Source organism: Diabrotica virgifera, chromosome 3 (genome assembly GCF_917563875.1).
Source record: "Diabrotica virgifera virgifera chromosome 3, PGI_DIABVI_V3a".
Classification (NCBI taxonomy): Eukaryota; Metazoa; Arthropoda; class Insecta; order Coleoptera; family Chrysomelidae; genus Diabrotica; species Diabrotica virgifera.
This window is the reverse complement of record NC_065445.1, coordinates 218,651,964-218,895,756: the sequence shown is the minus strand read 5'-3', so window position 1 is coordinate 218,895,756 and position 243,793 is coordinate 218,651,964. Positions and strand designations below refer to the sequence as shown.

Genomic DNA, 243,793 nt, shown 5'->3' with positions numbered 1-243,793 from the left:
ACAATAGGTCCACTAGATTTTTATACCGAAACTAATTATTGTCCGAATATGAAAAATAACTAGCAAAGCACTTAATTGTTTTTAACTTTTGAGTTAGCGATCTTCTTTTGAACACAGTTGCGAAAAGGGTCCACACTGAATAATTTAACAATTATTATTGCCGAAGCGCACTTTTCTAAGGCGAATTTTCGTTTAAAATACCGAAATATACGATTTATCGCGTAATTTTCATTATAAGCCATAAGATGGGCGACAGTTTAAAGGTCAATTAAGGTAATTATCTCAAGTTTTAGGGTTGATTATAAGAAACTCACGATAATCGAACAAATGGTGTATTTTCGTCTATACGTTATAAAATGTCGATGCTAACTAAATAGAAAACTGAAAATAGCGTCTTTGCATCTTTCCTAGGTAAGTAAATACATCTGGTCATTGGGCCACTAAATATCGGTTCCCGGAACTGCGATGCGTCGCCGGTGGCATTCCTTACATAGCCGGTGTAGAAGGGGTCGGTTTGTTACATACTTCAAATTAGTTTAAATATTTTATCCCCGAAAAATGCATAGTTTTCCCGTCTTTTGACTTTGATACTACACTATTTAGCATTTGACGAAGAAGAGCTAACGTATAATAAAGTATAGCTCGATTACTATTGGTTTTAAAGAAAATTTTAAAAAACGGTTTTGTTGATTTTTCACAGGGTACATTTTTGTTAAGCAAAGTTGTTTTGATAAAACGAAAACTTTTTGAGTTATTTGCAGAAAACTGATTAAAAACATTGATTTTTTCGATATAAAATTAACACTTTCGATAGCGAATAAATCGAAAACTATTAATTTTATCAAAAAAATGTATAGAACGTTTCTTGCTTAGAATGAATGTTTTTACCAACTTTTGCGGTCAAAATATAATAAAAAATTTCCACCCCCGACATGGGGTGGCAACCACCCCCATCATGGTAAAAGCGCCTCTCGGCATCATATAGATTTTGATTCTTGGACTATCCACTACTTATTCTAAAATGTTCAAGCAAATCAATCCATTCTGTAAAAATTGCGAGGTTTTGTCCTATTTTAAGCTTCATTACTTGGATTATTAAGCGGATCCTGAATAATGTGGAAAACCGTAGTGAATCCCTGTTACTTTATTAGATACCATAAATTTAATCCACAAATCCTGCTGTGGGATTACGAACACTCGATACGAATCGTATCCGCCATGTTTTACCGTAGCGCCTTACATGGCGGATACGATTCGTATCGAGTGTTCGTAATGTAATCCCATTGCTGGTCACTCGTAGAGAAAAAACAATCAGAAAATGTTTTGGTCATGCGGGGTGGAAAGAGACCGAGGTAGAAAACGAAGGAGATGAATGTCCTTTAAAAAAGAATCTTTCGATGTCCCAACTCTCTGTCCCACTTCAAATGTTCACTGTCATTACGATTTTTATTAATTTTAAATGTGACAGGAAGCTGATTCACACCTCTGAAACATCGCGGTTTTTGAGATTTCCCGACGACGAGTAACTTCCTTTTTTCGGAACCGTACACGCGAGTACAGTTACCCTTTTGATAACTTGCCACCTATACAACGTTCATTTTTTTAATTTGAGGGTCTTATCTGAAGTAAGTTTAAAAAAAAGTCCCAGCTCGTCGGCATTGAAAACATTATCGTCACTGTAATTTTGTCTTATTGTAGGCCATGACTTCAACCCGTTGTCAGTGACTTCTTTGGAAACACTCTTCGTTTCATCGCAAATTTTTTCACACGTAACTTCATGTCTGGCCTTAAAACGGCCCATCCACTCACTCGATGCTTTAAAATCCTCATTACCACCTAGCGCCTGCGAAAACTGTGTTGCCTTTTCTTGAAGCAGTGGTCCACTTACAGGAACATTCGCAGCCCTGTTTACGGAAAACCACTTGACCATTGCAGTATCGAGTTCCTTTGTTCCATTAGTTGTGGCACGTAGTTTTTTCCTGCTTCGAAAATCTTATCTTTATTTTTCAGCATGGTAGATATAGTGGAACTTGAAATTCCTTTTTCACGGCAAACTTCTGCTTCCTTCTTACCGTTCCCAACATCTTTAAGGATGTTAATTTTTTCTTCTAAAGTCTTTTAGAAGTCATAGTGTTACAACACGACTTACGATACAAACAAACGATAAACATCTATGATGAAAAACAACTGTGAAATGAAGTGCTTCACCACTGAAATGTTTTGATGCCTCTTATGTAGTTTATTAGCTGCTGATGATCAACCTCTACACTGACACTTTCCAATCGTAAATTGTAAATTTCCTACAACATTAAATATCGGTCGGTAGATAAACCGGAAGAAGTTTATTGCAGACGGTGGAGTTTATTACATCACTGGCCTCTATAAGAACACAGATTTTGGGCATTTCTGTATACAGGCAGTATTTATTTATAGCCATCACCGCGCCAAAAGCAGGTAAAAAAACATGTTCTTCAATCTAATTTTGTCGTTTCTGTCGTTATAACCAAATATGCCTCGTTATAGAGGTGTTATAGTTCAATAGGAATTTCATGGGATATCTAATGTACCTCGTTATAAGCGAAACCTCGTAATGCCCGTGTTCATTAAAGACATAGAGAGTATACTCTATAATAATATAACTATATAATATGTTATAATATACTTAACACAATTTAACTTCATAAAATAAACACAATATATAAGTTATAAATTCCAATAAAGACAACCAATGTGCTAATGTTACTGTCACTGAAAATGATAAATGTAACAATTCATAGTAAACAAGGTGTCAAAGACATGCCGTACTGTTTATCAGATTTGGTGCTCATGATGCATGAGTGTTGTTATGAGTTTCATCGAGGGTACCGACAAAGCACAAGTTGCATCAGTAGTACTGTGTTACTAAATGAACGATTGTAAGTATGTGGTACCAGCCACGTGGCCCTTGGGCACCAAACGTGTCATCCTTGTTTAATTTATTGTGGTTTCTATGGACAAGTTTTAATTTTGCGATCCTTGTTTCTGTGCTTAAAAAGTAATTCATGAATAATTTCATGCCTGTGCAAAGATATAATGGAAGAACTATATAAAAGTAGACATGTATAACATCCTAAGTTCATAGGATTCATATCTAATGAATAGGAATTCACCTGGAATAACTGGAGTGTTTGTAAGAACTTGAAGGTGATTATAACTACTATTGTGAGAAGAGCTCTCTCCTTAATTAATTTTTACCTTTCACCTTAACTTGTCATTAGTTATTTTTAACTTTTTACTAGCTTCTTCCTAAAAATAAAAAGTTCACACTAATATAATAACTATTTAAAAGCATTTATAATTTCAATACTTAATTTAGACTACTTCACAGATGTCATCAAAATTTGTTTACTTTTGAAAGTTTGAATACAGAATATTAAGATCGTACCTTACAATTAGAACAATTCCAGTTCTCGAATGAATCTCCTGTAACTACTGGTGTATGGCATTCTTGATGATACAATGAATGGCAATCAGAACACTCCACCAAACGATTCCGGGCTCCTACATCCATTCCACTAAAAAACATTTTAACATTTAAGAAGTGTGTTGTTAGGATAAATTCAAAATAAAGTAAACCTTACTACTTTTCTATATTATACAGTATGTCCCTGTAAGTTGGAACCATATGAAAAACTTTTTATTATTAATTTTACGAAAAAAAGTTATTCTTTATAAAAAGTTTTGCATGGTCTAAAACCTAGGATTCAACCATCAGATATCAAATTTTATGAATATTTTACGAGGTATGTCAAAAAATATAAATTTCGCTCAAGAGTAAAGCAGCTTTATTTTTCACAATATTGAAAATTGTTATTATGAAAAATTGTTTGGAATTAGGAAATATATTCTAATATGCAATTACATCCTTCTCATTAAAAAAAAAAATTGATTTTTTTTTTAAATTATGGATAACCAACATTACAGTGGAACCCGATAAGTTGGCCTCCGATAACCTGGACCAATTTTCATCAGACAAAACAAACATTTTTTCACTTTGAGTTTTTACCAAGAAATAAATAATACTGTATTAGACCTGGATCCCGCGTAAGAAAAAAAAGTTGATTAATAGCAAGCTGAAAATTTTTTAATAGCTTAACGGTGTCTAGTCGGACAAACATTGATGCACGGGAACACTGAAACAGGGGAAGTTTTAACGGTGGAGCATGATAAACGTGTCGTCCTGACAAGTTTATGATGGTGAAAAATAGCAAGTTGTTTTTAAGTTTATTCAATAGCCAACGTTATATATAATATATGAAAAAATGTTTGTCCGACAAAAAGGTTGGGCATTTTAACGAGTCCGACACGTAGAACATGTCACATCACAGGAACTATGTTGGTGATGAATAGCAGTCTGATTTTTGCATGAGAGTTTAATGAAAGGTTAAAAAAGCAATTGGAAGTTCTGTCGGACAAAATGAATGGGAAATTTTCCTAGTCGGACATTCTAAACATGTAAGATAGAGACAAAAATATTGGTGATAAATAGCAAGCTAATTTTGATTTGTTTATGCACAAATTATATTTTGTAACGCAAAAAGTTATATGTCGGACAAAAAGTTTGGGCAAATCGAAGGATATAAATAAAAAACATTTTTTCAGAATGACTTAGTCACATATTGATAAAGCTATTTTAGTTGTATATTATTATTTATATTCACATATTTGCATGTGCATATATATACATGCACACTCCAAAAACAGTGAGGTAAGTATCAATGCATGTATATATTGCAAAACAATTATTTTTTTGGGTGGAGTTTGTTCTAGATATTCTCAAAATGACAATAAAAAATGTCAAAGAACATGTGAAAGCAATCTCTTAGGGTTTTCTAATTAGGCGCATCAGAAAGTACGGAAAATTTCCTACAAAAAACGTTGTATACATTTTTTTCCTTACTCAAATCTTAACCCTGTAAACGACATTGAAAAATGTGAAGAGTCTAAAACTTCGGTGCTTATAAAAATAGACGTAAATATGACACATTATGCTTATAAGTATGTACTAGAAGGCTGCATTTGTCAGTGTGACACTTTGTGCTATACAAAGTAGTATTTGAAAGTACATGGTCTCTGAGTTTCTGTTTGCCACGTGTGTTGGAAATTAAAATTTATATTAACTATGGAGTGTTTTTGTGTCTATTTTTGAGTGTAAACAGTTTAAATTTTAAGTCGCCAAATCAAAAGTGAAACCATTCAACGGAACATTTTTGAGTAATTTTCGAACATTTTACAAAGTTAGTAAAATACTTGGTCATTAATTCAATGAGGTTCAGTTGCCAGATAATTGTGAAAGTTCTATTGAATATCATTCTTCGTGCTATAATTAATGCTTTGCTTTATTGAAAAAGAGTACCTAAATAAATTATTACTAAAATTGTATAACGTAATTTTTCTCAACTTTCTAAAAATAAAATAATGTAATTAATATGTCACATGGCAAGAAATAATTTGCTGCCAAAATAAATCGATTAGTTTAAATTTGAAGTTACGATTGCAATTTATTGTCAAAAGTGACAGTTTTTCTTAAATGGAAATGTATTCATAGACATAAGGGTAGACAGGGAATACAGTGCAAAAAGTCGATAGGTGGTCTATCTATCTCTTTTAACCAAGCGATCCCGCGCATGTGGCAGACAAAGATAGCTAGACCACTCAATCCATAATATAATTTGCCTGATCTACTATAAATGTATTACAGTGAGGTATCTAAATGATGTTGACATAAATCGAAAGATATCGATTGTAATTGATTGCAGGTACTTTTGACATAGAATAATCACCCCTTATTGAAATTTCAAAAATTATTTTTTTAAATTGTCCGACTACAAAATCTACCCCTTATTTTTTTTCCGACAACAGTCATTCTTGGTAAGGAATAATTTACTTAATTAAATTTCGTCTTTGTCGGAAAGCTATTTATCACCAGCATTTTTGTCTATATCTTACCTGTTTAGAATGTCCGACTACGAAAACTTCCCATTAATTTTGACGGACAGAACTTCCAATTGCTTTTTTAACCTTTCATTAAACTCTCATGCAAAAATCAGACTGCTATTCATCACCAACATAATTCCTGTGATGTGACATGTTCTACGTGTCGGACTCGTTAAAATGCTTAACATTTTTGTCGGACAAACATTTTCGCATATATTACATAACGTTGGCTGTCGAATAAACTTAAAAACAACTTGCTATTTTTCATAATCATAAACTTGTCAGGACCACACGTTTATCATGCTCCACAGTTAAAACTTCCCCTGTTCCAGTGTTCCCGTGCATCAAAGTTTGTCCGACTAGACACCGTTAAGCTATTAACAAATTTTCAGCTTGCTATTAATCAACTTTTCTTTCTTACGCGGGATCCAGGTCTATATACAGCTGTACATAATTTAGATGTATTGTGCATATGTATTTCATGTTTTTGCAATTATAATGGAGTTTACAGTAGGAAAAATGAAAGATTACCCATGAACAAACATATAAAACACGCTTCATTTATCTGTCACCGTGTCACAAAAAAAAATTGGCCAACTCAAGTACATGTAATACTTATATAAGCTGTTCTTATAATACTGGTACTGGTTCATTATTTTCTGGAAGATAGAAAAGATGTGTTTAATATGAAAGCTCATGGTTAATCTTTCATTTTTCCTACTATATCTGTAAGTATACCGTATTTTATTAATTTTTACCATATTCTCATCCGGCTAACCCGGATTTTAGATAACCCGGATCGGCCGCGGTCCCAATTAATCCGACTTATCGAGGTTCCACTGTATTTTCAGTTATTTCAATTATGATAACTCTTTTATTATTAATTTTACGAAAATAAGTTATTCTTCATAAGAAGTTCGGCATGGTCTAAAACCTAGAATACAACCATGTTATATTATAATTTATCAATTTTATACCAGTAAAAAGATGAATTTCGATCAAAAGTAAAGTATCTATATAGTTCAGAATATTTCAATTAGAAGAATGTAATTACATATTGAAACATAGTTTTTAATTCTAAACAACTTTGCATAATCACTATTCTCGATATTGTGAAAAATTAAGGTATATTATTTACTCTTGAGTCAAATTCATATTTTTTGACATAGGTCGTATAAAATTGATAAAATTTCATATAAGATGGTTGTATTTTAGGTTTTAGATTTTAGATCATGCAGAACATTTTCTAAAGTATAACTTTTTTTTCATGAAATTAATAATAAAAGAGTTATCATAAGTGAAATAACTAAAAATAATGTTGGTTATCCGTAACAATCTAAATTTTTTTTTGAAGTTATACATACTGCTTTAGGCGCGATTAAGAGTGAATTTTTATTATTCTGCGCGCATGCGCATGCAGACAGTATGAACTTCGTTGCTAAATCTTTCAATTTATGTAGATATGTATCAGCGCAAATAAGGTGCAAAACGAATATATTAGTGTTTTTAGTAAATATATTTATTATAATTTTTGTGTCTTTAGATATGCCTTCCTCGGTAGTAAGATAATAAGTATTATTAAAACATTTTTATTTTATACTTCACTTGATCTTTTTGTCATTGTAATTATGTCCGAGAAGAAATGTAAACAGAGCCGTGGTAGGTCATTGGTAGAGCATTCGACTAGAGATCAAAAGGTCCCGCATTCAAATCCGGACAATTCATATTCCTTTTTTTTTAATTTTTGGTATTGTTTTAATAAAATTTTTTTGAAAGTGGTAAGTATTAAAATTATAATATTTAAATAAAATACAAATAAACTGTTTAAAGTATATTTATTTCGTTGCAATCATAATAATAGAAGTATAACATCTTACGTGCGTACAAAGTACACACACATTCTTTTTTTTTTTCAATTAGAAGGATGTAATTGCATATTAGAATATATTCCAAACAAATTTTCATAATACCAATTTTCAATATTGTGAAAAATAAAGCTACTTTACTCTTGAGCAAAATTCATATTTTTTGACATACCTCCTTATTAATAAAATTTGATATCTTTTCGTAACTTTTCGTATGAAGAATAACTTTTTTCGTAAAATTAATAATAAAAAAGTTTTTTATTTAAGTCACACTATTTAGCAGGGTTCGCAAAAACCAGGGTTTTTCCAAAAAACCAAAAAACCAGGTTTTTTTGGTTTAAACCAGGTTTATTTGGTTTAAACCTGGTTTATTTGATACATAGTATAACAAGTCTAAATACTTTAAAAATGAATAAATTATTTTATAAAATAATAGTAATAAACAATGAAAAAATTGTATTATGAAAGACAATTAAAAATGATTAAGATTAATTTTTATTTACATGCACAAAAAATTAATAAAACAAAAAAAAAACATCTTCAAAAGTAATTATTCAAAATAACTAGGTTAGAAAGTAAAAACATAGAGTTTATTTATCTTATCTTTCTTCATTTTGCGGCAGCTGTGTTAAAAGCTTTAAATAAAAACACCATTTTGGAGGCAGAATAAAAAAAACCAGATTTTTTTCTAAAAAACCAGTTGGTTTAAACCAAGGTTTTAAGCATTTTGGTTTAAACCTGCCAACCTTGCTATTTAGCAGTGGCGGCTGGTCAGAGGAGGCAAGGGAGGCTTAGCCTCCCCATAAATTTTTTACACACACTGTTTTGTTTACTTTGCTTCGCGTTAGAGATTTCACAAAAAGTTATTTGAACAAGTTGTTCCAAATAATATTCTAACCCCACATACCAAATTTCAGCACAAAATTCGCACTTTTAGTTTTTTCATTATTTGTAGTCGGGATCCTAAAATCGCATAGGAGGCTGCTGGCCGAAAAATCTCACTTGCTAATGCTCCGCGTAGCCCAGCAGCATTTAAGGATGGTTTAAGGAGACCCGGTCTCCTTAGAGCTGCACATCGCTTAACGCACACGCTGCCCGGAGATCGGGCAAGTGAGATTTTTCGGTCAGCAGCCTCCTCTGCGGATTTTAGGATCCTGACTACAAATAATGAAAAAAATAAAAGTGCGAATTTTGTGATGAAATTTGGTATGTGGGATTAGAATAATATTTGGAACAACTTGTTTAAATAACTTTTTCCGATATCTGTAATGTAAAGCAAAATATCAGTAATTTACCGTGTTTTTGCATTCGCGGAGTAAGCCGCTTTTAGAATTAAAAAAATTCAGTTGAGTATCTTATACAATGTAAACCTTCAACCTGTATGGACTGCAAAACTTCAAATCTGTATTTATTTTGATATGCATATCTACTTACAGAGATAGAATTGTTAACAAATAAACGACACAAACTTTGGTAATACACTTTTACAATTATACTACCTAACTATTTTTAAAATGATATGATATTATGAAATAATTATGAATTATGATGATATAAAATGTAAATAAAAAATGGTCAAAAAAATGGGGCCTTAAATTAGATTTTTTTTTTGCTAGTACAAATTTGTCTAGATAATTTACAGTTAGGTATAGCCTGCCGTATTGAAAAAATCACGAGCCGCCACTGCTATTTAGCAATCAAAACACAAATAAGGTTCTATAAGCTAATTTGCTGGCTGTAGAGCAAAGGGCTCCTATTCGCTTGGTAAGTGTCTTCTCCAGTGACAAGTAACACTTTAACCGTTTCTCAGATCACCTGGCCAATTTCTTCTGAGTCTCACATTGGCATGATATTCTATTAATTAGAGGTTGAAGTAGGGGGTTACTGTGTGATTCCAGTCATTCATGGTGCTTAGTGTTATATTCAGTGATCACATCCTGTATGAACGGAATTCTTAGGTCTTCACGAAGTGTTAGGTTTGACACATACCAGGTGCATCAGTTATTGTTCTCAGTATTTTCTATTGTCTTCTATGAATTATGGTTGTATTTGAATGCTCGCATTTCCCCAGAGTTGGATTCCATAAATCCAGATAGGTTTATGACAACTTTGTAAAGAAGGAGTTTATTTTCTAGGGTTAGCTTCGATTTCCTACTGACTAGCCAGTTTAGATATTTCAGTCTTAGGTCAATTTGTTTCCACTTCTTAATAATATATTATGTTCTTTCCAATTGAGTTTTGAGTCAAGATGTATGCCTAGGTGTTTGGTACTAGAGGATTGAGAAAGTTGGATATGGTTAAGTGAAACAGGGACACTGGTCTCTTCAAATGTAAATGTCACTTGGACTGAATTTGTATCATTAATTTTAATTCTTTACTTATTTGACCATGTCTCGGTTTCATTAGAGTTGTTCCTGTATAATGTTAGATGCTATAATTTGATTTTCGTTGGCAGCAAGGATGACAGCATCATATTCAAATGTACCAGTGATAATTATTGGAGAGTAGATCTGCTGTGTATAACACATATAATATTGGTCCAAGAAAGCTGCCATGTGGGACACCAGATTTTATAGGAAAATTGTTGGAAATACTTTCATTCACTCTTGTTCATAATAATATTCCTTCTACTTAGATATGATTTTAACTGTTTCGGTAGGTGATGGGAAGATATTTCTTGATTTTGAAAATTAGTGCTTGTTACCAAAAACCTTGTCAAAGGCTTGACTAACATCTAGAAAGGCAGATGTGTAGGACTGTTTTCTTTCTATTGCAAAATTTATGGTGTGCACTATTCTATGAACCTGTTGTATCATTGAATGCTCTTTTCAAAAGACAAATTGCTGGTTGGGTAACATTTATATTTTGTAATTAAACAATAAAACATACTTTTACTTACTTGCATATTACACACATCAAATCCTCTTTCAATAAATCCAATTCAAGTTCATTGTCAGAATTAGAACCTTTGCTATCTTCAAAGGCTGTAATAGTCGTAAAATTTTCCTCCTGCACTGGCAACCAGGATTGAACAATATCAGTGTAGTCTTTGGAAACTCCATACTTATTTTTAATACTCTCTTCGACCATACATTGTAAAGGTACAGTATCGCCTTTTCTCAAATTAACGCTGGAATGGAGAAAACCCAAACATTTTAAGAAATATAAATCTGTTTCATTTAAAATTGACATCGTCGAAATAATAATAATAATAATAATAATGATTATTTATTTATTTAGTTAAAGTTAAGTGTGAAGTTGTTAATAAAAAAGGTTATAATTCCTCTTCTTTTTTCCACCTTCCATTTACAGTCCGAATTCCGAATGTCCACTCCTATCTCGATGGAATAGGGCTTTTCATCGATTGTCATTTGTTTCGAGCTTCTGTCATGTGTTGTATAATCTGTGTATAATATTAATACACACATAGCCACCTTTACTTACAAGCCATGAAGTTGAAACTTGGCAACATCTAAGCGTAGACCGGTTAATTCTGACAGTTCTCATTTATTTTTAAATGTTTTTAAATAATATTCACTGTATTTACAGAAAAACTCAAACATTTTACAATATTTCGTGCTCCAAATTATAAAGAATATTAAAAGGTATGTATTAAGATGATTTTAGTTCAATATAATATATTTTTATATACTATATTTTATAGTATAATATATTTTTATATAAACTTACGTGCATATAGAAATGCGTCCACTTAAAATTTTTGTCATTTTTGATGTCTTTATATTTACTAAACCTGTTGGCCGATTCAAGTGATTTTTTAAATATGTTATAGCCTGATTCTTTAACAATACACTGTAATAATATTGTTGCTAAGCAGTTAATTCTAAACCCCAACACTTCACATCAAACCATGTGAGAAATTGTTGTTATAGTTATTTCTAGCGATATTTGCATATAATTTAAAATAAGATATTATTTATTTAAAATAAAGTATTTTACACATATTCTTGTTATTGGTTTTTTTGTATAATAATAATAATAATAATAATATATTAAAACCCAACTATAGACTCTGGTTTTCTTAATAACATTCTGTTTTTTTTATTATTTCGTTTATGTTGGATAATAAAAAAAAGTTAGCTACTTTAACAACTAGATTTTTGTTCTTTATAAATTCAGGGTGTTTCTAAATAAGTGCGAAAAACTTTAAATGGAAAGGAACAAAATGCAAAATTTTGACGCCTGTCAAAATTTTCAGTGTATTTTAAATGCAATCATTTTTTTCGAATCCTGAGAAAACTAATAAGTATTTTTGAAAAATTTAAACGCTGAATGAAAGATTACTTTATTACCGAGGGCCGAAAGTCCCTTAGAATGAATGAAAAGTTGTTTTTGAATGACATATTTGAAACTAAAAATCACACTAAATTTTCTTAATTTTTCGCCCCTGTAACTTATTAAAATAAACATAGAAGTTTTCAGGCACTTTCGGCCCTCGGTCCTAACGTAATCTTTCATTCTGCGTTTAAATTTTTGAAAAATACTCATTAGTTTTCTTAGGATTCGAAAAAAATTAATCCCATGTATATTCTTGTTATTGGTTTTTTTTTGTATAATAAACGTTACTTACAAGGAAGTACTTTTAATTTTATTTTGTACAAACTTCTAATTAATAATATTTTCTTGTTCGACTCAAAAAATACTATAAATTTTACCAGAATTTCTACTTTAAAATTGTGTTTTCAAAAGCGGTAGTCCGAAAGTCGGACTACGCACGTCATCAATTGCGATGTTGCCTTTTTCTCTTCATGGCTTGTTAAGTAAAGGTGGCTATGACACCGAACAACCCGAAGGTGCACTTCAATAAATTTCATTGTTTAGCTGTCAGACAGATTCTGTGACCTTGCGCCATTTTATCGGTCCAAGTGGTCAGATCCGGCTTTGCTTAAATAGATGTTGCAGCACCGGTGTTGATTTTTCAAATAAGTGTATCAAATAAAATTTATTTACTTTAAACTTATTTAACGTATAATTTTAATTAAAAAATATATCGTGACCTAATAGCGATCTAATAAGAGCTTCTCTGTATTCTATGTATTTTATCTCTATTTCTGTAATTTTTTTGTACAAAAAATAGGAGTTCCAAGCTCTACAATAACAAAGTATGTATAAGTACGTTTTCAACAATATTTTATACACAGGGTGTCCAAAAACTCTACCGACAAACGAAGACAGGAGATTCCTCAGATAAATTTAAGACATTTTAACCTAATTCTTCTAGTCCGAAAATGCTTCCTAAGATGGCTAGAGTCTTAAAATATGGCGTCTTGTAATTAGTTTTTCTTAAATAACGCCAGAACGCTCTCATTTAGAAACATGAGAATTGGTACGCATATTTATCTTTCAAAGATAAATCGATTACATTTATTGTGAACTTTTAGTACCGGTCATAGGCGTCCGTTTTGGGTAGGGCAACGGTTATTTTATCGGATAACTTTTATGTCTTTAACTTTTAAGCATTTTTGACACTGGATTATTAAATTATGAGGTATCCTTGTACTAAAAGGTACTCTTCCTTTAAGTCGGTAGAACACAATGTTTTCTAAAAAATCGATTTCAAAATTTTTCGTTTCTTGAATTTCCAAAAAAAAATTCAAAAAAAAAAGTTAGAAAAACGAAAATTGGTACGTTTATTTATATTCCAGAGATGAATCGATTTCATTAATTGCGAATTTGTAGTACCGGTCATATGCGTCCGTTTTGGGTAGGTCAAGAGTTATTTTATCGCATAACTTTTTTGCCTTTAATTTTTAAGAATTTGTGACTTTAGATTATTAAATTATGACCTATTCTAGTACTAGAAGTTGCTCTTGGTATAAGTTAGTAAAATGCACTGTTTTTTTTTGAAAACTTTTTTGCAGTTTTTTTTTCAAATTTAAAAGACGAAAAATTTTCAAATCGATTTTTCTAGAAAACGGCGTGTCCTACGGACTTAAATCAAGAGCACCTTTTAGTACTAGAATATCTCACAGTATAATAATCCAATATCAAAAATGCTTAAAAGTTAAAGATAAAAAAGTTATGCGATAAAATAACCGTTGCCCTACCCATAACGGACGCCTATGACCGATACTAGAAATTCACGATGAATGAAATCGATGCATCTTTGGAAGATAAATGTGTGTACCAATTTTTGTTTTTCTAAATACAAGGGTTCTGGAGGTATCTAAGAAAAACTAATTACAAGACGCCATCTTCAAAGAGCTCTAGCTCCCTTAGGAAGCATTTTCGGACTAGATGAATTGGGTTTAAATGTCTTAAAATTATATGAGGAGTCTCCTGTCTTCGTTTGTCGGTAGAGTTTCTGGACACCCTGTATACATAATATAGGTAAAGTTTTGTTCTGAAGCTATTTCCTTGTGGCATTTTTATAATCAACTATTTTCAATGATTGAATACAAGAATTATTTTGTATTTTGACAATAACACCTGACTTGGGCGTCGAAACGTTAATAAAATCATTTTTTTGGTAAAATTGTGGCTTATTTCCCATTGAAAATAATTGATTAGGTAAAGTTTCATAGTTAACACCAAATTTTCAAGTACCTACCCATTTAAGTACATACACATTTATAAAAACATTGTGAATTTAAAAATGCTTACCTTGATTCGTCTTTTGGAAAACGGAAAAAAAACTATAGCTGAAATTTGATACCGTGTTTTTACAGTTGATCGCTGCACAGATTAAATTCGAACTGCCTTTCTTTTTGTCCATATCCATAATTATTATTGCACAATGCACAAAATCACCGAACAGAACAACACAAAATCAAAGTAACCCCGAAACAAGCGTGATCTGACAACAACAATCACAAATTGATCGTGTCAGCAGCGGACCTGTGGACCGAAAAAATGGCCGCCAGCCATGCGCAAACCAGATGCGCGAACTTTTCTCGCCGAGTCGACTGTGCCTTCGGGTTGTTCGGTGGCTATGATACACACGGAGTATACGACATATGACAGCAGCTCGAAACAAATGACTGTGAATGAAAAGCCCTATGTCCGAAGCACTGAAAATTGGCTAGAGCTTGACCTTGACCATAGCCATAGCCACCTTTACTTTACAAGCCATGAAGAGAAAAAGGCAACGTCGCAATTGATGACGTCCGTAGTCCGACTTTCGGACTACCGCTTTCGAAACTACGATTTTAAATTACAAATTCTGGTAAAATTTATAGTATTTTTTGAGTCGAATAAGAAAATATTATTAATTAGAAGTTTGTACAAAATAATATTTAAAGTAATTCCTTGTAAGTAACGTTTATTATACAAAAAAAAGCAATAACTAGAATATAAACGGGATTCATTTTTTTCGAATCCTAAGAAAACTAATAAGTATTTTTGAACAATTTAAACGCAGAATGAAAGATTACATTAGGACCGAGGGCTGAAAGTCCCTGAAAACGTCTATGTTTATTTTAATAAGTTACAGGGGTGAAAAATTAAGAAAATTTAATGTGATTTTTAGTTTCAAATATGCCATTAAAAAAAACATTTTATTCATTCTAAGGGACTTTCTGCCCTCGGTAATAAAGTAATCTTTCATTCTGCGTTTAAATTTTTCAAAAATACTCATTAGTTTTCTCAGGATTCGAAAAAAATGATTACATTTAAAATACAGGCGTCAAAATTTTACATTTTGTTCCTTTCCACTTAAAGTTTGTCGCACTTATTTAGAAACACCCTGAATTGATAAAGAACAAATCTAGTTGTTAAACATAAGCGAATTAATCAAAAAAACAGAATGTTAAGAAAACCGGAGTCTATAGTTGGGTTTTAATTTCAGTATTTTATAAATGCCCGGTACACCATAAAAATTTAACTGGTTAGCAACAATATTATTACAGCGGTATTGTAAAAGAATTAGGCTATAACATATTAAAAAATCACTTAAATCTGCCAACAGATTTAGGAAATATAAGACATTAAAAATGACAAAAATTTTAAGTGGACGGATTTCTATATGCACGCAAGTTTATATAAAAATATATTACATTGAACTAAAATCATCTTAATAACATACCTTTAAATGTTCTTTATAATTTAGAGCACGGAATATTGTAAAATATTTCAGTTTCTCTGTAAATACAGTGAAAATTATTTAAAAACAAATGAGAACTGTCAGAATTAATCGGTCTACGGTCTACCAATGTATGTTGCCAAATTTCAACTTCATGGCTTGTTAAGTAAAGGTGGCTATGCCATAGCACATGATGAGCTTGACCATAGCCACCTTTACTTTAGGTGGCTATGGCTTGCCGTTCTTTGTTTGAACATGTCATCTTAGATGTCGCAACAGTGTCGAGCTGTCAGATAGAGGGCCTATTATAGAGAAAAGAATACAATTTTAATGGTTATATCTAATTATTAAATTTTCACAAAATATTATTATACTTTATTGATATAATAGACACAGTCATTAGTAAAACAGTAATCGGTTATCAAAAGTCGCTTTGCGAAGTCAAGTGTCAAGCGTTAAAGCGAAGTCAAGTGTCAAGCGTTAAGCTTAAATTAAAATGTCAGTTAAATTTGTCAAATGTCACGACATTATGGAGGATAACCAAGTTTGTAGTAGGTTGAACTAATAATATCGCGTTTCTCGTTTCTATAAAATAAGGATAATTGAAGCTAGGCCCAAAGTTGTCACAATTGTAAGTAAAATAATTTAAAGCTTACTTATATTTTAATGACATATATATTTTTTGTTCCCTATTCAAATCTTTCTATATACACGGCATCACTTCAGCTGTGTCTGTGTCTAAAAGTTGGTTAATTTTTTTTGTTTTAGTTGATTTGATTTATTTGATAAATATCAAAAGTAGTTCTTCGTCATACTTCTCTTGAAATATGTTTATTTTATTTTATTATATTCTTGTAAATTAAAGTGGTTTTGAAAGTATATAGAAATTATATTTGTGAAAATCAATCATACATTGAGGGCCGATACTTTCTGTCCCGATTAAACCCAGATACTTGTTAACAATAGACCAGACTAGTTATATGCCACTCAATGCATCAGAGTGTAATGCCAATATCAAATACAGTGGTCTAGCTATCTTTGTATGTTGTGTGAGTGTGAGTGTATCTACCAAGAGGTGGGAGTAATGAAACGACACAAACACAGAGGCGGCGTCCATAATATGCTTGAGAGAGAAAGTTAAACGCCAGTAGTGATAGACCACCAACCCAAACTGCTCCGCGTTATGCTATTTTTCAGACCTGGCCTAATCTACGTGTTTTATATCTATGACTAAACCCCAGTTAGAGGAATTTTACAGTACAATATTCCTTTAATCAGGACAGAAAGTACTGATCCTTAGTATAATTATTTGAACAGTTTATTTCAGAAAGGGACCAGAGTAAGTTTTTTGTTATTTTTTGTTAAGAGTGGATTCGTTCACTATGATGGTAGACACATTGTTTATGGTAGAAAGGAACCCAATATTATAATAGAGAAATCATATGGCATAATTTTCGTTTAGGTTAGTACTACACAAAAGGACCGCCCAGACAGTTATTTGCATATTTCTCGAAAATGTTAGTTAACATGACATGAGTCCCTTTCTGAAATAAGCTGTTCATTTATATACATTTACTAGGTTTTAGAAAAATACATTATAATTCCGACTTGAGGAAATCATCCTTGAAAGAAGGAAAAATCAATGTTAGATTCATATTTTTTAACTTGTTATTCTCTATATTCTGATAATATTTACCTACACCACAAAAATGGATAAGTAAAATTGTTCATAAAATTCAATTTTGTCTAAACAGTTGCTTCTGCAATAATTAAAAACAGTTTTTTTAACCCGGCAGCGGTATATTGGGGTATGACATACCCCAGATAAGGTTAATGACACAGTGTGAATCTGTCTTTAGTGCTTGTTGCACCACTGGCCATCTATCGTCCAGTTATAAATCGTAGATACTGTTAGGGTACAATAAATAGTACTAAGAGTTCATTTTAGCCATTACTGTGCAGTTAAACTATTGTGGGGTGTGTTATACCTCAGTGTATCAATGATGTGACGAAAATCAGTTTTATCGTTCTGGGTTAATCAGTAATATTGTATACTTCTGAAAGAGTACAACCTGACTGCAGTATGTACTGTAAAAAAAAGAATGTGTGTGTACTTTGTACGCACGTAAGAAGTTATACTTCTATTATATGATTATATGATTATAAACGAAATGAATATACTTTTTATTTAAATATTAAACTAATTTATACTTACTACTTCTCAAACATTTTTATTAAAACAGTGCCAAAAATTAAAATCATAAAAGAATAAAACACACACAAACACATTAAAAATGCCACAAATGATTTTTGAACATTAATTGTAGGAAATTTTTTTAACTAAATACGTATTTTCTGAAAATAAAATTATATAATAAATATACTTACAATCATTACCTCGACACCGTAAGGTACAAGAGGACGGCTTAAGTAAAAAAAAAACTTACAATCATAAAATGTATAAAAAAAAATAAAAGTTTCTATTGGGATTCGAACCAACTTACCAGCGCTGCTGGTATTGGCGTTGTATTGGGGTTCACTCACATTAAACGCTTCGCCACGGAGACAGTGTGTCATTATGTGCGAAGATCGACTAACTAAACGGATTAAACTTTTGACATTTTTGAATTATGTAAATCAAATTATTTTGATTTTGAATTGAAATGATTTAGAATTGAAAAAATACAACAAAACATAGAGTAAGAAAACAATATATTAGGTGAATATTGATAGAAATTTTGATGGTAATCAAATTATCTAAATAAAAGTATTACATACTATGTATTTTGGTAGGTTCAAATAGGTATAGGTACCTATGATACATTTACAATTATTACGTACCTGTTGCTTTAAAAACTATTTAAAAATCACTACAATTATAAACTTTTTTGTTTCTGTCCTCACAACAATAAAACTAATATATTATACATTTGTTTACCTTCATATTGAACAATTATTTGTTATTGACAGATCATTTCAACACCCAATCAGAGCCCGTATAACGACTAATAAATTTCGCAATCACTTGCATCGTGCAAAGTGGCTATGTTCAAATATCATAACAAAATTTGATCAACTATTTTTAAAACACTTACCAGTGTAAGATTCTTTAGCTTTAAATAAGCAAGATCGTAGATCGTCCCAGTTGATTGTTATTATCCACAGTTCTCTACGCCTTCGAGCTAATAGGTTTTTTATCAGTAATTTTGCGGCACTCATACTAGTCACAGTTTGATGGGCTTTCACATTGGCATGCAACAATCATCTCTTCTATGTTAATAGGTCCAAAAATATAATATGAAAACTATTTAAAAAGGCAGTATAACCATTAACTAACTTTTTGTTTGTTGTTTCTCTTCCTACAAATTTTAAAACGCAACAACCATACATAACCAAACCACAGTCCCACAGCTGCCATATTGGATAATTTTTGTCATGTCATTTGAACATCCAATCAGAACAAAGTTGTAATGCGACTGCGCCGGGATCAAAGGTTTTAATACTATTAAAATTCACCCTCATATCGCGCGTAAAGAAGTATAACTTCAAAAAAATTAATGTAAGATACCTCCAAGTATTCTAGCACTTAGAGATAGGCCAGAAACAAGTTCGAAGTTCACTTTCCAAACACACATTTCTCTTGTCTCTTATATCCCCAAGAAAGGAAAACATGTTCTGCTTTTCTCTTCCCTTCATCACGACAATAAAATAGATATAAATACAGGAGAACTACAAAAACCTAAAATTGTTGGTGAGCTCTTGGGAACATACAGCGCAAACAAATTCACTTTGTATTTGGATGCGCACTGATGTTGACGTTCAATTTTTCCAAATTTTGGCTTCTTGCTTTAACTCCTCGCTATGTAAAATACCTGCATGGTACCAAAACAAAATTCAGAAAATGTGGAAAAACCAAACGTTAACATTAGTGAGCATCCAAATCGCAAATAAAAAGTGAATTTGGTCGTGCTGTATGTTCCCAAGAGCTCATCAACAATTCCAGGTTTTTATAGTTCCCTTGTATTTATATCTATTTTATTATTGTGATGAAGGGAAGAGAAAAGCAGATTTTTTTTTCTTTCTTGGGGATATAAGAGACAAGAGAAATGTGTGTTTGAAAAGTGAACTTCAAACTTTTTCTGAAGTATTCTTTGCCCTGGGGGTGAGTACCACATTCTCAGGGCTGAAAAAACGTATCTTTAAAATAAGTCTGGTAGTGGATAAACTGACTAATTCTAAGCAACTGTTGTTTTTTCACTAAGTCAATACTTTTTGAGTTACAGTAGAGCGTCGATAATCCGAACCCTAGTAATCCGAACGATCGCTAATCCGAACACAAAAAAAATTATAAAATTAAAAAATATGATCGCGGACCGAATTTTTGGATTTAATATGACAATATGGGCAAAATATGACCGCGGATTTTTGTTTTGTTTATGCAGAAATACATACAATATATTTGTTTATTATGCAGGTGTTTTATTCCTTGTAACTAAAATGTATGTACATAAATATGTACAATGTACATGTACTATGTTTATGAGCTTTGTATGTATTTTGAACATATGTTCGATAATCCGAGCTTTGTATGTATTTTGAACATATTTTTGATAAACCGAACAATTTGATAATCCGAACTACCCCTGTACCAATTAGTTGGGATTATCGACACTCTACTGTATTTGCAAGCGAATATTTTTATTTTTCAACAAAAAAAACACGTTATTAGACAGTTTTTCACAAATAACTTAAAAAGTAATTATTTTATCAAAAGAAATACTTTTAGCAAAAATATAGTTTATAACAAATGGTCTATGTATGAAGTTCGTAGACCTGATAAAAGGAGGGTTGTACCTAATGAAAACTAGGTTCTTATTTGTCAAATTCCAAATCGAATATTTCCATGTGCGATAACCAAAAAATAAAGCACTTTTCTGGGAAAACTCGTCACAGCTTTATTTTTGGGTTTTAAAATACTTTCTAGCAACAAAAGTAAGCAAGTTACGATCCATATAAAGTTGATCCTTTTTTTTGGTAAAAATATCGTGAAAATCACCCCCCAATTAGCATCCCAAATGAAATTAATTGTTATTGCTTCACAAGTTACTTTACATATCGTCGGTGATGTGACAATACCTCCTATCTGCTTTTTCATGAATTTTGTAAGAGAGACTTCAACCTTTTTTTAGAGTCACCTGTTTTCATATTTTGACTTGTTTTGTAGTAAATTCAACTTTTTATTTACTAATAAACATGTTAAGACTTACATATAAAAACAGGAAATGACCCTAAAAAAAGTTTGAAATCTCTCTTACAAAATTCATGAAAAAGCTGATAGGAGATATTGTTACATCACCGATGATATTATATATTGTTTATATGATCTGTAAGTTTCATCGGTTCAAAGTGTTTATTTTTGAAAGGGCTCTAGTTGAAAGGGCTTGAATGAGTCACTAATCAAGAGTATGTATATACAAATAGCAGCCATATCTTAACCAATTTTTGTCTTATAGAAAAACAAAAAAATATGAAATATTCAATAAAGCAAAACCTATACTAAATTTACATTCAAGATGCAATAGAAATAAACAAACCAAGACATGTCAAATGCTACTAGGAGCACACCCGAATAATAATTTATAATGTATAAACTTTAGAAAACATGAATTGGGATTTACAGTGTATATACATCGTAAATTATGATTCGGGAGTGCTCCTAGTAGCATTTAACATGTCTTGGTTTGTTTATTACTACTGCATCTTGATTGTAAATTTAGTATACATTTTTTTACTCTTTGAAATTTTTGGTAGGTAGTACTATAGTAGGTTCGCTAAACTCAGACACAACTGACTAGTGCTTTTAACAAGTAATTTTGTCAATTTTGGCAAAATTGTCAAAAAACAAAAAATTACCTACTAAAATCATTAGCCAGTTTTGTCTGAGTTTAGCAAACCGACTATAATAATTTTTTAGGTATGTTGAAAAAAGGAATTTCTTTTCAAAATAAAAAAAAATATTTTAAAACCAAATTTTTTCAAAAATATGCACTTTGACCCAACAAAACTTACAGATTAACCCATTAACGCTCAAGTTTTTTTTTATTTAAAAATCTTTACTTTTAGGCTTGATTTGATGAAAATGTTAATAATTTAATCCAAAAAACAAGTTTTTCGGTTTTCTGTCTTTTTTTTTTAATTATATGGTGTTACCATATGGTAACGCTGGGCGCTTAAGGAATTTTTAGGATAGTTGAAACCAAAATTTTTAATTTTTTTTTATATATTTATTTGAGAATATTTTCATCGTCTGGTATGGTATCCTATAAAACAATTAACACACAAACCAACGTTTCATTTTTTACACATTGTTCGTCCAGATGTTGTACATCTGTCTCCAGCACATCGCCTTCTAGTGCTTGATGTAAGAAATGGTCGAAGCGATCAAAACGAAGATCTGGCAAGTTCTGTCTATATAGACTAGGTCTTCCTGTATATAAGGGACGACTTCCATATCTTCCGAGAAGAACTTGGGCCAATTCTCTCCTAAACGATAGCAAGGATATATTTTTTAAATTTGTTTATATAAATGCCATGAATTATGGACTGCAACATCCAACAACCATGTTACAATTTGCCAGTACCATTTTTTACTGCAAATTGCTACTCGGTAGGTTGAAACACCTTGATCCATCCAGTCGGTACCCACCATATTTTGTTGTATTCAGCAATATAGTGAGGCTGACTTACTTAAATGTGGCCTTTTTCTTCATGAGAAAATATTTTTACCGTGCCCAATGCTGACCCACTACAACTCGTAGATGCTATTGTAACAACAGAGTTATCTTTCCGTCGCACCAGTAACACTATCGCTTCTGCTAACAAAAATCCACGACTGAAAAAAAAAGATTATGACTCCGTAGGCGCCCACCGCAACCATATGGTAACGGCGTAATTTGACTATTCCTACCGAATTCGCTACATTTAATTGTTGATAAAATACAACAATTTGTAATAAACTAAAAGGGAAGTTCCCTAGGTTGGCTGTATACCATATAGTTAAAAAACTCTAACATGAAGTAAAACCACTTCTATGTAAATTGGTATATTTATTAAAACTTAAAAAATCCCAATGGATTGAGTAAAATATGTCCAATTCAGAACGTTTTCAGACCTATCGGTCCATCATCAGTGAATCTACAATAAAATAAGTAATCCCACTATTAGAATTGCGAGATGGTTGAAATTTTTTAAAAGCTAAAAAAGTGTGGTTAGATTACTTACGTGCATACTTGCTAAATAGCCCCAGAACCAAACAATGGTTGAATTTAAAATTCGATTTACATTATTTAAAAATAATATTAAACAGACTAAACGTCGATGTTACAGGATATAACCTACGGGAACATGGTGAAACCCTACCAAAAACTCAATCAACCATCTTAGGCCAACTTTGACTATACATCCTGTAACATCGGCGTTTAGTCTGTGTAATATTATTTTTAAATAATGTAAATCGAATTTTAAATTCAACCCTTGTTTAGTTCTGTGGCTATTTAGCAAGTATGCACGTAAGTAATCTAACCACACTTTTTTAGCTTTTAAAAAATTTCAACCATCTTTCAATTCTAATAGTGGGATTACTTATTTTATTGTAGATTCACTGATGATGGACCGATAGGTCTGAAAACGTTCTGAATTGGACATATTTTACTCAATCCATTGGGATTTTTTAAGTTTTAATAAATATACCAATTTACATAGAAGTGGTTTTACTTCATGTTAGAGTTTTTTAATTTATAATAAGTTGGGGTATAATAAACTTAGTTTTTTTTTAAATTATGCAAATATAGTTACTAGAAGACTATCAAAAATTGCTTACGCAAAACGGACGTCCATCTTTTTCTATAAATTTAAACCACACTGTCATATGATTATCTCTCGACGGTTGAGAAAGGCTAAAATACGAATCCGTTACCTTTTATGGGTGCCTGAAGTATTCCTAGAAACGATAGTTCTCAAAATATATGGCTGACTAATTCCATGGGCATACCGCAGAATTTTTAAAAATCATGTGATTTACGTTACCATATGGTAACGCTGGGCGCTAATGGGTTAACAAAAGTAAAGTAACTTGTGAAGTGATAATGATTAATTTCATTTGGGATGCTAATTAAGAGCAGGGGTGATTTTCACGATTTTTTTACAAAAAAGAAGGGGCTAACTTTACTTTGAGAGTAATAGCTTACTTTTGCTGTTAGAAACTTGTTTAAAAAACGAAAATAGAACTTTTTTAAACAGTTTAAAAAAGTTGTTGGAAGTTTTCTCCGAAAATAGAACTTTTTTAAACAGTTTAAAAAAGTTGTTGGAAGTTTTCTCCGAAAAAAGTGTTTAATTTTTTAGTTATTTTATGTTGAAATATTTGATTTTGAATTTGACGAATAAGAAGCTACTTTTCATTAGCTACAACTCTGCTTCTACTGGGTATACAGACTTCATACATTACATACACCTTTTTGATCTTTTTATAAGCTATATTTTTATTAAGAATATTTATTTTGGCAAAATACTTACTTTTTGAGTTATTTCCGAAAAACCGTCTAAAACATGTTTTTTTTTTGAAAAATGAACATTTTCACTCGAAAATAATTTGCAAAGTATTGACTTAGTGAAAAGACTCTATAGAACAAAAGTTGCTTAGAATTAGTCAGTTTATCCACTTCCCAACTTATTTTGAATATATGTTTTTTCACCCCTGAGAAGGGGTGGTATTCACCTCAGGGCAAAAGCACACATCAGCACAATATCACTTTTATTCTTTGACATGTTAGCTATGTGTGTGCCAAATTTCATGGCAATGCAAGCTGTTCTTTAAGATTCGGAACAAAAACTGAGTAAACGGACTAAATTTGCACATTCCTGGAGTCCGCCCTGGAGATTTTGCTTAGTTACAACATGACTTCTTATTTCCAAATTTCAGTGTACTGTCTTGATCATCAGCGTCACAAAAAAAACCGTGACTTTCAGTCCTTATACTTTGATAATTCATCCCTGTCCACCACCCCTTTGTCCCTCGGAGCTGTCGGCCCCTGAAAATTTTGCTTAGTTACAACATTACTTATTTCCAAATTTTGGTGCACTGTCTTGATCACGAGCGTCACAAAAAGCGTGACTTTCACTCCTTATAATTTGCATGTTCATACCTGTCCACCACCCCTTTGTCCCCCACGGAGCTGTCGACCCCTGGAGATTTTGATGTCACGTCATGACCTCATCATCATCATCATCATCATGGTGCTACAGCCCTTAGAGGGCCTCGACCTTCTCAAGCGTTCTACGCCATTCTGTTCTGTCCCTTGCCTGCACTTTCCAGTTGCCGACTCCGATCTTCTCGGCATCTTGTGTTACCCCGTCCATCCACCTCAACTTTGGTCTACCCCGTCTTCTCATTCCCACGGGTTGAGCTGTTAGAATCATTTTTATCATGTTCGATTCAGGGGCTCGAGCTACATGTCCTGCCCACTGCTGGCGATTTCGCTTAATTATAGTGATAATATCTTTTCCACCAAACGTTTTTCCGTTCTCACAAACCGCTCCGAATATCTTGCATAGTACCTTTCTTTCAAAAATTGATAGAGCGGATTCATCTGTTTTAGTTAGTGTCCATGCCTCTGAACCATATGTGAGAACGGGGACTATCAATGTTCTATACAGCCTTATACAAGTTTTTTGAGACAGACGTTTGTTAGATAAGTACTTTGATAGACCATGATAACACCTGTTTGCAATTATTATTCGCCTTTTTATTTCCTCAGATGTGTCATTATTGGGGTTAACCGATGTCCCTAGATATATGAACTCTTTGACCGCTTCGAAGTTTTGGTCATTGATGATTAGATCTGCATCAACATTTCCAGCTCTTGTGTTTGTGTTGGTCGCCATGAATTTTGTTTTATTTTGATTTATATGTAACCCCATTAGTTCGCTGCTGCTACTAGATCGGTTAGGATTTCCGCAGTTCTCGCCCTGGTTCTTGTTATAATGTCCACGTCATCTGCATATGCAAGAATTTGGACTGATCTATTAAATATTGTTCCTCTGCTATCTAAATTAGCGTCTCGTACAACTTTTTCTAAGGCTACATTAAAAAGCTGACACGCCAGCGCATCTCCCTGCCTTAACCCCCTGTGTATTTCGAATGGGGTTGACAAGTCGTTTTGAATTTTTACTGCTTCTTCGCCATTGTCACTTTTATCATAGATATGAGGTTTTTTGGAATTCCCAACTCATTCATAGCATTGTAAAGACTTGGTCTTAAGACACTGTCATATGCCGCCTTAAAATCGACAAAAATATGGTACAGATCTATGTTAAACTCTTGCGCTTTTTCGAGGATCTGTCGTAGTGTAAAGATCTGGTTAATGGTTGAACGTCCGCGCCTGAATCCTGCCTGATATTCTCCTAGAAACGTTTCGGTATAGGGCTTCCAATCTCTCGTGTAAAATGTTTGACAATATCTTGTATGCGGTAATTATTGCATTCCAGTTGGTTTCCCTTTTTGTGTAACGGGCATATTAAGCCTAAACTCCATTCTTCAGGCATTTGCTCCTCAGACCAAATTTTACAAACAATTTCTCACATCACCTTGGTGATCTGCTCTCCACCGTGCTTAAATAACTCTGCTGGAATGCCATCGCTGCCTGGAGATTTGTGGTTCCTTAGTTTTTCAATAGATATTTTCACTTCTTCTACCGAGGGGGGTTCCACGAGCTCCTCATTTCGGTATTCCAGCTCTATGTTGTTAGTAGGTTCCCCTTCCAGCAACTCTTGAAAGTGCCCTACCCATCGTAACAGGATATCATCTTTGTTGGTAAGTAAGTTACCTTCCTTATCATTGCAATAATTGATTCTCAGTTTGAATCCTTTTCTAATAGTATTTATTTGATGGTAGAACTTTCTTGTTTCTCCGTGACTCATATGGCTTTCAAGCCATTCTAATATGTCATTTTCTGAGTCTCGTTTCTTTTTTCGGTGTATGCGTTTTTCCTCTCTTCTTAAGTTTTTGTATCTATCTATTGTTGTCCTAGTTTTCCGTTGGTGCATGGTCCTAAATGCCTCGTTCTTCTCATCTGTTATTTTTTTGCAGTCTTGGTCGAACCAGTCGTTTCTTTCTTGGGTTCGGGATATTCCCACGACGTCATGACCTACTTATTCTCAAATTTTGGTGAACTCTCAATCACGAGCATCACAAAAAAAAACAACAAAAACCGCGACTTTTATGCCTTATAACTACCCTTGTTCCCCATACACAACTAATCCAACATATCCCTGTATAGTCTGTCCATATTACTGATCACGAGCAAAACCTACTTCCATCTCTCAAAAGCACACATCAACACAATATCGCTTGTGAATTTTTTTAAACTGTTAATTGATTGTATCCCACCTAAAAAAAATAAACAACGAATAAATTATGTTTTTGTTTGGTAGGGAGGAGTTAAAATTGCACGGAATCTTATTTTTTAATTACATAGAACATAAAGATATAAAAAAATTGAATTCTGGTAGTGAGAACATTTTGACTATCTTAAAGAGGGTTTAACTTTTAACCATAGTCTGTTTTTAAACCAAGAGGAGTAATTCAAATTTCCCGCGTCATAAAGCTTGTTTGTAATTTCCCCAACCTCAGACAAGTTTACTCCACTGTTATCAAATTTTGACACTAATGACATTTATAGAATTTTGACACTATTGGGTTTCATAGGTTAATTAAGTTATATCAGCGATATTTTGTATTTTCTGCGATATTCCTTTAATTTTTAGATTTTTAGTCTGTTTTAATATAAAAAACAGTTGTTTTAGAACACTTTAGCGACATATTAATATAATATAATATTTATGGATTACCATCAAATGCTGGTATTTTCAATCAAACAAGAAGATGTATTTGGTGATAATTCTAGTGACTTTCTTGGATGTGAATCTGTCCCTTTAGTTTACTCATCTTGGTTTAAAAACAAAGCTAAGGGTTAAAAAAAATACAACAAAATTTTTAGTGATCTATAAATAGGACGCCAGTCAAAGTCATAGTTATATAAGACATTATTTATAAAAAGTGTAAACATTTTGACATTAAAAATTAAGTAGCAACAATAATTGTTATAGATGAGGAGAAAAGCAAGAAATGCTTGGAAAAAGAAGACAGAGGTTAACAATCAAGTAGAAGTTACTACTCATGAAGTAACAAATAAAAATGAACATGACAAAGTAGAAAAAAATAATGAGGATGATAAAATAGCAGGTAATATTGATAATAGTAACGTAGCTGATCCAATTAGTTATACAGAAGTATCTGGTGAGGATAAAAACGAAAATAATGACAGGGAAGATGAGGAGCAAGATCAAGAGAGCACACAAGGTAAGTCAACAGGTTTAAATCCTGATCAAACTTCGAATAATATTGATAATCAATCTGAAATTGAAAATGACAATGTACAGGGGTCTACCCCATCACCTAAAGCTAATGACGAAAGTGTACAAAATGAGAATGTTACAAACGAAGATGATGCTGTAGCTACAAATGAGGCTGATACCGCTTCTGAGTCTGCACCTGCAATAGAAAATGAACAAACAGAACATGATCAACAAGAAGAAGCTTTTGAAAGCAGTTATGTTAGCCACCATCAAGAAAATTCTGATAGTAGTAATCATAAAGACACTAAAGATAATGAACGTTCACATACTCCTGAGCTCAAAGCGAGAAGTGAAAGTGTATATGATAAAAAGCGTATTGTATTGAAAAGATCACCTATTCACAGATCCCCTTCGCCATTAGAAGACGGTGAGATAAAAGAACCTCAGGATAAACCAAAAAAAATTACCCTGAAGAGATCCAGCAACAGTAATTCCGATTTTATTAATAAGATTATTATTAACAGAAGACCGTCAGGTGGAACTGATAAGTCCAAGAAAAGTGGACATAATACAGAGGGAAGGACGCATATAGTAATAGGTGAGTTATTTATTTTTTTTATTTTAATTATATTAACACTATTGTTTGACTTTCCGGGTTGAACTTTCAACTTCGTCCTTGCAGTCATAATCAGGACCTAGTTTTTTTTCATGCCCTCAGTCTTCTGAGTCCCTAGTTCCTTTCACTACTATGTACTGCTATCTCTGACTGTATGATGTTTCAATAGGGAACTTGCACATTTTTTTATTACATAATAATGTTCAGTTTTGTGTAAAAATGAGATTTCCAAAATTTCACGCTTCAAAAACTCGTAATAACTTATAAATACGTATTAAAAGTCTTCTGCGGTATAAAATAGTTCAAACGACCCGTCACATAGTTTTACATTAGTTCAGATTTAGCCATACGGCTCACACTCCCTCTAAGGGGAAAATTGACTCATCCCAGATACCTACGGTATCAAAAGGATTGAGCTCTGGTGGGACTCTTTCCGTGTTATCGAGCCCTAGGTGACTTGGTATGCAGGTGTATCTCCCAAAAACTTTCGTATACATCTGGCCGTTGCGAGTAGTACTGCTTTCTGCATGGTCTTATAAAGATGTTCATTAAGACCCAGCTTTTTTATGCTTTCGAGGAGGGTCTTCGGAATGACTCCAGTAGTAGACATAATAATCGGTATCGTCTGGGTTCTTTGCATTCTCCATTGTCTCCGTATTTGAATTTCCAGATCTCTGTACTTGGCGATCTTTTCAGTAAATTTAGTATGTAGATTATTGTTGTTAGGAATCGCCACATCAATGAGGGTTGTTTGTCTCGTTAATTTATTGACTAATACGAGATCTGGTCTATTATGCGCCACTGTTTGGTCTGTGAGCACAGTGCGGTCCCAGTATAGCTTGTAGTTGCCATCCTCGAGCATACTCTCAGGGACGTATTGATAATATGGGAGATGGTCGGTTTGGAGAAGTCCCAGCTTGATAGCTATCTCCTTATGAAGGATTTTTCCCACTGCGTCATGCCGTTCCTTGTACTCAGTTGCAGCAAATGCCTGGCAGCCCCCTGTAAGATGTTGGATGGTTTCTTGGGCTTGACATCCATATCGGCATCTGTCGTTTTGAACATGAGGGTCTTTGATGATATATTTCAGGTAATTTCTGGTTGGTATAACCTGATCCTGAATGGCCAGTAATGAACCCCCGTTTCAGGGAACATCTTTCCTGATGTCAACCAGTAGTTCGACGCTATATTGTCGACATAATCTTGGCTGACCTCATTGGGATGTCGCCCGTGCAGAGGTTTACCCATCCAGGCGCGCACTTTTTCGTCCTTAGTAAGGTGGTTTATGCGCAGTTCTGCTTCCCTCAGTTTTATCGGTGTTGTGTCATCTACTGCGCAGATAGCGCGATGTAGAGTAGATGTTTCAGCCTGCATCTGAAAATAAGATCTTAAATTAGCAATTTGTTTGTCAAATTGCTCACCTATATCCATAAGTCCTCTTCCTCCTAAATTCCGTGGTAATGTCGTTCTTTCTACTGCACTTTTTGGATGGTGTTTTTGTGCCTTTGTGAGGTGCGTTCTTACTTTTCGCTGAAGATTTTCTATATCCGTTTTTGTCCACTTAACAATGCCAAATGAATAGCTAAGCGTGGAACATGCGTAGGTGTTTAGTGCCTTAAACAAATTTCTACTCTTAAGGTGTGAGCGAAGCAGCTGTTTTACCCTTCGTATAAACTCAGTAGTTATCTGTTTTCATTTGTTTATGGTCAATTTTCCTCGCTTGCTTTACTACAAGATATTTATACATATCGTTTTCACCCATGGCCTCGATGTTCTGGCCATTTTGCATATCGAATCCTCCGGGCTGTACTTTTCCTCTGACTATATTTAAAATACGGCACTTGTCTAGTCCGAAGTGCATACTAATGTCATTAGAAAAAGTTTCTACAGTTTTTAGCATCTCATCGAGTTGGTTTCGAGTGGAAGCCGTTAATTTCAAATCATCCATATACAATAAATGATTAAGCTTCGCCACCACATTGTTGTTATTTTTGATGCTAAAACCTGCGTCTGTGGAGTTCAATAGCTGAGATAGTGGGTTCATAGCTAGACAGAACTACAGTGGACTCAACGTATCTCCTTGAAACAGGCCCCGGCTGATTGCGATATTTTCAGTTTCGATGTTATTTTCACCAGGTATTTGAAGGTGAATTCTAGTCTTCAACTCCGTCATTATATGCTCTAAAAAGATCACTATATTATCATCGACTTTATATATTCTCAATATATCTATAAGCCATTCATGCGGCACTGAGCCAAAGGCTTTCTTGTAATCAATGAAGGCAGTAAATAGGTTCCTCTTTTTGGAATATGCTTGATTAGAAATGACTGAGTCGATGATGAGTTGTTCTTTGCAACCCATGGAACCCTTAGCGCATCCTTTCTGTTGAGGCTCTATGATATTGTTCAGAGCACAGTGTTGGTAGATACGCCGGTATACACAGGATGTGACCAATTTATACAAAGTTGGAAGACAAGTAATTGGGCGGTATTTGGCTGGATCTTGGGTGTTATTTTGATCCTTCGGAATTAAATAAGTGGTTCACTGAGTTAGGAATGATGGTATATCCTGCGGATTAGAAATAACATGATTAATTAGTGTTGATAAGCATTCATGAACACTCCAAAACTTCTTGAGCCAAAAGTTTTGAACTCCGTCTGGTCCAGGAGATTTCCAGTTATGAAGCTCTTTGATGGTATTTGAGACTTCTTCAGTAGTGAAGGGTTCGTAAAGGGTGGTAATGTAGTGTTGGCAGTTTTGTGTCGTATCTTCTATCCATCCAGCATTGTTGTTAAGAGCAGCTGGCATGGAAAGTTGATTTCCCCAAAACTCATGAATTTCTTCTTGGCTTGGGTAAGTCTTATCGACACATTCTACAGTGGAATTGAGTTTTCGATAGAACGCCTTTTCAGAACTTTCAAAAAGAGCATTGTCGCTTTTGCGGTTGTTACTAACTTTGTACCTCCTTAGTCGTCCTGAATAAACGGAGAGCTTTTGTTTTAATGTATCCAGACACTGATGGGCTGTGTTGTTTTCTGGATCATATCTTGAGTGTCTTGCGGTAGTCAGCATTATTTCTTCAGCTCTCCTGATGACTTTTCCAATATACCAATATCCCTACATAGTAATTCGATCTTTCCGAGTAGCCTTTTTTCCCAAGGTGCAATTCTGTTACCAGTTCTTTCGTTATTAGTACCCCGTCGTGTTCTGATCTTAACACCCATTACATTAGCAATTTCTGTTGCTGCACAGTAGATTAGCATATGCAAATATTCTAACGTGTGAGCTTCTACGACATAGTTGGGTAGGACTTCAGTGTTCACAATTTGTAACAGCGCACCTAGTTTCTTACAAGAGTTTATTCGTGGTAGCGGTGGTCTGCTAAGTGGGTTTGTTCCATTAAACTCTTGTACGGCACGAGCCATTTCGTTTACTAGACTATCGCGCAACTCGTTGTTTTCCTGCTGTGTATTATCAGGTTGAATTTATGGCATGGGAATCCCAGGAATCTGCTCATCGAGGATTTCATTAGGGACTTGATCTAAAACTTGTTCTTGGTTATTAATCTCCCGTTCGACTTCGCTTTTGATCGAATTGCGTCTAGTCTCTGGGATAAGGTTGTTCTCCTCTATGGTCTCTAAGGTCTCCTCTATGGCTATGGTCTGAAGCACATCCTAGGCATTTCCTCTAAGAGTAATATTCAGGTTTACAGCCTCTTCTTTTTCGGACCATCCATTTTCTCTCGAAAGTTGGAACTTTAACATGAACAGAACCCCTGTTCCTTTCAAATGTCGGCCGTTACTCCAACTTACATTTCGCCTCGTCGTCTTTTGTCTGTACTCTAATTGACCAAATTCCTTTGTCTCCTGTCGCTGTTTCCTCCATCTTCTTTTCAATGTCTTTCAGTTTTTGTTTAAAAGTGGAAATATTTTCCTTCTCTTTTATTTTTTCTTCAAGAGACGGAATATCGACAGCAACTTTGTTTTCCAATGAAGATATTTTATGGCCAAGTTAGGCCAAGAGAAGAAATCTCAGAAATGACTTAGATATTTCCGACGAAATGTTAGCAGAAAACTTGGCTCTCCAGAGAAGTACTATCGTTAAAAACTTTATGTTCCAAAGAAACAATGTCTGGATAAACTGTGGAAATATCAGCAGAAACTTTCGAAATATTAGAAGAAATTTTGGAAACATCGGTAGAAACTTTGCTTTTCAATAAAGTGATATCTCCAGAAACTTTTGAATTCGACAGAATCACAGCAGCATGCTTGTCGTCACACATACGCTTCTTGATTAGTGTTGGAAAATTCTCGAGAATGAAAAATCGGAGAATATTCTCGAGAATATTCTCGATATTGAGAATTTTCTGAGAATGAACCCCATGACGCACTTAACAATATTCTTGAAGATGAAAAATAGGGTTTTAAAAATCATGATCTTATATACAAAATTATGAGACGAAACAACAGTGTTCTTTGTATATAAAAAAATACAAAAACAACAGAAAACACAAAATTTCTTTGGTAAAAAAATGAAATTTTCTTCTTAACAGCAAATAATCGATGTGATGTGATAAAAGATGAGACCTCAGATTCAGAATCTATTTCTATCATTAGCTCATCCTAGTCATCTACAATCTGCATGTCAATGTACTTATGAGTTGTGGGATTTTGTTTTTCACGAGTGGCCAGCTTAGCCATGGATTAGTCTACGTCTAACAATTTTAAATTGTGAGCAATAAAAGTTACCTTACTAGCCCGTTCAGCAGTGAGCCGGTTTTTTTTAGAGGAGTGGATAAAAAAACCAAACTTCAGTCGCTGCACTAGATGAAGGCATGCTTAATATATCAACTACTATTTTAGTTAATTTTGTTCCGAAACATGTACCTTTTCACCATATTATGATTAAGTCTAGTTTTTCAATTGCTTTTACAATGAATGGTTTTCAAAAAAATCCCTCCTTAGACCGATAAAGTGCCAAATCTGCCATTATTTCAGCCGACTCATCACCATATTTTAAAGTTGCTAAATTATCTACAAACTAAGTTTCCTCAACTTGTTCTTCTCTGCTTAAATGAACACCATTCTAAATATTTGCACGTTAATATTGCACCAAAACAATAAATATTGACACTGAAAACACCCTTGCTAGTGGTTCATGGGATTGGCAAAAACAATATACCTACATATTTTTTAAATTATAATAATTTGACCCGTATCTAGTTTTTATTCTTGTTTCGGTTTTTGAAAATATAGAAAAATTTTTGCCGAGAATATTCTCGAGAGAATTTTCTGGCCGAGAATATTCTCTTGAGAATATTCTCTTCTAACATCACTATTCTTGATCAAGACCCTTTTCTTTCAGGGCGTTCTTCAACAGTTGGAGACTGATTCAACAGTTGGAGACTGTCAACTAATGTTTACATCCATTGCATAGCTTATGCGAATAAACTGTAGCTCCCGCTTTTTCTTCTCTTTTACCGACAGCACCTTTCTCACATAGTTGTGGAATTTGTTCCACCATGGCTCATCTATCACCACCTTCTCTACCATCTCCCTCACCGACTCCAACACTCCCTCTAGCTCATTCCTTTCTTTTGCCCACCTGACACACTCCAAAATGCTATGTGGCACAGTACCCGGAGCCCCACAGTACAGACATTTATCCGATTCAACCTTTTTGAATTTGTGCAAGTAGCTACGGGCTACGGAAGCTGCCGTATCCTGTGAGCACCTGCGTCAGATATTAGTCTAAGCGCCTTTGTATGCAGACCAGCCAACTCCGTAGATTCGGTATCAGTTAGTTCGTCCACTGTGCCATATCCTTCGGTGTATCCCACTCGTTCTGCCACATCTTCTGTTGTATCCCACTCGTCCTGCCACATCCCAATGGATGTGGCTTTTTCCTCGCTTCTAACGTACCTGCGTAGAACGCCTTACCTAAAACTGAATCCTCCTTCGAGTATGTTTCATCAGCGGCATAGCAAGGCTATTCTAATATCTTCGTTGCATCCTTTCCGCGAGATTCTTATGTTTTTTTTATTTTTAAATAAGTTTTGATTAATCAAGTATGTACTTCTAATGAAAATATTTTTAGCTCGACCAATACAACCATCGAAACCAATAAAGCTAAACAGAAATGCTTTGTTATCGGGAGAGGAAGATCTTCCAGTCCCTCCCACATCTCCGCATCCGCATAGGTCGTGGGGCAAAAGCGACTGGCTGGAAAATCTTTCTGCTACATCATACAAAATAGATGTGGATACCATCAAAATTGTTTGCCCGTCTGTACAGTTTTTGGATGAGTCTGAAGTAAAACTTGAAGATGTTTGTAAAGAAGCAATCAGAGCTGAAGTCGACGTAAAGAAGAGGATCGTGAAAAAAGAAGAAGAAAAGAGTGACGAAGAATCTGAAAAGGAAAAATCTGAAGAGGTATGTCTTTAAGAAAAAATATTTATGCTGTTATTTTTATTTTGTATTTTTCTTTGGTAATTACACTGGTGAGCAAAGATTTACTCAGACTTCTTTTTTGAGATTATAACGGGTGGAAGAAAAGAAATGCTTTTCTTATGTTAAGTTTGAGACAGCATGTAGGGAGGAAAAGGTACAAAAGGTGGGTGACATCATGTTGTAGTCTCATGTTTTGTGAACATTTTATTTTTTATATTTCCCTGATATCTTTAAAAACAATGAAAATAGACAGTTTTACTCTTTAACATGTGTTTTAACTGAAACAATACTAAATTAACAATAAAAAATAACAGTTACAAAACATAAAGAAACAACCTAAACTAATATCGCGCGTTCTCCCTCTACTTATAATAATAGCCTGATCAGGGAACACAAAATTTTACGAAAACCTCCAAAAAAATTTAGGAAGGATGAAAATTTGGGAATAGGTTGTTGAAATTTATAATCATTATATGTGTATAAATTGTTGATTGAATTGTTGTTAGGTCGCTGGTTTAATTGTGGACATCGTAGTGGTAAATATTAGATCGATAGAGTGAAACAAAAAATTGGTAGATGTTCACACTTGTTTATTGATGAAACACATTTAGTCGAATGGTACATTCTCAGTTTTAAAAAAGATCTCAACCCCTATTTGGAGTAAAGGTTACAGCATTGCCGTATAGGCGAAATAGTATTTAAAGCTAAGAATTGAAATAATAATATGTAAACATAATTAACACAATAAAAATAGTTTTAAGATGAATTATGAGATACTGAACTAAAAATAGGTAAATATGACTTAATTTTAAACAATATGAGAAGAAGTTTACAATTCTACATCCCCTCTATTTTACAAAAATTGGGAAATTCGGGATGAAAAATATTTTCTCGGGGGTGAAAAAATATACGTTCAAAATAAGTACTAAATTGGATAAAGTGACTAATTCCAAGTAACTTTTGTTCTATAGAGTTTTTTCACTAAGTTATTACTTTTCGAGATATTTGCGAGTGAATACGTTCATTTTTAACAAAAAAAAACATGTTTTTGGACGATTTTTCGCAGATAACTCAAAAAGTAAGTATTTTAGCGAAAAAAATATTCTTAGCAAAAATATAGCTTATAAAAAATTGAAAAAAATGGTTTATGCATGAGGTCTGTAGACCCAGTAGAAGCAGAGTTGTAGCTAATGAAAAGTAGGTTCTTCTTCGTCAAATTCCAAATCGAATATTTCAATTTGAAATATCCCAAAAGCGGAACACTTTACGGGAAAAATTCATTACAACTTCCTTAAAGTGTTTAAAAAAGGTTTATTTTTGTTTTTTTTTAAACTTCTAACATTAAAAGTAAGTGAGTTACGCTCAAAATATTGTTGGTCCTTTTTATTTTTTGGTAAAAAATCACGAAAATCACCCTCTAATTAGCTTCCCAAATAAAATTGTTACCGCTTCACAAGTTACTTTATTTATGTATTCTTTATATTATCTATAAGTTTCATTGGTTCAAAGTGCTCAATTTTGAAATGAATTGGGTTTAAAATAAAACATTTTTTTAATTTTGAAAAAAATGGAATTTTTTACGGAATTAACTTAAAAATTATTAGTAATACCAAAAATCTCAAAGAGTAATAAAATGGACGTTTTGCTTTTCTGAATATTTTTCATTTTTTGTTTTCTTGTTAGACAAAAATTGGTTATGCTATGGCTGTTCAAAATTTGAATAAACTCGTGATTAGTTACTCGTTCAAGCCAAAAATAAGCACTTTGAACCGATGAAACTTACAGATCATATAAATAAACAAGAATCTACAGGTCGAGCAAGTCTCGTAAATTTCACGATTGCGAGCCACGCTTCACGCAACCGTGTTTGCGTACTTGTGTTTCGAGTTGCGTGGTCGTGCGGAGTTATATTTACCAATTCGCGCAATCGTACTTGAGACGCTGTGTCAGGTGAGGTGTTTGAAAATTTGTGTAACTTGATTGCTTGATTCTGTGGTGTGAAGGTTAAACTTTTGTTTTATTTTTGTTTTGTTTTGTGTTTTTTGAAGATAACACAGAAAATACAAGAGGGCAGCATACTTTGCAAAACAACTGTTACAATTTGAAATCAACAATTTGTTAAGTTGTTGTCTTGCAGGTAAAAAAAGTGACTTTTTAAAAAAATTATATCTTGGAAACTAAAAATTATTTTTATTTATAATTGAAACATGTAAAAGTATAGTACTCTCAAAAAAATTTTAGCCAAAAATATTCATTTTTGTAGAGTTGACTGCAATTTTTCGACAACAGCCCTTTTTTGCGGTGAGCAGCATTACAAGTCCAGTCTCATCTGAAATCAAAGTTTCTTGTAGTTTATACCTCTGGCTAGTGAATGAACAAAGGATTTTTTATTAGATGAGGTCATTTTTGATTTATAAAAAAAACTACTTTAAAAATGAGAAAAATTGGGGTCAAAAATGTGTTTAAACTTATGTAAAATCTTCAAATTTCATTTTTTTTAAATTCCTTCGTTCATATTCTAGCCAGAGGTATAAACTACAAGAAACTTTTTGATTTCAGATGAGACTGGACTTAGTTATGCTGTCAACGCAAAAAAACTCTACAAAAATGAATATTTTTGGCTGAAACTTTTTTTGAGACTACCTTAAGTACTATACTTTTACATGTTCCAATTATAAATAAAAATAAATTTTAGTTTTCGAGATATAATTTTTTTAAAAAGTCACTTTTTTTACCCACAAGACCTATGTAACCCCTTAAAAAAATGTTTGGAAGAATATGTTTGATGGCCAAGATGCATACATATATTTAGAAGGAAAGTTCCTGATATCTGTAGTATTTTAGCGAAATACTATTTGAGACTACCTTAAGTACTATACTTTTACATGTTCCAATTATAAATAAAAATAAATTTTAGTTTTCGAGATATAATTTTTTTAAAAAGTCACTTTTTTTACCCACAAGACCTATGTAACCCCTTAAAAAAATGTTTGGAAGAATATGTTTGATGGCCAAGATGCATACATATATTTAGAAGGAAAGTTCCTGATTTCTGTAGTATAATACATAATACCGAAGAGGAAGTAGCCCTAAGCGCCGGACTCCACTTGCGATTTGTAGTTGTGAAGATTGAACACATTCTTTCAAATAGAAGTCAATCCATGATTATTTAGTCACAAATGGATTGCCTTGTATTTGAAACAATGTGTTCAATCTTCCTGATTACAAATCGCAAGTGGAGTGCGGCGGTAATAACACCAAAATATTCCATAGAAGGTACACAGACATTGAAAAATTCCTGGAATATCCCCGAAAACATGTTCCCTGAACATCCCAGGAAAATCCTGTGTCAGCATTTTAAACATTACCTGAATGTCTTATTGGAACATTCCATGAATGTCCACGAATGTTCTCTGGACATTCAAAATATATTTTGTAGACATTCCCTGGATATACCAGAAATACAGTGATGAGCGCTCTAATAACCGGCAAAATAGCACAAAAGATGTATTAAGTAGTGAGATAAAAAGACATGAAACTAGTCGAGCTGGGAAATTTAGCGATATTAACTTATACATTTAGATTGTATTGATTTTGTACCACCTTCAGATGTATCAGACGAGTTTGGAAACTACCACTGTCACAGTGACAGTTTTAGTTGACATACTCCTCCGATATGTGTAAAGGTGGGATCAATATAACGTAAATTTAAAGGTTAATTTCGCTAAATTTCCCAGCTCGACTAGTTTCATTTCTTTTTATCTCACAACTAAATATGTTGCCCATATTTTGCCGGTTATTAGGGCACTCATCCCTGTACATCCTTGCTGATGTGACAATACCTCCTATCTGTTTTTTCATGAGTTTTGTATGAGAGATGGAAAAACATGTTTTAAGGTCACTTCCTGTGTTCATATGTAAGTTTTGACTTGTTTTGTAGTTCATAGATAGTTTAATTTACTACAAAACAAGTCAAAAAATATCATATGAAAACAGGAGGTGACCCTAAGACAAGTTTTTAGTCTCTCTTACAAAACTCATGAAAAAACAGATAGGATGTATTATTACATCACTGACGATATGTGGCCATACCAAATAATACATCCTTGATAAATATAAACATTTTTATTGAACAAAATCTTTTCATACATTTTTTTAATGCAATTTTCTTGATATTCCTAAATATTTCAAAAAAATGTGTCACATTTGTAAACCTTTCTTTTGCCTTTCGTAGCCACATATTCCGTTTCCTTCCTGGTTTTTTTGTAGACCACTTCTCTCAGCTGATTCTAAAAAAAATAAAATAAATGGTAATTTTTCTATCCTTTACAATTAACAATCAGAAGAAATATTATTTACAGATAATGATATGCATAATAATAATAGGTTTGTTCTAGCATCAGTTTGAAACCATCAGCGAATAGTGGACCAGCGCGAGTAGAGGGGATCGCACTGGTGACTGTATTATGTTCTTTTACTGACCAACTGTTTGCTGATTGTTTTTGACTAGTTTGACTGTTTGCTAGAACAAACCTAATAATAATGAATATTTTGTATTTTGACAATGACATCTGATGTGGAAGTCAAAACATTAATAAAATTATTTTTTCAAGTTAACTTTCACATGCGCGTCTTAAAATTGTACTTTTAATACTTATATCATAAATAACTATTAAAACTATCTTAAGAGGAAACAGTATCGATCAACAGGTAGCGAAAATGTGTTCCAAGATTGCGGCTGTAATTTTGAATATTTTTTCGAGATATTTGGCACACATATTCGTAATATAATAAAGAATGGCGGTACAGAGCCCAATTTGAAAAATATATTAATATGTGGAAATTACTCTGTAATTAAATACAATATAAAAAAAACGAGCTTGTACCGCCATTAAGAAGAACAAAAAAATACACTTTCTTCAAATACATTTTTTATCCGATTTTGTGTTATTTTGGAACTACTAAAATTTTTTATTTCATTAGTAGTTCCAAAATTACACAAAATCTAGGCATCGGATAAAAAAGTTTATTTGAAGAAAGTGTATTTTTTTGTTCTTCTTAATGGCGGTACAGGCTCGTTTTTTAAATATTGTATAATTACAGAGTAATTTCCACATATTAATATATTTTTCAAATTGGGCTCTGTACCGCCATTCTTTATTATTTTACGAATACGTGTGCCAAATGCCTCGAAAAAATATTCAAAATTACAGTGACAATCTTGGAACACGTTTTGGCTACCTGTTTATCGCTACTGTATTACCTTAAAACATTGTAATTTGCTAAACCAGTATATTTTACTGTACTACTACTCTACTAGCTACCTCATTTTCCACTGTTTCTAAAGACTTGTTTACATGGGTAGAGTTTTGAGGAGAGTAGAGTAGCAGTAGTACTCTACCAAAAATGGCTTGATACCATTCACATGAGGAGAGTACAAGTATAGTACTGATGCTAGTATAGTGAAACCGATTTTTGTATTTTTAAACACTCTTGATTATAAGTGCACCTTAAATTCTTAATTTTTTGCTTAAGCTCGTTTACTCCAAAGCCCCCTTTGCCATTCTTTCGACGATTTCATCCTCCGCAGCTTGCTGCAAACTTTTATTTCTGTAGTATACACTACCTAAATTCCATAAACACTGGTATTCGCCGTATTATAGCTCTACAAGTTTTAAAGTTTCATCTTCGGTGAACTTCATTTTCACTATTTACACAAAACACAATTCCAGCCAGAATGACAGCGCCCCCATGTACTCTCCTACCTACTCTATTCTGCCATAATTGAGCGTGTTCCATGGGTAGAGTGTGCAGCCGAGTAGACATTTTGGCAGTAGTGGTGGTCATAGAGTAGTTACTTTGCCATAGGTTGCTAGTCACTCTACTTTAACTCCAACTATACACTCTACCAGCTATTCTACTGTGCTGAGCATTTTTACAGGTAGAGTTACTCTACTCTATCAAGTACTTGCATCATTACTCTACCCGTGTAAACAAGTCTTAAATCTACTGAATGAAAATCTACTTAATCTTAATCTACTCTTAATGAAAAATGTCTAAAATCATTTACCCACCTAGTATTATTGTAGAATTTAAGACAGTCCAGGGCCTTATAAATAATTTCAATATGAATATTTTTTCCTTTAATTCTCCTTTGATACCACTCCATTTTAGATTTTCTGGAACTTATTTCATTGTGTTAATAGCCCATATTTATTGAAGGAACCCAATCTGGAGATTGTTATTATCGATTAAGTCGGCTGGTTTTCCTATAAGATTAAAATGTTAACATCTTCAAAAATCGTTACTGTTGTAATTGTAACTTACCAGATATAAAATGATTACACCAGACAGGACAGGAAAATTTTCATTTCGCTAGTAAAACCTGTACATTGTATTGCATTTAATCATTGTTGTCTCTCAGATACCTTATTTAGTTCAGTTTAAAAGTGAACTTTATCTTGACTTTATCACAATTACTTTGCATTTCACACTTCAAAACACAACACCAATGAAGCATATTATCTTTCTAAATTAATACTTCCAGAGAAAATGTTAAATTAATCTTTGTACAACACAAAATTACAAAGAAATACAACTAACATTATCTAAAACTCATTAAGAACAGATAGAATAAGATTTATCTTTTACACCCAGTAGCCATATTGACATATTGATTTAATTTTGACATGATATATTATGATCAGTAGAAACGATTATATTTAAATTTGGTAAATATAACTCCGCACGACCACGCAACTCGAAACACAAGTACGTAAACACGGTTGCGTGAAGCGTGGCTCGCAATCGTGAAATTTACGAGACTTGCTCGACCTGTAGATTCTTGTTATAAATAATACATAAGCAAAGAACTTGTCAAGTGGTAATGATAACATTTATTTGGGATGCTAATTAGGTGGTCATTTTTGCGATTTTTTTACCAAAACATAAAAGGGACCAACAATATTTTGAGCGTAACTCACTTATTTTTAATGTTAAGTTTTTTTTTTAAAAAACAAAAATAAACCTTTTTTTAAACAGTTTAAAAAAGCTGACATGATTTTTCCCCGAAAAGTGCTCCGTTTTTGTTAACTACAACTCTGCTTCTACTGGGTCTACAGACCTTATGCATAACCATTTTTTCAATTTTTTATAAGCTACATTTTTGCTAAGAATATTTTTTTCTATAAAAGACTTACTTTTTGAGTTATCTCCGAAAAACCTTCCAAAAACATGTTTTTTTTTTGTTAAAAATGAACATATTCACTCGCAAATAACTCGAAGTATTGACTTAGTGAAAAAACTATAGATCAAAAGTTGTTTAGAATTAGTCATTTTACCCAATTCCGGTCTTATTTTGAATGTATATTTTCCACCTTCGAGAGGGGGGTATTCCCCTCCATTTTTGTAAATAAAATGTAGGGGATGTAGAATTGTAAACTTTTTCTTATATAATAATAGGCAATTTCAACTACCTATTCCCAAATTTCCATCCTTCCCTTATTTTTTTTTGGGTCAGATTGTTCTTTGATCGGGCTATTTGATTAAGAACAAAGCTATACAGCTTCACATTCCTTAGGCATTCTGGATATTAAGCGGACTATTTGATTTTGGTCTATGGAGTCTCAGATAGCAATAGCTCTAGTTTCTATATCTTGCAGGAAAGCAGGAAGGGGCTGACGATATCTTAATTGTCTACAAACAATATACCAATATCTGAATATTTATCTTACTTAAATAATGAGTACCGATATGCGATAGGGGCCATGACTTATAGACGATGAAATTATTTCCTATGTAAATATAAAGTGCGAAAGGAACAAAGTATTCAAAGAAAGAAAGTTTTTGTAATGTACCTTTCACTATTTAAAGAGTCCGCACGTAAAGACACCAAATCCGTTCTTGCTGTCAATGTAATTTCACCCCAAAATATCATAGAGCCTCCATTAAACAATTTCGTCTCTCTTATGTTGCACTGTGCATACCGCTCACCTGGTCGAAAAATAACTGTATAAGTATAAATCAGAATGTTGTTCTGAAGCTATTTCCTTGTGGCATTTTTATAATTAACTATTTAGATGTCAGATTAAATAAATTATTAGAAGAATTTTTTACTAAGCAACAACGTTTTTGTTTAATTTAAGTAGTAGTATTTTGTGTTTTGACAACGACACCCGACTTGGGTGTCGAAACGTTGTTAATAAAATTATTTTTTTTCAATTTAATCGTGGCTTATTTCCCATCTAAATAGTTAATTACAAATCAGAAATCAAACAGAAATCAGAAAGAATTATACCGGCTACCGGCACTCGAATTTATCTGCTTGTCCTTCGTTTAGTGTATTTGTTAGATATTTATATTATGTTAATTTAAGTTGCCACCAACCATTTACTAAATGACATTCGAGGATACCTTCCTTTTCTTGACAAAATACCCCCGAAGATGCTCTACGACCGAAAGTATACTTGGGCAAGATTAAATAAAATTCAGTGCTCGATATCTGCCTTTTATTCCTAAAATTCATATATTCGAGCATTCAACCACTTCCTATTTTAAATGAGAACTATTTACGTTGTGCGTTTTTCTATTTTTATAGTTTTGTACCTAAACTATTGTATATAAAACATATTATAATCGACTAATTAAACATCTAAAATCTAACAGCATCACGAGAAAAACCTAATGCAAAATATACAAAACCCTGATAAAACCGGTCCTTATATATGGATCAGAGACATGGATACTGTTGAAAAGCGATGAGAACTTATTAGGTACGTTTGAATGAAAAATCCTCAGCCACATATATAAGGGGGTGAAAGAAAATGACGTAAGGCGCAGAAGATATAATTTTGAACTATACGCAGCATACAACGAGCCGACGTCATAACATCCATAAAGATCGGACGTCTGCGCTGGATGGGCCATGTTGAACGGATGTTGGAGACCCAAACACCAAAACATATAATGAGGCAAACACCAGTAGGGAGAAGGTCAAAGGGAAGACCCAAACTTAGATACATGGAACAAGTGAACAAGATCTGAAAACACTTGAGATTACCCACTGGAAGAACAAAGCAAGGAACAGAACAGAATGGCGGAATATCCTAGAACAAGCCAGGACCCAAAAAGGGTTGTCGAGCTACTGATGATGATGATGACCTAAACTATTATTATTTTTGAAGTTATACTTCTTTAGGCGCGATTGGGAGTGAATTTTCATTATTCTGCGCGCATGCGCACACAGACAATATGGCGTTTAGTTGCTAAACCGTTCAAGTTATGCATAAATATATCAGTGCAAAAAAGGTGTGAAAACAATATATTAGTGTTGTTAGTATTATATTTATTATAGTTTTTGTGTCTGGATTTGTCTTCCTCAGGAGTAAGATAAGTATTATTAAAACATTAATATTTATGTATTATACTTCACTTCGTCTGTTTGTTACCGTGAATTGTCATTATGTCCGAGACGATACAAACACAGACCTCGTAGCATGATTGGTATAGTATTCGGCTAGAGATCGAGAGGTCTTGAGTTCAAATTCCGGACCATTCCTATTCTTTTTTTTTAATTTTTGGAAAGTGGTAAGCATTAAAATTAGTTTAGTATTTAAATAAAATTAAAATAAACTGTTTAAAGTATAATGAAATCATATAATAGAAGTATAACTTCTTACGTGCGTACAAAGTACACACACACATTATTTTTTTTATTGTTAAGGCTGTTTTATACTATACCTTGTTTTGTTAACAGAAAATGACAAAACAAAAATTTACGTGGAATGATTGTGTACAACATTAATACAAGAAGTTTGGTGTATTACATTGTCACATATTAGAATATGTTATGTGATTCTGCGCATTACATGCTAAAAAGTACTTCTTTATATTTTTATGGTGGTACCTGTACTGTTAACATATATGTTCTTCTCCTTCTTTTTTTAACAATGTTTAACCTAGTTAGTTTTATCTTTGATATTTTATGTTACAAAGATATATTATAAATATTATTATATAATGGATAAGAAAACTCTATTATTATCTGCTTCTTCCATTGCAACATTTCTTAGAAGAAAAGTTAACCTTAAAAAACCATTGTGAAGGTATTGGTAATTGGTATCAAATAGGACATGTTCTAATGTCTATAACAGTTTTTATTAACAGATTTTGTTTTCTGTTTTGCATTGACAAAACTTAGTATACCATTTTCTTATATAATTTTATATTATAGCCTAAAACAGACTTTAATCTAGTATTGTTTCAATCAAAACACATGTCCAAGAATAAAAGCATCTATTTTCTTTGTTTATAAAGATATCAGACTAATTAAAAAAACAAAATATTCACAAAACATAAGACTACAGTAGAACCCCGATTATCCGGGTGCGGATTATCAGTGCTATGATTTTCTATTACTCATGTTGCGTTTTTGGGGTTTTATCAAAATAGCGTCATCGTAGATCACTTGACGGAAACTCTATATGACGAAAGAGAGACTCATAATGAAAGATTTATTTTCTTCTGTTATTTTTATGGTAGGTACATATGTATGTGTATACGTACATATACATAAGAAATACATGTTCGGATTATCCGTGCTTTTCAATTATCCGTGCCACCCTTCGGTCCCGAGCAGCACGGATAATCGGGGTTCTACTGTACATGATTTGGATAAATACCCACCCTTGCACCTTGTCCTCCCTAGAGGGTGTCTCAAACTTAACATAAGAAAAACATTTCTGTTCTTGAGCTCGGTATAAGCTCAAGAAGGAAGTTTGAGTAAAGCTTTGCTCAATAGTGTAAATACCAAAGAAAATATAAAATAATAAAAAAAAATAGCAGACTCCATTAATCCGTTAACGAGAAAATCAACTTTGAAAATAAGCATAATTTTGATGGTGTAAAACTTTTGTGATTAAGTTTATATTCATTCATCCCACAATTTCTTCTTACTTTTATGTTTTGCTTATTAACCATTCATAAAATTTGTATTTTCTCACAGGAAGATTCTGCGGAGGAACAAAAGAAATCAGAAATTACCACCAATCCCAATATAATTGCTGTGAACAGAAAGATTAGCATTGTAGACGACACTGCTGCAAAATTGCGTCCACCACCTAGCCCCGCTAAAAATCCGCCTTCCAATATACTATATATCACCAATTTAGTCAGGCCGTTCACTGCAAAACAACTACGGGAATTGTTGGAGAGGACTGGAAAGATAAAGGAAGGCAGTTTTTGGACAGACAGGATCAAGTCAAAATGTTACGTTCAATATGAAAGTCTTGAGTGAGTATATTTTACACAATAAGTCAAAATTTGATAACGTGCAGTACTCTCCAGAAGAGTCATGATCTGTTAAAATTATGTACTATTAATTTATCCGTGTTTCACGCACCATTTTTAATCACTGACAAAGAGTTCTGAAAGCTTTCCACCTTGTTCAATTAGCATCTGCTCATAGAACGGTGTAAAACTTGGTTCGAGAACGATTACAGGAACTGTTATTATACAGTGATGAGCGAGAAGTTGTGAGATAAAAAGAAATGAAACTAATCGAGTTGGGAAATTTAGCGACATTAACCTATAAATTTACATTATATTGATTGTTTCCCACCTTAAGACGTATCGCACGAGTTTGGCAACTACCACTGTCATATGACAGTTTTAGTTGACATACTCCTCTGATATGGGTAAAGGTGGGAAACGATAAATATAATGTAAATGTATTGGTTAATATCGCTAAATTTTCAACTCGACTAGTTTCGTTTCTTTTTATCTCGCAGCTTAATACAAGTTTTCCATCTTTTGTGCTATTTTGCCGGTTATTAGCGCGCTCATCACTTTATAAAATATGTGGGTTGGCACAAACCTTTGGTCTCCAATATTCCACTTATGTGATTATTTCATTTTTTTTTTTTCGATTTTATATTGACTCGTTTATTTACTGTATGTTACATTTTCTTGTGGTATGTTGATTCTTCTTTCGGTCTCTCAGTACATTTCATATTTCCTGCAATCATTTTCAGTATTCTCACCACCGCGGTTTCTAATAGCATTTTTGGTTGTGGTTGTGTGGTCTCTTGTTTCTGATGCCCCCTTAACTTTAAAAATCGTTTGGTGGCTCGTCTTCCCTTCCACCTGTTTAATCTTTTTCGCTTATCTCATTTCTTTCACCTTCCAAGGTTTTCTTTTTCGTCTTCTATATTAAGTGCCTAACTAAAATGTTCCACTCGTCGATTTCATACGTCCTTCCTTGCTTTTAACGGTTCACCACTCAGGCTTCTACATTTTCTCGCTGTTCGTTGTTGAATTGAACTGTTTCGTTTCGTTTCGTTTGTTTATGGATCCTCTTTTTTTCTCTGCTCTCTCTGTCTGGCAATTCTACACTGTAGATCTAGTTAATCGGCTTAGTATTTTCCAGTAGGCTTCATCCTTTTCTTTTCTTGCATTCATCATTAAACTATTGGTTTTTCTGGCATAAGTTTGTATTCCTATTTCATCTTCTGGTACTATACAGTAAGTATTGTGATCCAGTTTGTGTCTTATTTATTTTTATTCTCTTCTTTGTTTATATTTTAATTCGTTAATCTATTGCTAACGTTTTCCGAGTTTCTTTCGACAACTGTTGCATCTTTCAGCTTTTGTACATTCAATTTTTTGGTAGATTTTTTTTCTTTGTTGGCGTTTGATATTGCAGCCCTTAAAGTTAAGGTCACTAAGAAATAATTTGAATCTTTTGACGCCTCTTTAACTTCTACACTTCATTACATCTGTCTTGAATATTGAAACTGTGGCGACACGCTTCAATTACTATTTTACAATTTTTTTAATTGCTAATTTTAAATATTAACTTTCCTTTCTAAACGAAATAATACGGCTCATTTAAAATTCACATGTGTTTCGTTTCTAATATACAAACCGTATGCATAGAAGGGCCTGTTAAGTTTTAAGAAACGAAATATATCCCTATTTCAGGTAAAATGCCTTTGCAGTTTTAATAACACCAGATCTAATAAATTGTCGCCTGTCTGGCCATATGGTAGAACCACATAATGACAGATTAGTGTTTGTGGTCTAGTTCAGTAGAGTCACAGCGGGCACCCTGTGCGGTCACACCCTCGCTAGAATAATAAACCCTTACGAGATATAAACAAAGCACGCCTTTTTTACCAAAAATAAATAAATATATTATTGACCGTCGTTTTACTTAATATTATTTTAATTGTTTCCGTGGACAATAAGGTTATCACACACGCAACTCAACCACACCACGGAACAAAACTATTAATATTTTTGATCAATATATCTGACTTACTTCTCATTACGATGTAAATTTTGGAGAATTAATTTCATTCTACTTTTAGGGAAGCTGAAACTACTAGGAATGCTCTTCATGGAGTGCATTGGCCTATCGGCAACGGAAAACAGCTCAGTATTGATTATGGTACTGAGGAAGAAATGGAAAAAGCGAAGAATCCTATACCAACACCGATAGTGCTTCCTGTAAAATCACCTGAGAAGGAAAATAGGGTATGTATGTAGAAAATATTTAGGTTGAGTTCTCATTTGAATGATGACCAGTCAACAACTATTCATATCACTATCGAGATTCAAGTTTTCATGATATTGTTATTGATAACAAGTTAAGTGACATGATCACTAACGTGACTAATAAAATGACCAATTATTAAGTGAAATAAAAGCAGTTCTAGTCAGAGCTGGGCAATACCCGGGTACATGTACCCGAATTTTGTACTCTTTAAGTACATTTTGGAGTACCCGAGTACATTTTCAATAAAGTACTCGGTACTCGTACCCGTAGCGTATGGGTAAAACACCCGGTCCCGCGATTATTATACGAGTACTTTTGTCCAAACTTGTCGCTGCATGTGGGACAGCAAATTAATAGCAACACGCAAAACGCCGTTTTCAGTATCAGTCCATTTGCAAAGTCAAGCAAACTCCTATTCTCTTATGCCATAATAATTAATAGCCCTCGAAGAAATGCTCTGGAGAACTGATGAGACTTTGAAAAATTAGTTATCTTAAAAGCCAATAAAATTAATCAGTGAGTGGTGTTATACTGATTACAGTAAAACCTGTGTTATCGGCCACCTGTACTTACGGCCGGTTTCAAAATTCCCCAAACCAATTATATGTATATTCCCTTATTTATGACCTGCTATTTACGGTCACCTTTATAATACGGACGCTATCAAATAATCACATATTTTTAAAGCCCATTTTATAGAAATTGAATGTGAATGTCGCATGTCGGCCAAAATAATTTTGTTAAAATAATTTTGTCTATTTGTTGATGGAAATTCCCAGTACTATTTATTAATAGGACCTATTGTATCTACCTAAACAGGAGGTTAAATAACCTGCATCGGGTCGGTGGTCACAAGGTTCTTAAAATCCTATAATAAAATGTCGTAAAAGCGTTGTAAAAGAGAAACGTTTGTCACTATTTATAAGTATGATTTAAATTCACAAAGGTTGGCCGAAAAATATGGTGTTGTAAAAACTCAAATTATCACAGGATATAAAAAAATAAAAGTGAGTTGAAGAATTCTTTTTCTACGGCCGTGCTAAAAGAGCCACTTTCACGTACCTACGCATTTTGTTTCCGAAAGTTGCACTTTCCCGCACGGCGTCGTAAAAGTAAATTTTCCCGCACGGCGTGCGGAAAAGTAAAATACCTTGTAATATCGCATTATAATATAATACATGCAATAAACTAATATTTAGATATTTACTAATTTATTTCAAATTTATCTTAATGTGTTCATATTTTAATGAAATTAGCGCGATAATTCGATGAAATAAAATTATTTTGACATAATATTTAAAAGTCAGATCAGTAGACAATTACAATGGTTTTGAATCGTCGTCATGGAAACCAATATCGTCGTCGTGGTAACCCATTATATTGAAAGTTTGCTTTTGACAACCTTGTCAAAGAATTAATTTGTGTATTTTTTTTCACTTCTAAATAAAAATTGATATAACTCTATTTTTTGTGGCTTTTCCAAAAGTACGGCCATATAAAAAATATTGTTCCTAATTCATTTGGAAAGTGTCTTCCCCGCACTCGACTGCTTGTCCGAACTCCGCTATCGCGTCGTTCGGGTCAACGGCAGTCTCGTGCGTGAAAGTATCACTTTCCGCACTAGTTAGGAAAATAACTATTAAAAAGCTTAACATCAATCTGTTTTTTCCCGTAGTATAGTATGTACCTACCTAGTTTTGTTTTATATTAGGATATTAAAGTAGTTTTAGTAGTTTCCGTTTATGTATAGAATTATATTTGCTTTTATTAACAAAATAAACAAAGTTCCAATTATCTTTTATGTATTTGTGTACTACAAAAACGGGAAATACCCTCCACCTTTCTATATCGGCCAATAGTTCCTTCATTTTTAGTGGCCGTTATTGACAGGTTTTACTGTATTAATCAATGATCAATTTTTAAAATTCTTATTTTTTTATTTAAGTTGGAATTGTACATTATTTTATGTTTTCATGACTCATAAATAAATATGTTTAGAGATTCAGAGATAATATAATTATTGCCTTCTTACCTTATTTCGGGTCCTATATTCAAATGTAGTTACTCGAAATAATTACCCGAGAAATTCGGGTAATTGTACTTTGAGTATTGTACTCTGAGTATTTTTTTTTTGAGCAATGTACTCGGTACTCTGTACTCGTTCCTCAAATATGAAAAGTACCAGGTATTCTGTACCCGGCCCAGCTCTGGTTCTAGTTATAGGTTCCTATATTTTTATTATGGTGTCGAAGGTTGTATTTTAACGGATATGCTGGTCAGAAAACTGGAAGCCTTTGGAATCTGGGTGTATCAGAGAATCGTATGAATAAGTTGGGTAGATAGAGTTCGCAACGAGGTTGTTTTACAGCGGATGGGAAAAGTTACGGAAGTAGTCAGAACAGACAAGATATTCTGAGTATGTAGATTAATTTTAACTTAACTTTAAAATAACTTAATTTCATCAGGCAGTCCATTTGCAGTATGTTTGTTCATTCATTAAAATTGCCAAAACATATTTTTCGGTATCTTCGGAAATATTTGGTAAACAAATGGTTAAGGTCGATTTTCGTCGGGATTTTGTAATTTATATCTTCTTCTTCTTTTAGTGCCTATTCGTTTCGAATATTGGCGATCATTCTGGCTATAATTATTTTATTAACTGATGCTTTAAATAGATTAGTTGTTGTTGTGGAAAACCATTTCCTCAGGTTCTTTAACCATGATATTCTTCTTCTCCCAATTCCTCGCTTTCCGAATACTTTACCTTGAAGGATTACTTTCAGTAATCTGCATTTAGTTATCATTATGTGTCCGAGATATTCTTACTTTCTCCTTTTAATGGTATACATCACCTCTCTTTGCCCACTCTTCGTAATACGGCCTCGTTGGTTATCTTGTCCGTCCATGATATCCTTAGGATTCTCCTGTAGAGCCACATCTCGAAGGCTTTAAGTTTTTTCACCCGTGTTGAGCTGCCCCCCCCCCCACTTGCAAAAATCAAAAAACAAATAGCCCTGATTTATGAGCTCTCATATTCCGCAAACTAAAATTTTTGAGCTCGTTCCACTGAGCAGGAATTTGATACTTTAGTGGGGGGGGGGGGGCTGAGTCAGCCCCCCACTACTTAAAAATAGGAATATTGAATCGGTTTTTGCGGCAGAATTACGAGCTATTTATGAGCTCTTGAAATTATATAGTTTCGATTTTTGAGCTCATCCCCTTCACCCCCAAACAACCCTTTAATTGATTTAACTTAAGAGAAAAATGCTGAGAACTTAAAATATATCGTATTGCGGATATAACTCCTATAGCTTATATACTCTAAGAATAAACTATTAAATCACGTGCATTTCGATTATTGAGCTACAACCCCTTCGCAAGAAAACCACCCTATCTTCCCGGCTTAAGAGAAAGTTGTACTTAAAATGCATTAAACTAATTATTTAGCGACTACATATCATTGAATAATTTATAAGCTTCCAAATTACGCGCATTTAGATCAGTAAATTGCAATTTATTTTGTATAGTGCAGTCACTGAAGGTAAAAATCAACGATTACCTTCAATTTCGGTGAACCTTCATCGATTTTCACGAAAATTGATCAGTGGTTAGAGGATACGTCAAGAAACAAAGGTGACATGGTACCACCTTGCGCCTTTACCCTGAGGGTGGATACCGCCCGTTCTCGGGGGTGAAAATTATTTTATTAAAAATAACTGCACAAATCAATAAAAGAACAAATTAAAAGCAAAATTTATTATATAAAGTTAATAAAATAAGTCAATACTTTTTAAGTTATTAAAGATCAAAGATTTTAATTATTCGTGAAAAAAATGCATGTTATGAAGCGGTTTTTCGTAAATCACTGAAAAACTGTAAGTTTTTACAAAAAAGTTAATAGTAGTTTAATTCGTATCATAGGCGTAACCAGGATGATCCTAAGGTAGGGTTACAACTACCTGAAAGGGGGGGGGGTTACAACTACTGGAAGGTCTTTGAGGGCTATGGTGTTAAGCGTATAGAGCTCAAATCACATCCCAATGGGAGGGTTACAACCCCCAAAGCCCCCCTGGTTACGCCTATGATTCGTATAGCTTATATTCTAAGAATAAACTCTTAAATCACGCGCCTTTCGATTATAGAGCTACAACCCCTTCGTAAGAAAACCATCCCATATTCCCGGCTTAAGAGAGTTATACTTAAAATAATTTAAATTAATTATTTGGCGACTACATATCGTTTAATAATTTATGAGCTTGCAAGATATACGCATCTCAATTATTGAATTGCCATTTTCTTTCTATAGTGCAGTCACTGAAGGTAAAAATCAACTATGACCTTCGATTTCGGTAAGTCTCCATTCATTTTCACGAATTAACAATAACAACTTGGGGCTTTAACCTGGGGTATATGTCACCCCTTCTCGGGGGTGAAAATTACTTTATTAAAAATAACCCCACAAATCGAGAAAGGGACAAATTGTAAGCAAAATTTGTTATATAATGTGATTAAAATAAATCAATACTTTTTGAGTTATTAAAGATCAAATATTTTAATTTTTGTGAAAGAAAATGCATGCTTTAAAGCGAGAGAGAGAGAGAGACATACTTTATTGATACAATGTACCAAAAGGCCATCGACCGAAGTCTTTCAGCCAGGCCTTTAAAGCGATTTTTCATAAATAACTCAAAAACTGTAAGTTTTTACAAAAAAGTGTTCATTACTAAAATTCAAGCTAATAAAAAATATAATAAATTGCTTACTTGAAAAACCCTTTAATGTTAATTTAAAGTAAGTTATTGGTAATTAAATGTATATTGTTTCTGCGACTATTCAAATATAAGGATTCAAGCTTAAATAACGGGAAAGAGATGCATTTTATAACACTTAGGTACTAAATACTTGTCAAAGTACTTAGAAATACCTATCAAAAATGAGCTCCAGAAAAAGTTGATAGCATCAAAATCCGCTCACCAATTTTCGTGAAAATGAATGGAGATTTACCGAAATCGAAGGTCATAGTTGATTTTTACCTTCAGTGACTGCACTATAGAAAGAAAATGGCAATTCAATAATTGAGATGCGTATATTTTGCGAGCTCATAAATTATTAAACGATATCTAGTCGCCAAATAATTTATTTAAATTATTTTAAGTACAACTCTCTTAAGTCGGGAATATGGGATGGTTTTCTTGCGAAGGGGTTGTAGCTCTATAATCGAAAGGCGCGCGATTTAAGAGTTTATTCTTAGAATATAAGCTATACGAATTAAACTACTATTAACTTTTGTGTAAAAACTTACAGTTTTTCAGTGATTTACGAAAAACCGCTTCATAACATGCATTTTTTTCACGAATAATTAAAATCTTTGATCTTTAATAACTTAAAAAGTATTGACTTATTTTATTAACTTTATATAATAAATTTTGCTTTTAATTTGTTCTTTTATTGATTTGTGCAGTTATTTTTAATAAAATAATTTTCACCCCCGAGAAGGGGCGGTATCCACCCTCAGGGTAAAGGCGCAAGGTGGTACCATGTCACCTTTTAGGCTATTGATTATATTCAAAATAAGATAGCTAAAAGGAACTACAACGTTAACGGGGTTTTATTATTTGATATGGTCAATGAACATCTATATATGAAAAAACCGCGGAGTGCTACCATTTAAAGGGGTGCGTTTTTGAGAAATGGGTGAATTAGTCCCTGGGCACAGGTTACATTAGGGTGAGTTCTATGCACTTTTGGTACAAATACGTCTACATAAAAATTGTTTCTGGTTAAATTTCCTATCTAAATATAACTTTTTAAAATCAAAGATACTTTTTTTTACAAAAATATATTCAAAAGAAAAAGCACAAAGAAACCCAAAAGAAAGAAATTTTGTTTTTTGTCCCATAACTTTTGTCCACGGAGATATAGGTATAGCTATAGACATTGCTTCACAGAAAAAAAACTTACATATTTTCTCTTTAAAATGATGTTTGGTATAGGTCATTAGGATTTACAGTTTTCGAAATATGATTTTTCAAAGTTCGCCACTCACAGCAATTTTGGGCAATTTTCCTTGTTATTTCGCAAATATTGTTCTGTAACTTTTTTCTACGTACCTTTAGGTATATGCGATGGTACACGTAATAGGAATAGAAATCAATTACCTTTAAAATGGTCTACTGTATAACGTTGTACGACTTTTTTTAAAGAGATTATGGTTTTTCAAGGTTTTATACTTTTAACGATTTTTTTATAATATAATATAAAAATTAAACAAAATTATTATATAATATATTATATATTTATTATTTTTTACATTTTTTACGATTATTTTTGAAATTTCTCATTATAACTTTTTTCTTGTACATGAATATACTATCTGTATATTGCGCAACAAAGAGGGCTTACTTTCTGTTCTTTAAAATGGTGTATCATCTATATTTAAATACATAATGGAAACCGAGTGATTCTTTGATATTTTTTTACCTGTATTATTTAAAATTATTTCTTTTACAAAAATTACATAAACATTAGTCTTAAAAAACATCACTTTAGTTAAAATTATTTAAACGTTGACATTTAAAAAATTTTCAAAATCAAAGTCCATCTCTTCGTTAGCATTAGCTTCAATATCTTCCTCTGACACCTCAGTTATCTTAGAGTTCCCACAATTAGTACCCATGCACATGCACCCTTTGCAGAATATTGAACAACTAATTCCTATCTTCCTACAACCGCAGTTTTTTGTACATCCTTTGGTACATTTACATGCTATTTTTTCAAGCAAAGCTTGTGGTGCAGGAGCTTTGACAATAAATATTGGAATTAATCCATATTTTCAAGTTTTCCCGACCGAGTCAAGTGGATCCAAAGTCTTACCTATAAAAAATAAGATTCAATCATAACACACAATCACATAAAAAAGTTATAATGAGGAATTTAAAAAATAATCCTAAAATCAAAAATCGTTGCAAGTACTTATTACAATTTGAAAGCATATCTTATTCAAAAATAACCCTAGAATTTTTTATAATACATACACCATTTTAAAGTAAACAGAATAAGCTTTCTTTTTTATTATAATATAATATATACCATATAGAAAAAAAAGTTATAATGGGAAATTAAAAAAATAATCGTAGAAAATATAAAAACTCGTTAAAAGTCTTGAAAAAGATAACCTCGTTAAAAGGAGTCGTACAACATTATATAGTAGACCATTTTAAAGGTAGTTGATTTCTATTCCTCTTATATGTACCATTGCATATACCTAAAGTTACGTAGAAAAAAGTTACAGAACAATATTTGCGAAATAACAAGGAAAATTGCCCAAAATTGCTATGAGCGGCGAACTTTGAAAAATCATATTTTGAAAACTGTAAATCCTAATGACCTCTACCAAACATCACTTTAAAGAGAAAATATTTAAGTTTTTTTTTCTGTGAAGCAATGTCTATACCTATATCCCCGTGGACAAAAGTTATGGGACAAAAAACAAAATTTCTTTCTTTTGGGTTTCTTTGTGCTTTTTCTTTTGAATATATTTCTGTAAAAAAAAGTATCTTTGACTTTAAAAAGTTATATTTAGATAGGATATTTAACCAGAAACAATTTTTATGTAGACGTGTTTGTACCAAAAGTGCATAGAACTCACCCTAATGTAACCTGTGCCCAGGGACTAATTCACCCATTTCTCAAAAACGCACCCCTTTAAATGGTAGCACTCGGCGGTTTTTTCATATAGAGAGATTCATTGACCATATGAAATAATAAAACCCCGTTAACGTTGTAGTTCCTTTCTATAGTACATAATCAATAGCCTATTTGTTTCTTGATGTATCCTCTAACCACTGATCAATTTTCAGTAGTAATAACCCAAGGACATTGATAATTGTTCGAAAAATTTTTATAACAGATTTCGAAAGCTTGTTGCTTGGAAACAGACCGACGCCGTAGGCGGAGGTCTGTTGCCTGTAAGCAACAAGCTTGAGAAAGTTGTTAAAACATTTTTGAGCATTTATCAATGTTCGAGGGTTATTCGGATAGAAAATTTTTTGCTGGTTATGAAAAAAAAAATACAGAGCAGAAACAATTTATTTAAATGTGCAATTAACAATTCTTCCACCGTCCGATTTCCATCTAATTCATATTTTCTATCATTGCAAAAGTCCATAAACGCTTTCCATACAAATTTTTTACTGTAAACAGTATTCTTTGGTATAGTTGATTCGATAATTTCATTAATATTCTCATCAGTATTACAACCAAATCGTGACATTTTGAAATATTGAATATTTGAAATGTCAAAATCGAAATGAAACGAAATGTAGGTATCCATAGCTACATGATTGAGTGAAAACAGCCCATGGGATCTGTTTTCAGTATAATGTTGGTTGTATTCAATCAGATGACCACAAATTAATTGATTTCATTGGATTTCTAATTGAGCAAAAAATTTTCGTGAAAATCGATGAAGGTTCACCGAAATTGAAGGTAATCGTTGATTTTTACCTTCAGTGACTGCTTCTTATCTTCTTAGCCTTCTATCGTCCACGTTTGGACATAGGCCTCTCCCAACTCCTTCCATCGGTCTCTATCCTGAGCAACATATTTCCAATTCGTTCCGGCTACTCTTTTAATATCATCAACCCATCTCATCTGTGGTCTTCCTCTCGGTCGTTTACTTTGGTAGTAACAGTGACTGCACTATACAAAATAAAGTGCAATTTACTTATCTAAATGCGCGTAATTTGGAAGCTTATAAATTATTCAATGATATGTAGTCGCCAAATAATTAGTTTAATGCATTTTAAGTACAACTTTCTCTTAAGCCGGGAAGATAGGGTGGTTTTCTTGCGAAGGGGTTGTAGCTCAATAATCGAAATGCACGTGATTTAATAGTTTATTCTTAGAGTATATAAGCTATAGGAATTATATCCGCAATACGATATATTTTAAGTTTTCTCAGCATTTTTCTCTTAAGTTAAATCAATTAAAGGGTTGTTTGGGGCTGAAGGGGATCAGCTCAAAATAGCTCGTAATTCTGCCGCAAAAACCGACTCAATATTCCTATTTTTAAGTAGTGGGGGGGGGGGGGCTGACTCAGCCCCCCCCCCCCACTAAAGTATCAAATTCCTGCTCAGTGGAACGAGCTCAAAAATTTTAGTTTGCGGAATATGAGAGCTCATAAATAGCTCATAAATCAGGGCTATTTGTTTTTTAATTTTTGCAAGTGGGGGGGGGGCAGCTCAACACGGGTAGTTTTTTCTCCATTGCTTCAGTGAGTGTCCAGGATTCAACTCCGTAATACAATATTGAGAAGATATAACATCGTAGGAGCCTTATTTTTATCTCCAGATTAAGGTTGTGGCTTTTAAAGAGTTTGGGCATGTTATTGAATGCACTCCTAGCCTTCTCTATTCTACATTTTATTTCTTGTGAGTGATCCCATTGTTCGTGTACTGTTGTTCCAAGATAGTTATACTGTTTTACTCGGTCCACTGGTGTATTATTGATAAGTAGTTGGGCGTCTCTAATTTTATTTTTGCTGATGATCATAAATTTAGTTTTTGATATATTTACTTGAAGTCCAAATCTTTCACTTACTTGATTTACTTTGTATATTAGTTGCTGTAAACTGTTAAAACTGTCTGCAAAAATAACGGTGTCGTCTGTATAGTGGATGTTGTTTAGGCGTTCTCCATTTAGAAGTATTCCATGTTCGCAATTTTCGAAGGCTTCACTAAATATTTCCTCTGAATATAGGTTAAATAATATAGGTGAAAGTTTACATCCTTGTCTAACGCCTCGTAGAATCTGGATCGCTTCCGTTGGTTCACCTCCAAGATTCGTTCTTATTGTGGCTGATTGGTTCCAGTATAAATTTTGTATTATACGTCGGTCTTTATCTCTGTGGTACTAAGGCAAAACCCGATATGTCAAAAATTATCGATTTTTTGTTTTTAAAGCCAATATGTACATTGAACAATGAATAATATGATGACAAAACCCTACATGGCTAAACGCATCCATGTAACCAGTAGATGATAAAATTAGTTTCCGATATGTCCACTTTTACAACAACACCGCGAACTTTTAAACTCATCTGTTGCAAAATCACGTTTTTTGACATATCGGGTTTTGCCTTAACACCACAGATCTGTATCTACATCTATCCAGGATTAATTTGCCCTAAAAAAATTGAGAGGAAAAGTCTGACCTTTATTGTACATATTTTTATAGGCTTAATTTTATTGACTTACAAAATGCGTTTTTTGTAGGAACCTGAATTAGACATTAGACGAAGAGATCGTGAAAGGGATAGGGATCAAGAAAAGGAGGAAAGGAGAAAGGATCATTCAGAGAGGGAATGGATTAAGAAGGAAGAACCACGTAGACAGCGTTCAAGAAGTAGAAGTAGAGAAAGGGTTAGGAAACATAGTCGGAGATCGTACACTCCAGAAAGTAAGCAATTTAGTAGAATTTTAAGGTCATGTTTTTTGTGTAGTACAAACAATATAGACCATTTTCTAAATTATCGCTATAATCCTATGACTCTACAGCCTAATTCGAGCCGTGGCCTTCCTCAGCAAACCTCTTCATTCTTTAGGGTCTTTAGCCATTCTCTTCCACGATCAACTGCCAAGGAGATTTCTCGCATCCATATCATCCTCCATAGTTTTCTCGCTATTTAAAGAGGTCCATTCCCCCGCATTCTTACAATTAAGTTTTTTTTGGAAGTCTGTTTTCTTCTTCTTGTAGTTACTTCTCCTATCGGAGGTTGGCTATCACCACAGCTATCCATACCTTATTGGCGGCTGCTCTGAAAATATCTACTGAGCTGCAACTATACTATTCTCTTAGGTTTCTCAGCCAGGAAATTCTTCGTCTTCCTATGGATCTTTTACCAATAATTTTATCTTGCGTTATGAGCCATAACACCTCATTATTTCGCACCTCTGGTAATCATCATCATTCTCTTTGCCTTATCCCTATGTGGTGTCGGTTTCCCTAATTGCATTCCTCCACAATTCTATCTTGGGTCATATCAATGTTAATCCCATTTACCAACATGTCCTGCCTTATCGTCTCCCCCCAGGTCTTCTTTGGTCTTCCTCTCCTACTCCTTCCAAGAATCTGCACTTCAGCTATTCTTCGTATTGGGTGATTAACGTCTTGACGTTGAACATGACCAAACCATCTTAACCTATGTTCTCTCATTTTGGCATCAATTGGTGCCACACCTAGACATCCCCTAATATACTCATTTCTAATTTTATCCTTCTTTGTCACTCCACTCATCCGTCTAAGCATTCTCATTTCCGCCACATGCATTCGTTGTTCCTCTTTATTTTTCACTTCCCAACATTCAGTTCCGTACATCATAGCCGGTCTTATGGCTGTTTTATAGAATTTTCCCTTCAGCTTCATTGGAATTTTTTTGTCACACAACACACCACTCGCTTCTTTCCACTTCATCCATCCAGCCCTAATTCTACTGCATGCATCTCCATCTATTTCTCCATTACTCTGTAATACCGATCCTCGGTACTTAAAACTATTGCTTTTCACAATCATTTTACCATCCAAAGATATCATTTTATTTGTAGTAACTCCATCTTTAAATGAACATTCCAAATACTCTGTTTTTGTCCTACTAAGTTTTAAACCTTTTTCCTCCAGAGCTTGCCTCCACTGTTCCAGTTTTTGTTCTAAGTCTCTTTCACTATTTCCTACTAACACGACATCATCAGCATACATTAAGCACCATGGAATGTTACCCTGTAGTTTCGCTGTTATCTGATCCAAAACTAATGAGAATAAATACGGACTAAGCACCGAGCCTTGGTGCAATCCTACTTTCACCTGAAATTTATCAGTCTCTCCCACACCTGTCCTAACACTAGTCGTTACTCCCTCATACATATCTCTCACAATCTTTACCTATTCGCCAGGGACTCCTTTCTTATTGAGTGCCCACCCCAGAATCTTTCGAGGAATTCTATCACATGCTTTCTCAAGATCAATGAATACCATATGAGTGTTGGTCTCTTTATTCCTGTATTTTTTCATCAGTTGCCTTACAATGAAAATTGCATCTGTTGTTGATCTGCCCTGCATAAAGCCAAATTGATTATCGGATATTTCGGTTTCTTCACGTATCCGTCTATCAATTACTCTCTCCCATATTTTCATGGTGTGGCTAAGTAGTTTTATAGCCCTGTAGTTTGCACATTGTTGTCGCACCTCTGGTAATCTGACCTAAATATTCCAGTTTTCTTGTTTTGATATTTTTTATGACCTCGCGATCCTTTTGTAGCCTTCTTAACACTTCTGCATTTGTAACTCGTTGGATCCATGGTATTTTCTAAATCCTTCTATAGCACCATATCTTAAATGCTTCTTTATATTATCCACTTTTAGTGTCCAGCTTTCCATTCCATACAACACAGTCGTGAACACGTAGCATCTTGAGGCTCTTATTCTCATCTCCAGAGGAAGGTCTCGAGTAACAAACATTTTCTTTATTTTTATAAATACTTACCTTGCAATTTCAATGCGGGTCCTGATTTCTCTACCTTGGTCATTGTTTTCATTTACTCAGGTTTCCAAATCTTTGTAGTTATTCACTCTTCTTTCTACTTGCTTTCCCTATATCTAGTCTTTTTACTGTATGTTGCTTAGAAATAATCATGAACTTGGTTTTCTTAAAGTTCATTTGTAGTTCATTTTTTATACTGACTTGATCTAATCTATTTTCAAAGCGTTGTAGTTGTTCTAGAATATCTGCAAAAATAGCGGTGTCGTCTGCGAATCTTATGTTCAAGATTTTTTCGTTTATTGATATACACTGTTCTTCCTCTGATATTAATTCCTTAAAAATAGCTTCGCTGTACAGATTGAATAACAATGGGGACGACACGCAACACTGTCATAACAGCTCTTTAGATTTATATAGTTTCTGTTTCGACATTTTCGATTCTAACCTTTGCTTTATGATTCCAGTACAAATTAGACGGAGAGGCAGCGCTGAAAAATCTCTGTGAATTTACTAAAGCTAAATTTTTCACAGTTGATTACTGTGATTGTGTAGAGAAACATACTGCGGACGGTCACGGTCAAGCGAAACGTAGAACAAGGGGTACTGAGAGGGTATCAAAGTTGCTTTCCTACGAAGGTAATTAAATCCATTTACTAAGGCTGAAAATCAGTACACACATTCTAAATTGAATATAAATAAAAGTTATAGTCGGTCAGCTGTATGACGGGACAGAGCCGGTCGGTCGGCCCCAATGAATGTACAGGGTTATTCACTATATTTTGACCCCCTTGTAAACTGCTTTATTTACAGAATTAGAAAAAAATGTAAAATACAAAAGTTATTCGATTTTTAAATTATGATTTTTTGACATATATCGTACTAGTAACGTCATCCATCTGGGCGTGATGACGTAATCTACTATTTTTTAAATGAGAATAGGGGTCGTATGCTAGCTCATTTGAAAGGTTATTTAATTATCTATACAGTAATATAAACATATATATATATATATATATATATATATATATATATATATATATATATATATATATATATATATATATATATATATATATGTTTGTAAAACGTAAAGTTTGGGGACATTGTACAAATCGAAATTTTGTTGTATACATTCGTATACATTTATATTGTCATCACAAAAAAATACGAATTTTTGAAAAATACAGTATTTTAAAGAAATGGTCATATACTGTAAAGTTTGAGTACATTTGTTTTTGTAAAGTGTCAACTATGAGGACTATTTTTTTAACAGTATTTTTTTGTATATTTGGATATACATTTAGTTTTATCATATCTGGTGTTTTATTGTAAACACTAAAGATCACTTTACTACAAAAATCAAGTTGTTCTTCCGTCTCAATAAAACAGCAAGGATGATTTTATCCAACAAATATTTTTTTATATCACGGCCCTTTGTATTGAAAATTGCTATTTAAATAGCACTTAATATATATGCAAACTTTTAACAATCTTAACCAGATTGCAATAACATTGCAGCAATCCAAAAATATAATATATTATTACACAAGATTCTAACAATATTGCATCAACATCATGAAAATAGATGAAATTTATAGATTTTTTATCTTACGGCAGTAAAATACCATCAATTTTATTGCGCGAGATTGTCGCAATATTGCAGCAAAGCAAAGAAATAATTGTTTGAATTAATTTTGCAGCTGTCAAATACCATAATATATTATTGCCCAAGATTGTAGCAAGATCATGAAAATCCCCGATTTTTTTATCATGCAACAATCTTGCGGTACTCAAATACCGTATCTAATATATTCTTGCGCAGACTTGTAGCAATATTGCGGCAAGATTATGTAAATATATAAAAATCACCAATTTATTAAGTCTGGCTGCAATCTTACAACACTCAAATACCATAATATGTTATCCTGCAAGATTTTAGCAATATAGCTGCAATATCATAAAAATAAATAAAAATCATTCGTTTTTTAGTTTTGCTGCAACCTTGCAGCATTCAAATATAATATATTGTTGCGCAAGGTTGTAGCAATATTGCAGCAAAATCACGAAAATATATAAAAATGATCAATTTTTGTAATCTTTCCGCTATCTTGAAACAGCCATCAGACCTAATATATTGTTTAAGTTTTTAGCAATAATGCTGCAGGATCATAAAAATAGCAATCAAACAACATATGTCTGGATTCCGCGTATAAAAAAAGTTAATTAATAGCAAGCTGAAAATTTGTTAATAGTTTAAGGGTGTCTAGTCGGACAAACTTTGATATATGGGAACACTGGAACAGGGGAAGTTTTAATTGTGGAACAGGTTAAAAATTTGGAACGTCAGACCACGAAAACGTCACATGTATTTTGTCCGACAGAACTTCCAATTGATTTGTTACCCTTTCATTAAACTCTCATGCAAAAATCAGACTGCTATTGATCACCAAATAAGCATTTTAATGAGTGGAACACGTAGAACATGTCCATTTACAGGAATTATGACAGGTGATAAATAGCAGTCTGATTTTTGCATGAGAGTTTAATGAAAGGGTAACAAATCAATTGGAAGTTCTGTCGGACAAAATACATGTGACATTTTCGTGGTCTGACGTTCCAAATTTTTAACCTATTCCACAATTAAAACTTCTCCTGTTCCAGTGTTTCCATATATCAAAGTTTGTCCGACTAGACACCCTTAAGCTATTAACAAATTTTCAGCTTGCAATTAATCAACTTTTTTTTCATACGCGGAATCCAGACCTATTATTGCGCAAAACTATAACATTAGATAAAAATAATGGGAACGGGTCCTATTTGTTCATCTCAAAAGGTTGCCAATAGATGGCAGCACTTTTTTACTTTAATTGAATTGCTATGGTACAGACTTCAAAACGATGGGAATGTATATAATCTGTTCTATTTACGATTCTTAATATCAGATTATTTTTGTTAAAAAAGGGACAGATATCGAGCTATAATATTGCAACAACTGCTTGAAGTCTGTTTGTTGATAACCTAATCCACTCTCTTGAACATGAGCAGGTATTTCTGTCTGGGAGATGCGGATGGCATAGTTGTCCTTATCTCAGGCAGGTTTCTTGAACAATGCTTGAGGTAATGAAAAACCCTGTCGCGCTGACAGAGGATTGGTACCGTAACCAGAACATAAAAGTAAATCCCAAAAATGACTATCCTCATTCATTTTACGAAACAGCAAAAATTGGCGAAGGCTAAAATGCCCCAGCTTGTCCTAAAGTTTGAAGAGCAGGTGAAGTACCTAGGGGTGACCCTTGCTAGTAAACTCACCTGGAACTCACATATTGAGAACGGATAGTAGGAAAAAATTGGTAACTCAAACCCTCACTGCACTGGATACATCTTAAGATGATAAGTGATAAGACCCAACACTACCTTCATAGCGCCTGTATGGTGGACAAAAACCTTTCAAGCACGGGTGAAAACCCAGCTCGGTACAGATAGTGGCCTGTCTGTATGCTTTGAGGGCAATGCCCACCGCTCCTATTGCAGCCATGGAGGCGATGCTTAATCTGCCTCTTATTGAGATGATAGTTAAAAGAGAGACGAGAATGGCAGCTTCGCGGCTGCGTATTTCAGAGGCCCGTGATAACTACCCAGGTACATTTGGTCATACAAGTATTGATTATTATTGGTTATTATGTTGAGAAATGAACATGTTTACGCGCAAATAACTCGAAAAGTATTGACTTGGTGAAAAAACTCTATAAAACAAAAGTTGCTTAGAATTAGTCAGTTTATCGATTTCCGGACTTATTTTGGAATATATTTTTTGACCCCCGAGACGGGGTGAAAGTCACCCCCAGGGCAAAAGCACACGTCGTCAAAATATCACTTTTTTTCTTTGACTTGTTAGCTGCAAAATAATACACAACTGCACAACGCTATGAAATATCAAATATTATTATGTCGGAAGTTGACCTCGAAATACTACAAGTCGTACACAAATACTGACCTGAACGACAACTAAATATCAACGAATCAAACGTAGGTTAGAAATAGACCGCTTATCTATGTTATGCTGCAAAAGTTTCATATTTAATCAAGAACTACCGCTTTTTCCGTCATATCCAACTTAATGGGTTAGAAAGAAATCTAAAAACTATGACGCACTGAAAGAAGCCTCTGAGAAACCCTTCACTTATTTTTTGTGTAATAAAATGTCTTATTCTTCTTCTTCCTCTTTATAAGCAATTCTGCTTGTTCATTGGCGGATTGATACCTCTATGGAAGGTTGTCGCTCCATCTTTTGCGCGGTCGGCCGATACTTCTTCTGCCGATTGGTGATTTATCTCGTGCTATTTTGACCACACGTGTCTCCCCCATTCTGGTTATGTGGTTGTTCCATTCTTTTTTTCTATTTAGTGTCCATTCGTTTATACACTGTACGTTACATTGTCTTTTAATATCTTCGCTCCTCTTTCGATCTCTTAGTGTATTTCCTGTAATTCTTCTCAGTACTCTCATCTCTACCGTTTCCAATAGTCTTTGTGTTGTGGCTGTATCGGGTTTTGTTTCTGATGTATATGTCATTATTGGTCTTACACTGGCTTTATAAATTCTTGACTTCATCTCAGTGTTAATATGTCGGTTTCGCCATATAGTGTTATTAAGGCATTCTACCAATCTATTTGCTTTTTGTACTTCATTTCTCACTTCTTTGTCTAGGTCTCCGTAACTTGACAATGTAGTTCCAAGGTATTTTACTTCCATTACTTGTTCAATACTGATACCATCAATTTCTATTTTGCATCTGATTGGTTCTTTACTGATTACTATTGTTTTGGTTTTCTGAGATGAAATTGTCATATTGAATTCTTTTGCTCTTATGTTAAATCTGTGGACTAATCTTTGCAGACTATCTTTATCTTGGGCTATCAATATTGCGTCGTCTGCGTAGCAGAGTATTTTTACTTCTTTGTTTCGCATTCTATAACCTCTTCCTTTGTTGACGTTTTTAACGATTTCATCCATGATTAAATTGAAAAGCATAGGACTCAATGAGTCTTCCTGTCTTATTCCGCTGCCTATATCTATAGGTTCTGTAAGTTGTCCATCTATTCTGACTTCTATTTTGTTATTTTGGTAGATGTTCTCAATAGTTTTTATAATATCTAGAGGGACTTCTCTATTATACAGAAGATGAATTACATCTTTGAGTCTTACTCTGTCAAATGCTTCCTTTAAGTCAATCAGACATAGAAATGCTGGTCTATTATACTCTAGTGATTTCTCAGTAATTTGCTTTATGACCAATATTGCATCTGTGCACGATCTTCCAGTACGAAAACCCTGTTGTTCATCTGCTAAACTTATCCTCTGATTCATTACGTCTTGTAAGATTTTAGTTGTAAGTTTTAGGGTAGTATTTAACAAGTTGATACTTCTGTAGTTTTCTGGCTGCTTTTTATCTCCTTTTTTGAATAGTAGAATTAGTTCTCTCGTTCTCCACTCTTCCGGTATTTTATTGTATTTTATGATTTTGTTAATTAATGTTGTTAATTGTTCTGTCATTGCTGCTCTACAATATTTCAGTAATTCGTGTCGTATTCCATCCTTACCTGCAGCTTTTCTGTTCTTCAGTTTTTCGAGTGTTTTTCGTACTTCCTGTGCACTTATATTAACATCTTCATTTGTGGTAATTTCTGGTGTTTCCGGTTCTAGCATCATTTGTTCTTCCTCTGCATAGAGCTTTTTTAGGTAGTCAATCCATGTATCCTTTTCTATGTGTTTTGGTTCTATTAGTTCCTTTACCTCCGTTCTTTGACCTCTTATAAAGCGCCATATTTCCTTTTGGAGACCATAAAAATCATGTTCCATTTCTTTCGAAAAACGTTCCCAGTGATCATTTTTTATTATTCTTACTAATGAATGTGTTTCGTTTCTGATAGTCTTATAATAATCCTATGCCTCTTGTGTTTTAGTTGACATGTACTTTAGGTAAGCTTTTTTCTTCTCTTTACATTTTTCCTTCACTTCTGTACAAAACCATGGAGTTCTTCGTCTTGGAAGCGATTTATTTTTATTAATGTTTCTTTCACCAAGAACTTCCTTGGCTGAGGCTAAGATATTAGACTTAATTTTTGCCCAGCTTTCTTCGACTCCGTCACTTTCTATGATATACGTGTTGCTGCTTTTTTCCGTTAGTCTTTTTTGGAATAGGTATCTTCTGGTGGTGTATTCTGCTGTTTTATTATCACATATATGTGTTTTCATTCTGATTTTGCACAATACCAATTTATGATCGCTTCCTATTTCTGCTGATGTTAGTGCTCTTACATCCAAGATTAGAGACGGGTGTAACACTCTATTCGACAGAACATAGTCTATCATAGATCTTTGTCCTCTAGTGTTTTCAAATGTGTATTTGTATTGTTCTTTGTGAGGGAAAAATGTATTATTAATTCGTATTTCATTTAGTGTAATGTAATAAAATGTGTATGTATAAATTCATATTATAAAGGTTGGTGCCACGTTAATATTTTTTTGTTAATTTCACAATATGGATTTTTCCCATAGTTCTACGACTGTTAGTTTCTGAGATATTGCCGGTCGCCACGCTTAATGAATCACCCGGTATATTTTTATTAGTTTTATATCTCTACTTAAAATTCACATTTTTCATTTTAGTACCAAATACAATTAGTCAAAGGTCCATACATTTATATCTCACAATACTGAAACTCGTAACCAAATTTTTAAAATTTAAAATTAACGGAAAGTCCAAAATTTTTAAGCATGTAACAATACAATAATTAAGCTCCGTATCAGTATATTCTTTTCAATTCACATAGTATTGTAAATTTCCGAAGAGATGCAAAAAGGAAAAAGGGGATTATTCGTCTTTGAGATAACTGCAATAAAGTCAGTCAGTAACAGGTAACAGAATGGGGTATAACAGGGCCGTGCCGAGCTATGATGCTGCGAGGCAGTCATAGCATGGCGGCATTACAAAGTGGGGCGGCATAATCAGTATGTAAATCAAAAATTAAAGTGTCAGATTGTGTAAAAATGTTGTCAGAAACTATAGAAAAACTGAAAAGTTAGAGACAATATGGCTAATGAGCAAATGAAAATTTAATAAAATTGCAGAAAATCTTGATATAAGTTCCGAATTTCCAGCTGAAAAAGAAAATTCGAGCCAGGAGGAAAAGCGTTTATTTGATTACGAAAAATCTTTGGACGGTCTTAACAGGTGGAGCTAAATTTAAAATGAATTTGTTCATCTATATTTTAATCCGGTCACTCACGGTACTGCGGTGTTGTTCGACAAAATCGTCGATGATATCAATTCTGCAGTACTGCACTATCGAAACCAGTTTTTCTGTGGTAAAATTGTGACGATTTTGTTGGATGCACGGTCACACACGATCAAAATGTTTGCCGATTAGGTGGAATTCGACAAAATTGAACGACGCCGCAGTATCGTTAGTGGCCGGCTTTATGACAGTGCCGTTAAGTGGGTAGGCGCAAAATTTGCTTGTAATGCTTTTTAAATGCATTTATTTTTTTCGAATCTTGAAAAAACTAATTAGTATTTTTGAAAAATTTAAACGCAGAATAAAAGATTACATTATTACCGAGGGCCGAAAGTCCATGAAAACCTCTATAATGTTTATTTGAACAAGTTACAGGGGTGAAAAAAAAAAAGAGAAAATTGAGTCTACTTTTTAATTTCAAATATCTTATTCAAAAGAAACATTTGTTTATTCTAAGGGACTTTCGGCCCTCGGTTTCTTTCTTTCAGTCATTCAATCTGCGTTTAAATTTTTCAAAAATATCTAATAGATTTTTCAGAATCCGAAAAAAATAAATGCATTTAAAAAGCATTGCAAGCAAATTTGCGCCTATGTTCTTAATTTTTTTATTAATCGATTTTTGCTTCTAGAAACTCATAACTTTGTAAGCGTTAAGATATTTTTTGCATAAAAACGGAGCATCGTCGTATGAAAATTAGAGAAGATATATTTTTGTCACAAATTAAACAAGGGATTGAGAATTATTTTTAATTTGAAATATCTCAGTGGCGTACTATTTTTTTCTATAAAGAATTCAGGCCATTACCAATATGCGCGCCAATGGTGCGTATAAAATTATTAATTGTATGTCAAAAAATGCACAATAACTACCTCTTATAACCCACCAAATTTAATTTGCATGTCTCAACCGGTTTTAGATCAATAAATAAATCGTCAGCTTGTAATCACAATTTTCAGCAGCTCTTATCTCGGAAACTAAGCATTTGCGTACATATTATGTTTATCGAGCAAACTGTCATTATTTTTTTCACGTACTTTACTGCCCATTAACGTTTGTCATACTTATTTAAAAACATCCTGTATAAGGGGCGGCATTTCAAAGACTTCCATCATACAGAAGTAACGCATAAATTTATTATTTCGTAAACAGGTAACTTTGGGGGGAAATCCTGAAAGAGGTCGATTTTTATTTTTAAACTAATATTTTCTGGCATATATCATACTAGTGACATCATCCATCTGGGCGTGATGATGTAATCGATGATTTTTTTAAAAGAGAGTAGGGGTCATGTGATAGCTGATTTAAAAAGGTATTCAATTGTCTATTCAATAACATAAACGTTAACATAATTAGCTATACAGGGTGTTCAAAATAATATCTTTTAATTAAATTAATTGAGAAAAAAGAAGAATGTATGTAATTTATTTAATTCAAAATACGTTTTACTGTTGTCACGTAACAGGAACAAAAATGGTAATTTAACAAATAAATACTGTTTTTGGCTTAAATTCAATGTTAAAGCTCCCACCCACTAGCCTCTTAGCAGTTTAACCATTTCGTTTAAGCGAAAATCAATGTTTATTTTTCAAATAATTTTTTTTTCTGTTTTCTGAGCAATAAAATGCATTTAGGATTAAATAAATTAAATACATTCATCTTTTTATGTCAATTAATTTAATTTATAAAACATTTTTTTGGACACCAGGTACAAATAATTATATTAATGTTTATATTAGTGAATAGAGAATTGAATACCCTTTCAAATGAGCTATCACATGACCCCTATTCTCATTAAAAAAATCATCGATTACGTCATCACGCCCAGATGGATGACGCCACTACTAATGCCAAAAAAATCCTAATTTAAAAATAAAAATCTACCTGTTTCAGGATTTTTCCTTAAAATGGCAGGTTTACGAAATAATAAATGCACTGTATTTAAAATATTATGTACCGTACGGCTCTGGGTATAACAGAACAGAACAGGGTGGAACAGGTATAAACTGTATAAACAGAAGGGGCGTGTCTGTCTGTCAAAATATTTTCTGAAGCCATAATTTATATTCGTCATAACTTTGTGGGGATTACCCACAAACCAATTTTTATAAATATCGTGTAATACAAATAAGTAATTTTCGATATATATAAATGTATATAGATAATGTAAACTATTTATATTAATTTTAGTTGATTTCCAACAATGTTGTTGGATTCCTCATCGAGTTTCTAAAACCTACAAAGGCGAAAAAGTCCACGCCGATGGTCGTCCAGCATGTTGAATATGTATATTTTGATTTTCACAAGTAGAAATCTTTGTTTTTATAAGGATTTGATCAAAAATCCGCCGCTCTATTTTGCGTTTATTACCAAACTCATAATTTTTTTAATAATTTTAACAATTTTGAAATGAATTTTTTATACTTCTGCTCTGCTAACTAATTTTAACTCAAAAATAAATCTAACCATTTTAACTCGAATATAGACACATATGTACCTAAAGTTAACGTGAGAATTTATGTTACAGTATTTTTACAATAGTCTACCTATTATACAGGTTGAGGCTTCGAAAACGAAACAGGGACCGTCAAGATACATGTGCTGAGAAAAAAATTTAAAAACAGGTCAATTATTATTCCTATCTTTCTATCTATCAACATTCTATCATAACCTCAACTATCATACCTTTCTCCCCGCCCCTCGGTGACAGGTGACTGTCAGTCATACAATTTAAATAGGGAAAATACTAAGTGTGACACCTCGTTGAAAAGGTAATTTTATAAGTAATTCAGTCATGTGAATACTGGATACGTAACTTTATTTTGGCGGTATATTATTTATAACTCTTGCGGTAAAAACAACTGTTGTAAAAAAGGGGTTTTAAAGAGTGAGCTGTTTATAACTTTATTTTTGTAAATATAAGTGTAATATTGGTGCAACTTTATGATGATAATTAGAGAGGACACCAATATATCCTTTCGAGTGGCGTACCTAGTTGTCCCTGTATATGTATATATAAAAAAATCCAATATGGAGGCCGAATTTTACAACATCAACCAAATTTGGTACTATACGGGGTTTTTTGGGATTGCTGATCATTAACACGAGATCACATTTACAACATTCAAAATCGCGGATCCAATATTGGAATCTATTTTGTGAACATCAACCGATTAGCACCAAATTTTGGTATATAGAGGTGTTTGGAATCGCTGATACTAAATTCGGTTACTGAGTTTCAGCTATGTTGGGTCCACCATCTTGATTTTTGTAAATTTGAATACGGATTCGTAATCAGCGACGCCAAAAACCCCCCGATGTCGACTTTGGTGCACATCAAATATGGCGGTCAAAAATCCAATATGGGGGATCTTTCTGGGGATATATGGGGGAGTCTTTGAAACTCAACCAAGTTGTTCCCGATTTTGTATACACAATCACGAATCTGAAATCAAATTTACAAAATTCAAGGGTGGACTCATATAGCAGAAACAGAGTAACCGAATCCCTTATATTGGGTGCAAATATGACCTCTGATTCGTGATCACCGATTTCAAATACCTCCGTGTGCCAAATTTTGAACACAATGGTTAATTTTCAAAAAATATGTTCGCCATATTGGATCTGCCAAATAAAAAAAAATCAAAATAATCTGAGAGAAGCGGTTTCAAAGAAAATGATAAACCAAGGCTTCGAATTACTACCGGAGATCTGAACTCGTAAGCAAAAACGCAGTATCTACACAAGATAACAGAGAAAATTAGGTTAACTTTGAAAAGCTGTCCTGAGTTTGAGAGTTACCCATCTGTCAAGGTTTTTTTTATTAGCAAGTTTGAATTTATAGAAAATTTGGTTTTTAATTAATATACAAAACATTTCATATTTATCAATAAAAAAGACAGATACTGTGTTAGTGCTAACAATTTGAGACTTTACCTTGTGTGGTTTGCTTAGAAAAGATGCGGCGAGATATATAAAAAATGGTTACTGCATTTTCGCTAAGTAACTCTGTCTAGAATAATTTAAATTTTTTTAGGAAAAATACAGTAGGAGTTGAGGAGAACTAATAATAATACTAATGATAGTTTGAACAAACATTTATTTAAGTTAGTTTTAAAGAGTAAATACTTAAACAGATACGAAAATATTGTAAATACACAACTATTTTTTTAACAGCAAAATAGTTTCAACAAACATACATTTTAAACAAATTGTTTTTGATATTATACAATACCGGCGCTAGGGTATAAGGGGTCTGCAAAAACTAGCATAAGGCGCCCTTCGGTTTTTTATAAATAGTATATAATAATATAAATAGTATTTTGTAAAACACCAATAAAAAAGCTCATTCTGGCGCCCCCCAAACAGGGGCGCCCTCCTGCAGTGCATCCCTTGCAGGCCTGTTATCGCCGGCCCTGATATTATACAGTATGTCCCTGTAAGTTGTATCCATATGGAAAACTTTCTTATTATTAATTTTACGAAAAAAAGTTATTCATCATAAAAAGCTTTGCATGATCCAAAACGTAACATTCAACCATCAGATATCAAATTTTTTGAATATTATACGAGGTATGTCAAAAAGTTTGAATTTCACTCAAGAGTAAAGTAGCTTTATTTTTCACAATATTGAAAATTGCTTTTATGAAAATTTGTTTGAAATTAAAAATTATATTCTAGTATGCAATTACATCCTTCCTTCATTATGGATGCCTGTTCAGTTATTTCAATTCAGATAACTCTTCTATTATTAATTTTACGAAAAAAGTGATTCTTAATAAAAAGTTCTGCATAGTCTAAAACCTAAAATACAACCATCTTATGTCAAATTTTATCAATTTTATACGAGGTATGTAAAAAGTATGAATTTCGCTTAAGAATAAAATACGTTTATTTTTCACAATATCGAAAATTGTTATCATGAAAAGTTATTTAGAATTAAAAACTATGTTTCAGTATGCAATTGCGTCCTTTTAATTGAAATATTCTGAACTATAAAGGTACTTTACATTAGATCTAAATTTATCTTTTTTGACATACCTCCTATAACATTGATAAAATTTGATATAAGATGGTTGTATTTTAGATTTTGGACCATCCAGAACTTTTTCTTAAAAATTACTTTTTTTCGTAAAATTAATAATAAAAGGGTTATCAGAATTGAAATAACTGAAAATAATGTTAGTTATCCATAATTAAAAAAAATCAATTAGAAGGATGTAATTGCATATTAGAATATAGTTTTTAATTCCAAACAACTTTGCATAATATCAATTTTCAATGTTGTGAAAAATAAAGCTACTTTACTCTTGAATTAAATTCAAACTTTTTGACATACCTCGTATAACATTCATAAAATTTGATATAATGTGGTTGAATCTTGGGTTTTGGACCATGCAGAACTTTTTATAAAGAATAACTTTCTTCGTAAAATTAATAATAAAAAAGTTTTCCATATGGATAGATACAACTTATAGGGACATACTGTATATTCTTTAACTTTCGTTTCTCACTCATCACGCACAGGCAAATTAATCTAAAAGTTTTTTCTGTTTTCAGGCATAACTGTATTAAGTTGCTTCAATAAGTTGTCACGTTTATTTTTTGAAATCCCATTGGTTTAGATAGTGATGGAGGGATTTCCACGTTTTTACATCAACTTTTGTTGTAAATCTGATATCGGATTAATGAGTTGTAATCGAAAAAATCACTACATATATACCAAATTTGATTGATGTTTATAAATTCAACTTCCACAGTAGATTTTTTATATACAGTGAGGACGTTTAGGTTTCCATAAATTCGATTATACATAAATGGGGCCGTAGTTAAAAAACGCTCACACAGGTCGATTGTTATTTTTAGTTGTGCATTTTTTCCAATAAAAACTTTTCATACAGAGCGTGTCGTGTAGCAGTGGCCAACACCAACTTTATTATTTTAAATACAATACCCTGTATATTATACTATTTTTGTAATTATCAGAATATTCTTATTTTAGATACATCTCATGTTCAATCTACTATTTCTATCTTTAACCAAATTTTGAATAATCGAGGTTTGAAAAGTGAAATTTCTGGTACTTAAATTGCTTACAAAATCTAAACCGTTTGACCTAAAATGAAATTGTTTTCACATTAGTATCATGTCCGTAAACCTGTATTGCCCCAGTTCCCCGTATATATTTTTTCACAGTTAGTGCTACGTTTGTTCTAGTTTGTTCTGTAATTTGGAAGTTTGTTCTAAAAAATAAAAGAATTATTGAAAAAAATATGTGGCATTTTAACTTTACATAAACTTGTACGGCCCACTCGAAAACAAAAACTTTCTGGAATATTCTAACAGATAGCCACTTAGTGCTAGGTTTGTTCTAACACCAGGCGAAAGAGAGTAATTAGTTTGCCATAAACAAAAAAGATATTCAACATACAATGTGGCGCTCCAATTTTACGTAAAGCTGTACTGCCTTATAAAGAATCCAAACGATTAGAGAAAATCTGAATAAACCACAAGTTAATGCTAGGTTTGTTCTGCATTTTTGCCAAAGCGTGTAATTTGTTCTGCATAAACAAAAAAAGATATAGAAGTTATAATGTGGCGCTCCAAGTTTACGTAAAGCTGTACTGCCCCATATAGAATCCAAACGATTAGAGAAAATCTGAATAAACCACAAGTTAGTGCTGAGTTTGTTTCAAAACGCGTAATTTGTTCTGCATAAACAAAAAAAGATATAGAAGTTATAATTTGGCGCTCCAAGTTTACGTAAAGCTGTACTGCCCCATATAGAATCCAAACGATTAGAGAAAATCTGAATAAACCACAAGTTAGTTCTAGGTTTGTTCTGCATTTTTGCCAAAGGGTGTAATCTGTTCTGCATAAACAAAAAAGATATACAAGATATAATGTTGCGCTCCAATTTTACGTAAGGCTGTACTGCCCCATATATAATCCAAACCATTGAATAAAATCTGAATATAGGTAATTCCACGAATATATGACTGTTTAAGATTATCGAGTCAACGGATATTTTAGTGTGCAACATAAAAAGTACGAAATTTATACCTGGTTGCACCAACGGATCTAAAGCTCCAGCTTAGCTAAGCTCTACTTATACATAGGGCCTCCTTGAGTATCACTTACGTTGCACCATAATTTTAGATTCTTACGTTATTATCAATTATATCTATTATTATATTATGGTATTCTTATTGTAATATACAGTAGAGCGTCGATAATCCGAACCCTGGTAATCCGAACGATCGCTAATCCGAACGCAAAAAAATTGTAAAATTAAAAAATATGATCACGGATTTTTGTTTTGTTTATGCAGAAATACATACAATATAAGTATTTGTTTATTATGCAGGTGTTTTATTCCTTGTAACTAAAACGTATGTACATAATATGTACTATGTTTATGAGCTTTGTATGTATTTTTAACATATGTTCGATAATCCGAACAAATTGATAATCCGAACTACCCCTGTACCACTTAGTTCGGATTATCGACGCTCTACTGTATTATAATTATATTATATTAATTCTAATGATATTCTCGACTTAAGCTTAAGATCTGTTGGTGCAACCGGGCATAAATGGCTCCAATAATTATTTCACTAAGCAACAATGTAATATGCAATTTAGTTTCGTTCTTCATATTTTGCACAGTGAAGTATTCGTTGTTGAGATAATCCAAAACAGTCGTATATTCGTGGAATAGGGTATAAACCACCAAGTTAGTGCTATATTTGTTCTGCATTTTTGCCAAAGCGTGTAATTTGTTGTGCGTACACAAAAAAGTTATTCCAGATACAGTATAGCGCTCTGCCATCTATTATAGGATCCGAACGATTGGAGGAAATCTAAATAGACCATAAGTTAGTGCTGTGTTTGTTTTGCATTACTGCCAAAGCGTGAAATTTGTTAAAAAAAAAGTTAAACAATATATTATGCGTTGCTTCAATTCTACCTAAAAATGTACTGCCCCATATAAAATCCAAAGAAAAATTTGAATAGACAACAACTAGTAAGTGATAACTTTAATAATTTAATAAGTGCCTAATAATTATAAGAATTTACTTTGCAGAATTTTAGAGTACCCCGCTGATAAAGTCGAAACGATAAATAAAGGGACCTCTGCCACGTCAGGTAATAAGTGGGGAAAAGGGCCGGCTTAAGAAATTTTATATTTCATTTGGTATTTACATAGGTACTTAGCATTACATATTTATTTTAAATAAATATCTAGATAATTAAGGGAAAAATATAGAAACTGATGGAGTATTAGGATTAATCAATTATTATATTTTTGGTAAATGGTATACATTTTTATATTATATTTTTCTGTGTCCATTCTTTATATCCAAATTTTGAAAGTTATTAACAATTTTTGTTGTTAAATAAATTGCAGGTGAAATAATAAAATAGTCATTAACTATTTAGATGGGAAATAAGCCACAATTAAATTGAAAAAAATAATTTTATTAACGTTTCGACGCCCAAATCGCGTGCCGTTGTCAAAAACAAAATACTACTAAATTAAACAAAAATGCTGTTGCTAAGTAAAAAATTCTTCTAATAATTTATTTAATCTGACTTATTTATATTGGCAATTCAGACATACATTTTAAAGTAGAAGACTTTAAAATGATATTGACAATATTTATAAGTTGCGTTCCTGGGACGACTTTACTGAAAGATAGTTCATTCGATTACATAAAATCAACCCCAACTCAATAATATCCGACACAAAAAAAAATCATAGCATGTGATCTGTCTTTAAAAAGACAACCAAATGCAACGATGGCAGTAAAATTCTCGCGTTAAAGATTCCATAGTAAATCACGAGGGAAAACCAGGAAAAAACCTCGTGATACTATCCCGACGTGGCAAGTATTTGGTCTTACATTTAATTTACTTTTAAAAAATAATACCAAATTCTGACTTTAATGTGTTTAAATTATAAATTATTATAGTTTATATTTTATGTAAGGGAAGAAAGTGAATATTACAATAATTTTATAATCAAAAATACGACAATAACCAATTATTGACGAAAAGTAGTTTGTGACAAGAGTGTTCATTTTATTTCATAGAAAAATATTATACAGGGTGGTTTATTGTATTCGCCTCGGTCTCTGTACGGAAAACGACTTGATATTTTTAAAAAAATTCTTCATAGAAATATACAGGACCGTTAACACTACAGTCTAAAAATAATGTGAATTATGCAGGGTGCTCCAAAAGATAGTATATCAAAGTTATATTTTTTCTTATGGAACACCCTATATCAGGTAACATTTTTGAATTTCCCTTAAAAAATAAGTTATACTTTTATAAGGGCATAAGGGTTCTCCATTGGAACCGTGCAAATTCGGCAAAGCGACACCTGGTTTCTACGCTCTGCAACTTTATTCGCACTTTTAATTATATTGGCCAATTATATTAGTCCTGGTTACTGGACAATTGTCAACGCCGTAGTCCAAAAAAATAATAAGGAGAAAAAATAATAAGAAGAAAAAATAAGATTCAGGTTATGTTATTAAAACGTAAACAATTGTATGTAGTAAATAAAACTAGTTATTAAAACGCAGTACTGCAAGCAAAATACAGTTAATTAAATTTACCTTTATATAATAATTGCATATAATATCAATACTGTGGAGCAATATATAATTTTTCTTATTCAACGAGAGTAGATATGAAATGTACGTCAATTTGACAATTTCAATTGACGATATGAAGTATTTAAGAAAGTTGCAATATTTCTCCGCTATTCGCGCACGATCGTTTCGCGTATCCCTTCCAAGTACTTGCACACCGCGAATACCTAAGTTCAGGGTGTTTTGATTTACTTCGATTTTTATAGAAATGTAACGTTTTAGAAAAAAGTAAATATCTATGAATCTAAGAATCAGTGACAAATCTTTTCTTGGATCTTAATAATAGCCTACTCAGCGTTTTAAATAGATATTTATTGTAGCAAAATTTTGTATAGGGTGGTCAAAATATTAGATTGTTCTATTAACAAAATTCAAGGTGTAATAAGGTACTTATGTTAAATGAAACGTCCTGTCTTTTATTAGTTTATCGTATGTAAAATTTACTTAGCTTCCAATCTTTTTTAGGGTTTCCTATGCCTTTGTACATGGTGGTCAAAATATTAGATTGTTCTATTAACAAATTGAAGCTGTAATAACCTACTTATTTTAAATGAAACACCCTAGGTATTTAGAGATTTTTCGTATATCTCAAAATTTAAGACCTTTATGACATCTCAAATAAAGTTTTCTTAAAATAAACCCAAAATTCACCCCGTTAAATATTTCACTTTACTTTTGAAACGTTGTGTATGTAAATATTACCTTTTATTTTTTTATTTATTTATTATTAAGTTGTCGATCAACAACATACCAGATCTTTGTGCTAAGGCAAATACTGGAAAAAACCAATGAATTGTCCTAAGAAATAAATTATATGAAGTCATGGATAATGTCCACATCCTTGCTGGCGAGGTGTACTGGCCAGATGTGCTGGGGTGTTTAACATAGCTCTGGAAAAGGCGATCAGACATGCCCGAATAGACAACAGAGGAAATATTTTTAATAAGTCATCCCAAATTTTGGCATATGCAAATGACGTGGACCTAGTTACTCGCACAACACGCAAGCTAGAAGAAATGTATACCACCTTCTTAAACTCCTCAAAAAATATGGTCCTGCAAGTAAACGAGGAGAAAACTAAGATGATGGCATCAACACCCAACAATAGAGCCAGAAACATCGGTCACCAATTCACGGTTGATAACTCTACTTTTAAGTGGTGGACAAATTCACATACTTAGGCTCCCTGATCACAAAGGAGAACGTCATGACGGAAGAAATCAAGCGAAGGATAATCCTAGCAAACAAATGCTATTTTGGACTAAGTAGACATATGAAAAGCAAAAACTTAGGCCAAAAAACAAAAATAACCATATACAAAACCCTTATACAACCATTGTTGACATATGGATGAGAGACATGGACCATCTCCAAGGAAGACGAAAACCTTATGCTTATATTTTAACGAAGGATCCTCGGAGGAATATTCGGTGGCATCTGTGAAAATGGCATTTGGAGGATGAGGTACAACTACGAGGTATACCACAGATATAAACAAAAATTTGGTGGTAAAGACGTAGTATCTCTTATAAGAATAGAAAAATTAAGATGGGCAGGACATCTAGCAAGATCACAGCAGAACAACCCTTCTAGAAGAGCTCTTATGTCACAACCTGTGGGAAGTAGAAATAGGGGTAGGCCAAAACTCAAATGAAAGGATGGTGTAGATGAGGATGGGAGAAAAATAGTCGCAGCAAACTGGCAACGGTTGGCAATGGGTAGGACTGACTGGCGTAATAGACTTGTGAAGGTCGAGGCTCTTTCATACGGCTGTAGCACCATTGATGATGATGATAATTTATTATATTTATTAATAAGCTACCGCTTTTATTTATTTTATTACCCTGTATCTAAAAATTTAAAACGTTTTAGACATACGTTCATATAAAATAAACCAAAGAATCCGCTTTAATAGTATACCTTACTTTTGAAACACCCTGCATATTGACTAACATCTGTTTAAGTGTATATAAATTTGTAAGTTTTATTGCTAAAAAGTACGCTAAAGATGCGCCTGATCGATCTTTCCAAATTCAAATTGTTTCTCCCGTTTTTTGCACAATTTCCACAGCCGGTCCAGTCAGTTTGACTAAATATAAATAGTCTATAATTTTGGGCTCATTTTCTTTGTTGAGACTTAAACTAATGAGAGTCTTTTGAAATTACGCTTGAATGATAATACATATTATTTGATCTGATGTTATGTACCTACAGTTGACTTGGCAATAAGCCGGTCTTGGTAGCTTGGGTAACTCTGATGATTATACAACAATAGAGTTTTTACAAGGGATTATTCAGCTATTCAGCTTTACAGCTGTTATTAAAATAACTTTTATATTGAAACACTAAATTTCTGGATACAGATACATTTTTCCAGATGCGTTATATCTATAACAAAATAAAAACTGAAATAATGAGAAATTTCAAATTCAGCAGCAAAACTTGCATTTTTTAGGATCAATAAAAATTCAGTTTATCTGTGACACACAGTATTTGTCAAGGAAGGGAATCAAGAATTAGCAAAATGCAATAAATGTAACCATATCTATGTGTTCCGTTTGTGGAAGAGACTTTAATTGTTGCCACGTTTTTAAGCACTTTTTTTGCTCCCATCCAGGTTTTTGTCTGGAAAATTGTACATTTGTCGAGTTAACCGACATTCCAAAAACAGTTACCTTAAAAAACAAAACATACCAAATTAAAGGCATTGTATTTAGTGCTATACGAGCCCCGAATCATATTGTTTCCGTAAACGTTTGGACTTTATACGGGCACTACAGTTTTAGATAAAATTGAAGCGCCACATTATATCTTGTATAACTTTTTTGTTTATGCAGAACAAATTACACGCTTTGGCAACACTACAGAACAAACCTAGCACTAACTTGTGGTTTGCTCATATTTTCTCTAATCGTTTGGATTTTATATGAGGCAGTACAGCTTTACGTAAACTTGGAGCGCTCCATTTTATCTTGTATATCTTTTTTGTTTATGCAGAACAAATTACACACAATTCTCTAATCATTTGGATTATATATGGAGCAGTACAGCTTTACGTAAAATTGGAGCGCCACATTTTATCTTTTACATCTTCTTTGTTAATGCAGAATAAATTACACGTTTTGGCAAAAATGCAGAACAAACCTAGCACTAACTTGTGGTTTATTCAGATTTTCTCTAATCGTTTATATTATATATGGGGCAGTACAGCTTTACGTAAAATTGGAGCGCCACATTGTATGTTGAATAACTTTTTTGTTTATGGGAAACTAATTACTCGCTTCCGCCGGGAGGTAGAACAAACCTAGCACTAAGTGGCTATCATCTGTTTGAATATTCCGGAAAGTATTTGTTTTCGAGTGGGCCATACAAGTTTATGTCAAGTTAAAAATCCACATATTTTTTTCAATAATTCTTTTATTTTTTAGAACAAACTTCAAAGTTACAGAACAAACTAGAACAAACCTAGTACTAACTGCTACAGTTGTGAAAAAATATATTGGGAACTGGGTCAATACAGGTTTACAGACATATTAGTATCTTAATTTTTGATAAGGTATCTTATAGCTTTAAAACCCAGACATGACTGAATTCGATTCAAAATGACAACTTTTGAAATTTGGCGCGGCCACGACAATTTTCGTTCCTTATTTGTATTACAACACCACTAGGTAGCTTATTAACAACTAAGATTGTAATGTAAAACCAATTTTGCAAATAAATTTAGTGCTCTATTATATATTGGTTGGACATAGTAAAATTAATAACATATAAATAATGTTTTATAATTCACAAAATTTATGACCTAACAACTTTTAAATTAGTAATACAAACGTTTACCATACTTTGTAAAAGTCTGATAAAGTTCCAGACTAAACGTCAGCCAATTACAATTTTTACTTATAAGCCCAAAAAACCACACCCATCCTGAACTTTCCAGCCGTGAGAGCTTACATAATCTAAAAACATTGCTGTTGTCAGATATGTCCTCAAAATCACCAATAGTCAATAGGCACAACAGTTTGGGGACATGTCTTCAAACTAACCGTTTCCCAAAACAAAAGTTTGAGGACGGTCCCCAAACTTGACTAATGTCCTCAAACTCACCATTAAGTAACCGATACTGTCCCCAAACTTTACGAGTTACATATATATATATATATATATATATATATATATATATATATATATATATATATATATATATATATATATATATATAGTTCAGCTCAACAGGCCTTAGGGGCCCAAGGCTTCAATTGTTTTCTTCCATTTCTTTCTGTCTTGTGCTAGGTTTTTCCAATCTTGTACCCTCAGCGACTTCAGATCTTCTTTTGCAGACTCCAACCATCTTCTTCGGGGGCGTCCTCTTTTTCTTTTTGTACCAGCCTCCGTGTTTATTAGTTGATTGGGAACTCTTCCTTCTTCCATTCTTGCTATATGCCCAAGCCATCTTAATCTTTGAATTTTGGCGAGTGTTGTTATTTTTGGTTGTCCATATATTTGCATTATTTCTTCATTCGTTCTTCTTCGCCAGATATTCCCCTCTTTTAAACCTCCATATATCCTTCTGAGGATCTTTCGTTCCCATCTATCTAATTTTACTTCCATATCTTTATTTAATGTCCAGGTCTCGCTAGCATAGAGTACCGTAGGTCGGATAACTGTTGTATATATTCGTTTTTTTGCTCTTCTGGATATTATCTTCGACCTCAGTATCTTATTTAGACTTCCAGCACTCTTACTACCTTTCGCCATTCTTTTTGCTATTTCTTGGTTCTCTTCGTTCCTATTTGTTAGTGTTACTCCCAAGTAATCGAATTGGCCGACAATTTCGAAGTTATATTCTTTACTTGGGCTTTGTATCTTAAAGGACTGTCCCAGATGATTTTCATTTCCCTTCATCACCATATATTTCGTTTTCTCTTCGTTTATTTCTAAACCATATTCCTTGGCTGTTCTTTCTAGTCTATTGAAGATTTCTCTTAATTCTGCAGGTCTCCTTGTTATTAAGGTAATATCATCTGCGTATGCTACACATTGATGCCTGTGATGATAAACTGTGCCTTTAGTATAGATATTGCATTCTCGTATAATCTTCTCTAAAATTAAATTGAAGAAATCTGTTGATAACGGGTCACCTTGTCGCAGGCCTCTATTGGTGATAAAGCTATCCGAAACCCGTCCTTCTATCATAACTTTACTTTTAGTGTCACTAAGTATGCATTTAGTCAATCTTACTATTTTTGGTGGAAATTCAAAATATTCTAGCGTTTCATATACTTTACTTCTTTTTATGGTATCGTATGCCTGTTTAAAATCAATAAATAACATATTTAATACTAGCTTGAATTCATATGAGCTAGATAAAATTTGTTTCATTGCAAAAATTTGGTCTATTACCGATCTTTGTGCTCTAAAACCCGCTTGATATTCATCTAGACAATTTTCCACTTTTGTTTTAATTTTATTTCTAATTAATATGGCCAGAATTTTATATACTGTATCTTGTAGAGCTATTCCCCTGTAATTTCTACAATCTGTAACGTCTCCTTTTTTATGTACAGGACATAGGATAGCTTCTTTCCACTGATTGGGTATATTTTCTTTGATCCACACTTCGCATATTAACTCGGTGATTTCTTCTTGAAGCCCTTCGCCACCATCTTTTAAAAACTCTGCAATGATACCGTTTTCTCCCGGTGCTTTGTTGTTTTTTAAGTTTTCTATGATATCTATAATTTCTTCCTTGGTAGGTACTTCTTCATTCACATTTGGGTCTCTTTCTTCTTCATGTGGTAGTTGCATTTGCTCTATTTCGTCTTGATCGTCTGTGCATAATATATTCTGGAAATAATTGGCCCATCTTCTTAATTTTTCATCTATTCCACCTATCAGATTTCCCTCTTCATCTTTATAATATCTTAATGCGGTTTTGTACTGGGTTCGGTCGCGTTTTATTTCTTGGTAGAAATTCCTGACTTGTTTATTTAAAAAATCTTCTTCAATTCGGTCTAATTTCTGCTCTAGATTTAACCGTTTCTTTCTTCTACAGATCTTCTTTGCTTCCCGTCTTTTTTCAGCATAGGCTTGTTTACTTTCTTCATTATTTCTCATTATGCTGTTTATTCTGGCTTTATTTCGGTCCCTAATTGCTTTCTTACAATCTTCATCGTACCAGTCTGTTTGTTTACTTTGACTTTTTCTTAGTAATACTAAGTCGGCTGCCTCTTGAATGTTTCCCCTTAGCTGTACCCATCTGCTTTCTATATCATCTACTGTTGTCTGGCTTTCTATTTTCTGTTCAATTTTATGCTTGAATTTTTTCTTAACCTCTTCATTCTGAAGTAGTGCACCGTTATATCTTTTCATTTTTGTGCAACTGGTCTTAGGGATTGTGGGAATTATTTGCTCCATTTTGACTTTGACCAAAAAGTGATCAGAATTTGCATCTGCACCTCTATAACTTCGGCTATCTTGTATGGCTCTTGCATGTTTGGCTTCTATTAGCAAATGATCTATTTGATTTACTGTTTGTCCATCTGGTGATACCCAGGTACCTTTATGGATTTCTTTGTGGTCGAAATAAGTGCTCATAATTCGCATATTGTGTTCGAAAGCAAATTCTATTACTCTTTTTCCATTCAGGTTACTCTCCCTGTGTTTACTTTTCCCCCCTGTTATTTGTTTGTATACGTCCTCTCTGCCAATCTTGGCATTGAAATCTCCTACAATTATTTTTGTGTCGTATGATGGTATTTGGTAGAACAGATGCTCTAACTGTTCATAAAAGCTATCTTTAACATCTTCTGTATTTTCCGTTGGTGCATGTACATTTATAAGGGATATTTTTCTGTATTTTCCCCTCATTCTTATTTTGCATAATCTGCTTGTGACTGCCTCAAAATCTATCACCAGACTGGCAAATTTTTTCTTTATAAGGAATCCAACTCCAAATATACGTTCATTGTCTCCACTGTTGAAGAATACATAGCTTCCCACATCTATGCAGAAATTTTCTTTTTGTTTAGTTTCTTGTATAGCAGCAATATCTATCTCATATTTCTCCAATGTAACTGATAAATTTTTTAGTGCCCCTACTTCAAAAGTCCCTCTAACATTCCATTGTCCTATCATAATCATATTTCGTGCCTTATTCGTTTCCGTATTTATCTGTCCACTGTGTTTGTTTAGACTTAGTTTTTTTCCATTTTCTCTAATTTTTCGGTACTATGGTTCCATTTCCACCATTCATCGTTTATACATATTTTCTGATAGCCGACTTTCGTTTCATTACCTTTTCCTTTTTCTTCTCTCGCCATATCTCTTAACTCTTTCTGTAGTCTGGCTTCGGTTTGTGTTAGATCACTTTCAATGAAGTACCGCGTTCCTCTTAATTTACTCTTGTTCTTCATAATAAGTTCTTTATCCTTCATTGTATCCAATTGATTTGCTATGAAGTTGGTGGCATCTTCAATTTCCTCATTTTCTTTGAAATCATGTCCTTTAATCACAATGTTTTGTTTTCGAAATTGTTATATATCAATATATATTGTTCGAAAATATAAACATTAAGATCATTATTTATACAGGGTGTCCAAAATTTTTTTTTGAATTATTAACTAAACAATTTAATAAAATTTTTTTTGGACACCCTGTATAATTAATCATGTTAATGTTTATATTACTGAATATGGAATTAAATAACCTTTCAAATGAGCTAGCACTCGACCCCTATTCACATTTAAAAAAATAGTCGATTACATCATCACGTCCAAATGGATGCCGTCACTAGTACGATATATATGTTAAAAAATCATAATTTAAAAATCGAATAACTTTTGTATTTTACATTTTTTTCAAATTTTGTAAATAAAGCAGTTTACAAAGGGGTCAAAACATAGTGAATAACCCTGTACATTCACTGGGGCCGACCGACCGGCTCTGTCCCGTCATACAGCTGACCGACTATAATAACTTTTATTTATATTTAATTTAGAATGTGTGTACTGATTTTCAGCCTTAGTAAATGGATTTAATTACCTTCGTAGGAAAGCAACTTTGATACCCTCTCAGTAACCCATGTTCTACGTTTCGCTTGACCTACCGCAGTATGTTTCTCTACACAATCACAGTAATCAACTGTGAAAAATCTAGCTTTAGTAAATTCAAAGAGATTTTTCAACGCTGCCTCTTGGACTAGATTGGTAATAACCCGTATATCTTGACTACTTACTATCGTAATGTCTTCTTTTTTAATAGATCTTAAAATTGTGTCTAACTCCATGTAAAATGTTTTATCTCCTCTTCATCCTCATTCACTGTTGGTACGTATACTTAAATTAAGTTAATTTGTTATATGGTTATCTTGAACTGAACCATTATCATTCTTTCTGAGTAAAGAGTGAAGCTTATCACTGATTTATTAGTTTCTATGTCTAACAAGACTGCGACTCCGTAGCGATGGACCGGATCGTTGTTCCCAGCATAATACAAAATGACATTTTTGGTTATAAGTTTGCCGGCGTCTGGCTATTGTAAGTCACTTATGCCAGTATATTTACAGTGGAACCTCGCTAACTCGGATTAATCGGGACCGCGGCCAATCCGGGTTATCGAAAATCTGAGATAGCCGGAGAATATGGTAAAAATTAATAAAATACGGTATACTTACAGATAAACTCCGTTAGAATTGAAATAACATGAAATATATTTATAAATAAGCACAGTACCTACACATCAAAATTACTGAAAAAAAAAACACCAAACACAAACGTAAGCAAACGGAAGCGAACAATACAAGACACACAATACAGTCACAACGATGTAATGTTATTTAAGAACAGTGAAAACTAAAGACCATTGTTTATAAAAGAATTTTTTAAATAGTCTTTCCTAAACAATGCTAAGACAGTTTGAAATAAAAAGGAATAGGTACTACAGACAGGTGCCTGTTGTTTCTGCGGCGTGTGCTATGAGTCATTTTTACTATCGACTATCGTATAGTTCAAATTACACACATACACATCTCTCAAATATATTACATACATTTTTATTGTTGAAAGGTTTGTCTGATAATTAACTATTTTGATGGGAAATAAGCCACAATTAAATTGAAAAATAATTTTATTAACGTTTCGACGCCCAAATCGGGCCGTTCTCAAAATACAAAATATTGAAAATCAAAATGTTTATCTGATGAAAATCGGTCCGGGTTATCGGGGGCCGACTTATCGGGGTTCCACTGTATTTCCATTCTGGGTATGGAATATATCATCATCATCATCATCCTTCAACCCGGATCTATCCACTGCTGGATATAGGTCTCCCTCAGTTTTGTGCTGTTTGCATCCAATTTTTGTCGATCCATTTTATGTCATCGGACCATCTTGTTGGCGGACGATTCTATTTCGATATGCTTCTTGTCTTGGTCTGCAGTGTATTATTCGTTGTGTCTATCTGTTATCTGACATTCTAGTAATGTGTCCAGCCCAGTTCCACTTTAAGGTCTTAATTATTTCTATGGTATATGTCACTCCTGTTCTTCGTCGTATAGAACGAAGAATAGAATATATATGTTACAGTTCAAGTTGATTCTCAGTTAGAGTTGACTTTTCCTAGTTCGAGTCAACTCCAACTGAAACGAGCAGTAAAAGTTGATTTGAAAAATTTAAATCAACTTTTACTAGTTTGAAGTTGACTCTTCCTTGTTAGTAAACTCAATTTATACGAGTATAATCTCACGTGCATTTTTGATGAGTGTGCGTCTCTTTGTTTTGACCGTTTCAACTACTTATTAGTCCAGGCTGTAACGTGGCCCCCGTTAGGTAACTTATTCTGATTCGTTTTTGTTGCACAAACTTACTCAAACAAATACACAGTGTCAGGCGGTACCGCGGTCGAAAAATTGTTTAACCAATTTTTGTTAACCAAATTCACAGAAATAATTCTTATCTACTCTACCTCATAATATTATGTATAAGTTTTTATTGTGTGAAAATTGTAAATATAGATAGCAGTACATGAAGGGTTTAAAGTGTGCCTGAAGTAATAATGTATTTTAAATGGGATTTACTTTTTCGCACTGTTTTTTAGCACACTTTCATATAATCAAATATCCTTAACTTTTGCCTTGTCATGGTGATGACATGTGAGCAATAAATTACAAAAAAAGTTTTGACAGTTTTGTGGTTTGAAAGAAGTTTGAATTTTTAAATGTCAAAGTTTTAAAAAATTGTAAAATAGGAATGTATTCCAGTGACGAAGAGTTGCAGTTTTTTTATTTGTTTTTGGTAGATAAAATATTGTATGAAACTGTACGTGAAGTACTTTTTGCGCACTTAGGCGATGTATAGCACTCGACCCGCTCGTGCGGGTCGCGCAAAACATCGCGTGCGTGCGCAAAAAGCATACTTCACGAACTGTTTTATTAATAACTAAGTATTTCACTCCGGACAAATTTTTTTATATTATTTTGGTCATTCAAAGCAAAAAGGTCTCTTGTGATTTTTCTCTAAAATTGATAGTTTTTCAGTTATACGCGATTTAAAATTTGAAAAATGCGAAATGACCATTTTTAAGGCTTAATAACTCGATTAAGAACTATTATTATGAAAGTCAGAAAGTCACCTAATCAAAGTTTAAAGCCCCCCCCCTGCAAGATCCTGAAGAAATTTTTGTCATTATTTTATTACTAAGCTGTTATTTTTAATTATCAACAATGAGCGCTAAAAGCGTATTGAGGCGGCCGTCAATGTCAGTGCGAGTAAGATCTTCCATTCCGACCATCCAATGGTGCATCTCAGTCGCACTCACATTGACAGCCGCCTCAATACGCTCCTAGCGCTCATTGTTAATAATTAAAAATAACACCTTAGTAACACAATAATGACAAATATTTCTTCAGTACCTTGTAGGAGGGTCGTTAAAATTTGATTTGGCGACTTTCTGACTTTCATAATAATAATTTTTAACTGAGTTATTAAGCCTTGAAAATGGTCATTTTCGCATTTTTCAAATTTTAAATCGTGTATAACTCGAGAACAATAAATTTTACAGAAAAATCACAAAAGACCTCTTTTGCTCCGAATGACCCAAATTAATGATGTAAAAAAATATCCGAAGTGAATTTTTTTTGTGAATTTGTTTAAAAAAAATTGTTTAAACAATTTTTCGATTACGGTACCACCTGACACCCTGTGGATTCGTTATAAGGACCTCTTTTTGAGTAAGTTTGTGCAAAAAAATCGAACTGGAATAATTTACCTAACGGGGGCGACGATACAGTCTGGACTATAAATATCACGATTTGAACATAATATACAGTAACATTTAATTTCTAGAATCGGTTGTTTGTGTGAATCAACTTTTACTAAATGGCATTGGGAAGAGTATACTTTAACTAGTTGGAGTCTACTTTTACTAGTAAATGTTGAATAAAAATCTTCATTTTATATTTATAATCAACTTTTACTAAAACCAGCCGTTTGAGTCGACTAGAACTAGGAAAAGTCAACTCCAACTGGATAATCAACTTGAACTGTAACATATACAGGGTGTTTCTAAATTCATGCGACAAACTTCAGGAGGTGATTGCTCGTATGAAATTAATATGGGTTCTTCCTATAACAAAATTTCCTCAGCCCAACCCTTAAGGGTGATATCACCCATAAAAGGTGGTAACTAAAATTGAGTTTTTATTTTTTTTTAATTTCAGTAAAGCTAGAAACTTAAAATTCTGTAATTTTCGTGCACTCGCAAAGGACTAACCACGTGTATTTTTTCAATATTCCTGTTACATTATACGGGGGTGAAATTAGCAACCCTTACTTTACTTCATATCAAAACTTTTTTTTCGAGACGAAGTTGTATGAAATAAAATTTAACTTAAAATCCTTGTTTTATTTAAAACTTTTTTTATTCTTAAATTTTTTTCCCAAAACCAATAGCTGCAGAGAAAAAAAATAAACATCATAATTTATAATTTTTTTAATAAATTGAGTGGAAAACAGTAAAGATGTAAAATGTAATACGATTCATAATAAATGCTGGAAATGACCACCTCTAGCCAAAATACATGAACGTAGCCTATGTGTCATGGATTGCCGTACACGTTCAAAGATTTGAGGTGTATTTCTTATGGTGTCACACGCTATTTGAATACGATTCTTCAAATCGTTGATATCAACTATGGGTGTCGTGTAGTCTAATGATTTAAGGTAACCCCAAAAACAGAAATCACAAGGATTTAACTCTGGAGATCGAGGAGGCCAATGTTGGGGCCCTCCTCGGCCAATCCAACGGTTGGGATATGTTACATCTAAATGTTGCCTAGCAGTCCGACAGAAGTGTACTGGAGCACAATCGTGCATGAACCACATGTTTTGTCTGATATTCAGTGCGATGTCTTCAAGTACTTCAGGGAGATCATTTTGTAGAAAACTGATGTAAGAAATTCCATTTAATGGCTGAGCCAGAAAATGTGGCTCAATTAAGTTATCCCCTACTATACCAATCCATACGTTTACTGAAAAAACATTTTGAAAATGGTGCTCTATAATCTCATGGGGATTCTCGTCTGCCCATACGTGATTATTGTGAAAATTTATGATAGCTACTCTTGAAAAATGTGCCTCGTCCGTAAACAATACATTATTTAAAAATTGAGGATTTTGTCGCATTTCGCGTGTTAACCATTCACAAAATCTAGCTCGTTGAGGAAAATCTCTAGGTAAAAGAGCTTGAACCCGTTGGATGTGGTAAGGATATAACTGCTGCTCTTTTAAAACTCGCCACACAGATGAATGGCTGATATTTAAGGTGTTGGCAATTATTCTAGTGCTTGTTTCCGGGTGTACATCAATTTCATCTAAAAATGCTTGTTCTACCATTACATTTCTAACTGTCCGGAAACGACCAGTACTGTTTGAATTTCTTTTTAACATTCCAGTTTCGGATAAGCGGTTGTGAATACGTGCAAATACGGAATGATGAGGCGTTATTCGTTGCGGATATTTTTCAGCATAAAGACGTCTAGCTTGTCGACAATTACCATTTGCCATACCATACACAAAATGCATGTCGGCCATTTCAGCGTTTGTATACATGTTATAAAATAAACAATACACAGATAATGCAAAAATAACAACCTACAAACTTACAAGTAAACTTCGATTCGTAACTACCAACAACAGTGTTTGACATCAGTCTACTAAAATTTGAATAAACATTAAGTAAACACGGTAAATGTCGAAGTGACAGCAGCCTACTATTCTAAAACTTTGTAATTAAAAACATTAAGGTAGAGGTGGTCATTTCCAGCATTTATTATGAATCGTATCACATTTTACATCTTTACTGTTTTCCACTCAATTTATTAAAAAAATTATAAATTATGATGTTTATTTTTTTTTCTCTGCAGCTATTGGTTTTGGGAAAAAAATTTAAGAGTAAAAAAAAGTTTTAAATAAAACAAGGATTTTAAGTTAAATTTTATTTCATACAACTTCGTCTCGAAAAAAAAAGTTTTGATATGAAATAAAGTAAGGGTTGCTAATTTCACCCCCGTATAATGTAACAGGAATATTGAAAAATTACACGTGGTTAGTCCTTTGCGAGTGCACGAAAATTACAGAATTTTAAGTTTCTAGCTTTACTGAAATTAAAAAAAAAAATAAAAACTCAATTTTAGTTACCACCTTTTATGGGTGATATCACCCTTAAGGGTTGGGCTGAGGAAATTTTGTTATAGGAAGAACCCATATTAATTTCATACGAGCAATCACCTCCTGAAGTTTGTCGCATGAATTTAGAAACACCCTGTACATTCAGTATATTACTTCTTAAAGTTTTCGAGCAAATTACCAGCTGTCTTTCTGTTGTCGTATCGGTTGTGTTATCGTCTCTCGGCGGTAAGTAATGTAGCAAGTACTGTATCATTTTAAATATTCATAACTTCATCATATCTCAATCCTATATTAAATAGCCTATAATATGTTCGCTTCCTCGATTTCCTACGTTTGATAGCATACGCTGTGGCAAAAGGCTTGGATTATACAGCATACAACTTTTTAATAAGTTTATTTTAAGTCGAAAATTCAAAAAACGAATCAACCATTTATTACTAACTTGTATATTTTGTAGTTGACAACAGAAAGAAGCACAAGAAACCGGAAGAACCGGTACCACAAAAATTAATGGATGACCTATTTTTGAAAACTAAGACTACACCGAGCATATACTGGCAACCCCTTTCTCCACAAGAGGTAAATACAGTATAATATTTAAAATTTTAAAAGGGTAAACCCTGTAGTTGGCTGTATACCTTTGTTAAGACAACGTAGAATGAAGTAAACACTTCTGTTGTATGTAGGTATAAAAATTTATTAAAAATTTTTTTTTTTTTAATAAATTTATATACCTACATACAACAGAAGTGTTTACTTCGTTCTACGTAGTATAATATTTCGTAAAATGTATATGTAGTCCATTTAAAAGTTATATTTGCATTGGGTTTCAGAGGACGCAATTTTATTTTTTTATGTGTAAGAGGGGTTAGTATAAGCTTAAGTTCAAGTTTGTGGGTTCACCAACCTTGTCCCCTCCCTTCCATCTTGTGCAGTCACTGAAGGTTTTCACCTCCGATTTCGTTGAATCTTCATCGATTTTCATGAAAATTGGTGAGCAGTTAGAGGATACCTCAAGGAACAAAGGTGACATTATGAAAACTTCCGCTTTTACCCAGGGGGTGGATTCCACCCCTTTTCTGGGGTGAAAATTATTTTATTAAAAAGAATACCATAAATCGATAGAGGGACAAATTCTAAGTAAAATTTGTTATTTAAAGTTATTAACCTAAATCAATACTTTTTGAGTTATTAAAGATCAAAGATTTTATTTTTTCGTAAAAGAAATGTATGTATGAAAAAACTATAAACTTTTACAAAAAACTTATTCTTACCAAAATTGAAGACAATAAAAAATTGAATACACTGTTCACTCAAAGTACTAAACTAATGTTAATTCAAAGTGAGTTATGGGTAATTGAATGTATATTTTTTTCGATGAGTACTCAAATCGTAAGTATTCAAGCTTAAATAACGGGAAAACGATGCATTTTATAAAATATACCTGCTGAACACTTATCAAAGTACTTCAGAATACCCAACAAATGAGCTCCAGAAGAAGTTAATAGCATCAAAATTAAGCAAGTTATGATGAAACTAAGAGAAACCTTTCGATTTTTTAGGAAAAAGTGAAAAATAAAACATACGCCATTTCCACAAAAATTAAAATGTATAGTAATCCTTACAAAAATTTCTTTGTATTAGTATAAGTAATGATTTTAACAATTTTCACCGGTTTAGAATGCATATTTAAAAAAAAGGTGTAATTTAAAAAAATCAGAATTTTTAAAATTATCTTCATTTTCATTTTCTTTTGATAATAACTATAAAAATAATCCATATACGTAAAAAATGGTAAATAACCAAATTTTAGTTTTTTGTATATAAAATATTATACCTTTTTTATCATTTCTGTAGGGTGAAAAATAACCGAGATAGAAACGGTTAAAGCTTAAATTTTGCTGCGAGAACCATGTAACCGTGGTCATTTAATCTTTGATTTTTAAAAAAGTAAGGGGTTTAAAAGATTAAATTCAACGCGATTTAGTAGCCTTTGGAATTACCTTTCAAACCGTTTTTAGGGAACCCGATATCTTAAAATTAACCGACTTATTAAAAAAAAGATAACATTTTTTGGAAAAATTTGTATAATATAGAATTTGAAAAATTTTTGGAGCATACATTTTAATGCTATTAACTTGTTCGGTACCTCATTTGATAGATATTTTTAAGTACTTTCACAAATGTTTAATAAGTTTATGTTATAAAATGCATAATTTTCCCGTAATTTAAGCTTGAATACTTAGATTTGGGTACTCGCCGAAAAAAATATGCATTAAATTACCTATAACTGACTTTAAGTTAATATTAAATGGTTTTTTAGTGAGGAGTTTATTTAATTTTTTATTAGCTTCAATTTTGGTAATAATAACTTTTTTGTAAAAACTTATAGTTTTTGAGTTATCTATGAAAAATCGGTTAAAAACATGCATTTTTCTTACGAAAAATAAAAATTTTTGATCTTTAATAACTCGAAAAGTTTTGATTTATTTTAATAACTTTATATAACAAATTTTGCTTAGAATTTGTACCCCTATCTAATTGTGGGGTTATTTTTAATAAAATAATTTTCACCCCGAGAAGGGGTGGCATCCACCCGCAGGGTAAAAGCGCAAGTTTGCACCATGTCACCTTTGTTTCTTGAGATATCCTCAAACCACTCACCAATTTTCATGCAAATCGATGAAGGTTGAACGAAATCGGAGCTCATATTCACCTTCAGTGACTACACTACAACCCTACAGAAAAAATATGAGATTATTTGTAGCAAATTAAATTGTCTACAACTTCATTTCTGTTACTTTTATAAAATAGTAAAATGGAAAATAAAAAAGTTATAAACAAAAATAACTAACTTTTGAGCGATATATTTTTTAAATTCATTTTACGATAAAATAACATCAGAGAAATTTTATACAGGGTGTCCCATAATTAATTGGACATTAGCTAATGGGTGATAGAAGACATCAAAATATTAAGATTTAACCAAAATCGCTTAAATGAAATATGGCTCCTTACTGAGTTACAGGGTGTTTTGTTTAAAAATTTAAAAACTGTTTTTGCTCACTATTTTAAAACTATTCGACATATCCTTTTCATACTTGGCAGAAAGTGTAGGTATAGTCGGTTCGCTAAACTCGGACACAACTGGTTAGTGATTTTAGTCAATAATTTTTTTGGTTTTGGCCAATTTTGCCAAAATTGTCAAAATTACTAACTATTTATTTAAATAATAGTGGAGTATCTGTGAAATTAGTGGAGTATCTGTTGAAAGGTACAAACGTTATTTTGATAGTCCGTTTAATTTTGGAATTAGCAGTGGTAAACTATCTGAAATTAAATTTTTAAAAGTAGTGCACATAAGTTAAAGTGTTATCCAGTCAGTTTGGTGAATTTGGCTCCAGAAAAGTGCATCCAGGCCTGTGTGTTATTAAATTCATCGTATTGCAAGGTCAGATATATTTACATTATTTACATTAATTATTATCTATCACTCCCACCATGCCAACTAGTCAAACCTGCGCTAATTGTTTGAAAGCGATAGACGAACGTGAACGTTCGGCCCTACAATGTGATGCCTGTAAAAGAGGAATTCACCTAGCATGTACCGAGCTTCTCCAAGACGATCGCATAACCAGATGTAAGGTGCGAGGAATTAAAATTATTTGTAACGGCTGCTCAAGCAATATTGAAGCATTTTCCAATTTAAAATCCATTCTTAAGGAATATAATGATGATTTACAATTAAAAATTAGTCAAATAGATGAAAAGGTCGCTGAAATTTCAACGAAATTCAATGATCTAGAAATTAAATTATCATCCGCTGACCAACATTCGTCACCACAATTTGCTGAAAATATCGCCAATGAAGCCGTCGATCGTATTAATCGTGCCAAAAATGTTATCGTCAGAGGCGTACCAGAATCTACAGGTGATATTCAAACTAAAAAAGATGAAGACAAAAAATTTTTGCAGGAAATTTTATCGACTGTAGAATGTAATGCTACTCCGGTTACTTTCTTTAGAGTAGGCAAAGTTGGTGATAGATTTCCTAGAATGATTAAAATGATAATGAATAATGAGTATGAAGCTAAGCAAATTCTACGAAATAAAAGGAAACTCTTAGAAAAATCAAAAACAAAAAATTTATCCATTGTTGACGATAAGACACCTATGCAAGTTAACGTTTTAAAAGAATTGCGATCTGAGTTAGAGACTAGAAAAGAAAACGGAGAGCAAAATTTAACAATAAAATACATACGTGGTATACCAAAAATTACTAATTTTCGACAATAATATTAAAAAAACCTGCTTTTGCGACTGGCTCTGCTTTTATACCAATTTAGCGACATTACATTCTAAATTTAATGAACTATTATGTTATATTCAGGATTTAAAACCTAAAATAATACTAATCACCGAGACTTGGCTGACACAAAAAGATTCTGACAATTTATACAATATAGATGGATACTCTCTTTACAGATTTGATCGCAGGAATCGAAGAGGGGGAGGAGTGTGCATATACCTGTCATTAGAAATTTCTGAAACTTTTTCTGTTGCTCATCTGGATGTTGTTGTACCTAACATTGAACTTTTATGTTTAAAAATTTCTCTTAATTCACTTGTTATTCACTTGGCGTGCCTATATCGTCCAGGTAGTACTGTCCTAGAGGATGACCGAATCCTGATTGAAAAAATGGAATACCTTTCAAACCTTGAAAACCTTGTCTTATTTGGTGATTTCAATTTTGCCGATATCTCTTGGCCTTTGACTATTATAAGCAATGAACAAACAAATGCGAGAAACATTTTTACAAACTTTGTTCAAAGTTCTAATCTACACCAATTGATTACCAATCCAACTCGTTTCAGAATAAACAATTTGCCATCAACGTTAGATTTGATTTTTACAAATGATGACCAATTGCTTACAGATCCGGTGATTCGCACTCCAGTCGGCAATTCTGATCATGTAGTTATCACGACAAACATACAGTTTATTACGGAATATAATCATCTTAGTGAAAATACAGTTATACATGAAATAACAAATTTTGAAAACCTCTCTCTTCAATTGCGTGATGTTGATTGGCCGTTATTACTGGGAAGTCTAGAACATCCGGAAGAAGTTTGGAATAATTTCATAAACATCATTGACAACTACAAAAGACTCAACACTACAAAAAAAAACTTACTATAGGAACAAACTTAAGCCATGGATTAACGGTGAATTGATATCACTTATAAGACACAAAAGAAAGTTATGGCGAAAATATAAACGTACAGGTGATACACGTGACTTGCAAACTCACAAAAACTACACAGGAATTTTAAAAAAGTATATTAATGAAGCCAGAATGTCATATGAAGAATCTATTGTAAGCTGCAGCGACTCTAAAAAACTGTATAAATATGTTAGGTCTGCTATGTCTTCTAAAGTGTCCATTCCACTGTTAAAAAAGAATAATGAAACGATTTGTCAGAATACGTATGAGGTCGCTAACATTCTCGCAGATACATTTTCTAAAGTTTTTGCTATTGAACCGTCTCAAAATCAGTTTCCTATAATCAGTAATCCACGAGTTATTCCCAAAATTGATTATATCGATTTTTCACCTGAAATAATTCAGCGCCATATTGACAAGTTAAAAAACAACTCATCTCCAGGGCCCGATAAAATCTCTACATTATTTTTGAAAAAATGTTCAGATGTCCTTTCTGTTCCACTATCACTAATGATGCGTTCATCTTTTAATGCACACTCTTTGCCTTCAACTTGGAAAAGCGCTTCGGTGACACCTATATTTAAAAAAGGAAATAAGTTAGATCCCCATAAATTACAGACCAATAAGCCTTACACCTGTTATTTGTAAAGTTATGGAATCAATAATCACAGAGTGTCTTTCAGAATTTTTACTTCGAGAAAATATTATTCCTCTACAACAACATGGCTTTGTGAAAAGTAGATCAACCATGACTAATTTACTGTGGTGTGTTAATGAATGGACAGCAGCATTGGATAAAAAACGACCTGTGGACGTAATATATTTAGACTTTGCAAAAGCATTTGATCGAGTACCAAGAAGAAAATTGATGTATAAACTGGAACATTTCGGCATTCGCGGACAACTTCTTGAGTGGATTAATGATTTTTTAACAAATCGGGAGTTTTGTGTTAGAGTTGGCAAGTCGCTGTCATCTAAAAAACCGGTTTTAAGTGGTGTTCCACAAGGATCTGTTTTGGGTCCACTACTATTTGTGTTGTATGCCAGTGATCTTGAATCTCATATCAAATCTAAGAAAGCTTTCTACGCAGACGATACAAAAATATTTGCTGACCCACTTTTCAATGGGCAAGACTTACAAAGTGACTTAGATTCGATCTTCAAGTGGTGTTCGGATTGGATGTTACCTCTAAATAGAGATAAGTGTGTGGTTTTACATTTGGGAAAAAATAACCCTCGTTTGTCTTACTCGATAGACGGGCATTTACTGGATACCGTGGAATCATATAGTGACCTTGGTGTAACAATTACTGAAAATTTGAGTTGGTCGGAGCATATTTCAAACGTTACTAAAAAAGCGAATAGTAAGTTATACCTTCTTAGTAAGACTTTTACAAAAATATCATTTTCGGGTTCTATCCGTTTGTATAAAACTTATGTCCGACCCCTACTGGAGTACTGTGGAACGGTTTGGTGCCCAGAATTAGTGCGCGATAGAACTCTTCTCGAAAATATCCAAAAGAAGGCCACCAGACTATCTTTCAAACGAAGAAGGCCAGATTACCAACAAAGACTTTCTTTAGCAGGGTTACCAACTTTTGAAGCTCGTCGACTCCGTGGTGACTTAATTATCACCTTTCGAATTTTAAAGTATGGATATGGAGATTTGCAAAACTTGTTTATTTTAGATGATCACGGCAGACTACGTGGACATAGTTTGAAATTGAAGAAGGAACCCTTTTCATCGATAAGGCGCCAACATTTTCTGTGTAATCGTATTTTTAGTATATGGAACAGTCTCCCAACGGAAATTATAAATTCTCCATCTATAAATGTTTTCAAAAATCAACTAGACAGTTATCTGTTTGTAAACTGATTAGTGTTGTGCACAATCTATTAGTCTATAGTTTATTTGCGAAACTAATTTTTGTAATGTAGGTACTATTTCATTTATCTTGTAAATGGGCTTATGGGTCTCCATGACCCCAGCCCTTATTTCTATGTAATAATAATAATAATAATAATTTAGTAATTATTAACTATTTAGTAATTATTTTTTTTTTGCCAATTTTACCAAATTGGCAAAATTACTTACTAAAATCACTAGCCAGTTGTGTTTGAGTTTAGCGAACCGACTATATTATACACTCTATGAAATTATGATAAATAAACGCTTCTGGCTACTATCAGTGGCGTACGACAGGTGACAGCGAATGATTGACCCTTCCCAAATTCTACGCCACTGGCGGAATTGCCATTTTAACGAAATTTTTCGATTCTCCATTACTCTCTATGTAAATAACGTACTCTTCACTCGTAACGATAAAGTCATTAGTTTTTGAGATATTTGAAGTTAAACATGTAACGGCACAGTTATTAATGTATTGTGCCGCTTAATTTTTAATTTCAAATATTTCGAAAACTAATGAATTTATCGTTAAGAATGAATAATATACTATTCAGTCTTAATGATAAAATCATTAGTTTTTGAGATATTTGAAGTTTAAAATTAAGCGGCACAATACATTAATCAAAATATCTGTGCTGTTTAACTTCAAATATCTCGAAAACTAATGACTTTATCGTTACGAGTAAAGAGTACGTTATTTACATAAAGAGTATTGGAGAATCGAAAAATTGCGCTAAAATGGCAATTCCGCCAGTGGCGTAGAATTTGGGAAGGATCAACCATTCCCTGTCCCCTGTCGTACGCCACTGGTAGTAGCCAGAAACGTTTATTTATCATAATTTTATAGGGTGTATAATACCTAAGAGGATACGTCGAATAGTTTTAAAATAGTGAGCAAAAATAGTTTTTAAATTTTTAAATAAAACACCCTGTAACTCAGTAAGGTGCCATATTTTATTTAAGCGATTTTGGTTAAATCTTAATATGTATTTTGATGTCTTCTATCACCCATTAGCTAATGTCAAATTAATTATGGGACACCCTGTAGAGTTTTTAACGAATAATTTCCACCTATGTATCTAGGTTTTACAGCGCTCCAAAATTGACCGGGTTCTTGAATAATAAGAATACAATAAAAACGAACCATTAGACTTAAGTTTTTTATTATACAGTACTGGAAATATTTTTTCGGAACATAGGAACTTTCAATGCAATAAGTTAGATTCTTGATTTGCAATTAACCAGTGTCAATTTCAAGACACGACGCGATGTTTCATATTTAATTCATTTGTTCGACTGCACCGAAATGAGATCTCTGATTTGCAATTAAGCAGTGTAAATTTCAATATAACGTCGCGATGTTTTCAAATTAATTCATTTGTTAGACTGTAATCCCTTTACCGCTGGCTATCACACATAAACGATGTAATCCGATGGGGCACCTCAGTTCAGTGCAATCGAACAAATGAATTAAATATGAAACATCGCGACGTTATCTTGAAATTTACACTGGTTAATTGCAAATCAAGAATCTAACTTATTGCATTGAAAGTTCCTATGTTCCGAAAAAAGGTTTCCAATACTGTATAATATTTTTTATTCATATAATTTATAATTTTCTGATTTATACATGTTTCCATCACCTTAGGCCTTAGAACCTTTCCACGACAAAACTTAGAATATGTTTGTTTAATGCCTTCCGTTACATAAAGTGGTTTGGGATTTAAATTCCTCTTTGAACAAAATTCTTGAGAAGTATATTTGGTATACAGGGTGTCCCCGAAAATAGTGCGTTCCTTAAAGGTATAGGTAGAAGGCACCATGTAGAGCAAAAAAGTCTTATAGCATTTTTTTCTAAATGCAACCGTATGGCTAAAAAACCAAAATACGTTTTGATATGCAAATTGAAATCTGACAACTATGTATACAAAAACCTAAACATAGACAATCACAATTAAAAAATAGTTGCAGCACTGCTAGCCATAAGTATTTACATTAAACCCTGTCTTCATCCTAAACAAACACACAAATTCTTGTATGTTAGATTTTCAAACATGGGGTTGTATTATTTTGCAGGTATACCTGTCTGACCTACATTTGTGGTGTCAATAAACTAAATCACAAACAGTTCTTGTACAGTGATGCCAAATTAGTTAATTTTATGAAAATAAAAGTTCGCTTATATGTCGAACAATGTATTTTTTTTTCTTGGAAACGGTAACTTTAGAAAAAAATGTTATAGGACTTTTTTTGTTCTACATTGTGTATTATATCCATACCTTAAAGGAACGCACTATTTTCGGGGACACCCTGTATACACTAGTCCAAGAAATTAACGCAATACCTTAAAAATGGGCCATTTTTGATGTCTCGTATTTCCTAAACCTGTTGTCCGATTTAAGTGATTTTTTTAATATGTTGTAGTTTTATTCTTAAGCAATATCGCTGTAATAAAATTGTTGCTAGACAGGTAAATTGTCACTGTATACCGGGTGTACAGTGTTATACAGACAACACTACATGTAATTAAGTTTATAAAAAATCTTATCAAATCACCCTAACTTACACTCGCGTTATTCAGATAAGTTGATATTCGTTAGCAATGGCTGATCGCGGAAAAACCCCCTACGTATTGTGTCTGTTTTTGCGGACGCACGTGTACATATCACTGCGTTTTATACTATTTCATAAGGGAGCGTTCAAGTATTACGTAACGCAATTTTTGAAGATTTTTGACCCCCCCTCCCCCCATGTAACGCACCGTAACGTTTTTATGTACCCCCCTCCCCCTACCTAAACGTTACGTAACACCCAAGTAACCATTTGAACCTAAATGGAAAGCTAGGTTGCGAAACGTACCGGAAACTCGGTAAAAGAACTTTGTTATTATTTTAATCTCATTTGAGGTAATAATAAAAACTTACAATCATCATCCAGCCTCACATGTCCACTGCTGAACATAGGCCTCCTCCCCGCGTTTCCAACCACGTCTATCCTGCGCCGCTCTCATCCAGTTTTTATTTAGCTTTCTTACGTCGTCAATCCATCTTATAGGCGGTCGACCAACGCTTCGCTTGTCTTCTCTTAACCTCCATTCCAATAACCTTTTTGTCCATCGCCCATCTGTCATTCTGGCTATGTGTCCTGCCCATCTCCACTTCAACCTGGCTATCCTTTCGATGACGTCAGTCACCTTTGTTCTTCTCCTGATTTCTCCGTTTTTGATTTTGTCTTGCAGAGTTATTCCTAACATTGACCGCTCCATTCTTCTCTGCGTTACTCTTAGTTTGGTAGCCGAGGCTTTAGTTAAGGTAAGTGTTTCTGATCCGTACGTCAAGACTGGGAGGACACACAAATCAAATACCTTTCTCTTTAGGCATGTGGACAACTCACTTTTAAAAGTTTCTCTCAGTTTTCCAAATACTGCCACCCAAGAACGATTCTTCTATTCAGTTCATGTGTCTGCTTATCACTGCTAATCGTAATTTCATGTTCCATGACATAAAATATGTCCAAAACTTACAATAATAATCTTTTATTACTAATTTTACATTTCTTTTTTCCCTACTTGGCCCCATTCTTACATACATTTTTGGCTTCATCCTTTATTGTTCTTCACATGTATTTTTCTATTTTATCTTTTTTAATAAAAGGTTAAAATAAAATAACATATTTATTATTTCAACATTTTATTTTGCTTAGTAAAAATGTTTGTATAACGAATTATATACGATGTTGCCAGTAGTTTCGGAAAAATAGTGAAAAAAATGTGTAAAACTTTTTGTTCTTCAACGCCCTGTATCGTGAAAAAGCATGCCGTTACAAAAATGAATTAGTAAGCAAACCCCAATTATTTTTCAATTTTTCACGTATCCTAGAGATCGTGTTACCTTTTTCTGAATCACCCTGTATATATTTATAAGAAGGCGCTTATGGAATAAAATTATTTCTGTCCTTGTTTGAAACAATTTTAAAAACGCTGAGACTCGTAGATTTTCATAGGTATATCAAAATGTGTGCTTTTTAAACATAAATTTAAATGTACAGGGTGATTCACGCAAGCCTACCTTAGTCCATAAGCTTTATTTTTAATGGAACACCCTGTATAGTTTTATATTTTTAAAAGCTGCTTAACAATCTGATTTCATGGTCTTTATGAATAATACAGGGTGATCATTTAAAATTATAATGTATGGAAACCACTTATGGAATAAAATTGCTTGTGTCATGTGTCATTATTTTAGAAAATTATAAAAACGCTAGGATACGTCAACTTTTAAATTCAACTATGGACTATTTAAACATAAATTTGAATATACAGCGTGATTCACTCAAGTCTAGCATAGTCCATTATCTTTAATTTTAATTAAACACCCTGTATATTTTTGTTTTTAGAGGCTGCTTAACAACCTCATCTCAAAAATGTGTATTATGTAGGGTCTATTATGAATAATGCAAGTGAAATTTTGAAATTATGTAAAATTTTGTCAAGATATTTCACATAAAACTTTTTTTTATTGGCATGGACTTTATGTCAATCAGCCAGTCACAACATGACTACATAACAACACATAAAACTTTGAAATTAATAATTCAGGAATCACAGCTTAAGGGTATTATTTTTTAAATATCTATAAATTTTCTAAACTAAGTATCAATATAGTGGGTTTTGTATTTAATGCTTTTTATTTAAAGACATTTTTAAATCATTTAACCGCATTTGCGGTAATAATAAAAAGTTTTTAGACTTTTTGAGGTAATGATAAAAACGACATTTAATTAATTATTAAAGTATTAATTAATTCACTTTAACAACACTGACAAGAGCAATACATATGTTTCTCTGTATTACGTATAGAAAGAAAACTAGACTGCATAATAAATATGGACTCCATAAAAAGAATAGACGAAACGATTTATGACTCTCTCTTAAAATTTCTTTGGTCTGAACCCATCTGTAACTGTATCTTTTCAGCTTTTGTTCTCCAAAAATGTCAATTATGGCAAACATATGTTACTGTTCTTGATCTGGTGACAAATTTGAAGATTTTTCACTTGAATAGATAAAGATTGTCCTATTGTAGTTGTAGAAGGGCCGGAACATGAGCGGATCATAAGGGGCAGTATAATACAATCTAGGGGTTCTCTGTAAAATATAAACGAAAGTTGCAAAGTTGGGAGATTTTGATTCCGTAGTCTTTTTTATTTACATAAGTTAAAAAACAATGTTACGTAACGCGCTGTTCGAACCCCCCTCCCCCCATGTAACGCACCGTAACGTTTTACAAGACCCCCTCCCCCCAAACTGCGTTACGTAATACTTGAACGCTCCCTAAGGAGAAAAGACATTTGTTTACTACGAGACGCAATCAGAGAGATTCGCGGTATTTTAACACGTGGTACTATGCGGTTATTACTAAAAGAGTAGAGACAGTGTGTTCTCTTCTAGAGTCAAGAGATCCGCGTCTTTACAATTCGATCCAAGGCATCAAAGAGGGTCGCAGTACTTTTTGCACGTTTTGCCACGTTTGCGTTTAAGCGGAGAAAGCAGTGAAGAGAACTGTTGCCTGCTGGGATCGACAATCAAGAGAGTTGTTTGTTTGCAGTTCACAAATATCTGTATTTGAGTAGGGATAAAATTAGATAGGGATAAAACTAGGTACTAGTGATTCAGTGAATTTGTACTCTACGAGCCCCCTAGTGGGAAAGTTTTGGGATAGTTCTGATTTTTTTCATTTTATATGGATTTTGGGCTGCTGAATCCGAATCTGAGGTTTGCGGACAAAATTTCGTGACGGAACATTGAAAAAATCACGATTAAAGCGAAAAATTCCTGCTTTTTCCCTCTTTTTTGCTTAAATCTCGAAAACTGTTAACTTTTAGTAAATGGTGTGTTAACAAAAATTAAAGTACATAAAATTCTCTACAAATATCAGTATTTACTTTTTTTTTTCAGATGAACCGTTCGGTCTAAAGTGCAAGTTGAAAATTGCTAATGTTCAACGGTCTCTGTAAAACCCACTTTTTACATTCCAAAACTTTATTTTTTATTAGAATGCTGTCATTTGATACATTTCTGCTAGTTTTCTGCGCAAGTAATTAAAAAGAAAAAAAAGTCGAAATTGTACAAATTCAGTATCACAACGGGCCAGACAGGGGGCCACATTCTGCAAACGGTTGAAGCTTGAATTTAACCAATTGTTCCCATGAAGGACATCAATAGTGAAATCCATCGAGCCTTAACAACATTTGACAGATCAGGATCATCGGAACGACTAACAAGGATGTCTCTTGCCTTGAGGTAGAGGGGTTGGTCAAATGTCACCAGACATGTAACTTGCTTCAAGGATTTAGTTTTCTCTACTCCGTTCAACAATTCTGTAAATATTGTATCATAATCATTTGGAGGAGCGTTGATAAATAGCTGGTAAACAATAAATGTTAGTTCATATGGCATGTTTCTTGTGACAGCTTCCATGAATCCATTCCATCCTAAGAGGCCGGGAATATTTCTACTTTTCCCATAGAGCCACAGAAGATCAGGCACAGATGGAGTCACAGTTTCAGTTGGTGTGAACATTCCCTTCGTATCTATTATCTTGATTTCTGATAAACCTTGAGGTTTTGTCCTTTCAAAATGAATTAGTTGAACAGCTCCCTGACTTGCATAAATCTCAGGCGTGAGTTTCGTTTTTAACCGAGGAATGGATTGGTTAGGTGCTACTGCATGTTTTGGTGCAATACAAGAAACGCCACCCATGACGTGAAAAGTGTTGTATACGTCGATTGTATGTACATGTACATACTTCAAAATCAGCGTTATCGTACACCTCCTGTGTAAAGCACGGCTGGTCAATTTTCTGCGGATCGCCTGCGATTGCTGATTTTTTCAGACAAATTGCTTCATTATAGGATGAACAAAACCCCAAAGAGGAAACTACATCAACCAATTTTCTTGATCCGTACTTTTTGTAGAGCTACACGGCCAACCCTACAAAGACTGGTGAGACGAATGATCTGGGCCTTACCGCCGCTACAAGACTATGAGCAAGCGCGTTGCTTTTATTCTTCCAGTTATCATATTCCCCACGTTTTTTATGAAGTACAACTTTTTCCATAAATGTACGTAGTGTTTCAGGAATTAGTTCTTCATTTCCTTCTAAAAACTTATCCGGTGGGGGGTATTCCTGTGTCTCATAAACCTGGCTCCGGACATCCTCAACAATAATGGCAGCAGCCGTCTGAACAATCCGTAGTCTTTCCTCTTTTTCATTTTTTAACGCTTGTTGGTACCAAGCGTCGTTCAAGATTTTGTAACCTGTGTCTTTGAAAAAACGACCGACTTCTTGTTTCGGGACATGGTAATAATTATATCGCTTCCGTATTTTTTGAGTAGATAAGCTTTGGCTGTCTTTTTGTCAGGACGATATTTACTCTTGATTTGGTCGATCAACTCATCGAGCAAAAATTGACACTCCCCATCCCTATTCTCTAAATAATTGTAAACATCTTGCATTGCTCTTTCAAGATCATCGGCAAATGGACCCGGTTTTTTAATCTTTTTTTGAGTGATTGGGCGATGTACAGTTTTCTCATGCATAAACTATGATACCGGCAATCAGAGGCTACTAAGTCTGACACAGGCAAAACGCGTTTGATTATGGCTTTGCCATACTGATCATCACGTTCTTTTGCTCGTTTTATAACAGTTTCTTTAAATTTTAAAACTCGAACCTGATACACCATATTGCGGTAGGTTGTCTTTTTTTACTTTGCTGTTCTATAAACTCAAGTGTTATGACGAGACCACACATAAAACATTGAGTTTTGAAATTAAAAGGTGGTGCAGTAGAACGTCTTTGAACTTGCGCCCTATCCTCCTCAACTTTCTACAAGTAAACGTTAATGATTTTTACATCATTGTAATTTTTACGACCTCACGCTATTAACAGCTTAATTAATCTTACTCTGTCATTAAAAAAAGAGGAAATATTGGAAATAATTCTTATTTATTTATAAGTAGTAGAAATGTATTATGTATTTATAAGAATCTAGGAGAAATTTATCAAATGACAGCATTCTAATAAAAAATAAAGTGGGTTTTGCAGAGACCATTCAAAATTCGCAATTTTCAACTTGCACTTTAGACCGAGCGGTTCGTCTGAAAGAAAAGTAAATAGTGATATTTGTAGAGAATTTTAAGTGCTTTAATTTATGTTAAGAGATCATTTACTAAAAGTTAATAGTTTTCGAGATTTAAGCAAAAAAGCGAGAAAAAGCAGAAATTTTTCGCTTTTTTCGCGATTTTTTCAATGTTCCGTCACGAAATTTTGTCCGCAAACCTCATATTCGGAGTCAGCAGCCCAAAATCCATATATAATGAAAGAAATCAGAACTACCCCAAAACTTTCCTAGTCAAAACACAATTTTATTGAATCATAGGAAGATTATTATTTGTCGAATGTGAAAATTGAACAGCCCTAAAATATGTAACATTTCAATGGACTAGTGTACAGTATACCTGATACAAGTTTGATATTTAATACTTATTATCCTTTCGTTTGTTTATAGATTGCAACTAAGCAACAGCAGAGACTGGTGCGTATGGAGGAGCACAAGCGAAGAATCGAGGAAAACCGAGGGCGTTTCCGAGATAGAGAAAGAGACAGACGTGGCACCTTCAGACGGCGCTGACGTTTGCCTTACTTTTTTAGATATTTCAGGAATTGATTTACGATTTTTTGGTGTGAAAGATAAAACCGTATGCATGTTGTATTTAATTCCTTTCCTAGATTTAGAAATGATTTTTAAACGATTTTTCCTCGTCCTTGTGAGAATGTGGTATGTATGATTTCAGTAATACTGATTGTTATAGGGCTCCAGATTGTCTCCGACGTGACGAAAGGACCCCCGTTGGAAAGTTCTTCAACGAAGGAGTCTTTTTTGTTACAGTTTTGAAGAAGATGCTTAAAATGTTTTATTTCATTCAAGAGGTTTACTTTTTCTGATATACCAACAGTATAACCAACAACAACTTAGTTCAACACTTGTGAGATGTACATGTTTAATGTACTTTTATATAGGAAAAAAAAAAGAATTATTAAAATTAAATTTTAGAAAGACTTAAATAGTTTTCTTTCATGTCATACATCATCAACTTAAGGGGAATTTTACTTTCCAAATTTTCAAAAAATCGATTTTTTTTACCTAAAAAAATCCTTACTGCATAGAACAACTGTCCTAAAATTTAATTAAGAGATTCGTAATAGAAACGAAGCCATAGCTGTATTTATAACGGTACCTAACCGAGCGGCGCGCGACATCCCACCCGAGCATCTGCAACTCGACAGTTGCTTTCTAAATAAGGGAGCACAATTTTTTATGATTGTTAAACAATAGGGAACTTGCATAAAATTTTAAATTCGAAAAAAATGTTATAAATCACAACAGAACATAATTTAAAACATGTATCAAATATTAAAAAGTTTTGTTTGGCTTTCGTTTGGCCCCTAAAGATGATTAAAAATTCAAATTAAAACAGGTGGCCCAAAGCGCGTCGTGACGTCATTCGTTTAAATTATGTTTACATTCTTCCAAAAAAGTAAACAGAATTTAAAATTAGACATAAACGTCAGTAGACAATACAGTTATGTAACCTCACAAGTGTTTTTGATCGTTTGAACTATTTTAAATTGACTAAAGGTTCTCTAAACCAAGGCCAGAAAACAAAAAAAATATATAGATTTTAAATTTGTACTTCTGTTATTATGAGGATTTAAGGCGTGAAATTTTGGAAACCTTATTTTTAAAGGAAACTGAATATTATTATGCAATAAAAAAATGTGCAAGTTCCCTATTAGGTTTGGCATTCGTTTTGACACTGACACTTTTAAATGACATTTAAAATAGTTCAAACGATCAAAAACACTTGTGAGGTTACATAACTGTATTTTCTACTGACGTTTATAATGTCTAATTTTAAATTCTGTTTACTTTTTTGGAAGAATGTAAACATAATTTAAACGAATGACGTCACGACGCGTTTTGGGCCAACTGTTTTAATTTGAATTTTTAATCATCTTTAGGGGCCAAACGAAAGCCAAACAAAACTTTTTTTATCTTTGATACATGTTTTAAATTATGTTCTGTTGTGATTTATAACATTTTTTTTCGAATTTAAAATTTTATGCAAGTTCCCTATTTTTCATCGTCCTTGTGAGAATGCGATATGTATGATTTCAGTAATACTGATTGTTATGGGGCTCCAGATTGTCTCCGTGACGAAAGGACCCCCATTGGAAATTTCTTCAACGAAGTAGTCCCTTTGAAGTTATACTTCTTTAGGCGCGATTGAGAGTAAAATTTCATAATACTGCGCGCATGCGCACACAGACAGTATGCCGTTTAGTTGCTGAATCTTTCAAGTTACGCATAAATATATCAGTGCAAGAAAAGGTGTGAAAAGAATATATTAGTGTTGTTCTGAAGCTATTTTCTTGTGGCATTTTTATAATGAACTATTTTAAATGGGAAATAAGCCACAATTTTATAAAAAAAAATGAATTTATTAACGTTTCGACGCCCAAGTTGGGCGTCGTTGTCAAAATACAAAATAATACTAAATAAACAAAAATGTTGTTGCTTAGTAAAAAATTCTTCTAATAATTTATTTAATCCGACTCATTTATATCGGCAATTCAGGCATGTATTATACATTTTAAAGTAGAAGATTTTAAAATGATATTGCCAATATTGATGAGTTGCGTTCATGGGACGACTTTACTAAAAGATAGTTCATTCGATTACATGAAATCAACCCCAACTCGAGAATATCCGCCACAAAAAATCATAGCATGTGATCTGTCTTTAAAAAGACAACAAATGCAACGATGGCAGTAAAATTCTCGCGCTAGATATTCCATAGTAAATCACGAGGGAAAACCAGGAAAAAACCTCGTGATACTATCCCGACATCGTAAGTATTTGGGCTTACATTTAGTTTACTCTCAAAACTAATACCAAATTCTGACTCTAATGTATGTATGCTATTTTAAATTATAAATAATATTAATAATACATAGATATATAAATAAAACTAAAATATAAATATAATAAATTCATTTTTTTTGATAAAATTGTGGCTTATTTCTCATTTAAAATAGTTCATTATATTAGTGTTTTTAGTAAATGTATTATTTATTATAATTTTTGTGTCTTTGGATTTGTCTTCCTCGTGGATAAGATATTTTATAATAATAGTAAGTATATCAAGTATATTTAAAGTATTTTTGTATTAAATTTGTCAATATGTATGAGAAATCTTGTAACCTGTCAAAGCAAAAGGGATATAGCTCAGTCGTAGAGCGTGTGACCGGGGATCAAGAGGTCCCGGGTTCAAATCCCGGACGATTCATATTTTTTTTTATATTTTTGGTATCGTTTTAATAAAATTTTTTTAAAATTGGTAGGTAAAGAAAGTTAGTTTAATATTTAAATAAAATACAAATAACCTGTTCAGTATATTAATTTCGTTGAAATCATAATAATAGAAGTGTAACTTCTTACGTGCGTACAAAGTACACACACATTCTTTTTTTTTTGTTACAGTTTTGAACAAGATGTTTAAAATGTTTTATTTCATTCAAGAGGTTTACTTTTTCTGATATACCAACAGTATAACCGACAACAACTTGTGAGATGTACATGTTTAATGTACTTTTATATAGGAAAAAAAGAATTATTAAAATTAAATTTTAGAAAGACTTAACTTGTTTTCTTTCATGTCATACATCATCAACTTGGGGGAATTTTACTTTCCAAATTTTCAAAAAATCGCTTTTTTTTGAAGTAAAAAAATCCTTACTAGCATAGAAAACTGTCCTAAAATTTAATTAAGAGATTCGTAATAGAAACGAAGTCATAGCTGTATTTATAACGGTACCTAACCGAGCTAAAACTCGTTTCTGTACAACACGGCGCGCGACATCCCACCCGAGCATCTTCAACTCGACAGTTGCTCTCTAAATAAGGGAGCACAATTTTTTATGATTGTTGAAACATTTTTTCCTCATCCTTGTGAGAATGCGGTATGTATGATTTCAGTAATACTGATTGTTATGGGGCTCCAGATTGTCTCCGACGTGACGAAAGGACCCCCGTTGGAAATTTCTTCAACGAAGTAGTCTTTTTTGTTACTGTTTTGAAGAAGATGCTTAAAATGTTTTATTTCATTCAAGAGGTTTACTTTTTCTGATATACCAACAGTATAACCGACAACAACTTAGTTCAACAACTTGTGAGGTGTACATGTTTAATGTAGGTATGTACCTACTTTTATATAGGGAAAAAAAGAATTATTAAAATTAAATTTTAGAAAGACTTAAATTGTTTTCTTCTATGTTATACAGCCTCAACGTGTTAAGGGACTTTGGCTTTCTAAATTTTCAAAAAATCATTTTTTACGTAAAAACAGTCCTTAGTATCATAGAAATACTGTCCTAAAATTTTCATAAGAAATTCGAAATAGAAACGTAATTATGTATTTATAACTGTACCTGCCCGAGCTAAAACTCGTTTGTGTACAACACAGCATGCGACGCCTCATTTGTGCACCTGCAATTCAATAGTTGCTTTCTAAAACTTAAAAGGGGCACGTTTTTTATATCATTAAAATTTATCGAAAATTGTTTTGAAATTTGGAAAGCCTGGATCTGGTGGTCGTTTAAAAGGTCGAAGTAATGGGACGCATCGAAATAACCATATTAAAAGAAAATTCAAACGTAATCGGTTTACTGCAGAAAACAATTGATTTTGAGGGACAAATGCATTTTGAGGTTATGTAGAGGTATTGGATTTTGACAAGAGCTATGAGTCATGCCGATTTAGTACACAAGTTTACGTGAAATTCTCAAGGTCATAGCTCTTGTCAAAATCCATTACCTATACACTCAACCTACGGGTCTATATAAATACACAAGTTTTGTAAAAACCTCAACTATGCCTATGAATTTTTAAAAATTTTTAAATTGATTGTATTCCACCTAAAAAAATAAAAAAGAAAAAATGACATTTTTGGTATTGGGGTGGAGGGTTAAAATTCAGCTGAGCCTTATTTTTTATCACATAGAACGTAAAAAAAATGAAAAATTGAATTCTGGGAATGAGCCCAATTAGCCTATCTTAACGGGAAGTACTAGACACTATTAATAGGGCGTCAAGGTTGTATTTTTTGAGGTGTTGAATGGCACAGTTCTTCAATTTTCCACCGTCTACACATATGATGATTACAGGCTACACGATGTTCTATTCTGTCGTAAAGGTGATTCGGAATTATAAGCATGGGTGTTCGCTGTGGAGGATGCGTGTTTCTCACTCCTATATACACTGTGGGCCGAAATAAAGGAGTACATTTTTTAGTTGAAAATAACTTTTTTGTTTTTTGGACGATTTAATTTCTTTTTCAGGGCTAATAGCCTAACATGTCCTCAACATGACTGCAAATTTGGAAGCAAAAATAACGTACCGGGTCGGACTTATAAAAAAATTTATGTAACGGTGCATTTGAGCTCGTTACAAATGAAAACTGTCATAGCTAAAATTAAACTGATATGCTCTTTTCGTAGGTTAACTATCCAGAACACTTCAGTAAAAAGGAATTTTTTCAAAATTACCGGATTTACAAAATATTGTTTTTTTTATCAAATTAAGAAAATATAACATTTTAGCAAATAACACATATTTATGAAAACAGTTTAATAATTTTAAAGCTTAGACTAAAATATTATGAATGTGGCCATCATTATTGTTTACCACTTCTTAAAGTCGTCTGCGCCATACATTGATAATCCCATTTATTACACCCTGTTCAAAATTGTTTCAAACAAACTGCATTCGTTCTTTGAGATTTTCGATGGTTTCAAATTGTTGTCCGTCATACAAATGTTGTTCGAAAATTGCCCAAATTAAATAGTTAATAAGTTAAATAGTTAATAAATTAAATCAACCGGATTTAGTTCTGGGCTGTTAGGTGGTCACATGTCTGGCTCAATATAGTCCGGTCAGTTTTCACTCAAGAATATCCTTGTGTTATGGGAATTGTGCGAAGGAGCACCATCCTGTTGGAAAGTGTAATCATAACATACTTCTTTAATTTCAGGTAATAGGTGCTGCAAGATTTGTTCTTGATATGTTTCTGAATTAAGTTTTACTCCGGCATCAACAAAAATCAGATGAGATTTTCCCAACATGAATACTGCAACAGAGACCATTACACCTTTTGAGAAATTACTTTTTTCAATTAAAAGATACTCTAGAGTTAGAGAAATTTCTTTCTTAAATTGTACGTCAGAATACACCCTATTATTTTGGGTATTCTATTATTTCACCGTCATATTTAATTAATATTCTGTCCTCCTTGCTTAAAACTGGCATTATGAACTAGCCAATTTACTTATTTAACTATAAATGTCAAAAAAATTCCATGGCAATATAGGTAAACAGTCGTGGCTTACTAATTAAAATTGACGTCTTTTAGCGTTTGAGAAATTCTTAAAATATTTAACAAAAATTACTGCTAATATGAGGCAAAAACGAGGGAAAAGATGGAATTTAGTGTTAAGAGGCTTTCGTCTGGTGCCCATATTAAAAAAGTACTCGAATAAGATTTCCTAATTTAAGTAAAAAAATGATATTTTACAAATTCGGGATTTTTTTTAAATTACATGGCGAAGGCGCGTTCTGAACATTATTTAAATAAAAAAATGATATTTTGCGAATCCGGTAATTTTGAAAAATTTCCTTTTTTCTGAAGTGTTCTGGATAGTTAACCTATAGTATTTTTACTACAAAAACGTTATTACGTAGGTCAAAATTTTTGACGTAAGAGAACTGTCAAAACATTAGAATGTGACTTTTCATTATTGCCGTGTTTATAATAAACATAGCAATAATGAAAAGTCACATTCTAATGTTTTGACAGTTCTCTTACGTCAAAAATTTTGACCTACGTAATAACGTTTTTGTAGTAAAAATACTATACCAAAAGAGCATATTAGTTCAATTTTAGCTAAGACAGTTTTCATTTGCAACGAGCTCAAATGCACCGTCACATAAATTTTTTTATAAGTCCGACCCTGTACGATATTTTTGCTTCCAAATTTGCAGTCCTGTTGAGGACACGTTAGGTTATTAGTCCTGCAAAAAGAAATTAAATCACCCAAAAAACAAAAAAGATATTTTCAACTAAAAAATGTACTCCTTTATTTCGGCCCACAGTGTATATTTCAGTAGACCCGCTATAACCAATGGCTTTTTTCTTATCGAAACCGTCAGAATCATCGTTGACCTGCGTATACAGAAGGTATAAGTTTTTGCAGCTCTGTCACGACTCAATTATGGTCAGGTTAAAGTACTCTGTATTCCATATACACTAAAAGCTAGTAAGGTCTGACTTTTCACTGTCGGTAATTCTATAGCTTCACCGTCCTGAAACCTTGAGAGAAAACAAATACTGCGGTTTCAGACATTCAATCCAACAAAAACACAAATTATTGTTTTTAGACATCCTAATAACACCCGAGCGGTGGGTGTCAGGATATCCCTTCAGGGAGATAGACTCGAATTCAGAACATCGATGGTCTATTTGGGAATCCATTTTAGCATGACTATCAACTGGAGAACTGATGTAGAAAACACCCTATATAGGGTAAGCAAGAGAGCTAATCTCCTGGGGGCGTTATACGGGAGGTTTGGAAACACGTCTACTAAAACTCTCCTATACACCGATAAAACATTAGGCCAATTGTCGAATACAGGCCGTGTCTTTACTCGTCACTAAACACACGCCACAAAAATACCATCGTGACAATAGAAAGGAAAGTTCTAAGAAAGTGCCTGAGAAAGATTTGGTGGTACCCGTCAGCACTGGTACATCCACTCGCTAAATAGAAGATAATTCATTCTCTCAGCACTACGTAGTATACAAATATGTATTACTTACGATAATCAACTCTAACACCAGAGCTAAAAACACCTTCAAACACCATGCCACCGACTAGGTTATATACTCGCCAGGCCTCCCAGAAACAAATTTCCATTCTCTCCAGCCAATCTTCTACACTTTGCCAGAAACGAACTGTCTGATGAGTACCTATTACATTCTAGAAAAATCCCCCTGAGATATCGCAGATCATATAAGCTGCATCCCATAAACGCTGACCTAGAGCCGTTTCCAAAGTATGTTGGTAACATCCGAGGCACCCATCGCTTGTTGGTTGGTTTGAACAGAGATTCTTCACCTTACACCTTATTTAGCTTCTAGGCTAAGTCCTTCGCTATAGTAGCAGTATTTGCTTCTACACTAGCATATAACTCTTCCAAGCCCCATCCTACCTCACCTTGAAGAGGCTTAGCATGCCATTTAAACGAGGTTTAAATGGCATGTCTTCATTCATTCACTGCGGTCCCAAATGGGACATGAGATATCCCAAGGACCTAATGCAACAATGCAGAATTCTCTGTTCTCTTGCTTTGTGTATATCTCGGTCTGTGGTCTAACCTTATGGGTAAGGTACGTATTATAGTGATGTAACGAATGCCATTTTTTGAACATTCGCGAATACGAATGCGAATGCGAATATCTGATACCGACATTCGCGAATGCGAATATCTGCTACCGACATTCGCGGATGCGAATGGGAATATTCAGTTTTTTTTTTAATTTGTTTCTATTTTAGTAATGTTTTCTAAATTTATAATGAGAAGTTAATTGACATCTAATAGTGTAAATAAATCTGATTCTTAAGAGGAAACAGTAGCGATCAACAGGTAGCAAAAACGCGTTCCAAGATTGCGGCTGTAATTTTGAATATTTTTTCGAGATATTTGGCACACGTATTCGTAATGTAATAAAGAATGGCGGTACAGAGCCCAATTTGAAAAATATATTAATATGTGGAAATTACTCTGTAATTAAATACCATATTAAAAAAACGAGCCTGTACCGCCGTTAAGAAGAACAAAAAAATACACTTTCTTCAAATAAACTTTTTTACCCGATGCCTAGATTTTGTGTCATTTTAGAACTACTAAAATTTTTTATTTCATTATTAGTTCCAAAGTGACACAGTGTTGAGCAGAAAAGGTAAAACTTCTAGGCAAACAAACATTTCCACGTAAAACGTGTAGTGCACACGAATTATATCAAAAGGATTTACTGTAATAACTGAGGACGTGATCAGGATCCACATTTGTCCCGTCCTGAAACATGAAGTCTGGTAAAAGCTGGTATTCAGATGCTCAGGACGACTGTCTGAGGGTACGTCCAAGGTGCACGCTGGTTTTACGAGTCCATGTGCAAATAATCCTTCGTATTTAAACGGGCCTGACTAAAGTGCACCTGAAGTTTGATAACTGAATACAAAGGATTATTCGTACCCTAACTCTGAGCTGCGGTAGGATATGGCCATTATGAACGCTGGTTTTTCGCGGCGACAGTGTAGAGTATTGACGGATCAGTGTAGCACGGAACTTACAAGAGAACAGACTGCACCTCTTTTGCTGCTTAGTGACAATGGTTTTAGAAAGTTAAAACCAATCAGAAGGAAAACACATCCAATTAATAAATTAAAACATTCTTTTTAAGGTGCTGTGCATTTTGCGCAATCGTCCACCGTATATTGTCTTGTCAGGTGAGATGTTCGTCAGGATTAAATAAGTCTGCTTTTTAGCAGCATTTCATAGCTGTGGATTCCTGTTAATTGGAGAATATTACGCAACCATGAGATCTTTTTACGTCCCAGGGCCGGATTTACATGTTGAACCCTACTAGGCATTAATATTTCTGGCGCCCTACGCCTTGATCTCCCCCTCCCCCCAACCTCCTTATAACCAACCAACTGTTGGCTTTACCAAGCTCTACCAAAAAACCAGCCAACGATTGATAATATCCTTTCACTTTACTTAAAGTTGTAGTTTCATACTGAAGCTTAGTACTGACTTTTTGTAATCGTTTTAAAACCGTACTCCAAAATATGGACCCAAATACTGTCTCTAGTGATTCAAGGTTTAATCTTAGAGCAGATGCATCACTACGGCATGAAGGTTTTTCGTTCCTGTCATTCTCTATTAGTTTCGAAGATTCTGTAATTGCCGGTCAATTTTTTTTCAGAGCTCGACAAGCATTGTTTCTCGCTACCCAAGGTGTTTTACATAGGCTTTGAAGTACCGCCACAGAGCATTTTGGTTCAAATAAAGCTTCCATCGATGTGTTGAACTTGTTAAAAAAATTGTACAGTTCTTGAAGTAGACAAAAAAAAAAAAAGAAACAGAAACCACACATGAACTAACGGCCACAGATCCTACCAGATTTAAGGATTGAGCGGCACGTGGGACATACTCAGCCTGAGGACATAGTTTTTTTATTCTGGTTTGAACACCTGAGTCCCTGCCATATTACTGGCATTGTCATACGACTAACCACGGCATTTTGTGATATCCAAATCGAATTTATCACAAGCATCGATAATAGCATTTACAATCTCTTCAGCTTTGTGTGCGACGTTAGGCAAAAAACACAAAAAGCGTTCTACGGGTATGCCATCTCTAGTTATATTCCTTAGTATCAACGTTAATTGGTCAATATGAGATACCTATGCCTGGAGTGGAATCTACCATAATCCCAAAATATTTTGCTTCCTTAGCTTCATTTAATATTTGTCTACGAACATTTTCAGCCATAAGGATAACTTCTTCATATGTTAACTAGGAAATGTATGAAGTTGTACTTGAACCTCCATCGCCATAATATACTTTCAATTGCTCTGCAAGAGAGGAGTCAAATTCGAATAAAAATTGTATTAAACCTAAAAAGATGCCTTGATCAAACAGTCCTAAATATTCATGGCTACCACGAAAAGCTAAACCTTTTGTGAATAGAAATTTTACAGTGGCAACAACACGCTTAAGACCATTCCTCCAGTTTTTAGTTTCCTTATTTAACTGATCAGCAAGACTTGAACTAACATGTCCTTTTATTTGACCTCTCAATTTTAATGTTTTCTAGTGTGACTTATGACAAGGAGAATTTTCGTGGTCTACCAATCTTTGTGAAGCATTTTTCCAATCATTAAAACCGGTTGTAAATGTATTTGCGTTAGCAGGGCAACTGAAGAATATGCATTATGCATGGTAGGGGAAGTATGCCTGAGACGGCATACTGGCTGAGATGGCATATCGCGCGTTTTTCGTAAACTATTCCAAATTTGGTGCCTAGTGTGACAGTTTTCAGTTCCTAAAGTTAAAATTTGTCAACATTGTTGAACTTATGCATGTTAGTTTTATTTTGACAGCAGTAGCCTTTGGAATGTTAATTAAGTAGGACAAAATATTTATTGACTTTTTTTGTATCACATTATAATTCGCGAGTCTTTACACCTGAGTTAAGTTTTTAAATTTTGTGATGTTCCTTTACCTTATGCCTATCACGCCTGTATCGATTTATATCTTAAAAATGTGCTTAAGAAAAATTAGGTTAAAAAAACGGTATGATTGCAATGTTGCCTGAGATGGCATAGTAAGCAGGTGGATAAGATGGCATAGGTATGCCATCTCACCCTTATGCGTTTTTACACTGCATTAATTTTGTTATATGATTGAAGTTTGTCGTTACAGTTATGAATCGTTTTAAGAGGAATTCGAACCGACAAAATCGATTCCGTCGATATTGAGACAAGTGACGAGGAAGATGCTGCTTACATTTTTTGTAATGGCCTCTTTTCATTATCTCGTTCTCGAAAAACCTGACTAAGATGTGCCAAATGACTAACCTTGCCAAATTTGTGGCAAGTGGTCATATTCCGAATGTGCCGGTGTACCCAAGACTACAAAAAAAATTATTTGTGACTTATGAGTCGAGATTAGTGCCTTTATTTCAAGGGTATGCCATCTTACCCACATGTATGTGGGTGAGATGGCACATGTAATACTTTACAATTTATTTTCTCAGAAAAAAACTATAATATGTACCTTGTTAAAAATTAATGTTATATTTATGTAAATGTTCCTAGCACTGACTTTGATTTTTATTACATGTCTAACTCTATCGATTATCGATTACAAAACATTTAAAAAAAAGTATGCCGTCTCAGGCATATCTCCCCTACACAAAACACATACCTACCCTTTTCTCTGAGAAAATGACATCCAATTTCTATTTATTATTTCTCAATTTTTAAGTTTACGAGAAAATAGCTTATCAGTTAAATAACTGTCTTTTTTATGTGATGGATAGTGCTGCTTTGATGATGTGTAAGTTGATTGCCGGTTTTGTGATGCACCGAACAAAATCTGCCTGTTCCGCGCCCTAACAAATTTGGCGCTCTAGGCCAGTGCCTAGTGGGAAATCCGGCCCTGCACAGACCCCTCTTACTCTCTATCTTTCCTCCGAGTATGAGTTGCTGAAAAGTGTATCGTTCTCATCGTAATATGTGCTCCAAGTATGCACTCTTCTTACTCTTAATATGATTAAAAAGTTCCCTATCCTGTAACCCGTTCTTCTTAGTACTTCCTCATTTCGGACTCTGTCCGTCCATGATCTTTTAAGCATTCGACGCAGGCATCAAATTCGAAACACTTCAAGTTTGTTAATGGAACTGGTCTTTAACGTCCATGCTTCTAATGATGAAAGGGTTGCCAATGCGAGTACATTATACAATTGGATATAGGAATTGAGTCAATGCTCGCAATCTTAAGTTTGTATTTTAATAGTTGTTACATAATCATGGGGAAACCGGTTTCGAGGCTTACAATTTATGCCTCATCTTCAGGCCCAGTACATAAAGTCTTCACAATACAAACTAAAAGATATCAGTTACGGAAACTGTCCTACAGCTAAAGATGTTCGTGGAAGTCACCAGCCCCATATCAAATCAGCTGACTAGTCAAATAGCTCTTAATCTCTTAATTAGTTGTTATATTGTTTAATATGGAATTTGGTATTAATTCGTGTGTTCTTAAATCCACTTTACATCAAAAATAAATTGAACAAGAAATTGACAAAGTTATTCAAGACCAAATTTGACGTGTACAAAATGTATGGTTTGTAAAAGAAAATGAAGGAATTTGATGAAATAGAACAATTGGATATGTTTTATTTTGTCAAATTTCTTTATTTTCTTTTTATTCACGGCAAAAATGGATGTAGAATTGTGTTTTGTACAAGTCAAATTTGACGTTGAAGAAGTTGGTCAATTTCTTGTTGATGTAAAGTGCACTTTAGTGATGTATATTTTTTGCAATTAACAGTTATTGTTTGTCTTAGATTTTTGCAGTTGTTTTTTATTTTAATGTTTATGAAAGTGTAAAAATATTTAAAAATTTAAAATGGGACATCACTCACAAACATTCACGTGCACAATTTTTTTTTGTGTAGATTGTCTTGTGTATTGTGAAGACTTTATGTACTGGGCCTGAAGATGAGGCATAAATTGTAAGCCTCCAAACCGGTTGCCCCATGATTATGTAACAACTATTAAAATACAAACTTAAGATTGCCAGTATTGACTCAATTCCTATATCCAATTGTCCATTCTTCTATTTCGTACAAGAGCACAGGCCAAACGTAACACTTTAGCATCTTGTATCGGAGGTAGAAATCCAAATTGCGATCGGCCATAAAGTAACCCGCACAAATAGAAATTAGGTCCCAGTGGATTTTCTTCATACTTTGGGAAAATATTCTTTGAATCATCCTGATAAAAAGTTCTCATGGGCACAACTCAATAAGATTTACTGGGTATTCCAATTCCCTGAGTTACCGGTTATCTGGTAACATGTAGAAGCTTGGATCAAGGAAAAGTACTAGTAGTCTAGGATTTTTTCCTGGCTATCCAATGGCGACCATTTACTTTCACCTTCAACGGACGTCATCTTAATTTTTGGCATTGAATTGATATAAACAGATTACTCATGGGTTTTTGGGATTGCTAAACACGAATATGCCATCAGAATTGACCTCCGGAGGACGTGGTGGTCAGGGCCACTGCAAAGACGTCATCTTCTAGAGTGTTGATGGCTTTCGGCATTTAATTGATGCAAATGAATTACTGGAGGGTTTTTTGAGGTCGCTAAACACGAATATGCCACCAGAACCGACTTCCGGAGCACCTGGTCTCCGAAGTCAATGAAAGGGGCTCTTGGAGTTTCGAGGGTCTTCGGTACTACATTAATGCAAACGGATTAGTTATAGGTTTTTTGGGTTGCTAAACACGAATACGTGATCAGCACAGACACAGGAGCACCTGGTGCCTAAGACATGTTATCTTCTGGAGTTTCGGAGGAATCAAATGGATTACTCTTAGGTTTTTAACTCCAGAAGATACCCTGTCTTAGGCACCAGGTGCTCCTGAGTCTTGCTGACCACGTATTCTTGTTCAGCAACCTCAAAAACCTATAACTCATCCGTTTGTACTAATGTAGTACCAAAGGCCCTCGAAACTCCAGGAGCCCCTTTCATTGACCTTGGAAACCAGGTGCTCCGGGAGTCAGTTCTGGTGGCATATTCGTGTTTAGCGACCTCAAAAAAACCTCCAGTAATTCATTTGCCTCAATTAAATGCCGAAAACCTTCGGGGCTAAAAGATGACGTCCGTTGAAGATCAAGGTCAAAGTAAAGGTCGCCATTGGATAGCCAGGAAAAAATACTACACTATCTACTAGTACTTTTCCCTGATCCAAACTTCTACATGTTGCCAGATAATCAGTAACTCAGGGAATTGAAATACCCAGTAAATCTTATAATTTTCCGAGTTTGCGCGTCTATATCTTGAAAATCCTTCATACGATTGAGTTGTGCCCATGAGAACTTTTTATCAGGATGCTTCAAAGAGTACTTTCCCAAAGTATGAACGAAATCCACTGGGACCTAATTTCCATAAGGTTTGTGCAGGGTACTTTACGAACCCTCAAAAAAGCATTTCTGTCTGGTTCTACTCTGCTCTTTATTTCATTCTCAGGGTCCCAACCCTCGTTCAGCAGACAACCCAAGTACCAAGTACTTAAATGGCCTGAATTGTTCGCTTTTTTCTCCAGAGAATCCCATCTTTGCGTTGGGGTAATTATTTCTACTTAGAATCATTGTTTTTAGTCGTTAACTTTAATACCCTTATTAGAGTCTGCCACTGCTTCTGTGAAGGCCTTTTCTACGTATAAGTTGAACAACATTCGAGACAGTATACAACCTTGCCTTGCTCCTTTTTTAATTGAAGACATATTTACGGGGAAAATAAACGCTTTTTTCCGCAATTACTTGCCGACAATAATCGATTTTTCGAATATTTAAGAATTAATCCGCACACATTTTATTTTATTTTATCAAACATTGAATACAGAACATAATTAAAGAACAGTCTTTTTTGTAGTTTTATATTAACATTATAAACCTATTATATTTTTAACTTATAAAAATAAAAAGTGGAAAAAATTAGAATTACCTATATTAACATGCTCAAAATTTGTATCATATACAGGGTGTCCAGGAATTCTCCTGATAAACGAAGACCGGAGATTTCTCAGATAATTGAACCCAATTCACCTAGTCTGAAAATGCTTCCTAAGGGAGCAGGAGCTCTTTGAAGAGGGCGCCTTGTACATAATTAGTTTTTTTAAATACCCCCAGAACGCTTCTATTTAGAAAAACAAAAACTGGTACGACTATTTATCTTCCAGAGATTAATCGATTCCATCAATTGCGAATTTCTAGTACCGGTCATAGGCGTCTGTTTTGTGTAGAGCAACGGTTATTTTAACGCAAAACTTTTTTGTCTTTAACTTTTAAGCCATTTGTGATACTGGATTATTAAATTGTGAGATATTCTAATACTAAAAGGTATTCTTGCTTTAAGTCGGTAAGGTCCACCGTTTTCTAGAAAAATCGATTTAACGGACGCCGATGGCGGTACTAAAAATTCGCAATAATCAAATTGATGAAATCGATTTATCTCTGGAAGATGAATAGGCGTACCAGTTTTCGTTTTTCTAAATAGAAGCATTCTGGAGGTATTTAAAAAAACTAATTACAAGACGCCATCTTCAAAGAGACGCCATATACCTTCTTTTTAAACTAGGAGTAGTAATTCAAATTTACCACTCCGTAATGCTTGTTTGTAATTGCTCCAATCGCAGGCACGTTTAATCCACAAAATTATGAAATTTTGACACTATTAACAGTTATAAAATTTTGCAACTATTGGCATTTAAAATTAATTGGTTCATTAAGTTATACCGGCGATTTTTTCTATTTTCTGAGTTATTCTTTTAATTTTCAGATTTTTAGGCTGTACTTATACAGGGTGTCCAGAAACTCTACCGACAAACGAAGACAGGAGATTCCTTAGATAATTTTAAGACAATTTAACCCAATTCACCTAGTCCGAAAATGCTTCTTACTAGAGCTCTTTGAAGATGGCATCATGAAATTAGTTTTTCTTAAATACCTCTAGAACGCTTCTATTTAGAAAAACGAAAATTGGTAAATGTATTTACCTTTCAGAGATGAATCGATTCCATCCATTGCAAATTTCTAGTACCGGTCATAGGCGTCCGTTTTGGGTAGAGCAACAGGTATTTTATCGCATAACTTTTTTGTCCTTAACTTTTATGCATTTCTGACACCGGATTATTAAATTGTGAGGTATTCTAGTACTAAAAGGTACTCTTGCTTTAAGTCGATAGGACACACCGTTTTCTAGAAAAATCGATTTGAATGTTTTTCGTTCTTGGAATTTGAAACAAAATTGAAAGACCTTTTAAACAAAAAACGAAGTATTTTACCAACATAAAGTAAGAGTAACTTTTAGTACTCGAATACCTCATAATTTAATAATCTAGTGTAATAATGCTCAAAAATTCAAGACAAGAAAGGTATGCTATAAAATAACTGTTGACCTACCCAAAATGGACGCCTATGACCAGTACTAGAAATTCGCAATTAATGAAATCGATTTATCTATGGAATATAAATAAATGTACCAGTTTTCGTCTTTCTAAACAGTTTTTTTTGAAATTTTTTTTAATTCATAAAGCGAAAAATTTTCAAATCGATTTTTCTAGAAAACGGTGTGTCCTACGGATTTAAAACAAGAGTACCTTTTAGTACTAGAATACTTCACAATTTAATAATCCAGTATCAGAAATGCATTAAAGTTAAAGATAAAAAAGTTATGCGATAAAATAACCGTTGCCCTACCTAAAACGGACGCCTATGATCGGTACTAGAAATTTGCAATAGATGGATTAGATTTATATCTTGAAGATAAATACGCGTACCAATTTTTGTTTTTCTAAATAGAAGCATTCTGGAGGTATTTAAGAAAAACTAATTACAAGACGCCATCTTCAAAGAGCTCTAGCTCCCGTAGGAAGCATTTTCGGACTAAGTGAATTGGGTTAAATTATCTTAAAATTATCTGAAGAATCTCCTATCTTTGTTTGTCGGTAGAGTTTCTGGACACCCTGTATAAGTATGAATATAAATTCGAAAAACATTTGTTCGGCATGATCAACCAAAAAAGAAAATGTATCTGATTTTTCTAGTGACATTATTAGAGAGTTTTTGTTGCTACGTAACGTACGCATCTCCGTATTGGGACCGTGCAAGTTCGGCAAAGCGACCTCTATTTCTACGCTCTGTACTTTTATTCGCACTTTTAATTATATTGGCCAATTATATTAGTCCTGGTTGCTGGATAATTGTCAAGACCATAGTCCAAAAAAATAATAAGAAGAAAAAATAAGATGCAGGTTATGTTTAGCAAACGTAAACAATTGTATGTAGTAAATAAAATCAGTTATTAAAATGCAGTACTGCAAGCAAAATACAATTAATTAAATTTACCTTTATATAATAATTGCATATCATATCAATATTGTGGAGCAATATATAATTTTTACAGAAGGTATGAAATATACGTCAATTTGACAATTTCAATTGACAATATGAATTATTTAAGATAGATGCAATATTTCTCCGCGACTCGCGCACGGTCGTTTCTCGTTTCCCTTTCCAAGTACTTGCACACCGCGAATACGTAAAGCAACTAACGTGTCGTAGAGGATGAATGTTAAAATAGGTAGTTTTTGTAACTGCCTTAACGTAACGTAAAGCAAATCGTAGTCATTTTTAAATTCCGTTGACATTCAAAAAAATAAAACAATGTTCACACAATATACAATTAATATACAAATGTAAAAAAAGATAAATGAATGATGAAATTGTATGGTTTTAATTGCTTCTATTTAAATATAAAATTATTATTTTTCCTTAGGTTAAAATGCTTTTATTTTTGTTTATACCTACTTTTTAGTTGTAAATTATTGTATACCTACATCAGAATTCCAGTAGGTATAATGTAAATAGTGTGGTAATATTTATTTGAAAATTTTACTGAAACTAGGTCATTTGTTTATCTACTTATTAATTGTGGTGATCACTGTATTTCTTAAATTAATACAAGATTTGTTTGTTTGCTTTATTAATAGACAACTTAAAAACAATAAAATTTTAAATCTATTATGAAGTTCCAATTTCCAATTACAAACACAGAATAATTTTACTCAAATAGACTAAACCAATAACCAATATAACCTTAAAATGTTTATAAACGGGTAGTACGCTGATGAAATGTTCATTTGGTAGGTAATCGGGCAAGATCCTCGTGTGCATTCGGTGACTTTCGGCTCGATAGGGATGCGTATGAACCTAACGTAGCAGCCCGTAACCTTAGGTAATACGTATCGCGATACGGGAGTTCAACCATTAATGCGCAAGCGTATATGTCAAAAAGATGCGTTACGTTTACGTATTTGTGTGCACAAAAACTCCCTATTATTGGGTGTAAATCTGTCTTTTAGTTTACTCCTCCTAGTTTAAAAACAGAGCATAGCTCCCTTAGGAAGCATTTTCGGACTAGGTGAATTGGGTTAAATTGTCTTAAAATTATCTGAGATATATCCGGTCTTCGTTTGTCAGAAGAGTTTCTGGACACCGCATATACAGGGTGTAACAAAAATACAGGTCTATAGTTTAATCGCATATTCTGGGACCAAAAATAGTTCGATTGAACCTAACTTACCTAGTAAAAATGTGCACGTAAAAAAAGTTACAGCCCTTTGAAATTACAAAATGAAAATCTTTTTCCAATATATCAAAAACTATTACAGATTTTTTATTAAAAATGGGCATATGTGGCATTCTTACGGCAGTAGTATTTTATGGGGGTTTGGTTCCTTTAAACCCCCCAAACTTTTGTGTACGTTCCAATTTAATTATTATTGTAGTGCCCTTAGTTAAACACAATGTTTTAAAAACTTTTTTTATCTCTTAGTACTTTTTCGAAAAGTCAGTTTTTATCGAGATATTTTGAATATTTGTCAAATCCACCACATATTTGTATATGGTTAAATACGATTATGGAGACTTGGTAATAATAATATGAAAATTTATTTATGATTTACATTTTTAGGTATATTTTGAACCACATTAAAAAAGAAGCCACATCTCAATAAAAGGTGCCTTATCGAAAAAACACAAAGAGACAAAAAAGTTTTAAAAACATTGTGTTTAACTAATGGTACTGCAATAATAGTTTAATTGTAACGTACACAAACATTTGGGGGGTTTAAGAGGCTACAGTAGCGGTCAACAGGTAGCAACAAACGCGTTCCAAGATTGCGGCTCTAATTTTGAATATTTTGTAGAGATATTTGGCACACATATTCTATATACATAATTCACAAGTGGGCGTTTTTGTAGCTCCGGAAGTACGAGGTGAGAAGATTTGAGCTTTTCGGGTTAAGCTTTTTGAATTTTTCGATGATTTTTGGTGGGGATTTGGATTTGGTCAGGGGCGTGCTTTCGGATTTTTTAAGGGGTACGAGTTTTGATTAGGGGTTGGGGGTGAGATTGTCTAAGGCGAAAAAATTTCATTGGGTTTTAAAGCCAAGGGTTGGGAATAAGTGTCACTTTTGACCCGGTGGCGCTAGCTCGAACAGGGGCGTCACACAAAATTATCAAACTTGAGGGTTGGAGAAAAAAAGGGTAAAAAAGTTGAAAAAAAAATTCAGATGGACGTAAATCGGGTGTTTTTGACCGGGGAGGTTTGTGTGTTTAGACTTAAGCTTTCTAAATTTTTTGCGATTTTTTGGTGGAATGTTTATCGCTCCCAGGGGCGTACTTTCTTTTTTTCTAAAGGGAGCGAGTTTTTTATAGGGGTGCGGGGTGGGTTGGTCGTATGTGATATAATTTTAGTGCGTTTTAATGCTAAGCGTTAGGAATAAATGTGATTTTCGACTGGTGCCGCTAGATCGAACAGTGGCGGCACAAAAAATTCGTAAAGGGGAAATTTTGATGAAATGGCCAAAAATCACGATGTCGTCCCTCGTGTGCCCAGAGTTTTCAAACTTTTGTAAGATTTCCACCATAGCCCAAATATTTCACAGTTCCCATACTTACGAAAACTTCTATTTTTTTTCCCACCCCTACGGTAAGGGTGGGGGTGGCTACCAAAGGGGGGTCATTTTTTTGACTTCACGCCCCAGTAGCGCCCTTATGGCAAAACGCATAGAGTCGCGCGAGTCATCAAAATTTGCCCATCAACGAGACGAAAAACGTGTGTTTTTCGAAATTTTCGATTTTTGACAGGAAATGTCAAAAAAAATTGAAAATTAAAAAAAATAAAAAAAAAACAGAAAAAATGACATAGCTCCGCTCCTATGGCTTCGATTTTTGCCAAACTTTTATTGTTGTAAATGGTTTGATGTGGCGGATTCGAAAAATCAAGTTTCAATCAGTGGCGCATCCATGGGGAGAAAGAAGGGGAGGAAATGGCGATATTTTCAACAAAAATGCAAAATGAGATTGGTGCTTTTGGACTTAAGCAAATTGAATTTTTTGCGACTTTTTCCTGTCGATTTTAACTCGGTCAGTGGCGTGGTTGCGGATTTTTTAGGGGTGCGAATTTTGCATAGGCCTGAAATTTAGAAAAAAAATCACAAAATGAGATTTGTGCTTTTGGACAAGCTTTTTGAATTTTTTGCGAATTTTTCGTGCTCGTTTAAACCCTGTCAGTGGCGTCGTTTCGGATTTTTTTAGGGGAGCTACTTTTGTATAGGTGTGTTAGTAGCAATATGAGGTATGTGCTCCTGAACTTAAGCTTTTTGAATTTTTTGAGAATTTTTCATGTCAATTTTAACTCTGTCAGTGGCGTGGTTACGGATTTTTTTAGGGGTGCGAGTTTTGCATAGGCTTGAGATTAAAAACAAAATAAAAAATGGTATTTGTGCTTGTGGAAAAGCTTTTTGATTTTTTGCGAATTTTTCGTGCCTGGTTTAACCCTGTCAGTGGCGTCGTTTCGGATTTTTAAGGGGTGCGAGTTTTGTATAGATGTGTAAGTAGCAATATGAGGTTTGTGCTTCTGGACTTAGGCTTTTAAAATTATTCGAAATTTTTTTGTGCCGATTTTAGCCATGTTATGGGCGTACTATCGTTTTTTTAAGGGGTACGTAGTTTTGAATAAATATGGGGATGGTAATATGAGATTTGTGCTTTTGGACTTAAACTTTTTCAATTTTTTGCGAATTTTTCGTGACCGTTTTAACTCTGTCAGTGACGTCGTTTCGAATTTTTTAAGGGGCGCGGGTTTTGTATAGGTGTGTAAGTAGCAATATGAGGTCGGTGCTTCTGGACTTAGGCTTTTAAAAATTTTTGAGAATTTTTTATGCCGATTTTAGCCCTTTCATTGGCGTACTTTCGTATTTTTTAAGGGGTGCGAGTTTTGAATAGGTGTGGGATGGTAATATGAGGTTTGTACTTTTGGTCTTAGGCTTTTTGATTTTTTTGCGAATTTTTTGTGTCGATTTTAACCTTGACAGTGGCGTGGTATCGGATTTTTTAAGGGGTGCGAGTTATGGATACGCCTGGGAGGGCAATATGAGGTTTGCACTTTTGGACTTAATCTTTATGAATTTTTTGCGATTTAATTTTGCTGATCTCGACCCTGTCAGTGGCGTATTTTCGTATTTTTAAGGGGAGCGAGTTTGGTACAGGCGTGGGAGGGCAATATGAGGTTGGAGTTTTTTGAATTTTTTGCGATTTTTTTTGCCGATTTCGACTCTGTCAGTGGCCTACTTTCGTATTTGTTTAAAGGTACGAGTTTTTACTGAAAACGTGAGAATTTTGATCTCAAAAATAAGGTTTTCGAGTAGTATATAGAAGTACCGTTTTAAACTCACTAAAATAGTATAAGCGATATATTATTCGACGTGACTTAGAAAATCATTTCTGATTAAAAAGTTTTAAACAAAAGCGCCGTAGTATGGTATCGTATAGTATATTGGAGTATAGTATATGCTAATTCAAATTGGGGCGATTTTGTAGCTCCGGAAGTACGAGGTGAGAAGATTTGAGCTTTTCGGGTTAAGCTTTTTGAATTTTTCGATGATTTTTGGTGGGGATTTGGATTTGGTCAGGGGCGTGCTTTCGGATTTTTTAAGGGGTACGAGTTTTGATTAGGGGTTGGGTGTGAGATTGTCTAAGGCGAAAAAATTTCATTGGGTTTTAAAGCCAAGGGTTGGGAATAAGTGTCACTTTTGACCCGGTGGCGCTAGCTCGAACAGGGGCGTCACACAAAATTATCAAACTTGCGGGTTGGAGAAAAAAAGGGTAAAAAAGTTGAAAAAAAAATTCAGATGGACGTAAATCGGGTGTTTTGACCGGGGAGGTTTGTGTGTTTAGACTTAAGCTTTCTAAATTTTTTGCGATTTTTTGGTGGAATGTTTATCTCTCCCAGGGGCGTACTTTCTTTTTTTCTAAAGGGAGCTTGTTTTTTATAGGGGTGCGGGGTGGGTTGGTCGTATGTGATATAATTTTAGTGCGTTTTGATGCTAAGCGTTAGGAATAAATGAGATTTTCGACTGGTGCCGCTAGATCGAACAGTGGCGGCACAAAAAATTCGTAAAGGGGAAATTTTGATGAAATGGCCAAAAATCACGATGTCGTCTCTCGTGTGCCCAGAGTTTTCAAACTTTTGTAAGATTTCCACCATAGCCCAAATATTTCACAGTTCCCATACTTACGAAAACTTCTATTTTTTTTCCCACCCCTACGGTAAGGGTGGGGGTGGCTACCAAAGGGGGGTCATTTTTTTGACTTCACGCCCCAGTAGCGCCCTTATGGCAAAACGCATCGAGTCGCGCGAGGCATCAAAATTTGCCCATCAACGAGGCGAAAAACGTGTGTTTTTTCGAAATTTTCGATTTTTGACAGGAAATGTCAAAAAAAATTGAAAATTAAAAAAAATAAAAAAAAAACAGAAAAAATGACATACCTCCGCTCCTATGGCTTCGATTTTTGCCAAACTTTTATTGTTGTAAATGGTTTGATGTGGCGGATTCGAAAAATCAAGTTTCAATCAGTGGCGCATCCATGGGGAGAAAGAAGGGGAGGAAATGGCGATATTTTCAACAAAAATGCAAAATGAGATTGGTGCTTTTGGACTTAAGCAAATTGAATTTTTTGCGAATTTTTCGTGTCGATTTTAACTCGGTCAGTGGCGTGGTTGCGGATTTTTTAGGGGTGCGAATTTTGCATAGGCCTGAAATTTAGAAAAAAAATCACAAAATGAGATTTGTGCTTTTGGACAAGCTTTTTGAATTTTTTGCGAATTTTTCGTGCTCGTTTAAACCCTGTCAGTGGCGTCGTTTCGGATTTTTTTAGGGGAGCTACTTTTGTATAGGTGTGTTAGTAGCAATATGAGGTATGTGCTCCTGAACTTAAGCTTTTTGAATTTTTTGAGAATTTTTCATGTCAATTTTAACTCTGTCAGTGGCGTGGTTACGGATTTTTTTAGGGGTGCGAGTTTTGCATAGGCTTGAGATTAAAAACAAAATAAAAAATGGTATTTGTGCTTGTGGAAAAGCTTTTTGATTTTTTGCGAATTTTTCGTGCCTGGTTTAACCCTGTCAGTGGCGTCGTTTCGGATTTTTAAGGGGTGCGAGTTTTGTATAGATGTGTAAGTAGCAATATGAGGTTTGTGCTTCTGGACTTATAGTCCTGTCGCCAGGGGGGGTACAACGGCCTCGTTAATTCAGATGGACTTACTCAAGTTTTTTTTATGTATTTTGACCCGTAGAACACGAATTTTTTGGGTAACAGTTGATCCGGATGTCGATAAGATTGTTATAGACCAAGAACTTGAGGAATCAAATAACAGCGATTTTTGGCAAAACAAAACACTATTTTGTATTTTTTGGGCCATTTTAAGTAAAAAATATTTCTACAAGTTTTTTCGTAGGATGCACAGTTTTCGAGATAAACGCGGTTGAACTTTAAAAAAATCGAAAAATTGCAATTTTTGAACCCGAATAACTTTTGATTAAAAAATAAAATAGCAAGTCTGCTTACCGCATTTAAAAGTTTAAGTCAAATTATATCGGTTTTGATTATTTCCATTGGTAAAAATTTATTTTTTTATTGTTTAACAAAGCTATAAACACGTAGGGTTTCCCGTGCTTTTACATGCGTTTTAACGCATGTAACGTAGAAATAGTCTTGATTGCACTAGTACCTATTCTACCTACTCGTTCGATTTTAAATGAGAAATCATAGAAACATCACTCACGCACTAGTTGTTTGTAGCTTTGTTTAACAATAACACAATAAATTTTTAGCAATGCAAATAATCAAAACCGACATAATTTGACTTGAACTTTCAAAGGCGCTAAGCAGAATTGCTATTTTATTTTTTAATCAAAAGTTATTCGGGTTTAAAAATTGCAGTTTTTCGATTTTTTGAAAGTTCAACCGCGTTTATCTCGAAAACTGTGCATCCTACTAAAAAACTTGTAGAAATATTTTTTGCTTAAAATGACCCAAAAAATACAAAATATTGTTTTGTTTTGCCAAAAATCGCTGTTATTTGATTCCTCAAGTTCTTGGTCTATAACAATCTTATCGACATCCGGATCAACTGTTACCCAAAAAATTCGTGTTCTACGGGTCAAAATACATAAAAAAAACTTGGGTAAGTCCATCTGAATTAACGAGGCCGTTGTACCCCCCCTGGCGACAGGACTATTAGGCTTTTAAAATTATTCGAAATTTTTTTGTGCCGATTTTAGCCATGTTATGGGCGTACTATCGTTTTTTAAGGGGTGCGTAGTTTTGAATATATATGGGGATGGTAATATGAGATTTGTGCTTTTGGACTTAAACTTTTTCAATTCTTTGCGAATTTTTCGTGACCGTTTTAACTCTGTCAGTGACGTCGTTTCGAATTTTTTAAGGGGCGCGGGTTTTGTATAGGTGTGTAAGTAGCAATATGAGGTCGGTGCTTCTGGACTTTGGCATTTAAAAATTTTTGAGAATTTTTTATGCCGATTTTAGCCCTTTCATTGGCGTACTTTCGTATTTTTAAGGGGTGCGAGTTTTGAATAGGTGTGGGATGGTAATATGAGGTTTGTACTTTTGGTCTTAGGCTTTTTGATTTTTTTGCGAATTTTTTGTGTCGATTTTAACCTTGACAGTGGCGTGGTATCGGATTTTTTAAGGGGTGCGAGTTATGGATACGCCTGGGAGGGCAATATGAGGTTTGCACTTTTGGACTTAATCTTTATGAATTTTTTGCGATTTAATTTTGCTGATCTCGACCCTGTCAGTGGCGTATTTTCGTATTTTTAAGGGGAGCGAGTTTGGTATAGGCGTGGGAGGGCAATATGAGGTTGGAGTTTTTTGAATTTTTTGCGATTTTTTTTTGCCGATTTCGACTCTGTCAGTGGCCTACTTTCGTATTTGTTTAAAGGTACGAGTTTTTACTGAAAACGTGAGAATTTTGATCTCAAAAATAAGGTTTTCGAGTAGTATATAGAAGTACCGTTTTAAACTCACTAAAATAGTATAAGCGATATATTATTCGACGTGACTTAGAAAATCATTTCTGATTAAAAAGTTTTAAACAAAAGCGCCGTAGTATGGTATCGTATAGTATATTGGAGTATAGTATATACTAATTCAAATTGGGGCGATTTTGTAGCTCCGGAAGTACGAGGTGGGGAGATTTGTGCTTTTCGAGTTAAGCTTTTTGAATTCTTTGATGGTTTTTGGTGGGGATTTCGAATCGGTCAGGGGCGTGCTTTCGGATTTTTTAAGGGGTACGAGTTTTGCTTAGGGTAGGGGGGTGAGATTGTCGAAGGCGAAAAAAATTCATCGGGTTTTAAAGCTAAGGATTAGGAATAAGTGTCACTTTTGACCCGGACAGGCTAGCTCGAACAGGGGCGTCACAAAAAAATCGCGAACTTGAGGGTTGAAGAAAAAAAGTTGAAAAAAAAATTCAGATGGACGTAAATCGGGTGCTTTTAAAAGAAGAACGTTGTGCTTTTGGACTTAACCATTCTTAATTTTTTGCAATTTTTTAGTGGAATGTTTATCCTTCCCAGGAGCGCACTTTCCTTTTTTTTAAGGGGAGCGAGTTTTTTATAGGGGTGGGGGGTGGTTTGGTCGTATGCGATATCATTTTAGCGCGTTTTGATGCTAAGCGTTAGAAATAAATATGATTTTTGACTGGAGCCGCTAGATCGAACAGGGGCGGCACAAAAAATTCCCAAAGGGGAAATTTTGATGAAATGATCAAAAATGACAAACTCATCCCTCGAAGTACCCGGAGTTTTTAAGTGTTTGCAAAATTTTCGAAATGACCAAAATATTCCACAGTTCTTACGTACCAGGCAACTGCGAATGACGTTCTACCCCCTACGGTAAGGGTGGGGGTGGCTACCAAAGAGGGGTCATTTTTTAAACTTCAAGCTCCAGTAGCGCCCTGATGGCAAAACGTATCGAATCGGGCGAGGCATCAAAATTTGCGCGTCGACGAGGCGAAAAATGTGTGATTTTCGAAATTTTCAATATTTGACAGGAAATGTCAAAAAAAATTAAAAATTAAAAAAAATAAAGAAAACAGAAAAAATGACATAGCTCCGCCCCTATGGCTGCGATTTTGGTCAAACTTTTATAGTTGTAAATAGTTTAATGTGGCGGATCCGAAAAACTAAGTTTCAATCAGTGGCGCATCCATGGGGAGAAAAAAGGGGGGAAAGTGGCGATATTTTCAACAAAACCTCAAAATGAGATTGGTACTTTTGGACTTAAGATTTTTGAATTTTTTTCGAATTTTTCGTGTCGATTTTAACCGTGTCAGTGGCGTGGTTTCTAATTTTTTAAGGGGCGTAAGTTTTGCATAGGGCTGATATATTAAAAAAAAAACAAAATGAGGTTTTTGCTTTTAGACTTAAGTTTTTTGAATTTTTTAAGATTTTTTCGTGGCGGTTTTAACCGTTCCAGTGGCGTCGTTTTGGATTTTTTAAGGGGGGCGACTTTTGTATAGTGTGTAAGTAGCAATATAAGGCATGTGCTTCAGGAATTAAGCTTTTAAAAAATTTTAAGAATTTTTTGTGACGATTTCAACCTTGTCATGGGCGTACTTTCGTTTTTTTAAGGGGTGCGAGTTTTGAATAGATATGGGGATGGTAATATTATGAGGTTTGTGCTTTTGGACTTAAACTTTATTTTTTTTTGGGAATTTTTCGTGCCCGTTTTAACTCTGTCAGTGGCGTTGTTTCGGATTTTTTAAGGGGTGCGGGTATTGTATAGGTGTGTAAGTAGCAATATGAGGTCGGTGCTTCTGGACTTAGGCTTTTAAAATTTTTTGAGAATTATTTGTCTCGGTTTTAGCCCTTTCATGGGCGTACTTTCGTATTTTTTAAGGGGTGCGAGTTTTGAATAGATATGGGGATGGTAATACATATGAGGTTTGTGCTTTTGGATTTAAATTTTTTTATTATTTTTTTGCGAATATTTTTCATGCCCGTTTTAACTTTGTCAGTGGCGTTGTTTCGGATTTTTTAAGGGGTGCGGGTTTTGTATAGGTGTGTAAGTAGCAATATGAGGTCGGTGCTTCTGGACTTAGGCTTTTAAAATTTTTTGAGAATTATTTGTGTCGATTTTAGCCCTTTCATGGGCGTACTTTCGTATTTTTTAAGGGGTGCGAGTTTTGAATAGCTGTGGGGATGGCAATATGAGGTTGTACTTTTGGCCTGAAACATTTTGAATTTTTTGTGTTTTTTGTGTCGATTTTAACCTTGACAGTGGCGTGATTTCGGATTTTTTAAGGGGTGCGAGTTTTGGATACGCGTGGGAGGGCAATATAAGGTTTGCACTTTTGGACTTAATCTTTATGAATTTTTTGCGATTTGATTTTGCCGATTTCGACTCTTGTCAGTGGCGTACTTTCGTATTTGTTTAAGGGTGCGAGTTTGTACGGAAAACGTGAGAATTTCGACTTCAAAAATAAGGTTTTTGAGTAGTAAATGGAAGTACCGTTTTAAAATCACTAAAATAGTATAAGCGATATATTATTCGACGTGCCTTAGAAAATAATTTCTGGTTAAAAAGTTCTAAACGAAAGTGCCGTAGTATAGTATAGTATAGTATATTAGAGTATAGTATATTATAAAATTATAGTATTCTATGGATTTAGTACGGCCTAACTAGTCGTAATATAATAAGGAATGACGATACAGAGCCCAATTTCAGAAATATGTTAGTACGTAAAAATTACTCTATAACTAAATAAAATATTGAAAAAAGGAGCCTGTACCGCCATTAAGAAGAAAAAAAAATAAACTTGCTTCAAATAAACTTTTTTATCCCATGCCTAGATTTTGTGTAATCTTGGAACTACTAAAATTTTTTATTTCTAACAAGAAATCGAACATATTATAACTAAATAACTAATTAGGCAACATAGAGAAATTATCACTGTCATTTTGACAAACCTGAGTCAGATTTTCTCTAATCTGTTCTGTCATCTTTATCGATATCTGTTCAGTGCAGTAGTGTGTTAATTTAAGAATTCGTTTTTGTTGTTTCATAGGAAAGTAGTGTTTATTGATAGTTAATTTATTATATATTTGTTGTTGTATAAGTTGTTGGCCTCTTTGAAAGAATAGATTTTTGTTAATTGTGAGTTTTAGTTATATGTAGGTAGGTAAATATATTTTACGCAAAAAGATTTCGAATTCTAATGCGAGTACCTATATAAAGTTTTAGGAGAATTTTTTATTCTAAAAATATTATCAATAGTTTAACAAAATGGAAAAAGTAAATCAAACGAAAAATAAAGTGAAACCTTCCAAGAAAAAGTCCATTAAAAACCGTGCCAAAATTATGCGAAAATCGAAATTTGCTTCGCTTCACAACAAAAAATGATTATTTATTATTGTTTTATTATTAGATATTTCATGAAAATACCTTTCTAAATACCTTAGGTCTGGATCCCGCGTATGAAAAAAAAGTTGATTAATAGCAAGCTGAAAATTTGTTAATAGCTTAAGGGTGTCTAGTCGGACAAACTTTTATATATGGGAACACTGAAACAGGGGAAGTTTTAATTGTAGAACAGGTTAAAAATTTGGAACGGTCAGACCACGAAAACGGCACATGTATTTTATCCGACAGAACAGACTTAAACTCTCCGAACGGAGATTAAACTCTCATGCAAAAATCAGACTGCTATTTATCACTTAATGGGCGTTTTAATGAGTGGAACATGTAGAATATGTCAAATGACAGGATTTATGACAGGTGATAAATAGCAGTCTGATTTTTGCATGAGAGTTTAATCTCTGTTCGGAGAGTTTAAGTCTGTTCTGTCGGACAAAATAAATGTGCCGTTTTCGTGGTCTGACCGTTCCAAATTTTTAACCTGTTCCACAATTAAAACTGCCCCTGTTACAGTGTTCCCATATATCAAAGTTTATCCGACTAGACACCCTTAAGCTATTAACAAATTTTCAGCTTGCTATTAATCAACTTTTTTTTTATACGCGGGATCCAGACCTACCTATCTTAACATAAAATTTTCACCCATTTTGGTTTATTTTTATAAATATCTATAATAAAATCGTTTTCTATTATGTACTTCCATTTAGCGTGACTATGATATTGTCAAAATATTAATCTTAGATAATGTCAAACATTACCACTGTTGCCAAAGTTTATGATACTATCTCCCGAAGTTATATTTTGTTGCTACCTGTTGATCGCTACTGTTTACTCTTAAAGGAACAAAACCCTCATAAAATTATTATGTAAACATATTAAAAAAGAAGCTGCAATTCGATAAAAGCTGCCTTATCGAAAAAATAATAAGAGGCAAAAAAGTTTTAAAAATATTGAATTTAACTAATGGTACCACAATAATAATTTATTTGGAACGTACCCAAAAGTTTGGGGGGTTTAAGGGAACAAAACCCCCATAAATTTTTATGGTGTGCACAAATTTCACTATATTTTTTCTTTAAGATGTTCCTACCATAAGAATGCCACTTGTCCATTTTCAATAAAAAATCTCTAATAGTTTTCGATCTATTCTAAAAAATCGATTTTCATTTTGTAACTTCAAAGGGCTGTAATTTTTTTTATGTGCATATTTGTACTAAGGTAAGTTATGTTCATTCGAACTATTTTGGTCCCAGTACATGTGGTTTAATTTATGACCTGTATTTTTGTTACACCCTGTATAGAGGTTCAAAATTATGGAATAAATTCATTTTTTCGAGAAAAGGCCATTTTGGAGAAAAATCCCGAGACAGTTCGATTTTTATTTTTAAATTATGATTTTCTGACATACATGCCATAATAGTGACGTCATCCATTTGGGCGTGATGACGTAATCGACGATTTTTTTAAATGGCAATAAGGGTCGTGCGGTAGCTCATTTGAAAGTTTATTCAATTCTGTATTCAGTAATATAAACACTAACATCATTATTTATACAGGTAGTCCAGTCGGCAAGTACTTTAAGCGACGAAAAATTCCGAAGTTAATGAAATTTTAGGGTGTTGTTTGTACATGTTTAGTGATGTCAAATCCAAGTTTTCGACCTCGAGGAGGTTGTGGAAAATTTTTGGCGGCCGAAAAACCTCGAAATTTTCGGACTTGTTTCAGTTTGTTGCTCATAACTCTAAAACGGTCAATCCTACGTGAAAAGCTATTATATAGTAATTTAAAGAAGGCACAATTTCCCGTCGATCAAAAAAAAGTCCGGAATCGGTCCAATAGATAAACTTTTACGGGCGATCAAAAAATGACAATTTTTTCTAATTTTGTTAAAATCTGGCATATCCTCATTTTCAAAGTGCTGTAGCTTTACAACATCACTCCCAATTGCCTACCCCCCTCCCTAAACGTTGTAGAGCATCAACAGGAGAGTTCAAAAACAACAAAAATTTTAAAATTGGCCTAATTTTTCAAATTTTAGATACTGTTTTCCTAAAATTGGCATTTCTCGAAAGTAGCTCCCACTTGGTTTTATGCTCTTTCCTGAGGCCTATTCACTCCTATAACCCAAAATCGTCTCTGATACCATTCCGCAACCGTTACGTAAATACCTAAGGCTGTAATAAGGATTTACCTTTGCATGTAGGTGTACTCGTATATGCGGAGAACCAGGTCATACCCAAATGGTAAAAAATGTAATAACTTCAAAACACTTCATTTCGCTCAAAAAGATTATATTAGTAATTAAAATGAAAAGTACAAAAATGAAAATACATGAAAAACTAATGCATAATGTGTAAATACATGACGTAATTCCCGTTAGCTTTTATTGCTTTCACCTTAAAACTATTCAGTAAAAGGTCATTTGCCTACTGAAAGGATTATATTGTTGCATAGAAAACAGTTTCAACTTATACCTGTAAAAGATAAGTGAACTTTTAGTCAGGGAATTCCTTTAAAATGTGTTCAATTTTTATAAACAATAGCCATTGATTCAAGTGTTTTTATTTTCTGGCAAATAAAATGAAAATTTCCAATCAAATTAGTTTTTTTTTCACATATACATTTTGGATATTTTTCCTCTTATTCAAAACAACACTAACTTTTACAACTATTTTATTTTAATTTTATTTTGCTTTTCGTCATAACATCAGTCAGATTTTAGTAGTATTTATTAAATAATATTGACAAGCGTTATAATATATACATGAATTTATTAAATAAATGCAATAAAAGTAAGGAGTTTGAAGTTTTAAATTAACTTGAAAATATGAATCGGGTTTTAGGGTCCTGCACTGAATGTGTTAACTCTGCGGTATAATATTTACGTGTATTTATATTTGTATATATTATCAATTCTATCAATAAACCGCAAAATGTAGGTGCAACCTTATTTTTTTAATCACTTTGTGTATCAAATACAAATTCAACTTAAATATGTTCAATCAGTTTTTATTTATATATCAATACATTCGTTTTTGTTTCATTAAGAATTGAAGAAAAAGTATTTAAGAAATTTTCAGCCTTCTTTCAGCTTTAGAGGCGCATTTTTCGCTCAAAGCAAGATATGTTGCATATTCATAACCTTCTATCTTTTACCGTAAGTTTGATAGAATAAAAGATTTTACATTAGGGAACCAGTTCAAAAAACATATTAAAAACTGGAACAACGGGATTATTTCTTAGTTGACCCATTTTTTTACGCTATTTGCACTGGCCTATACCTACAGATATTTTCTACTAAAGGATAATAAATCCTGACCGATGAAATATCCTGATAATATGGATACGGTAGATTTAAATACATATATCTTCAATAATCCTACATACATAGGTAAATCCTTATTACGTCCCTAGGTCGATACGGAATGGTATCAGAGACGATTGTGGGTTATAGGGTTGAATAAGCCCCAGGAAAGAGCATAAAACCAGGTGGGAGCTACTTTCGAGAAGTAGCTTAAAAAACAGGTTCTAAAATTTCAAAAATTAGGCCAATTTTAAAATTTTTGTGGTTTTTGAACTCTCTTGTTGATGCTCTACAACTTTTAGGGAGGGGGGTAGGCAATTGGGAGTGATGCTGTAAAGCTACAGCACTTTGAAAATGAGGTTATGCCAGATTTTAACAAAATTAGAAAAAATTGTCATTTTTTGATCGCCCGTAAAAGTTTATCTATTGGACCGATTCCGGACTTTTTTTTTGATCGACGGGAAATTGTGCCGTCTTTAAATTACTATATGATAGCTTTTCACGTAGGATTGACCGTTTTAGAGTTAAGAGCGACAAACTGAAACAAGTCTGAAAATTTCGAGGTTTTTCGGCCGTCAAAAATTTTCCACAACCTCCTCGAGGTCGAAAACTTGGATTTGACATCAGTAAACATGTACATACAACATCCTTAAATTTCATTAACTTCGGAATTTTTCGTCGTGACGCCCCTTTTCCACAACCTGCCGACCGGACTAACCCGTTGTCCTAGCTGAACGACAAACGCGACAACGCGACACGACGCGACGCGACGCGAAAATATCAAGTAATGGTTGTATTTGTGTGTGGCCTACGTTTTCGGGTTAATCAGTCTACGACAAGACGCGACGAAGTGCGAACTTGTTTTGTTCGCGACGAGACACGACGCACGCAGTGTGACATATCTTAAAGTCAGTAACAGCATCTCTTCAATAGAAATTCGTTTTTGAAAATTACTTATTGACAGTTGAAACTGGGTTTAACAGCTGCAATAATATAATCGAAAGTATACTCTTTAAACCAACGTGGATTATTTCTTAATTTCGAATATAAATGATGAAATTCTCCAAATTTATTTTGCTCTAAATATTTATATGATATTTGTTGTCTTTCTTCTCCGTTTATGGAATTTTTTTAGAGCTAAGTATTTAGAATATGAATTTTCTAGTAACACTGACGTATACTCCCCATACTGAAGAATAGGAATGAATTGACATCGTCACGTTTGTCCTAGGTTGAGCGATAGAAGGCGACGCGATGCGACACTACATAAGCCACACGTCGCGCGAAGTACTGGTCGCATCGTATCGCATCGCATCGCAGCGCGTCGCGTCGTTTTCCGTCGCTCACCTAGGACAACGGGTTAGGGTGGCCAAAAAATAATTTTTTAATTAAATTAGTTGACTCAACAACAAGAATGTGTGTAATTTGTTTAACTCAAAATACATTTTAATGATGTAAGAAAATATAAAAAAAATGTTTAATATACACTCACCGGCACAAAATTCCGCCACCCAAAATTTTTGATTAAGTTTGACAATCTATAAATTTATTATTTGTACCCCGACTTTCAAGATTCTTGCATCAGTTTGTAGGTACATGTTTTCTTGTCGTTTGTTATTATTCCGGTAACACAAAATTTTTGCTTGAATGTTATTATACGGGGGTGAACGGAAGCGTTGTAAAAATTGGAGGGCTGATTTCGTTTCATGCTCCTTTTGTGTTATCCTGGAGGTATCCCTAAGATTTTGTTTTTTGAATTATCCGAATATCTCTTTTATTGTAAGAGCTGTAAATAAAAACTTGCTTTGAAGGTTTAGTTCATTAAAATTATCAAGCGCACTAAAATTAACAAAACAAAACAAAATTAACAACAAAACTATTCAATAGCGGGTATGTCCACCTCTTGCAGCAACGACTGCTCGCAATCTGTTTGGCATCGAATAAAGATGTGCTATCCTTGCCTGGGGAATAACCCGATATTCCTCTACGAGAGCCATAACTGTACCAAATTTTCTGAAGGCCTAGGATGACGGCGAATAGCTGTTTTTAATTCATCCCATAAATGCTCAATAGGATTGAGATCTGGGCTACATGCGGGCCATTCTAATCTTATCAATCCAACCTCTATTTTATGAGTCAATCAGGGTTTTTATTCACAAAAAATGGTTCAGCTCTTACAAGAAAAGAGATATTCGGATAATTCAAAAAACAAAATTTTAGTGATGCCCCCGGGAGAGTATGACAGGACTATGAAACAAAATCAGCTCTTTCATTTTTCGATAAAATACAACGCTTCCATTCAACCCTGTATAATGTCATGCAAGCCAAATTTTTTTTTACCGGAATAATACCAAACGATATCCATACATGTACCTACAAACTGGTGAAAGAATATTGAAAATCGGAGTACAAAAAATAAAGTTATAAATTGTCAAACTTAATCAAAAATTTTGGGTGGCGGAATTTTGTGCCGGTGAGTGTATACATAAATATTGCTTTTTGCTTCAATTAAATGTCAAACAACCCCCGCACCTGCCTGTTGGCAGTATAAACATTTAATTTAAGCGAAAAGCAATGTTTATTTTTCAAATAAACATTTTTTTTTTTTATTTTCTGAGAGCAGAAATATGTATTTTGAGTTAAATTATTTACGTACATTTTTCTTTTTGCGCCAATTAATTTAGTTCAAAAATACTTTTTTTGGCCACCCTCTACAAATGATGATGTTAATGTTTATTTTACTTAATAGACAATTGAATAACCTTTCAAATGAGCTATGCTTCTTTTCATGAGCATTTTTCAGTGCGTCACAAATGATAGAAAAAAAGGTAAGTCCGTGATAATACACATTTATGTATGACATTTATTCTAACATGACATTTTAGTTAAATCTGACAGTTTGTAACGGTCACGTTACGAAATTAGCTCTTTAATTATTTTCCCTCGGTCTCTCATTTAAATTCTCTAATTTCTCGTAAAAGACTTCTGATGTGACGTCACACTTCGGTGATGGAACGTACTATGTACGCCACCTATCGAGCAATAGTATTTCGTGTTCTGAGGCCGTCCTTGTGACAGTCGGAAAGAAACTCAGCTGAGCTTTCACTTTTAGTTGGGAATTGTTCAGAGTGGCATGGGACTAAATTTCGATCAAGTACCGGTTAATACCTAGTTTAAAAAAAGAAAAAATGTGAATTCCATTCCAACCCATTGAGGATTATTTGGGAGAAATAATTATTCTTCCAATGGGGTTTTCTATACAACATCATCGAGTCTCATGGTAACTACAATTTTCATATTAATTTTTTTATAACAATCTGTTGTCACCCTTTCATGGTGAAATATATACTTTTTCCGATTAAATCTTATGTGTAAATTTATTCACTAAAATTAGTAGTTATCTTTAATTATTCCAAAATCTTTCAGAGAAAATCCTAACCCTAATTTTTAGCTATGTATCTCTGTATCTGTATCTTTTAGCTTTGAATTATTCCATTAAGCAATATCCTCTAATTATGTTAAAGAAATCATATTTATTCTGTATTTAAATCCCAAATCCACGTGGCTGTAATTAGAAATTCTCACATAAAGTTTGTCAAGGTTAAGTATTCAGTAATTTCTTGTGCCTAACACTAATGAGTTTTTATTACTATCTATACAAAAAAACACTTTCTTGGTTTTTCTTCTATCTTTCCTTGGATCCTTTTTTTTCACACACTAAGCAACTGAAGTAAACGGAAATTTTGTCTTTTTAGCCACTCCCTTGAAAACTTAGACCTCCCAGTACCATCGGAGAGGTAGGACAATTTCCAACCATAAGTCACCATTGGGAGTATGTCGATTTGGGAGCAAGCTACGGGAGCGTTCCAGCTCAATTTTCGTCTTGGCACCTGGGCCTACAGGAGTCATGGGGTCGCACCATCCTGGTGCATCATTTTCTAGGATGCAACCGCAACCTCGTTTGGGAACATTTAGTGAGGTGTTTTAGTAACTATTGGTTTTTTTTTTTATATTTCAGACATTTGATTTAATGCACCATGTTAATTAATTTTTTTTCCAGATTTAGGTTACCTCTGGTTTTTTTTTTGACATATTTTTGTATATTAGATTATTTGGTTCCCAAACTTTGTATCTACGGTAACTTCTTGTGCACAGGAATAAGCCTAGAGAAAATTAGGTTTTTAATACTTTATTATTGCTTTGATATTGGTTTATGTAATTCGGGTAAATTTATTTTGTAATATTACTAGCTTGTTTCCCAAATATGTTATTTATTCGCTTTATTTCATTTGTTCAGTTAATTCGTCGCTACTTTATTTTATTACATTTGCTCGGGTAATTTAGGTCATCGTTTCGGTATTTATCTTAGCTTCATTTTTACCACTTTTATTAATGCATTTGCTTAATTCTTCATGGTATTTTCTCTTCGCCAGGCTTGTGCCTATTTATTTATATTACTTTTAATATTCATCGGTTTTCAATTCAGTTGTACGTAGCAAGCGTACTATAACCATTTGGTAGAAGACTTATGTAATTTTGTACCCTATATGTAAGTAAGAGGTATTTAAGTTTGTAACAGATAACATTATTGTTGTTATCTTTAAAATATATATAGCTTCTTGTATAACTTATGTCATTTTAGAGTTACATGATATATGCTTGTCTAACTCAGAGATTGTCAAAAATCTAGTAGTTATTTTTAATAAATATGTATTTATTTTGTATATCAATTATTTTATTATTCCTTTATGTTCATTATTACAGGTTTAATATATTTAATATTTGAAAGCAGTGTAAGATACCTGGGAAAATGATCGAAGATCATTTTCATGGCGCCCATGATTAGTTAGTTTTATTTATTTTGTTCGTTTTTAGTCATTATCCATCTTCATTCAGTTTCAGTACATTATTCTTATTTTATTATTTCATCTTTTAGTCATCATTACTATCTATATAGAGCTACTGTTCTTCGACAGGCATGCAAACGAGCCGTATCCATCCTCGAGTGTCAAGTGGTTTTCTTGCATCTCTTGCTAGCCAACTCTATTCAGTTTGCCTCTGTCTCTTCCCACTTCTACTTCTATCCCTTCTAATCCCCCTTTCTTAAGTACTACTGCAAAGTAGTATTTTTTATTTTTCTTACTTCGGCTTCTCAACGTAGAAGTCACTGCCCCCTTTTCTTTTCATCCCAACTATTTAGTTACCTAGTCTAGTCTTTTTTTTTCCTTACTTCTGTTGGAGTACCTATATCTTTCTTTTTACTTTCACTCCAACAGAAGTCTTCTTATTTTTGTTACACTGGCTGCCCCACGTTGGGCGCCAGTGTAACAAAAATAAGAAGACTTCTGTTGGAGTGAAAGTAAAAAGAAAGATATAGGTACTCCAACAGAAGTAAGGAAAAAAAAAAAGACTAGACTAGGTAACTAAATAGTTGGGATGAAAAGAAAAGGGGGCAGTGACTTCTACGTTGAGAAGCCGAAGTAAGAAAAATAAAAAATACTACTTTGCAGTAGTACTTAAGAAAGGGGGATTAGAAGGGATAGAAGTAGAAGTGGGAAGAGACAGAGGCAAACTGAATAGAGTTGGCTAGCAAGAGATGCAAGAAAACCACTTGACACTCGAGGATGGATACGGCTCGTTTGCATGCCTGTCGAAGAACAGTAGCTCTATATAGATAGTAATGATGACTAAAAGATGAAATAATAAAATAAGAATAATGTACTGAAACTGAATGAAGATGGATAATGACTAAAAACGAACAAAATAAATAAAACTAACTAATCATGGGCGCCATGAAAATGATCTTCGATCATTTTCCCAGGTATCTTACACTGCTTTCAAATATTAAATATATTAAACCTGTAATAATGAACATAAAGGAATAATAAAATAATTGATATACAAAATAAATACATATTTATTAAAAATAACTACTAGATTTTTGACAATCTCTGAGTTAGACAAGCATATATCATGTAACTCTAAAATGACATAAGTTATACAAGAAGCTATATATATTTTAAAGATAACAACAATAATGTTATCTGTTACAAACTTAAATACCTCTTACTTACATATAGGGTACAAAATTACATAAGTCTTCTACCAAATGGTTATAGTACGCTTGCTACGTACAACTGAATTGAAAACCGATGAATATTAAAAGTAATATAAATAAATAGGCACAAGCCTGGCGAAGAGAAAATACCATGAAGAATTAAGCAAATGCATTAATAAAAGTGGTAAAAATGAAGCTAAGATAAATACCGAAACGATGACCTAAATTACCCGAGCAAATGTAATAAAATAAAGTAGCGACGAATTAACTGAACAAATGAAATAAAGCGAATAAATAACATATTTGGGAAACAAGCTAGTAATATTACAAAATAAATTTACCCGAATTACATAAACCAATATCAAAGCAATAATAAAGTATTAAAAACCTAATTTTCTCTAGGCTTATTCCTGTGCACAAGAAGTTACCGTAGATACAAAGTTTGGGAACCAAATAATCTAATATACAAAAATATGTCAAAAAAAAAACCAGAGGTAACCTAAATCTGGAAAAAAAATTAATTAACATGGTGCATTAAATCAAATGTCTGAAATATAAAAAAAAAACCAATAGTTACTAAAACACCTCACTAAATGTTCCCAAACGAGGTTGCGGTTGCATCCTAGAAAATGATGCACCAGGATGGTGCGACCCCATGACTCCTGTAGGCCCAGGTGCCAAGACGAAAATTGAGCTGGAACGCTCCCATAGCTTGCTCCCAAATCGACATACTCCCAATGGTGACTTATGGTTGGAAATTGTCCTACCTCTCCGATGGTACTGGGAGGTCTAAGTTTTCAAGGGAGTGGCTAAAAAGACAAAATTTCCGTTTACTTCAGTTGCTTAGTGTGTGAAAAAAAAGGATCCAAGGAAAGATAGAAGAAAAACCAAGAAAGTGTTTTTTTGTATAGATAGTAATAAAAACTCATTAGTGTTAGGCACAAGAAATTACTGAATACTTAACCTTGACAAACTTTATGTGAGAATTTCTAATTACAGCCACGTGGATTTGGGATTTAAATACAGAATAAATATGATTTCTTTAACATAATTAGAGGATATTGCTTAATGGAATAATTCAAAGCTAAAAGATACAGATACAGAGATACATAGCTAAAAATTAGGGTTAGGATTTTCTCTGAAAGATTTTGGAATAATTAAAGATAACTACTAATTTTAGTGAATAAATTTACACATAAGATTTAATCGGAAAAAGTATATATTTCACCATGAAAGGGTGACAACAGATTGTTATAAAAAAATTAATATGAAAATTGTAGTTACCATGAGACTCGATGATGTTGTATAGAAAACCCCATTGGAAGAATAATTATTTCTCCCAAATAATCCTCAATGGGTTGGAATGGAATTCACATTTTTTCTTTTTTTAAACTAGGTATTAACCGGTACTTGATCGAAATTTAGTCCCATGCCACTCTGAACAATTCCCAACTAAAAGTGAAAGCTCAGCTGAGTTTCTTTCCGACTGTCACAAGGACGGCCTCAGAACACGAAATACTATTGCTCGATAGGTGGCGTACATAGTACGTTCCATCACCGAAGTGTGACGTCACATCAGAAGTCTTTTACGAGAAATTAGAGAATTTAAATGAGAGACCGAGGGAAAATAATTATAATAATAATTAAAGAGCTAATTTTTGTAACGTGACCGTTACAAGTTGTCACATTTTATTTGCAATTTGACATAAAAACAAATCAATTGTTTATTGCATTTATAAAATGGTATTTTCTTTGACTTGTATAGTCTTATAAATTGTACAGATTATATTCGTAGATATATATTATATAATTAAATGTCACCGACGAAATGTAATCACCGACGTGCGTTTTTTCTGTCACATACAATTTAATGCGTTAGAAAGAAATCGAAAAACTGTGACGCACTGAAAGATCCTCATGAAAAAAAGCATATTATACCACACTACCCCTATTCCCATTTAAAAAATCATCGATTACGTCATCACGCCCAAATGGATGACGTCAGTATTATGGCATATACGTCAAAAAATCATAATTTAAAAATCGACTTATCTCGGGATTTTTCTTTAAAGTCGCCTATTTTCGAAAAAATGAATTTATTCTATAATTTAGAACCTCTCTGTATTTTGATTCTGTGAGAAAGCATAGCTTTCAGAAAATGATTCTTTATTTTAGAGCAATGGTTTTTGTTCTGGCGATTCCCTGCTAGCGTTTGAAGACGTTGCTGGGGATGACAGAGGGGTTGACAGAGCTGGGGATGCACGAGAAGGCACAATTGTCAATAGTTCTGTAGATGACGGTTCAAAATTACTTCCCATTCCCATGAAAGCGTAGTCCTGGACAACTTGTTGAATGTGGTTCCGGAATCTAAGTTTATGTTCTATGGGTATTTTTGATACAAAAGGCAGTAGGCTCTTAAAAAACATTAAGTCGTCATTGTATGGTTCCTGCTGAAAAGTGCTTTGCATATTGTTAATTTTTTGTTGCTCAAGTTGTAATCTTTTTTCATCATATAATGCGTTGGTTCCCATCACTGATATGATATCACTGGCTGATAAGATGGCAGGCTGGTCGAATTGGGCTTCGATATCATCCTCATCTAGAGTAGTAATCGTTTTTGGTCTCAATTTGCTTGAGCAAGCTCTAGGAGCGACTATGTCTTTTAAAAATGTCATTTTTTTAAAATAAGGCCATTTTGGTTCAGCCGTTTTAGTCAAGTCACTCGACCTTATTAGCGTTATTTTGCTCAACTCAACGCTGAATTGGTCCCTTAGGTACTTCCACTTCTTCCTTAGTGCAGCTTCTGAAACCAAATAATTACGATTAGGTACCTATTGTAGAGCTAAGAAAGCTACCAGAGGAATAAATAATGGTGGGCCTGGAAATAAATATGAACAAAACGGAATAGGTACAGTATAACAGATTTAACTGAAACCTCCAAGGTCACTTGCACCGCATAAACATCTGTCGTGTCAAAAGAAGACGTCAAAAATTTGGAAATAGAGGAACATGTAGAAATAAAATGAGCGAAGAAATTGGGCTTTATCATGTCAAAACGCAACAACAGAAGAATAGAAAATAGATTGGGGCAAACAAGATCTTGTATAAGACAACTTCATAGTGTAATCTGGAATAAAAACATCAACGAAAAAACAAAAAAATGATATAGTACCACAAAAAAAAACTATTTCTCGATATACTGAACACTATGTGGTGAATGGCTAATTTTTGTCATTCTTTATGTTTTTGATGGTGATAAAAACGAAAATGAGGGAACATTTTAGCCTACAAATAAAAAAAATGAAATCACGTTTTTTTTTTAATTTAACTCGATACAACTCTGTTTCATTTAAATATTTTTTTCTGAAATTTTTGCTTAGTACCTATATAATTCTCACCTTTCTAAAGACAATGGGACCTGTTTTAAGCTTTCAGTCTTATATTCTAATAAAACTTATGAATTTTTGAAAGTCGAAAGTGCAGAATACTGAAGTGCAAGTTTGAGCGTAAAAGTTGAGTGACGAAATTTGAAATTTAGCTATTTAGTCACAAAAGAAGTCATAGAGTACGCTTTAGAGTACAAAGAAGTCTTCTGGAAAGTTTTAGAACAAAACGTTTTATAGATATAAAATGGTATAACTTTTAATAACGACGTTATAAATCCCCAAAATAACGCTTATTTTTCGAGATACTGACCATGGGTGGTGAATGGGTAATTTTGGTCTTATTTTATGTTTTCGATGGTACTGAAAATGAAAATCAAGTTTATTTTTATTTTAGCTGGGGTAACATTGTCAAAATCGCAATTTTACCCTAAAAATAAAAAAAAATGAAATCACGTTTTTGTTAAAATTAAAAAATGCACCATTATTTTTCTATAAAATATTTTGATCTAAAGCTCCCCAGAAAACTTTTTTGGACTTTCTACTTTAACAAGACTGCGATTAAAAAGCTAAATTTCAAATTTTATTAACTTAACTTAAATTTTACGGCTTAACTTTGCAATGTTGTTCTGAAGCTATTTCCTTGTGGCATTTTTATGATTAACTATTTAGTGGGAAATAAGCCACAATTAAATTGAAAAAATAATTTTATTAACGTTTCGAAGCCCAAATCGGGTTTCGTTGTCAAAATACAAAATACTATTAAAATAAACAAAAATGTTGTTGCTAAGTAAAAAAAATTCTTCTAATAATTTATTTAATCTGACTCATTTATATTGGCAATTCAGACGTATATTACACATTTTAAAGTAGAAGACTTTAAAATGATATCGCCAATATTTATGAGTTGCGTTCTGCGACTCATGCGAGAGCATGTGATCTGTCTTTAAAAAGACAAACAAATGCAACGATGACAGTAAAATTCTCGCGTTAGAGATTCCATAGTAAATCACGAGGGAAAACCAGGAAAAAACCTCGTGATACTATCCCGACATCGTAAGTATTTGGTCTTAATTTAATTTACTTTCAAAAAACTAATACCAAATTCTGACTTTAATATGTTTAAATTATTAATAATATTAATAATAGATCTACAATTGTAACGTTACGTTTTCCCAGTGTAGATTTTGGTCTAGTCCCTCTCATTTCACGCTTTTATCTTAACTGATTAGATCTTAGAGTCCCTATCGGCGTTGTTTTTCTTAGAAACACATATGTGCTATCGATAGAGTCGACCGTTAGACTTTAATAGCTTTCTGGTGAATGATATGGGCCTTGCATCCCATAAGTCATCTTAAGTATTAGATTTGCTAAGCCCTTTTACGAGTGGTAAGGAAATCTGTTCTTGAATATCTCTCACAGTTTCCCATAATTTTCATTGGTTAAAACCCCACCACAAACAAAGGACGCCAAAGGTTCATAAAAACCACAAATTCTCAAAATTCTGCATCATTTGTGAGTTGAGTTAATATAGTCATTATGTGAGATCAAGTTTGTTCGTTTATTGTGGGCCCCGCCGATTAGGCAGGTAAGAGTATTAATGATTGTTTATTGGTATGTACAATAATTGTACAATTTCGTTTTCTATTTTTTTAAAGGGTCCACCTTTCACCTTTCACCTTCCACCTATGCATTATGTTGTCCAGCTGCTATTTTATGAACACTGTTAAATACTATTATTCTTTCGACTGTGTCGTAAAGTTGAATTTCTTCATGGCCATCTTCCACACCTTGAGAGCCTGCCGGCTTACAAAGGGCCATCCTACCCTCTAACAGATGTTTTAAGTAAGTCACTCATCTTTTACTTATTGAAGAAATTAGTAGAGACGCCTTTGTTATGTCCAGGGCAAGGACAATTTTGTGTTCTTTCGTGAAATAAGTTCAATGACCTAAAGTTTTCGCCCAGTTTGTGATAGTGACATTCTGAAAAGTAGGTCATACTTTTAGTATGAAGTTGATGATTATCTTTTTATTTTTAAATGGGTGATCATTTAAACTATAAACATTTACATTATGTAGATATTTTTCTGAGTATTATTAGAGTGTTATTAAGTATTGTTAGATAGGTATAAATATAAACAAAGAGCTCTTTCTTTTTTTGTTGTAAGTGAACGGTAAAATTTCTAGTTTTTATTTAGAGTATGGATTTTTTATTTTTTTGAGTAACTTCAGTTTATTTTTTTTGAGTTAATAAGAGTTATATTCGTTCACTTACATTATAGGTACATCTCGTATTTTGTTAGTTTTGCGGTGTTGGTGAATACACCAACGTATATGCAATTTGTTAACCATTTTTAAATAATTATTGAGTAATTTTTGTTTTTGTGGTTGACGTTTTTACGTTTTATTTGCATATATTATGTGAGCATTAAGAGATTTCATTGAGTATTTTAATAAATGTTTTGTTAAAGTGTACGATGTCGTTTTTTATTTATTATTTACAGCTCAAGACTAAGAACAATGTTGTTTTGTCGTAGCATTCTTGCTAATTTGTTATTGTTGTGTTATGTTTCGTTAATTATTGTTCCTTTGAGTATTTTTTGGTCAAAATACCTGGCGCCCTATATTTTCGTTTGAGTATTAAGTATTTCCGTTTCCTTAGAGTCCAAGTGTCAAACCAGCAGTTAATGTTATCTATTTACCTTTTGTCTATCTTCGTTTCATTAGCTCTATTCGCATACCATTGTTTATTCATTTAACACCTTTCATTGTAACAGAAGCCCAACACAAAGAACCATGCCCACATCTCTTCCGACTGAGCAACGTGGCCTTTGTTTCGTCAATGTAAACGATTGGACCTTTCCATCTTCGGTCATTCCTTATTCCATCCAAGGATAATATCGTCCTGATCCTTCTGGTTCAGCCTTCATGACCTCGTGTCCATCTGATCGTTATACAAATTGGCGCCCTCTCGTGGAGCCTTATACAAATTACGTGGGACTTCTTCTGTTACCTATGGTTGCCTTATACATAATTTCGTAGAGCTTTGTCAATTGCCTTTTCACGGGCTATATATATTTTCTTGTCTATGCGTGAAGCATGATTTTCTTTTTTATCATGTTCCTATTAGACCTGATTTTCTTTTTTTGTTCAAGTTTGGCTAATTTGCAGCTATTTTTATTGACAATATATTTTCGTGTTATTATTTGCTAATAGATAATAATAGTTTGACACATTTTAGTTTGTTTGTTTCCGCTTATTGTATTTAAATGTCAGTGTAGTACCTTACACTTTCATTTCTGCCTTTTCGAATTCTAGAGTATCATTTTTTGAAGTATATAGTATAGTATCGATCTTTTTTCTTTAGATATATTTTACTTGAGTAAATTTGAGCATTTTTATTACTTTTCCTTATGTCAAAGGGATACGTCTTTTGCTATGTATCTAATTAAGGTAAAGGTATCTAGATCTTGAGCTGTGTATTTTTTGTAGCAAATCACAAAGAAGTTGTAATTGTTTAACTTTTTGATTTTTACGTTTATTTTGTGCCGTACTTTGCAACTTTTGTGATTTATTGTAGTTTGCTTTATATCGTTTTATTGTGCATTTTACTTTTTATATTTTTTGTATATGTATTGTGTTGCGGTATATTTTTTTGTACTGTGTTGCGTTTATTTTATTGCATTTAGGTACCGTTTTTGAGTTATGAAATGCTTTGTAACTGTTTTCAGAAGTAGCAATTATCACTATTATGATTGCGTCGTCTTCTAAAATTTTAAGGTACATGCTTCTTCGTCGTTCAACGATATTGTTCTGTCCGGTTTTATGACCAATCTTTTCTGACCTTGTAGAATAGTATTGTTGTAATGATTTCTGTGCAGTATATTTTTGGATTTTTATGTGGTTATGTATTTTTGATGATATCCTATTTGGTTGATATCGTATGTTTTTCAGTACCAGAATGTTTTGAGTGGTTTTAGAGAGTTTTTAGTCATGGCGTGGTGTTAGTCTGGAGAATGAAAGAGTCCTGCAGCTTCCCGTCATGATATTGTTTTAGGTTTGTGATTTAAGTCTTAAATGAAAGAAGTTAAGCTGTCCATTCGAGGAATTGTGTTTTTACAATTAGCTATTAGTCGCGAGTGAAAGACCTCGGCGCATGCTGTTGTGAAATATGTTTGAGAAATTATGTTTTACCATTCCAATATCAGCATTCTAAAATCTATTCGGTACAAAACTACTTCCAGTCCAGAAAATATTCCTTTTTTCAGTGTAGAGTCTTCGTTTACCGTTACGTAATCTTAATATTTTTCGACTAGCCTACGATAAGGTGGTTGACATTTCAAAATTCTTGTCCCACCCCCAATAACATCTGTCAGGGCTAGAGGTATTTAAGTGTGTCTTTTGACCCTAATTTCAGATAAAGAGGCGTAATGTTTTTATTAGCTTTTATTTAGCATATGTTGCAACCGCAAAAGCTTGTAGATACACTTATTTTGATAGTAGATATTTTTAAAGGGCTATGACCCTATTTTAGGTATTAATGAGATGTAAAAAGTAGCATCTTATTGCTTGTTTATATTTCACAAGTAGTTTGACTCGTGAATATAAATTTTCGATGTTTAGTTAGCAGATAATGCAAATATTTTTTGTTTCGAGTAAAAGAATTCGAGTAATTATTGTTAGTTCTGTCGATAGTTTGGGTGAATTAGGATAATGTCTTGGCAATTTTGTGTCGGCTAATAAAGGGTGAAATTTTTTTGTTAAATACAGGCACGTACTAGGCCCAGATGTATTTACAGAATCAATTTTATTCTTGCGGCTTTCATAAAATAGTATTTCGATAAAATGTCGTATCTATTTAGGACCTAAGTCCCTATTAAATTGTGACACTTCCCTACCTGTGAGCTACCTGTGATTTAACCTAACGATTTAAGTACCTTTATAATAATATATTATCATATATATTATAATAATAAGGCGTCTAGTATGCGTAATTACTTCCGGTCCTAATTAAAGGTAGATTTCGACAATTATCTGAACTTTCCTTTGTTCATTTCTTTCTATATTTCTTTGTTGAGAACTCCTTGGCATGTTTTACTAACTTCTCTATTCCTTTTGTTTGAGTTCGAATTTATTCGTTACGTGAGATAGTAATTGTGCTTTGGTAATTTTATATGTTACTCGTGTTTATTTGCTTTTGTATTCTGTTTGCTGTTTGAATTTGTTTAGGCTCTTCCGGTTCATGTTATCGGGATAGCAGTAAATATTTTTTTGAGTTAGTGTTCTGTGAACATTATACTTATTTTAAGAACGTTTGATTGCGAAATGCTTTGTCCTAGACCGGCAAAGTGAAATCAAATAAGCAAACCACTAGCAATAACTAGTGCGTCTGTTATTATTAAAGTCCCGAATGAAAGATTTCGTGGCAATTTTTGAGTGTAGCTCATAAAGTCCTGGATGAGAGACTCCAAGGCACCTATGCGTATAGTCGAGTTTGTTAGAACTCGAGTTTGTTTGTTGTTAGTGGACGCACTATGACAAATATTTTTGTGTTGAGTTTGCTTGTGCTAATTTTGCGTTTGGTTTTGAGTCAGTTCCAATGGAGTTGATTTTATTTTAGTTGAGTAGATATTATTAAAGTTATTTATAATAATATCTTATAATGTATTCAGACATATCTTGTCCTGATTACATTCCTCGTTTTTTCTGTTAGTTTCTCGATTGGAAATTTTCCGCCGTGGCTAACCCCACAAGATTTTTACGGAACTTTTGGCCAACTTGTTTTCTTTCCCTGTCATAAAATTTCGAGACTTTTTTGCTTTGATCCTGCAGTCAAAATCTTAGCATAGCTTGACGCTTACCTAGTTACCGGTTGAGGGGACAACCATAACGAAGTTTGCCTACGTCACCTTGTTGGCCAATCGCCTTTGTTGAGCTGGAGCAACTTTGATTTTCGCGTCCAAAACTTCAACATTGGTATGTTCCACCTTTTTAGTTTGGCTAGAGCCATTTGTGTAGATATTTGCCATTGGTCGTTGTACTTGCGAGTCAACGAACCATACTTTGAGTCGACTTTCGAGTTGAATGTTTAGTTTTATGCTAAGGATTAAAGCAACACTGTAGGTGTTTGCTGCCTTAGTCGTTTAGAATTAGAGTAGTCCTTGTATATATAGTTCCTAGTTTTTGTGTTTTATTTGCGTTTAGTTTATCTTAGAGATAACCCTTTTAGTTTGGTGTTTGAGTTTAGTTGCTTATTAGCTTTTTTTGATTTGGTCACTTGTGTTCAAGCAATTCGAGGACCACAACCTATTTTAGTATGTCTAGGTGACTACCGACTATGTCAGGCTACTGCTTGATGGTCAGAATATGGTGCTTACTGCAGACTCCGATTGTAAACAGTGGTATTGCACCACAGTTTAAATCGTGGGGGGAAGCTGTGTAACGTTACGTTTTCCCAGTGTAGATTTTGGTCTAGTCCCTCTCATTTCACGCTTTTATCTTAACTGATTAGATCTTAGAGTCCCTATCGGCGTTGTTTTTCTTAGAAACACATATGTGCTATCGATAGAGTCGACCGTTAGACTTTAATAGCTTTCTGGTGAATGATATGGGCCTTGCATCCCATAAGTCATCTTAAGTATTAGATTTGCTAAGCCCTTTTACGAGTGGTAAGGAAATCTGTTCTTGAATATCTCTCACAGTTTCCCATAATTTTCATTGGTTAAAACCCCACCACAAACAAAGGACGCCAAAGGTTCATAAAAACCACAAATTCTCAAAATTCTGCATCATTTGTGAGTTGAGTTAATATAGTCATTATGTGAGATCAAGTTTGTTCGTTTATTGTGGGCCCCGCCGATTAGGCAGGTAAGAGTATTAATGATTGTTTATTGGTATGTACAATAATTGTACAATTTCGTTTTCTATTTTTTTAAAGGGTCCACCTTTCACCTTTCACCTTCCACCTATGCATTATGTTGTCCAGCTGCTATTTTATGAACACTGTTAAATACTATTATTCTTTCGACTGTGTCGTAAAGTTGAATTTCTTCATGGCCATCTTCCACACCTTGAGAGCCTGCCGGCTTACAAAGGGCCATCCTACCCTCTAACAGATGTTTTAAGTAAGTCACTCATCTTTTACTTATTGAAGAAATTAGTAGAGACGCCTTTGTTATGTCCAGGGCAAGGACAATTTTGTGTTCTTTCGTGAAATAAGTTCAATGACCTAAAGTTTTCGCCCAGTTTGTGATAGTGACATTCTGAAAAGTAGGTCATACTTTTAGTATGAAGTTGATGATTATCTTTTTATTTTTAAATGGGTGATCATTTAAACTATAAACATTTACATTATGTAGATATTTTTCTGAGTATTATTAGAGTGTTATTAAGTATTGTTAGATAGGTATAAATATAAACAAAGAGCTCTTTCTTTTTTTGTTGTAAGTGAACGGTAAAATTTCTAGTTTTTATTTAGAGTATGGATTTTTTATTTTTTTGAGTAACTTCAGTTTATTTTTTTTGAGTTAATAAGAGTTATATTCGTTCACTTACATTATAGGTACATCTCGTATTTTGTTAGTTTTGCGGTGTTGGTGAATACACCAACGTATATGCAATTTGTTAACCATTTTTAAATAATTATTGAGTAATTTTTGTTTTTGTGGTTGACGTTTTTACGTTTTATTTGCATATATTATGTGAGCATTAAGAGATTTCATTGAGTATTTTAATAAATGTTTTGTTAAAGTGTACGATGTCGTTTTTTATTTATTATTTACAGCTCAAGACTAAGAACAATGTTGTTTTGTCGTAGCATTCTTGCTAATTTGTTATTGTTGTGTTATGTTTCGTTAATTATTGTTCCTTTGAGTATTTTTTGGTCAAAATACCTGGCGCCCTATATTTTCGTTTGAGTATTAAGTATTTCCGTTTCCTTAGAGTCCAAGTGTCAAACCAGCAGTTAATGTTATCTATTTACCTTTTGTCTATCTTCGTTTCATTAGCTCTATTCGCATACCATTGTTTATTCATTTAACACCTTTCATTGTAACAGAAGCCCAACACAAAGAACCATGCCCACATCTCTTCCGACTGAGCAACGTGGCCTTTGTTTCGTCAATGTAAACGATTGGACCTTTCCATCTTCGGTCATTCCTTATTCCATCCAAGGATAATATCGTCCTGATCCTTCTGGTTCAGCCTTCATGACCTCGTGTCCATCTGATCGTTATACAATAAGTAACAATAAAATATAAAATTTGTACTAACTCGATATGTTATTGACTTACTAACCGTGGATTTTCTTTCTATTGACTTCCTCTTTCAGTATGGGTAACCACATCCTACTGCATTCTACCGAGGAATTTGCGACACAATAGGGAACTTGCATAAAATTTTAAATTCGAAAAAAAATGTTATAAATCACAACAGAACATAATTTAAAACATGTATCAAAGATTAAAAGTTTTGTTTGGCTTTCGTTTGGCCCCTAAAGATGATTAAAAATTCAAATTAAAACAGGTGGCCCAAAACGCGTCGTGACGTCATTCGTTTAAATTATGTTTACATTCTTCCAAAAAAGTAAACAGAAATTAAAATTAGACATTATAAACGTCAGTCGAAAATACAGTTATGTAAACTCACAAGTGTTTTTGATCGTTTGAACTATTTTAAATGTCATTTAATAGTGTCAGTGTCAAAACGAATGCCAAACCTAATAGGGAACTTGCACATTTTTTATTGCATAATAATATTCAGTTTCCTTTAAAAATAAGATTTCCAAAATTTCACGCCTTAAAACCTCATAATAACAAGTACAAATTTAAAATCTATATATTTTTTTTTGTTTTCTGGCCTTGGTTTAGAGAACCTTTAGTCAATTTAAAATAGTTCAAACGATCAAAAACACTTGTGAGGTTACATAACTGTATTTTTTACTGACGTTTATAATGTCTAATTTTAAATTCTGTTTACTTTTTTGGAAGAATGTAAACATAATTTAAACGAATGACGTCATGACACGTTTTGGGCCACCTGTTTTAATTTGAATTTTTAATCATCTTTAGGGACCAAACAAAACTTTTTAATCTTTGATACATGTTTTAAATTATGTTGTGTTGTGATTTATACCATTTTTTTCGAATTTAAAATTTTATGCAAGTTCCCTATTGGTTTCATTTAGCATAATTAGAGCCGCTTCTTTGATTTTTCTCTTCTTACTATCTGATTCTTTCAGGACTATACTTGAATCCCTCCACTGGACTCTATGTTCATTATCCCATGCGTGTTGACATATTTGAGATCTATCAAATTCTCTATTGTTAATATAAGACTGATGTTCACTTATTCTAACGTTTAATGGTCTTGATGTTTCACCTAAATAAAATTGTTCGCATTCACAAGGTATGTATTTAACTTTGCAATTGCAATTCACAAATCAGCACATTTTATTTTAAAAAATTCATAATTTTTATAAGAATATGACAGAAAGCTTACAACAGATCTTATAGTCTTCAAATATGTGAGAAATATATGCTATAAACATTTCAGAAAAAAATATTAAAATGGAACAGAGTTGTATAGCGAGTTAAACCCAAAAAAGGGTAATTACATTTTTTTTATTTTTAGGGTAAAATTGCGTTTTTGACAATGTTCCCCCAATTAAAATTCAAAATAGACTTCATTTTCATTTTCAGCACCATCATTTTCAGCACATAAAGTATGACTAAAATTAGCCATTCAGCCCACCGTGGTCAGTACCTGGTCATTTTGGGGGTGCGTGCCGCTCGCCTATATCATGACATATGCAGCGGAAATTAGAATTTTTTTTGTATTTAAATCAGCGATTTGTTAGAAATAGCATATAAAAATAAATAATTTTTTTACCGCAGACCAAAATTATAAAAACAATTATAGTATTTTTAACAAATACAGTATGGTTGATATCAGCTCTGGATAAAGAGGCGGGCAAGCCGGGTGACTGCCCGGGGCGCCAAATTTTTGAGAGGCGCTGATATAAAAATAAATTATTTTTTTACATTCGACGTACCTGTACAGCTAAACATTTTAGTATTATTTTAGATTGTACTCCTGCTATTAGTCATAAGGAACAACTTTCATTTACGTTACGTTTTGCAGATATTATTGCCAGCGACTTAAAAATCAAGAAGCATTTTATTAGCTACCAAGAAATTGAAGACTCAACAGGCCTCTCATTATAACATAATCAACACAATCAATTAACTTAAGTTGTGAATGAAGTAATGAATGATTTTCGATTGAACTTAGATTATTGTAGAGGTCAAGAATATGACAAGGGCTCTAACATGAAGGGAAAAATAAAGATGTTCAGGGACGTATTTGTATAGAATATCCTCGTGCTTGCTTTTATGCTATGTGGATGCCACTCCCTCAATTTAGTAATTGGGGATGCGCAGCTATATCAACCAAAAAAAGTTAAGTTTTTCATTTTAGTGGGGATTTTCCATTTCCAACAATCGTTTTTTCCGATTATAGCGCCATCTATCCATAATTCGAAAAAATGTCTCGAATAAAAGTTACTTATTTTTACGTAAGGAATCCAAATCTGCAATAAAAAATGCCATTGAAGTGGCATTTAAAATGTGGCAAGAGTAAAAAATACCACTGAAGAAATTGAAATAAAGCGAGGTGTGAGACAGGGGTGTATACTGTCACCCACCCTGTTTATTCTCTATTCTGAAGACGTAATGAATAGAACACTCTCTAAGCATTCCATAGGTATTAAAATAAATGGTGTTAGATTAAACAATCTGAGATTTGCCGACGACACGGTTCTGATCTCAGAAAAACTTGAAGAGCTACAGACATTGGTGAATAAGATAGCAGACTGCAGCGAAGAATATGGACTATCTTTGGACATAAAGAAAACTAAATTTATAGTAATATCGAAATCAACACAAAATGTCCAAAATTTATATTTACACAATGAAATTATCGATCGAGTTAGCAAATACAAATATTTAGGCACTTTAATAAATGAAGACAACGATAGCTCAGCAGAAATCAAAATAAGAATAGAAAAAGCCAGATCCATATTCACTAAAATGAAGAGAGTGTTCTGTGGAAGAGATTTGAGCCTTGAAATGAAACTTCGCCTGGTGAGATGTTACGTACTTTCTGTGCTGTTCTACGGTATGGAGTCATGGACGCTGAAAAAGATTGATACCAAAAAATTAGAGGCATTTGAACTATGGATGTATCGCAGAATCCTGAGAATATCATGGACGGAGAGAGTCACAAAAGTCGAGGTCTTGAGAAGAATGAATAAAGAAAAGGAAGTCATATTTACGATCAAAAAACGAAAACTGCAATACTTGGGACACATTACAAGAGGCGAAAGATATGAACTGCTTCGAATAATTATGCAGGGGAAGATAGCAGGAAAAAAGTCTATAGGAAGAAGACGAAACTCCTGGCTAAATAATCTACGGGAATGGTATAGCTGTAGCAACAACGAATTGTTTCGGCCAGCAGTTTCGAAAATACGTATAGCCCTGATGATCGCCAACCTTCGGAACGAAGATGGCACTTGAAGAAGAATAAAAATGGGGATACTATTTAAGATTTTAAAGTAACCCCTCACCCCACCTCCTTGGGTTGTCGTGTTTGATGTTACTCGATAGATTTTAAAAAAATATTGACCACGTATTTGTTAGTTTTTTGATCTGATGTTCACTTCGCGAATTATAACCGGGTCCCTATTTAAATTTTTAAAGTTAACGCCCACTCCACCTCCGTGGGGGGGTCGTGTTTGATGTCATTCGATAGATTGTGTAAAATATGTCTATTTTTCAGTTTTTCGATCTGACGCCAAATTTATGACTTTATAACTCGCCCATTTTCTTACGCCCCGCTCAAATTGTCAGATTCTTGAAATATACACTGTTCTGAATGTACTTAGCTTACCTTATCTTAATATGACGATTTCAAATTTTTCTAAGGATATATTTTTTTTTCGGACCCCCTTACGAACTCCCCTGTATTAAGAGCCAATATATGGAAGGGGTACACTTACAGGGTGATTTTCTCCTCCTCTTTGGACTCCTCTACCACAATGTACAAATTAAAAATTAAATATTTTGGCAATTTTGTGAATAGAAAACGAAAAAATATAAATATGACGGAAAACATACAAAAACAATGTGCAACTTCTCTCACTACTTACATACATTCACATAGAACAATTTCTCATGTAGTGAGAAAAGTCGGCCATTGCAGTGAGAAATATTTTTTCTCACGGGTTCTCCTAAGGTTTTCCATATATGATCGCCGTTTCCATGGTAACATGCACAATACAAACACAATTAATGTTGTCAAATAAAATGTGCTCAAGCAAAACTTACCAGGAATTACCTTTCAAAACTGTTCGAAAATAACTGTTAAGAGGAAACAGCAGCGATCAACAGGTAGCGAAAACGCGTACCAAGATTGCGGCTGTAATTTTGAATATTTTTTCGAGATATTTGGCACACGTATTCGTAATATAATAAAGAATGGCGGTATAGAGCCCAATTTGAAAAATATATTAATATGTGGAAATTACTCTGTAATTAAATACACTATTAAAAAAACGAGCCTGTACCGCCATTAAGAAGAACAAAAAAATACACTTTCTTCAAATAAACTTTTTTATCCGATGCCTAGATTTTGTGTCATTTTGGAACTACTAATGAAATAAAAATTTTTAGTAGTTCCAAAATGACACAAAATCTAGGCATCGGATAAAAAAGTTTATTTGAAGAAAATATATTTTTTGTTCTTCTTAATGGCGGTACAGGCTCGTTTTTTTAATATTGTATTTAATTTCAGAGTAATTTCCACATATTAATATATTTTTCAAATTGGGCTTTGTACCGCCATTCTTTATTATATTACTAATACGTGTCCCAAATATCTCGAAAAAATATTCAAAATTACAGCCGCAATCTTGGAACGCGTTTTTGCTACCTGTTGATCGCTACTGTATCACCTTAATTAGAATTTTAAATAAATAACGTAAGTATATAAATTTGATGAATATTAAATACATGTATATGTATTTTATTTCAATTTATGCATATAATAGGTATATCTAAAAGCACCTAAATTGTTTAATTTTGAAGTTTGAACTATTGACAAAACCGTATCCATAGAAAAAGTACAGTGTATTGTACCCTCGGAGATCCGTGGAAAAAATTTACACCCAAAATAACAAAATTCAGTTTGGCAACACTGTGCGAATGTTGATAGTAACATATCCTTTTTAAGATAAGCACAACTGTAATTTAGTCCAAACAAATTAATATATTTTTTTTGCCAACAAAAATGAGATTTTTCAACCAAATAATGTTTCAAATATGATGTGCAAAATAATTTTTAATTGGGTTCTGCGAATGGGCTTGCTTTTTTCTCATTAAAGTAAAAAAAAAACTAAATTTTACTCATTAAATCAATGTTGTCCGGTTATCGTCTTAATTATTTTAACTGTACTAATATTCGTTGAGTATTTATGAATGATTAATAGGTCATTAAAACATTTTATCTCTAGCGGCTTCTGGAATATCTTAAAAATATCGAATTTCATTGATAAAACGCGCATATTCCACCGATCTTCGCTTCGACAATACAACACATGAGAAAATGACATAATTCTCCCTCGCTTGATTTGCGACACTCGCCTCGTGCCTCGGTTCGTGCCAACAAACTTCTGCGCTCGTGAGAAATATGTCTTTTTTCTCACTTTGTTGTACAATATACTATTTTTAAATTATGTTTATGAAATATATGTCGTATTTAGTTTATTTGTCATACATTTCATTTATTCGGGCGTATTCAAAGTTCTGGCTCCTTCCTCGGTGAAACTTTCATATTTTGCCTTTTTTACTATTTTTTTTTAAATTGGAGTAGTGGGGGGGGGGGTGCATATAGATTTTCACTTCGGAAAAAATCAAACAAGATAGAACTTTTTGTAATAAACAACATATCAAAAAGTTCTACTCGAGAAGTGGGTGCTTCATTTTTTATTAAACAAATGAACTACGAAATTTAATGTTTTTTTAAATAACTCCGAAAATATAAACTTTAGAAAAAAACTGACACGACCATTGAAAAATTCAGAAAATTTTACAAAAAAAAAACCTTATATAAAGAATTTTCTAAAATTAAATCTGTATCTTCTATAATTTTGTATTTATAACGCTAAAGTCACCCTTCTCACAAACATTAGCGCACTGTAAACTAACGTACGGCGAAGTGCACGGTTGAGTTATTTTAATGTAATTCTTGAACTAATGGATCAAATGAAATTCTACAAATTGAACATGAAAGAAGAATAATTAGGCTATATTATGGTTATAATAGAAAGAAATAAAATGTACAGGCATAAGTACGGTGTGGGCGAAAAGTGAGCCTTACATGAATTTTGTTTAAAAATGATTTAAAAATGTGTAACTAATACAATTTTTCTTATAAATCTCTCAATTTTGCACAACTTACCTTTCAAGCATCTTACTAAATGATGTTTCATTCAACAAACATCTCAAAAATTTAATTCAAATGATATGACGTCTCAAAAATTGTAATTTTTGAAATCTTCTTAGTTTTATAGAATTACCACCACATTATTACTCAAGTTTGAACAGATCTATTACAGTTTTATAAGTGCTTTTTTAAAGCTTAGGATGTAATCTTTAAAATACACTAAATTATTTTACTTTAGAAATGAAATAAACTATTTACTTTAAGGAAAATTACGAAAGATAACAAAAATGTAATACAAAAACCGAAAATTACCAGCTAAAAAAATGTTTAAACAAAGTGATCAAAACTTTTTTCTGTAAAACTTACCTAAAATACATTTAATAATAAGCTTCAACAATAATAAATGTTCAACAAATTTTTTTTTTAGCTCTTATACAGTATGTCTGCGTAACTTGGAACCTATTGATAACTTTTTTATTATCAGTTTTACGAAAAAAAGTTATTCTTTATAAAATACTCTGCATCGTATATAATCTAAGATAAAATTATCAAATATCAAATTTAATTAATGTTATACGAGGTATGTCAAAAAATATGAAATTCACTCAAGAGTAAAGTACCTTTACATTTTTCACAATATCGAAAATTGTTATTAAGAAAAGTTGTTTGGAATTAAAAAAAATGTTTTAGTGTTCAATTAGGTATTGTACCCTCGGAGATCCGTGGAAAAAATTTACACCCAAAATAACAAAATTTAGTTTGGCAACACTGTGCGAATGTTGATAGTAACATATCCTTTTTAAGATAAGCACAACTGTAATTTAGTCCAAACAAATTAATATATTTTTTTTGCCAACAAAAATGAGATTTTTCAACCAAATAATGTTTCAAATATGATGTGCAAAATAATTTTTAATTGGGTTCTGCGAATGGGCTTGCTTTTTTCTCATTAAAGTAAAAAAAACTAAATTTTACTCATTAAATCAATGTTGTCCGGTTATCGTCTTAATTATTTTAACTGTACTAATATTCGTTGAGTATTTATGAATGATTAATAGGTCATTAAAACATTTTATCTCTAGCGGCTTCTGGAATATCTTAAAAATATCGAATTTCATTGATAAAACGCGCATATTCCACCGATCTTCGCTTCGACAATACATCCTTCTAATTAAAATATCGTGAATGATAAAGGCACTTAAATCTTAAGAAAAATTCATATTTTTTACATACCTCGTATAAAATTAAAAAAGTTTGATATCTGATGACTGTATCTTAGATTTTATACCAGGGAGAGCATGTTATGAAGAATAAATTTTTATTGTAAAAGTGATAATAAAATAGTTATCATAATTGTAATAAAATGATGATGAGTATCCGTAATTTGAGAAAAAATTGAAATTTTTTTTTCGATTAGAATGATGTAATTGTATATTTAGACATAGTTTCTAATTTCAAACAACTTTTCATAATATCATTTTTTGATATTCTGGAATATAAAGGTAGGTACTTTACTCTTTAACGAAATTAATATTTTTGACATAACTCGTATAAAATTGATAAAATTTGATATCTGATGGTTGAGTTTTAGATTTTTGACTATCGAGAGCATTTTATTAAGAATAACTCTTTTTCGTAAAGTTGATAATAAAAAAGTTTTCCATGTGGTTCCTAGCTACGCAGGCACACTGTATAAGAGCTTCTGTATATGAATTTTCAAATTGCAATGCCATATTCGGATTCAGCATAATCAAAAACAAAATAGAAACATATTTGATCAAAGTAAAATAATGAATTTATCGATATTTTTTAAATTATTTATACAAAACAATTGTTATTGTTTAAACAATTAATAAACGATTACCGGCCAAATCTGCGAGTAGAAATTTTTACTTTAACATGTACCTATATAAACTAACAGAAAAAGTTTTAGAAAAATATAAGCTTGTTTGAATTTTTCCGAAACAATGCATGTTTTCGTTCTAATTGCACTCCCCTAATAGGTAAATCTGTATATTCTTGAATGAAAGAGCGCCAAATTTTGTTATGCCTGGGACGCTCAAAACCCTAGAACCGGCCCTGGTTGGTATGTTAATAAAAAATATAACCAACATTGCACTTACCATTAATTTTCATTTCAGATGATATCTTTTTCCAACAGGCGTCAACAATAATTCTATTGGAATGCCCCTTTACTCTTTTATCCCATATAGGAGGATTAACTTGGACGTTTGTTATCAATTCATCGATATCCATCACGAATTAAACTGTAAACGAACAAAAATTAACGTTCATCGGCGTCAGGCGACTGAAAATGGAAGGTTCATTTCGGTAAACGTTAAAACGTATGAGTTCAACTACCAGCGCACAGGTCGAGGACGATCGGCAACGATCGGTGCCGGCTGCCTGACTCCGAAAACCAGCGTTCATCTCCACGTTGATAGCATAGACCAGGGGCGGCTCCTTGATAGTCCGAGCTATTCGACGTAAAAATAAGATATAAATTTTTTTTTATAGAAATTGTATTTATTGAAAACATATAAATAAAAGTAGGGGAGTCAATAAAGACCGAAAACTTACATAGTTTCGGAAAAATTAATTCGGAAACTTACGTCAAAAGTGCCTATACGGTCAATTCGAACTGCAGTGCCATAAAAATTTTAAAGCACTAGTGCCTTAAAGTAGCATTTTTAACGCTCGTATGGAGTGCTAAAAATTGCATTTTTAACACGGTCGTAGAAAAATAATTTTAAAAATATCGCTGACTTTATCATTTTACTTTGACCAAAAATGTTTCTATTTTGTTTTTGATTATGCTGAATACGAATCTGAAATTACAATTTTAAAATTCAAAAACATTTCTTTAAGCTGTTATACAGTATGTCGCAAATTTTATGAAAAATAACTTTTTTCGTAAAATTGATAATAAAGAAATTTTCAATAGGTTCCCAGTTACGTAGACATACTGTATAACAGCTCAATTTTTTTTAACATTTATTGTTGTTAAAGTTTGTTATTAAATTAATTTAAGGAAGTTGTACAGAAATTTTTTTTATCTTTCTTAATTTTCTCAAAAAGAAGTTGTTTATTTCATTTTAAAGTACAATAATTTAGTGGATTTTAAATTCCCCAGATAATTTGAAGATAATTTAACACAATTCACCTAGTAAGAAAATGTTTCCTAAGGGAGCTAGAGCTCTTTAAAGATGGCGTTTTGTAAAGAGGTTTTTTAAAATAGCTCCAGAACGCTTCTATTTAGAAAAAAGAAAACTCATGCGCCCATTTGTCTTCCAAAGATACGTTTATTCCATTAATTGCGAATTTCTAGTACCGGTCATAGGCGTCCGTTTTGGGAAGGGCAACGATTATTTTATCACATAACATTTTTGTCTTTAACTCTTAAGTATTTCTGACACTGGATTATTAAATTGTGATGTATTATAATACTAAAAGGTACTCTTGCTTTAAGTCGGTAGGATGCACCGTTTTCTAGAAAAATCGATTTCAAAATCGTGTGTTGAATTTGAAAAAAAAATGTTCACAAAAAAACTCTTTAGAAAAACGAAAACTGGTACGTTTATTTATCTTCCAGAGATTAATCGATTTCCTTAAATGCGAAATTCTATTACCGGTCATATGCGTCCGTTTTGGGTAGGTCAACGGTTATTTTATCGCATACCTTTTTGTTTTTAATTTTTAAGCATGATTGACAATTTTATTGATGATTAAGTTATGAGACATTCTAGTACTAGAAGTTACTCTTACTTTAAGTAGGTAAAATACACCGTTTTTATTTGATTTTTTTTTTCAAATTTCGGCACAAAAACGGTGCATCCTACTGAATTAAAACAAGAGTACCTTTTAGTACTAGAATACCTTACGTTTTAATAATCCAGTGTCCAAAAAGCTTAAAATTTAAAGACAAGAAAGTTATACGATAAAATAACCGTTGCCCTACCCAAAACGGGCGCCCATGACCGGTACTAGAAATTCGTAATTAATGTAATCTATGTATCTCTAGTAGATAAATAAGCGTACCCGTTTTCGTTTATCTAAGTAGAAGCGTTCTGGAGATATTTAAGAAAAACTAATTCTAAGACGTCATTTTTAAAGAGCTCTAGCTCCCTTAGGAAGCATTTTCGGACTAGGTGAATTGGGTTAAATTGTCTTATAATTATCTGAGGAATCTCCTGTTTTCGTTTGTCGGTAGAGTTTCTGGGCACCCTGTATATATCTGTAACTTGAGTAATATCCTCTTAAAGTGTTATTTAGTAATTCTGTAAAACTACGAAGTTTTCAAAAATTACATTTGAATTAAAATTTTGAGATTTTTTTAAGTGAAACATTGTTTAGTGAGATGTTTGAAAAGTAAGCTGTGCAAATTTTAGAGTTTTATAGGTAAAATTGTATTAGTTACCCATTTTTAAATCATTTTTAAACAAAGTTCATGCAAGTCTCATTTTCCGCACACATCGTACTTATGCCAATAATTTTTTTCTTTTTATTAAAACTATAAGATAGTTTTAATATCGTTCTTTCATTTCCAATTTGTAAAATTTAATTTGATCAATTAGTTAAAAAAATATGATAATTAACTCAAACGCGCGCTGCGTCTAACGCTACTGTACAGTGCGCCAATGCTTGTGAGAGGGGCGACTTGAGCGTTTTAAATAAAAATTGTAGAAGCTGTAGATTTAATTTTAGAAACATTTTTATATAAGGTTTTTTGTGTAAAATTTTCTGAATTTTTAAATGGTCAACTCAGCTTTTTTCTAAAATTTATATTTTCGTAGGTACATATTTAAAAAACAACTAATTTCGCAGTTCATTTGTTTAATAAAAAGTGAAGCACCCATTTTTCGAATAGAACTTTTTGATATGTTGTTTATTAAACATTTTTTAATGAAATTATAAAAAGTTCTATCTTGTTTGATTTTTTCCGTAAGCAAAAACCCCATTGACTCCGCCAAGGTACAAAATATGTGTAGTAAATTCCAATACCTATTATAAATTAAACACATTTTAAGTATTTTACTTTTTTTGATAGTTCTTTAAAACTTGTTGAAATATTGGTGACAGCACTTCCTCAGTAATTCTTTTAGATGCTGGTTAGTTAACACTGGCCGGTTTTAGGGTCTAGCGAATTGTAGAATATAAGTGCGTTGTTCCGAATATGGAAATAATTCTAGAATAAATAGCCTTTTGTATATCAGGATACTTCGATTCTGATACAACTTCTTCTGGAGCTCATTTGATAGGTATTAAGGTATTCCTGGGTAATTTGACAAGTGTTTAGTAAGAATATTTCATAAAATGCATCGTTTTCCCGTTATTTAAGCTTGAATACTTAGATTTGAGTACTCGCAGAAAAAAAATTATGTCACCTTCAATTAATAGTAAAAGATCTTTCTAGTAAGAAATTTATTCAATTTTTTATTAGCTTTAATTTTGGTAATCTTAACCTTTTTTTGCAAAAACTTATAGTTTTTTTTAGTTATCTATGAAATAAGTACCTCTTTACAATAACATGCATTTTTTTACGAAAAATTAAAATTGTTGATCCTCGGTAATTAAAAAAGTATTGATTTATTTTAATTACTTGATATAACAATTTTTGCTTAGAATTTGCCCCTTTATCGAATTATGGAGTTATTTTTAATACAATAATTTTTACCCCCGAGAAGGGGTGGCATCTGGATCTGGCATTCACCCCTAGGGTAAAAGCGTAAGTTGGTACCGTGTCACTTTTGTTTATTCAGGTCTAACCACTAACCAATTTTCTTGAAAATCGATGGAGGTTCACCGAACTCGGAGGAAATAAACTGCTCGTCAAAAGTTAGGGATGTAGAAAATTCTGCTGATTTTCATAGTTGATTTTTTCGCGAACAGGCGGATTCCGCTATTTTTTTTATTTTAACCTTTTCTCTAGTATTTAAACAGTTGTGCAAAGGTTTACTCAAACTTATTTTTTGTACTTATACCAGGTGGAAGAAAAAAATATATTTTTCTTGTGTTAAGTTTGAGACACCCTGTAGGGAGAACGAGGTACAAATGTGAGTATACATCAGAATAATATATTGTAGTCTTATGTTTTGTGAACATGTTGTTGTTTGAATGTCCCTGATATCTTTAGAAACAATAAAAAAATAGACGGTTTGTAATTTAACATGTGTTTTAACCGAAACAAAAGTTTGAGACACCTTGTAGGGAGAAAAAGGCACAAAGGTGAGTATACCCCGACATTATATTGTAGTCTCATATTTTTTGAATATTTTATTTTTTTTAATTTCTCTCATATCTTTAATAACAAAGAAACTAGACGGTATTACTCTTTAATATGTTTTTCTATGTTTCACATGCGGTTAGGCGAATGGATCCAGTAATCCGCAGTCATTTTTTTCAACCACACACACACACATATGTTTCACATGTGTGATGTGACGCATGTCGTCAGTTAAAACACATATTAAAGAGTAACATCGTCTAGTTTCTTTGTTATTAAAGATATCAGAGAAATTAAAAAAATAAAATATTCACAAAATATGAGACTACAACAAAATATCGAGGTATACTCACCTTTGTGCCTTTTTCTCCCTACAAGAAATCTCAAACTTTTGTTTCGGTTAAAACACATGTTAAATTACAAAACCGTCTATTTTTTTATTTCTAAAGATATCAGGGACATTCAAAAAACAAAATGTCAGCGGTCTGCGAACCAAAATAGACCGTCTTAAACTGGCTGTGAGTAGTTGCTTGTATGATATTATAATTTTAGTTGAAAGTAACCTAAATAGTGATTTTTTGGACAGTGAACTAGAATGTGTAGATTTTAACTTATATCGTAGTGATAGGTCAATCTTGACAAGCCAAAAATTGAGTGGTGGTGGTGTACTCATCTACGTCAGAAGATCTATTCGGTCCCAAATGATAAACATATCACATCAGAACGTGGAACAATTGTTTATTTCATGTGAGTACAATGCATCAAAATTTATCATTTCAGGAGTTTATATTCCACCAAACATGCCGGGATTAGTATACACCTCTCATTGTGAAACAGTAGAGGATGTTCTACAAAGATTTCCAGGACAATATTTTTATATTTTTGGAGATTATAATCTTCCCGAAGCTATATGGTCAAACGATGAATATGGTTTGCAGGTTGTGTGTCCTGGAATTTCTTCAGCTATCCATATTGCCCAAACTTTTGGTTTTCTTCAGTTATTTCAAAGGATAAGTATTCCTAACAGCAGAAATATTTTCTTGGATCTTATGTTCACAAACGATAAAAGTGTTGAGGTATTGTTAGGAAATGACTCTATTCTAAACAGCAGTTTACATCATGCTAGTTATGAGTGTAGTTTAAGAAATATTCACAAAAAACAGGTAGACGACAGCCTCTTCTGCCAGGATCTGTACTATGATTTCAATAACGCTAATTATGTGGGTTTAAATAATTTTTTAGCTGGAATTAACTGGGAGCAGTGTTTGTCTCGTCTTGATTTAGATTTAGCTGTTGATTACTTCTATGAAATTTTAGCTGTTGGTATTACTTCATTTGTACCTGTGAAAAAATACCAAACCAGCACTTATCCTAGGTGGTTTTCAAGTGAACTAAGACAGCTTATTTCTCAAAAAAGGAGAGCACACTACACCTATACTCAGTCCAGATCTCAGGCTGACCTCAATATTTTTACTAGACTGCGTTCAGAATGCAAAAAAGTTCGGGAGGTTTGTTGGTCTCAGTATATCTCATTGATGGATATAGAATTCAAATCAAATCCTAGATACTTTTGGAGGTACATAAAGGACTTAAAGACCAACCATTCTCTTCCCCAAACAATAATATACGGTGAGGATAAAGCAAATGATGGGCAAGAGATTGTTGATTTGTTCAAAAAGTACTTCCAAACAGTGTACACCCCAAGTAACCCAGAGAACAAACTAGACCTTGGTACACCCACAAATATTTACCAAAACTATAAGTTTTCGGATATTTCTACAAAAGAAATATATGAAAAAATATATCTTTTACCTAGTAAAAATACCCTTGGTCCCGACGGTGTTCCAAGTAGCCTGTTAAGATATTGTGTATGTACCCTTGTGGTTCCACTAAGTTTATTATTTAATAAGTCTTTAAGATCCTCAATTTTTCCTGAAAAATGGAAGGATAGTTTTATCACGCCCATCTTTAAAAGTGGGAACAAAAACGATGTTACGAACTACAGGAGTGTATGCATTCAATCATCACTTCCAAAATTGTTTGACAGTATTATCAGCGACCAATTAAACTGGATGTGTCGTGGGCTAATAAATAAGAATCAACATGGCTTCTGTTCAGGTCGTTCAACTCTAACTAATCTGTTACCATATCAATCAAAAATAATTAAAGCTATGGAAGAATTCAAGCAAGTTGATGCAGTTTACACAGATTTTTCAAAGGCTTTCGATCAAGTAGACCATAATATTTTTCTCAGGAGATTATTTGATATAGGGTTTGATGTTTCGGCTGTAGGTTGGATCAAAAGTTTATTGTCAGAGCGTAGACAGATGGTCAAAATAGGTGCTTTTAAATCGGATGCAATATGTGTAACTTCTGGTGTTCCCCAAGGGGGGCACTGTTCCCCAATGTTTTTCAATCTGTTTGTGGACTCAATTTTTGATTGTTTTGAAAACAGTGAAGGTCTCGCTTTTGCTGATGATTTCAAAGCCTACAGAATAATGAATTGCCAAACTGATCAACAACTGCTACAGGACGATCTTGACAGATTAACGCAGTGGTGTCACATTAATAAATTAAACCTAAATATATCAAAATGTTGTCTAATTAGTTTTTTTAAGGGTTCCAGAAAATATGACACTTCTTACGAACTGTGTGGGCAACCATTAAAAACGGTATCAAAAATAAAAGACTTGGGAGTAATTTTCGACAAAAATTTAACATTTGTCGATCATATTAACTCTGTCACAATACAGTCATCCAAAATGTTGGGTTTCATCGTGAGAAATTGTAGACATTTTTCTGTTGACACTGTCAGAAGCCTTTACTCTTCATTAGTCAGATCTAAACTTGAGTATGGATCAGTGGTGTGGTCTCCTTACCAAGCTGTCCATAAATATACTGTAGAAAAGGTTCAGCATAAGTTTCTACGATTTTGTGGATTCAAATTATATATTGGGATCTCTGATCATAATTATTCAATTCTGGAAAAACAACTGAATTTGAAAACACTTTCAGAAAGGAGAATCTGTGCTGGATTAAATTTTTTGCATAAAATTGTTACAGGGAAAATTGATAGTGCTGAATTGTTGGAGTCGGTTAACATTGAGATTGTCACACGAAATAGGAGACATAACTACTCTTCTTTTCATATACCCTATCATCGAACAAATTATGGTATGAATTTGCCTATAGAAAGATACTCGAGATATGTTAACCAACTTCATTTGGAAATATTTGATATGTCTGAGAGTGGGTTCAGGGCTCAATTTAATAGAATCAATTTCATAGAATAATTAATACTTCAGTTTAGTGTAAAACTTGTAATTATAAATTTAGGGTTGTAATGTTAATTGTTGGTTGTTTGAACATTGTTGCAGGTTGAATTATTTTTGTTGTTTTTTGATTATATTTTTTTTCTCAATCTATTACATACATCTTACATTTTACTATTTGTTAATTGTAACTGTTAATGGGGTTTTCCCGTAATATTAATAAATAAAAATAAAAAAAAATAAAAATATTCACAAAACATAAGACTACAATACAATTTCGATATATACTCCCATTTGTACCTCGTCCTCCCTACATGGCGTCTCAAACTTAACATAAGAAAATATTTCTTTTCTTCCACCCGGTATAAGTACAAAAAAAAGTATGAGTAAACCTTTGCATACCTGTGTAAATACTAAAGAAAAGTCTAAAATAATAAAAAAATTAGCGGAATCCGTTAATCTGTTCACGAAAAAATCTACTATAAAAATTCAGCAGAATTATCTATATCCCTAACTTTTGACGAGCAGTTTAGTTGATTTTTACCTTCATGCAATGCACTATAACGTCGGTATTAAAAGTTGCAACATTTATTTTTTATAAAAAAATTGGATTTAAAACTTTCCAAAAATCTTTTTTGTACTGTATGTTTTAACATAAACGTGATCGGTACTCACCGGAGGGACCGCAGATGTTCGGATACAATTAGCGTCTCTTTGCAAAGACAATGACGTCGACTTTGCAAAGTAACAAGACACTTACTTAACACACACACTACACATTACACCTGAGTTAGTGATAAGTTATACAATTACGTGGCTAAAGGTTCTAGTTCTAAACCAAGGCCAGATTCAGAGAAAAAAAAACATAAACGTAATTAAAAAGCTAAATTTCAGATTTTGTCACTCAACTTTTGCGATTTAACTTCGCAATTCATGAATGTGCACCATCTACTTAAAAAAATCATAACTTTTATTATTAAAAACGCATCCGTTTCCAACGCAACCGGACCGATCTGCTACACTATGCGTTTAGTCTGGTGCAGTTTGTAAGCGCGTAACGATGTCTCAAAAAATTTTGAAAAAGAATTTGTTAGCAATTTCTGTATTGGAAGCATTTTACATAATTTTGTTCGTAAAAGAGATGAAATTAATTATGAAGAGATTGAAACATGCACCTTGGTGGACATTGATGAATGATGAATTTGGTCAAAGTCCACGTCGACATGGATTAGAAATTCGTGACTATTTCGCCAATTACTTTATGGGCCCTGGGGCAGTACGTTTTCAAGCGCAATCTATGTAAGTTTGTATATACATATTAATAGTAATAATTACATAATTATAATAAAAAATATGTATTAATGCTTATTTTTTAATTCGTTTCATTCAAAAATAAAGTAAAAATATATAAACATATCTGTGGTGTTTGGAAAATATAATATGATAACTCCAAGAAAGCGATAATTTTGATAAATTAAGTCCTCTATTGCATTTTGTTTTTGTTCTATTTTGATTTGATCTGACTATGTTATGTCCATCATGTTTAGGAAACCTGCTACAGTTTGGTATAATGGCGATAAGTCTCTATCATTAAAGTTTTGTTTGGTATTGTTTATACTGTATTTCATACAGTATTGTTAAAATATTACATCATGTACCTGAAAAAAAAAAAACTAGGTAAAAATATTTTGGTTCATATGTGATAATTCGTACTTATCATAATTACTATAGATAAAATATTATGCAAATTATTTTGGTAACTTTCTGCTATGTCCTACTTAACTCCATTAAAATACTTTTTTAATTTTTATATTTTTGATAAAAATATGACACCTATGTGCCATTATATCAAAAACAAAAATATTTATATTTCGTTTATTACATCTATTATGACATAATAAAGTATTTAATGAAATATATTTGGTTTTTATTTTATTGCGTTTGATTTAAGAAACCTCTAATTTTAAAATTGTCATACCGAAAAACATGTATTTTGGAGTTATCATATTATGTCTCCAAAACACAAAGACCACAGATACAGTGCGTCCATAAAGTAACGCATAAATTCATTATTTCGTAAATCAGCGACTTTAAGAAAAAAGCCCGAAACAGGTAGATTTTTATTTTTAACGCAAGATTTTTTGGTATATACACTGTGGGCCGAAATAAAGGAGTACCTACATTTTTTAGTTGAAAATATCTTTTTTGTTTTTTGGGCGATTTAATTTATTTTTGTAGGGCTAATAGCCTAACATGTCCTCAACGTGACTGCAAATTTGGAAGCAAAAATAACGTACAGGGTCGGACTTATAAAAAAAACTTTTGTAACGGTGCATTTGAGCTCGTTGCAAATGAAAACTGTCTTAGCTAAAATTGAACTGATATATTCTTTTGGTAGGCTAACTATCCAAAACACTTCAGTAAAAAGGAAATTTTTGAAAATTACCGTATTCGCAAAATATCATTTTTTTTATTAATAGAAAAATATAACATTTTAAAAAATACACATTTATGAAAGCAGGGTAGTAATTTTAAAACTTAGACTAAAATATTATGAATGTGGCCACCATTATTGTTTACCACTTCTTGAAGTCGTCTGCGCCATAAATTGATAGCCCCATTTAATATACCCTGTCCAAAATTGTTCCAAACAAACTGCATTCTTTCTTTGAGCTCTTCGATGATTTCAAATTGTTGTCCATCATACAAGTTTTGTTCGAAAATCTCCCAAATTGAATACTCAACCGGATTTAATTCTGTGCTATTAGGTGGCCACATCTCTGGCTCAATATAATCCGGGCAATTTTCACTCAAGAAAATCCTTGTATTGTGGGAAGTGTGCGAAGAAGCACCATCCTGCTGGAAAGTGTAATCATAACATGTTTTACCCCGGCATCAACAAAAATCAGACGAGATTTTCCCTACATGGATACAGAGACCATGACACCTTTTGAGAAATGACTTTTTTCAATTAAAAGATGCTCTAGAGGAATTTCTCTCTTAAATTGTACGTCAGAATACACCCTACTATTTTGGGTATTTTTAGAAGGCCGTAAATAAAACATGTTTTCCTCTGAAAACCATATTTTTCTAATGTCTTCAAGAGATCGGAATCTTCTTAGCTCAAATTACATCTTTCCAGTCGTTTTTCCCTTACATTGGCAATAAGTCTTTGACGGTAAACTTTTTTAAATACTTTAAAATGTCAATCTTCTTTATTAATGATCCTTCGAACTGATTCTAGTGCGGGAAATCCTAGTTTCTTTTGCGATTTTCCTTGTTCCAACAGATTGCCCAGGTTGCAAATTTCCTAAAACAACTCTTACTCTAGCGACATTTTCTTCAGTTCTTTCACTTCCTCTTCCACTTTCATGTTAAATAGTCCCATGGGTTTCCCTTAGATGTCTTAAGAACTTTCCTATCTTTCCAATATGCCAATTTTTCTCAGGAAATGCATTTACAATTTTTCTTGCGCCATAATCATATTTTTCACGGTAATATTTAATTAATATTCTGTCCTCTTTGCTTAAAAGTGGCGTTATGAACTGGCCAATTTACTTATTTAACTATAAATGTCAAACAAATTCCATGGAAACCTAAGCAGTCTTGGCTTACTAAGTAAAGTTGACATATTTGAGCGTTTGACAAATTCTTAAGACATTTATTTAACATAAATTACTGCTAATATGAAGCAAAAACGATGGAAAATATGTAATTTAGTATTAAGAGGTTTTCGTTCCGGTGAACATAGAAGAGTACTCGAATAAGATTTCCTAATTTAAGTAAAAAATAATATTTTACAAATTTGGGATTTTTTAAAATTTTCATGGCGAAGGTGTGTTCTGAACATTATTTAAATAAAAAAATGATATTTTGCAAATCCGGTAATTTTGAAAAATTTCCTTTTTACTGATGTTTTCTGGATAGTTAACCTGCCAAAAGAGCATATCAGTTCAATTTTAGCTAAGACAGTTTTCATTTGCAACGAGCTCAAATTAACCGTTACATAAGATTTTTTATAAGTCCGACCCTGTACGTTATTTTTGCTTCCAAATCTGCAGTCATGTTGAGGACATGTTAGGCAATTAGCCCTGCAAAAAGAAATTAAATCGCCCAAAAAAAATAAAAAATATAAAAGTTATTTGCAACTAAAAAATGTACTCCTTTATTTCGGCCCACAGTGTATATCATACTAGTGACGTCATCCATCTGGGCATGATAACGTGATCGAAGATTTTTTTAAATGAGAGTAGGGGTCGTGTGATAGCTCAATTGAACGGTTATTTAATTCTCTATTCAGTAATATAAACTTTAACGTAACTATTTACACAGGGTGTCATAGAAAATAATTACATTTATTGTGACAAAAAGAAGAATGTATGTTGTTTATTTAATTTAAAGCACGTTTTACTGTTATCATAAAACAGGACAACAATGTTTATTTGACCATAAATATTGTTTTTCGCTTAAATTCAATATTAAAGTTGTCACCCACCTGCCACTTGGCAGCTTGAACATTTCGTTTAAGCGAAAATCAATGTTTATTTTTCAAATAAAATTTATATATGTTTTATGATAACAGTGACATGTATTAAAAATTAAATAAATTACATACATTCATCTTTTTGTGTCAATTAATTTAATTAAAAAAATTGGACATCCTGTATAAATAATTATGTTAATGTTTATATTACTGAATAGAGAATTAAATAACCGTTCAAATGAGCTACCACACGACCCCTACTCTCATTTAAAAAATCATCGATTACGTCATCACGCCCAGACGGATGACGTCACTAGTATATTGTATATGCTAAAAAATCGTAATTTAAAAATAAAAATCGATCTGTTTCGGGATTTTTCCTTGAAGTCCCCGGTTTACGAATAATGAATTTATGCGTCACTTTATCGACGCACTGTATATTATACTAAAATAACAAAATGTCTTACCTTTTTCGTGCCTTTCATTATCTTCCAGTTCTGGAGAAAACGCATCCGTTTCCAACGCAACCGGACCGATCTGTAACACTATGCCTTTTGACCGGACCGTTTTCAACGCAACCGGCCCGACCTGTCACACTATGCTTTTTTGACCAGATGCGGTGGAAACGCATCCGGTTAAAACGCATAATGTGACATAGTCCTAACCACCCGTGGTCAGTATCTCGAGAAATAAGCATTATTTTGGAGGTGGCTGCTCGCCTCATGACAAGTGCAAGATCTCATAGCTTAGGCAAGGGAAAGTAGGCTAGCTCGGGCTAGCTCTGCATTCGTATTTTCTGATTCTGACATCCTCGACATCTTTTTATATCATTTTCGTTTTTAGCACATGGAATTACATAAGAAATTATTCAAACAGGTTGCAAATCTATGAATTGTATTACTGAACAAATCAACCCTGCAAGCAAAAACAAAAAGAGCACAAAAAAGGAACGCACTAAATCACTAAGATGTAACAAAAGGATTAGTTTCAAAATAAGAATTAACTACACTCACCGGCAGGGGCGTCATTTGAAATTTTGATTGGGGGGGGGCAAGCATTATATATACAATATATTATATATGATGTAATGATGAAAATTGATGTATTTTTTGTAAATTTCAGTCATTTTCAGGGTCAGGGGGAGCAAATGCCCACCCCCGACCCTATCAAATGACGCCCCTGCTTACCGTCACAAAATTCCGCCACCCACAATTTTTGATTAAGTTTGACAACTTATAACTTTATTATTTGTGCTCCGATTTTCAAGATTCTTGCACCAGTTTGTAGGCGTAGGCGTAACCAGGGGGGTTTTCGGGGTTATAACCCCCCATTGGGATGGACTTTGAGCTCTATACGCTTAACACCAAACCCCTCAGAGACCTTCCAGTAGTTGTACCCCCCCCCTTAGGATCATCCTGGTTACGCTTATGTTTGTAGGTACATGTATTGATATCGTTTGGTATTATTCCGGTAACAAAAAAATTTTGCTTGCATGGCATTATACAGGGGTGAATGAAAGCGTTGTATTTTCTCCTAACTTTAAAAAAATCTGTGGAAAAATGGAATACCTGATTTTGTTTCATAGTCCTGCCATATTATGCCGGAGCCATCACTACAATTTTGTTTTTTGATTTATCCGAATATCTATTTTCTTGTAAGAGCTGTACCATTTTTGTTAATAAAAACACTGATTGACTCATAAAATAGAAGTTGGATTGATGAGATTAGAATGGCCGGCATGCAGACCAGATCTCAATCCTATTGAGCATTTATGGGATGAATTAAAAAAAGCTATTCGCCGTCATCCTAGGCCTCCAGAAAATTTGGTGCAGTTATGGCAGTGGTAGAGGAATATCGGGCTATTCCCCATGCAAGGGTAACACATCTATATTCGATGCCAAACAGATTGCGAGCAGTCGTTGCTGCAAGAGGTGGACATACCCGCTATTGGATTGTTTTGTTTTGTTAATTTTAGTGCGTTTGTTATTTTTAATTAAATAGACCTTTTAAGCAGTGTTTTTATTTACAGCTCTTACAAGAAAAGAGATATTCGGACAATTCAAAAACAAAACCTTAGTGATACCTCCAGGATAATACAAAAGGAGTATGAAACAAAATCAGCCCTCCAATTTTTCCACAGAATTTTTTAAAGGGGAAAAAACAACGCTTCCGTTCACCCCCGTATAATGCCATCTAAGCAAAAAAATTTTGTTACCGGAATAATAAAAAACGACATCAATATATGTACCTACAAACTGATGCAAGAATCTTGAAAATCGGAGTACCTACAGATAATAAAGTTATAGATTGTCAAACTTAATAAAAAATTTTGGGTGGCGGAATTTTGGGCCGGTGAGTGAATTTGGAAGGGAAATAAGCCACAATTAAATTGAAAAAATAATTTTATTAATACATATTGGCAATATCATTTTAAATTCTTCTACTTTAAAATGTATAATGTATGTCTTAATTGCCGATATAAATGATTAAACAAATTATTAGAAGAATTTTTTACTAAGCAACAACATTTTTGTTTAATTTAGTAGTATTTTGTATTTTGACCACGACACCCGATTTGGGCGTCGAGACGTTAATAAAATTATTTTTTCAATTTAATTGTGGCTTATTTCCCATCTAAATAGTTAGTTAATTATAAAAATGCCACAAGGAAATAGCTTCAAATCAAATTAAGAACATAAATGTTTCGTTTTAATTACTTTATTACAAAGAATACAAGGAATATATAATTAAACTTGAATAAAGTAGTGTGAAAAAAATATTTCCTTTATATATTTTTTATTTGGTCCTTTGAATTAATAAATGTTGTCTTTCTTTAATTAGAATGTCTTCTTTCAAGGATTTTCCTAAAATAAACAGTATATAATTCGCTATTTGCTTGAATATCATATAAGTATCAGTACAGAATTTTTATGATAAAAACTGTCAGTACAGCAACAGAATATATAGTGCAGTCGAAGGTTTTCACCTCCGATTTCGTTGAACCTCCATCGATTTTCATGAAAATTGGTGAGTAATTAGAGGATACCTCAAGGAATAAAGGTAACATGATGCCAACTTGCGCTTTTATCCTGGGGGTGGATGTCACCCCTTCTCCGGAAAATTATTTTATTAAAAATAATACCATAAGTCGATAGAGGGACAAATTCTAAGCAAAATTTGTTATATAAAGTTATTAAAATAAATCAACACTTTTTGAGTTATTAAAGACCAAAGATTTAATTTTTTCGTAAAAAAATGCATGTTTTAAATCGGTTTTTCACGTATAAATCAAAAACTATAAGCTTTTACAACAAGAATGTGTGTGTACTTTGTACGCATGTAAGAAGTTATACTTCTACTACATATTATGTGATTTTTAAGACTATACCAAAAATTTAAAAAAATAAAAGAATAAAACGCACACAAACACATTGAAAAATGCCACAAAGAAAAAATGATTTCTGGACGATAATAATTGTTGGCAAAAATTTTAAATACGCATTTGCTGAAAAAAAAAAATATATAACAAATATACTTACAATCATAATATGCATAAAAAAATAAAACTTGCATCGGGAATTGAACCCTTGAATTTCGTGCCGCTTTGACTCGTAATCGAAGCGTAGACTCACTCGTCCAATCGCACATTACTTATCATGTGGAAAAATACGGTAACTGAACGTTTTACTGTTTGACAGTTGTTTTGAAAATTATGTAGTTTAAATTTTGTGGAAGAAAATATAAAAATATAACAAAACAGTAAGAAAACAATATATTAGATGAATATTGGTAGAACTTTTGTTGGTAATCAAATTAAGTATGTAAATCAAAGCATTACATACCTACTAGATATATAAATCTACGCCAAAAAATCATAATTTAAAAATAAAAATCGAACCTAATTTGGGATTTCTCTCTAAAATCCGCATTCTTGAGAAAATAAATGTATGTATTTCAACCTAATCCAAATGTATAATTACAATATGATTATAATAAAAACTAGGTACTTACCAAATTAGAATGAGTTTTCCTTGTCCAAAATAGTCCAAAAGTCCAAAAATATAGGTATATGAAAACTATTTAAAAAGGCAGTATAACTATTAACTAACTTTTGTTTGTTGTTTCTTTTCACACAAATTTTAAAACGCAACAACCATAAATAATCTACCTACAGCTGCGCCACAGCCACCATATTGAATAATTTTTGACATGTCATTTGAACATCCAATCAGAACAAAGTTATAATGCGCATGCGCCCGGTCGCTAGGTTTTCCCATATAAAAATTTACCCTCTATCGCCGGTAAAGAAGTATAACTTCAAAAAGTTATTCTTACTGAAATTTAAGACAATAAAAAGTTGAATACATTCCTCACATAAAGAACTAAACTAATGTTAGTTCAAAGTGAGTTATTGGCAATTGAATGTGTATCTTTTTCGACGAGTACTCAAATCTAAGTATTTAAGCTTCAATAACGAGAAAACGATGCAATGTATAAAATACTTCTGTTAAACATTTGTAAAAGTACTTCGGAATATCTATCAAATGAGCTTCAGAATAAGCTAATAGCGTCAATATTAAGCAAGTTGTGATGAAAATAAAAGAACCGTTTCGAATTTTTTAGGAAAAAGTGAAAAATAAAACATACGCCATTTCCACAAAAATTTAAATTTATAGTAATCCTTAGAAGAACTTCATTATATTAGCATTAATATTGTTTTCGATAATTTTGACCGGTATATAAAGCATATTTTTGAAAAAAAGATATAATTTAAAAAAATCATAATTTTTAAAATTATTTTAATTCTCATATTCTTTTGATAATAACTTGGAAAAATACTCAATATACGTAATAAATGATATATAATCAAATTTTAGTTTTTTCTGTACCAAATATTTTACCTGTTTTACTATTTCTATAGGTTAAAAAATAACCGAGATAGAAACATTTAAATCTTAAATTTTGCTGTGGGAACCATGCAAACAGGGCGATTTAACCTTTTATTAAAAAAAAATAAGAAGTTTAAAAGATTAGGTTTAACGTGCTTAAATAACACTTGGAATTAACTTTCAAACAGTTTTTAGACGAACCTGATATCGTAAGCACGAACGGAGTTATTAAAAAAACAACAATAACATTTTTTGGAACAATTTTTAAAAGATAAATTTTGAAAACATTTTCGAGCATAAATTTTAACGCTTTCAACATGTTCGGGGACTCATTTGATAGATATTTTTAAAAGTACTTTGACAAATGTTTGATAAGTTTATGTTATAAAATGCATCAGTTTCCCGTTATTTCAGCTTGAATACTAGAGTTTTTTACTCGTCGAAAAAAATATACATTCAATTACCTCTAACTCACTTTTAGTTAACACTAAAAGGTTTTTATAGTAAGGGGTTTATTAACTTTTTTATTAGCTTCAATTTTGATAATAACAACTTTTTTGTAAAAACTTATAGTTTTTGAGTTATTGATGAAAAATCGGTTAAAAACACGCATTTTTCTCAAGAAAAATTAAAATCTTTGATCTTTAATATCTTAAAAAGTTTTGATTTATTTTAATAACTTTATATAACAAATTTTGCTTAGAATTTGTCCCTCTATCGAATTATGGGGTTATTTTCAATAAAATAATTTTCACCCCCGAGAAGGGGTGGCATCCACCCCTAGGGTAAAAGCGCAAGTTGGCACCATGTCACCTTTGTTTCTTGAGATATCCTCTAACCACTCACCAATTTTCATGCAAATCGATGGAGGTTCAACGAAATCGGAGGTAATAGCTCATATCCGCCTTCAGTAACTCCACTAATAGGAGAGTGCAATTAGAACGAAAACATGCATTGTTTCGGAAAAATTCAAACAAGCTTATATTTTTCTAAAACCTTTTTTGTTAGTTTATATACATGTTAAAGTAAAAAGTTCTACTCGCAGATTTGGCCGCTAATTGTTTAAACAATAAGAATTGTTTTGTTTAAATAATTTTAAAAATATCGTTAAATTCATCATTTTACTTTGATCAAATATGTTTCTATTTTGTTTTTAATTATGCTGAATCCGAATATGGCATTGCAATTTGAAAATTCTTATACAGAAGCTCTTATACAGTGTGTCTGCGTCGCTAAGAACGACATGGAAAACTTTTTTATGATCAATTTTACGAAAAAAAGTTATAGTCAAAAATCTAAAACTCAACCATCAGATATCAAATTTTATCAATTTTATACGAGTTGTGTCAAAAAATATCAATTTCGTTAAGGGGTAAAGTACCTTTATATTCCAGAATATCAAAAATGCTATTATGAAAAGTTGTTTGAAATTAGAAACTATGTCTAAATATAAAATTACATCATTCTAATCGAAAAAAAAAAAAAAATTAAATTTTTTCTCAAGTTACGGATACTCCTCATCATTTTATTACAATTATGATAACTATTTTATTATCACTTTTACGAAAAAAAGTTATTCTTCATAAAATTCTCTCCCTGGTCTAAAATCTAAGATACAACCATCAGATATCAAACTTTTTTAATTTTATACGAGGTATGTGAAAAATATGAATTTTTCTTAACAGTTAAGTGCCTTTATTATTCACAATATTTAATTAGAAGGATTTAATTGACCACTAAAACAAATTTTTTAATTCCAAACAACTTTTCTTAATAATAATTTTCGATATTGTGAAATGTAAAGGTACTTTACTCTTGAGTGAAATTAATATTTTTTGACATACCTCGTATAACATTAATTAAATTTGATATTTGATGATTGCATCGTATATTATATGCGACGCAGAGTATTTTCTAAGGAATAACTTTTTTTCGTTAAACTGATAATAAAAAAGTTATCAATAGGTTCCAAGTTACGCAGACATACTGTATAAGAGCTAAAAAAAATTTTTTTGCTAAACATTTATTATTGTTGAAACTTATTATTAAATGTATTTTAGGTAAGTTTTACAGAAAAAAGTTTTGATCACTTTGTATAAACATTTTTTTAGCTGGTATGGTAATTTTCGGTTTTTGTATTAGATTTTTGTTATATTTCTTAATTTTCTTAAAAAGAAATAGTTTACTTCATTTTTAAAGTAAAATAGTTTAGTGCATTTTAAATATTACATTCTAAGCTTTAAAAAAGTACTTATAAAACTGTAATAGATCTGTTCAAACTTGAGTAATACCGTCTTAAAGTGGTGGTAATTCTATAAAACTACGAAGATTTCAAAAATTACATTTTTTGAGACCTCATATCATTTGAATTAAATTTTTGAGATTTTTTTTGAATGAAACATCATTTAGTGTGATGCTTGAAAGGTAAGTTGTGCAAAATTGAGAGCTTTATAAGAAAAATTGTATTAGTTACACATTTTTAAATCATTTTTAAACAAAATTCATGTAAGTCTCACTTTCCGCCCACACCGTACTTATGCCCATACATTTTATTTCTACATACATATTATAATCACAAGATAGCATAGTTATCATTCTTTCATGTTCAATTTGTAAAATTTCATTTGATCCATTAGTTAAAGAATTACATTAAAATAACTCAATCGTGCACTTCGCCGTACGTTAGTTTACAGTGCGCCAATGTTTGTGAGAAGGGCGACTTTAGCGTTATAATTAAAAAATTATAGAAGATACAGATTTAATTTTAGAAAATTCTTTATATAAGGTTTTTTTTTGTAAAATTTTCTGAATTTTTCAATGGTCAAGTCAGTTTTTTTGTAAAATTTATGTTTTCGGAGTTATTTAAAAAAAACATCTAATTTCGTAGATCATTTGTTTAATAAAAAATGAAGCACCCACTTCTCGAGTAGAACTTTTGGATATGTTGTTTATTAAACATTTTTTAATTAAATTACAAAAAGTTCTATCTTGTTTGATTTTTTCCGAAGTGAAAATCTATATGCACTCCCCTAATAGTGTTACTAGAAAATTCTTGTAAACATTGTACAAAGAAACAAATAACAGAAAAGCTGATAAAAAGTATAAAACACTAAAAGTTCAAAACATTAAAAAATTATACAGTACTATACTAAATTTACAATCAAGATGCAGTGGAAATAAACAAACCAAGACACGTTAAATGCTACTAGGAGCACTCCCGAATCATAATGTACAATGTATATACTGTTATGATCTGCTTTCTATTACTTTTATTTTAATTAGTATTTATTCAATTAATTATTGAATTTACTCAAATCATACAAAAAAAAAAATTAAGAAAAAATCTCAGGGTGCCTTTTTGTCATAAAAAATAACTAAATTATCTTAGGTTATACTTATTCTTTCTCGTGGCTTCAGTATTTCTTGGTTGAACCTTATCGGGATAAAATATGAAAAGGAAATAAATAGAAAAATCATAAATAAACACATACAAATACCTTTATTATCAAAAGCAATGCTCTGAAAATCTATCAATTAAATCCTGTGGGCATAATTGTCCAAATGAAACTTTTACCATATAATTAATCTAATTCAAACAAATATTTATCGCTTTGTTCCTGATACCATTAATAAAATAAGCTAAACAAACAACTTTAGATATTTGCAAAACTACTTATACTTCCTATTAAATTTTTGAAATGTTGGAATCTTAATTCATATGCTTTTACGCAAAATTTTTAACTTCTGATTATAAAGAACATCTATCACATAAGTTATTGAATGACCTTCTTGACTCACACACACAATGATGTCTCCTCTTGACCCAAACAGCTCTTCCTTGTTGATTATGTTAGGCTACCAATCAAAGCCCTCTCCGTTCTCAGCATCAATCCAGCAGCATACCAGCAACTATTTCTCCAAAACACAAGCCAGGCCGCTTTTGACCAGTACTCATTCAATAAACTCCAAAACTCTCTCCTCTCTTTCTCTCAATAATAATCTCCGGAGACCCAAGTATCTTTTTTACTTGGTGTCACAAATAATTTTAATAACTATAGTTCTTATAACTTACTCTCTTGGACTTTACAGAATCAAAGAGGTTTTTCTTCTCACTTTGATTTGTCTCTCGTTCCACTTTTCAGCTACTCTCCACTATCAAACAACCACTAGTACTTGCTTCTGAACTATACGCGAAAACTCTCGACTGCCCTTCTCGGATGCCGGCCACACAATGATCTTTCTTTTCCAAAACTCAACATTCAAACTTCTCTTTTCCCCTTCCAAATTGCCAAGCCAATCAGAAACATTTCTCTTTCCACATTCTTCTTTTTCATTCGAAAACCCAGGCACTCTTTCACGCAATACTTCTATTCAAACTAATCACTTTTCGGAAATTATACAAATATTCTTGTGCTTAAACAAACAGACTTAAAATTCCAAATCTCTCTACCTTTATTTTTCTAAAAACTAATAATTACAGCTACCTGTGGATTTTACCTTTCACGTAACAAACAATCTTTTTAAATTATAATCCTAAATAAATTGTATTTTCACTTCATTTTATTTACAAATGTCTTTAAGTCTTCAGGGAAAAACTTATTAAGGATAAACCCATTGCGTAAAAGCTACCTTCTACTAAATAGTTACAAATCAATATACAGGGTGTATCAAATTTATGTGCCCGCGTTATAATTAAAAAATTAAAATTTTTACTCTATCTTTGATTGATAAAGTGATACATAATAATACATTGTAAATCCCAAATCATGATTTTCAAGGTTTATATATTGGAAATTATGATTCGGGAGTGCTCCTAGTAGCATTTAACGTGTCTTGGTTTGTTTATTTTTACTGCATCTTGATTGTAAATTTAGTATAGTGATTTTGCCCGTCGCCATGCGACAAGGAATACATACAATCATTTGCCTTCTATGTACAGTCACTGCATTTCATTTTTTGTGCCATCCTCCTATTTTATCGTATATCTCCTTCCAATTTTTTCGGACCCCGTCTATTTATTTCTGATTCTCTCAATTTTTTCTGGCCCCCTCCAATTCTATATGATACCCTCCATTTTTTCTGATTCTAATTTTTTTTATATCTCTTTTACAACTCCAGAAGGACTGAATTGATTTGGCTACTTTTGATTTTGAAATATTTGTAGAAGTCTTAGGAAGAAGATCTTTATAATATCCTATCAGATATTACATTTTATTAGTTGTATAGGGCTTTTCATTCACAGTCATTTGTTTCGAGCTTCTGTCATGTGTCACATAATATTAATATATCTACGTCATACGTTATTGGTATACCAAATGATACAAACCAAAGACGTATGACGTAGATATGTTAATATTATGTGACACATGACAGAAGCTCGAAACAAATGACAATCGATGAAAAGCCCTATAGGAAGTGTGTAAAAAATGTGCTCCTTGTTTAAGAATATCTCTATTTTTGACAATTTCGAAAATGAATATACAGAAAAATGTTTATAATTAAAAATCATTTTAAAACATGGTTTACTTACATTGAATTTTTCAACATTTTCCCTGGAATAAAGTTGAAAATTCAAGTTTGTGCATTAATCCAATAGATACATTTTAAGAATGATAAGTTTAATGAAACAATTCTAAATACCGTATTTAGATCAAATAAAGTGCAAAAAGCATGGATTTCACGGGACACGTATAAAAGTAAATAGACCCGAAGTTAGCCGCAGTTCTAGTGACGTAAATCTAAAGGAGTGAGTATAATATAACTGTGTGTACGTATATCATAATAATTGCTGCGTTCACCAGAAATAATCGGTTTAAGTTTCAACTAAACAGCTGTGTTGCAGCGCTTTAAAACTACGTTTAGTCTGGTGAATGGTATTTTTCCGTTTGACACTTTCATAGTTAATTTTTTTTTGTGTTCCCACCTGTTCCTTAGACAAGGAAAAAAGAGAGGACGGGTAACCTTCATTTAAAACACACGTTCCAAAAGTGAAGCCAGTTTTTGGTTTGTTTGTCACCAGAAACATGGCGGTCACGTCAAAAATAACAATGGGTTGCCAGTGGTGGGTGTTCGTTGAAGGTTAAAATTTCATAAAAAATAAAGTAAATCATCATCTAAAATTCGTAATAAAAACATATGTATGTATTGATACATATGTACGTAATATGAGCAACTTAATAAAACATTTAGCGTACACAAATTCTTCATTTTAAATACATTTCATGTTTTTATTTTAAATACTCAATGCATAACAATACCCCAAAGATACGTCGATGATCAAAATCTCTGGTGTCAGTTTGGCTTCACTTTTGGTCAAGGATTACTCGTCCTCTCTCTTTCCTTGTCTAAGACCTGTTCTATGAACCTAACCTAAAACGAGATTCGTTGTTTTTGTTGATTTATTATACTTATCGTTCAACGATAAATTGGACGTATCTTAAACAAATTTAATTTAAAAATGGATAATATACTACCTTTATTGATGTTTGATAATGAAATGAACAAGAAATAATTTTTAGTGCTGCTGGCTATGCTGGACTTGGCAGAGCAGAACCATTGGATGACCCACCATAAATAAATAATAATTATCACGTAAATATGAATTATGTTGAAAATATTGTTCCTTAATACACAGATTTACAATTTCGTGAGCATATACAAGTATGTATCTCCTAAGTTTCAATTACTTTATAATTAAAACCATTGTAAAATAAATATTTTCAAATAATCGCGCCATTACAATATATTTCTTAAACACGTTCAATATTGAAGCGATACAAATAATACGTTCAATAAAATGGCGACCGCTTCGTCAACACGTTGAAGTTTAGCCTAAATTGACATGACGTTCACCCGAAAAATCTTAAACAGTTTCAAAGCGCTGACGTAGCGCACTGGTCTGGTGAACGCACCCATTGTTATTTTCTTTACAATTTCATCACATTTTCTCACCTTTTAAACCTTCCTTGGACTTCTACAAATGTTTTAAAATCGAAGTTAGCTAATTTGATTCAGTCATTCTGGAGCTGTTAGAAAACAGATAAACAAAATAAAATGACGTTTATGAAACGTCATTCAATGTGTACCGAGTGACTTGTCGCATTAGAATATTATAAGATTAGATGGTGCAAATGAAAGGAATAAATTCGTTATTTCGTGAGCCGGCGACTTTCAGGAAAAATCCCGAAACAGGTCGGTTTTTATTTTTAAATAGTGAAATAAAAATGTATACCATTTTTATTCAGTTGCAATGCGAGGCCAAAAATGCACCTAGTTACTCCACAGAGTAATACTACTATAAAATAAAAATGTATACCATTTTTATTCAGTTGCAATGCGAGGCCAAAAATGTCTTAGATTAGAGAGCGCAACCAGCACTCTTATCGACGATTTCACCTCTTGTTAGAGGCTCTTCAGAGAATGCATAGGTTGCTTTTCTCTAATCCAGTAAATTTTTCGACATATATTAGTCCCACACTGCAACTGAGGTGAATGGATTAGGTTGTAATGTATGCTACCTGTAACAGTTATGTTACTTCCCACCTCTACAAATCTATCTATGACCAACTTCACAGATAACCTATAATATGTAATTCAGATATAGGGCTTTTCATCGATTGGCATTTGTTTCGAGCTTCTGTCAGATGTTGTATAATCTGTGTACAATATTAATATACACGGATTATACAACATAAGACAGAAGCTCGAAACAAATGACTGTGAATGAAAAGCCCCATTAGCACACGGTTCTTAGACATTACTACGGTTGCCTAAATCGACTAACCAATGAACATTAAGGGTGAGATTACGTCACGAGAGTTTACTGTCATTTGAATCGTAATATGATTTTTTTTTGAATCCTGAGAAAACCAATTATTTTAGAAAATTTTAAACGCAGGATGCAAGATTACATTATTACCGAGGGCGGAAAGCCCCTTAAAATAAACAAGCAGATTCTATTGAATGAAATATTTAAAATTAAATATCACACTTCTCTTTTATTTTCAGCCCTGTAACTTATTAAAATAAACAATATAGAAGTTTTCAGGGACTTTCAGCCCTCGGTAATAATGTAGTCTTTCATTCTGAGTTTAAATTTTTCAAAAATATTTATTAGTTTTCTCAGGATTCGATAAAAATGAATACAATTAAAACACATTGAGAATTTTGACATGCGTCAAAGTTTTGCATTCTCAATGTAAAATTCTGAACTGTTGAATTCCAGCTTCCCTAATAATTATTTTACATCAAAAGACATTAGAAACTATTTGAAGAAGATTGAAATCTGTATTGGAAATAACTGTTAAAATTGGTCTACGTAATTAAACATATTCCAAAATTTTGTAAAAATGTAATACATTTTAGTCTTCAGCCCAAACTTAGGCCACACACAATGCAATAATGTTCACATTTTTGAACTGTCAACATTTTTATATTATCATCTATTGTTTAAAAACAATACAGTTGATAAGATACCCTCAGTTGCGGAGAAAGGATTAATAATAAAGATTTTTTTATTCAGTCAATGGTGTGAGCACTGTCAGTTAAATAGTAACGTGTGGCCTTACTTTTACACGCATACCTATTATGGCAAATGTATCATATTTTTCAAAATTTTGGAATGCATTTAAATCGTAGAACAATTTTAACTTTTGATTTTAATACATATTTTAATTCTCTACAAGTATTCTCTCATGACTTTTGATGTAGAATAATTAGGGAAGCAGGAATTCAACAATTCAGAACTTTACATTGAGTTTCCTATGGCCCTTTTTACGATTCGCCACCCAGTATAAGATAAAATGTGTACTATTTGTCTTATTATTTCATAATAACACAAATAATACACAATAACACACATTCAATGATCAAAAATAATTTAAAAATATGGGAATGTAAACTCTTGTGACGTAAAGTCAAAAATATAAGTCTCCCCACCACCGTCGGACAAGACAACCGTAATAAAGTCTAATAACCGTGCCATTAGCATATGTTCCTTTAGTATAATCAGTGTTGCCAACCTGAGGGAAATTTCCCTTTTTGCGGGATTTTTTAACAGTTAAAAAGGTAAGAAGAGAAAAAATGAACTCAAAAGGGAATTTTTGTTCCAGTCCAAATTCTAAAATATTTAGAAAAAATGAGGGAAATTACCGATTTTGTAAACGGTAGGGAATTTTTTCATAAAAGTGGGAATTTTAGGGTAAGTTGAGGGAAAAAGCTCGCTTGAAGGTTGGCAACACTGAGTATAATGAATAAAGGTTTTCATGCCGTCTAAATTGTTTAATATTCTTAGATGTGGACATCACATAATATGGCGACTAGGATAAATAAGCAGTAGACAATTTTACAAGCAAGGCGCTTGAATAAACGTTTTATTTAGTATTTGCAAGGTGCAAAATGGAAGGTGCAGTATTTCCTTCAACTCAAGTGAGTGTTCTACGGGGCGCAATAGGCAGCTTACAAGAGTACCGGATAGGTACTGATTGGAATATATACCAGGAGAGGTTAGAGCAATATTTTATTGCAAATTATGTAGAGAATGATAGAATGGTTCCAGTATTATTGACAATAATTGGTGATAAGGCCTATGAAATATTAAAAGGATTGTGTGACCCAGGTTTACCTAAGAATAAGACTTTCGATGAACTATGCATCCTACAAAAGCAATTCACTAAAAAAGTTTCTGTTTTTAAGGAACGAATAGAATTTTATTCTGTGAGACAAGCTGAAAAGGAGTCCGTGGCAGACTTTTACGTAAGAATTAAAAATAAAGCAATAGATTGCAAGTTTGGGGCTACATTAAACAATGTTTTAAAAGACAAATTCGTTTGTGGTGTGAGAAAGGGACCAGTCCTGGATCGCTTATGTGAGGAGGATCATAAAACAACCTTAGAACATCTATATGAGTTGGCGTTGAGAAAAGAAGCGGCAGCAGTAGAAGCCAACACTTCAGTTCCAGTAAATAAGATATCAAGCACCAGTGTTAACCAAGGCAGAAATAGAGAAGCACGAGAAGGAGGTTCAGGAGGTTTGTATGGAGAGTCAAAGTGTAATGCGTGTGGAGGAATAAAACATGACTTTAGAAATTGTAAGTACCGAAAATATAGTTGTAAGATCTGTCGGAAGGTTGGCCATCTGGCTAAAATGTGTAATAAAAACAAAGGAAAAAGTACTCATTATGTAGAACCTGTAGAGAGTGAAAATTCTGATTCAGAAAATGTACAAGATTTTGATTTTGTAAACATGTACCATACCTCTTTTGATAATGTTAATAATGTTTTTATAAAACCACACAAGGCAAATATGTTAATTAATGATTGTACTATTTTAATGGAACTGGATTCAGGCGCAGGTATCTCTGTCCTTCCTGAAAATATTTATATCAGATATTTCAAAACCAGTGCATTACTTCCAACTAAAGTTAGACTCAGATCATTTGATGGAAGTATTATTACACCTTTAGGTGAGATTTTCGTAACTATTCAATATAATAATGTTAGGGTAGATAACTGTAGGTTAATTATAATAAAAAATGGAACAAGAGCCTTAATTGGTAGAGATTTAATGAAGACATTTAATTTCGAGATTAAATTACCGGGAGTTCCTAACATTAATATAAATAAAATAGATCAGGATGCAGAGATAGCCAGGTTAGTAAAAAAATATAGTTCTCTCTTTAGTAATGAATTAGGGCATTATAGGTTTGAAAAAGTTGACTTAAAAATGGAACCAAATGCAAAACCTATATTTTGCAAACCAAGGCCATTACCTTTTGCTTTTAAAAGGGATGTTAATGCAGAATTAGAGGAACTTGAAAGTAAGGGTGTCATTACCTTGATTGAAAATGCTGAATGGGGCACCCCACTGGTTCCCATTGTCAAGGAGACAGGCAAAATCCGTGTATGTGCTGACTACAAAATAACCGTAAATAAATTTCTAATTGATGTCAAGCATCCATTGCCAAGAGTGGAGGAGTTATTTGCAGCCCTCCAGGGTGGGCACCTTTTTACAAAACTTGATTTCAAAAATGCTTACAACCAATTGGAGCTAACGGAGGAGACAAAAAAACTTTTAAGTTGGAGCACACACAGAGGTATTTATCAGGTAAACAGGCTACCATATGGTACAAGACCGGCCTGTAGCATTTTTCAAAAAATTGTAGAAAAAGTTTTGTTAGGTATTCCAAATGTTATTAATTTCTTAGATGATATTGTGGTAACAGGTCCTAATAGAGAGGAGCATCTAAAAAATTTGGAAAATGTCTTTAATAGACTTCAGAAGGCAGGCTTTAAATTAAATTTAGATAAGTGCATGTTTTTCCGGCCTGAAATAAGGTATCTGGGGCATATTATTGATAAGGAAGGGTTACATAAAGATCCAGGAAAAATTAAAGCCATTATTGAGTGCCCCAGACCCCAAAATATCTCTGAAGTTAGGGCATATGTCGGGATGATCAATTATTATGGTCGTTTTGTGGCCAACTTATCAACAGTACTGGAGCCATTGTATAGGTTATTAAGAAGAGATGAACGTTTTAAGTGGACGTCAGAGTGTGAGAATGCATTTTTAAAGGCTAAGAGGGAAATTTCTTCAGGTGCGGGCCTTGCACACTATGATCCACAGATGGACTTAAAATTGGTTTGTGATGCTTCCAGCGTGGGCTTAGGTGCTGTTTTAATGCATGTGTATCCAGATGGGTCAGAGAAGCCAATCAGTTTTGCTTCAAGAGTGTTAAGCAAACATGAAGCTAAGTATTCCGTTATACACCAAGAGGCTTTGGCAATATATTGGGGTGTACAAAAATTTTATCAATATTTATTAGGGAAGCATTTCTTTTTATGTTCTGATCACAAACCACTGATGGCCATATTCGGAGAGACAAAGGGCATTCCGCAAATGGCAGCAGGGAGACTGCAGAGGTGGGCACTATTTTTAAGTGGATTTCATTACACCTTTAAACATATTAAGGGAGTAGAGAATAAAGCAGCTGATGGACTTTCACGCTTGCCTCTTTCCATACCTAAGGAGGTACAAAGTGATGTTGAGTTTGATTATTTTAATTTTCTGGTAGAGGATAAATTACCAGTTACCGCTGTAGAAATAATTAAAGGAATACGGTCAGACATCGGTTTGAGCAAAGTTTTTAAGTATGTAAGAGATGGCTGGCCAAAAACAGTTCCAGATGAATTGAAAGCATATGCTAACAGGGCTAATGAGCTTACCATTGATAATAATTTAATTATGTGGGAGTATAGGGTAGTGGTACCTTCCAAGTTTCATAAACAAATCTTACAGGAATTGCATAGTACTCATAGCGGAATAGTTCGAATGAAGACAGTAGCAAGGCAATATTTTTGGTGGCCTGGCTTAGATGGAGATATTGAATTGTTTGTAAAATCTTGTGAAGCATGTTTAAAGAATACTACAACTCCACGAAAGGCACCTTTAATTAAGTTCCAAGAAGGAGCTCATGTGTTTGATAGAATTCACATTGATTTTTTAGGACCGTATCATGGGAAGAATTATCTTGTTATTACAGATGCATACTCGAAGTGGCCCGAGGTATATGAGATGTCAAAGACTGACTCAGAACATACCATCGGTAAACTTCGAGACTGTTTTGCCCGATTTGGGTTGCCAAATCAAATTATTTCAGATAATGGTCCACAGTTTAATTCAGAGGAGTTTCAGCGATTTTGTAAAAATAATGGCATTATTCATAAAACTTCAGCTCCTTATCATCCAGCGACAAACGGAGCGGCCGAAAACTCAGTTAAAACCCTAAAATATGCAATAAACAAAATGTTAACAGGCTCCCCGAGCAAGAGTATATCTGAGTTGATTTCAAAATATTTATTTTCTTACAGAACTACCCCTCATTCAGTGACATTTCAAACTCCTGCCTATCTCATGTTTGGGCGTAAAATTAAAACCAGATTTGACTTTTTGACATTTAACGATAAGACATTGAGAGCTAGAGAACAACAGATAAAATACCATAAAGGTAATAGGGTGGTAGAATTTATAGAAGGAGAAGATGTTTATGTTAGGGATTACACAGGGTAAATGCACAAAAGCCTAAATGGGCAAAGAGTAAAATAGTTAGAAAATTAGGACATCAAACATTTCTATGTCAGCCTTTAGATAATCCAAGTCTTGAATGGAAAAGACATTTGGACCAAATTGTTAAATGTGGTCATTTTTACGATGAAGAAATATCTAAAATTTCTGATGACAAGGATAGAGATACGTGTGATCCACTAAGTTCAGTTCCAAGTACTTCTGTAAGTTCGCCATTACCTTTAAGTGAAACTGAAGCTTTGGTAACCTTAAAAAATACCAGTGAGACCCAAGGAGTGTCCGGTAGTGTTGAAACCGAATTTTCGAGTGAAGATATCAGTGCGGTTCCTTCGTCAATTAAAGACAGTGCATCACAATCAACCGTTGGGTTGCAGTCACCTAATATTAAGGAAAGATTGAGAAGAACCATCAGACCGCCGGATCGTTTAGATTTATAATTAAGACTATGACAATGTGGTTTTTATATTCGGATCTTGGTGTGGAGGGATGTAATGTATGCTACCTGTAACAGTTATGTTACTTCCCACCTCTACAAATCTATCTATGACCAACTTCACAGATAACCTATAATATGTAATTCAGATATTAGCATATGTTCCTTTAGTATAATGAATAAAGGTTTTCATGCCGTCTAAATTGTTTAATATTCTTAGATGTGGACACCACATAGGTGACTAGCGTCATCTGGCAATTGAAAGATAAAGTTTTTCAATCCTAATAGCAACATTAATAATATTGAAAAATATTAAAAATATTACTAAAAGATTTTTAAATTGAAAACTTATTGGTACATTTCCCTGGTGACACCCCCAAGGCTTCTACAATTTGCAAGCCAAATGGATGCTGCAGTGAAGACAAAAGGGAAGGAATTCTACACTATGCAATTCACAACTCCCGTCTCCCACATAACAATGATGTTCGCATCATGTTCTAAGCATATCCTACCAACATTCGTCGAAGTATATCCTTTTTAGTATATGCGTAGTACAAGCATAGCATGTACCATTAAAAACATTCTAAATTTCATGTTCTTTGCATGTGCCTCAAAGAATATTCTTGCACCGAATATACTGAGCACATTCGGGTACGTAGTATCTCGGAATGTTCGTAAAAGTTTTTTCTTAGAATATACCTTAATAGAATATTCTTAGTATATGCGTAAGTATATGCAAAAGTATATGCTTAACACATACTTGTATATACTTTTAAAATATTTTAAAAAGAATATACTGTATGTACCTATAGGAAGAAGAATAATGTTAGCCAATAGATTATCAACTTCGCGTTAAGAATAATTAATAAAATTTATGTATTTTGGTAGGTACTATATACTGAACTATCTAAATCATTTTTTTAAACCGTTTTAATTGTATGGTAAAAAGTTTAAAACTTAATTCTATTGAAGAAAAATGAGAAAGTCTCGTTTCGTTTTCAGTTGAAATGAATATACCATTTTGATTTGAGTTTATACCATAAGTATTTTTACCTATAATTTTCGGGAATCCGGAAACGGCCATTCATTGTCATTCTGACCCTTGCATTGCATTTTATACCTACACAAGGGAAGGGGGTATAGGTAACAAAAGAGCAAAATATGAAAATAGTTTCCAGTACAGTTAGTTATGCATTTATGTCTACGCTGTTAGGTAGGACCAAGTATTTCTAGCTACAAGGACTAAAACATTTTTAAGAACATAAAAAGCAGTTTGAAAATAATAAATTCATATTGGTACTTCAATATTTCCTAAATACCTAGTAAGTAAAAGTATGTATAATGTATATAGATACCTATAAATTTTAGTAATTTACATACATATTATATATATTTGGCTATTATATAATTATATAAGCAGAATTTTTATTTTGATGTGCACATAATAGCTAAATATTTTATATTACTTATATTTTATATATAGGCTACTTACCCATATAATATTTATTATACATAGGTACCTATATAACTAACTAAAGTTTATATATTTTATACTTACTTTTTACGTAATATTGTAGAATGTAATAACTACATTCTCATATGCAATTAGAATATGTAAATATAATATACTAGTAGAACCAAAGAATACTAACACACCCAGTGGGTGTGTTAGTATTCTTTGGTAGAACCTATAGGATGAAATTGGGTGATGTTGAAAACATACTTCTGAGAAATACAGCACATCCTTGGAATATTCTTCCCATATACTAAAAATATGTGCGATAGTACATTCTAAGTATATACATAGAAGGTATATAGCACTTCCTTGGAATATTCTTCCCATATACTAAAAATATGTGCCATAGTACATTCTAAGTATATAACTAGAAGGTATATAGCACTTCCTTGGAATATTCTTCCCATATACTAAAAATATGTGCGATAGTACATTCTAAGTATATAAATAGAAGGTTTATAGCACCTCCTTAGAATCTTCTAAAAAGTATGTTCTTGGTATATACTGAAAAGAAGTGCGGTAGTACATTCTAAGTATATACATAGAACGTTTAAGTACTGTAATGTAGTATATACTCAGTATGTGCTCTGCACATTCTCAATGGTAATTACGCATATTCTAAGTATATACTTTTTCTGAAAAGTATGTTCTATGAATCTACTAAGAACATGAAATTGTTATGTGGGCTGTAGCTTGGTAAAGTTTCAACGGAAAATGCACCTAGTTACTCCACGGAGTAATACTACTATAAAATAAAAACGTATACCATTTTTATTCTTTTCTTTTTTTTATTTCTTTTATCTTTTAAATTGTGATTTTTTGACATATTATTCATACTGGTGACGTCATACATCTGGCCGTGATGATGTAATCGATTATTTGTTTAATTGAGAATAAGAGTCGTGTGCTAGCTCATTTGAAAGGTTATTAACTTCTTTATTCAGTAATATACACATTAACATAATTATTTATACAGGATGTTAACATTTTTTTAAATTAAATTAATTGATCAAAAAAGAAGAATTTATGTAATTTATTTAACTCAAAATACATTTTACTGCTGTCAAAAAATAGAAAAAACTGATTATTTGATAATAAATATTGCTTTTCGTTTAAATTAAATCTTCAGACTGCCAAGAGGCAGATGTTTCCCATTGCTTCCCATAGCTTGGTTCTAGGAATGGAGCCATAGGTCTTCTTAAAATCTACAATTTGACCGATCTGTTTTTGGCCATTCTTTTTTCTATTAGTTGTTCAACAGTGTAAATGTTTTCATAGGCGTGCTTTTCCCGCTATGAACCCTGCCTGGTCTTTTCCGATTTTCTTCTTTATACAGGGCGGGGCATTATTGTGACAAAGTCCCATTACTTATTTGTCGTAAGAGATACGAAAAAAAGTTATGTTGATAAAAGTTAAGGCACAGATAGGACCATAATTTGAAAATATTTTCAAATATACAGGGCGACCCGTATTGACAGGGTGACACAAACTTCTGTTTTGTGAATGGAACACCCTGTATATTTTTACATTTGATTGATGTCTTCTTTCTTAAAATATAGGGTTTTGTAATATTATATGGGGTAGTTCAAAAAATAATTACGTTTTTTTGTTAATTTCGTAGCAATATTCACACCCTGTAGAATTGTAGTTATTTGACATAAAAATTTCTATAAATGTTCAAACAATTTTTAATATAGTCTACTATTGTCAACAATTATTAATACATATAACGAAATAGAGGAATCAGGATCTCAGGATTCGAAAAAAATGAATGCATTTAAAAAGCATTGGACCGAAATTTTGCGCAAGTATTATACATTTTTGTAATCAGTATTTCAAAATCTTTTAAATGAGGTGTCACATGATGTACTTTCCCATTTAAAAAAATCAAAGTTATGAGTGTCACCTGAAGAGGGATCGCGTAAAGTTCGAAACATTGATGCTATAAAATACTATGACTATACTAAAAATCGACCTGTCCGAGCGTTTTGCTTATGTGCTAAAAATCAATGAGTTAATATGGGGGGGGGGGGGAATACTTATTCCAGCGTACTGTATGTGTTTGAAACTAAAACATTTGAACTGCAAATATTTAAATTTATATTTTTGTAAATTCCCGGAGGGGGCGTGGCCAACATGGCCCCCTCTCTAGATCGCCCTTGACGTAATACAGTACTAAAAGGAATTAATAAAACATGCCATATATATTAGTATATATTTATTTCTTCAAACTAAGTCATAAATAGAAGATTGTGTATACGAAATAAATTTAGGTAATAGTTAAAAATAATATTTTTGTGCATGCAATTTCCTAAACATATTAAACATTTTGAATTAATTTGATTAGAACTATTTCTAAAATAATAAAAACACGTTGCTAAATACAAAACCAAACATTTTAAAGTAGTATAAATGTTTCCGAAATAATATATGTGGTACAAACTTTAAATATTAGAAGAGCTGAAAACTAAACATTATTATAAATTAAAGGGAAAATCCCAATAGCTGGCTGTATACTCTTTTTCTCATAGGCATCTTTCAGTGCGTCACAGTTTTTCGATTTCTTTCTAACGCATTAAATTGTATGTGACAGAAAAAAAGGCACGTCCGTGATTACAGACACTTATAACATTTATTCTAGTTGTCGATAGATAGCGCTATAATCGAAAAAAAATATTTACGAATTATATAATAATATATCTACGAATATAATCAGTACAATTTATATAAGACTATACAAATCAAAGAAAATACCATTTTATTAATTCAATAAACACAATTGATTTGTTTTTATGCCAAATTGCAAATAAAATGTGACAGCTGTCAGATTTAACTAAAATGTCATGTTAGAATAAATGTTATAAATGTGTATTATTACGGACTTACCTTTTTTCTATCATTTGTGACGCACTGAAAAATGCCTATGAAAAGGACCATACCATAGTTATAAAACTTACAAAGAAGTAAGAACTTCAATTTGTATAATGATATAAAAATTTTATTAAAACTTTTTAAAAAAGTGTCGTCCAAATGAAGTAAAACATCAAAACGTTTTCGATGTGATTCAGATCATCCTCACTGCATTCCGTACAGTAAATGAAACCAGCACACTAGTTGTAATGGTGACATCAAAATATAGAGTTTTATGGTTACATTTGTAATAAGTAGTGCGATTCGAGGGTAGCGAGTAGGAACTCTTTAAATTATTGAAGATAGTCCTATCAGGGGAAATGAATCAATCCCTGCCCCTCGCAGATTCCGGGGGTTTCCTTACCCGGGAAACTAGTACCTGTTTAGGGTCCCTTGTCCAGGGTTACGGATGAAGTCCACAACGGCAGACATGGCGGAGAAGCGGAGCTTCGGTACGGTGTGGATGGCGGAAGTGGCAACCCTCGATTATAGGGGTAATATAGAATCAAAACCGTAGCGTCTGATCCGGAATGGACGGCTACGAACAGCGTCTGACCCAGAGTGGGCGGCTGATATAAAACTCACCAACCCGTCTAGCCAGCGTGGTGTTTTAAGGCTACTCATCCTTCCAACTACATAGAAATGGCGAATATTAAACGAACGGATATGGTCCCCAGGTGGGTACGGTATGTTATGCCAAGTCCCACACCCAGAAATGGGTCTGCCTCGTGGAATCTGGGGGAGGCAAGAATTCGCTTAGTACACACAAAATGCACATCGGAACATATAACATCAGAACGATGAGGACAGAAGATAACCTAGAAGAGTTGCAAGAAGAACTTAAGACCATAAAATGGGACGTAGTAGGCTTATGCGAGACAAGGCTTAAAGGCGAAGAAACGACTCTACTAAAATAAAGGCACACTTTGTAACAATACAATTCAGGAAATTACCAAGGTATAGGAGGCGTAGGCTTTTTGGTACATAAAAGAATTGAAAACATGGTAACTAAATTCCAAGCGATTTCTAATAGAGTTATCTATCTGATAATAAAACTAAATTGTAGATACAGCATTCAAATAATCCATTGTTATGCGCCAACATCTTCTGCAGATGATGAAGAGGTAGAACAACTTTATGAAGACATTACAAGAGCCAGAAACCTAGAGAAAACATATTACGTAATAATTACGGGAGATTTCAACGCTAAAATAGGAAAGAACGAAAATAACAACGACAACGAATATATTGGAAATTTTGGACTGGGAAGTAGAAATCACATAGAGTAGATATGCTCGCAAATTTCCTCAGCAAAGAAAAGCTATTCTGCTTAAACACATTCTACAAGAAAAAGATGCAGAGAAAATGGACGTGGCACAGCCCAGACGGCAAAGTAAAAAATGAAATTGACTTTATACTCTCTAACTTCAAAAACATTGCTAAAGATGTTACTGTACTAAATTCTGTCGACACTGGTAGTGACCATCGATTAGTTAGGGTGCGAATAGAAGTAAATACGAAATTCGATAGAAGAAAATTATTAACACAGGATAAATTACCAAACATAGAAGCACTCGAAATGAATCAAGAGGAATATCAAAGTGAACTAAAAAAGAAACTAGGACCTTTACCAGTATTCACCACGAAAGATATAAATGAAATAACACAAAAATTAACGAATGACATAACATCAACTACAAAAAAGATCTGTGGTAAAAATAAAAATCCGAGAAAAACGAAACTTAAACAAACAACACTGGATTTAATGGAAGAAAGAAGAAGAACATCTAAAGAATTACCAGAATATAAGGCTATCAACAATAAAGTTAAAAAGAGCCTAAGGTTGGACTTGCGGGCTTATAAAACAAAACAAATATTGCAAACCATTGAAGACAATAGAAACATGAGAGTATTGAAATCAAATTTAACTAAAGGAAAATCGAAGATAACTAAAATCAAAAACCAACAGGGGAATACGGTGACGGAAAAAACTCAAATAATCAAGGAAATACAAACGTTCTACAAGAATCTTTATACATCCTAGTGTGACCAACTAGCCCGAAAAATCCGGGACATGGCCCGAATTACGGAGTCGTGTCCCAGCGTCCCGGGCAAGGCTTCCGGGCCATCCGAATTTTCAAAGTTTTGGTAAAATTGTACTTTGAAATTTTGAATGCGTTATTCTTCTATGAATTCACATCAAATTGAATTGGTGGGACGAAAAAAATTGGACAATTTCTAGAGTGTAATACTTATAACACATCCAAAATGCATGCATTTTATATCGTGATATTATAGTTCTACGAAAACTAAAACGGTGGACTTTTTTTCGTTTCTGTATTTTAATTATCGTCTTCTAAAAAAATGGCCCGATTTTCATTGAAAAGTCCCGGATTTCAGGTATTTTTTCAGCCTTGTCCCGGATTCTACTGAATTGGAGTTGGTCACACTAACATCCACTATACAGAACCCCGGAACAGGCCATAGAACAATTCTAAACGTCGGCTCGGAAACTCTCCCTAAAATAACTTCTTCGGAAATTAGACATGCCTTACAGCAAATGAGGAATAAAAAAGCTCCTGGCGAGGATCATATAACGTCTGAAATGTTAAAAATGGGTGGCAACACCGTTGTAGAGGTTGTGGAAGTCTTGCTGAATGGGTGTCTAAAAGAGAAAAGAATACCCAATCTGTGGGAAAGCGCCGAAATAATACTTTTACACAAGAAAGGAGACACTACTAATATTGAAAACTACAGGCCTATAAGTTTGTTGTCACATTTATACAAATTGCTAACAAGAATAATAACCAACCGCATAACACAAAAACTTGATTTATATCAACCGGTTGAACAGGCGGGATTTCGAAAAGGGTTTGGTACTAACGATCAGTTACAAACCATCAGAACACTGGTAGAAAAAACCACAGAATATAATGTACCCTTACATATGACATTTATTGACTTTCACAAGGCTTTCGATAGTATTGAAACCTGGTCCTTTTTGTCAGCCCTCAGGGATGCTCGAATAGACTTACGGTACACTACACTCATTAAAAACATTTATGAATAGGCCACATTCCACATCAAAATTAATGAAGACCAAAAAACCGAAAAAATACGCCTTGGTAAAGGTATTAGACAAGGTGATACTATTTCACCAAAACATTTTACCTTAGCATTGGAAAATGTATTCAAACAGCTCGACTGGGAGGAAAAAGGTCTAAACATTGATAGTGTACGTTTGAGTCATTTGAGGTTTGCGGACGACATAGTATTATTCAGTACAGATATCAAGGAACTGGAGCAAATGATGAAGGAGCTAAACCAGCAGTCAAATAAAATAGGTCTCAAAATGAATCTTCAGAAAACAAAAATAATGAGTAATGTACAAACTAATCTTGTTATTGACAACGTCAGTCTTGAAAATGTAGACCACTATATACATCTTGGACATACCATTAAAATCGGCAAAGAAAACCAAATAGCCGAAATAAAAAGACGCATACAATTGTCTTGGGTAGCTTTCGGCAAGTTAAGCTTTATCTTGAAGAATAGAGATATACCAATGTGTCTAAAACGTAGAGTTTATGACAAATTTATCTTGCCTGTAACTATATAAGGACAAAGAGCGATGGAGAGGGCCATGCTAGGGATTAGTTTGAGAGACAAAATTCGAAATATCGACATTCGTGAAAGAACAAAGATTACTGATGTCGCAGAACGTATAGCAAGGCTCAAGTGCCAATGGGTCGGACATGTTGCCCGAGATAATCCCGAAAAATGGACACAGAGACTAACAAACTGGAGACCAAGAGAGAACAGGCGAGGAGTAGGCAGACCGCAGAAGAGGTGGGCAGATAATATCAAACAAGTCGCGGGCAAACAGTGGACGAGAATTGCCAAGAGTAGAAATCGAAGGAAGCAAATGGAAGAGGCCTATGTCCAGCAGTGGACGAACACAGGCTGAAGAAGAAGAAGAAGAGGAGTGCGATTCTAAGTTGATAATAATATATTCATATTAAATACTTAAAGAGCAACATGGTTTCCTTTCTCGAATAAAACACACGGTTCTTGTCAGTTCGATTGACAATGATAGCCCAATCAAAGAACAATCTGATCAAAAAAAAGTAAAGGAAGTATGAAAATTTGGGAACAGGTAGTTGAAAGAAGCTAGGACAAAAAACACCCGGACAAATAATCCCGGACAAAAAATCCCCGGACAAAAAATTCCCGGTCAAATAATCCCCGGACAAAAAATCCCCACAAAAATCCCGGACAAAAAATCCCCAAGAAATATTTGCTGTCGAATAGTTCTCTAAAAGTTTTCCTGAAATTTTAACAAATTTCGAATTCCAGTTTCATGCTAGTCCAGTTTATTTGTGTTATATTTTTGTTAAATTTATTTGTTTATACAGGACAAAAAAGTGTGAGTTTTTTCAAAAATCGTGGAAAATATGGGGAATGAGCTAAGGCTCCGTTTTCATGACAGGCGCTTAACGCGCATTTTGATAACGAGCGGTTACAACTACATACATTTTACTTGAGACCGTTCACATGCCAACGCGCGTCTTAATGACCTAAAACGCGCGTTAGCATGTGAAAGGTCTTCAGTAAAATGTATGTAGTTGTAATCGCGCGTTTTCAAAACGCGCCTTAAGCGCCTGACATGAAAACGGGGCCTCAGCTCATTCCCCATATCTTCCACAATTCTTGAAAAAACTCGCACTCTTTTGTCATGTAAAACTTGAAGTTTTCAGCATGGAATTGGAATTCGAAATTTGTTATTTTTGGAAAACTTTTAGATAACTATTAGGCAGCAAATATTTCTTGGGGATTTTTTGTCCGGGATTTTTGTGTGGATATTTAGTCCAACAAAATTTGTGTGTGGGGATTATATGTCCGGGATTTTTTGTCCGGGGAATATTTGTCCGGGGATTTTTGTCCGGGGATTTTTTGTCCAGGGATAATTTGTGGGGCTTTTTTGTCCGGGATTATTTGTCCGGACCCCAGTTGAAATTGTCTATTATCACATAAGAAAAAGTTTACAATTCTACACCCCATGATTTTTGTAAAATGAAGGGGAATACCCCCTTCTCGGGGGTGAAAAATACCTTAGACCATAAAAACTGATAGACACGCCTTGTACCGAATCGTTGAAGCCAAGACCTTCCGCGAAATTGACGTCACAATACGGCAAGAACTCGTTTTTATTCTTAGCAAAGCACTAATAAAATTACCCAATTTTAGATTAATTTTAGTATAACTTCAATATTTTGTAAAAAATATTGAAGAAAAATCATTTAGCAAAGTAATTAATAAATATTTTTGACTTAAAGTAATTTATTTTGTAAAAATAAATGTTTTATTTGAAAGTATATCATTGGTATATCTCTTCTTGTTTAATAATCAAAAATAAATTTAAAGGAGAGTAATTTTCTTTTGGGTGAAGTTTCAGGTTAGGTGAAAAAATATGTAGGAAATCTATTAATTAATGACCACAAAACAAAATAGCTTTTGTTAACTTACTTCTAACTTTTATTACATTATTTGGTTTATTTCAAAATCATGATCACATATTATGTTCTTTGTATTCGTTAAACACAGAACCATGCACGTTTAAGATCAATATTGTCATTAATTTAGAATCATTCAATTTTTTTGAATTGTACCTACATAATTCTAATTTCGCTTTCAGCAATTTTGCAAATATGAATGACGTCTTTAGAAGGTTGAATTAAAAATTTTTTTGATAATATGCTATAATTTTTGTGTCTTATGAATGGACATTGTAAATTATCACATTTTCTTAACTTTCGTAACTACAATCCCAGCGATATAGTCAACAACATCACAAACATAAGATGAATGTTTTTGAAAAACTTAAATTATTTACAGTATAATCATGGTTACTAGTTATTATTTCCCTATTATTTTCATCAGTATGATCAACAGTTTTCATTTTCACAGTATTTGTTCTGCTCATTGCTAAAAATGTGGAAGGTGCCTGTTCTATACAATTAGCCTGGGTAGATCCTGTAACACTTGTGTGCAGTAAGAGTCTTTTATATCCATCTTTAAATTGTTTTGCAGTTGGGTTGTTGTTGTAACTTCCATGACTCCTATAATAGAACTAAAGAAAACTTCTAAATGATCCTGAGAAAGTTTATAGGCCGAAAGACGAAAGATACTTCAGACCTCCATCCATATTATCCTTCACGTAATTTTTCCAAATTCGCATTAGTGACTTTAAATTAATGATCATACCAATAAAATCCGTTTTTCTTTTGCTTAGATGCAGTGGTTCACCATTGTTGGAATATTTGAGTGAATTAGGATACTTTATAAATTCGTAAGTTTTTTGAAAAATCGCTTGTTTATTATGCTGCTGTAAACTGGATTTTAGCTGTTTTCCCCTTTTTTTGTCCTTGCGTACAATTAAATGCTGTGCAAGATAACACCATAATTAAAAAATTAGTGTATTGAAATTTTTTAAATTGGAACACTTTAAAAAGTTTACAACGCCTATTATAAGCACTTCTAATCTCTAATACGGCAAACGTTTTCTGCCGTAAACTGACGTCACGCACAGCTGTGTGAATCGTTTTATGTTGGCTTCACTCTTCGAGAAGAGAGAATAGCATTACGGCGTGTCTATCAGTTTTTATGGTCTAAGAAAAATACATTCAAAATAAGTCCGGAATTGGATAAAATGACTAATTCTAAGCAACTTTTGTTCTATACTTAGCAAAATATAGCTTATAAAAAAGTGAAAAAATGTTGTATGCATGAAGTCTGTAGACCCAGTGAAACCAGAGTTGTAGCTAATGAAAAGTACGTTTTTTTCTCGTCAAATTCCAAATCGAATATTTCAACGTGAAATAACAAAATACGGAGCACTTTTCGGGGAAAACGCATTACAACTTTTTTAAAGTAAAAAGGTATATTTTTGTTAAAAAATACTTCCAACATTAAAAGTAAGTGACTTTCACTCAAAATATTGTTGGTCCGTTTTAGTTTTTGGTAAAAAGAATCGCGAAAATCACCCCCTAATTAGCACCCAAATAAAATTAATCGTTACCGCTTCACGGGTTACTTTACTTATGTATTGTTTATATGATCTATAATAAGTTTCATTGGTTCAAAGTTCTTATTTTTGAAAAAAATTGGTTTTAAAATATTTTTTTTTAATTTTGAAAAAAATCCAAATTTTTTTTCAAAATAACTTAAAAATTATTAGTATTACCAAAAATCTCAAAGAGTAATAAAATGTACGTTTTACTTTTCTGAATATTTTGGATTTCTCGTTTTCCTGTTAGACAAAAATTGATTATGCCATGGCTGTTCAAAATTTGCATACACTCGGGATTAGTGACTCGTTCAAGCCATTTTAACTACAGCCTTCTCAAAAGCAAGCACTTTGAACCGATGAAACTTACAGATCATAATAAAGAATACATTAGCAAAGTAACTTGTGTAGCGGTAAGGATTAATTTTATTTAGGATGCTAATTAGAGGGTGATTTTCGCGATTCTTTTTACCAAAAAATAAAAAGGACCAACAATATTTTGAGCTGAACTCACTTACTTTTAATGTTAGAAGTTTTTTTTTAAAACAAAAATAACCCTTTTTACCACTTTAAAAAAGTTGTAATGCGTTTTCACCGAAAAGTGTTCCGTTTTTTGGTTATTTCACGTTGAAATATTCGATTTGGAATTTGACGAGAAAAAACATACTTTTCATTAGCTACAATTTAATAATTAACATATTCACTCGCAAATAACTTGAAAAGTATTGACTTAGTGAAAAAACTCTATAGAACAAAAGTTGCTTAGAATTTGTCATCATGCAAAGACCGGTCTGTAGCAGACCATCTTTAAAGAGCTCTAGTTCCCTTAGCTTAGGAAGTATTTTCGGACTAGGTTAAATTGTCTTAAAATAATCTGAGGAATCTCCGGTCTTCGTTTGTCAGGAGAGTTTTTGGAAACCCTGTATACCTAATTAAACGTAATTGAAGCTAATAATTTCTAGGAAACGGATATCTGCAGGATTATTCGACTAGATTTTGTATTATAGGTAACGTAAAAAATATATAAATAAGAAGATGAAATAGACAGAATGAAGAAGATATTTCAGTTTTTTAAATATAATAGCTCTTCCAATATTTCCAAAATATGTTAGGTTTAAATGTGTTTTTGAATTTGATCCCGTTATGTAATAGTGACGCCCTTTTATACATGTCGCACTAACTTTAATATCTGCATTTTCATATCTCATTCTCGATACTACAAAATTTAAGATAAACAAATTGTGTAGCTACTGGGAAAAAGGTTCATTTGTAGATAATAAAGGGATTTTCTTTTTAGCAAGAAATATAGAGAAAAGGAGAGGAAAGAAAAGACATTTACAAAAGATAGTTTTAAATACTCAAGAATTTCTAAATACAGTGAGGACGTTTGAGTTGGAATAAATTCATTTTCTCGAGAACAGGCTACTCTGGAGATAAATCCCGAAACAGGCCGATTTTTATTTTTAAATTATAATTTTTTGGTGTATATATCATACTAGTGACGTCATCCATCTGGGCGTGATGACGTAATCGATGATTTTTTTTAAATGAGAATAGGGGTCGTGTGATAAGCTCATTCGAAAGGTTATTCAATGCTCTATTCAGTAATATAAACATTAACATATTTATTTATACTGGGTCCTCAACAATTTTTTTTTAATTAAATTAATTGAGACAAAAAGAAGAATATATAATTTATTTAATTTGAAATACATTTTACTGCTGTCCGAAAACAGGAAAAAATGTTTATTTGTTAAATAAATATTGTTTTTCGCTTAAATTCAATACTAAAGTTGCCACCCACCTGCTTCTTAGCAGTTTGAACATTTAGTTTAAGCGAAAAGGAATGTTTATTTTTCAAATTTATATTTTTTTCTGTTTTTTGTATTTTGCATTAAATATATTACATTCTTCTTTTTGTCTCAATTAAAAAAAAATTTAGGCGGCCTGTATAAATAGTTATGTTAATGTTTAGTAAAAACTAAACAATAGTTATGTTAAATTAGTGAATAGAGAATTAAATATCCTTTCGAATGAGCTATCGCACGACCCCTACTCTCATTTAAAAAAATCATAGATTACGTCATCACGCCCAGATGGATGACGTCACTAGTATGATATATATGCTAACAAATTGTAATTTAAAAATCAAAATCGACCTGTTTCGGGAGTTATCTTTTGAGTAGAGATAATCCAGAGATTTATCTTCAGTGACACTTATCACAATTAAAATTTTATAACTTTTCAAAGTGAACAGCATGAACAGATTTAGCAAATATTCAGACGATGATATCAATAAAATATTAGTTAAAATTATTTAATAAATACAGTTTTATTCATTAAAAAAATCTTACCGAATTACACTCGGGCTCATTCATTTAGTTTCTTTTCTTAAATATGACAGTTGTCAAAACTAGAAAACTCGTTGTTCTTTGTAATTAAACAGAAACAAAATAATTAAAATTTATTCTCAGTATAATAATGTAAGTAGATTATACCCAGTATAATAATAATCTGATTGATCAGAATTAAACACGTGATGAAAAATCTTACTACATGATTGGAAATTAAAATCATTAAAAAATAATCGCTGAAGTTTTTATTTTTGTAAGTTTCTATTGGTCAGAAACTCTATAAACGAAATAATCAAATGAAAGTTATATAATATTTATATTAACATCACACCTGTCTTTTAAATATCAAACAACAATATACACAATGCTGACTTTTAATAACTAAAAGTCACTATTACATAACGAGTGTAACTAATATAATAATATTTGGTATGCACTAATTGCAAAATCTAATAAGGTACTTGATGAAAAATTGGTACATTGTATTTTGTAGGTTACTATACAAAGATAATTTTTGGCAGAACTAATTGTACAAACTTGAACTAATCTACGTTTTGTACGAAAACTTGAAGATGGTTTAAGAGAGATCGGCAGGAATGCTATTAAAAAATATTTCTAGCTAATCTTGTAACTATTTCTCACAAGCGGGTAGTTCGATTGTAGCAGCTAAAAAAGTAAAAATTTACACTAGATTCACACATTTACACTAGATGAAAATAGGAGCCAGTGCACATACAATTTGGACTAAAGAGATATCAAATATTTACCAACTAACACGTAAAGGTATGATTCCCACATCGACTGCAGACAGGGTTACCAGGTCTACTGATTTTTCAGTAGACCTACTGATTTTAACTCAAATTACTGACCTACTGAAATCTATCAACATATACAGGGTGTCCCGAAAAGAATGGTTATAAATTATACCACACATTCTGGGGTCAAAAATAGTTCGATTAAACCTAACTTACCTTAGTACAAATGTGCTCATAAAGAAGTTACAGCCCTTTGAAATTACAAAACGAAAATCGATTTTTTCCAATATATCGAAAACTATTAGAGCTTTTTTATTGAAAATGGACATGTATCATTCTTATAGCAGGAATATCTTAAAAAAAAATTATAGTAAAATTTGTCCATCCCATTAAAATTTTATGGGGGTTTTGTTCCCTTAAACCCCCCTAAACTTTTTTGTACGTTCCAATTAATTCATTATTGGTATGCCATTAGTTAAACACAACGTTTCTAAAACTTTTTTGCCTCTTAATATTTTTTTGATAAGCTAATTTTTATCGAGATACGGCTTCTTTTTTAATATATTTACATAAACATTTTATGTTTAATGTTTTTGTACGTTCCAATTAAACTATTATTGTGGTACCATTAGTTAAACAAAGTGTTTTTAAAACTTTTTGCCTCTTAGTATTTTTTTGATAAGTCACCTTTTATCGAGATGTGGCTTCTTTTTCAAAATATACCTAAAAATGTAAATTATAAATAAATTTTCAGATTATTAACAGGTCTCTTAGAATCGTACTTACCATATACAAATATGTGGTGGATTCGACAAATATTCAAAATATCTCGATAAACACTGGCTTACCGAAAAATTACTAAGATGCAAAAAAGTTTTAAAAACATTGTGTTTAAGTAATGGTGCCACAATAATAATTTAATTGGAACGTACACAAAAGTTTGGGGGGTTTAAGGGAACAAAACCCCCATAAAATTTTTATGGGGTGCACAAATTTCACTTTAATTTTTTTTTAAGATGTTGCTGCCATAATAATGCCACATGCCCATTTTCAATAAAAAATCTCCAAGAGTTTTCGATATATGAAAAAAAATCGATTTTCATTTTGTAACTTCAAAGGGCTATAACTTTTTTTGTGTGCACTATTGTATATAAGTTAGTGAGGTTCAATCAACCTATTTTTGGCCCCAGAATCTGTGGTATAATTTATGACCAATCTTTTAGGGACACCTTGTATATTGGCCGTTATTAATAGGTAAATTTCTATGAAATGAACTTTAAAAATACGAGATTATTTGGCCGCGTCCGTATTATAAAGATGGCCGTAAATACCAGGTCATAAATTATGACCTGGTATTATTGGATTACAGTGGAACCTCGATAACTCGGATTAATCGGGACCGCGGCCGATCCGGGTTATCGAAAATCCGAGATAGTCGGAGAGTACGGTAAAAATTAATAAAATAGGGTATACTTACAGATAAACTCCGTTAGAATTCAAATAACATGATATATATTTATAAATATGCACAGTACCTACTCATTAAAATTACTAAAAAAACACCAAACACAAACGTAAGCAAACGGAAGCGAACAATACAAGACACACAATACAGTCACAACGATGTAATGTTATTTAAGAACAGTGAAAACTAAATACCATTGTTTATAAAAGAATTTTTTAAAAAATCTTTCCTAAACAATGCTAAGACAGTTTGAAATAAAAAGGAATAGGTACTACAGACAGGTGCCTGTTGTTTCTGCGGCGTGTGCTATGAGTCATTTTTAATATCGAATAGTTCAAATTACACACATACACATTATCTCTCAAATATTATATTACATACATTTTTATTGTTGAAAGGTTTGTCTGATAATTAACTATTTTGATGGGAAATAAAACCACAATTAAATTGAAAAATAATTTTATTAACGTTTCGCGACTCCCAAATCGGGTCGTTGTCAAAATACAAAATATTGAAAATCAAAATGTTTATCTGATGAAAATCGGTCCGGGTTAGCCGGACTTCCGGGTTATCGGGGGCCGACTTATCGGGGTTCCCCTGTATTTAAATAAGGATATCTTCATATGATTGGTTGGGAGCAGGGCCGCCGCTAAGGTGTTGGCCGCCCGTGTGCAACTTAATATTTTCCGCCCCCCTTTTAACACTTCCTCCTAATATACGTACGATTATAGTTAAGTTTCTAAATGTTGATATCAGATTATTTTCGTAAATGTATTTAAGAATATCACTAGGCTGTGGTAAAATATGGTTGAATAGCTTTAATTTCTTCATATTATATAAATCGATTGCAGTAATGTCAGTCTCTGAGCTGTTTATGTCTGTATAAGGGCTTGATACACTTTCTCAAAATTGGTTTTAAGTTCATCACTGTTTTTAATTTTGGTTATGCCACACTACACTAAAAATGTCTGTGTGCTGTTGAAGTAATTGGAACCGTTGCGTTGTTTAATTGCTGTTATGGCAGCATACAAAATCTTAAAATGAAAATTTATTTTAAATGACAATTCCAGAGACAATATAGGTTTAATAAAATGTTCCATCTAATATTCGAAGAAGAAAAAAATACATATAGTTCCTGTATCTACAGTATTAAAAAATTCCACCGAATCAAACCTTACTTTTACTGCATCATTCACCACCAGATCTAAACTATGCGCAGAACAGGGAATAGAAAATCTTCTTCTTCAGCCTGTTTGCATCCACTCCTGGACAAAGGCTTCCCCATGAGTTTTCCACTCTTCTCTGTTTTGTGCTATTTGGTGTCAGTTTCTCCCCACTTTTGCTTTGATGTCGTCTAGCCATCGTTTTTGTGCTCTTCCTCTACTACCACTGTGTTCGCGTGGTCTCCAATGTACAATGTTTCTCGTCCACATGTCGTAGTTTTGCCGTGCCACGTGTCCAACCCAGTTCCATTTTTTTTTCGCAATTCTTCCAATTACATATTGTCTTGCTCCGCACGTCCTCGTTTCGTATATGTTCTCTCAGAGATACTCCCAACATAGCTCGATCGATGGCCCTCTGTGTTGTTCTTAATCTATTGGCTGACAACTGTGTCAGTGGCGCACCCAGGGAGGGGTTTTGGGGGTTAAAACCCCTCCCAGGGCATAAAAAATATAAAGAATAGTAGGAAAATGGAACTTGTCTTTCAGAAACAATACAAAAAAATTTCGGTGCACAAGCGAAGAGGAAATTAATCCCAGGACAAATAATCCCGGACAAAAAATCTCCACAAATTATCCCTGGACAAAATGTCCCCAGACAAAAAATCCCCGGACAAATAATCCCAGGACAAAAAATCCCAGAAAAATAATCCCCACAAATTTTTTTGGATAGAATATCCCCACAAAAAAATCCCGGACAAAAATTCCCCAGGAAATATTTGCTGCCGAATAGTTCTCTAAAATTTTTCCCATTAATGCAATCGACTCAAATGTTTTTCCTCAGTGGGTGAAAGATATAGCAATCGCCATGGAACCGCTTTTACGGCACGAAAATAATGATTAGCAATTAATATTAAGCATGAATTGCAATTTCGATTACCAAATTTTGAATTTCAATTCCATGCCGAAAACTTCAAATTTTACATGACTAACGAGTTTGAGTTTTTTCAAAAATCGTGGAAGATATGGGGAATTGGGGAATGCGCTAAGGCTGTGGAAACCATGTTGTAACTATTCGCTTAAATCTTTTACTCACTCTGCTTTGAATAACTTTGTTCAAAACATTGCCTATTCGTGATGAGAACTGCTGCTCCCGAAAACGATAATCTTGATTGTAATGCAAAAAACCTGTTAGTTTTTGTAAATTTAACGTCAAAAATATTTCAAACAAAATCAATGGGAAAATACCAAGTAGCTGACTGTATACCATAATTAAAAAATCATACAGAAGTAAAAACTTCGTTTGTACAATGGTAGCCTATTCCTTTTTTAATACCATTGTACAAACGAAGGTTTTACTTCTGTATGATTTTTCAAAAATATTTAGTTATTATCATCATCAATAACGTTATAAAGCGGCAGTTTCACATAGCAGTTCACTGTTATCACAGCGACTGTTAGGTAGGCGTGGTTTGACTGTCACCTTTTCTTCGTTGTGAATCATACCACTTCGATCGCAGTAGATTGTTATAAGAATTACTGCGATAAGTAGAAATAATTCTAGTTTTGCTATCGCAGTAACTTATTTATAAAATAAAAATGGCGAATTCTGGCGAAAACACATTACGTTCTCGGACGAAAAAAATGTTTTTATTCATTTAAGAGAAATGATGCAATTGCAAAAATTGCGGAAAAGGTGGGTATAGATTATAGATAAAGAAACCATAAAAAAGAAAATAGCATCCATAATAAGAGCAACGTATCTACTAGAAAAAAAGAAAATTCATGATAGCCAACCAACAGGAATGAGCACAGATGATTATTTACTGTCCAACACAGTGCCATGGTTTTAATGGTTCTGTTAATAAATTATTTTCTATGTCAAAGCCAGGTCTGTTTAATAACGGTCTGTTCACCCAATATCTTTTTTACTGTATGTTCGTTTCGCCACCGAGGGTACTTTTTTCCATAATATTTTTATTTCTTCAATAGTAATAAATAAGTTGTAACACCATCTACACCTTTTTTTTATTCGGCGCCATCTTTAAAAACTGACTATTTCATTTGGACATACGGATAGTGAATCAGTAGGTAGCAGTAAAACCCATCGCAGTAGATATATCCCCACCGCTAAAAGCCGCTGCGATAACAGTGGACTGCTATGTGAAACTGCCGCTTAACTCTTCGAATATCCTTGCGAGTGGTTTACTATTGCCTTCCATGTGTCGGCCCTGTGCCACTATTTTCAATTTTCTCACTCCCATTTTCTCCAGATCTTCTCTGACTACATCTTTCCACTTTTTCTAGGCCGTCCTACAGACTTTCTCCCATTTGGCCTCTCCCCGAGCAGCTATGTCTGGTTTGATTTTTGGATAAATTTTTCGCATGGCATATTCTAAGGTCAGGCTACACAACAACGGGGACAACGGATCTCCCTGTCTCAGTCAAGAATTTACGCAGAAAGCATTTGATATTTCCCCACCTCTTATAACTTGTGCAAAGAAGTTACTTACACACATTTGCGTTACCGCATTTAGTTTCTTGGGTACGGCCAGCTCGACCATTGTATTCCATAGTGTAGGATGATTAATTGAATCATAAGCCTGTTTGAAATCTATAAAGATTTGATGCACGTCTTGATTATACTCCCAATCCTTTCAAGCATTTGTCTAATAGTAAATATTTGATCAACAATCGATCTTCCGGGCCTGAAATCACACTGGTAGTCACCAACTATTTCTTCGGCGTATAGTAGTAATCTTTTTAGTAATACATAACGAAAAATATTTAGTCATCAGTTTTAATTCACTACAAGCAACATTTCAGAAACCTGCTTCAATTGCTTTCAGAAGATATGTCAAAAACCTGTGTTCTGCGTTTTCATAACAACGCTGAACATTCTTAATAGCGCAAAAATTTTTCATGGATGCACACAGATAATAGGCAATGTTTTTAACTTAGTTATTCAAGGCAGAGTGAGCAAAAGATTTAAGCGAATAATTACAACATGATTCCCACAGCCTTAGCTCATTCCAATATCTTCCACGATTTTTGAAAAACCACACACGTTTGTCATGTAAAATTTGAAGTTTTCGGCATGTAATTGGAATTCAAAATTTGGTAATCGAAATTACAATAATTCATGCTTAATCTTAATTGCTTAATCATTATTGTCGTGCCGTTAAAGTGGTTTCATGGCCATTGCAATAACTCTTTGCACTGAGGCTGAAAAACAGTTGAGTCGATTGCGTTCACGGGAAAACTTTTAGAGAACTTTTCGGTAGCAAATATTTCATGGAGATTTTTTGTGGGGGATGTTTTGTCGAAAAAAATTTGTGGGGATTATTTTTGTCCGGGATTTTTTGTGGGGATTTTTTGCCCGAGGATTATTTGTCCGGGGATTTTTGTCTGGGGATTTTTTGTCCAGAGATAATTTGTGGGGATTTTTGTCAGGGATTATTTGTCCGAAACTCTCCCAAGCCAACCTCCCCTAGAGGAAAATTTTGGGTGTGCCACTGAACTGTGTAAGTGTCACGGTCTCCATTTCATAAGTCCATGGAATAAAAAATGCTCGAAAATATTTCTCTAAGATTTTTTCTCCAATCCAATGTTTTTACCACGCATATTGGCTCCATTATCGTAACCCTGTCCATGCAAATTATTCATATTTATATTTAATTTTTCCAGTTTATTCTCTATATATTCAAATATGTTGTCCTCTTTGTTTTAATTCTCCAGTTACGTCAGTTACAGGAGAAAAGCCCAAGAAGTATTAAAATATTCGAACTGGTGTTGAAGTTAAAACACATCTTCATCTTACTACAATTATTGTTATTTGTTCTACGTGCGTTTTATGTGGGCTACAATCTAATATAATAGAAAAATTTCAAAATAAATTTGCTTTAGGATAACGTCCTGACAGAGTTTGCCAATAGAACAATCAATTCATTTTGATGTTGCCATCTGAAAGCCGCCAGCCGCTTTAAATGAAAAAATATTCCCGGAACTGCTTTTGACTATATTATGTACTTGAAAAAGGGCAGTTCGTACAATAAATAATATTTTCTGGCACTTTTGTTTAGATTAGGATGAAAAAAGAACTATAAATGATAAATGAAACGCATTTTAATATTATCAGGTAATAATAATTATTGTTTGGAATATTAGAGTTTACAGAATTATCTGAATCATTACTATTTGAATTTATTTTCGTTTTAAAAAAAGTATTATCATCAGTGGCTTTTGGCCGCTCCTATTGTTGGCCGCCTGTGTGCGATGCACACTTAGCACACATGGTTGCGGCGGCCCTGGTTTGGAGAATTTTGAAACTGGTCGTTAGTACAGGTGGCCGATTTTGACAGGTGACCGATAACACAGGTTTTACTGTATTTACATGGCCTAAAAAGAATCTACTGATTTCTACTGATTTTTGAAAGCAAAACTACTGAAAAAGTAAAAACTGACCTGGCAAACCTGACTGCAGATAGCAAACGGCAACTGCAGATGGCAGTTGCTTCCGCGGCAGCATTGTCATCCTGAATAATTCGTCTTACATGAATAAACTCTCAAATCTCATAAATACACCAGACCACAAATCAATCCCTAATAATCCTACAAGCTATCAAGAAAACAACAAAAACCATCGTCAATGAAGCCTCTTCCTGTTAACATAAAACAAACTTTAATTCCTCGTGAAAAATATTCTAGAACACCTCGAATATCCGGCCTACCCAAAATTCACAAATTCTATATTCCTCTACATCCCATTGTTAGTGCTTAATTACCTGTCCTACACAACCATTGGCAAAATATCTGACCAAAACTCTTCAACCTCTCGCCGAAAATGCTTCATCCGTCGTCAAAAATTCTTTTCATTTTATCGAACTTCTTTAACACGTTAAGTCCCGCGTGAGACAGCATCTATCTCACTCTTAGACAGTCTAGTAAGTTTCGACATCGTTTAACATTTTAAAAACGTTCCTATAGACGAAACGTTAAACATTCTGGAAACTAAATACAGTATCCTGCAAGACCACTTATCCCTCATTAAACATTACATGTCCAACATTTATTTTTTCATCTTCCAAAATCGTGCTCCAGTGGGCTCTCTAGTAACTGCCAATATCTTTATGGAAGACTTAGTGAACCAAGCGCTATCCACATCAATGCTCCAACCCACATGTTGACTACGATATTATGTTGAGGATACATTCGTCATTTGGCCCCACGGCAAGAATGCTTAGATATCTTTTCTAATCCATCTGAATGGTACACATCCTAGTATCCGACTGTAGACTAATAATATACCTTTCCAGTCATTTAGAGGAAATTTTGGTGCTCTAATAATACGGGATCCGAATATAGGTTGTCTTGCACCCATCTGCCTTCCAGATGAAACATTTTTTTTATTAAATTTCATACATAGAAAAATATTTTTAGCATAGGTTGCCTATCAAAATCGTGTCATAGCTACCCTTAAGGGGGCCGTAGGGGTTGAAATCAACTTTTAAAGGATATTTTTTTTGGAAGTATGGTAGAATTATTTTATTTTTAAATTAAATTGGCATATTAAGTACAATTAATAGATTATTCAAGAAAAAATTCAAGAAAAAATATTGAAAAATAAGCCAACGGTGGCAAATTCTTAAAGACACCTCAAAAAACAATGAATTTTACGGTGGACATCAGAACTCATTATTGGATCATGGTAAACAAAAAATTAAAAAGATTTTATTTTTTGAGTTTCTCGAGGTAGCGCTGTTGAGTTTTTTGATTTTATCGAATTTTGACTTTTTGATATCACTCAGAAGTCCAAACAATGAATTTATTTGCAAAAAGGGTGAAAATCAACATAACATATTTATTATTGTTAAACAAGAAATAAGCATAAAACAAAAAATATCTCGGCAGCGTTACCTCAAGGAATGTCTAAAGAAAATATATTCAAAATTCCAGCTGGGTTTGTCAAGTAGTTTTTCAGTTACAATATCTACAGCCTTTGAAAAAAGCTGTTTTAAGAAAAACGCGTTTAAGGTATTGTCAACTTTTATTTTCAATTTCTTTTTTTTTCTGTCAAATCGTAAAATGATAAACACCGAAATATGTTTTTAAATCGCGGAGCAATTTACAAAAGACAATGAGAACAGCTGTTGACCATGATACTATGACAAGAAGATAAATCAACGCCCATGATGGTCTTGCATCCCTATCGCTCACTGTGACGTAAACCAGAGACAACTTTCTTGGCGCCAAGTTGAATTCTTTACTTGTGTTCATGTTCATTCGTGTTAATACAATAGTTATCTCTCACGTGTTGCTTCAAAACGTATTGAATGAGATTTTTGTTTATTCGTTTATAGGTCTGGATCCCGCGTATGAAAAAAAAGTTGATTAATAGCAAGCTGAAAATTTGTTAATAGCTTAAGGGTCTCTAGTCGGACAAACTTTGATAAATGGAAACACTGGAACAGGGGAAGTTTTAATTGTGGAACAGGTTAAAAATTTGGAACGGTCAGACCACGAAAACGGCACATGTATTTTGTCCGACAGAACAGACTTAAACTCTCCGAACAGAGATTAAACTCTCATGCAAAAATCAGCCTGCTATTTATCACCAAATGGGAGTTTTAACGAGTGCAACATGTAGAATATGTCAAATGACAGGAATTATGACAGGTGATAAATAGCAGTCTGATTTTTGCATGAGAGTTTAATCTCTGTTCGGAGAGTTTAAGTCTATTCTGTCGGACAAAATAAATGTGCCGTTTTCGTGGTCTGACCGTTCCATCGTGTTAATATCACCTATCACAAATTAATAATACAGAATTAATGCAATTATTTATAGAACATATTAAAAATATAAAAATCAAATTATAAACTAACTAACGTAAAGACCGAAATTAAAATGTATTATAATATATAAGTAAACCTGTGTTTTTGCCTGATGTGGTATTCCCACTGACCAGTGGTCATTCCTTATAAAGTATGTAGAATAAGTAGGATCAAAAATGTTAAGTAGATAGGTATAGGAAAATGTATTGTAAAATAAATGAGCAAAATTGGTGAATCGGCGAATGAGCCTTGAAGGGCCCGTAGTCATACAACTCCAAAGAAAAAAAATATCACCTACAGTCGGAAAAATGAAAGAATACCCATGAACGATCACATCAATCACTTATTTTGTATTTGCTGTCTTTTTCTATAAATGACAAACATTTGTTATAGAAAAAGATAGCAAATACAAAATAAGTGATTGATGTGATCGTTCATGGGTATTCTTTCATTTTTCCGACTGTAACTCGTTTATCGAACGCAAGTTGCTCTCGGCTATCTGTACCTACTTTATAAAGAAGACTAATTTTCGTTTACCATGTATTGTGCAGTGGTGGGTTGTTTAAACAATAACAATAAAAAAAGTAAAACTTTTTCGAATTGTCGTTTTTTCGTGTTTCTTAGAGACAAACACATACGTAAAGTGTGGGTCTATAAGTGTTTTCAGCGAGACAAATTTAATGTAGATACCGCAAGAATAATATGCTCAAAACATTTTACAGAAGCTGACTATTGTTTAAAAGAAAAACTATTGGGATTACCTGACAACAAGTGGAAGTAAAGAAATGATGCAATACCTTCTCTTCATTTAATAAAGACCCCAAGCGCTAAAACATTAAACGATTGAAAGTACACGCAAAAGAAATATAGAGATAAGAAATGTATTAAAAAACATGTAAGTATTTTGATTTTATACACAATTTAACGACAGACAAAATGTTTCTATATATACTAATGGCCATTTTAATAGAACTCTGAATTCGAAGTAACACTTTATTTTTAATAGCTCCATAAATATCTTATTTTGGATGTATTTTTTACTACGAATATGGTAATGAAATGTGCTCTTTATATATTTAAATTTTATTACAGAGAAAACACAAATGAACTACAACCTGAAATGTCAAATGTGTTAGATCAGATTGCAAAACAAGCAGTAGAAGAAACTTGTGACACAAAATTTAAGGATATCGATACTCAAATTGTAATGTAAGAGAAAAAACCTATTTTTAAAATCTACAAATTTACATAATACATATTTGTTATGATCTACTTAAAAATTATTTAATTTAAGTGAAAACGACATAGTCAAAAAAGGCATGGAACAAATAAAGAATTTGCAAATTGAAAATAAAAAATTTAAGGAACTTCTTAGTAGAGAGAAGGAGGAAAAAAGTACAGAAAAAAATTTTACTTAAGGGCAGTTAAAAAAATTGAAAACTAAAAAACAAATTAAGTGGTCAATTGAAGATATTGCTTCAGCAATTTCTTTGCACGCTGTTGTAGCGGCAAGGTCCTATCGTTTATTAAGAAAAAGAGGCTACCCCCTTCCAGCTGTAGGAACGTTAAGACCATGGGATTCCGGATGCTAACGATAAATCGTTTACTTGGGTAAACCACGTTTCTAAAGGTGGTTTACTAAACCAACGCTGGAATTTGTAACTAAATGTAGTGAACTGGAACATATTTGTCGTACTTATAATCGCAGTACATTAAAAATTAGTAAACATTATCTGAAAAACCTATTAAAAGCCGTAAAACAAGTAAATCTCAGTGACGACGTAAAATTTACTTTCTTTTAGATGTAAAATGTATTTTAAAATGAGGATGCTAAATAAAAATATTAAAGATAATTATAATATCCGCATTAATTATAATAAATAAATAATAATAAATAATATTCATAAAGTCTGAAGTATGACACGCTTTTCGTTTATATTTCAAATTATTTACGTTTTACCGGCTTTGTATAATATTTAATTTATGTCTTTATTTTAATTTAATTTAATTTTATTTATGTCTTTAATTTAATTTATGGCTTTATTGATTTTGTTTGTAAGGTATACAATTAAATCGTAGATTCATATATTCACGTATTCACATAAAGTAACTAGTTATGAATTCTTAGTGCAACACATGGCATCAAGGGCCACTCACCGTTAACAGTTCAAGTTTCAAGTTATTCATTTACATATAGTAATGCAACAGAGTTGCCATATGATTCATCGTCAAAAAAAGATACCCACAAGTTCCCTGGTTTAGTCACGTAGTGACGTCTTGCGCCAGTCGAATGAATTTAGAATTGCAAGTGTGCATATCTTCCTGTCATAGTATCATGGCTGTTGACTGCTTCTCACTGCCCTCAAGCGCGCTGGCTCAAAGCGAGTCGAAGATAGAGATAGGGAGGTAGGGAAATAGTGTTGAATCATGATACTACGACAACCAGAGATAAAGCCACTTCGAGAACAACTTTTAACTGATGTGCGCATGACGTCAGCGCCCGACAAACTTGTACGGAGACTTATGGGAAAGCATAGAGTTTTATACGGTTTTATACATTCTCGTGTTATTATATAACTGAAATTGTCGTTCGTCTGTTCTGTTACACTGTTTAATTTATACTTTGATGACTTATTATAATAATACCAGTAAAATAATACAATATATTATGTAGGTACTGTACTAAAAACGTAAAAGTTTTTCACTGCAAAAATTTAAGAGGTTTCTTGACAAGCAGAAAACTTTAAATAAACTGCGTCAAATAAAAGATGGTTTATTAACAAATAATAAAAAAAACTAAAGTTTCAAAGAAGTATTAAAATTACAAAAACAAAATTAAGTAGATAGATTTAGATGGATTTAAAGAGGTGGCCGTTTAGCCTATTCCACTGCTAACTTTTCAGATCTATTGTGGTCCTCTAATTCTAGATTACATTATTTAGTCTGGCCCTTTTTAAAAGGTCCAATAAGCCCCAATTCTCACCTCAAATTCTTCTACATTTGCCCAAGGACACAGTAGCTTTCTGTGTGGTTTTCAGGATGTGAGTATTCCATTTCAGCCTATGATCAGTATAAACCCCTAGGTATTTTGTTTTTTTGGCAAATGAAATCTCTGTTCCTCCCAACACCGGTAGTTCTAAGCCTTCTAGTGCTGTGCTTTGGGTGCAGTTGGCGATTTGTTTTCTGGGCATTGACTATGTACCGATCATGACGTACGCGATAGAAACAGATAGAAAAAGATAAAAGATGTGACACAGCAGAAACCAAGAGGATACTGAGAACATCAGAAATGAGAACGCTGAGGTCAATAACTGGGAAAACACTGAGAGACATACCGAACGACAGAATAAGAGATCTCTGTAACATATAAGATAAAGTACGGTGGGGAAGACAGAGACGACGAGAGTGGAATCAGCATGTAACGAGAATGGACAGTGAGAGAATAGCCCGTATAGCCAGGGGTTCGAAGCCAACAGGCAAGAGACCAATAGGAAGGCCCTTTAAAAGGTGGCGAGATAGCTGGCAGTCAACATCACAGCTACGAATACAAGCTCAAAATTGGTAAGGAACAGGTCAATAGGCCTATTATAAGAAGAAGAAGAAGAAGAAGAAGAAGAAGAGCATTGACTATCAGTCTCTCTTATTTACACCGGTCGTCAACTCTATTTGGGACTGCTTACATTCTCCCAGACACTAGCTGGGCAAACCTGCCCCTGATGACGATTGATATATCGTCAGTGTATCCTAGACAAAAAAGACTTCTGTCGAGAGATTTTTGAGATCATCTACCAAGGTTGCTCAAAGTAGAGGTGACAGAACTCCTCCTTGTGGACAGCCTCCACCAACTCTTGCTTTGATGGTTGCTTTAACTAGAGTTGATATTACTAACCTATTTTACAGGTAAAATCTTATCTACCTGCATATTACCGCAAGGATTATTAATCGACTATCTAGACTAGTCTAGATCCGCTAAGTTTAGTTTCAACAGAGCCACCACGAGAAGGGTGCAATCAAAGATTAGACACCCCCAATCAATGTTGGGAGTACCCAGCGGTCTTGGGATGGTTTAAGGAGGTGCAAAGTCCTAAGACTCTCCAAGCCAAACTCACCCCCTGAGATTAGTTCTTTTCCCGCTCAGCTTTACGCCGACTAGAAAAAGAGCACATCCCTCGCCCCCCCCCAAAAAAAAACAAAACAAAAAAAAAACAACAAAAAAACAAAACAAAAACAAAAAAAAACAATATTACATTTGATTCATTTTACTTAACGATTCTTGCAATTTTTCTTTTTTGTATTTTAGACTTTTCTTTCAACTTTTGGTTGAAAACTCGTATTCGAAAATACATCCGACATCTAAAAAATAGTTTTTTCACATCACCAGATATTTTAACATGAATTGATCTTTCCAATACAGATTTTTGATAATTTTTGATGCCAACTTTAATAGTATCCCCATTGAATTGGCAAAAAATATTTTCTAGTTCACGACAGTTCGTAAGTAATATTTCTGAAGGCTTCACCAAACCCCCTTCTGAGAGATGATTTACCCCACGAGAAAGAAGTGTTACTATTTTGTAGAACTGCCCAAACTCTCTTCATGTCTTAGCTTGAAAGCTATGAAACCCGCTAAATTTTCTAGTCCATCATGATACAACTCTTCCATTTCAAAATCTGTTTGATCGTTTTCATTTTCTGAAGTTACTGGAAGATTTAATTGACTAAAGAGTGGTTCGGTTATCATCACTGAATCTAATACGTCATTGTTGTAACAATCAAGATTCAAAGAGCTTCCTGCTTTCATGTTTTGAAGCGACATGCTTTTTGTTTCTGGTAGGTTACTTACATTAGCTGAGAGTGAAATAGCTTCATCGTTCCGATCCATAATAAAATTACGAAGACTGTATTTAAATTGCAAAGGAGACGGATGATCATGTAAACCTCCAATCGCACGTATTACTGAGAATAGTCCTTCTAAGCAATCTTGATTTAAATTATATGCTGTTATATAATTGATGTTGAAATCTTTTTTTAAATCTAGAAAGAGTAGTCGCAAAGATTTAATACTAACAATAATACCATGCTGAAAGGGCAGTAATGACTATTTGTAATTATATTTAAGAATTTTATCCCGAAAATATAGCTTTATGCTTTCCGAAAACTTTCGCAAACTGCATAAAAATAACAAACTCAAGTTAAAAATAGAACATTTGGCCTGGCGTTTGTCGGTCAGTGACGTAGGCGTAGAAGAGAGAGAGACAGGCTTATTCATGCACGTGGCTTTATCTCTGGTTGTCTTAGTATCATGGTGTTGAATATCCCTACCTTCGACTCGCTTTGCAGCAGGTTCGCGCCAGCACGCTTGAATATATTGAACAACAGTCAACAGCTGTTCATTTTCTTTTGTATATTACTCCGCGCTTCAAAAAGATATTCCGGTGTGCGTAATTTTACGATATGATAGACAAAAAAAATTTAAAATAAAAGTTGACAATACTTTAAACTCATTTTCCACAACACTGCTTTTCTCAAAGGCTGTAGACATTAGTAACTCAAAAACTACTTGACCGACCCACCTGGAATTTTGTATATATTTTCTTTAGACATTCTTTGAGGTAAACCTGTCGAGATATTTTTGTTTCATGCTTATTTTTTGTTTAACAATAATAAATATATTTATTTTCACCATTTTTTTTTTCAAAAAAATTCGTTGTTTTTACTTCTGAGTGATATCAAAAAGTCAAAAGTACTAAAAAACTCGACACCATTACCTCGAAAACCCAGAAGCTAATAAAATCTTTTTGAATTTTGTGTTTACCATGATCCAATGATGAGTTCTGGTGTCACCGCAAAATTCATTATATTTTGAGGTGTCTTTAACAATTTGCCACCGTTGGCTTATTTTTCAATATTTTTTCTTGATTTTTTTCTTGAATAATCTATGAATTGTACTGAATATGCTTATTTAATTTAAAAATAAAATAATTTTACCATACTTTAAAAAATGTGCTTAAAATATTGATTTCAACCCCCTACCCTAAGCCTTAAGGATAGCTATGACACGATTTTGATAGGCAACCCATGCCAGAAATATTTGTCTATGTATGAAATTTAATAAAAAAAAATGTTTCGCCTGGAAAGCAGATGAGTGCAGGTCGACCTATATTCGGATCTTAGACTATATTACACTCACCCCTGCAACTATTTCATTTAACTAAGCAAATTTTTGAGGCATTATCTTTCTTTAGTCCAAATTATATTTAAATTGGCTAATGCCTCTAACAATCTAATCCTAAACACTATTCTAACGGACATACATATCTAATTAACTTACCTTTCAAGAAGTCTCCTCTTCAAATCCGGAGGATAGGTGACATAGATATATTCGTTATCTTTATCAGGCGCTAAGTAGTAATCCTCTGGATACATTTGATGGCCGTCCATCGAAGCTTGCATGTCGTGGCGAAGCGCATGCGCAGGAGACGGTGTGGACCTGTCGGTAATGCTAGTACTGGTAACGCTGACGTCATCAGTACTGAAAAAGTTTTTACTTTCAAGGGGTTAGAATCGGTCACTGCCAGACAAGAGGTTTGGTAATTTTATTAGAGGTACATAATATTATGGAATAGTTAAAATAAACATGAACCCATTTATAGCTTATACATAATCTTAAAAAAAAATATAAAATTATTATTAAAATATTATTTTCTTAAACGAAGGGTTTTATAAATTTATTAAAATATAATTATATAATATAATTCTCTTTCTACAAAGCTTAATTTTTTTACAACCAATGGCAAATATGGATTTGGCAAAGCCCGGATAACAAAACAAAAACAATAGATAATATAATTAGCAACAACAGAGAAATAATTCAAGATGACATATGACTGTTCTTTACAGGTATGTAGGTATTGATCCTCCAATGGTACGAGCTAAAGTTAAAATATATCTAGACGAAAAAAATTGAGGAAAAAACAATGGTCACACAGTACCAATCAAAAGAGAAAGTGGTTTAATCATCACAAAAAATAAAGAAAGAAAAAGCAATTGGAGCATATGATGTTCCTGGGGAAGTGTGGAGAGCACTAGGAAAAATAGAAACTAGTTGGCTAATAGGTTTATTTATTAGAATTATGGAAGTTAGACAAATTAGAGCATTGGGAGAGACAGGAATAAGTTGGCTAGCAGGTCTGTTTAATAGAATTATGGAAGTTGGACAAATGCCAGACGAATGGAGAAGCAGTATATTAGTACCTGTCTACAAAAACAAGGGAGACATACAACAATGCACAAACTACAGGGCTATAAAACTACTTAGCCACACCATGAAAATATGGGAGAGAGTAATTGATAGACGGATACGTGAAAAAACCGAAATATCCGATAATCAATTTGGCTTTATGCAGGGCAGATCAACAACAGATGCGATTTTCATTGTAAGGCAACTGATGGAAAAATACAGGAATAAAGGGACCAACGCTCATATGGTATTCATTGATCTTGAGAAAGCATATGATAGAGTTCCTCGAGAGATTCTGTGGTGGACACTCAATAAGAAAGGAGTCCCTGGCGAATATGTAAAGATTGTGAGAGATATGTACGAGGGAGTAACGACTAGTGTTAGGACAGGTGTGGGAGAGACTGATAAATTTCAGGTGAAAGTAGGATTGCACCAAGGCTCGGTGCTTAGTCCTTATTTATTCTCATTAGTTTTGGACCAGATAACAGCGAAACTACAGGGTAGTATTCCATGGTGCCTAATGTATGCTGATGATGTAGTGTTAATAGGAAATAGTGAAAGAGACTTAGAACAAAATCTGGAACAGTGGAGACAAGAGCTCTGGAGGAAAAAGGTTTAAAACTTAGTAGGATAAAAACAGAGTACTTGGAATGTTCATTTAAAGATGGAGTTACTACAAATAAAATGGTATCATTGGATGGTGAAATGATTGTGAAAAGCAATAGTTTTAAGTACCTAGGATCGGTATTACGGAGTAATGGAGAAATAGATGGAGATGCATGCAGTAGAATTAGGTCTGGATGGATGAAGTGGAAAGAAGCGAGTGGTGTGTTGTGTGACAGAAAAATTCCAATGAAGCTGAAAGGAGAATTCTATAAAACAGCCATAAGACCGGCTATGATGCACGGAACTGAATGTTGGGCAGTGAAAAAGAAAGAGGAACAACGAATGCATGTGGCGGAAATGAGAATGCTTAGATGGATGAGTGGAGTGACAAAGAAGGATAAAATTAGAAATGAGTATATTAGGGGAAGTCTAGGTGTGGCAACAATTGATGCCAAAATGAGAGAGCATAGGTTAAGATGGTTTGTTCATGTTCAACGTCGAGACGTTAATCACCCAATACGAAGAATAGCTGAAGTGCAGATTCCTGGAAGTAGTAGGAGAGGAAGACCAAAGAAGACCTGGGGGGAGGCGATAAGGCAGGACATGTTGGTAAAGGGGATTAACATTGATGTGACCCAAGATAGAATTGTGTGGAGAAATGCAATTAGGGAAGCCGACCCCGCATAGGGATAAGGCAAAGAGAATGATGATGATGGAAGTTGGACAAATGTAAGACGAATGGAGAAGTATTATAGTACATTAGTAGGGGAGACCGGGGCGGGCTGACGCACCGGGTTGGTTGACGCAGTGCGATTTTCTTAAAACTAAGAAACTTGGCAGTCACGCGTTTACACAAGTTCCAAGGCTCCCCACAAAGCGCACTCTCGAAAGGTAGTTTCAGTTTGACGAGATAACTAATAGGGTGTACGTTTTGTAGTTTTTTTTACAGTGGTGAGTAAATTTTTATTATCATACATTTTTTGTTCTAGAAATTCCATTGTTAAAGATAATAATTTGTTCTTTGTTTTTATTGAAGTTTAGAACTACTACTATAAGATACAATCATTATATTTTCCAAAAACTAATTAATATAGAGTCGATTAACATAAATATCCAAAATGGTTCTCTGGGACTGGTTGACGCTAGTGTTGCCCAAATGCAAGACCAAGACGAGACTTAGACAGTCTTGGTCTTGGTCTTCCGGCAGTACACTTGGTCTTGGTCTCGGTCTTGGTATTGCGCTCCCGGTCTTGGTCTTGGTCTTGCAGCAAGAGTCTTGCAAGTCTCGCAGTTGCCTATTAGCCTATTGCGTATCTTTAAACAACGTGACAGAGATGTACATTTTAAGCTAGAATATCATAGCCATAGTAAATACCAGCCAAATTAATAAATATCTAGACCAGCGGTTCTCAATTTGGGGTGCATGTAAGACTGGTGGTACATATCATTATTTGCGGTGGTACACAAAACGCAAACACAGCTAAAATCAGCACCACAATTAGTATTATACTTAATTAGATTACCTAGCTAGATACCTATTTCAGTTAGTTGGTAACAAAAATAATAAAAAGTATTTTGTGGTTCATGACTCAAAAATATTGAGAATTACTGATCTAGACAACTGATACCGGGTGGAGTTTGAACCCATGATCTAAGTGATCCGTGCCTATGTTCTAACTAACTAAAGTTTACTAGTTTAAAGTTTATATTTTATTATATTAATACAGGGTAGAAAGACATATCCATGATGAACGGCATTCTGTGGGACCAGACAATATCTAAAGCGAACAAACAGCTCATATACAATAGCATACTTAAAAGTATAATCACATATGGCAGTGAAGTTTGGCCACTGAAACAAAGAACGGAGAAAATGCTACTAGTAATAGAAATGGACTTCTGGAGAAGAGCAGCAGGCAAATCAAGAAGAGATCGGATACCAACTGAGAGAATATAAGAAATGATGGGAGTCACACATACAATAATTGATGACATAAAAACAAAACAACTAGTATGGTACGGCCATGTACAGAGAATGCCAGATGACAGGATCCCTAAGCAGATTTTGGCATGGACACCACAAGGGAGAAGAAAAAGGGGAAGGCCGAGAAAAGCTGGAGGGAGGGAATTGAAAAAGAACTAGAGGAAAGAGAAATCCCTCCAGGTCTATGGTTAAACAGAGAAGAATGGCGGTTAGGAGTCGGAAGGCGTCGAAGAACGCTGTAAACCGATAGTAATAGTAGTAGTAGTAGTGTATTTTATTGTCCAGTATAAGCGAATATAATGTCCAATATAAGCGAAAATATGAGGTTATCGTTGTAATTTCAGTATTTTATAAATCCTAGAATATTCCACAGAGTGATGCTAGCTCTGTTAAAAAACACACTTTTATTGGTACACCCGGTCTACAGTGACAATAATAATTGACCTGTCTAGCAATAATATTACAGCGATATTTATAAAAATAAGACAACATATTAAAAAAATCACTTAAATCGAACAACAGGCTTAGGAAATTCAAGACATTAACAATGACCTGTTTTTAAGGTGGTGAATACATTTTTTGGAGAAGTGTATATCGTTAATTTTGGTATTTTATTTACACTGTTCCTTTGTCTCGTTATCATACTTTTAAATAATAGCCGCGCTGTTTCGGCACATTCAGCAAAAACAATACATAATAGTCTTACTGTTCTATATACCGATAAGATTAAATTTGTGGTGTTTATATTCATAGAAAACTAATAATGACAAAAATTAATTATTTATTAGGTATATTTTTTATCAGCAAGGTGACATATTTTTAAAAAGTTTGGATACGATATTTGATATTACTATCGACGTCGCAAAGCAAGAATGTTATGTTATGATTAGAAGGCGACTATTCTCATAATAGGTCTGGATCCCGCGTATGAAAAAAAAGTTAATTAATAGCAAGCTGAAAATTTGTTAAGAGCTTAAGGGTGTCTAGTCGGACAATCTTTGATATATGGGAACACTGGAACAGGAGAAGTTTTAATTGTGGAACAGGTTAAAAATTTGGAACGGTCAGACCACGAAAACGTCACATGTATTTTGTCCGACAGAACTTCCAATTGATTTGTTACCCTCTCATTAAACTCTCATGCAAAAATTAGACTGCTATTTATCACCTGTCATAATTCCTGTCATTTGACATGTTCTACGTGTTCCACTCATTATCATGCCCATTTGGTGATAAATAGCAGCCTGATTTTTGCATGAGAGTTTAATGAAAGGGTAACAAATCAATTGGAAGTTCTGTCGGATAAAATACATGTGACGTTTTCGTGGTCTGACCGTTCGAAATTTTTAAACTGTTCCACAATTAAAACTTCCAGTGTTCCCAGTGTTAGATGCAGTTCTATAGAACTCTTTAGAGCAGCGGTGGATAGAGTAAAGATAGTGATGATGATATCCAACCTCCGATTAGGAGACGGCACTTGAAGAAGAAGAAGAAGTGTTCCCATATATCAAAGTTTGTCTGACTAGACACCCTTAAGCTATTAACAAATTTTCAGCTTGCTATTAATCAACTTTTTTTTCATACGCGGGATCCAGACCTATAACCCGGACAACTAATTTCAGAGAAGTCGTCTGATGGGAAGGAAAGTACAAAATATTTTATTTTTACGTTGTAATAAAGACCTGAGTACGTGTCAAATGTGTCAAGTGTTCTTTAAATGGATATTTTGACTCGCTATGTATGTTTATAGTATTGTTCGTAGTGAACATAAGTCCAATTTTCAAAATTTTTGTTACAAATTTTTTTTTGTTTCTCATAAAAAAATTTTTGTTACAATTTTTTTTTGTTTCTCATAAAGTATGTGAGAATATAGCCGAACTAATATACATACTCCCTAAAACGACCCTCAGTTCTAACTGCAAGACGCAAGAGTCTCGCAGGCTAAGTCTTGTTCTTGCTCAAGTCTTGATAAAATTAGGCGGTCTTGGTCTTGCGCAAGAACAAGACCAAGACTGCAAGACCAAGACCGATTTTGGGCAACACTAGTTGACGCATTCGATAAGGGGCTGGTTGACGCATTCAATAAGGGGCTGGTTAACACATGAGTCAATCTTCCCCGAGCATAAATATAGATTTACTGATTTGACATTTTGCTTTAGGAAATGCGTTCTTTTTAAAGAAAGTCAGAAAAAGGTGAAACTACACCAGAATTATGTTAAGAGCAGTTAGTGAGATAAAAATATATGGAAAATCCATAACAGGGACTGCCAAAGAGCGAACCTTCAAGTTTTGAAGATCGCACAAAAATTTCAAACCAATTCAACGAACAGCTGCAACCAGAGTGTTTGAAGGCACTTGATGCTCACAAAAATATTAAAAGATCTTCGAGCAAACCTGATGAAGGATCGAAGTTGTGCTCAAAGAAAGTTGACCGTTCTAAAAGTAATCTTACCACAAAAATCAATGCACAATCAAAAAGAGAACTCTCCTCCGCTAAGTTCGTTCCTAAAAGCAGCGGTTAGAAATCAGGATACAAAATATAAAAGAAGGAAGCGAGAGGCAGTAATTTTAACCGACACTCCAATAAAAAAAGCTCTTGAAGAAGTGTAAAATAATAGTAAAACTCTTAAAGAAGAAGTATTTGCCCAGATTATTTATTTTTTATTTAGCGTATGGCTTAAGTAAATCACAGAATTTATTTAGATTTATGCATTATACAATGCATCACAAACAGATGTCCAGTTATTTTATATATTCGATTGACCCTTCGGTTGCCATTACAAAGTCTATAGGGTCGCCTGTGTATGCTCTGCGTGGGCAGTCCTAAACAATGTGACTTATCGTCTGTCTTGCATCGCCGCAGTCACAAGAAGGCGAGGGGAGTTTACTCCACCTGTAGAGGGAGTCGGCTCATCTTCCACAGTTTGTTCGAATTCGATTAAGGGCTGCCCAAATCTTACGGGGGCGTTCAAATTCGCCAGGATTTCCTATGATGTCTGGTAGACTATGGTAATTCGGATCTGTCCTACTTTCCCAATCTTCTCTCCATCGGGTATTTAAGTCAAAGTTGGATTGCTGCAGCGCTTGAGCAGATTGCAGAGGGGGTAACCTGGATCGGAGACGGTTTCCAAGAATATCGGGGATGTCGTTGTGGACTAGAAGCTGGCGACTGTCCATTATTTTGTTATATTCTTTAACCAATCGGAGACGGATCGGAGACGGTTTCCAAGAATATCGGCGATGTCGTTGTGGACTAGAAGCTGGCGACTGTCCATTATTTTGTTATATTCTTTAACCAATGCATGTTCGCGGCGTAGGTTGGGTGGTGCTATATTACTAAGGGTAGGTAGCCACATTGTAGGGGTGGGCTTAATTGTGCCTGTTATCATACGCATAGCACGGTTTAGTTGGGTGTCGACCAGGTAGGTATGCCTGCTATTTAGCCACACTGGTGCACAGTATTCTGCCACCGGATATATCAGGCCAAGAGCAGAGGATCTTGAAGTTGATGCTGTGGACCCCTATGTAGTGCCGCAGAGTTTCTGTATTATATTGTTGCGTATTTTCAATTTTGCTGCTGTTTTCGTCAGGTGTTCTCTGAATGTGAGCGTTCTGTCTAGAGTAACCCCAAGGTATTTTGTATTGGGTATTTATTGTGTTTTAACAGCTTGTTATTAAAATACACTCGTAATTCTCTGTTTGCCAGCTTGTTGTTGAGATGAAAAGCTGATACTTCAGTTTTTGTAGTACTTGGTTGTAGTCTCCATTTCTTAAGGTGTTCGCGGAGGATGGATAAGTCATTCGTGAGAGTGATTTCTGTAGTTTCAAAAGATTGGTGGCTTGTTGCAAGGGTCCAGTCGTCAGCATATCCAAACTTCCGAGATTCGGTTTCAGGCATGTCAGCAATATAGAGGCTGAAAAGTAAAGGGGCAAGGACAGAACCCTGTGGAATACCATTGTTAAGTTTCATCTGTCGACTCGTCTTCTTTCCCATTATAACCTGGAAGGCTCTGTTTGTCAGCATGTTGTCAATGAGGTTAATTATCTTTCTGCAGGGGATAATACGGGCCAGTTTATATATTAATCCCTGTCTCCAAACAGTATCATATGCTGCTGTTAGATCTATAAATACTGTTACTGTCTTTTGTTTCTCTTGAAAACTAGCTTCTATAAAAGTTGTTAATGACAGCACTTGGTCCGTACAGCTTCGATGAGGGCGGAAGCCAGCTTGTTCAATGGGGACATTTTCTAGTATCCGGTGACTAATTCTGTTGAGGAGAAGCTTTTCTAATGGTTTATATACCATGCTGAGTAGAGCTATGGGGCGGTAGTTTTCTGGTTTATCGTTTGATTTGCCCGGATTCGGAATTGCAATTATCTTTGTTCGCTTAAGTGAGAAAGGAATGTTACCTGAGTGAAGTATATCATTAAAGAACATTGCAAGCCACTGTTTTGTGTATGCATTACTGTGTATCAAGAACTCTGGATGGATATCATCAAACCCAGGTGCTTTACCTGATTTCATTTCTTTCAGCGCATGTGTGATTTCAGAAATAAATATTCTTGCTGAGTATTCGGAGTTCATTCTGTTCATTTGTTTTAATGCCCTTAAGTTTCTTTTCACGTTGGTAGTATGTGTTCGATCTCGTGGAGCTCTGGATAGAGATACCATATGGGAGGTAACCTTGTTAGGAGACATTTTAGACTCTCTGGATTCCAGCTGGTTAGCTCCTCCAATTTTCCGCAACATGGACCATGCCTGCCGGCTTGATTTTTTGAAGTCAAGGTTTTCGACAGTATTTATCCATTTTTGGTGTCTAGCTGTATCGATGTTGTGTAAAAGCTCGTCGGCTATTTATCGGTCACCACTTTCGAGAAACTTCGCGTATAAGTCTTCACATGTTTCAGTCCATTCGGGCACATATTCTTTGCGATACCCCCAGGGATGGTTTCCTTGGAAGCGCTTATTACTGAACCCACAAACCTCTCATAATGTTTGCTGGTTGGAGGGACCCAGCTCAAGGTCCGGTTTAGTTGTTCAGAGAACTTCTTCCAGTTTGCTTTTCTAAGATTCCACCTGGGTCGAGGATATGACCTAATTATTGGAATTGATATTCCAATGGTGATAAGTACAGGACGATGTTGAGTATGTGGGAAGTCTGCAAGGACACTTCTCGCAGTTGTTAGTGGTCTGTTATTGGTATCTTTTGAGACCAAACATAGGTCTGGGTTATATTCTTTTCTCCATGCAGCTGATTTAAATGTTCCTCTGTCTTTGGCATCAAAAACTAGATATGTGTTTTGCTCTTCGAACAATTCTACTAGTGCCTCCCCATTTTCATCATTCGTGGTGTACTTCCACATTTCGTGGTGGCTGTTGAAGTCGCCGATGTATATAGTATGATGTGGATGAGTATTTAACACTTCTGGGTTCCATGTAGTGGCTGGAGGTTTGTATATATTCACCACGGTAATCTCTCCAATTTTGGTGACTATTTCGTGTATATTATTTTCATTGGAAGCAGAAAGCAGGAAACCATTTTCTATTTTGCAGCGAATGTAGGTTGCGACGCCGTAATGTTTATCATAAGTGGCTCCCAGTAAATCGTAGCCAGGTCTATTTCCCCTTAAATCAAGCTGGACTTTGTCTTCAGTATGGGTCTCTTGTATGGCAACCAGGTCAATGTCGTTATCGTGTAAGATTTTTTGCAACACTTGGCATTTTGCCTGGCTTATGCCCTCGATGTTAAGGTGACAGACTCGGATACACGTTCCGAGATCTCTAGTCAGTTGGTTCTGAGAAGAACCTTTATTTGCCCAGATAAGAAAGCAGTATCAAAGAAACGAACAAAGAGGAGAGTTGTTAAAGAAGTCGACTCGGAGGGTGAAGAATGCTTCTGGTCTATTTTGTTTAGACCCGTATCAAACTAGCACTTCATAAGAAAAGTGGATACAATGTAGTAGTTGCAAATAGTGGGACCACGAAGCTTGTGCTAGTGATCCTGAAATTTTTTTACTTGCATAAATTGTAAAAGCGACTAACTATTTGAAATTAAATTTGCTTACAGAATATGTATTTGGTCATAGTTTTTATTTAAATCTTTTTCAATAACTAAAAAAACGATTTATCACTTTTATTTTATTCAAAATTTGATTCCACTTAAAAGTAAAAGAAAGAAAAGATTTTATGCTGTTGGTTTTACACCTAATTTATTATTTGAGTTAAATTTAGATTCTATAACTTTAAATACACCAGTGTTGTTTATGAATAATAAAGTTTTTGTTAATTATTTTGTTGTTTTGTTACTTCATAATATGGGCGTCAACCAACCCCTTGGTGGGGCTGGTTGACGCACAGTGACATACATTTTTCTTTCTCAAATTGAACATATTGTCTGCAAGATGTTTATTTTTACAACATCTCTTGCGCAAAAGATTAAATTTTCATACATTGAGCAAAAATTTGTACTAAATATTTTAATTTAGCATCTAGGTATAAAAATGTAAAAAATGCGGCAACCAGCCCCGGTCTCCCCTACCTGTTAACAAAAACATGGGAGATATACAACAAAGTACAGTGCCATAAGACTACTTGGTCACATGGGAAATATACAATAATCAGCTTGGCTTTATGCAAGATCAACAACAGATGCAATTTTTATTATACGACAGTTATGGAAATATACAGGAATAAAGAAAGAAATTCTCTTATGGTATTACTTGATCTTGAGAAAGCATATGATAGAGTTCATCGAGCGATTTGGCGGGCGCTCAATAAGAAAGGAGTCCCCGGTGAATATGCAAAGAATGTGAGAGACAGGGAGTAACAACCAGTGTTAGGAAAAATGTGCTGATATAGTAGAAAATAGGTGTAGATGCATGCATTAGAATTAGGGTTAGGTGGATGAAGTGGAAGGAAGCAAGTGGTATATTGTATGACAGAAAAATTCCAATAAACCTGAAGGGAAAATTTTATAAAACAGCCATAAGACGAGCTACATATGATCTACAGAACTAACTGAATGCTGGGCAGTTAAAAAGAAGGAGGGACAAAGAATGCACGTGGCGAAAAAGAGTGACAAATAAGTATACAATACAAATGAGTAAATTAGGAAGTCTAGAGGTGACACCAATTGAGGTCAAAATGAAAACATAGGTTAAGATGGTTTGGTCATGTTCAACGTCGAGACGTTAATCACCCAACGTAAAGAATTGTTGATCTACGGGTTCCTGGAAGGAGTAGCACAGGAAAACCAAAGAAGTCCTGGGGTAGACGCTTAGATATCTTGTTCAAAAAATATATTAATAAATTCCGAATTTTCAATACGTTTCTGACCAATAAAATTTATATAGTCAATATAGAAAATCTTGAAAACTACATTCAGAACAGAAAAAATTCGCCATCCCTGATTGGGGAATACTTGAACCTTCATACATTATCAATATTATTTAACCATCTTTTGAATATCAAAGCATGAAATCAAATATGAATCTCTGATTTGAAAAGTATGTGTTATATTAAATTTCATCTGAGTTAAATCTTTCAGCACTATTCTATTTTAAAACTCTATTCTAAAAGCCATGCTGATTGAAGCTGATCAAATGAAACTCAAATTTTCATCTATGGATCTAAAATGTAGAAAGTAATTTGGTTTGCTCTTGCCCATAATAATTTTTGTTTTCAAATGTTATTCTTTGATTTATCTCTTTCCATATTATGTTCATGGTGTTTACCAGACTTTTAAGGTAAAAGAACTGTTGTACCTGTACCACTTCAAAGTATAGTTACCAATGTTAAAGTTTTGTGCCATGTTTCTGATACTTTGATCTGTCCATAATGTAACGAGCTTTGTTTTGTTTGCATACTTTGCTTTGTTGATCAGACCTATATTATATTTGTTAGGTGTTACTTCCTTGGTGTTAGGGATTCTGCATGCCATAAGGTCCAAGTCATCTATATAGGTCAATATCTGGGTAGATTTATTAAATATTGGACCTCTATTTTTCAATTCTGCATCTCCAATAACTATCTCTAGAGAGTAATGTTAAAAAAGATACGCCACTGCATCCCCCCGTTTCAGTCCTCTGTTGAAGTTAAATTTTTCAGAATAGCTATTTTGAAGGTTTACTTTACATAGGGCTTTTGAAATTATGAACTTTACAAACCTTATCAGCCTCCCAACAACCTCTTTGCTATTTCAACTGACTTTTAAACTTTGTAAATTAGTAAATGTATAGACTTTTTTGTGATTCATTGGTGAGATTTTATTGTCATTTTCCTAACTTTTAACTTACAATCCTGCTATATTTGAATCTTATTTTATTGATAGTTTAGTTGTTAAATGAATACAACTCTATAATGAACACAACCTCTAAAGAGCAGTAACCGATTTTTATATATGTAGGTGTAAGTATGGCTTGTTAGTAAAAAAATGTACTTACTCAAATAAGACCCAAATAACATAGTAGCACAGACATATTCCCAAAGAGGTAACCATGATGATCATGCAAAGTAGACCCCATGGAAAACTTCGAATGTCTGACTGCGAGTCTTCCCAATATCTATCACAAGTAAGGTACCAGCATACTGCTCTGTTCAGTTCATCTAGAAATTAAAAATATTTTAAGCCTTTTGCAATGATACATTACTAGTTCTGTATTACATATACAGGGTGTTTGGTAAAGAATGGGCCATAGCTTAACCGTAGATTCCTGAGGTTAAAATAAGTAGTTTTAAGCTAACTTACTTTAGTACAAAAGTTGATAATATCGGAAATACAGGGTGTCAAAGGTAAACTTTTATTTTATTTATTTTTGAATATTTCCTGACAGCCATAGGACAACAACACATTTGGTAAGTGATGCTGGTATTGTTCAATCTACTAAATTATGTTAAACAAACGTTTCTGGCTACTACCAGAGGCGTACGACGATGGAACGTGAATGGTTGACACTTCCCAAATTCTACGCCACTGGCGGAATTGCTATTTTAGTGCAATTTTTTGATTCTCCAATACTTGCTATGTAAAAAACATACTCTTCATCCGTAACGATAAAGCCATAAGTTTTCGAGATATTTGAAGCTAAAAACGAAGGAGCACCATTACTCTGGGCTAATTAGCAAAATTCATGGAACAGTTATTTACCAGCAATTTTATTGCTGGAATCGAATTATAAGACCCTATATATTAATAATATAGGTATGCAAAGTCCGCAGATAGTGTGCTACTTTTTTTATAAACAAAATGGCGCCGACAAATCGTAGTTTTTTCAATTATTGCTCTATAACTCCGAAGGTTTTAACTTTACAAGAAAAACACCCAAATAAAAATTCACCCCAAATAAATTCTGCATAGATATGTTTTTCACGATTTGCTCCGACGAAAATTTTCCTCGGAAAATGCGGGTTTTCCTAACAAAAACTCTAATTTTCAAATAAAGTTTTAGGTAAGTAATTATTAATCAATAATTAAATAACTTAGTGACATCAAAGCTTTCTTGGTATAGATTATAATTCCAGAAGCCGGTGAAAATTAAACGAATATTTTAGCAACAACTCAATTGTTAATTAACAATTTACGATCGCAATAATAACTAAAATAATCATGATACATTGATCAAACTTATAAAGATTATAAAGATGAGATGCTTATTTAATATTTTATCGACAAAATAAAAATTTTTCCTTTTTTTGCATATAGTCCTGTCGCCAGGGGGGGTACAACGGCCTCGTTAATTCAGATGGACTTACTCAAGGTTTTTTTATGTATTTTGACCCGTAGAACACGAATTTTTTGGGTAACAGTTGATCCGGATGTCGATAAGATTGTTATAGACCAAGAACTTGAGGAATCAAATAACAGCGATTTTTGGCAAAACAAAACAATATTTTGTATTTTTTGGGCCATTTTAAGTAAAAAATATTTCTACAAGTTTTTTCGTAGGATGCACAGTTTTCGAGATAAACGCGGTTGAACTTTAAAAAAATCGAAAAACTGCAATTTTTGAACCCGAATAACTTTTGATTAAAAAATAAAATAGCAAGTCTGCTTACCGCATTTGAAAGTTTAAGTCAAATTATATCGGTTTTGATTATTTGCATTGGTAAAAATTTATTTTTTTATTGTTTAACAAAGCTATAAACACGTAGGGTTTCCCGTGCTTTTACATGCGTTTTAACGCATGTAACGTAGAAATAGTCTTGATTGCACTAGTACCTATTCTACCTACTCGTTCGATTTTAAATGAGAAATCATAGAAACATCACTCACGCACTAGTTGTTTGTAGCTTTGTTTAACAATAACACAATAAATTTTTAGCAATGCAAATAATCAAAACCGACATAATTTGACTTGAACTTTCAAAGGCGCTTAGCAGAATTGCTATTTTATTTTTTAATCAAAAGTTATTCGGGTTTAAAAATTGCAGTTTTTCGATTTTTTGAAAGTTCAACCGCGTTTATCTCGAAAACTCTGCATCCTACTAAAAAACTTGTAGAAATATTTTTTGCTTAAAATGACCCAAAAAATACAAAATATTGTTTTGTTTTGCCAAAAATCGCTGTTATTTGATTCCTCAAGTTCTTGGTCTATAACAATCTTATCGACATCCGGATCAACTGTTACCCAAAAAATTCGTTTTCTACGGGTCAAAATACATAAAAAAAACTTGGGTAAGTCCATCTGAATTAACGAGGCCGTTGTACCCCCCCTGGCGACAGGACTAATAATCTATAAATTAAAAAAAAAAAAGTTATAATACGCTGGTATAATTAGTAAAGTACAAAGAAAGGTTATTTACCAGCAATTTTATTGCTGGAATCGAATTATAAGATCCTATATATTATTAATATAGATATGCAAAGTCCGCAGATAGTGTGCTACTTTTTTTATAAACAAAATGGCGCCGACAAATCGTATTTTTTTCAATTATTGCTCTATAACTCCGAAGATTTTAAACTTACACCAAAAATACTCAAATAGAAATTCACCCCAATTTAATTCTACATAGACGCATGTTTTTTCCGATTTGCTCCGACGAAAATTTTCCTCGGAAAATGTGGGTTTTCCCAACAAAATCTCGAATTTTAAAATAAATTTTTTGGGCCAGTAATTATTTATTAATAATTATATAGCTTGGTGAAATAAAAGATTTCTTGGTATAGATTATAAATTCAGAAGCCGGTGAAAATGAAACGAGTATTCTAGCAACAATTCAATTGTTAATTAACAATTTACAGTCGCAATAACAACCAAAATAATCATGAGACATTGATCAAATTTAGAAAGATTGTTAAGGTGTGATGCCTATTTAATATTTTGTCGACAAAATATACATTTTTCATTTTTTTGCATAATCTTTAAATGTTTTAAAAAAATTGTTATAAACAAATTAACATTTCTCAGAAATTGTTTATTATATTCTAATTTTAAAAAATACTTAAAACTCGTATTTCATAGGTCTTGAAAATGAATGCTTAAAAAATTTTTCCAACCATTTGCAAAAAAGTTATGAAACAGCAAAGTAAATATACGATTTCTTCGTTGTTTATAATTTGTTTTAATTGTTTCAAAGCTTAAAAGTGAGTCTATGGTACAATCTAATTACTTACAAAGAATGTCAAAAATTAGTGCAATGGTTATATTTTAATCAAAGATTAAAAATACTTTTTGTTGTAATTTTTAGCGCAAAAGTAGGCCTGATACAGAGTCGGAGCTAAAATGTTCACTCGAAGCGACTGACACGCAGCATGTATTATTTATAAAAGTGTACGTCTCGCGCGGCCGGTCGTCGCTCCGAGTGAAAATTTTTGGCTACAGTACTGTATGATTCTCCTTTCGTGCGTGTAAATTACAAAAAAATATATTTATAATCTTTAATTAAAATATAACTATTAAACTGATAATCGATTTTTTTTGTAAATAATTAGCTTGTACTTTAAACTCACTTCTAAGCTTTGAAAGAATTAAAAAAAATTATAAACACCGTAGCAATCCTATGTTTACTTTGCTGTTTCATAACTTTTTTGCAAATGGTTGCAAAAAAGTTTTGAAGCATTCATTTTTAAGATATTTGAAATGCGCATTTTAGCTATTTTTTAAAATTATAATATAATAAAAACTTTTTGAGAAACGTTAATTTGATTATAACTATTTTTTAAACATTTAAAGATTATGCAAAAAAATAAAAAATTATATTTTGTCGACAAAATGTTAAATAGGCTTCTCATCTTTATGAGATTTCAAAGTTTGATCAGTGTATCATAATTATTTTGGTTATTATTGCGACCGTAAATTATTAATTAACAATTGAATTGTTGCTAAAATATTCGTTCAATTTTCACCAGCTTTTGGAACTATAATCTAGACCAAGAAGGCTTTTAAGTCACCAAATTACTTAATTATTGGTAGATAATTACTTATCTAAAACTTTATTTGAAAATTAAAGATTTTGTTGGGACAATCTGCATTTTCCGACGAAATTTTTCATCGGAGCAGATCCGGAAAAACACGTCTCTATGCAGAATTTAATCACGGTGAATTTTTATTCGAGTATTTTTGTTGTAAAGTTAAAATCTTCGGAGTTATAGGGCAATAATTGAAAAAAAAACACGATTTTCGGGCGCCATTTTGTTTATAAAAAAAGTAGCACACTATCTGCGGACTTTGCATACCTATATTATTAATATATATAATCATAATCTTCGATTCCAGCAATAAAATTGCTGGTAAATAACTTTTCCCAAAAATGGCCTATTCTCCGATAATCAGCCCAGACTACATACATTAATCAAAATAAGTGTGCTTTTTCATTTTTAACTTCAAATATCTCGAAAACTAATGACTTTATCGTTACGAATGAAGAGTATATTATTTGCATGGAAAGTATTGGATAATCTAAAAATTATGCTAAAATAGCAGTTTCATCAGTGGCGTAGAATTTGGGAAGAGTCAACCATTCACTTTCCCCTGTCGTACGCCTCTGGTAGTAGCCAGGAACGATCATTTAACATCATTTAGTAGGGTGTACAGTGCCTACACTTTCTGCCAAGTATCACACTGCCAAGTATCACACAGATATGTCAAATTATTTTAAAGCATTCCTTTTTTTAATAATTTATTCTTTGTGCCCGGTACTATAAAACTATTTGCCATATCCTTATGGTACTTGGCAGAAAGTGTAGGTACTGTACACCCTACTAAATTATGTTAAATAATCGTTTGTGGTTAATACAAAAGGCGTACGACAGGGGAAAGTGAATGGTCGACTCTTCCCAAATTCTACGCCACTGATGAAACTGCTATTTTAACATAATTTTTAGATTCTCCAATACCTTTTATGTAAATAATATACTCTTCATTCGTAACGATAAGGTGATTAGTTTTCGAGATATTTGAAGTTAAAAATGAGAAGGCCCACTTATTTTGATTAACGTATTATGCTCCTTCGTTGGTAGCTTCAAATATCTCGAAAACTAATGGCTTTATCGTTACGAATGAAGAGTATATTTTTTACATAGAAAGTATTGGAGAATCAAAAAATTGCACTAAAATAGCAATTCGGCCAGTGGCGTAGAATTTGGGAGGGGTCAACCATTCACGTTCTCCCGTCGTACGCCTCTGGTAGTATCCAAAAACGTTTGTTTAACATAATTTAGTAGATTGTATAATACCAGCACCACTTACCAAATTTCGTGTTATTGTCCCATGCCTGTCAGGAAATATTC

The 243,793-nt window shown here is 33.2% G+C and overlaps 4 protein-coding genes across 11 annotated transcripts in view; 1 reads left to right on the top strand and 3 right to left on the bottom strand.

Annotated features, from left to right (window-relative positions):
* Positions 1 to 1,284: 1,284 nt before the first annotated feature.
* Positions 1,285 to 11,161, bottom strand: LOC114325953 (integrator complex subunit 12). Its single transcript, XM_028274109.2, has 3 exons — positions 10,741 to 11,161; positions 3,425 to 3,554; positions 1,285 to 3,285 (listed from the first exon to the last, which is right to left on the bottom strand). Exons 1-3 carry the CDS (start codon positions 11,031 to 11,033, stop codon positions 3,238 to 3,240), a joined length of 471 nt encoding a protein of 156 aa, XP_028129910.1. The 5' UTR covers positions 11,034 to 11,161; the 3' UTR covers positions 1,285 to 3,237.
* Positions 11,162 to 16,366: 5,205 nt separating this feature from the next.
* On the top strand, positions 16,367 to 111,525 carry LOC114325955 (apoptotic chromatin condensation inducer in the nucleus). 3 transcript variants are annotated; one of them, XR_007697304.1, is made up of 9 exons: positions 16,367 to 16,513; positions 28,045 to 28,891; positions 35,007 to 35,341; positions 46,362 to 46,648; positions 48,727 to 48,892; positions 59,189 to 59,372; positions 92,550 to 92,671; positions 107,801 to 108,222; positions 111,468 to 111,525. XR_007697304.1 is itself a non-coding variant. In XM_050647274.1 (8 exons), exons 2-8 carry the CDS (start codon positions 28,045 to 28,047, stop codon positions 107,921 to 107,923), a joined length of 2,064 nt encoding a protein of 687 aa, XP_050503231.1. In that variant the 5' UTR covers positions 16,367 to 16,513; the 3' UTR covers positions 107,924 to 108,351. The 3 variants fall into 3 exon arrangements, 2 of the variants coding, with proteins under 2 accessions (XP_050503231.1, XP_050503232.1); XM_050647274.1 differs by lacking the exon at positions 111,468 to 111,525 and having other exon boundaries at positions 107,801 to 108,351; XM_050647275.1 differs by lacking the exons at positions 16,367 to 16,513; positions 111,468 to 111,525 and having other exon boundaries at positions 28,045 to 28,297; positions 28,378 to 28,891; positions 107,801 to 108,351.
* A 35,531-nt stretch (positions 111,526 to 147,056) lies between these two features.
* LOC114331341 (uncharacterized) lies at positions 147,057 to 166,130 on the bottom strand. The gene is made up of 2 exons (XM_028280882.2): positions 165,923 to 166,130; positions 147,057 to 148,717 (listed from the first exon to the last, which is right to left on the bottom strand). Exons 1-2 carry the CDS (start codon positions 166,053 to 166,055, stop codon positions 148,086 to 148,088), a joined length of 765 nt encoding a protein of 254 aa, XP_028136683.1. The 5' UTR covers positions 166,056 to 166,130; the 3' UTR covers positions 147,057 to 148,085.
* Positions 166,131 to 180,559: 14,429 nt separating this feature from the next.
* LOC114331344 (uncharacterized) overlaps positions 180,560 to 243,793 on the bottom strand; it is a 215,110-nt gene continuing 151,876 nt past the window's right edge. For 2 of the 6 annotated variants that reach the window (XM_050647270.1, XM_050647268.1), the window contains exons 5-7: positions 238,509 to 238,671; positions 226,568 to 226,783; positions 180,560 to 180,641 (exon numbers count right to left, since the gene is read on the bottom strand). In XM_050647270.1, the coding sequence (XP_050503227.1) occupies positions 180,611 to 180,641; positions 226,568 to 226,783; positions 238,509 to 238,671 (410 nt within the window). In that variant the 3' untranslated portion in view covers positions 180,560 to 180,610. Of the gene's footprint in view, positions 180,642 to 199,921; positions 210,692 to 226,567; positions 226,784 to 238,508; positions 238,672 to 243,793 lie in introns of those variants that run through there. The other 4 variants (XM_050647269.1, XM_050647271.1, XM_028280885.2 and 1 more) reach the window with 4 other exon arrangements.

Excerpts from the sequence above, each read along its gene's own strand:
- LOC114325955 (XM_050647274.1), top strand. The coding sequence starts at position 28,045 with ATGAGGAGAAAAGCAAGAAATGCTTGGAAAAAGAAGACAGAGGTTAAC. Across the intron at positions 28,892-35,006 it reads AAGGACGCATATAGTAATAG|CTCGACCAATACAACCATCG; the intron begins GTGAGTTATTTA and ends AAATATTTTTAG. Across the intron at positions 46,649-48,726 it reads GTTCAATATGAAAGTCTTGA|GGAAGCTGAAACTACTAGGA; the intron begins GTGAGTATATTT and ends TTCTACTTTTAG.
- LOC114331341 (XM_028280882.2), bottom strand. The coding sequence starts at position 166,055 with ATGGATATCGATGAATTGATAACAAACGTCCAAGTTAATCCTCCTATA. Across the intron at positions 148,718-165,922 it reads ATCTGAAATGAAAATTAATG|AAGCTGCACTAAGGAAGAAG; the intron begins GTAAGTGCAATG and ends ATTTGGTTTCAG.
- LOC114325953 (XM_028274109.2), bottom strand. The coding sequence starts at position 11,033 with ATGTCAATTTTAAATGAAACAGATTTATATTTCTTAAAATGTTTGGGT. Across the intron at positions 3,555-10,740 it reads TTGATGTGTGTAATATGCAA|TGGAATGGATGTAGGAGCCC; the intron begins GTAAGTAAAAGT and ends AATGTTTTTTAG. Across the intron at positions 3,286-3,424 it reads GGAATTGTTCTAATTGTAAG|GAAGAAGCTAGTAAAAAGTT; the intron begins GTACGATCTTAA and ends TTTTATTTTTAG.